The following is a 288,358-nucleotide window of genomic DNA, read 5'->3' as shown; positions in this document are numbered from 1 at the left end:
GAATGCCCGGAAAGCAGCTGGCCCTGACAACATACCAGGAAGAGTGCTCAAGGAATGTGCTGACCAGCTGGCTGGGGTTCTCACAGACATTTTCAATACATCACTTCACCAGGCTGTGGTACCATCCTGTTTCAAAACTGCCATCATCGTACCGGTACCCAAAAACAACACAACCTCCTCCCTCAACGACTACCGCCCAGTTGCACTTACACCAATCATGATGAAGTGCTTTGAGAGGCTGGTAAAGGACCATATGGTTTCTGGACTCCCCTCAATATTCGACCCGTACCAGTTTGCTTATCGCCGCAACCGCTCCACAGAGGATGCCATCTCCTCCACAGTCCATCGGAGCCTGGAGCATCTGGAAGGGGAAAACACACACGTGCGGATGCTGTTTCTGGATTTCAGCTCCGCATTCAATACCATCATTCCACAACACCTGATAAATAAACTGGCCCCCCTTGGATATAACACCCACCTCTGCAACTGGCTGCTTGATTTCCTCACCAACAGACCTCAGCGTGTGCGGGTGGGAAACAGCGTCTCCAGTGTCATCTCTCTGAGCACCGGCTCCCCTCAGGGCTGTGTCCTGAGTCCGCTGCTGTTCACACTTATGACACACGACTGCTACGCCAGGTCCACTACCAACCACATTGTGAAGTTCGCAGACGACACAACAGTAGTGGGCCTCATCACGAACAACGATGAGCAGGCCTACAGAGAGGAGGTGAAACACCTGGCAGTCTGGTGTGACACCAACAACCTGATCCTGAATGTCTCTAAAACAAAAGAGATCATTGTGGACTTCAGGAGGAACCGGCCCAGCCACACCCCTCTCACCATCAACAATGCAGCAGTGGAGATTGTCAGCAGCACCAGGTTCCTGGGGGTGCAGATAACTGACTCTTTAACCTGGTCCAATCACACTGGCACTCTGGTAAAGAGGGCCCAGCAGCGCATGCACTTTCTTCGCCGGATGAGGAGAGTACAACTACCCGCTCCCATCCTCACCACCTTCTACAGAGGAACTATAGAGAGCATCCTGACCAGCTGCATCTCAGTCTGGTCAGCGGCCTGTAGTGCCTCTGACTGGAAATCACTACAGAGGGTGGTGAGGACAGCGGAGAAAATCATTGGGACTCCACTCCCTCCTCTCCAGGACATTGCAAGGAAACGCTGCCTGACCAGGGCCCACAACATCACCAGTGACCCCTCCCACCCTCACCACGGTCTGTTCTCACTGCTGAAGTCTGGCAGAAGATTCCGCAGCATGCGGTGCAGAACAGCCAGACTCGCAAACAGCTTCTTTCCATATGCCATAAGACTACTTAACTCTACTTGATCACTTCCCCTCCTCAACCACACAAACACCACTCAGGACTACAGCCCATTCATTTACTGTGCAATATATTTATATTCTGTACATCCACAAAAGTACTATTTATTACAAATACTCACTGTGCAATAATAATTACATATGTATATATGCTGACTGACTTTTTTTTTATACAAACTACCTCACTTTCAAGTACTTTTTACTGCATATTTATTTGTGTATATAGTATATTTTTTACTTTTTCTTTTATAAAGAATATGTCGGAAATTCCTGCTATGCTTGAGCCACTGTACCGAAATTTCGTTTGTGATGAAAATCCAAATGACAAATAAAGAAAGTCTAAGTCTAAGTCTAAGTCTAAGTCTAAGTCTCATCAGGGCAGTGTCTGCTGTGAAGTGGATGTTGTACCAGTCTCATGTAGTGAAGAAAGAGCTGAGCCAAAAGGCAAAGACCTCGATTTACCAGTCAGTCTACATTCCAACCCTCATCCATGGTCAGGAACTGTGCATAGAATGAGATCGCAAATACAAATGGCCAAAAGCACAGCACATTGGTTGACACTGTCGCTACACAGCATGAGGGTTTCAGGTTTGAATCCTGGTTTGAACCTTTCTGCATGTTGTTTGTTCTCCTTTTGCCTGCTTGGGTTTTCTCCAGGTACTCCGGCTTCCTTGCACAATCCCAAAAACATTCACATTATTGGCTACTCCACATTGCCCCTAGGTGTGCATGTTTGCATGTGTGGTTGTCTGTCTTTGTGTGTCAGTCCTGCAATTGACCGGCGACCAGTCCAGAGTGTACCCTGCCTCTTGCTTGTAGTCAGCTGGGATAGGCTCCACACCCTCCCACCCCCGCAACCCCGATGGCCAAGAGGTATGGAAAATGGATGGATGGGGTTTCCTCCACATGGTGATTGGGCTTGGCCTTAGAGATAGGGTGAGGAGCTTGGACATCCGAGAGGGGCTCAGAGTAGAGCCGCTGCTCCTCTGCATAAAGAGGAGTCAGTTGAAGAGGTTTGGCCATGCCTCCTGCACATCTCTCTTGGGAGTTGTTTCGGGCATGTCCATCAAGGAGGAGGCCCCGGGGCAGACCCGGAAGACGATGGATGGACTATATCTCTCGCCTGGCCTGGGAACGCCTCGGTGTCCCAGATGAGCTGGTGAGAGGACAGTCTGGGTTTCCTTGCTGAGACTGTGGCCCCTGTGACCCAGACCCAGATAAATGGTAGAAAACGAGACGAGATGAGTTGAGACATGTATTCATTGCTAAAAATTCATGTTAATATAGGATTTAAAAAGTATTATTGATCATGAATTGTGTAAAGAAACTCTGGTCAGAGTCTGACAGGCATTTGTAGTATTCATCAGCACATCTTCCATTTTCATCAAGCCCAGGGCTCTGATTAGACCACACTTGCTCACAGCATAGTGAGTTGTCATTCTTTCTACTAAATCAGTCAGTACAAAACTGCCCCGTTAACTGGGTGTTTCACTCTGCTTTTATCATAGTACTGAGATCAGTGTTTGTACTTCAAATTGAGATTCTTAAAATTGTTTCTTGCTTTGAACAGTAACCTGGCTACTAGTAGCCAGGTATTACAAACCATGTTGCTAATGCTACCACTAGCATCCAGATACCAAACAAAGAGGTGCAAGGAAGCCAGAAACAAAAGGAGGAAACACATTTCTTTCTAACAGCTAGCATTAGCAATCTGGTTATCTTTGCAGCAGGTTACTAACAATCATACTACCCACTGAAAAACTGAAAAGTTAAAATTTTGATCATTTATTTTGGCTTTGGTTTAGCATGGGGTTGCAGTTATGGCTTTGACCAAAGTTGAACCCATCAAACCCATCATTTGCCCTGCTAGATTTTTTTTTTATCATAAAACATTTTAAAATCAATTTTAAAAATGATAATAAGGATTATGCTGTTTAAATTTTTGTGATGTAAAATGCTTTCTAAATATGCAGGATTGTACTAAGCCCATCACCCACCATTAAGTCTTAGTTTTAGCTCTTCAAAGGAAAAACTCTTTTAGTGTAGGGAGAAATTGAAAGTCTAACAGTCATGCCATGGCTCATTACATTTTCTAGGATGTGACTACAGAGTCATAGTTTGTTCATCATTCTGCGCAACACTGTATCTGCATAATTCTTACAAGACTTCTTCACAACTGAAAAATATTTCTGAGGGACTTTTATATTCCTGAAAGCTTTACGGGGAACAAAATTGCGGAGTCACAGAATTTCCATTGCAAAAAAAGCACACAGTGACAGAGATGATTTGGTCTACTGACTGAACTGAACACATCTTATACACTATTTTCATCCACTTTTTCCCTGAAAAGATGTAAAATTCCAAGAAGTAAGCAAAATTGGAACATAGTGCTGTTTGATTACATCAAGATATATTTTTGGCACAATGCATAGGTGTACAACCTATGCTGTTCACTCTATACTGGAATAGCATGTCTGTATAATACACCCAGGCGCACTTATTTAACATTCTGTTTTCTCGACTCTACAAAGAGAGATCAGACCTAAAGTCAAGGGCTTCTTTTAACTTAAACATATATTTTATTTCTAAAACATCAATATAAAAGAAATCAAACTGCCTCACTTTATTTTGCACACATGCAAAATAAAGTGAAGCATTTTTCTGTGAGTTTTTTTTCCACATAATTCTGAGATGCTGCAATTTGTTAATCATTTACATACTGAATGGAAGATTGACCATGATGTGAAAATAAATCTATGGCTGACATTTGCAATGAAAAATAGGAAATGTATCAATTATGGAGCTATAATTGCTTAGCGAGAGCAATCCCTCCTCCTCTTATTGATTCAGTTTGACAAATTCCTTCATATTGACAAATCCAGGCAGACAGAGCAGTGTTCAGCTCCCTCCAGGGTGTCATCCATCTCCCACACGAAGTCTCTGAGCAAACCTCACGCCTTAATGCTCATTTAAATGGGACACCAATCATCACCCAAGACAAATGGCCTATTCAGACCCAGTGTAGCGTCAGCAGCACCAGGCTCTCTGCAACAGCATGAAACCAGAGCAAGAATGTCACAGAACAACGCTCAATCATGCAGCTGTATGGGAACTGATGTGCAGAAAGGCCTTGATTTGCTTGATTCTGTTACTTGTATTTATTGTTGTAGAATGAAACCGAATACATATAGTAAAGACACTACATGTACATGTTTTAGATTGATGGATTTACCTAAATTAAAAGTTTTCATCATATGTGCTCATCATATGTTTTTTATCTACAACACCACAGCATATTGATTATGAGTGCAATGTCTCACAAATTAGGGATGCACTTCACAACAATTTTATTATTGCCAACAATTCACAACCCAGGAAATATACATATATATATATACAGTATATATTACTATATAAAGTAGTTAAACCACCCCTGCCAGTTTCAAGAGGTTAATGCACCAACAGTTATGATTTCATTTAATACATTATTTCAAAATATGTCATTCTGATAAGTACTTTACTTTTGATACTTTGATGCCAATATTTTTTTACTTTTACACCAAAAAATGACTTTTGCTTGACTTGAGATTTACTAAATAAATAAAAACATTTACTTTTAACAGAGTATTTCAGCACTGAGGTATTTCTTCTTTTACTTCAGTACATGATCTGAGTACTTTGTCCACCTCTGTACCAAAGTAATGTGTATAGTATCTCACATACATGCATATATTATGTATATCTGAAAAAAAAAAATTGCTCTGTTTTTCTTTGGAAGACTACACAGGCCTAATTTCTGTGACTAAACACTTTATTTTTTATTGCTAGCTTAAAACTATAGATCACAAAAACAAACTTTGAGTTAAATATACAGAATACAAGAAATGGAATTTAAATTGCAGTCACAGCATTGGTTGCAAAAATCATTCAGCACTGCCTCAAGACCAAAACAATGTTGAGGCCTTGGCCCAAATAACTAAGGTGCTAAATCATACTATACTACACAACTGAGCTGTTTTCTCAATTAACCAAGCTGTATACACAGCTACTCAAGAGGCCGTAAAAGACAACTACCCCTTGTAGAGCTGTAGAATGTACTAGCCCAGTCGGATCAGAGCTATCTGTTCTTCTAAACACACTTTGCTATTGCTCCATTTTGAACGCCAGTGCTATAAAAATGAATGAGTGACAGAAATAATCCATAGTTAGGTTCTAAAGCCAGCTGCAGCAGTTGTTCTAAGGGTCAATAATTCAGACTAGATAAGACTTACAATTGGTGTTAAGGCACCAAATGACATAAAAAAAGTCTTACCCCGAGGACACATCATCACAACGGCTGCCATTGCTTTAAACAGTAAATAGAGGTTTCTACATCTGATGCAGCACGCTCCAGATGATTTGGATATTGCACCGCTCTTTCATCAGACATTATGAAAGCATGGAGGAGTAATCATTCCACTCAGTTACTCAGTTTTGAGGATCTGTGTTGGAGGAGGGGGGGAGGGGCTGCTAAAGGTATTATGTTAGCAGATGTGGACTCTGTCCTGAGGCAAGCCCTTAAAATCTTCAAGTGACAGGTTCATTGACTTGACCGCCAGGTGGGACCTCAGCACCGCAACCTCCTGTCCATTTTCCTGGGCATGTTCTCATCGTAAAAAAAGCAGCTGTGTAAACACACAGGACTGAACATATCATTTTAAAACCACAGACAGCCTGGACCAGAGGAGGAGCCTGGAGGCTCAGTGCTGAGGGGAACAAAAAAAAACCAAAAAAAGCTGGACAGTTGTAAAACCGCAGAATTTACATGGTTTGGCATGCTGGCAATGTGGCTTTCACTTCCTGCTGGCAAAAACTGAGGAAACAGGGTGCATTTGACAGATCAAGCTTTCAAGGCTTTAAAGCTGTACCTCTCAACATTTTATATCAGCAATGGCTACTTGTGATGTTAAACTTGTCATATGTAGTGACATAACCATAGAGAATAACCCGACCTTGCAGATCTGCAGGGCGCCGTGGTGTCATTCAGCTATTTGTGTTGGTTTTACATACCACAACCCTGCTGTTTTGGTTTTGTCTCTCTGCTTGTTCATTATCATTTTCTGCAATCAGTCTCACATAAACCCACTTTATGCTGCCTGCCCAGCAAAAGGGATCAGTCAAAGTTAGCAACTAGCTAGTGAACACAGTGGAGCATTTCATTGCTAAAGAGCCAAATAGGAGCTGATGTAAAATATAACAGTAAATGGAGAGGGAATACTGGACTTCTGTCAGGCACTGGGAGGCCAGAAACATGACTCCAGATGAAAGTTAATGTTACTGCAAATGCTGGATGTGTAAATAGGCACTCTTTGCTAACACATTTGCCCCAAAACCTCTATTAGGTATATAACTGTTGTGCTTACAGCTTGTTCATGGTGTAGCTTGTTCATGCCAAATAAACCAATTAATGCTGCTTTGATGGAAAGGTTATATGAGCCCTTGAACTCACAGCCACAAGTCAACTTAGTTGGTTTGGTACTGAAATTGAATCCTCCTTTTCTATGCTGTCTAAAACTTGTCTTGGGGGTTTTCAATCAATACTTGTCAGGTTTGGTGACTCGAGTCACAGAATAAAGTCTCTTTTTTTGGTCCAGTCTTCCTCAGTCCCTCCACTTCTCTTTCAATAAAGCTTCAATAACACTGCGGGAAACAGGAAACTAATCCCATACAATTTGAATAAAGAAAAAAAAATCTGTACAATTTCTTTATGTTGAATGTTTGCAAGCATGTAAGGAGGTACCTGGCCAAATCTGAATTGATAGTCTAGTACCCCCATCAGAATACACTACTAGTAACTTCCTGGCCCAATTTTATCATTCTTGACTCAAACCCAAGTCTATTTTGGATTCAGACTCCTCAGTTTTGGACTCAACTTAAGTGGTGTTGACTATAGTACATTTTGTAGGGTTGTACCGTATTCAAACTCTGGACACCCCATCTGTATGTTTTATCTCATTTCTAAGCATTTTCCACCCTTCCTCACCATTAATTTCCTTTTCACCAGCACAACCATGCTGATGCTTATTAAATTACGCAGTGTCACACACAGGTCATATCCATCAATCTCCTGTTTATTTGACAGCAGCAGTTTCAGTGTTTTAAAGGTTTAAAGCTACCCTTTAATTTTCTTCAGTTTCAGTCATAACAAAGAGGAATGGATGACACTGCTGAATAACAGGCCCACATGAACCCTGAGTGTACAGCTGGAGATATAAAAAAACAATGGAAGAACTACAACCTCATTCTATGAATTGGAAATGCATGTGCGACAGTATTGTGCAGTCACTAAATAACACTATTTATACATCTTTTCTTGCAAAGTATTTTCCTTTTTCCAGAGAGATTCTGGTAATATGTAATATTACTACCTTACTGCCTATTAGTACCTCACCACCTGACCACCTAAATTTCCCGAAACTGCAATAACACCTGAAAATGTAATAAAATTTGCGCTTTACCTAAAGTCCAGTAGTGTAATATGTACTGGCAAAATACAACCCCAGGGCCAGAGCCTGCCCCTCAAACATCTCAATAGAACCTGCAACTTCCTCACACAAATGACTACAATGAGTATGTTTCACTATTTAACTTGACCCCGACAGAGGGTACTGTCCACATTGAGATCAGGTTGACTCGGTCACCTCAGTGACAACCTAGGTTAGCGTTTGTGAAGACATACATGAGTAAGGATGAATGCTTCAACAAAGAGAGAAGCTGCCTCTGAATGTCACAATTTTAATCAAGAGTGCAAACAAGAAACACAACATCAAGAGATATTTTTTCAACCAAGCATGCTAGATATGTTACAAACTTGTCATCACAGGAAGAAAACCCTGAAATTGTGCACCAACTTAACTACAAAGCAGTCAATCATGCAAGAATTGGCAACAAAAGTTCACTACATGCTGTTCTACAAGCTTTTCTCTGATGGTGAATTTTTGAAAGACTGTATGGTAGAAGCAGCTACTACACTGTGCCAACACAACGCCGGTCAGTTTGAAAACATCCCTGTCTGTCATAAAAAATTGTTCAATTTTTTGGCCCTTTCCTTATGTTATGTTAGTCAGTTTGGCCCTGTAGAGAAAAACATGTTGCTCACTCTTGAATATCTTCATCAATAATGTAATAAAATGTCTGAACTGATATGGTAATACAGTTTTTACAGATTATGTAGTACCTTGTAATATCTTGAATAGAGACACATCTGAGTGGCCTTTCCTTAACATACCAAAAATAGTTGTTAGTCATTAACCTCTATCAATAAGAAATGAACCCACATACCCATGCTGACTGGTCATTGTGCAAGGACCATCCATTAGACCAGTTAGCTTAGAAATCATCAAAAGATGACAAAAGCTGCAGAAGATGACTAACATTACACAAGTGAACACTGGAGGAAAAACATTCCAATCAGTATAGTCAACAGTGATTCTTATTAAATCAAGTGTCTCCTGCTCTTATAAATTTTTTTACATTCCAAATGGCTTTGAAATCAAATTTGAAATTAAGAAAAAAGAAACCTTAATAGTAAAGTCCATTTAAAAGTAGAAACTTCTTGACTTTACTCAGTGGCATCCAATGGATTATGATGCATTACGATCCAATCACTTGTCTGGTTTTAAAAGGGTCAAGAAAGTTTAATGATCACAGCTTTAAGAATTTATTTCTGTTTTAGAATTGAATATCAAGATCTCAAGATCGTCTTTTAAGACCAAAACTGTAATTAAACATATAGCTGCTGTTAAATAAAAGCTGAGAATTTTCTCGACCAGCTGCTTTTTTTTTTTTTTTTTTAATTTTCAAACTTGCTGTTAATTTGCAACATATACTGCACTATTACAATATTCTATGAAGTGACATCAAATTTTTGAGCAAGCGTTGTGAAATGTTTTGAGACCTGCACTGAATGCGGTGAATAGAGCGTATAGAGCAAAGCATCCTGGGTGAAGAGCCTGAGAGCACATACCAGCTATGACAAATGCAGCTTTGGTAGATACAAATTGAATTATTCAGACTCAGAGGCATTGGACTGGATGGGAAAAAGATCATTGGTTTGTGTTCTAGTGTCCATCCCTCATGTTGCGGGACAATGACAACAGCCAAGGCGAAACAGAGGTCACCATCTATCATCCACTGTAATGTGCAATTAATCAGCATTTTTGTTTTCCTTCTGCATGTTTGTGTGTGTGTGTGTGTGTGTGTGTGAGAGAGTTTGAGACACAGCTATAGAGTGATGGGGGTGGGAGAGGGAGGTTTATTTCAATCCTAACTTGATCAATGCACCACAATAAATTTGTCTGACTCAGTGTGAGTAGTGAAAATCGAAGAATCAGCGGGAAGGTCAGAAGAGCTTATTCACCTACAGTGCACACTACTGCATACAGTACAAAACACACACACACGCAGTGCAGCAACCAAGCAGAAGTATCTTTGCTGGAACTTCAGAATAAAAAATAAAGTAAAAAGTACTTTACAGACATACACACTCAGCTATATTGGCAATAGTCAGGCAGTTAGCTTGAAAGTAGCTTCGTCCAAATTTTCACACAGTTTTTATTTTTCATATTTATCTTCACACACTACCAACCACCAACCATCTACTTTCAACACAGAAATGTTTATGTAACTGTCTTGTGCATTGCTCATATCAATCTAATTGTCTTACTAGTTTGTCACAGGACAGTATTCTACTGTTGTTTTCCACACCATCATTATGTTGTACTTGTACTTAACAAATTTTCCATGGATGTAAATGATTATACCGGTTCCTTTTTTAATTCATGTGTATTCCTTTGTTATATTCTATTACAACACAACTTCCTACAACAACCTCAGTTCCTCACATGTATCAGTAACATTTAATCCAAACATTAATCATATCTGATCCATCCCAGGACACAGACTAAGTGCTGCTGGGAAAAATAAAAAGAAGGCTTGTGTCTGCCATCAAAAGCCCCTCTCTACACCTCATAGCAGATTGTTGTGCCTTTGGTGCACAAATTACACATTCCTCCAGGGCCAAATATGAAAGTAGCCATTTGTATTCTGTTGGCCGCCCCAGCCAGTGTCCTTCTCAGTGTTTTTTTTCTTTCTTTCTTTGAATGCCTTGACAGAGTCCATTTCACTAAAGAGGTGGAAATCAAACCACCATTTGAAAGGATCCTCATATCCCAGCATCATCTGCTGGATTGGTTGAGCATTGTGAAGTCCGAAAGCTTTAGTATGGATTTTGCCCCTGAGAAGCCAGTGCCGTCTCTGTGAGATCAAAGCAGCTGAGACCAGATGATCTGTGCAGTGTTTAAGACAGCTCTGAGGACCTGCAGACGTGACTGGACTCCCTAGACCAGGTCAGAGGCCTCAGAAGAGGTGATAGATTCCATCAGCCCCGAGGTGAGATGGATGAAAAGCGAAGAGCTGTAAGTGTGTTGCCTAATAAAGTGTTCACAGGAGAAGGAGTTTTGAATGAGGTTGGAAGAGTGAGGTAACGTTTACACTGAAGCATTTTACCAGAGAATAATGAACACAGGTGGAACATACATGACATGATGGCTGTCTGAATAAAGACTGCTTGTTTGGGTTGTTGCATACAAACCTCATAGCAGTACTGCCCAAAGTAGGACCTGAATTATTATTTGTCATAATCTGAAAACCTATGATCATTTTGAACTTGACATCCTTGTACTATCTAGCATTTTAATATCACAATAGATACTGGTTTTTGGTCAATAACCAACCGTCAAGTTTCAGTTTTGGCCCCCCCAAGAGAGAAATTGTGGGCTTCTCAGGCACACAGAGAAATGTGTAGCAACAGCTATAATAACAAAAGTATTGGAACTATAGATATTGATAATGATGAAGTACACAGAAGGTACTATGGTGATTATGATAACAATAGCAGTAACAATAATAAGGGTAGTAGCTGTACAGAGTAATAATGGAATAGAATGAGTTTTATTTTACAATAAACACACAGTGAATAAGAATGTATTCCAACGTTGGTTACATTATCATTTTATCTGACCTGTACCTGCTTGTCTTTACCTTTACTTTCTCTTTACTTCATGTCCACTGTGTAAGTGTGTTGTGCGTGGCTTTTGATTTCAGCATGAATGCATCGAAAAATCATATGCTATCAAGGTTCTCTCCCCTGTATTAGCTACAAGACACATGTTCGTTCAGGAGTAAAGGAATATTGTGTTAACTGGTTCATGTAGGCAGATTAACCTGAATAAGACCTGAGCCTTATTACAGATGACAGCTCAGTGTGTAAATAGAAGTTTTAAAAAAGTATTGCTTGGCTTAAGATTCAAAAAGCATTATTAGGTTATATCAACAGCATGAACATGCAAAGATTAGAATGATTGAGTGCTTATAAAACTGTAATTATTACAATCAACAACTATTAGTGGTATTTATTTCCAGATGTCATGTTTGCTTGTTTGTTTTTTTCATTTCTGCTCCATTCAGGCATGCTCCTGGGTCTTCACCTCTGATGAAAACCATGTTTTCATGGTACCTGCATGAGATTGGATGATGGTAGTGATAAGTTAAACAAAGTGAATGGTATTTGTCACTTCAGACATCACATGTACGCCATGAACTCCTGCATGATCCGGAAGAGTAACACTGCCTGCAGAGCAGCACTGAGAGTTTATTCTAAACTATGCCAGGAATGTCTCCCCCAGGGCCAGAAATGTGAATTTACAGCGAGTGAAATGATCAAGTCTAATTAGCATTCCAGTTCCCTGTTAGTGATCACACTTCTGCTTCTACTGAATATCTAACCAAATTTGATTTTTGCAATAAAAAAAAAAAACAACCTAATGATGCTCATGTGGAATCACTAGGCACTGTAATCACATTGTAAGTGCATGATAATTATTCAGCTCAGAATATAATATAATGAGCAGAATGTGCAAAGTGGAAGAGAATACAAACCTACAGCATGTCAAAACTGAAGAATTCTTCCTTATTGGTAAACACAGGCATCATCCCTATCACCCAGAATAGTTGAACATTTTGGGAAAAGAAAATTCTTTTTCAAATTAGCGAGATGAGGAGATCAACCTCAACCTTTGTGACTGGGAGAGAGCAGAAGCACTTCAAATGACCAGTCAGTCAGTCAGACAGAAATGCTGTGAATGTATGTACTGTTGTTGCAGGCAACCATTCCAAAAAATCACCATTGTCTTCCTGCAGAACTTATTTTCTTTTGGGTTTCTTTTACAATGAAAATTGATATTCATCTGTGTTTCATAGCCTTCAAAAGACGATTCTGAAATTGCAGTGAAATTGTCATAACATCTTCACTAACAATGATGATAATGATAGCTGTCAAATAATGGAGAAATAACAAATGAAATGGTGTTAGCTGTTTCCCACTGCCTCAGCTCTTAAGGCTAAGCTGGCTAAGCCACGTGTTGACTCCAAAACTAGTTGGTTTGGTTTAGGAAAAGATAAATCTGTTGGTTAGATAAGTCAAATCAATTATTTAAGATAAATTACAAAGTAATTTTATGGAATGTAAGTTAAAAACTACCAAACTTCCATCTACTGCGGAAAAGTCTGGTATTTGACCCACCCAACAACACCAACGCTTCCTTACTTGGACTGTTCCTGCTCTTTGTGATACTACAGTAGATGGGTGGTTCCAGAACTTAGGAGAGGGAGCTAACTACAGTGTCACGCTACTGCTTTACACTCTGCGTTTATTGTCCACATATGATATGTTCAGGATTCTTTTGGCATGTCTATACAGAAAGCAGTGGTGTTTTTCAATTGTCCATCTCAAGCGTGTCTGACAGAAAAGACATACTTTATCTTTAAACAACCCACATGATAGTCTCTCCCCTGCTCCTCTGTCACTGAAGCTGCTGCTCTGCTAATGAGCAGATTACACTTCACCTTTTATACAGTTGCGTGGACAAGGTGAAGTACATTTTCAAATCACACATTGTTTTTAACTATTGCTGGCAGCCACTTTAACCAAGGAGGATTCATTTAGTTAGTTCCCAGGCAATCAGATTGGTCTACATAAGCTGTCACTGAGGATGCTGAAACTACACAGACCTAAGTAAGTGACAGGGCCGTGGCCCTGCCTGCTGTGTCTCGACAGGAAGAGGGAGGGGAAGCGAGCAGGAAGATGAAGCTTGAGGAGGACTGGGTGGAGCACAGAGCCATGTCCTTGCTTTGAACAGGCATCCTTTTCTGCTAACTTCCCAAAAATAACCTCTGGAATGTCGTGCATGTGAGGCATAAATAACCCTGAGTGACAGTTAAATACCAGGACGATGCTTGGTGAAACAGTGCTCACTCTGCTTGTCTTCACTGAGGAGGATTTTCAGGAACATATTGAATGGCTCTGGCTCCACAAGCTGAAAATCTGAAGAGGATTTTCACACCAAGCCTACTCCAACCCTCCCCTGTTATCGCTGTTGTTTTTGAGGAACAGCGGGGGCAGGGGGGCGGCGAGGTGCCAGGGATAACCCCCCCCCCCCACAGACACAGCGAATGGGTACAAACGCTTGGCACAGTGAGGCAACAAATTTGCCAACAGGCACTCTGGCAACCATCAACCATCAAGGTTCAGTGAGAGGTGAGTCATCACTCACCAACAGTAAGCACTGCACACTGCATGCTGTACAGTACACACTGCCGCAAGCTGCAACCACAAATATCATCATCTGGAAATTACAACCCAAAATAATGTAATTTATGTTAAGTACTAGCTATTGATATCATTTGTGTGCTTGGGTGAACTGAAGCTGCTGCTGGAACCAAGTATTTTCAGCAAATAAATGCAAGATTTTCAATTTCTGTCATCAGTCACTACTCATGTGTAGAACACAGAATTCATTAGCAGCGTTTTGCTTTTAAATAGTCCATAAGCATTGTCAGGACTTTGTGTTTTCTTAAGAGTTCATATCAATGGTATCATAAGTCTGTATTTATATTACTTTCTATCTATTGTGAGAGGTTGCGACAATCATGGCCAATGGCATCCATTTCTTTCATCCACTTTAAACACAGGGCTCTCCTCGACACATCAGAATCAGAATCAGAATTCCTTTATTAATCCCTGGAGGGAAATTCTTGCAACACATTCTTGCGACACACAGTGTTTGGGAATCCTGTGGAGAGAGAGTGTACTGATTCGAGTGTCTGGAGCCAGGCAAGTCAGACAGCATTGGTGCCTCCACCCACCAGCTAAGTTGCAGTTTATATCCATGTCTTTAGAGAGCTTAAATCACATGGTGCAACAATCAGCTGGAGCTCAGTATTATCATAATCAATGAGCTTGTGGTGGACTGCAATTCTTCAAATATGGATGTTGCTGCAAAGAAGCTACAAATTCTGAAACATGGATGCTTCACACACATCTTCAAGCCGACAGCTCACACTCTGCCACTTCAGACGCTGTCCTTGAACACCAGGCCTGGAAGAGCTTTAGAACTCCTCAATAAAACACACAGACAACAACAACAGCAACTTTTAAAAAACCAATAGCAGAAAATTGTTTAATTATTTATTACACTTATTCAGACTCGCCAAAAATTAGTGTCTTTTAGCATCCTGCTCTCAGCAGGAAAAAGAACTTGAAAGTAAGCAGCCTGAGCGTGTTCATCTGTTGTAAACTACACATACTCAAGCAGAATTCATTAAGGCAGCCTACTTTCTGCATATTAAAATGCTCGTAAGTCTCGCTGCAGAGTGGAGTTTTTGAAGAAAATTTTCCAGTGTGGTTGCTTTTGTTACCTTTAGGAAAGCCCAGAATAGAAAGAAATAAACAAAGAAAGTAAAACAAAAAGAAGAGAAAGGAAATAAAAAGCGAGTGATGAAGCAAACAGAGGAGGGAGGGAGGGGTGGGGACAGTACCTGCAATTTTTCAGGTCAGACTGCGAGCTTTCTTTGACGCTTGCACCCTCTGATCCATGCAAAAACACACACACAGTACTAAGAGGTACTAAGGCCTGCACACAAACTTTAAAACTGACTCAGAGATCCAGCAGCATCAAATAAGTACACTTTGATGATAGATTTATAGCCTACTTTTCTTTGATATTAACTCCACAGAAACTGAAGAACACTTTGTTCACTGTTTTCTCACTGAGTGTTGTGAACTCCCCACACTTCTCCCTCAGTATAGTCAGTAGTGACTTTAATGCATGCATATTTCATATCATGCCCTAAGTGTGCTCTGCTCATGTAAGAGAGCACAGTGAAAGGACAGAAGTTAAAAAAAAAAAACAGAACCTGATCCAAATCAACTCGTGACCTCTATAAGCACACCCTCTCCATTACGGTTGCTATGTTACGTATTTGCTGTTTTTTGGATGTGCTGAAGCAAACAATAAGGCATGCTTTTAGGGGGCTAAAGCAACATCACACAACAATTAAACAATTAAAAGCCAGTCTAAAATTTACTCTCATTCAGCCTTTTTGCTTGGCCTTTTCCTCTTCTTCGCTTCATCCATCACGACCTCTCCAGTTTTCACCTCAATGATGTCCATACTGAGAATACAGAGTTAGCTCTTCCCTACCACTAGCGAAGGACACATGGTGGTTGTGTCTGATTGTAATGCCATAAAACGTTACATACTGACTCATGGGAGATCATATCTGCTGAACCCAAGCTACATGGTGTGCATTAGCAGGCACGCTTCACGCAGCTTGGGAATCACAGGGGCACCAGTCTCCTTATTACAAGTCAGCGTACCAGTCATGTTGAAGTTATTTTTTTAAAGGTACATTATGCAGGGTTTCACCAAGAAACAATGTGTAGACTCAATCATCATTTATGATCCATTAGTGGTGTGTGGCTGTATCTTGTATTTTATTTTGCTATGTCTGGGTCTCAACTTTTTTTGGGAAAGATAGCTGATCATTGCAGCTTAAAAAATCTTACATTAGAGCAACTGCCAAATCCTGCATTGTATATCTTTTACTTAAGGCTGCTTTAAATGCAGGTTTTATTAAACAGAACGTTTATGGTTGTTATGGTTGTATCAACAGACTTCAGCAACACTTCCGTTAAAATGTGCAGGTAACAGTGCTCAGTTTCAGTCTCTCACCTGGAACACATTCATAATGTTGCACTCAAAACTGAAATAGTTAACACATGAAAAAAGAGAGCTAGAGAGAAATTCAAACCCTTGCTCTTTTCTCACCTCCACAGCTGGTAAATCACAGTGTGAAATGGGTGTGAATTTGAGATTGTCGGTTTTGGAAAGTTATGGAAACAGTGGGACACAGACCCTCACTTTCACTTCGAACATATCCAAGGTTTGGGCGGGAGGGGGGGGGGGGTTCTGAGGTGAGTCGATTCAACAAGCACTCCTGAAGAAGAATACCAGCAGCTTTAGACTTCAAATAAAGTCAAGGCAAAGATGGGAGTGAGCTCAAACTGGTGCACAAGTTGAAACTCACACTTTATTTCAACAATGCAATCAAGTTTAGGATAACTAGGGGATCTAAATGAACTTAATCACTAATTGACTTATAACCCATCCCAACTTCACTTACTTGAAGTAGGGCTGATTTTGTTGGAAGGTCAAGTACAATGCCACCTGGTACACAAAGTCACCCAGATCCACACAAGTTTGTCACTTCCATCTGCCACAGCTGTGCACTCATTGCCAGTTCAAAATTATTCAAAGCTGTTTGAGGAGAGCAGTGAGGAGGCTGAGAGGACTAGTCATCATGTCTTGACAATAAAAAAGCTGACCTTTAATTTAGCTGGTGATTTTTGTTTTATTGGTGTACATTTTGTGCTTATTTTCATATTACATTTAACAAGGTATTATGGAAGGTAGCGGTGTATGTGCAAGTGGTATAACATTGAATTACATAGTTTACAAAGTGCCTCTCTGTAGAAGAGGAAATAACTGTGAACAAAGGGCACCGGGTTGCAGTTTGCACATTATGCAAGTGAACTTATGATGATATGCAGCATATAAAATAGAATTTAATATTGATAACTGGCATCAGATAAAAACTCCTTTTAGTCCAACAATGTTTAGCTTATTACGTGACCTGCCCTGAATGGGTAAGGCTGTAAGATGGTGTAAAACTGATAACATGTTTGTGTAAATTTTGTTAGACCTTTCAACTCGGACAGCAGCGAGCGAGCAGAGACTGACAAAGAGTACAAGTGGTTTGCCACAGCAGCAAGCCTGCGACAGACACATTACAGCGCATGAATATGCCAGAGTATTAGGTAACCGAGAGGATTATTCAGATGAGAATGAGAGTAATTTGCATTGCAAATTAAAACAGTATTAAAAGCAGAGTAACATGCCCTTCAAATAACTTCTGCTGCAGAAAAATCCCACTTCTCCTCCCTGTTAAAATAGTTATAAGGTGGGAAGTGCAGAACATGAAAGAGTCAGCGCTTCCACACTGAACATCACCATCACACTGAATTATCATCGGCTCGGCCTCCTCTCTTAGATACGGCAGACTGTGTCATAATCATTTCATGGATAGTTTTGTAAGGGAATTCAACATGTGATTAATTCATTAAAAATACTCTGTGTTCCTCCCGTAGGTTAAACAAGCTTAAAGAATCAATAAGCCTGAGCTTGTTCGGAACTGTGTGCTACTGAAACACAGGGAAGTGACAGGGAGATGCACAGTCACCGTGTGCCAGTATTGTGTTGGTGATGAAGATAGAAGACTGTGTGACCTCATGTCTTTGATCCCAGCGAGCCAGACTCTCTGTAGAACATTTTCCTCCACTTAGACCAGCTGACTGCTGAAATGTTGAAACATGTGTCTCTTTACGTGAGATGAGTTAGAGGCAGGTCAGAAGAAGCTCATATCTGTGCATTGAATTGATTATGTATGCTATCAAATCAATGCTAAAGTGGGTTTGTCACAGTAGAAAGTACTGGCACATTCAGTTTCTGTCTCACTGTTGTTACTATTACTCATTACAGTCAGTTTCTAATGAACGAAGGCACTTTAAGGTGTAGTTACACTATATAGACAAAAGTATTGGGAATTCAGAGAGCTCTTCAGAACGGCCCAGAACGACAGGTGTTTGTAAATGCAGACAGTATGGTTAGGTGCTTCATTTTATACACCCGTGGCAATGGATCTGACTGAGGGACTATAGAAAGCGTCCTGAGCAGCTCCATTACAGACATTTACACCACACGGTGCATCCGCAGAGCCAGCAGAATTGTGGATGATTGTGGACACAGGCTCTTTAACCTCCTGCCATCTGGCAGGAGGTACTGGAGCATCCACACTCTGCAACAGTTTCTTTCCCCAAGCCATCAGACTCCCCAACTCCCAGAGACACGACTGACACAAACACACACATACACTCACACACTCTACAATGACATGCACATGCACACCATCAAAAAACTTAATAACACACCACTCACTTTAACTGCCATACTGCCACTTTAATATCTACAATGTCACTTTATTATCTATACCAACATTTTATTTAACCATACTGTCACTTTAACATCATACACTTCACTCCATGCTGTCTGTTGTCCATATTGTATTGTATTGTACCATACTGTGTTTATTGTCTTGTCTATACTGTTACTGCACAGTTGTATTTCCTATTTGCACTGTCTCTCATGTTAAATGAATCAATTTTTGCTTTTTAATTTTTTCTTTTTTTTTAATTCAATATGAGTACTCCTTTATGTAGCACTATGCAGCATCCTGGAGGAGTGTTGTTTCATTGATCTGTGTACCACACATACACGGTTGTAATGACAAATAAAAACTCCTTGCAACCTTGTATCCTTGAAACACCAAATTTAGAAGGCTACTTGTTATTTGTGTGAGATATTATCGTTATTAGAGCAGCACTGTCAACATTTGTCCAAAAATTGAACTGGATTCACGACACCTGTTAAAGGATCAAGGCCATTCAAATGTACGATTTGTATGCCCCTAAATGCTACATATATTCTATGGTGGTTTCTGGTACCTTTGTTATTGCAATTTGAAGCATTATAACAGACTCCTACAGTATACTTTCTATAGAAATACACCTGGAATATTACCATGGAAAACAAGAAGACAAACATGTTTGAAAACAACAAAAGCTGGGAAAATAAAATCTCCTGCGCCTTCTTTTTATGGGTTATTGTTTCAACACCCCACCCATTCTCCCTCGATTGTCATCAGTGACAGCTCCTTATCTGGCTAATGAAGCATAGCAAACACGCTGATGCAATTTTTACATAAGGTTCATGGTAACAAATCAGTATGCCAGTTAAGTTCAGTTTTTCACTGAACAAGATATCTTTCATTCATTATTGATGTTGTGTGAGAGGAGCTTTCCCCTCAAGGCACACTAGGATTCCCATAGCCAGACTCAGCATCAAAGGCTTCTCTATAATCTTGTCTTCTCTTTTCCCACCCCTCCACTCCCTGACTCTCCACATTACATGGTCCATCTTGCTCATTTACTGCTTTCCCTCGCCATACGTGTTTAATTATGCCATCACTTGTAGTAGATAATATGATAGCAGGATGAACAGTGCAATGGCTGCTATTTGTGATATCCTTATTAAGAGCTAAATTTCATGTAGAAAGCACTGATTGCACATGGATGAATTGTTATGTGTTGCTAACATTGTTTCATCTCTGTATTACCTTTCTAATTCACAGTACACATTGGTGCACTTTGCACAAGGCAATATTCCTGCCAGAATGAGTTTGACTCCACAGAAAAGGAGCTAAACTGGCAGGCATACTTATGCATTTGGATGTTGCTGCAACCACAGCAGAGATGTCGGTTGTGTAGCAAATTATTTATAAATTGTGTGTGATATGGGGAAGCTTTGACTGTGGAGGTTCAACAGTATTTTAACGTATCAGGGATCAGAGCTAGCTGAATTGTGCTTTCAGTATTTGCCAGGAACTATATTTACAACTAAAACGCAAAGATTCAGTTTAGATCTGTAATCACCTTGTGTTGTCTAAGGCGCAGAAACACTACAGGTTTTTTTTAAAAAAATAATGTTCCTAACCTGTAGCTTCAACCTGAAAGTGTGATAAAATGTTCAACTTCAAAACTTGCAATTTACTAACTGTAATTAAGTGGAAAACACGTTATTTGCCAACATTAGTGAACTTGAAAACATGTTTTAAATGACTTGCTACTATTAATTCGTGATAGCTGAGGAAATGAGCTTCTGGTGATGTTTGTCATTTCAGCCCATCAGTGGATGACCAGCTTGCGAAGCTTGTTATCGTTATTTGTACATTGCTCTGTACTAATGTAAAATATCAAGGGGTTTGATATTGGTTTGAGATTTGTTAGCATCAGAGCTCAGCAAATCTGAATGGAAAATGGGACTGGCCATTGGAACACGGGTGGTCTTAATGAGTCCAGCTGCCATAATCTCATAGCCCCCCCAAATGTATCCAACAAATGCAAACTAGTTATGCCACAATTGCCACTTTTGAAATATTGCGACAACTAGTTGATGATTTACCTTGAAATGAGGTACACATATTCATCTCCCCCTTGACATCGGTTGTGATAACGCTAGATGACCCCCCACCCCAATAAAAACACACTGAGATGAAGATTACGGCAAATACTATGCATGTTAAACACTGGAATGTTAGCATTATGTGTATGGCTGTCGACTCTTACTTTCTTACTTTCAACAAATATCAGTGATAGGAGAAAACATGAAGCATATGTCCAAACAGCATGCATAGTCTCTTCATGTGACTTTGTACACACAACATTGGCACCACAGACACCTAAGACTTGGATTTAGCAAGATTCAGGTCCAAAAGTATCATACTTAATGTTTCCGGACTTTCCAGGAGTTCCATTACTTAAAGTGAGCCACTAAGGCTCTGGGCTCACTGAAACCTCATTATTTTCCTTGAAAACTTCACTGTCACTGACCTGTTTGTTACACCCACTATTGAGAGTTTTAAACTCATCTTTGATTGAAAAAAAAGTGATAAGCAGTACAGTGATATGACAAACCAAATGAGCCATACAGCTTCTGCAGATTCCACACTAAACAATGCTTGGCTCTCTGCTTAAAAAGAAAAAAAATGTCTGCTGTTGGATAGGCTGTCCATGACCAACATGGCAGGGCTAACACTGGCTGAAGCCAGGACTAGAGAGGAACATTGTCAGGGTTCTCATCCAGGTTTGCAGGAGCAGCATTGTCTCCATCCTCCCACTGTTAATAACATAATAACAGTTTATGATGTGTATTAATCATTAGAAGCAATTATAGTCAATCTCTTTCTGACATAATATTTGGCTTCCTGACATCATCTTGAGACGTGTACAGGGGAACCTTTTGAGTGCTCAGCAGTACTTATTAAGCAATGAGTGGAGGCTGTCTGTGGGGCAGGCAGGAGCTGTCACGGCCTCACAGACAGTTAGCCTCCGTGCACACCCTGGCAGCTAACACAGCTGCTTCAGCAAACAGAGGACTAAAATATAGACGTGACGAAGGGGGAGAAAATAATTGTGTGGGTAGCAGTAAATGATATGATACTCTGTACACTTTCTGATACACTGTACAGTTATTTAATTACCAAGTACTTCTTTCTGTTAAATCTTGATTTTAAAAACACAAAATTCCAAAGGAATCAAGGAATATATACTATTGGAAAGCTTTGCAGGCTGTCAGGGGTGGAACAAAGTTTTAGCTATGTAGTCTATAGTCAAGATCTAAGCTGAGACCAAGCCTTTGTTTTTCGAGTCCTGAACAAGTCACAATTCATCTAATGTAATTAACAAATCACAGGACAGTGATTTTACAAAAATAATGAATGTTTTTTAATAAGAATGCAGAATATATATATATGGGACCAATAAATGATAATATATAATAGGAATAAGAATGTATATTATTGCCCATTGGTGCTGATCACATGGGTGCGCCAATGTTCAAATATGAAACAAAATGTTAAGCACCCATGGGAGAGGCAGATCAGTAAATAAATAAATAGCATCTGTTTATTGTACTATTTACTATTTTTGATGTTTATCAAAAATAGTAAATAGTACAATAAATTGACTACAAATTGTATTATCCACTTGCCCTTGGTTGTACTGAGCTATTAGGTGACACATATAGCGTAGTGTTTTTAATCACACGAGCAATGTTACGGTGTGACCAACATGCATGCAAAGACTATCCCATAAGACTATGTGCTGATGCAGTGTGGCCAGTTGTGATTTGTAGCAGAGCAGCGTTGTATTCATTAGGTAGGCTTACTACAGCAATAATAAAATTAATTTTGTGACAATCATTACTGGTGGTATTCACTTAATGTGGACCCCCATGGGCAAAACATAAACTGGCACTTATGTTATTGGCTATAGCCTCAGCTGAAATTATAGCCAATAAATAGAGCTGATAATATTAAACCAAACTGCTTTTAACTGAATTAACTATTAAAGTTGGTTTGCAATCTTTGCACCTGCTAAATCACCCATCTTTGCCCACTGTGTCTTTCTTACCCTCAGGTGTTCAGAAACTACAGCTCATCAACTTATTTTTAAAATACAAAAATCTGAAATTATCAATTAGCTTATTGGTATCAGCCACAAGATGCAGGTAATTAGTGGTTATTGGCTGAGAAATAGCCCCTATCATGCATCCCTACGCCTTTATACTTCAAGAGAACGTGTCAGTTGAAAATGATCAGTTGTGCCTTGTTGTCTAAGTCCCATCATGCCGGACAAAAAATCCAACCCACTAACATCTGGCTTTTGTCTTCAGTGGAAAAGAACACAATAGACATTTGTCCAAGGAAGGTCATGTGCAACTCCCAGAGATGGGAAGGAAACAAGCTGGCTCACAAAAAATGATATGTCTAATTCACAATGATTTAAAAAAAGATGTTTTAATGATTTTAATATCTTCTGGACAGAGTCTGATGAGATTTATAAATTGCTGCTTTCTGCTGTTTCCAGCGTTTGTGACATTGAACATGACACACCACAATAAAACAGGCAACCAAATTACTGGCAAAGGGAAATGAGCTAATCCCCTATTTTATTTTATTTTTTTTAACAAAAAAAAACAAAACATGTACATATATGCAAAATATTGTTTTAAAATGGTAAGACACATAGAGCTCCAATTGCTACATCTGAGTTTAATGTTTTTCATGTTTCTGTCATTCGTTTGTTCAATCAATGATTCAGACTTTATTTATGAAGTTTTAAAAACCAAAGAATAAATACAAAACTATAAAACACTGCATGAAAGTCAAACTGAATAGATTTGGATTTTTTTTTTTTTTAAATTATGTTTAAAAATATGACTAATTTCAGCTCCTCTGCTTGAACACTCTCTGTTAAGGTGTTCAAGCAGCTTGAACATAACGGCCGAAAGCAGCATCACCGAATGCTTCTGTTCTGCTTTGATGAACAGGTAAAAGAGAAGAACCAGGGGATCCGAGGGATCTTACTGGTTCAGAAGAATTTTGGAGGTATAGTCTGGTTCAAGGCCATGTATTGCCTCATCAACTAATAAAAGAATTTTAAAATCAGTATGAAACCTAACAGGTAACCAGTGTAGAGAATTTAAAATAGATATTATGTGCTCTCTCCTTTTGATCTTATTCAGCACTTGTGCAGCAGAATTTTACATTAATTGTAGCTGATATATTTTATTCTTTGATAGACCAGAAAGGAGAGTGTTAAGATGATGATAATGGTGGTGATGATGAGGATGACAAAATGCTGTTTTCATAATGCCCCATAAATGAACCTTGAATCTATTTTTTTTTTTTAATTTTAAATTTTAAAATTTGCCCCCCCTTCACCCGGCCGACTATCAGCAGGATGGTTCTCCCTTGTGAGCCGGGTCCTGCTCAAGGTTTCTTCCTGTTAAAAGGGAGTTTTTCCTTGCCACTGTCTGCTTGCTCAGAGGTTCAGGCTCTGGGTCTCTGTAAAGCATCTAGAGACAATTTTGATCGTGCTGTATACATAAATAAATGAATTGAAAATTGAAATTGAAAATGAGAGTCAAAGATCACTCGTACATACATGGCTTCTTGGCTTTTGTTGAGTCTGAGTGTATTCAGTTTGAAGGCCAGTTTCTCCGTATGAGTCTCTGAATGATCTGTACTTCTGTTTTGTCCTAGTTGAGCTGTAGGAAATTGAGCACCTCAAGACCAGTACACAGTACGCTGTAAGTAACCTTACTGTGCTACTTGAGGGGGCCAACATGCTTAGGCTGTGTAAAAGAATCTGACTGCCCACAATATTAAAAATGAAAGCTGTTGTTGTCAAGATTTGAAGTGCAGTGTGCAGTTGTTCTGCTAGCAGACACCAGATCTGATGTTGATTATTTTCTCCCTGAAGTATTCAGCAATCTGTCTGTTTTGTTGTTGACCACAGCAGAGTCTTCAAAAGAAAACAGTATAATAAGTCATATCATCTCTTCCCAGTCTACTCGTGTGCACTGCCAGCCTTTCCTTCCAGGCCAGTGTGACTGCCTGCGACTCTGTGGATTCTCTCTGTTGTCAAGACGATGAAGAAATTTCACGTGGAGGGAGAGATTTTCATCAGTAGGCTTGGTGATGATATCATCATCAAGATATATGCCACTGGTATTTGTAGTGATTCAAAAGTCAGCAGATTCAAGATTCAAGTCCAAGACATGGGACGAGTCCACACCTCTGTTGACTGGAACTTCACGTTACCGTTGCATTATTTAACTGTATACACATATTATTACAGGATTAGCCTGCCTGAGGGCAAAGATTTGTTGTTGAGCTTTTCTATCACACAGAAACACATTGAGTTGTTTTAGGGTTTCATTTGTCAAATGTACCACTCAAAGTAAGCGTCCACAAGCTTGCCTCTAACCCCTCGCAAGTTCTCATGCACAAGCTCAGTGTTGTTGTGTCTAGCTGCTGTGTGTTCAGGGTCTGTGCTTAGGGTAAATCATTTTTAAATTATTGTTAATAAATATTCTGACCATTCAAATTAACGCCCAGCATTCAGTAAAATGTCATTTTATAGGCTGAGTTTCTATCTGCATCCCCAACTTGAATCTGCTGACTTTTGAATTGCTACCAGTGGCATATAACTTGATGCTGATAGATAGATAGATAGATAGATAGATAGATAGATAGATAGATAGATAGATAGATAGATACAACCTGTAATTGCATAGAAGTTGTCAGTAAGGGGACCTTGAGTCTAACTTTTGTACCGTTTGATATATTATATTATGTTATATATTAGGAGTAGCCGTCAAAATACAGCATCAGTATAACCCTAATTTGCACTTTGTTATATGGCATTTCACACAAATTAGAATTCAACACATATTCCTCAAACTCAGTTGAGTCATTTGAAGCCTATGCTCTCTGACAGTGCGGCGAACAAAATTCAAGCACTGTAATAGGGTTGAAGCTGCGGCCTGAGTTTCATCCACGCCAGACTGAAATGGGACGAGACAGGGAAGCAACAGCGATGTCTTTGAAACTCAGCTGAGCATCTCGAACTCCAGCGAGCTGCCCTTCAGAATGTCACACAGTGCTGTGATAGATCTCCTCTTTTCCCTGAGAGCATTTTGCCACCTACTGACTGTTAGTGGGAATCACATGACTAATCACATTTTCCATGCAACTTCCACACACTGTAACATGTGGGGCACGGTTGCGTAAGTTTGTGTTATCAATGGTTAAAATCGCATTTGGAAAAAAAAAAAAAAGAAAAAAAAAACCCCATGATGACAAATGTGAGGAGATGGTGTCTTCCTGTGCAGAAATCTGTGGATACTGAGCTTTGAAAAAAATGAGAAAATGAAAATATATGGCATGATTAAAAAGCCCTGATTTGGTCACAAGGCTCAACATGAAAGAGCTAAAGAAACACTCAAATCGCTGTTGGAATTAAGCACATTATTAATGTAGGCTTACTTCAGGCTATTGCATCTCTGAGGTTCATCCTTTGATATCTTCCAAAGTCATTAATATTGCATAGTGTAGCTGAAGTCTTAATCACCAGATCCACCAGTGTATAAAGCACTACTTTTCTATCTAGAGAGAGGATTTCTCATAGAAATAAGTTGCAGACAATATCAAACCAGCAATAATTGAAGCACAAACTGCCATTGACTTTGAAATCCCCATTGACAGCATGTCATTCTGTCATGGCTTCGCTTCCCCCTGATGGCATTTCACAGAGGACAATGCTGCGGTGCGCATACAAGTGGGTTAATTAAAAGATTCATAAGTCAATCAGAGAACATTAACATAGTCGAGAGTGGTTTCAATGCACAGGGTTCAGCGCGAGAAAACATCAAAGGGTTTAAACTGCAGGCATGAAAGGCATGGGAAATGAGCTTTCAAAAGGAGAGGCGCTGCCAAAGCCTGCAGGAGGAGAGGAGAGGGGAGGAGAGGAGAGGGGAGGAGAGGAGGAGAAGAGAGGAGAGGACAGGAGAGGACAGGAGAAGGACCTCTCAGGTACTCTGAGCCTCGCACCCCGCCGGCTGCAGGAGGAGGAGGGGGGAGCAGAAGAAAGCTCAAACAGTCATGTCTTGTCTTTTTAATCGTCCTGTCTGTTTTTGGATCAAGCTACATTAGTTGTTCTTACAGCTACTTCTGAGATGTCTTCCTGTTATTTCAGTGCTGCGTGAGCTGCTGGAATATGAATAAATTCTCCATATTCTCCAGCACCACTGCATCTAACCAATTCTCCTTTCCAAAACATCAATCACTTTTTTTTTTTTTTTTGTTAATGAAAAACTAACCTGAACACTTGCACTTGTAAAGCACTTCCTGACATATTGAGAAATAAATATTCAAACTGTGTGTGTGGAATGTGAACGTGTATGTGGAACGTGCAGGCTGGATGCAGTTTGTGCTGTGACAAATGTCCAAAATGCCTCCCTGCACTACACCGGTCAGTTTTGGGTTGCAACAGGTTAAGTGCCATCAAACACACCACCAGCATCTCCCTCATCTCCCTCATCTTCATCATCGTCATCATCACCCAAACTGTCTCCGCCGGCGCACCACATTCATTCTTGAGAGCGAAAGCCAGCATCACCAAATAAAAATCAAAAAGGCAAGTATGCTGGGTAATGAAGTTGGCTGAAGGTTTGTGGGTCCCGGCTCCAAAGCTCTGCCACTTCCAGAAGCTCCAAAACAAAGCGGTCAGGTGCGTGCATGAAAGCATCCACGCGTCATACCCTGACCCACTTCACCCACCGAGCCTGAGCCTGAGACCGCACATGACAGCACGGAGGAACTGCACCACGTTTCAATGTCACAAAAGTTTGAAGTGGTGTGTTTTTAATTTCATATATTTAAAAAGCATTTATTCGCCACAAAGAGTCATCCGCCGCAGAGTCTGCTCCATCCTGACATGACAGCGTGGAGAAACTTACCCGCATCCCGCAGCTGGTCCTGACATTTTGACTGCAAACTTGTATCCTTAGTTAACGCTCCTCTCCCCCAGCAGCTCAACCTTTGACTGGATGCAGCCGAGCAGAGAGAGGAGAGCCGCCGTTATTCCCTCTTGGGTAGGTGAGGTGAAGTCCTTTTCGCACAGGGTACCCGACCCGACGGCGCGCAGCCGCTGCTCACACACGGAGCGCTTTATTTCCAACGGGCGCGCGACCGCAACACGGCAATACGAGGTCTAACCCAGCGTGACGGGGGAGTGCTCTTTCCACTCACACTGTTAACCACATGACACGAGCTTTTGGGTGCAGCTCAACCCCACGGCACAGTTCATCTTCACCATACAGAACTGTGGGCTGAATGCTCTTTGAGATGTGGGGGTTATGAGGGGGGCTGCAGAGACTTGACAGAAAATGTTAACATGCTGTCCAGAAGCGTTAAGGGCTTGTTTGAATTTCGGCATAGCAGTGATCTATCAAGCAGTGCATTTTAAAAAGAAAATAAAATCCACTTTTAGTAAGGCTTACCACAAATCCCACACTCTCATCAGTACATTTAGATTAGAAAGAATGAAAAGAGCATCGCTTGTTCAAGTTGATGTTTTTACTTATTTAACTTGAATTTGAAATGTTTGATTAATGGATTAAATGAATGGTGGATACTAAAGATGTATCGAAGTTAGACATTCTTTTTTTTTTTTTTTTTTTTTTTTTTGCTTTATCACACAAGGCGGAAATATAGACATCCAATTTATTTCCATGCATGCGCGTCTCCAGCTTTACCACAATAATGATTACCCCTTATGAAAGCATGGGATCAGCTGAATGTTGAGGTCGACCTCGTCTTTGTTGGATCCAACCGCATGTCCCCTGCTCATGGCCAGTGTGCTCCTGATCTTCTCAGACAAAGTCAGTCTATAAGGCCATTAGACATGTATATCCAGCCCACTGAGCAAACATCCAGCCTGTCCTTGAGCTATAAGGCACTGAATGAACTCTGGCCTGCATGTTCAAATGGACCTCAATTCAGCTTAGCTTGATTTGAGCACAGGAGTTGCTGAAGGGAAAACTATCACATTATTGGCATTTTAGATCAAGCAAAATCAGAAATATACTTTAAAAGATCATTTTCAGTAATTTGCAACACATCTATGGCTTATAATTAGCTTTTCTTACCTCAAATAAAAATTTGTATATCACTCTTACCACTTTATCAGCAACAAAAATGCTCTTACCAGAGGCTGTTTTCTAAATGTGCAATACAGTTGCCAGGATAAATGTTGGCATTATACTTTTCTGCAAACCTAAGATATGTAGAAACTTGAAAGGAGAGTTCTACTCGTCCCCATGCTGATGAATTTCCTTCATCCACAAAACATTTGTGGATCCTCACAGAAAAACAGTGTTGCTGCGTTCTCTTAAGTGAAGCAGACGTGGACGCGTTTTAGCTTTTGTACCCACTTCAGACGGGATGTGTGCTATTGCTTTCAGGTCAGCAGATAAATTGAAAATTTCATGATTAGAAAAGGGTGTAAATAGTGTCTTCAATTAAATGTGGGATCTCAAGGCTTCTGGAGAAGCCATGAACTGGAGCTATTTTATTGATTTGTTTTGTTTCAACATTCAGCATTTCCCATCTGTTTCAATTGTTTAGCAAAATACCACACTTTTATTTTGCTCTGAAGCTCCAAAAATGTTTTGTTGTCTAAAAAACTGAATATGGCATTTCTTTGGTATGACCTTAAGAAGAAAATGACTTAATTTTTATTTTGCGGTGAACTATTCCTGTCTTTAAATTATTTTAAAACTTGTTTCTATAAATTTCCTTTTAATTTCACGTTCTAACGACGCTGTCCTTAAGGTCTCTTTGGCTTTAGGAACTGAAACTACATTGTAAGGGTTAAGAAATTGTCATGTTTTGACTGAACATGTCCAGTCTATCGACAAGCAGAGCTGGAAAAAGGGGTTGATGTCTTGTTAAAAGCACACTGTTTTGTCATTTGAAACAGAAAGCAAACAGTGCTTTTTGAACAGTGATCTCTGAGGTGTCACACCATCACCATCCCCTCCTGATAAGGAAGTCTGCTCATATACATGTGATGTGCTGAACTATGATAAGTAGAAATGTCAGTATGTATCTGTTATTGCAGAAATGTACAATAGCAACATTATATTCTAGCAGCTGCTGAAATGAATGAATGTAGAAAACACAAAGTCTCCCCATGTGCAACAAACCAGGCACCTAAATGGTATCATTTGCTGATTCAAGCTGTTTTTGTTGCCGCTTCCACACCCAAAGGAGTTTTATTTGGTAGTGGTGCAATGAGCTTCTCAGTGGAAAATGTGACTCCATCTCTAGAACATCATATTCATCACGTTTCCCTTTTTCTTACTGTGTGAGGGTAGAGTCACTAATTAGAGAACTGCATACACACTTTGATTATTTTTTCATCAGCTTTTATCCAGGAAGTGGAACAGTTGTTATAGTAGTGGGCCTGAGGAGGAGTCTCAGTTTAATTTTCATACCCAGTTTTGGTTCATGTACCCACAGTCTGAATGATCAACAGCTGTATATTCATCCTGTCATTTATCTCAGCACTGATTATGTGACAAATTCATTCGCATGTCTCGAGCACAACCAAAGACCACAAGGTGTGCATGAGGTTTTGTCTGCCCTGTGGCTGTCGACTTTTCATGTTAACTAAAATCATAATAACATACTCACTAGATTGTTATATTTTTTTGTGAAACATCATAACATAACACATCAGCTTCCAACTGGGAGGCTCTAAGGGAAGAAATGCCGGGAAGCACTGCTCAAGCCACGGCTGTTCAAGTGGTTTACAGCAGACAATTCATGTTTGTATTAAAGTCCTGCCCTTGTTTTAAAGTTACTGTCTACCACTGCCCTAAAATTGCTTAAGACCTGCAAATGATTTTAATAATTTTTAATGAACAAGCACATAAGTATTTGAAAATGAAATGAAGTAGAGCCTTCATCAATGCAATCTGAAACTTAAGAAAGTGAATTCATATCACATGCCGTTTGGTAAGAGTGGCTCAGTATATGCATAGAGAACAAGTTATATGGAGGAACAATGTGGACAAAGAAACTTAAATTTACACTCTATTGCAGATGTTCACATGTTATCCTGTCATTCTTACTGGGGTTATCCCTATTTGGATGGTGCTGTTGTCCTCTGGATGACATTTCATCTTCTTTTTATAGCATCGAATAACTATCTAAAACCAAACTGAAAAAACCAAATCAGAAAAATGATGACCCATGTCCCATCTGCTGACATGGAGGGGGAAGGGTTCATGACCCATGCTGCAGCCAGCCACTCATAGGGCAATTCAGATATTTTGTCTCACAATACTTTAACTTCTCTGTACCTCTCAGCCTCAAGCAAATATAATTCTTTTAATTTTTTAATTTTTTTTTTTTTTTTTTTACCAAACGTTCCTCAAAATTAATCGTTAACAGTCAACACATTAATAATAATGGAGATATAATCTCTGGCTGGGCTACTGTGACGGCCACATTGGCTGCTGTCCACTAGTGTTGATATTCCTTTATGTTTGGTCAAAAACATGCACATAACTAGCTACTCTGCATTGCCCCTGGGTGTGAGTGTGTGAGACGTGTGGTTGTCCAGCGACTGAATGGCAAGCAGTCCAGGGTGTCCCCCTCCTCTCACCCATTGTCAGCTGGGATAGGCTCCAGCCCCCCTACGACCCTGATGGATAAAGCAGGTGTAGAAAATGGCTGGATGGATGTGGAAAAAAGTGAAATATGTTGTCAGTGAATATCGTACTGATATTGACAGGGACGCCAATCCGTCTGGCTTGTATTTGTTTGATTATTTCATGTTTTCGTATTTAATTTTATTTCTTTTACTGGATTTTTAAACTGTTTTCTGACTATCTATTGCTGCTATTTTCCTAACAACCTGGTCTGGACTGTGTTGAATGAACTCCTCAGTGTTGTGAGTTGGATTTTGGCTACACAGTGTTTACAAGCTCTGGATCTACTGTTTTTTTGTTGCTGCTTCCGACCGATTAGAGCTTGGACGTGAATTACCTGTTACCTAACGCAACACCTCGGTTTAAGCCTGCCTGCCTGCTCGCCTGCCCGTCCTATGTGTCGATATACGAGCCCTCTCATGAGTACCGAGTCAGCTTGGGTAAGTTTCTTACTTGCTATTTTAGTGAGTTTCTTGCTCATTCGGCTACACTCGCAGGGACTTGGTTACCTTCGTTTCAAGCCCCTAAGGGTGTCAGTGGTTGCACTTGTTGGCTAATGTGCCAGACTGCTGGGAAGAGGGCTAGGTCTGTTAGACTTGGTATGTCAGTACTAACTTGTTGCCCCAATGTGATCTACCACGATGTTGCTGTTCTGGCTCCTTGTCCATGAGCTCTGGCTGGTATTGTGGTTTTCCCATGAGCCTTGTCAACATCTGCACCGGTGGATCTGCTCCTCGTTGATGGCTCTCAACTGCTTGTCGGCCTGTGTCCGTGGCCTGCAAGAAAACTGCTACAAATGTCCAGATGTCACATCAAAACCTTGGCTTTCTGTGCCCTTGACCCAAATATGTCCACCGGGGCTCTCATAGAAAGTTTGTCCGTTATCTTCACCCCAACAACACTGAAGTTTGGAGTCTGGAGTTTGTCTTGGAACATAAATCGGAACGCTGTACAGTGCACAGCTGATATCAACAATCTACACCCCATAACATTAGTGAAAGTCCCTCAGAATCATTCTACTTTAAAGAATACATCTTTTGCTGTGCTCAATGCATGTTCTCTTAACAACAAAGCACCTTTCATTAATGATGTAATTACCAATATGGGTATTGACTTTATGTGTCTTACTGAAACCTGGCAAGTACCAAATGAATTTATCACACTAAATGAAGTCATTCCATCTGGGTATGAGTTTATTGAAAAGTCACGCTCGACTGGGCGTGGGGGAGGACTTGCAGTGCTCCACCGTTCCTGTTCTAAGCTTGTGTGTGTGCCCCTACAGGATTTTTCAGCCTTTGAATGTCTTGCTTTGAAATCTACTGGTAGTCTATCACTACTCCTTTTCCTTATCTACAGGCCTCCAAAAGCATCTTCTGTTTTCTTAAATGAATTTTCTGAGCTGCTATCTGTTAAGTGTCACATGTATTCATCTGTCCTGGCTCTGGGTGATTTTAATATGCATGTGAATACAAATAACTGTACCTTTTTCTGAAAATTTTCTCATCCTAAACTGTTTTGATCTTACTCTGCATGTAAACTTTCCCACCCACTCAAAAGGTCACATTCTTGACCTTGTCGGCACTGCTGATATCTCTCCATTTGACCTTGGCTCCAAGGATATCTCTGTCTCAGACCATAAAGCTGTCTTGTTCAATATTGCTGTTCCTGAGCATCACCACCACCCCCATCAGGCTCCATCACGTTTAGGAACACCAAGAACATTGACACAGCAACTATTACTATGCACAAACAGGACATGTGCAGACATACAAAGACAATGTTCTGGCCTACAAGAAGGCTCTAAATGAGGCCAAATCTGTGCATTACACCAACATCATTGCCAGTGACCAGGGTAACCCTAGAGCCCTCTTCTCCACAGTCAACAAGATATTCCAGCCTACCAAACCCTTTCCTGCAATACATTCAAAATTCCTCTGCAACAGTTCTCACCCGCACTAGGCCCTGGCAACACATCACTCCTATCCTCCATCAGCTTCACTGGCTGCCTGTACGATACCGTATTCAGTTCAAAATAATTCTACTTGTTTTCAAATCCCAACAAAATCTTGCACCCTCCTGTCTTTCAAACCTTCTGACCCCATACCAACCTACCCGTATCCTATGTTCCACTGATACCCACCTCCTGCTCAACCCCACTGCACATCTCTTTTGGGTGGCGTTTAATGTAGCTGGCCCCAAACTCTGGAACTCCCTCCACTATGGAAAATCACTTCACTGGCCACGTTCAAATCCAAGCTAACCTTCAAATCCTCCCCGACACCCCGAACATTTGCTGTTTTATTATCCGATCAAAGTCTTTAGATATAAACATAATTTCTAGGAAACAGGGCTGCTAAACAGGAACAAATAGTGCATTTGTTGGGGACTACTGTCGACTGCGGATTAATCCACATTTGATTACCTAGTGCAGTGGATTGTAAACTGGGGTCCACAGACCAGTAGAGGTCCGTAAGTGGGATGTAGTGTAGTGTAACACCAGGCCAAAGGGGAATCTTACAAGAAATAGTCAAATAAATAATAATTAGAATTGCATTAAATTGGGTGCCAGGCCAGCATCTAAGCTGGTCGAAACAGTTTCTCAGGGGTGCCTATAAGCTTAGCCTGTCCTGAACTACAGACAGATAACATAGAGTTCAGAGGTTAGTTACAGTTTGGTTTTTTAATAGAAAATACATGTTATATGTTATATGTTACATGAAGTTTCTCTGCTTTTCCTCCATACTTGATCAGGAAGGTTTTGGATTGGACTGGGTTAAATGCTTTGTTTGGTCAGCACTCCCCCCTCTCAGCCTCTCTCCTCCAGACTAACTGTGCCTTCCCCACACACACAGTCACACATCAGCAGTTGGTTATTGCTTGCCTTCCTGTTCTGCTTTATCCACACCCCTCCAGTGTCACACACCCACTCTTCTTTCTACTCCTCCTCTTTCAAAAAAAAAGGGAGCAGCACGCAAGCTGTGTGCTACGGTAGGAAGAAGCAATGTAAGCAAAAGGAGTAATATTTTACCTTTTATTTTTAAAATTTTAAAGAAATAGGATTGGCTGTTTAGATTCTATATATATTATATCATAGTTGTAGTTTGATCACTGTGTTGTGACTGTGAAGAACTTCTAATCTTCAAACCAAAACGTAAAAAATCCTTAAGACAAAATCCTCTCAGAGTGGCGTTCTGTGTTCCAATACGGATTGATTGTTGGTCCTTGTGTTGTGTTTGGGAACCCCTGCTGCAGTGAGTACCCGTGGCAGCAGGAGCTGTATTTGGGATTAAGTCTGCCTTCCAGCTGCTGAATGTAGTGCTGTTTCCTGACCGTACCCTCTTGTTAAGTCCCTTTTAATTAACCCTGCTCTGTTTCGTTGCTAAATTTAGGCTCTCTTCACTGTTGTCTTTTACATCTGCTGTGTGAAAATCTTCACATCGTCCTTCATCGACAATAATTATGCCATTAAGATGGGATAGGATAGAGCTTCATTAATCCTGAAGGACATTCTTGTACCAGAGGTTGCTAAAAAGCACATATTACAGTACACCTTCTTAAAATTCACCACTGGCTCTTTTGTCTTTGTGACAGTGAGTCGCAGGTGGTTTTGTCCACACCACTCCACAAATCTGTTCACCACACTCCTGTACTCAGCATCCTGATCCTCACTAATACAACTCACAATGGCTGAGTCATCAGAAAACTTCTGCAGGTGGCAGGACTGGGATCAGCGTCTGAAGTCTGATGTATAGAGTGTGAACAGAGAGGGAGACAGGACCGTCCACTGAGGGGCCCCCATGCGGCCCCCGACCTGTGAGGTAGTTGATTATCCAGGTGGCCAGTGGAGCTTCCACCTACAGGTCCAGCAGCTTATTGCTGAACATGCATTGGGTCTGTTATAATGGCAGGTCATCTGCAAATAGGTGTACTGTAGGGGTTTGAAGCTGTAAACACGTAGTCTTGAGTTTGTCTCTACAGTTTTGTTTAGGATCGCACAATGCACCACTGGCCTCCATATCTGATGCACAAGCTGTGAGCAGGTTTATGAACTGTTCACAAGCTGTTTGTTGAGCTAGTCTCCAAAGTACCAGAGCTGGACAAATATCAATATTCTGTTAGTAAGGAAGAAGTTGATAAATGTTACCGAACAAACGTCATTAGCCAACTTGAGTCTCTGTTATATTCCTTTGAGAAGTCTGATGCCTCAGGTCTGGCGTATATGTACCTTTTTTTCCATCAAGGAAATTTTGATAAGCTCTCAAAATATGCAAAACCCCTTCTTCTACTATATGGTAATGAACATTTCCCAATCCTGTTCTTTAGAAAAGCGATCTGGAGATATTTCATCACAATAGTCTTTTGCCATTTAAGGAGGGATTTTATAAAGATGTGTCAAAGGCATTCACAGTAAGTTTTTCTGGTTTTGAACCTGTGCAGTTTTAACATATACTACGTGTAAGATGTTAGGGCTTTTTGAATTTTCAAATTATTATTTGAAGATCTTTTTAATAGATAAGAGGTAGGGGAAGATCTGCCGCCAGTGGATGATGTGTCTGGAGAGTGATGAGGGAGTGATGGAGATGAAGACATCGGATCGTTCAGGGTGCAGAGCTTCATTAGTGCCTTGCCAATTTGTATGCCTCCCACCCATCACCCTTTAAAAAGAAAACTGTAATTATAAGTTTTTGTACAGTTTTTTAAGAGTTTTCAAGCATTTTGAAGGTACCTAAACCAGTTAAAATCACCAACCACCAAACAAGCTTTAGGTGTTAGCAGCTAAAACTTGATTTTACTAGGCCAGCAACACACTGCAGAACATGCTTCATTGTGGTCAGACTCAGTTCTCTTTGTCATTTGCTGAAAGATAGTCTGTTCATCCCAAACACATTTTCTGTAGCCTGGTTGGCTAAAAGGATTCTGTCAAACACCATTCAAGGCCTGTCGTCCCACCGTCGTCATGACCACCTGTGATTGGAAAACGTGATAACTGTTGCAGCTGTGCAGAGCACCTCAGATATTGTAGTGTTTGCCATTGAGTTCTTAATGTCCATGGTCCCTCCCTTTGCAGCCCATTCAGTGGCAAAAGATGATGTCTTTATCAGCACTATGGGCTGAGTGTGCATTCCTCTTCCTGAAGATATTATCTGTGCCCTCCTCTGCAGACAGCCAGAGAAAGGAGAGTGATGGCAGCAGAGGGCTGGGAAACTCCTCTTTCTGACAACGTATCAACTCAGTGCTCCTTATCGCTCCCATTTGCTGCTGAGCCAGACTATTACCAGAGTGGCTTTATTCACACAGCCTTGACACTCAATTAGTCTCCCACACCCACTCTCTCTGTTAGCTCTCAGCGCTGGGGACCCACAGCAGCAGATGCCAGAGAGGGAAAATGCAGATGAGTTGACCTACATCAACAGATCGAAGCTAGCTGTGTTTTAAAGAAAATCCACTCGTGATCTTGTGTCTTTGATAACGATTTTTTCTGTAGTGGGAAAGAAACAAAAAAAAATGTGTCTTGATGAAGTGTTTGATGCTGTTGTTTCATCTTAAGGAAAACTATATGAATGAATACAGAGTCAGTGATCCCTGTGACTAGCAGCTGCAAGTAGTCCTTGTTCATTTTGTACAATGCAATAAAAGCAGAACTGGGCAAAATATACATTAAGTCAAGAGTATACCTGTAGATGCAGGAACGAAGTACTTGGCGTCACACAAATTGAGAAACAAGTTAGAGCATATCACATCCAGCTTCTGACTTTAATAATCTTTACTAACTGTTTCAGCTGACCCTTAAACTGATGCCTGCATTTCTGTTGTTTTCAGTAATAGGTCTGGTTTGTGCGACAACAGCTGCTTCCCCCAGCTGGAGCGTTGTACACAGGACGAAGTGTGGAGATGTAATCGTCCTGCTTAGTTAGCTGCAGCTACTGCCATGAAAAACAACAATCGAACATTTGTTATAAAAGGCAAAAATCAGGCAAAAAAATGAGATTGTCCCAGCTCCGCAGGTCAATGTAGGCCAGCTTACAAAATAACAATCCATTATACTTAAATTGGCATATTTCTTTGAGTTAAAAGAATAATTTTGATAGAGCCAGCAGAAGATTTTAGCATAAAGACAGGAACCAAGGGGAAACTGTAAGATAAGATACTCTACAGTGTGTTAATTAGTGAGCATTAGCAGTGCTACTAAGTGGATTTGCTTTAGCTTTAGACAAAGCCAAGCTAGCTCTTTATGCCTGCTTTCAACCTTCATGCTAATATATCATGAGGTTTTAGTGTTTAAATGAAAATCAGTCTTTCTTGGATGATATTTGCATTGATTGCCTCCCTGTTAATTTTGACAAATGTTGTGGACAACTCTACAGCACTTCCCTGCTGTTCTTTTCACATCCGCCATGGATACCACGTTTTGGGTTTGTTTATTTGTTGGCTGTTTTGTCAGCAGAATTATTGAAAACACCAAAACACTAACGACCGGTTTTCATGAAACTTGGCAGAGGGAGAGCAGAAATATGAGCACTTTCACATATTTCACAGTCAGCAAATGGATTTATTACTTTCACAACACAACTGCATGGAGTAAACCTGGAAGGAGACCAAGACCAATTCTTTAGTCCATATAGTGGATCTCCATAACAGCTAATGCAAAACAATCTAGATGGATAAACAGCGCTAAAGGTAAGGAGAAAAAATAGGTATTTTTGATTTTGGGGTGAACTGTGCCTTTAAAAGATTTTATGCTCACTACTGTCCACATCACTTTACTTTACTTTACCTCTAGCTTTTATTGTTTAAGTGCTGGCTGTATTTTTGTGTTTACTCAGTGATTTTGGTCAAATTTTAGAGTTACATGGCCATAGACAGATTCTCCTGACACTCACCTGGTAATCACTGCTGGAGTCAGCTTAGTGAAGGAACATTGGAACATCTGTAATTGCAGGACAGCCTTGAAAATTGTTTCTCACAATTGTCATTCCTGTCTGACAGCCTCATCCCAGTCCCTCTAAAAACCAAATTACATCTTTATCAAGTGTGGATCGGCTACAGAAAGCCTCAGCTGACTTCCTCAGATAAAGGAATCAAGCTCTCAGTCCTTAACAGGTTATCAGCAATCTCCGGCTTAATACAGCTTGTACTGTAGTTTTTTTTTCTCTAGGCTTACAGAGACTGGGCTGCTGTTAATCTAGAGTGTTTGACAGGAAATGATGTAATTTGTCCGTCTATTGACTCATGCTCAAAGAGAAGACAAGTTTGGTGTCTTTCCGAGGAGCTGAGAGGATAAATGTTCCTTACTTCAGTGCTGCGCTGTTCCAGTCATCAGCATAATTACACAAAGTATATTTGCTGGGGAGGATCTGCTGCAGAGCCGTTTATGATCAATGTCTATGCATGAAGACCACCACCCCACCCCCCTGTTACACTACTGTACACTGTCACAGTCAGTTCATTTGTTTCTCTCTGCTAAATTCCTCTGTCCTGTTTTTCTTCACACAGCACATATTTAGAAGATTGCCTTTTTTTTCCTTTTTTAAAGAATGTCAGCAAGCGAGGCCTAATGTCTGTCATATTTCAGTCTGATGGACGTCGATGGCACAGCATCCTTTCCTCAGAGAGTTAGATTTTTACTCTTACTGCTTTTGCTCAAGACTCCCCCATTCTGTTTCATCAGTGTGTTCATTCATGCTTCTTTAACAATTTGCAGGGTCTTTATACCTGTTTATTAACTATACCACCTGCGATGTATGCTTAATGTATGCTTATACTAAGTTCACCAGCGTATGTTCACACTTCATATTAGCCTTGTATGATAACAGATACAGAGGTGGAAATCACAAATGACTTAGCAATCACTGACTATGTTGTCTGTTCCCATTGTGTTCTAAGCAAGGTGGTATAAGTATATTTGGAAATACATTCTAAAACTTTGGAATACATATCTGTAAAAATAAATGTTATAGATTCAAGATTCATGCAGTCTTTTTCTAGAGCTTTCATTCATGACCTTTTTCAAAGAATGAAACTTGCTGACATACCATAAACTAACTTAAGGTTCTGTTATTAATGAAAGGGGAGAAGAAATGGCTGCAAATATTTTTTTTAAACACTTGGGTGCTTTCATTTTAAGTATTACATATTTGGTAAAATATCAGATTCCTCCAGAAAGCTGAAGAAAAGCGTATCACATATACAAAAACGTAATTTTCTTCATTGTATAAACAGTGAAGTAAAGATTGCAGATATTTATTTCCTGCTTAACATCCAACACCAAAGCTTAACTCCGTCCGAGGAGTTCCATGCATATCAGCACTGTGATCAACTGAGCTGTTGTCATCATTTCTAATACTTATTTCTACAACTTATGTGCAACACGAAAAAGATTATTTCATGCCGTATTAGCTGAATGTTGACAAAAGGCCAGTTACAGATGATCCTTATAATTTTCATTACTATGTCATTTCTCATGTTGCAAATTGCTTTCCTGCCTGTACAACATCCATTGCACGTCTGCCCGTCCTGGGTGAGGGATCCCTCCTCTGTTGCTCACCCTGAGGTTTCTTCCATTTATTCCTGTTAAAGGTTTTTCTGGGAGTTTTTCCTTAGTCGATGTGAGGGTCGAAGGGCAGAGGATGTTGCTGATGTTATGTTAAGCCCTTTGAGACAAACTGCTTGTAAAAATGGGCTATACAAATAAAGTTGACTTGACTTGACTTGACTAACACGTATCCAAATGTTCTGTGTTTCAGTATTTCAAAATCAGAGAGAAGGATGGACCCGCGAAGGAGCTCACACCTCTCATGACCAATCTGTCCATCAAAGAACAAACTTGTCCTTGCAGTTGGCTGACAGACACTGAAGATGTCTCAGGTTTGGTTTGGATTATCAAGTAACTGTTTATTACCAAGGAACCAGGATCTCATTATGTTCCGAACTAAAACGATGATGAAAATATAATATGTTGTTGTTCCTTCACTAATGTGTCTTCCTGCATTTTTATCTAAAAAAAAAAAAAGCTTTCAAAGGATGTTTTTTTCTGTTGCCACTGTTTGAGCACTTTATGTACTGGAGAGACAACTGTGATATTGATCTTGATTTGATGGGAAACAAGCTTGTTACCCAAAATGAGTGTCCTTAAGGATCATCTAATAATGTAATAATGTTCTCTAATAGCCAGTTTTGACAATCTTTCTTTTGAAATGTAATTACAGATTACTGGATAAAAATGCATTAAGTAACATCACTGTTTATTTCATCCTCATCAACAAATCTTTTAAACTGGCCAGCCAAGCTTAATAAAATGTAAATATGTCGCCATAGTCATATATTCAGCCGCCCTTAGACATATACCTTGAAAATAAACTGATTGAAACAGGGGGACATAGGGTCAAATGAAAACAGGTAGGAACAGAATAAAGATTTTCAGCAGCCTGCTTTATCCAACACTTCATACACTAACTTATTTTTCAGTCTCATGCATTGCCAACATCGGCTCAGTTGTCCATTTAATAAAAGCTTTCATCGGTGTAAGGAAAATCGATGGCATCCAAAATGTCACCTTGAGTATTCAATCATTCATTCAGGCACAGCTATTTTTTTAGTTAAAAATATTTTGAATTGACTTATTTTAGTGAACCAAAAAAATCAAAGTTAACTCTTAAGCAGACAAAGACATAAAAATTTTACCTCCTGTTTTTTGTTTTTTGTTTTTTTAACATATTGGAACTAAAACTGGGCATTGATCTTCAGAATCAGAATCGGATTTGATAGAATTCAAACATTACTCAAGAACTGGTGGGATTGAGCATCTGGTTTAATATTCTTGGCACCTGAGAGATAAGTGGTGATATTGTTAAAAATTACCCCAAGAACAAAGCCCAACAAGCTGAAGGAGAGTTTCATTTTTAGCACTTTGATTGTAAACAAGATTTTTAAGGTCAGACCATTCTTTTTCTATTCCTCCATTCTTCAAGGGGGGTGAAACTTCACAGCAAACACATCCTTGCCACACAGACCAGAAATAATATATTCAGATGTAACTTCTTTGTAATTAGCAACATTCTGATTAGTAACTGCAATTTAATTTAACCTAACCTTAATTAACTACTTTTTCTCATTACATTCATGTTGTAATTCAATTAGATGTAACTAGTTACTCTCCAACACTAATAACTCAATTCACCTATTTATAACAAAGATACAGAAGATGAACCCGAATATCCAATATCTAACATCATCCATCATCTTCCTTCAGTCTTCATTCTGAATGATGCCCATCACTGACACAATACAGACGGACTTGCGTGTTATTAACATATTTACCTCACACACACTCCAAACAGATCGATGCCCACTTTGTCCCAATGCTCCGGGGGGCTCTTACTTGCCATTGATTGACAGAGGGAAAAGAGCTGCCGGGCCTGTGATGGAGAAAGAAATAATTATCGAGCTGATGTGAGAGGATAAACTGTGGCTCATCTTGGCTTAGTGGACATCCATACAGTGGAGAAGAGATGCTGCTGATAAACTGACTGTCCTACTCACACTGAGCCATGCATCTGTCAGAAACTGTGGTCCTGAGGGGAAACTGCTCTTTTTTTTCTTATGCAACTTTTATTTTGAATTCTGTTTTCCAGAGGCCTTCTATAGCACAGCTGTTTATGTCAGCAACCACAAAATCAGATCAAACAAAAAAACATAGCCCATCTGGTTCAATTGGTGAAACTGCTGCCTACTACTACTGCTGCTACAACTACTAAGTTTGCCAGCTTATGTTCACATGTCATATTAGCGTTGTATGATAACAGATACAGAGGTGAAAATCATAAATGACTTTGCAATCACTGACTATGTTGTCTGTTCCCATTGTGTTCTAAGCAAAGTGAAGGCATGACCATTCAGATGTGCTTCAGAATGTAGTCAGTACACGTCAGTGTTCAAAGTACAAGAGAAAGGGTGTTACGCACTGTCTCATTAATTTTGTCCAGACGAAGGCGATAAAACAATGACACATTGTTGCATTTAGTTTTTGTTGTTTCCTGTTCACACTGACTTATAACAAGTGAACCAAGAGCAGTACAGACTGGCAGGTAACTCTATTATTATAATTGTCATCCTGCATCATCAGCACAGTATCAGGACTCACATGGGGAAATCAAACTCTGGTGACTTACAAATGTTTATGCAGCACCTCAATTCTTCCGATGTATATATTTATTTTTGTTGATGTCACAAAGAGCTCACAAAGAAATAAAAAGCATTATTAGCATTGTTGGAATGCAAATCGACATCATATCATAGATAAGGCAGGACAAAAAATGAATTGGGATAGCTTACTGCTATAGGATCGTGGGCACACACTTTTTCACAGGAAGGGATGTGATTAATGCAGCAAGACGGAGAGAAGTGAGTCAGTTTACAAAGCTAGAGAAAGAAATGATGATGAAAAAAGGGCTACCAATGAAGTCTTCACCTGAGGCACTGGAGACTGCCAAACAAAGACTCACAGCCCTGGCTGCCTGCCTGAAGAGATACACAAGAAGCAAAAGCTAGGAGAATAAACAAGATGTTCTCCACTGAACCATCCAACGTGTACTCCCAGTGGCACGGCAATGACATGAGAGAAAGAGGCCTCACATAAAGACAATGTGCAGTGGCTAATGGATCTAAGAGCAGACCACAGCAGCCTCCCAGAACAAGACCCAGTAACCATCGCAATGGCAATCCAACAAAGAGTGTCAGGTATGAAGAGCTGGACAGTGCCAGGCCCTGACATGATCCATGCCTATAGGCTAAAGAAGCCAACTGCACTCCATGAATGTCTAGCAGAACAAATGAATCAGCTTCTGATGAATGGGACTCACCTAGAGTGGCTAAACCAAGGAAGGACAGTCCTGATCATGAAGGATCCTCAGAAGGGAGCAGTTCCATTCAGCTACCGGCCAATAACCTGTCTCTACACAACATGGAAGCTCCTGTCAGGCATCATAGCAGCTGAGATCAGTAGGTACATGGCTCAATACATGAGTGGGGCCCAGAAGGGAATTGGCAGCAATACCAGAGGAGCCAAACACCAGCCACTGGTTGACAGTGCAGTCACTTGGAACTGCAAGACCAGGTAGACCAACCTGTGCACCTCCTTGACTACAGGAAAGCCTACAAGTCAGTGCCACTCATCCACTGAACATGGGCTGATAGTCTCAAGGTCAGAATAGAAGATACTTCCTAAGATGGTTGAGAATGACCAAGCTAAGAGTCCGTGGGATTTCCAGATCCAGATTGACAAAATGGTGATGGTGAACCAGCCAGAAAACAACAGAAGTAGACAGTGGTGATAGATGTAGCAATTCAAAGTGACAGCAACATCAAGAGGAATGAACATAAGAAGCTAAAAAAAAAATACCAAGAGCTGAAAGAAGAGCTAGAAATGATTTGGCAAGTAAAAGCAACAGTGGTGCCAGTGGTAACCAGAGCACTAGAGGCTGTGACCCCCAAACTGGAAGAGAAGCAGCGGCTCCAGTAGATTCCAGGTACAACATCGGTGGTCTCTGTCCAGAAGAGAGCAGTCCTAGGAACAGCCAAGATACTGCACAGAACCCTCAAATTCCCACACACACTACAAAAAGAGAGACAAAATTGATATTGATCTTCTCTTACGACTGTAGATTTAACGGGAAACAAGCTCATTGCCATAAATGAGTGTCCTTTATGGGGTCCCATAACAGGTAATGCTCCATATCACCCAGTGTTGGAAAGGTAACTTTGGAAATGCTGAAGGTTCCACATTACTAGTTACCCTGTGCAACTCTAATACTACAACTAGAGTTAGCAATGGGCCATAATTGGGCCACAAGGTCAATGACCACTGTGTTATTTCTTTGGTAAAGGTGACTTAATACACATGGATTTAAATGCAAATGTTCAGGATCACTGTTTTAATGAACTTGGTGTCATGCCAACATAGAATAATCCACAAGGATATGATTGATCATGTAGATTATATGAGAAGTGGAATATGGAACAATAATACTTTTTGCCAGTGCTCAGATGAGTAAAGTAGTTACCTAATATTGTTACACTGAACACATCCTTTATATTTGTAGCACTCACTTTTTAACAAGATCTGTGGATGTTTTTCTCTTTCTTTTTTCATGAACAAGGCCATCGTTAGTATGTGTCAGTGCTGCTGTTAATTGGGTCTAGTGTTTCTTTTTCTGTGGGGATTGTTTTTGGTGAGGTCATATGATGTGTGTAAATGTGTGATTATATGTAACAAAATGTTGTCATTTGTAACGATTGGCTACATTTTCTAAGTAGTATAAAAGCACATGAAAAGCAAAACAATGCATGCCCATTCCATTTCAGCAACAAAGATTTTATTTAGTCTTCAGTGCTGACACTGATGGGACATCTTAAAAAGTTACTGTTAATGTAACTTACCATAAGCAAATCAGTAAGTAATCAGTAAATCAGTAATCAGTTTGTTTGTTTGGTGACGGTGAACTGAAAACAAAGCCATTATTGGCCTTTGGTAGTCCAACACTGTGATTGTTTGTTTGTTTGTTTACTTGTTTTTTCTTTGTTTTATCTTTTTTGTTTTGTTTTGTTTTGTTTCTTTGTGTTTACTTGTGTTTTTTACTATCATTATTTTGTGAGTTGTGTTATTGTTTGTGGTTTTTTTTAGCTTTTTGGTTTATGGACTGTTTTGCTATTCAAGGGTTTGTGTATCTGTTTTGTGCTATATATAGATATATATATTTTCATTTAATTGATTGTTGATTTGTATGTGTATGTTTTTATTTTTGAAAGTGCTTCTGTTCATTTGTCTGTCTGTTTGTTTACTGTGAAAATGATCATATTCCGAGATACTAAACATATTTACAAAGTGATCAGACTCCTAAATATGTGATTCAAGCACCTGCAGTTAACTCCCAGCAGCTCTGGTTGTTTCTTGATCACCCAGTCTTGATCACATCAGATATGATGGAGGAACATCATGTGAAAGTTGTGGGTTTGATGGATGACTTTGTGCCACGGTTTCATCAAGCTCTGGCTGATGTAATTTGATCCCTTGGAGTCTCTTGGGAAAAAAAGCACAGGAGCAATCAGGACAGAAGACCCGATGCAGCCGTCCACAGCACAGACATGGGCTCCAGGATGCATCATCAGTGAAACAGAAGAATTTATCATTAAATCATGAAAACACAGACAGTTGAGGTTCATCAAAACACCCAGCATTCATCACTGAGGCTCAACTTCATACTCCACACATGCACTTGTATCTTTTTCATTCCCCAGCACCTTTTGGATTTTCCTTACGAGACCTTCCAGCGGATCGCTGATGCTGTAATTAAATGATATTGTTCAAAGTGTTTTTGCTGAGAACAACATCTCTCATTTCAGATGGATGGAGGTCCGTGTTCGCCCTGTGGTGTATGATTTCTTATCTCTGTCAGCAGGCATTGGTGTAAGCTCACCAGGCATCAGATGACTATCTATCTGAGTTTGCAGCACAGCTCAGGGGAACTACTGAAGGGGTCAAACTGAGGGCAGTTCAGGAGACAATGACACGGAGCAGATAATGACAGTACAATACAGTTGCTTGAAAATGGCTGTCTTATCATCAAGGATATCATATGTTGGGCAATACTGTGTCAGCGATATGAAAAACAAGTACTCCCCCTAGTGAGGGAACGTGTTTTCTCAGCAACACCATGTTTCACCTGAACATGACTGAGGTTGAGATAACGCCGAAAGCTGCACAAGTGCTCACATCCTTTACTGGAATAAAAACCGCAACTTCCAATGTTAATGCCCTTACACTGGCAGCCCATTCATTTTAGGATTGATTTTAAGATTTTTTCTTATCACTTTTAAAGCCCCTTATGGCCTGGCCCCAGAGCTGCCTTCCTTACCAAGCAGTGGGCTGCCTGTGATCCTCAGACAGGAACCCACTGACTGTTCCCACTTCATGTTTTATGAGTAAAAGGGATGGAGCTGTGGAACAATCCTGCCTGAGGAACACCTTGCTACTTGAATATTTCTGAATCATTCTGAAGGCTTATTTCCATCAAAAAGCTTTCTTTTAATTTCTTTAAAGTGTTATTTACTGAGTTAGTCAGGACTTTACTCTTGATGTCGAACTTAAATCTTGCACTGCTCTATTGTCTATTTGTTTTTACATTATATTCTTTTTAACATTTATGTTTTCTAATAATCCATTGTGTTTTATTTTATTATTTATTTCTTCTTATTTATGTTTTCACAAGACTGGTTTTGATATATACAAATACCCTATTGTTATTGTTGTTGTTGTTTATGTACTGTATTAAAGTAAAAGCCCTGCATTTAAAACTGAAGCAAAAGTAAGGAACAGCTCTAAATGTTGGCAATATTGTTGCTCATTGGGCTATTGTACATTTTGTGTGTACGCAGAAGAGCTTAAGCTAGGGCAACTCACCTCATTCCACCCAGGAACCATGTGACCCTCTTGCAGCCACATGATGGCTGGGCAGGTCTACAATCTAGCCAGCAAGTCTAATACCTGGGACCTCCCGGCACATAATCAGAACTGAAGAAGCCTTTTGGATGAGAGGTGAAACATCTTCTCTTTTAAACTGAAGTCCAGTTGTCCCAGCTTAAGGTTCTCTATGCAAGATGACCTGAATGACCGAGAAGCTACATTTTGTGTATAACTTGGATCACTTCAAGTTAGTCATCAAAACAATTGAAAATTACAACGTTGCATTTGATTGGAGCTCACTTTTTGAGGTATTAAGCATCAAATCATTCAACAATTCCTACATTCCAAATTTTCCAGTGTGAACTTTAACAGAAGTTGCAGTTTCTACCCATAACCACTTGATGGCAGTCGCTATCTGTGGTTTTCTTGTTATATAATTCGCACATTATCCAAACCCATCAGATAAAATCATGAAGCCATTATACATATAAAATATAGACAAAGTACATGATTAATTCTTGTATTGTGTGTGTTCTTGTTTACTGTGAGGGAAGATGGGTCAACAAAAAGCCCATATCAAAGCCATATGTATCAGTGTTGTGGGAGACCTGCCAGAATGCAGGGAAACATTTGCATTTGGCAGCTTGGGGAAGGCTTCATGGTGACACAGTGAGAGACTGAGGTTACTGTGTGTGTTTAAACTGTCTAACCAGCTGTTGGGATTATACACTTGGAGAGCAGAGCAGTGGGAGTCCAGAGAAATCTCACCCTGCCTCTGGCAGTACAGACCCTCCAGCTTTCTTCACTGAGCCTGTGGCCTGAAGTGAACCTGGCCACATTCACTGGGTGTTAGACAACTGCTGCTAAATGACACTGTATAATAATCTATTGTATCTTTTGTTTCTCTTGTGTGACGAAGGTGTGTGCATTTATGTTTCAATTTATCAAAGGTCTAGAATAAACAGTAGTTTGGAGACAAGCCAAGTTATCAAGTATGAACTGCACACTTGAGTAACATGATATACCAGTATATGTATATATAGCCTTGTTTACACCAAAAGTAGCTCATATATGCAGTTTCTTTTAAACTTGAATTTTACAGTATTTACTTTTAAATCTTTTACTTAAGGCTGTATGGCCAATCACCAATTGCTGGAAGCAGTATTATGTTTCTGAAGTTTGTTATCAACTCTAGTTTGTTATTAGGGGTATCACAAAAACACAATTAAAATGCTGAGGAAATAAATTGTATTCAATTTAAAACAAAGCAAAAAAACTATAAACTATAAAAAAAAAACTATAAAACTATAAAAAAAACTGCATTCAGAAAAGATAAATCAGACACAGAATTTAATATGACAGGATTATGTACAAGTTCAGTGTCTCAGTCTCAGTTGCCTCAGTCTGTGTCCTGAGGTCTTTGTGTCCTAAAGTCTCTGCTCCACCACTTGGTCACTGCTTGTATCTGCTTTCATCTCTGACACAAGTTTGGTTAAATGTGCACTGATGTGAAGTGTCTGGAAGTCCAAACTCAAAGTACCTTTCCGTCCAACCTGTATTCAGTAGGAGCACTTCAGTACTTGCTGTTAGCTCTCTCTACCGGCTGCTAACAGCTAATGGCTAACTAGCGCTCCTCCTGCTAATTTCAATACAGATTTGCTCTCTTCATTTAACCTGCATGATTATTGTTAGCGAGGTCCTGTTAGCAAATCATTTGTGAACAAGGGATCAGAAGGACCAGTATCACATTTCAGATGGTTTATATTTTTCAACAGCCCAGCCAGTAATGTTATGGCATGAGAAGATATGTGCCAATATGATCAGCACGCAGTTCAGTTTATTATTTGCTAAGCTATAATCTATTTGTCCCATTTACATTTTATTTATCCTGGTTTGCTGAAAGGATTCAATCAAGACACCCTTTGAACCTTGCAGTCCACTTTGGCATTTAATGAGGCATAGAGAAACTGATGACATTGAATTTGAAAGACAGACTGAACTAAAACTAAGGGTATACATATTGGTTTTAGACTGATATTTATTTTAAATTGTTTGATCCTGGTCTCTAAGGCCAATCAGATGAGCTGGTGAGATAAACATGCAAGACAAAGCGTTATATCACTGCACCGAAACAGAGGTGAAAATCAGAATGTACATCCAGATATCATGTCTTTCCATCGAAGCTGGAGCCAGTAAACGCCCATGACTACCGCAGAGTCATCTGACCTGAAAATGAATGCTGATTATACTCTTTCCTACCGAAGACAAAAGCCAGATGTTAGCGGGTCTTTTGTCCAATGTGAAAATGGATATATTTGGGTATATGTGTCTTTACATACACACTATATTGCCAAAAGTATTCACTCACCCATGCAAATAATTGAATTCAGGTGTTCCAATCACTTCCATGGCCACAGGTGTATAAAATCAAGCACCTAGGCACACAGACTGCTTCTACAAATATTTGTGAAAGAATGGGCTGCTCTCAGGAGCTCAGTGAATTCCAGCATGGTACTGTGATAGGATGCCACCTTTGCAACAAGTGCAACAAATTTCTACTACTGCTACTAACTATTCCACAGTCAACTGTCAGTGGTACTATAACAAAGTGGAAGCAATTTGGAACAACAGCAACTCAGCCATGAAGTGGTAAGCCACGTAAAAAGGCAGAGTGCGGTCAGCGGATGCTGAGACGCATAGTGAGAAGAGGTCGCCAACTTTCTGCAGAGTCAATCGCTTCGGACCTCCAAACTTCATGTGGCCTTCAGCTTAGCTCTAGAACAGTGCATAGAGAGCTTCATGGAATGGGTTTCCATACCAAGTGCAATGCAAAGCGTCGGATGCAGTGGTGTAAAGCACGCCACCACTGGACTCTAGAGCAGTGGAGACGTGTTCTCTGGAGTGACGAATCACGCTTCTCCATCTGGGAATCTGACGGATGAGTCTGGGTTTGGCAGTTGCCAGGAGAACGGTACTTGTCTGACTGCATTGTGCCAAGTGTGAAGTTTGGTGGAGGGGGGATTATGGTGTGAGGTTGGTTTTCAGGAGCTGGGCTTGGTCCCTTAGTTCCAGTGAAAGGAACTCTGAATGCTTCAGCATACCAAGAGATTTTGGACAATTCCATGCTACCAATTTTGTGGCAACAATTTGGGAAATCCCCCTTCCTGTTCCAACATGAGCAAGGTCCATAAAGACATGGCTGAGCGAGTTTGGTGTGGAAGAACTTGACTGGCCTGCACAGAGTCCTGACCTCAACCCGATAGAACACCTTAGGGATAAATTAGAGTGAAGACTGCAAGCCAGACCTTCTTGTCCAACATCAGTGTCTGACTTCACAAATGCACTTCTAAAAGAATGGCATAAACACACTCCTAAACCTTGTGCAAAGCCTTCCCAGAAGAGTTGAAGCTGTTATAGCTGCAAAAGGTGGGCCGACGTCATATTAAACCCTATGAATTAAAAATGGGATGTCAGTTAAGTTCATATGCGTGTCAAGGCAGATGAGCGAATACTTTTGGCAATATATTGTACATCTTCATTAGCTGAGGCACGGGACTTGTCTCCAGAAAAATAACGGTAAACGCTGATAAAGATAGACAAGAATCTCTGTCAGTAGTCTTTCATTCAATAAGGTGGAGAAACATTCCCAAGATTCTTTTTAGGTCAGTTTCTTTGTCTGTAATGGGACATCTGGAACTCCTCTTCCTGACTCTGTCCATTCACCATGAATATATTATCAAGGACAAGAACTCAGTGTTCAAAGTGGTAGCTATACCCTGAGAATGAGACACTTAGAGTGAGTCCAGTATCAGTAACCTACCCATGTAAAATACATTTACTTTTTGGCACAGTTGTATTGTATTACACTTGAATATTTCCATTGTATGCTACTACATACTTGTACCCCCACTACATTTCCAAGGATATATTGCTCTTTTTATTTCACTATATTTATTTATGACTGTATGTGTTTTTTCTGTATTGTATTTTATGTGTACTGTAATTAGGGTATCATTACAAAAAACAGCTTACTGTCAATAGCAGGTCTTGTATTCACCACCTGGATTAATATCTAACATTAAAAGCCATAAGATAAGCTTATAAATTACAATCCATTGTTAAAGATTAAACCAGTGATTTGACCTGTGTCCTGTTACAAAAGAGTGTCAGTGTGCAGCTTGATGTTAGCAGTTTCACAGACATTTCTCCTAAAAACTAACCCTAACCCTAACTTAAATAACTGTTTGAGGCCTGAAGAGGAAACATTCCTTAATATTTTCACAATAAGTAATCATATTTCAATGCTTTAATCCAAAAAAAAAAAATAAAACAGATTTGTTGTTGTTTTCTTCTCTCCTTTCCCATTAATCATCCTACAATCCCTGGATTTAACTGATGACCCTTCAGGGACATGAACCCCAGGTTTAAAATGTCGAATTTTTACTCTTAATGGGGGATTTTGCTTTGTGTGTTGGATTGGTACAAATGTTCTACCATTGCATGTGACGTGACATAGTGGAATAATGTTCAATCTTCATAGCTTTTTTTTGACATCTTTGATGCGTTCCATGATATTAACCTACATAAGCTCTTTTCTTCACAAGTGTTAACCATCACCATCTGCACAATCACACTGCTCCTCCCTCTGTTGACTGTTACCACAGAGCAAGATTAAATAGCTCCAGTATCACTTATATTGGTAAAATCATGTTTACGTTTGTCAGAATTTGTTGTTGATGTTGTCAGGTTGAGAAATGAAGTCAATCCTTGTATGTCATGTAGGCTGTGAAAGATTGTGATTGGTCACATTCCAACAGGTTGCCTGGTTTTGCCATAGTAATCAGTTATCAATTTTATGTTGAGACAATGTTGTGTGCTTAGGTTTAGGCACAAAAACCGCTTGGTTAGGATGAGAAAAAGATCTTGTTTTGTATGAAAATCCCACAAAGACAGCTTCAAAACTTCCTGACAGTTGACATGACATGCAGGGTAGAAATGTTGATATGATAAGTACAATTTAATGTATCTGTGGTTTTCAGAAACACACAATACCTACATTTTATTCTGGTGATTTGATTTCTCTTGATGAACATATCCTTCTAATCAAGGCAGTAGAGAGAAATGCCCATTAATTTGCATTATCTTTTTCAAATTTCTTTTCGGCTTATATGTAAACAAACGTGGGCTCAAAGGAGAATAGCAGTAGCTAACTGTAGCTGACGTAACAACAGTTCATTTGGTGAGCCTTTAAGTAGTTTTCATTTCTTGATGGTTTGCAATTTTTGCTGTTATCTTATTGATTTCCAAATTCAAAAGTCTAATTTCGCACACCTGAAGGACATAAAGTAGGACAAGCATCTCTTCTCATGGAAAAAACCTCTTCTTTAACTCTTCTTTCAATACAAAAAAAGATTGCTCTGGACCAGCAAGTTTACTAGAAAACAGATGTAATAATTACTTAGTGGCAGTGAATAATTACCTAAATGCGCATTCTGTACAGGTTTAAAATCAGTGACCAGAGCAGGTGATCTTAAAATTATTTAAAAAGAAATATATGTCCTCACAGTTATGATAAGTTGATGATGATGTCTGTCACTTATATACCAATATCTTCCTAAAGTTTGCAAACGTCAACTAACATTAGCAAGCATATGCCACAGTACTGCTAAAACCAGACCAAATAAGACTGTAGCAGCAATCCCCCACTGAAGCTACAAAATTGTGTAAGGGTGGGTTTTGTTTCTTAAAAATTCAACTTCTTATTTATGAGAAGAATATTATGATGTTATGATGATTAATGTCATTTACTTTCTCAAACTCATTGGCTTAATTCAGATAAAAACTGGACAAGTAAATGCGTCCTCCCACAGTCCAGACACATGCAGGTTAGATTAATATGTGACTCTAAGTTACCCATAGGTGGAAATGGAAATGGAAATGGTTGTTTGTCTTTCTGCCAGCCCCTCCTGACCCTCCAAAGGATAAGTGGCGATAGATAGTGGACGGAGCTGTGGTGATGAAGAGTAACAACTAACCTAGAAAGGTAGTTGAAGAGTTTTCCATGAGTTACAACAAGTTTCAGATGGCTCACCTTTCACCATCCCATATTATGCATTCGTTTGGACCAGCTAACACATTTAATGCAGGACCTTGTTTATGATGCAGTGTTTTCTTTAATATAGCTTTGCAATAATCAAGTTTAGTATCCAAATTACCAGAGGCTTAACTCTCTGATTAATGTCAGTGCATCTACATAGTGACCTGAGAGACAACAGGTTATGAGATCTCTCTCTCTCTCTCTCTCTTTCTGTGTGTGTGTGTGTGTGTGTGTGTAAACTGGTTTGGAAGCCTCTGTGTTGATGTTGATCGTAACTCCACTTGACAGCTCCCAGAACAAAATGGCCCAGTTGCCAGAGGGAGTGGGCACTCAACTGCACACAGATACTTTATTTATAGGTGGAGGAGATCAGAGAGAGGACGAGTTCACGAGGTCAGCTGTTTGTTTTTTACATTGCTGGATGGCACTTCAGACAAACCACAAAAATGAGAAGAATGCTCTTTGAAGAAGGCATTTGGGGAATATGATGGAGATTGATGCAATTTTTGTTCATCAGATTCTTTTACCAAGAATTAATTACTGTAATTCAGCAAAGGCATGTCCTTGAATGAATGGTCTAGGATGTTAAGTTTAACATGCACAAAGTTCCACATTGGTCAGATTTTGAGGCAGAAATAAGACTTTGGGTACAGTTCATGGTGGAGATCATCCATGACCGTTTCTGAGCTTTCAGCTACTATACATCTCAGTACTTGCTATTTGTGTTTAATGGGTGGGTTTAATTAGGACAGTGAATTTAACCCACATCTTGGCTCCAGACTGGAATTTGACCATTTTCATCAGATGCCAAATGCTAGTCTTAAAACTAGATAGGGATTACAATCTACCCCATGTATACAACCACTTGTTTCCACATGATCAAACGCCCATGTCTCTCAGCCAGTTCAAGAATGAACATGTATTGAATGTGGATGGCCAATGAAGCTAGAAGCTTGGGTTTGAAAGAGGAACAGAAAGATATGCAAATAACAGAATTAGGTCTTTGGTAAATTGCTTTTTGGAATACAACAATGGAACAACTTTCCAGCAGGAACATGACTTGTGAAAAGGCACCGTGACTGACTGTTAAGGTCCAAAATATTGTCAATGGAAAACTCACCAGGACCATTCTGTAATAACAATTTACTTGTCAAAGTCAGGAGACAGACTTTCAGACAAAACACACCCTGAGAAAGAAAGAAAGAAAGAAAGAAAGCCTATTCTTCTTAATATTTGTATCTGTGGACAGCCCTTAAGATAAGATCTATCAAAACTGTTCAGCTACAGTGTCACACAACTTTAAGTCCATTAAGATCAACTGAAAACAGACCCTGTAGACCATACAAACATTAAAGAAAGCCAAAGTCGAGTAATATTAGATCAGATCACAATACACTGGATCAGATTAAACTTTAATGCTCTGTGCAGAGAAAGTGGGTCACTGCATCAGACAATAAAGATAGAAAAGAATATAAATGGAAAGTAGTGAGGATAATGAAACAATTTCAAAGATGAAAGCACAGAGTATAACAGTCTAAGTAAACTACTAAGTAACTGAGTCAATAAAGATACAACGCTCCTGTCCTTTCAATACGGAGTTCCTGTTGGTTTAGAAGAACAGCTTTTAATATATGCATCTTGATTGTCTTCATTCCAGTTACAGAGTGAATAAGCAGATGTGTCTCACCATCAGCTGTTCACGTGATTATCACACATGATGTAAAAACATATGTATACAAATATGTGGAGGCTACGCTATCCGAGCAGCTTGCCGAGACAAGAAATGAGCGTTGATATTAATGAAAAGGCTGTTGACTATTACTGGCTGTAAACATTGTGATGTGTGTGTGTGATGCATAGGCTTATATAAATATAAATATTGTGGGCTTTGTGTGGTAGCTCCAGTACTACATACATTTGGTGATGATATGGAAGAATATGCTTCCAAAAGGTGAGCGAGATTTGAGGGTAAGGGTGAAGATTGCAAATGAGAGGTTTGAAATACACTACTTGGCCTGCTGCCACTACATCAAACCCCAGATAAGTGGAAGAAAATGGACAGCTGGATGGAGGGTGAGTGAGTTCCTGCTTCCTGAATTTCACTCTTGTCACAATGGTTCCTCTCAGACCACTTCACGAGACTCTTCTCTGACTCTTGTACTCTTCCTTGTTGCACCAATAAATACTGCAATCAGGGGCAGCTGGAAGAGTTTCTCATGATGAAACTGAACCAGGTTCAAAGCTGATTTTGTGAGTTTCAACTCTAATGTGTGGTTTAACATCTGGTGCTTTGTTGGTTAAGAGATTTAGAAATGTGGAAAAGGACAAAAACACAGACTGGAGAAAAGCAAAGGAAATTAACTATCTAGTTTGTGTAAGCTAATTATAGCTAAGTTAACGACCTTCCAAGAGGAAGGACATTTCTGTGACTGTACAGAATGTAGAGAATGTACTGTACCTGTGATCTGTCATGTGCAGGTGTCCTCAGCATGCACTGCTCTGAGCCTCTCCCTCAGCACACATGACTGGTTTAAACACACTTAAAGAGTCAACTAAATAGATGATTCAAGGATTCTCTAGTGAGTAATATGTTGCACTGACCAAGTAGGATATATGTGCACTTATGTTTAGACAATAACACATATAGGAGATTTGCACATCTATACATATTATTAAGTTTCAACACAAAACAGATATCAGTTTGCATTTTGGAGGGTAAAGCGTTATACCAGTATAATGTTATAGTAATATATTACTTTTAGCAGTAACAGAGTAATATCAGGCATAACTAACAGGATTTTGTTTTTTTGCCCATATGGATACCGTTTTGTCAATGTGGACTCCACTGCAAAGGTCGTTGTTGTCTAATCTTTGTTGAGACATTTCAAAAGTCAGATGATCAGATCAGATATGGAGATATTTCAATTTATAATTGACTTGTTGGTGTTTGCTGAGTCAGGGGGTCACAAAAATGATCAGATTTGAGCCACAAAAGACTATGGCTATCTACCAAATGTCATGGCTATCCATCCAGTGGCTGTTGAGATAATTCACTAAAAGCTTAAAATGTTGACCTGTTGGTGGTGTGAGATGAAATGTCGAAATGAAGAGGATTTTTTCTCTCGGACCTTGAATATCTTTACAGAAATTCAATGCCATCAATTATATACATATTTTCAGTTTGGACAAAAGTGATCTGATCTGATAGACAGACTGGTATTTTCTGTCTATCATGGTCTGGATTTCAGCTTTATTATTTACTAATAACTAACTGTTATTAAAGCTTGCTATTTTTTCTTTTAGCCAGTTTGGTGCTTTGCGTTTGGGTCCTTTTGACATTCTAAATTAAAAGAGATGTTCTGTGTGGATTCACATCACTTTTAACTTCAATGAAGCCATCAGATTTTATTGTCATTCTCAAGCAAAAGTATTTGGACACTATCTCATGTAACGAGTCAGAGCTATCCACATCTCCACAGTGATGTCAGTATGATTCCAAACAGCTCAGTTCGGGAAACTTAAGGTTAAGGAACACGATGTACCTTTCATGTTGAGTTCCTGCTATAATCTGTCTTTGTTACATGGACTGTCGAGTGTAAAATAACAACTTTACAATAATTGCTCTGTACCATAAAGCAAAAAGCTTGATTTTCTGGTTTTCTGATAAAGTTAAAGAATTTGAAAGTATTGGGGTAAAAACTGGCCTGTACTTTTACAGTTCCATACTTATCATTAGCATCAGCTGTCCCTAATTGTGAGGACTGGCTTAATATTGAATGCTACAGCCCCAACAGGGATTTAATTACATCACATTCGTATACATAGACGGCTCTGGGAAGGCTTCACTCACCACTCTTCTGGGAAGGCTTTCCACAAGATCTTGGAGTGTTTCTCTGGGAACTTTGCCCATTCATGCAGTAGACCATTTGTGAGGTTGGGCACTGATGTTGGACAGAAAGGCCTGTCTCACAATCTCCATTCCAGCTCATCCCAAAGGTGTTCAGCAGGGTTGAGGTCAGGACTCTGTGTGGGCCAGTCAAGTTCTTCCACACCAAACTCATCCAACCATGTCTTTATGGAGCCTTGCTTTGTGCACTGGGGCACAGTCATGCTGGAATAGAAAAGGGCCTTCAACAAACTGTTGCCATGAAGTTGGAAGCATTGCATTGTCCAAAATGTCTTGGTGTGCTGAAGCATTAAGATTTCCCTTCACTGGAAGTGAGGGGTCGAGCCCAACCCCTGTAAACAGGACCATAAAGAGGTGAGACTAGATAGTTTTGTCAATATAGTGTATCTCTAAGTACATACCTCAAAAACAGGCAAAAAATAAAAACCTCCATTGCCAAAATATATAGTGTAAAATGCTCTTCCACATAAGTACCATTATTTCTTGATTTGTGCCCCCACCTCCTGGTGAGCCTTAAGCACACACACCTGAATGCATAGACACTTACATACTTTACTTTGTGAGGGAGCCCACTTTGTCTAGAACAATCTGGCACATCTGTTTACAGCCCAACCACATGTTTGGTTTAAAGGCTGTCAGTACTAGCACACCCATCTGATTAAAGTGACATATTTTGTCATTGGAGGGAACTCACTCCAACGAAATTTGTTCTCTGCATTTAACCCACCCAAGTGACGTGCACACACACACAGCAAACCCGGGGCAGTGGGCGACCGCGTGCAGCGCCCGGGGAGCAGTGGGGGTTAGGTACCTTGCTCAAGGGTACCTCAGCCATGGACACCGGGACGGGGAATCGAACCAGCGATCCACCGGTTACTGGTCCGACACCCTAACCGCTGATCCACGACTGCCCCTAATCTGATGACCGTCGGCTACCAACTACTGAAACGGCACATTTTATACCAAGGACACAGTGCACCTGACTGCCGGACCAAGTTGGCTCTTTCTGCAAGACAAGTGACAGCAAGAAAATACAGGAAGCTTTAATGCCAGATGTGCAGAGAAGTGAAAATTACACTGTGGACATCCAATTGAGCTATTGACTGGATGTGGTGAATGTGTGATGACAAGTACAAACAACAACTAACAACAGGAAAAACATCAGTGAATGTAAAGAATCTCTTGCTAAATATCCTAACTAAGTTTACATTTACGAACAAATGATCTAATACTAAGATATCAGACATTATTATGCACGATAGTCATGTCACTTCATTGATAATTTAAATTTCCTGACATACCATCAGAATTAGTGAAGTTCTAATAATGTTCTGTGTTCTTCTACACATCCGTAAGGTAACACACGGAGTCCAGGTTCACACAGTGAAATTGCTTTAAGTAAAGCAGCTAACTTCCAAATAAATCCACAGCTCCACGAGAGTTGTTTAAAATATTGATATAAGCTGTGTTTTGTCTGGTGACTTTCCTCTGTCCTGTGAAGGTCATAACTACAGCTTTCAGTTTTGCTGCTTAATAAAGTGTTGCTGTTCAGACTTTTAAAAAATATCAGATCAGCACCTGTTGGTATGCTTTAGTTCTTTACTACTTCCATATACAGCAACTTCTATAGTGTTTAGGGTTTCTCGTGCCTTGCCTTCACCTTTTTGCTGTTTTGTTGTGTATGGGAGACAATTATCTTGTTTTGAATTAATAAAATTCATAGGAAACAGCCGTGACTTGGTCCAGCTTTCATTCATCAATAAAATGCATTACTCTTGTTATTTAGTTCATGTTTTTTTTTCCCTTTTCTAATCTTCCAAACGTAGGCTTTGACCTCAGCATCACTAACAAACTGTTAACAGACAACTGTTACGTATTTATTATGTGCTTTCCTTCAAAGAGCCAAAAAGATGAATATCCTGCAAGCATTAGTGAGGTCACTAATAGAAGAGCTTCTGCCGGCATCACAGAGCCTGCCGGATGTCTGCAGGCAAATCACATTTGTTTCTCAAATCACATCTCTGAGACACACTGTCCACATTGTTTATTGTTTGTAAATGATCAGATTTGTGTGTCCAGACATGGCCAACGTATCTGTAGCAGTTGCTTTGGTAATGATGCAGGCGTTAATAGCTACATACGTTCGTAGCACAGCTTTCCTACATGAAAGCACGAGAAATCGAGATCCATCATCTTGCCCTGCAGAGCAGAGCAGACAATTCATTTCAGTGACTGTTCTGCTGTCTGTGTTATCCCGTCTACAGCTCTGCTAGTAGCAGGATGAATTCTGCTCAGCTGTTCTGAGGCTGACCAGTCACCCGGTATTTGGCGTTGTCCTTGTGAGTAGTGTTGTGACACAAGATGATTTGAGTGCCTGGCACATCCAGACGGACAAGCATTTCTAGAAATCAGATTTGAATCACATTTCAAACCAAATGTTGTTTTAACACAATTACACAATTTGCATGCAATTTAATTTAAATTATTTCTATTTTTTAATTTATTTATTTATTCATTTATTTTTTTGGCTGTCCAGACTTTGTAAAATTGATCTACAAGCTGAATGTGGGCAGAAGAAAAAAAGCATTGGGTCTGCAGTCTGAACAAGGCCTTACAGACCTTACTGATCCTCTACAAGAAGAAAACACTGATCGAATCGTGTCAGATTTCTTTAATGCTAGATTGGGACATACACACAGTCGGTAACTAACTTTTCCTATTTTGTTTTCAGAGTTCACGGAAGGAGCTGGTGTTCATACAGTGCTGCCAAAGCAATCCTGGTGGTAAAACGTCTGAAACAATGTCAGGAGACCTCTGTGCACTGTGTGAAGTGAACACTGCAAGCAGCAATAAAGTTGAGGTTCATCGTCTGTCAGTTTCTGTTCTGAGATCCAGTTACATTTTGCTCTTTAGGCTCACAAATAAGCACGTTGCATTTGTGATGTTCAGGTGCATTTTATCGATTCAAAAATTTGAGTGCTTGGAGCAGTGATGTGAATTTCTTCTCATGTTTGGGCTGGATGACATCATATTGGCATTCAGCATAAAGAAAGTAGATATTTTGACCACTTAATTGAGATCACTGTTTCAGTGATAATTTGTCTTTATCAAACTCTCATTGCTTTTGTTCTTGCTAATAATTTATGCTCTCTAAGTTCGTAAATGGCTTTTCACATTACATTACACTGAGTTATGGTTAGGACAGCATTGCCTCTTTGTTTGAAGTAAATTCATTGTGAAACTGGATCAACCCTAAAAGTGGAATGTGTTGTTAGAGGATCCCAGCTGTGGGCCGCAAAGGTCTGCTAATTCAAATGAATGAGGAAACTGTTCCTGTGGGAATTTATTTGGGATGCTCACTGCCAGTCAGGTCATTTAGTATACTTTTACCAGTAAAGTAAAGAACATACTGTTGATTTGTTGAATTTAATTTTAATCTTCACAACATTGGATTATTTCACCTGGATTTTGGTGAGCATTTTACAAGGGTCAAGCCCTGTTTCTACCTGGCATTAATGTTAGCAGTCATCAATTAAGCACATTCTATTGTGAATATGCAGAATACATTAAATGGAATATTTATAACTATTTCAAAGACTTAAGGGACAGTCTGTAATTTATTTTGAAACAATATACACTATTTCATGAAAGTATTATTATGAGGCTGTTTTTCAGGGGTCGGGCTGGCCCCTTACTTCCAGGGGAAATGTTAATGCTTCAGCATACCAAGACATTTTGGACAATGCTATGTTTCCAACAGTTTGGGGAAGGCCCTTTTCTATTCCAGCATGACTGTGTCCCAGTGCACAAAGCAAAGCTCCATAGAGACATGGTTGGATGAGTTTGGTTTGGAAGAACTTGACTGGCCCACACAGAGTCCTGACCTCAATCCCATCCAGCATCTTTGGGATGAACTGGAAAAAAGATTGCAAGCCAGGCTTTTTTTGTCCAACATCAGTGCCTGACCTTGCAAATGCTCTACTGTGTGAATGGGCAAAAGTTCCTACAGGAACAGTTCAAAATCTGGTGGAAAGCCTTCCTAGAGAAGTGGAAGCTGTAATGCTGTCTATGTATTTGGTATTCAACATCATTTAAGTCCCCCTTGGTGTAATGGTCAGGTGAACTAACACTTTTGTCTGTATAGTATATGTTGATATTTTGTCATCAGCAGCCTCTTTTTTTCAACATCCATCCATCCATCCATCAATTCTATACCACTTATCTGTCAGACCCAAACATCTGAAAGACATAATTGACGCCTTGACATTGGTTTAAAAGGGCAATTCCTAATTTTAAAACCTTTAAGAATGAATACTGATTTGAATGAATGACTATTAATAACAGATTGCGAAGAAACAAGAGTGAAGATGCTATGTCAAAGACATCTTTGTATTGTTTTGAAGAAATATCTACATAAGTTAGGGGCAGTCGTGGATCAGCGGTTAGGGTGTCGGACCCGTAACCGGTGGATCGCTGGTTCGATTCCCCGTACTGGTGTCCATGGCTGAGCCTTGAGCAAGGTACCTAACCCCCACTGCTCCCCGGGCGCTGCACGTGGTCGCCCACTGCCCCGGGTTTGCTGTGTGTGTGTGCACGTCACTTGGGTGGGTTAAATGCAGAGCACAAATTTCGTTGGAGTGAGTTCCCTCCAATGACAAAATATGTCACTTTAATCTTTAATCTTAATCTTAATCTTAGCATGCTAACCAGCTATCCCTGGGCAGTCCTGTCTGTCTGTCTAATCCGATAGCCTGTAGCCCCTGTAGTTTCAGCTGAGAGATGTATACAAATGAAGTTTTCTAAGTTTCACAAGGTCTCTTGGTGTTCTTGGTGTCAGTAAAGGAAACATTCTTAAACCTATTTTCTAAAATAACACTCACCATAATCACCTCTGGATCAGTCAGAATAAAATTTTCTGGCTCTGCACACAGTTTTTGTCTGCTGGTGATGCCTGACTCTCTCTCACTTCCTGTCCCTCCCTATTTTCTTGTCCCCAGAGTCATAGTCCTTGTTAAAACCTGCTGTAAATCTTCTCCGTGTTGTATCCTTTGTGCTTAAACTGGCCTGGAAGTATGTGGATCCCAATTGAGCTGAGTCCCATTGCCCCAGGTGACTTTCCCATGGTTTCAGCTCTGGCAGAATCAGCTATAGGACCACTACCTTCACAGCTTACTGAACTGTAACTACAGCTAAAGATAACTACAGCAAACAGTACAGTGAGCAGCAGTTGGCAGTTCCTTTGCTGACCTCTATATTTTTGGAGCTACCTTTCAGTTCTGGCCCTTTAAAGTAAATGAATAGATAATGTTTGGAAATGACCAACACAAAACACTGGTGGACCAGGCGATACATAATTAAATATCACATTATCTTTGATTTCATATGATGTTTTTGTACAAGACATTTTCAGTAAAGATTCATGAATAATATGATGACTAAGCTAGTACAGTTTCCTGTAAAGCAGGCTAATCACATCATAATTCTTAAGATATCCAAATTCCCAGAACATTATCTATTCTGGTGTCACAATACTAATATAATATAAATGTACTGACCAACAAGCACTGTTTTTAAGAAATGACAGAGTATCCCTTTAGGGTCCATGACAATATGTAAGCCATTACCTGGAAACTAGATGGGAATGTTTTTTTTACAGATATTGTACTAGAATGAGTGACAACCCTTAAGCTAAAGCCAACAATGTCTAAAACACTGTTGGTTTCTACTTAGTCCTTTTTCTCACGTGTTGACTGTGTTTTTCTTAAGAACTACTCATGTAAGGTATATACTATAGTATTGTTTTTCATCTGCTCATTTTGTTTTTATTTTGTTTTTCCCTTTTATTTTTCTTTTTTAAATATATGATGCTTAATTTCTATGACACATTTTTACTTACCACTGCTGTCATGTATGATCTCTGTTCTGTCTGTTCTTAAAAAATAAGAAATTGTTGGATTAAAAAAAAACACTGTAGACCTCAAACATAGACACTGTTTCATTTTGGTCCACGTGAACATTGGGACCCATTTATTCGGCCTCATGGTATGGGATTGCAACGGTAAGCACTCTATATGTTATATACCCCCTGCATCAGTTGCAAGTTTTCCAAATGTAAGTGCCTATTTATATTGTCCCTGTCAAATAAAGGAATAAAAATGAACAAAATAAAATAGAATAGAATAAAATAAAATAAAATAAAATAAAAACCAGAGTTCTTTGTTTCCAGGAAGTTCTTGAACAATATACTTCTAACAGACAAGACAAGATAATTGCCAACCATTCGAATCCACAACGAATTTAGTCCTAAAAAGGAACTAACATATAACATATTAGCATATTGTCTATGATGACTGATCAGTAACACAGTGTTCTTGTCATGAGCAAACAGACTCGATGCAAACAGGTTCTGCATTTTTCATCAGCCCACATAAAACAACAGGTGTTCTGGTTTAGAGCAGGAGAGATGAACTTTAATGAACCCACAGCGGGGAAATTCACTTGTCATGGCAGCTCACAAGAACAGAATAGAGCGCAAAAAACAAAAGTGTGGAAAACAGTTTCGAAAATAAAAAGAGTTATGAATTAGCAGTTTTAAAGTAGTTAAAATATGAAAATGAAAGAGTTATGTCACAAACACTATACAATATACTGCTTTACAGGCTATATACATGTCAGCATAGTGGTGGAAGGTGATGATTGTGCTTTAGTGTTGCACAGCTCTGTAAGGATAGGGAGGAAATGAGAACTACACTGTTGAGTTGTACAGTCTAACAGCAGTGGGAATGAAGGACCTGCTGTAGCTCCTTCCTACACTGAGGGTGTAGCAGTCTGCTGCTGAAGGAGCTGCTCAGAGCCTCCACTGTCTGATGCAGAGGGTGAGAGGTGTTGTCCATGATGGATGTCAGCTTGGCTAACATCTTCCTCTCACCCACCTGCTCCACAGAGTCCAGTGGGCAGCCCAGGACAGAGCTGGCATATGCATTACATGTGCACCTTGTATTCACTAGGACAAATTCAATTCAATAATATTTATATGGAATTTAGTTGAAAAGAGGTTTTGTTGCTGCATATTTACCATATTGTTGTTTGTTGCACTACTCCTGCAGTCTATCACAGGCAATGTGACATTATGTGAGATATTTTCTAGTTTGGCTGTAATGCAGTTTGACAGCAGAAAATGTGTCAGCTACTTCAAAACATCAACAGTAAACTTAGACTTTGCAGTCGGTCTCTCAGAATCAAAGAGCAAGGGAGGAATACATGGTAGATAAGACAAGGCAGAGGGAATAGTTATCTCCCACTAACAGTAACCTCAATAGCTCATAATATAATATGAACAAGAAGACGTAGCATAGTGCGCATTATTCGGCACGTTATTGCTGTTCGTGGCCCATTCACTACAAGCTATTGAAACAGTCAGTTCAGTTGAAGCACAGACAAGGTACACTTTATCATAAAATAACAACACTGATGGTGTAAGAATAAAATTGCAGACTTCTGCCTTCTTTTGCATAATCTGCACAGTTTCCCATGCATCTGTTGGAGCTGAAATTTCTTCATGATAGCTAATCTACACAGTCGGTTTCTCTGCCGTGTCGGTAGCAGACATAATTTGCTGTTTAATGCACAAACATCTGCTGCCAGCCAGACTGCTGACTCTTTACACAGTTGGAAATCTTCCAAGTTAAACATACACTATGCAAAAAAACAAAGGTGATATAGGGTAAGTGAATATGCCTAAAACAAGTGATCAGTGACATCCAATGTACTGTATCTATGACGGGGGGGGGGATTAGGGACATTAAAAGATATTAAAAGCTGTCAAAAGCTGTCACTGATAATTTATTTCATTTCAGAGCCAATCCAACATTAAGGAAACTGGAGACGCAAATAAGAATCAGGCTGATCAGGTTTCTGGAGCAAACCGACGTTTCTATTCAGGCAGACACCCCAAACAGATGATACTACGTACTACACAGACATAGTTATTTATCAGGCCAACATTCAGAGCAATGTTCCCTCCCAGCCCGTATGTTCATGTGGGCTCCATATGGGTTAAATGCAGGTATCAACTGGGCGTGGGCAACCAGGGGCTCAACGAGAAACTCATGCGCTCTCCTACAAAGGTTACAGGAATTTTGTTGAAATTTGATATTGCGGCTCATATAACTTGCTTTAAAATGAGGCTGCTGGCACTTTTTCACTGGGCATGTTTGTAGGTCAGAAAAGCCACAATATTGTGTGCTTTTATCTCATTTGTCATTTTATCATTATTCAATGTAAATTAAATGTTATTATTGGTTTAAATGCATCAAATGCAAATGTAGTAAATACACTGATACCCCCCCCTCCTGGGCATGTTGGAATGCAATGTTCAGCCCTCGTCTTATCTGCAGAGTGAGTGTGGTAAATTAGAGTAATAACATCATATTTTCACAAAACATGTACTTTCAGAAAGAGAGAAAGTAAATATAGGAGTAACTTTAAAGGAGCGACACAGTAAGTCCTGCCATACATAAAATATTAACTTTTAATCTGGACGACTTTGAGGTTTGTGTGACAGCTCAGTTCTGTGATACATTTTTAAAATGTGCTTTGCCTATAAAATGACACAACTTCACAAAACCTTATCAAGTAACAATGTTATGTTTAGAGGTGAAAATATGCATAGAGATCTTACGGTCAGTACTGCAGCAGCCATGATGGAGTCTTAAAAGGTTCCCATCAAATGTGCATAACTCCTCTGCATAGTCTGTATAAGATGGTATTTTTATGGGCACTAATGTTCACTTACTGTTATTGGATACAGTTCATGCAGTAGTCATCACTTGTTGCACTGTCTCAGTGCATTTACTGTCATAGTACTTTGCATTGTTGCAGTCTCTTATAGAATAACAATAACTAATTTCACCTGCTATAAAATTAAAATTATAACAAATTTAATAATAATACATTTTAATTTGGTTAACTCAAATAAATGTAAATAAAGTAAATGTCCTGAAAGTGATAATTTATTGCAAGCTTAAAAAAGAGAATCTACCATTGTTCTTATTTTTGTGATCTTCCTTCTTTCAGAGGTGCCACACGAGCAGCCCTGCTGAGGCCTCCAGAGTGAGGGTGCGGTCACACATGCGTGAAATTACAGGAGCACGTGAGCAAATTTCAGTTTTATAATTTGAAGGCTTGCAGTTCCTCAAATAGTCTTAAAATGTCTTGATTTCAATTTTATTCAAACTCTGCCTTAAAGATACAGCATGCATACATTTCCATAAGACACAATACTGTATATAAACTCATTCATGGTAACGTCTGTCTGTGCAGAGACTCTGTCCTCTGCCTCTGTTTCATTGGTTTCTTAGTACTTTGTTGTGTCTGAACGTTTGTCAGGACTGACAAGGGAAGACGGATACCATTAACTGTACATAGAGATGGATGAATTATGTAATCGCTGAAAGAGGACAGTGCTCATATCCAGGATGTTTTGGCTTCACTTGTCCATCTTTCTAAATGTCAATGTTTAGAAAGCAACTGCTCTTCTAAACATCAGAAAATAATGTTTTATTTCTCTGACTGACTGAATTGTGCATTTACAAACAAGCAACTGAAATATTCTGTGTATTAGGCCTTTAACTGGGATTAAAATGTGTTAAACTGTGCCGAATAGCTAATTGATAGGTTGATCGTACATTAGATTAGATTAGATTAGATTCAACTGTATTGTCATTACACATGTACAAGTACAATGCAACGAAACGCAGATGAATTTTGTTGGCCTGTAAAACCCATAAATATTCTATGTGTTCTATTATTTTGATAAATTTGCTTATCGTTACATCACACTCACCCGTAACTTCGAGAGGCTTTCCTGTATGAGCTAATGTGAGAAATCCAAACACGTTAATGGGAAGTCATACACGGAGGGGGGAAAACAAAAAAGAAAAGAGAATTTGATTCGATTTGATTTGTTTTTGTGAACTCTGCAGGCACCTTGGGGCACCTGCAGCCCAGGCCCTAACGTGACCTCAAGCCTGTGCAGCCCTGGCCTAGCCAGATGGGGGAGCCTGGAATGTTGTTTTTATATGTTTAGTGTAGGAAAGCCATGACCTAAATAGTCTTACATTCTGACACTGTGTTACATATGGATGGAATTACAGTGTGCACACACACATTTTGTAATCTATTTGTGTTAACTCAGAGCAAGCGCTGGATGAATCAGCAAAACTTTACTGTCAAGAGAGACTTAAGAGGTCTGCACCTTTTGGAACTTGTGTATAGTTTAAATGTCATAACAAGTAGAAACATTTAAGAGCAGACAGCTCTGTTGGGCTAAAGTGTAAAGCAAATGTACCTACAGTGAGTGCAAAGACAGACCTTTAGCACTGGTAATGCACTTTGGGTAATGCATTGGACACTACCATATGGCTGACATTGTTATTGCAGTCGTGAACACAGTCATATTATGGACATTAGAGCGGCGGATGCTGAATGATAGAGCACTGCACAAGGCAAGGCTTTGACTTTCCATTTCACTGTCCTCTAACTGCTGTATTTAGATTGGTTCTTTCACGGTGAAAGAATAAGTAAAAATCAAACTATAGTTATCAAATTACATGTTCATCGTTTTTCATGTAATGAAGAAGAATGCTGTCTCAGAGAAAAGGCCGTCCCCAGGAGGTTCTGGGGACGTTGTGATAAGAGGTGTAAACAAGAGCTCAGAGAGCGCTTGAATGAAGCTGATAGAGGACAGTGCACAGACCAACTGGGTACCAGTCAGCCACTGTCCACTGCTGTCCTCCTTTGTTCTGACAAACCATTTAAAGTGTAGTTTCACGTTTCTATTTTTTTCTTATTGGGAAGACATCCTCTTTTTTTTTTTATTTTTCCAATTTATCATGGAAGGTGATGCTGTTACGTTTTGGAAAGACGTTGACTTGTACTGACCTGAAACTGGAAATGTCACATAAATATCACTTGATGCTGTTTGGAATGAAAAAAAGACTTATTTTGCGATCATTTGGAAGAGATAATAGAAGGTAATACCGTTTGGCATTAGTGTCAGCTCTCTTACTGCTGCCTCATTCTGCTTTTGTGTCCAAGCTCTCAGGTGACTTTGCAGCATATAATAGTAATTTGATGGACTCTGTGCTGCCAATAAAATCTCTACTTTACATTTCCTCATAGTCTGATAACATTATAAAAAAGTCCGAAAACAACTAAGTTGTGAGACTCAGGAGTGAAACCAAGCCTTGTGCTTAATAAATTGATGGCTGTCGAGTTTTGTTGCTTGGTGACCAAAAAGTAAAAGACATTTTCATGTTTTTACCTTTCCTTTTAGATGCATTCGGCACGAGCCTTGAGATGCTCTGAGCATGTGAGCCTTTCATCACAATGTTGCAGGCGATGCTGCATTCAGGACCACTGTGATTTATCGTGTGTAATGAGAGAGGCTCACATATTACAAATGTGCTCCTTGAATCATAATAATCATATATAAAATAATACAATGGAAATTAAAAACATGGATAAATATAAATAAAGTAATAAGAAAGTAAAATAAAACAGACTAACTAATTCTGTCCTTGTAATAACCACGTTATTAATATTATTAGCATTATTATTCTTACGTGTTCATTATTTCATCTTCCTTGGTCGCACACACAGACACACACAGTAGACTGAAGCTGTATTTCCTGTCCTGTGTACCAGGCCTACTGTACAGACAGCCAACCGCCGTCGAAAAAAAGAAAAAAACTTGGGAGTTTGTAATAAGGGCGAGGCTTATTTCGATTCGGTTCCTGCCCGTGAGTCGGCTCTCTGATTCCCCGTAGCGAATCCGACGGAGCGCTACAATTGTCACTTTCGTCTGTGTGCCGCTTTTTAAGGTTTGTTTTTGGCTCCATGTTGAAGTTTTTGCGTCCAGAGCACAGAGTGTCGAAGCCGCATACACTGTTAGCCCATACTACTCTCACTCCACAGATACAGTACACACGCAGACACACGCATAGCTCTCGCCTGATTTGCACTAGCGCGGGTCATTTCAGGTTAAACCCTGGCGCTGTGTCCTGTTCAGTGTAGCCGAGGGAGATCGACACTGGTTCCAGTTGAGGAGGAATGCACAAGCACTGGGACTCCAAATAATATCTGGATACGAGCTTCGTCTTGCATATGCGGTATGTGTCATTTTTGGGATATTTTTGTCAACAGTATAGCCAATGACAGCCTCTCCAGAAACTGGGTGTTTTTCAGTCCAGCACCCAGGTGGCCGTACATTTCGTCTCCTAAGCTAAATATTCATACTGATTTTCACGCTTTTGACGTGATCACTTAGGTGTTATTTCGGTTCTATGGAGGGAAGAGTGTTTTGCCAAACTACATTCAAAATTTCTCTAATTCAGTGCTGCCTTGCAAATCGTCAGACGGCAGACACCTGGATGAACATGACTTCGACCTTTCCAGAATCATAGGAGTCTTTATGACAGTTCGGAGTAGAATTCATTTTGGAAGTAATACTTTATTACTGTGACAGATTAGACTTTAAAATTGGTAAACGCTTCCATACTTACTCCCTAACTAGTGCACACGATGGTGTATTTTGTCGGAATGAGACAGAAGGAATATAAGAAACAGATCAAAAAAGTTTAATTTGTATTGAATTTCTGATTGTTTTATTCACGCCGAATTGAACATTGCTTCGTAAGAATTCATAAACGTACCTACAGTTTGTTTTTAGGGATCGTTCTTTTGAATAAAAAGCGAGAGCGCATTAAATTGAGAGATATTTGGCCCGAGGTTCTGTCGGAACAGCCCGTACCCGGACTAGCTTTATGAAGACTTAAGGGAGTTGGTTTATGGGCCCAAGTTACCGTTTCCCTCGTAGCCTCGGGCATCCTATTGCCTAACGGTAAAACTCGTCCGCACTTTATCTCATGTAGACTGAAATATTTGTCAAAAAATATTTTAGCTCACTATTCTGATGTAATCTTTGCTTTCGCTTTGGCAACATGAACTTCACTAAAGCGCTCGATCAAAACTGGCATGCAAAAAAAAAAAAGAAAAAAAAAGAAAGAAAGAAAAAAAAAGCCGTCCTCTCACAGTGCAGTAGTGACCTTATAGGGTGGACTTCAGAACATTATAGCTCTGACAGAAGTCAGACTTGTTTGCTGATGTTTCATTTGACAAAATATGTGTGGAAAGATTTGTTGAGTAGTTCGGCTACACCTATTTACAAATAATTAAGAACTGTCCCGTTTCTCTTGCTTTAGTTTGCAGCATGACAGGTGACAAGTTACCAACATGAACATAGAATGATGCATTCAGAGGCTGTCAGAAAATACAAATGTACTCGTGGATGAACGATCCAGCAAGAGAGTGGGAGCGGTTTTGTTTTTCTTGGTGTCTAGATGTTAGTTTTAGGGTGCGGATAGCGTGAATTTATTTGTAAAATGCAGCAACAGACAAAGCATTTCAGCCACTGGCCATCACAAGCTTCTGATTTCATTGGGAGGCAGTGAGAATATAACCTGTCAATCAAATATCATATCAGTTTGCGTTTTTATATGGATAAAATATTTCTTCCAAGACATATTTTGACATTTAAACATTTTTTTCGTGCACATTACCTGTCTCTATTGGTTATAAGAATACAACATCAGACATATTCTGGAAACTGTTTTATTTTCGTATTAGAAGCACTCAAGTGCATAGGAATTCATATTTATTACTTCATAAAAAAGGGGGTTTCCAAGGAGCTACTGAAGGCTGCATCAGTTCTCAGCTGAGGGTATTTAAGGTCATTCCATCTGCTGATTTGCTGCTGGCTTTTTTTTGTGGGGGGGGGGCTATTCAGCACACAGAACAGCCTCATGTGTGCAGCGGTGAGGTCTACATTATATGCATGCAGATGGTCTTTAACCTAATGTCATTTGTGTACACACAGGATTTGTTTGTGGCATGAGGCAAATGGCTGGAAGGCATATAACCCCTTTGATGTGTTTGTTGGAACTTGTTAGGCTGCTTTCAGATCTACAGTACATGATGTCTCGACCCTGTGGTGACAGTTGTGTCATTGATTCCTAAATCCTGATAGTGAACACATGCCTATGTGTTCAACACGCCCGCTGAAGGTGTATCAGGCAGGTTAAACTGAAGCGTTTGTGTTACGGTCAGGCCTCCATTACAGATTCACACTATTTCTGGTGAATCATTCCATTCAACTGATTCACTTCATTTACAAAACTTGATTTAGCCTGTAGTGTGAGTGATGGTGAACATTAAAGGCCCTGTACACTCCTAATAAAAACATAAAGGTGTTTTCACTTGTTTAGCCTAAGGCGGGACCCTCTCAGGACTGCAGGCATGTCCAGAGCAGGCCCGAGTCGTGTCCTCGCTCTTCTGCTTTTTTTCTGCTTGTTATTTAGCTTTTACTTTAATTTTAATAAATTGATTGATTGATTAATTTTGAAGAAGACAACTTTAGCACCTGTTTATCTCAATTTGGTGACCTCACCCACCTGTTGGCATAGCGCTATGCATCCTGAACAGCGATGCCTTCAGCATAAGTGAAAGAACCTTTGAGGATGTACAGGGCTGTCAGTGTTTATCTGTTGCAGCTGAATTGGTGAAGCTGCCTTTAAAGGACTACAAAGGTGGGGCTACAGGGGTGTAATGTGCAATGATACCAGGGATGGGTATCATTTAAAAAAAAATTAAAACAGCAGTACTCTTAAAGTGATTCCAGTAGAGTACTTCACTTGATGTCTCAGCACAATGAAAAGCCACATCCCTCAAATACACCACCCTTGGCTTCACCACATGGTAGACTATATAGGTTGTAGCTGCTGTAGTAGTGGGCCAATTCACTCGTCACACAAACCAGACGAATAATCATTTGCTTTCTAGTGGTGCAAAAAGAATCAAATGCGTTTGACTGGAGAAGTTTTGATACTCCTTGGTGCTGGGTTATTTCGCTCAGTACCTTAGCTCAACTTTACTGAGCCTCCTTGTGTCAGGTATGTCACAAAACGGTGATATGAAATATTAATATTGTGCTTATAATACAGGTATGTCAACATTGTGCAAATAATCCAACGCAGATGTAGACCTTGTGGCTCTTTTGCTTATCAGTTCATCTGGGGTCCTTTTCATTATTCATTAAGTGTAACTGGTCCTTTTGTACACTTTTACAGTACAAGTTTTGTACAATTATGGTTACAAACTGTCTCCACTCTCCTACACTTGTGTTTTTAGCAAAATTTATTTGGCAAAGAAAAAGGGACCCACAATAAACAAAGTAAAAGTTTAATTTGACTGACAGAATTGTTATTATTATAGACATGTATTATATTCCAGAGCTATTCATCTGTCACATATAATGTATCTGCAGTGCTTTACTCATTTCAGTATAGGCCTAACTTAAGTGAAGTGAACACAGTATGGCTGTACACTATAGAGCTGTAACAATGACTTAATGAATCAAAAACATTATGCAGCATTTTGATAATCTGTGATTTTTTCAAATAAAAATGACACACTGGTGATGGTTCCAGATTCTTAAATGTGGAAATCTGTTGCTTTACTTTTGTCTTACATTATAGTATATTGAGCATTTTGGAATTTTGGACTTTTTCTGAAACTGGTTCATGTCACCTTGTGCTTTGGAATATTATATTTGTTACTGTTTTCACAGAAACAACAAATAAATATGTTTGAAAATAAATTCTTAAAAAATATAACAGATTGAACTCTAATATTATGTTAGTGTTTGCATGTGCTGCAACAAATATGTCAGTTACCATAATTACCATATCTGAAAACGTGGAACAGATAACGAATAAATAACACCCTCGCAGCTTAAAGACTAAAGCTAAAGAAGCCAACTAGGCACCAGCTACAGTCATATGATCTGGGAAGGTCATTGAGTTACTTCTGATGCCCTCCACACATTGGCTTGGGTGCTGCACCTAAACTTTAGAACTGTAGTGAAAACGCTGACATTTATATTTATGTTCAACTGAAAATGATTATGATAAGAATATTCAGTGTCCATTTATTTGTAACCTTAAAATATCATATTCAGCATGTAATCAAATTTAATAGGCTGTTTTTTTTTTATTTATTCATTCCCTTAAGCCTTAAGAGCAAGCTCTCTTTTGCAATTGCGCCCTGATAAAAACAATAAATATATCACTGCCGTGCATAATAAAACAATAAAACCAAATTACAATACATAAGTTATAGAGGCAACATCAAATGAAACACCTTCACAGCACTCTGGAAAAAGAGATTTAAATTGCGATTGTCTAGCTTGAAAAGTTTTGCCAAGTTGCTCCAGCTGTGGCGTGAATAGGATTTTCCTAGTTACAGCAGTGACATAGCGATCCTCAAGAACCAAACAGTCTTCAGCCCAAATGCAATGTAATCTTGATTTACATTTAAGAAGACACGAGAGATAAGCAGGCAGTTTTTTAAGAAGTGCTTCACAGATAAACAGAATGTAGTGCTGTTCTCTTCTTACTGTTAAAGACCTCCTTCTCAGAAGCTTTTTTTGGCATGTCATATTAGCAATCACGCAGGCGTAAGACGTCATAGTTGCTGTAGTTTGACAGGAGATGTATGAACAGGACAGGGAACACTGAACCTTTTGAATGTTTTTAACAGTGTCAAAAAGAGCCTGTAGCTGTGTCTCAGCGCTCCCGAGCTGTGCTGTGGTTCTACTAGTTGCATTTAACCACTAAATTACAAGTTCACAAGACTTTCTCCCTGAGTCATGTGTTACTATGTGAAACCATTGCTGTTGGGATGTCTGTGTAATCAGTACCAGTATCCACAGGGATTTATTAAGATTTAAATTTTAATGGCTTCCTGGCACAATGATGCCTAATTACAAATGTGAGCTCCTCCTAGCTGCTTCTTCCTCGATGAGCTCTCTGAAGGACCATCTGAAGCATGGTCCGTATTATGTGCACTTACTCCAGCTGTCCACCAGGAATTCATTTTTATGTGTAAAGCTCTTAATGGATCATGTTGGTCTTTTTTGCGTTTGTTTTAACCAACCAGTTTGTAGGATTTGGTGGCATCTAGCAGTGAGGTTGCATATGTCAAACAACTGAATACCCTTCCACAGACACACACATAGACACACTAACACACACACACAACCCTCCCAGGAGTGGAGGAGAACCTACAGTGGGCTTCGGGTCATGTAAAACCCCAAAAGGTCATTTCTAGAGCCGGCGTTTGGTTTGTCCATTCAGGGCTTTTGTAGAAACATGGCAGTATAACATGTCGAGCTCTGTAGAGGAGGACCCACTACCTCTGTGGACCTTCACATAATCCATAGGTAGTTGTATTGCAGGTATGTTTCCACTGACAAAACTACATCTCATGTACAGTCGTGCATCACTAAAGTGGGCAAAGAAATCGGCATAAAAATAGATCAAGACTTGCTGTACGAGCAGATGATTTTGCACTTTTTGTATGTGTTTTTTTGTATTTCACATTTACATTGCAGCTTTTTATAATTAATCAGTAAAATGAGAAGTAATGACGTTGTTAACCAAATAGCCATGGCATGGTTTCAACAGACTTATCCCATGTTACCATACCAGCACTGCCAAAGCCAGAGCTGGAGCGCTGCTGTGCTTGGTGCTGTAGCTTATGATGCCTTTGGCTGTGTGAGTTGGCGCGCGTGTGTGTGCATGCAAGTACAGGCGGACATGCTTGCATTTGTACTTATTGTTCTTATTAAAGATCCTGTTGCATTATGAGGTGAATGTTCTCTGGCATGAATTTTATCAGATCTTGCCAAACCATAATGAGGTTCTGTAGTATTTTAATCATGCTTCAGTTTGGATCAGTTAATCCAGAGGCTATGATATGACAGGGTCACTGTCATGTCTTATTCCTGTGGTGAAATCTTGAATGCTGTCATCGTCTTTAAGGTTTGCTTAACGTGCTTAGTCAGGTGCAACATAATCATGGAGGTATTGACAGCGTGGCTTCATCTCAGTTCAACTTGAGTTTGTCAGTGTTTGAGTATTGTACTGAAAAGAATTCAATAGCATCTAATTGTTGTAATGTTTGAAATACTATCAATTATTGAATTGCGGCCTAACAAATTAAACTTCTCTGATTAAAACTGCTATGTCTTCAAGAGGGCTGCCCAAACTTTTTCCTTTGGTGGACCAAAACTGAGTTAATGGTGGGCCACAAAAGCAAACACCTGATTTATTGTATTGCATTGTCAATGCGCAAAATGGTACTAAGATAGCATAGCATAGCAAGAGGGTTCCAGGTTCGAATCCCGGTCTGGGCTCTTCTGTGTGGAGTTTGCATGTTCTCCCTGTGCCTGCGTGGGTACTACCACAATCACAACCTAATGCACATTAGGTTAATTGGCTACTCTACATTGCCCCTAGGTATGACTGTGTGCGTGTGTGGTTGTCTGTCTTTGTGTGTTGGCCCTGTGATTGACTGGTGACCAGTCCAGGGTGAACTCCGCCTCTCGCCCGTAGTCAGCTGGGATAGGCTCCAGCCGCCCCGCGACCCTGACGGATTAGAGGTATAGAAAATGGATGGATGAATGGTACTAAGGTTCCAAGTTACTTTAACTGACCGTCTTCCTGTGTAAAGTGTCACACACAGTGCTCAATATACCATAATCTAATCAGCTCACCACTGAGTCAAAGTGAATATTTTTGCAGAATTTCAAGAAATTCTAAGTATTCCTGAGATATTGCATATATGAGAATAGGATGGACGTGAGGACACAGTGACTTTTAAGCTCCCAAATCTAATCAGTTCCTCCTTGCTTCCACCAAAACTAATGGCAGTGAGGAAGCATAAAAAACAGATCTCAAATCAGGTAAAAGAAAAAAAAGACCAAGAATATCATGACCAAAAAGAATTAAAAAATTAAGGGGACGAAAAATATAAAAAGGGCTAATAAAAGATAACTATTTTTAAATTCTGTGATAACCTTTTATTGTCATTTGCCAGTTTTGGGGCTCCATATGCAGCTGTTGTTTTTCTGTTGCTTGCATCAAATCCAATACTCTGTGTGTATATATATATATATATATATATATATACCACAAATTTGCATCATTTCACTTTGATCCATCAGTGAACCATAACCACTTCCCCATCACATGTGGAAGCATTTAGCTGTGACTATTTCAGTACAATGAAATTTGTGATTGCATAATTGCAATCATGCATAATTCACTCTACAAAATCCCCTCCCCAAAAGAAATTACATTACTAACTACAGCAATTATGTTAATTAATCTTGCAGTTGCAATATTCAGTAATGGTCACATGTTAATTTCTGTCCTCCCAGCAGTGGGTCTTAGAAGAAGGGAGAAGTTGTTTGGAAAATGCTCTCTTGCCGTGACAAACGCATAAAAGCTTTGAATGGCTGTAATCAACTTCTCATGCATTTTGCACGTGTTAGGTTGACCGATTGTTCGTGAAATCAAATCACATTGGCTGTGAGGGCTCCAGTAACCGGGTACAGGTAACGTGATCCAAAGGCTCACACCGGGACACATCAGGTTGACTGTAAAGGCAGGTCACTTGGTCATTGAGGCAGGATTACAATTGGCAACTGGTCCACTGAACCTGGCAAACAGCTTCCAGATAAACAAGCAGGCAGACTGGGAGGCCAACAGGTAAACAGCAAGGCAGAGCTAGAACATTTAAGCAGCGTAAGGGGAACTCCATTTCCTGTTCATCAAAATTTTGAAAACAGTTGTTTAATGTCTTCTGTGGCTCTAGAGGAGCTTTGTCATGTCTGAGAAATGATGTCATCTCAGCTTGGGCTTAGAGCAAACAAATGCGGGGCTGAAGAATAGCTGAAAGGATATGAATTTGAACATGGACGACTCAAGGAGCGCCCAGTGAAAATATGCCATTGAGCTGCACTGGAGACTAGAGGTTAGGCTTTCTGTCGGGTCCCTCAGATTTCTTGAAGTACAATAAAATACAATACAGTACAGTACAATTCACTCTAGGATCCCCTGAAACTATCTGACAAATTTCTCTAAAGAACCTGCCGTGTACAGGATGCTGACCTGAAAATGACTATGAAGTTCTGGAAAATATTTTTGAGATGGAAAGGTTGGTGCTGTGTGTTTATGAGGTACGTGAAGCATGAGACACAAACGTCACACAAGAGGTGAAAAATGGTGGCAGATGACACATGAAGTCTGCGTGGAGAGGTGAGGACACCAAGACTTCCTCACCTCAATAAAGGAAGCAAACAGAAATTTCCGTTACATGCTTATGTAGTTTTCATTTGTTGGAGGTTTTACTGTCTTGTTACGTGGTCTTCTTCTGCAGTGGCTTAATGACGAATTAGCACCACCAACTGTTTAGCAAACTTTTTAAAGAGAAACATGCAGTATTCTGGACTTTCTTCTTCTGGTTATTTGTATATTTGGTCAAATTTGTGCTCAGTTTGGGTTAAGGCTAAAATGTTTTATTTGAAACTTGATCTGTGATAGTTTGAATCAAAACCAACTATTATAAGAAGTAATAACTAACCTATTGAAGGTCTGTATGGGCTAATCAGTATAAATCCCGGGTTGATGCATTGCTATAAATGCATGTCTGCCTAGCTGACATTAAATGAGTAGCTCAGTAACAAACTTTCAGCGAGACTAGACGTTGTGCTGTCTTTGTTGTACCTGATACTTTATACATCCCAGACACATACAGACCACACACGCACACACGGAGGCTCAAAATGCATTTGACTTGATTTGAAATGCACAACGTAGACTTTGTTTGAAATACAAACCCCTGCTGTTTTTGTCTACATGAAAGGTTGGACTTTGAGCTCAACTTTACACCCTGAGGTTATATGATTGGGTTTTATTCTCCATCTTATTTTACAGTAATTATTTCATTCAATCCCTGTATTTGTGAGTTTTTAGCGTTCTTTAACTTATTCTCAGGCTGCTATTATTATTACCTTTACAGAAACTGCCCATCCCTGTTTTTATGTTGATTCTGTGTCTTTTTTACAAGAAGCACTTGCTGCATTTGATTATTGTTATTATATCATAATATAATTCTTCTTCTTCCTGCTCTTCTTCTCCTTCTTCTTTTTATCATTTTTTTATTATTATTATTTATTGTACATTTTATCTTCAAGAGACCTCCTTTAAACTCTCATTCAGCTGATACCCTGTCACCGATCAGATTGTTTCAGAAAGTATGAGTATGATATTTTTTGCATGTTGCACTTTGATGCTCATCCAAACCTTCTTCCCCTACTGTAGTGTCCTCAAGCGGTTCCTAGGATTTTGATCAGTGCAACAATGAGTCCAAATCACTGTGATTATGTGTTTTTGTACGTAATGAGCACACTGTAATGCCTCTGTAATGGCTGTTGAACTAATCAAACTTGACCTGGTTGTAACTGACCTTTCTATGAAGTAGGAATTTATCCATTACAGTCCCTTTGACACTGCTGAGGTTGTGGCTGAAAGAATAAAACTGCAAAACACACACCGTAAGAAATTAGAAATAAACATGTGGCAGGACAAACTGAACCTTATGGTGGGTGAACCACAGCCATGATCTAAGCAAGACATTGCTTTAATGGAATGCACAAATACGAGGCGGTGATGTTATGAGCTTATTAATTTACGTCTTGACGCAGTCAGCAGTTTTTACGCCAGCTGTCCCTCCTGCATTGGGCAGCTGCAGCTGTGTTGCGTGTAGCCTGGATTACGATATGTGTTTCACTTAGTTTGTAAAACATGACGCTCTGCAGTAGACTCGTCCGCGTTTGTGATTGATCATACACTTCACACATCGCTTCTTTGATATGAAATTTGCAAGAATAAACTCACTCAGTGATGGGGTAAAAACTATCATCAAATATATGATATTATGATGTCAGAAATTTGCAAGAAATAACTCATTCTAAAATATATAAATTTGGCAAAAGTGAAAAATGGGAAGACTTGGATTCATGTTTTGTTTGAAATATGTGACATCAGCATATGTCCGTGAACCAGTCAGGATTTAGCAATACTTCATGGTATGGATGGTATGGTATGGTATGTCAGATTTATACCATTCTGACCTACATAATACCAACAGCAAAGCATTTCAGTGGCGTATCCTGCTGCTTCACTGTGATAAACTGACAGTGACGATGAGGTATGAACTCTTGACAGGTGGTGTGAGGTTTTTCTGGCCGCACATACTGTACTCTGCAGCTGTCAGAAACAACTGTTCAGATTGCATGCGTACAAGAATCCAGGGATACTGTAGGAGTGTTAAAATCATTAAAGTATTTATGCCTTATTAGCAATTGTGGTGTGGAATGTGACTCAAATAATTCAGTTTTAAAAGCACAGTTGGTCCTCTGTCAGTAGCTGGAGTGCATCACGTATGTTAGGCGTGTGTTATATTCAGAGGCAGCAGTTCTGTTTACTTTTAGAGGCGTGATGATCACCAGTGCTGTAGAAAGGCAGACAACAGGCCACAGGATCGCATCGCGTGTCTGCAAACCCTGTCTTGGTTAGTCAGAGTCAGTTTTGCCCACATGTGCTCAGACGTAATGTATTGTTGATTGAGTATGACCATTAAGTATGGAGGTTTTTATTGGACTTTATTGTAGTCACTCACGGAAGACAATCCATGACGCCATGATCACAGTTACTATCCACAAACGCACGAAAGTTATTTCTATAGAAATATGGAGCAGTTTGCAAGTAATTTAACACATAGTAATTTCACATAAAAATGGTATAGGTTTGACAAATGTAAATAGTGGAACCACCACAAATACATGTAGAGTGATACTTACCCAAAGTTGGATCTATTTGGCATATTTTGTGTGTGTGTGTGTGTGTGTCACTGATAAACCACTGATGTGTGCTGAAGAAGTGTCTGCTTACTAACCAAAAGTCTCCAAATTCGGTGATGTCTTTGTCAGTTAATATCATTCATATTGTCTTTCTGAGCTCATGGGCTTCGAAAAGCTTAGTGTTTACATATTTTATTTGGTTAACATTAGCCAGCAGTAGACTTTTTTTTTTTTTAAATTTTCCCTGATGTCAGAGTTAGAGTGGCTGTGTCAAAGTCAGCTGGGGTGCTCATGAAAGAATGACAATGCGAAGCAATTAACATTCCAGCTATAATGACTAGAGGTGTTGTCATTCATAAGAGTCAATGAATAGCACGCAATCTGCAAAGTGTTATTTTAATAGCAATTCCATTCCCATTGAAGTGGTATTGAAGAGATTTAAGTCAATCAGAGGGACTTTTATCTGTCAGGTGTGTGTGTGCTTTTCTTTTCATTAACCAAAGGATTGCAACCTGTACCCCTGCTAAAGTGAATCCTGCTGCTTTGTCCTTGAGCAATCAGTAGAAGCTCTCTCCAATGATCAGGGCCAAAGAGCTAAACTTCCTGTAGGTTTTTACAATCCCTCATTTGTTTTACCTAGTAGTCAAGTTAAAATAAATTGGACAATACTTCTGCGCCATCAATAAACACTTTCTAACATAAAAAGAGAAAGCAGGTTCAGAAAGTTTAGCCGGAATACAGTACACTAGGTGTTTTCAGGAGGTTCAAGCTTCGTGACTCTATGAGAGTTGTACTATTTTTTGATTGGATTCTTCCTTGCAGATCTAAAGTTTTGTCAGACTTTCAGGGGACTGTTGGTTAACTGTGATCATTGGCTCTCTCTACAGTGTGTTGGAGTTCAAGTTCAAACTCTGGCTGGGTCAGTCAAGGACACTCAATCTTGAAGCCACTCCAGCTTTACCTTGGCTCAGTGCCTTGTCCACTCGTGCTCTTCCTGTCTGAGGCAGTGTGTGCACTGCAGCAGGGTTTCTTCTACTCCCTCTCTCTCCCCCTCTCCTTCTCCATTCCCTGCCTGTGAGATCCATACCCAAAGCATGATGATACAGCATGCTTCACAGCAAGAAAGGTGTTATCCAGATGTTGTGTGGTTCTTTGTGTTTCCCAGGTGTAGAGGTTGGTATTCAGACCAAAAGGTATTAAGTAATCTAATAATCTTACTTATGGTGAGTCATTCAAAGGACCACACCACTAGTTTTACAATATAATTTTAATTCAAGGTCTGCTTGCTGGAGATGGAGACCATGTGATGTAGTTGGAATGTAAAGTTCAAGAATGAATGTAGTCTCTCCATAGGTCTAAAGAAAGAGCTCAAAAAGAAAAGGTTAACTTCAAGAGAAAGAATGGGAAGTGAGAGCAAGAAATGGAGCTAAAACGTTGATTTCCAAACTTCAGAGCTGCTTTGGTTAGAGAATGAACACTATTTTTGATGGGTTATACGTGTTGGTCTAAAAATGAAGCCTGGCATGGGAACATTGACTATCGCAATACGTCAAAGTTTGTTGAGTCAATGGAGCACTGGACTGAAAGGAGCGTGCCTTTTATATTTAAGAAAACAGGTTAGTTACTGGTAGCTAACCTGTTAATGGTTACTTAATTGTTAGTTGACTATTAATGGGTATTGGGCTATCGAACACACAAACCAGGTTTCCAAAGTGCTTAACGATCATCAACAAAACCAACAATTCATATACAAATAGAAAGCGATAAACACAATATAGACAATTGGTGAACCATATTTGTAGAAGTTTGAAGATTTAAAATAAAAGATAAAAGAGTAGCAAAGGAAATAGAAAAATGATTGACAACAAATGGAAGGAATTATGCAATTTAAAACCACTAAGCTAAAAGGAACGAGTAAAAAGGCAATAAAAAGACAAAATGAAATATTCATATTTATATATTCTGATGTGATTTGTCCTCTATTCAGAAACTGAAAGCGTCTACAGGCTACTCGTGACTAATATGTGTGAGTAACAACATGATGCAATAGGAAAAGAAATAACTGACTTAAGTCTAAGGGGGTTTTGGCGTAGTTCATTGATGTTATTCCTATTTTAATCCACTTAAACCTCACAGAGGAGGACTCCAGACACAAAAACTGACGACTGTATCTGAAAAGAATTGTTTGGGCATAGAAATATCCCACAATCTTGATTTCAGTTTATGTCAGCTTAGACTTGACAGTCAGGATTGTTAACACCAAGAGGCATTTTCAAACACAATTAAATTCACATTCTATTACGGTCGTCCTTCCTGCACTCCGGGTGCCGAGAGAAGCTGCATAGTTGGGACAACACCTAAAGAAGGCCTCTTGAGATATTGAGGTGACAGGAAAAAGAGATCACAAATCTTGTTTTTTTTTTTTTTTTACACTCTACACCATTTTGCCACACTGCTAATTTCTGGGTCAAGAATGCACTGTCAAGCTGCCGAATCTTTACAGTTTTACAATAGTTCCTTGTCTTTTTCTGGTCATGTTAGCATTAGCTTATTGTGAGATAATGAATTTGGGTATGAAGACTTCATAAACATTGTAAACTGTTATACTAGATGCACTACACACTTATGTGTAGTGCATCTAGTATGTTTTGCTGTATCACAACTGTACTTTGGCGAAGCAGCCAGTAGTAAAATAGTCAAGCATCGTACACATATTGGTAGAATCAGTCTGACTCATTCTTACACCTTCAGCGTCCTTTAATGTGAGTAAACCTACTTCACAAGAAAATCACAGGAAAAGAGACGCTTCTTATAGTTAACTGAAGATGTTGCTTGGAAATATTCTGTAGTGTCATGTAGTGACTTAACTGAGCAAAACCAGGCACTGGTTGGTTGGGAGAGCAGTCAGTTTCTTAAAAAGATTTCTGCAGAAATGATTTTGCTCTCTAGCTGAAGGGACACTGTGTGTGACAACTGGTGAAAAGATAGATTAAATCAACAGCAACCCAAAACATGAAATGTGTCATTCTTCCGTGAAGCTACAGCATGCACCCATTTTGGTTTTAGTCACACTTATTCACCCTGTTCTTGTGCTCTCTCAGCGTATCACTGAGCCAGACACATATACAGAAGGAAGTAAAACAGATCAGTCTGCATAAAGGAAGCTGTCAGACTGGGCCTCTCTGCTGCATACATCCTTGTTGTGTTTTTGTTTGACATGATGTACACTCTGTACGTATGAATGTGCAAACGAAGACAGGTTGACTAATCTTCTCTGCATTATTTGTTGTTTGACCTGTGGCATACTTGACTCCTCCTTGCTTTCTCTTCCTGTGTTACTTCTTTTTTCTTTTCTTGTTCCCTATACTCTATGTCAGTACATGAGCGTGTGTGTGTGTCTCTGGTTGTCTGCTCATGCTGAAATCAGCAGAATCCTGCAATTCTTAGTGATTGAATTCTGAGTGAGTATATATTTTTCAGATCTCATTTGTCAAATAGATGCTGTGGCAAACAAAATCTTTAATCTAAGAAATTATTAAAGAATCACAATAATGCCACATTCATTTTAGCGGGTCAGCAGAGGAAGTGTGCAAAGAAAGTTGTAATTTGATATTCCCTGAAACCTTGAAAATGGATTTAAAAGACAACACATGCTTCTCGGGACTGTTCACACTGTTGAAAGGCTTTCATGGGAGGGGAAAAAAAGCAGTTTTGTGTCTTTGCTTTGGGAGACATTAGGCTAATGAGATTTACAGACATTCAAGTAATCAGATCATTCACCCTGTTTCAGAGGAAATGACGGGGAAGTAAACAAAAGGCTTTAGTGCTTCTGCTGCTTCCCTTCTACTGGTCTTAATGTTGTATTGAGTCTAAACTTAAGACTTTTGTTACAATTAGTCTTAAGCATGTTGATTTAGACTTATGTCAGTTGAAATATGTAAATCCTGTGCTGAAATCTGCTTTGATGTTGAAAATGAAAATCTTGAGTCTAAATCACAATCTGCATGGTTTAAAATTCAAGCAAATTGGAATTTGAGCAAAGATTAAGGGGTTTGCTGGAAAAACTTGTTGAAAAGCTTTGAACTGAGTTTGTTTGCATGTGGTGCGTTGGCACTACTGTCAGTGGTTTTAAAAAAGGACTTGACAAATCATGACATTTACTGAATGCCCATTCATGTTTTTGTGTCGTGGGTGTACTGTAGATGCTAAAATATTGAACGTAGAGAGATCAGATGAACGTGGTAGTTATTTGCAGCTTTGATTTAGATAAAACAACAGTAGTGCATGCATGGTTAATCCATAACTGAAACTTATACTGTTAAATACTACTGAAATGTTATTTCATTATTTTTCGATTCATAATGATAGAGTTATATTGGAATTTATTTAATTTTTTGTTGATCTACTAATTGCTTCAATGAATAATACAGAATCAAAGTATCTTCTTTTTTCTTTTAATTTAAAAGATAATTTTGTTTTTATTTAATACTTTCCGAACCCTCGTGGAGTTGGTCCTGTATGCTAGCTAGCTAACTTATGGAAGCAGCTAACTTTCTGTTTACATAGCTGCAGCTGTCAGTATGGGCAGACTTCTTACCTCTTTAAATAGTATTTCTGGGTCAAGGTAACTGTCATCTTGGTGAACTAAGTGATACTTTACTACATTTACAACAAATTGAGATGTCTTGCGAGACAGTTGACATATTATGGTCTCATATTCTTAACGTGAACAAACAGTTGCCTCTTTATCAATCTGACAAGGCCACAAATCCATCCATCCATCAAAGATTCACTGTCATTTTAGCTCTGTTTTGGCTTCCACCAACTCATGAGAAAAATCTGGCTTGAGCTAGTAGAAAAACTGCTTGGTGCTACACTGGTATCCAGACATTTTGCCTGAAACAGCAGCTAGCTAACATTAGCTAATATCAAACAGCCTCAAATGTTGCAAATTTATCTTTTAAATAAACATCAAATGTGTAATTCATGGTCATCAACCAACACAGATATTTTTTCAAAAAAAGGTCCCAATATTTTCCCAGTTTATTGTACATTTATGTATTGCACAATTTATTTATTGATTTATTTGCTTTAGTGTTTAATTATTCATTCAATACTGAACACACAGGGGCCCCATGCTGTAAAGAAGTGATGTAGCAGTAATTTAAATGACTGAGATGAAAACAAAGAATTAAAGTATTAAGTGTCACAAGGGTCTCAGACTTATTTGGAAGTTCAAGAGTACACTCTGAATTTGCTTTTCCTCTGAGGTTGACTGTTTTAATTGCCATTTTGACAAAACAGCCTGGAACTAATGTGTGTTGTATTTTGGTCAAAAAGAAAAAGTTCTTTGACATTTCTCTAAGAGGGACTCCTGTGGATTGGAAAACACTGCTGCTGATCACAGAGGTTACTGTGCAGCATACAAATTTAAAGTTCAGTGAGGAGAGCAAACTGTGCAGCAGTTCCCAGAAAAGCACAGACACACACACACACACACGCACACAAATAGTGTGTCAGTCAGAATTAGTGTTTTTTCAATATAAAAGACAGGCAGGGTGCCGGTTCTTTTTAAATAAAAACTCTAGTCTTGTCTGACACCCAGTTGACCTTTTATTTTTTCAGTCTGTTATTTGTCCGTCTTCTCTTGTACACAACTTTTTCTGAGGTCGCCTCACAACCAGACCAGAACTTGGAGGACCAAAATCTAGGAAATAACTTCAGAAAGAATAAAATTACAAAGCGGCAGACTTTTACTGATAGTTTATCATAGCTGTGGCACTGAAAAACATAATGTCAGGCAAATTAATAGAATATCTGAGGGTGAGGCAACAATGTGACAAGAGTCTTGTATCAGTGGAAAGTATGCCCAGTGTGCCCTGATGACTGGGCAGTGATAAGCTTATTTCGCTGTGCATTAAGTAGCCTACACTATCTCTAATCTTCCTTTGATAGCCTAATCCTCCTCTAGTGTTGGTAGCAGGAACACTAAGAGTTTTCTCTGTCATATTTTATACACTGCTTGATCATCATATTCATTTACTCTAATTAGAGAACACAAATGTGATTAATGTATTTGATGCTAAATTTACAAGTGCAGCCTTTGATACAATACAATGGGCTCCATTATGGAGTCTTATGTAGCTGGTGGGTATCTCGAGGTTGGCACTAAACTGGTTCACATCATTTTAAGCAACTTTACAAATGTGGCTCGAGGGATGTCAGTTTGGGGTGTCTGTGTCTGTAATATGAAATGCAAAGCCAGCCAGGGCGACACATCTAGCCTGAGGAAACACTTGTCAGAGGATGCATCCTACTGTTTTTAAGACTTTTTCACAATAACCAGGTTGTAGTCTCAACAACTACTCAATGGATTGTGATGAAATTTGGTACAGACATTTGGGGAAGTGAATGTCTGTACCAAATTTCATGACTTTCATGAATTTCTCATAATTAAATGTAACCACTCTGAGAATTCTAAACTTATTTTAAAATTTGGTTTATGACCAAATGTCTGCAAAACCATCTATCGGTGCTAATTATCAAATACTAACATACTAGATTGAGATGTTGACCAAGAAAAACATACACATATTGACTTCACAACTGACAACATGACAGTGTTCTATTAAGTGTTCCAGTAAGGCATTTAATGAGCCAGCATGCACAACACCAGGACCTCTCCTAACTGGAATTTAACCATCATTAATGTTGAAAAATATGTGTGTAGTTGTCCTGCCATGTCAAAATGTCTGTGTGAAAAAAGTTTTGATGGCATTTGGACAGTTTCTCTTGAACATAACCAGCACCAAGATGTACGTTTCTTGCAAAATGTTGCTGAAGATAAGATGCATGCTCCCATTAACTTACACTTAAAGAGAATACATAAGAATGAACAAAACTGCAAGCAAATAAAATGATAGAAATAAAATAAAACTTCACTATTAAAACATCAGTGTTTTCGTTATCCACTGTTCTCCATAATGGTGGATCCATTTAATTAAAAACAAAGGTATTCTAATGATATAATTGAAACAAATAAATATCCAAATTACTTGCAGGTGACTTTTCTTTTTTATTAGATGACTGCTCTGATTGGAAGTAGTGCAGGTACATCAGTTTGCACTGGTTTTTACTGTTTGGATGCTACATATTAGTAAAAGTCACTCTTCTAAAATAGTTTTTGCCCTTGGCAGAGCTAATGTCATTTACCTTCCACCCTATATTTGAGATAACTTTAAAACAAATATGGTTCCATTCAAGTACAATCTCAATTAGATCTATTTGCATCATCCATCTCTTCTGCTTTGAATATGTACCTGATGAAACTAATTTGACCACTGAGAGACTCTCTTTCTGATAGCAGCGATAGTTCCAAACGGACTTGGTGCTTTGTCATTGTTTCTCTTTTACTGTCCATGTCCTTATTGAATGTTCTTGGATGCAGAGATAAGTATTGACAAAGTGTTTGTCTGTGCAGAAAAGCCCCATAGGCTTAGCAGTAGTATCGTATTCATTACTGAATCAAATGTAGCAAGTAGCAGGTGACAGACATTGTTCATTTCGCTTGTGGTTCAGACAGACTACTGTGTTTCACCTCTGTCTGATTCTGACAGAAGATAATCTTGTGCACCATCTTTTTGCTGACACACACTTCCTTCACCATCCTTCACTGAGCAGATTGTCCACAGCAGCATTTCAACATGGATATGCCATTGATTCAGTGGGTGGTTGTCCTGAAGCTGCACAAAGATACCATCAAAGGGAGGCCTTAAAGTCAAACCTAACGTGAACTGAAATGCACTTTAACAGTCAGACCACTTAAACTGGATTGGACTGGATCAGACAACTAAAGTCTCCAAAGATTTAATGTAACTTACAGGGGATGGAGTTATGCATCTCACAAACTGACTGAGTGAGTTTACTGTAATAAACTGATGTTGTACTCTTTCTTTCTCTTCTATGTGACTGCACTGTGATAATCAACCCCTGACAACTACAGGTAAGTTGTGATTTCCTTGTATTCTATAGTGAATGTGAACTGTATATCAGAAGCCCAAATCCAGACCTTACTTAAATTCTGTTTCTGTTTAGTCATTATGTGACGTAGTCTCCAAGATCAGTACTTTTTTGGTTAAGACCAAAATGTGCTTTTTGGGTTTTTTTTAATCATATTGAGTGTTCATCCTTTGACCAGATAGCTTCTGAATAGAATCAAAAGTGTGTCATTTTCAATATTTTATTTAGGTTTATACAAAACCTGTGAGGATGCAACTCTTGCAACTTGCAACTTAACATTTGAGGCTGCACAAGATTTAATATTAGCTAATGTTAGCTAGCAGCTGTTTTCAAGCAAAATGTCCGGATACCAGTGTAGCACCAAGCACCAGACAGGTTAGTTTTGCTACTAGCTCAAGCCAGATTTTTCTCATGAGTTGGTGGAAGCCAAAACAGAGCTAAAATGACAGTGAATCTTTGATGGATGGATGGATTTGTGGCCTTGTCAGATTGATAAAGAGGCAACTGTTTGTTCACGTTAAGAATATGAACTCTGAGACCATAATATGTCAGTATTGTGTTTGCAGGTTGTTTTGTTGCCTGAAGTGGCCAAAAAAAAAAAAAAAAAAAAAAAATTGTACATATGCTGCTTCAAATTTGCTAACATAAAGTCACTAAGCCAATAAATCAGCCGAGCTTACATATTGTCTTTAACAATCTACTCTAACCAAAAGAAAAGCATTACATTAGCTGTTTGTCATCAATGGGTGGTAGCAGCAGTGTTTATTTTCTCACTGACTTAGAACTGTAACAGATGTTTAGGACTTGGACTTTACTTTGGCTTCACCATCCTGTCTTTGATTTGGACTCTGGCCATAGCCTAAAACTACATGTCAGCTCCAGTATAAAACGATTCTGATGGCACTTTAATAGAGTGAGCATTAGATTCTGAATCTAAAACAATATAAAAAAATATGGTATTCTTTAAAAGAAAATCATAAAGTATGGAAACAAGGAGTGATTGATTGTAACATACACATACACAAAGGTAGGAAGATTCAGCACTGTAAAGTACTTTGTTAAATGTGTTGTGATGATAAAAATGCAGCTGTGGTCCATTTACATGGTCTAATTACTATACAAATTGTTTTAATCAGCATTAGTGAAAGTATTGTATTTCTGTACATTTTCACAAACCTTTCTCTGGTTTTCAGGATCAATTTCAGACTCTGTTTGTAAATTCAGAATCCCTGATTCAGTGCATGATTTGTACAAAACGGATAACACAGAGTCCTGTCACGGTTTACATATTACCTGTGCCTGTGCCTTTAGCAAAACCTCTAGCTGTGCAGCCTAATGCGATCCTGTTATAATCGGGAGTGGATTTATGTTAGGTATGAGGAGCTTATGAACCCCCTGGCAGTCAGTGTAGAGCTGCACTGTATTTTCATGCTTCAGGGAAAGTTGAAAAATGCTCTGAGGTACTGTGATGGGGTTGAATTATTCATGGAGATGGAGGGAGAGGAGCTGTAAAAGCCCTCGTCTTCACTTTTTTGCCCCTGGCTTTGCTGCTCCATGGTGCGCTCTGAGCGATGGGGTGAGTTGGGGTGAGAAGCCACGTGATTAACTTTGAAGAATATTTATACCACACCGACTGGGAAACTACAGCTACTCTAATGGACTAAACCAATTGCCTTTTCTTTGTAGATTACCAGTCACATTGCAGATTTTGGTAAATCGTTGTGTCTAAACATCAGTTTTGTATTTTGGTTCAACCAAACTTTAGTTAGAGTTTATAAATGTGAAAGAAGTGAAATGATAAGTTTTATGATAGTCCATAATTTTTTATTCAACAAATCCTACAAAAAGACCCAAACACCCACTGAATGGATGCTACTTAGAAGTATCATGTGTATACTCAAATCCTGATATACCTTATTTTTCCATTCTTGTCTAAAAACTATTAAAAAATACATCAATGGACTACAGACTGGATAAACTGGCCCTTTATTAACATGAACACACACTGCAGTTTATTTTGACTTTTGACCCACATACACCATCCTACTGCCCCAAATATTCACTTAAGCACCAAACACACCACTGAAAATAGTCCAAATGCACTATGTCCTCATGTTTGCTTTAAGAACTACACTATGTAGACAAAGTTGGGTCTTTCATGGGACTTGTGAAGAAAAATATAGAACAATAAACTAAAATATTGCCAGGCCTGCCATGATTAATAATTTTGTTTAATGCTATTTGGTCTCAGAAATAGTTGCAAGAAATGATATTATACCACCAATATAATAATAATATAAAGACAGATTATAAAGAGTGGGTTTGCTTTTTTAAAGGCCGGGATGGCTGATGTTATTCTAAGTAAGGTGGCTGCCCCTTACTCATGTTCAGAAAGATAAGAGGTATGGTGAAGAGGTAGAAATAAATTCAGTGTAACAAAAAACAAAACAGAAAATATTATGTTAATTTTGAGTACCACAAATGCATTTCTGGGTCCGTTGTGTGACTTGTCCTGTACTGAGTACTGACATGACATCCATTTGAGATATCTTGAACATCGCTTCATTATCAAGCACAGCTCAGTCAGTCCCTTTCGATGACATGTAAAGAGCTTGTGCACAGAACCACCATTTGGTACCAGTGTGTCAGAGTTGTGAGGGGTATGAGTCAGAGATATTCTTCACAAACAGTAGTCACAGTAGACAAGTGAAATGTGGAGATCATATTTCACACTCATCCCTGTCTTTATTAGTGTGTTAGTCCCTTGCCATCCTAAAAGATGTTAGGTATTCACCTACTGAAGTAGTTTATGCAGTTGAAGAAAAGTGACACACTAAGACAAAAAAACATAACAATTCTGACTAACTAATGGAATAATGAATAGCACAAATAATACTGTACTAAGAATGATGAATCTCCCGGTCTGCTCAGCTAGCTACGGAGCCTAAGGATATTAATGCTTGTCAGTTGGTTGTCAGAGGAGGATAGTAGCCAAAGGTTTTGTTAATGCCCTGACATGACCGAAATATGCTGTGGAATATTCATATCCCCCCAGATCCAAATGTTTTTGCTTTTCTTCTGACCTTTTAGGCCAAAATATTAGAACTGCACTCATTTTCAAAAGTGCTTCCAAGAGAATAAACCCTTTTGATTTCAGCAACCTCCTTGGTCTTTCCTCTAATTGCCAAAAAAGATCTATCTCTTATAGTTACTTAAATGTTAATTAAGTCCACTTGTGGGTATACAGGAGTGTCGGCTTCTTTTACCTTACTGGGTGCAGACACTGAGCTGCACCCAATGAGGTGCACAGAGCTAATTAGCAAGTGCTGATATGACCTGCCATTGTCCATGTTTTCTAGTGAAAGTGACGATCAGAGCTGGCTGCTTTGTTTTCTACACTTAAGTTCTAATTTTTATTCTCACATGCAGTGATAAAGCATCGGGCCTGACGGTCATTAAGGAGAGCAGTGTTTCAACAAAGCTTTATTTAACTGATACTTGTCCATTGAAATATACCCTTGTTGGCCCTGAGAGCAGCTGAACTCAGCTCTTTCCAGCTCATTACGTTTCTGCTTTTCACATGTAAACCATACGCAGCATCAGTCATTGGGATTTGCCTTAACCTGATGAGTGAAAGTCGTGTTTCCGTGTTTCTAGCTGGCAGATGTTGAACAAGTGGCTAACTTTGTCTGTGTCCTGCACAGATCAGGTAAAACCAAAGGAAAAAGATGTATAGAGATGCCGCATTGGTTGGTCATTCTCTGACAGGTGTTACATCAGGTGTTGCTTTAGGTGTGGTGAGGTTTAGGATCAGACTTGACTGGCCTTGAAAGAAATATCTGATTTTTGGCTGAAGTGGTGTTGAGCAGTGGTCTCTTTTAGCTGGGTCTCGTGTCACCGCCATCCCCTCCACCTACTGACCACCACACCCCTGGTTCGACTGCATTAAATGCACCATTTTCTCTCCCTTTGTTTCCTTTTCAACAACAACAACGGCCCAGTAAAAGCAAAGAAGAAAAAAAATAACACTTTAACCAAGCTTCCGGATTTGTGGTAAAGCCAAATCATACGTCTTTGTATTAAAAAAAAAAAAAAAAAAAAAGATTGGACAGTATTAGCTAGTTTGATTCAGCCATCGGCCTGTCAAGACTTCATTGTGCCATGAGCTTTGACCCAACAGACAACTGCAGATTTTTTCCACATGTTGAAGTTGTATGTTTGCACACTTTGTAAAGCCCTTTATTTACATGGTCACACACACACACAGAAAGGTGACATACAACCACTAATGATTTCAGAACATCATCTCACAAGCTCACAATATTTCAGACCCTTCTTTATAATCCATCTAATATTCTCACACAAACTGTGCAGCATATAATAAACATTTTATCTTATATATTCTTTTATCTTACATGTTGAGCAAGCCTTGAAGCCTTTTATCTGGGGTCCACTGTCTGTCCTCCTGTGTTGTGGCCAGTGTGCCTTCACGTTAAAGGGGTGCTGCGATGGGGGCGTTGAGCACTGTGGCCTGTTATGTAAGGCTTTGGCTGCGGCGCTCGGAGCTGCGTGGCCTCTGCGCTGTCCCACTGCCAATGAGCACAAGAGGTTTCATCACCCTGCTGTTTCAAAGGGCCCTCTGAACTCTGGATATTGTTCAGTGCTGCTCTGTAGTTTGCCTAATTCATTTTCTCCTTTCTCTCTCCCTTACAATAGCCATCTGTCATCCTCCCTGATAGCCTCCCTGTGTTTTAAACTCTCCGTCTTTCCCCTCATCCGCTCTCTCTCTTCTCTTTTGCTGACTCATTCCGCTCTCTGAAATTACAAGGCACTGAAATAGCTGACTCTCTCTCTCTCTCTCTCTCACTCTCTCTCTCTCTCACACACATGGTCTTATTGCACCATTTTGTTTTTATATCTGCTGCTCCTCTGTGATTCCCTCTCCTTCGAGACTGTGTCTAACACGAAGCTGTGAATAAGGATAAGGCGAGGATGACTTCCTCCCACTGCTGATTTTATTTTAGTTTGTGCTAAAACACATCATTTGGTTTTATACACAGGGGAAAGTAGAGCCAGTCGTTTTTTTCTTTTTTTTTGTCATATAAAATTATGGAAACATGGAAGGATGAGAGACATGTGAAGTGCATGCAGGTGTTCTAAAAACAACAGGAAGTCAGTTATTGTAGTTTGGCTGCTGATTTTGTGGCTTACCAACATGATCAGCAGTTGTGGCCCACGGCTCAATGAGGCACTGAAGTGCCACAGTTGCACACCTTCCCAGAGTCACATCTCAACACATAGACATGATTCATACTCATTTTAAATTACAGACCCTGTGGATTAGTTTGGATTTTCATTGTGAATAAATGTCAGTAAATATGATAAGAAATCATGGAAAAGGATATTTGAGAGTCATCATGTTTTTAAAAGTAATTCAGTGATAGTTGCTGTATATCCATGGGTACATTGCAAACAGGAACTGCTAATAGCTAGTTCTGCATAACCTGATATAGGGCTGATTACTAATGACTATTTTCAGTATCGATGAATCTGATTCTTTTCATTATTAATCGATTAGTCAGTTAATGAGTAATTGTTTCCCAGAGCCCAAAGACTCTTCATGTACTGTCATAAATGACAAAGAGAAGCAGAAAACCCTTACATTTAAGAAGCTGGAACCTGAAGCTGTTTATCAGTCATCACAACAGTTGACCACAATATTTTTTTTCGACAGACCGATCAGTCGACCAATCATGACAGCTCTAATATGTAGACTAACAGTGCTGGGTTTCTGAAGCAGCTGTTTCAAAGGAAGTGTTGGCAGCACGGCACTGGTCTGTGTATCTGTCTGCATCTAATCTTGCATGCTGCTGGAATCATTAGTCATATGTGTACATTTTGCTCAAGGACAGTCGGTTATTCAAAATTTCTTTTATAGTCTGCTCTGTTTTCTGCCGCCACTGTTGACTCCTCCCTCCTCTTAACCGGCCACAAGTGATCAACAACTGCTTCAGTCTGGAATCTTGTTTCAGGTTGGGACAGAACACGGGGGCAGACATGTTAGTGTGGGTAGATTCTTTTTACTTTAAACTAGCATTTTACACTGCGGGTGTTTTGGAACCTTGTTATGGTCTCCCATTCATTCCACTGCTCATACATACACAGCAGACACAGCACAGAACCTGGCCTGCACTCCCTGTCCCCCTACCCACATATCCACAGACACACCTGGCGGAGATCCACGCTCTGCTGAGTGCACTCTTCTAATTTTGTAATGTGTCAGTGGAGGAAACTGATTTCTGTCAAATACTCTCAGTCACAATTTGGCTCACTTTGTGTCAAGTTAAAGAAGTGGAATTGCTGGTTTTAGTCTGACCATCAATAATAATAATGACTTAATGAATATAAATAAAAGCAATAATAATCATAGTAATAAAATTGGTGATTAAAGTAAAACATAGGTGTAAAAGAGACTGTCCTCATCAGAATAATGACAGCATTGGTTTGATCAAATGCCTAAAAGCACTTAGTGGTTTGAAGATTTGATAATTTGTGTGTAGAAAAATAAACAAACTCAGTTAATGTTAAATTCTGGTGATTTGTCTGGAGATACAGATGGAGTGTGGAGATGTCCGAGGATGTGTCTTAACAATCTGCAGGTATCAGGGTCTCCTAGTCCGCGTGCACGCCTGCAACACCCTGGAGCCTGTGGTGCCCGGCAGCAACACCGAGCCTGTTTGATCACAGGGAAAGTCAGGTCTTATTTTAATGGATCAGGTCTGGCTGGGTGTGGAAAGTTAACTGACCGTTTGTCTGGTTCTGGTACTAAGCTTTATGGGTATGGGTTGCACATTTGTAAACTGGACCAGTGTTCACATGATGGATGGCAGAAACAAAATCAAAATCAAATTTGAACAGTTTTCTTTCTGCTTTCTTCTCTTTCTGCTCATCTTCCCTGACATTTGAAGTCACTGACCGTGTGAATTGACTGCTGCAAAGCACAATAACCCAGTTCTTTCCATACTGGATGATGTTGCTTGTTGTTTGATGATGTTGTTTGATTGTTTGATTAGAAATGACTCGCTCAAATCACATTTGAGACAAATCACAAATGACCTGTTATCTTGTTTACGGTTTGAGGACTTGTTGGGATGCACTCATCCTTTTGCTGTGGTTTTAGACATATTCAGTGCCGCATCACAGAAGCTGCGAATTCACTTTGTTCTCTTTTCGACACAAGGTAGGATAACTGACATTTTGTTTAGAAGCCTGCGCACGCAGTAACAAAAGCAAAGACTTCCCATGTTTTCAGTCATTTGGCTGGTGCATCTGATACAGTTGTAAGATAATGTTGTAAAGCAGCTGAAAAAATAATCAGTCTTATCAGTCCGATCCTAATGCTGTTAATAGTTGTAGCAAATCGAGGTTTAAAGAAGCAATCGACAACCTAATAAACGTAATAGAAAGAAGGCTGCCTCTTTACATCTAATTGGACAGCAGTGGAAAAGCTGGAGTGATGTACTGTGAGTGAGGCCTTTCCACTCAGCACTGAACGCTGAATATTTTTCTGTGTGCTCAGAGCATTTCTCAAAAATGTGAGACACGCAGGGAGCAGAGGCAGCGCAAAAACACTTTCAAACATACTGACGCTAATTAGAAAACAGCAGCCCTCACTGCCAAATGTGCATCCAGTGTGATCAAGCCTGAAGTCATTTTGTCTTTCAAAACTTGTTGAGTAATATGAAGTAGGTGGAGGAAAAGAGACATCAGACACTACGTGTGTGCGCCTCTGTGTGTGTGTGTGTGTGTGTGGGTGGGTGGAGGGTGAGAAGCATTCAAACCACTTTTAAATGATTTCACATGGTGAGTTCAAGCTTTGGATTCAGGACAGCATTTCAGTGGTCAAGGTTCCTCTCTAATTTTGCCAGCTTACAGTCAGTGCAGGGGCAGTGAAATTTGTTGTGTGTGTGTGTGTGTGTGTTTTTCAGTAATGGCTGATCCTACTTTTGGGCACTGAGTAGAATGTGAAAAGCTGAACAATCACTCAGGACTAAGGATGGGTATTAGTACTGTTGTCAATTCAGCATACTGAGGTGCTACAAAAACATTTAGAAGTACTACATGCCTGTATGCAACTGAATGCTTCCGGCCACATGATGGTATCAGGGTAAGATGTTATCATATTAATTACTCTGTTGGTATGAGTGTTGCTTTTGAGGGTGTAGGAATTTGTACTGGTGTAATTTTTAAACGATACCCAGCTCTACTTGGGAGCACCTCACAGTGTGTTCTCTGGGTACTTGTATTGTAAATGATAATGGGTGGCATGAGAGACTCTGAATGCATCCACCAGCTGCCGTAGTTCCCTGCAGCTCCTCGGGACTGAATGGTCAGTGAAATATTTGTGTTGCTTTGTCATCGTCATTGATGTGTTATGAGTCAACCTCTTGCTAGCAGGAGTGGAAAGTGGAAAATAAACCTACTTGAGAAACTAACACAAATTAACTGCTCTCCAAACAATGACCGCTTCTCTCGTCTTTTGCACAAAAGTTCTGATTGACAGGGAAATGATGACAGGGTGCACGTCACCAAGCGCCAGCGCACATGGACCCGCTGCTGGATTATTATAGAGAATTATTAGAGCGACTGTTTTGGACTTAATGGACCTTTTATTAGAATCACATGAGATGTAAAACCTTTCTCTAAACAGGAGAGTTTCTGTTTGAGTCTTTTTAAATACAAATTCATATTTGCATTAAAGCAGATGGAAACGCTGGGCAGCCAGGAGCAATACAAATGTGAGTTGCCGTTGCTGAAAGCCAATCAGCACAAAAAGATCAATCACGTTCAACTTTCTTGAGCCAGTAAACTCACTTAGTGTCCACACATTGGTCAACTTTCATCGGTCACCTAGCTGCATTTTATCTGAAATTAATGGAGCCAGTGTGCACGCTGATGATGTGAGTGTGAGCAGTTCTCCTGGCTGGAAGTCAGGGGAAAATGGAGAATTACTGGATGCAGAAATGCAACCCGCCACTAATGGATGCAGAATGAGATAATCAAGAGGCTAACAACGACAGGAATATTTGTCAGAAAGAGCAGCAGTGAAGAGCTTTGCACTTAGCTTTAGACATCCAAAACACATCCATTACTCCTAACTGTACCAGGGTTTCTTATGCACTGACTTACTATTTAATGTTCCTTCAGGGCGCCTGAATGTATCCCAACACAAAGGGCCTCACAGACTCACAGCTGTGAATGAGGCTTCAGCTGGACTCACTGTCCTAGTTTGGTTGCATATTCACACAAACACACACACACATACACACACACACACACTCTTGTTTCCTTCACTTTTGGGGACATTACATAGACTTAAATTCATTTCAGAGAGGTTTAAACACCACCTAACCATAACAATAAACATTACCTGCCTAATCCTAACCCTTACCTAACCATTACCTTACCATAGCTTAACCTTAAAGCAAGTCTCCACCATAACATTTAATGATTTACATTGTGGGGACGTGCATTTTGTTCCCGTAAGTAAGGCAATAAGGTCCTAAGTCCTCACAATGTCACTGCATAAACAGATTGTTGTCCCCACAACTACAGGAATGCCTGTACACATACACACACACACACACACACACACACACACACACACACACATACAGTCAGCACAGGGAGCTCAAAGAAAGACACAGCGCACTACATGGGACATGGAAGGCAAAGCAGTATGTGGAATTAAACTGCCAATTGTCCACGCCGACCAAATAAAAGAGACCCCTGTCTGTTCTGTTTGTCCCTTTTGTATTGTTCCTTGTCGTGATGTGGCCCAGATTCCCCAAACTGGGTGTCACGGCTAAAAGTAGCACTTTGTACAGAGAGGCTGGTTGTGTGGTTCTTCCAGCACTACATCTTGACTGAGAGATTGTGCTGGTTTTACGCATCTCCAGTTACTTCCAGTGGGATGTGGCTGGGAAGAAAAAAAAACATTCTCTCAAAGTATAGTATCACTTTTGTTCAACTGGTCCTAACTTCTTCCAGCACTCAAAGGAAATGTATGCAAAACTTCCTCCATGAAGATGGCAGCTCTTGGTATTCTTGGTATTGGTGTTGATGTTAAAGCATTTCCACTGGCCTGTAATTTCATCATCATAATTTCATTATCTTAAGTATGTGTTAGGAAAAACATATCACTTGTCTGGTAACTACTCTTTATTTTTGGAATAGGACATGCTAAACTGTGATCCTCCTGTGTTTACACTTCAGTCACTTGAACCTGAAGTCAAGTAGGGTCTTCTGGACATGGGACAACATCAGCATTATGGCTAGACTTATGTCCACTGCAGCTCAGTATCCACAGGAAGACCATTCATATTGGACAGTTCTGCACCTTATGGTTTATATCCAGAGGCAAAGTTCACTGCCAATGCAGGAATTAGTGTTTGCTTTATGTAATGAGTTGGAAAGCAAAGGTGTCATTATGCTTAAATGAAGTGCTTGTCAAACAGTATCCGACAGTGTGTTTTTAACCTTTTAAAACCAGTGATCCAGCAAGTACGCCCACTTCACTCAGTGATTTGCCAGAGAGTCGACGGGGTTTGAGCTTCTTTTTCAAGGTCTCTTTTTTCATTCACAGTAACTTCGCTTGTCACTTTTCATGCGTACAAACAAGCTTCAATACATTCATAGAAAGATTGTCCAAATAATATATACCATTATCGTGTATTTCTGAAGTTTTCCTTTTTTTTTTGGAGTTGGTTTGTTCCAGATTTAGCCTATTACAGCTGTTGCAGCTTTATGGCTATTTTTTCATTACAGATGTTATCTTCACAAAACCAGCCCCAAGTTTAGCCTCCCTTTTGCAGCCTTTCAGCCTTTACCCATGCCACTTTTCTATTTTGGTTACGAAATCTAGTTTAAATTCTAACCCGGCCGCTTGTCGTCACTATCAAATAAACTAAGAGATCTGACTCGTACGGTGTTCCATTTACCTTGACTGTCGCTGCTAGGAATGAGCTCACACCTGAGTTGTCTGTGTTCCAGTACACATCAGGAAACCAAGGTGAATTGCTTTAGGCAGGTTCGCAATTATTAGCAATACCTGTTGATCACAACACATTATGATCATACATTTCACATGCAAAGTCTGTGGGAACGTGTGCACAGATAGAAACTGGACTTTGTGAGGTGCAAACAGACAATTACAACTCTGTGTGATTGCTCAAACAGTTGCGGTTGCACTCATGTATGAGTGATTGGTAGCACTCATAAAGTTTCAGTTTAGCTCTCGTGCCATTGTTTGGTGAATGATTGCTCAGTCAGAATGCTGTGGTGTCAGTATTATCATGTAAGTTTTATGTGTTGTCCTCCTGCTACAGTAGAGGAAATAGGTCCCCCATATTTTGTATTTTTCTTGATCTTATTTAGCTGCATGAATTTCCAGTATGTGGACCAGATGGATTTTGCATTTTTGCTGCACTCATTTTAGAAAACAGAAAATCTGTGTCACATGTGAGAGGAAGAATCAGATTTTTTCTTCATCTCTTCTTAAATGTGTCGTCCTCAGTGTTTGTCCAGATCTGCACAGTTTGCCCGCATTAGTCTGTTTTCTTGCAGACATGCCTGGAATAGTGACAGATTTACATTCATAACTGCACCAGAGTCCTCAATCACCCCACACCTCTGCTAATGCCACGGCTTATGTCAAAAACAAAGGCAGTGCAAGGGCAAAAAAATAAAACAATTTGGATACAGTGGGGAAGAAAGCATGGTGCTTGCCAAACTATGTGTGCTGCTTGAAAGCTGGAGAACGAGTAGATGGAGATGCAGAGGGAATAAAGAAAGAAATGGATGAATGAGGCAGAGACACATATTGTGAAACTATTTTCCAGTGAAATGCCGCGATGCGGAGGCTATGGCGTCACGATCAAACCACGTATGCACATGTTGTGCAAGCCTGCAGGCAGAGAGGGAAAGAAGTGTTTGTTGTCACTGACTTCAAATTAAGCAATGGGCAGAAAGTAGAGGAAGCTTTTTAATAACATGTTGGAGCTCATTGATTTCAACATGTGTCTTTTTCTATTTTGGTTACATGGTTTCAGTTTGGGGTTGACTATGTTCTGGCACTGTGTTCACCCTCTCTTGCTCGTTCCATTTTAAACAGGGTTGACGCTCAGCATTGCAAACTGTTCCTTATGCCTTTTTTAGCCACAGAAGCAGCAAGTCTGAATGAAGTTGCTTTGCATCACTGATCAAAAGAAACACTGGAGGGTTGCTAAAAGGGATGCAAAATGGCCACAGGTGGCAGCTGTGACTGCAAGTGAAAGGGATTATTGATCAGGCCCTTTAATGGCTTTTCAGTTAAGTTTGTAGATATATGCTGAAAATGGACTTCTGTTTAATAATAAATGCTATCTAGGCTTTGTCATGTGGGATACAGTATGATGCAGTCATTGCAGTAGGATTTTGGTAACATTTTTCTAATAGGTCCATAATTTTCTGATAAATTACCAAAAATGTCTTACAGTTGAGAGTGCCCTAGAATTTAATATTTTCTGCTCTGGTGGCTTATACAGATTTTTAAAGAAAAAATCTTGGTGCTAATTGTAAGGAAATTGAGACAAAGTGCTTGCTAATCACAGTAATCACTGGAAATTTTATCCTTAATTATATGTATATTTATATAATTAGTTCAGAAGTTTAGACTAGTCTATAGACCTTTGTAGTTAATTACATTCATTATAGTGACATGGATTTAAGGTGGACTACCACTTTGGTCTTGACTAAAATGTTCAACAGTTATTGGATTATTGCCATGAAATTTTGTCCATATAGGATGCATGCTGTATGTTTTGGTTCATGACTAAGTGCTAATTAGCAAGAATTAGATGCTAACATGCTAAATTAAAATGATGATAAAGATGTTGTTGATGCCTACAAACTTTGTGAGTTGTGATTGTGTTGCTGTGCTAGCTGACTTGTTGTGGACTGACTGAAAGAGTTCTATATAAATAAAAAGTTCAAGTTCAATTTGTGTAAAATTGTGGGCTGTGCATCAGTTGAACACTGTCTCTATTTTCCTTAAAATTATGTTAATCAGTGCTTATAAACAAATTCACATTTCATATTATCTCTATATTTTATCTTTGTTTTTGCACACTTTTCGCACTCTTTTTCTGTTCTTGTGAGCTGCCACGACAAGTGAATTTCCCCACTGCGGGATCAATAAAGTTCATCTTATCTTATTTAATAGTTACATTTTGGTACAGCAACATTCAGTATGCATCTGTTCCATTACAATGCTGAAATGTTGTTTTGCAGTAAATCACAGTGTTTTATTATTAATATTATTATTATTACTGAAAGTTAGTTAAGAATTTATAGCTGTGTAAAATAAAGTGTTAACAATTTTCCAAATTTTTGTTTTGAGATTTTTGTACAGATTATATTAGTATACATTGTTATATTACCCTTTAATGCTGTTTGTAAAGGTTTTGATGCATACCAAGGATATAATTAGTGACATGCAGTGAATGGTCACTTGTTCAAATGACTACTGTCAGTTTATTGTTGAACACTATTACCCTTTTAACTTAGTGATTTGAGTACAAAAGTACAGAGAATGGTCAGAGAAGGTCTGGTCAAATTCATAATCTTGATTTTTTGATTCTGATTTAAGCCAGCATTTTGCCGGTTATGGACATCATTTATCATTTGAATTGATGTAACATAATTAGTAGCTCACTAACCTATCCTCATAACATTTACTACCTAAATCCTCTAGTAAAATATTATTTAGGTAACTCAGCATGATTTCAATTAGATGTGAATGCTTTGCCAGAAATAAGAAACCATAAAGCAGACAAACCTGGCATGAGTGGACAATTTAAAACCAATCAAGATTTATTACGTACAGTAGGCAGACTATACAAACTAATTATGGGGGGGGCGGTTAGAGCGTGATTCCAAAAACAATGATGTGTGGCCCGGGGAGTGCAGGGAGCTGTTTTCAGAGCTGGGTTCAGTTAATCAAATAGTCCGAGAAGATGATCCAGAAGAAAATCCAGCTTAAGGGAAAATCACACAAGACACTCAGGAAACAAGACAGCACACTGGGCAGGCAGAGAGAGTGAAGCGCAGTGAGCCTGAATCATAGGAGAAAAGGTTAGAGACCTCAAAACGCATAACCACAAAAAAATACAAGAACCTGAAGTGAGTACCACTGAGTAGTCAATCACAATCTGACGGAGATGGAGAGGAAGAGCCGGTCTTAAAAAGCAGCAGTCCGAAGGTGGAGTTGATCGAGGAGTTGGATCGAGGAGTTGCAGTTGTGCAGATGAGTGGACTGAGGAGAATTTAGGTCAGGCCTACCCACACACTCCACACCAGGAAGATGAAAAACAAAATTGAAAGACAAGGAAAGAAAACAAAGGGGACCCCCGAAAAATAACTAATAAACCCTCAGATGTAGCTAAAAGCAAATTTTCATCTGTGGTCCTTAAGTGGAGGCCACCACTGAAAAGGAAGAATTAGTTGTACAATTGAAAATAGCGTCCTGTTGATTACTATGTATTTTCAGCCCTCCCACCCTCCTGGTGCCGCCCCCAGCCCCTACCGCTTTCAGTACTTTCAAAAACCCACACCCCCTTTCTCTCACATCCCGTTGTGCTGTCATACATATGACATGACACAGCACATTAACCAGAAATAAAGCTGATGGTGGTTACAGCTTTTTTTTTTTTTTAATTATATCAAAGGGTGGTTCCACTGTCTAGCAGTTGAGAAAATCTACTGCACATGTATCCACATCAGCCAGTTACTGCACTGTAACCGTTCATTGCAAAGCCTGTTGCTCCCACGACTGGATTATGAGATTTTACACAGTAACCTTTTCTTTACCCTTTCATCACATTCGGGTCTGAAGCTTTTTATTTGACATGTATGCAGCTGTATGGTGCACATTTCAGCTTAACCCTGCTTACTGTGCCAATAGGACATGTATCTGACTGTCTTTCTAAATTTAGTAAAGCACAGACACAATTTTTTTTTTCTCATGTGTTCTTGATTTTGTTTTTTAATTGCCTCAGTGAATGACGGATAAAGGCTCCAAAGTGGAAAGAGTGAATGAATAGGCTGGTAACACTGACACAGATATTGGGCAGACTGTGTGTCTTAGTCTATTTCTAAACTTTTGCCTGAGGTTTAACGCTCAGGAGTTGCACAGATGTTGTAGCCAGATTTGGATAAAAGTGTGACCTCAGCTGTGTGCTTCACAGTTTTAAAGTTGCTTGCACATGTGAGAACACACACATTTGTTGTCAATAGCAGAGATGTGTACAGCTCACCAAAAACCTCTGCTGTGTTTCTATTGCCAGAGTCATGCAGCAACAGTGCCAAATCGCAGTGTGTGTCTTCTCTGCTTGTATTTAACTCTTGATAGAATCCCTGTCGAGGGACTGTAGAGCATGTGCATGGCACCACTGACTTGTGGTTATAAATGTGATAAGATAATGTAAGATCAGACCCATTTTTTTGTCCGAATATGGCATTGTTTGACTGCCAAGCTTACATGACTGTGATGACTTTGATCATTAATAAAAGAGAATGAGCTCTTATGATAAGGACTAACCAAAGCACTGAGTGAATGAAATGTTATCTGGAGTAATTGTAGCTGGATTTGCTGGAGTATAATAGCCAGACAGAGGTGCAAACGTTAGCCTAAACTTTACCCTTTGTCTGTGTATAAAAATGGATAACATGGCAGGTGGCTGGCTGCGGTACAGGTCATAAATCCCTTTCTCTCCATTAACAGATAGGACATGGGCCAAACTAAAAACTTATAGTAGATGTCAGTTTTTTTTTCACCAAAGCTCTGACTATGGCCCTTCTGTGTAAAGTTTGCATGTTCTCTTCATGTCTGCATGGGTTCCTTCTTGGTACTCAGGCTTCCTCCCACAGTCCAGAGACATGCAGCTTAGGTTACTTGGTGACTCTGAATTGCTCAAAGGTGTGAGGGTGAGCATGGTTTGTGTAGTTTGTTGATTACTATGTATTATGTGTGTGTGTGTGTGTGTGTGTGTATGCATCATGTAAAGTCAGCTCCACTAATATAGACATTGGTGTGTGTTTCCCTCCTTTTTTCTAAAATCCACATTCAAGTTAATGGGCACCATTTTGGAGTGTAGGATCCATGGGTTGTGATCTGTACTCTTTGGTAGGCAGGAGGTAGGTAGGTAGCCATTAAAAGAACAAGAAAAGGACCAAAAGCCAGTGTAAGAGTGCAGATTTTATTTTACTGTTTTATTTTTTCTTCTTCTTCTTTTTCTTTTGTGGTAGGAAATGAATTCAACATGCTTGTACGTGTTTGTGTACAAAGAAACCTCCACAGGGCACCTTTAATACTGCACCTGTTTTTTACTGGGATGAAATAACGCAAATCTCTTTTCTCTGGTATGCAGCTTTGGTTTGAGGCTGTTCATATTCATCTCAAGGAACAAATAACATCAACTAAGTAAGGACAGTCTCTAGTGTGAACAAAGAGAATTTTGAATTATTTTCTCTTAGTTTTGATCTTGTGTCTTTTTTCTCCTGGTAACCCGCACTGTGCACTTGTGCAGCTGTCTTCTAAACAAGATCTGTGTGTGCTTTTCACCATTTTCTTTTTCACCATTGATTCTGTGGGCAATCTGCACTAAGTCCAAAATCACTCTTCACCTCAAGGAGGGACTGTTTTCATACTGTATGTTGACAGAGGTGGTGTTTCTCTCTGTCACTGTTTTCTTTTTTAGCCTTTGCAGAGAGAAATGGCTAAGGAAAATATATTTGTATCATTGCCATGAAAATATCTGCTTTGAACCAGCACAGCTCAGTGACACTTGGAGGGCGTCTCTGGCCAATGTTGTCTTCAGCTGACAATATGGGCTTAACCTGCTTTTAGTTTTAAATTTACAGCTAATAAATTGCTCCTATTTCTGACAAAACCAAATCAAACAGTGTTTGTATCTGCATTCCTGGGTAATAAAAACATGCTCTTACGATTCTTCCCATTAACCTTCCAGAAAAGTGATCTTGCAGTGCAAACTTTAGAATTTGATAATCAGACGCAGCTTATGTTGTGTGCTTGGTTTTTATAGTGACACGCTGCTAGGGCTGCCTGCATACAGCCCTCAGAAATAAACGCAATCAAAATGACATGAAATTAAAGTATTTTCTTTCATTTAAATAATTATGCAGATTTCTTTTATTTCCTTTATTGCGCTACATATACATAAAGTACAACAGGTCTTGTGGTCTGAACAAGTTCAGAAATGAAACAAACAAATAAAAATCATTTTGAAAGGTCATTGCAGATTTCATGAAATGTTGATCAAACTGGACAACAGTGCAGTGCAAAATAAACTACACTCTTTGTGTTCACAGTAATGAAGGAACCTCAGTTCCTTCAGTGTAGTGTTTTAATAGTTTTTAGACAACAATGGAGCTCTACAGTGCAGAGGAAGAAGATGTTATACCAGGCTTTGGCTCTCAGTTTGAATTATAATTGTTTTTTTTACAGGAAATATCTGTTAAAAGTCTGACATAATTAAAACTCTCTGGTGATAATGTTAGGTGAAAATAATTGCTGTGTTAACACAAAACATGAAGCAATTTCTTCTTCAAGTCAATTCAAAGCATATTTGCAAGATTTGAAAATAGTCAGCGTGAGTGAAATAAGTGCTTTGAAGAGTGTCGTGTGGCGAGGACTGAGCGGCGTCGAGGAGAGAGCTACTGGTAGAGCTGGAGCTTCTGGAGGAGTAAACAACCACATTCTGCTGCAGAGCCGTTTACCAGTGAAAGAGAGTTTACTTTGGAAATAAAAGCAGATTTATCTTCACACTGATTTCTCAGCCTGTCAGATATACATCCAGTTACTAGTTTAATGTAAAATACACTCCCTCAGTGCCTGCTGTTGCTTGCTAGCTTAAAGCTTATAGGCATTGTGGCTGTTTAGGCCATATAAAAACAAATGATGAGTAATGCAAGTTGAAAATTGACTTTGTTTTCTGTAAATACAAGCTCAGTTTGAACTGTATCAAAGGAGAAAGGTAGCTGATTGTTGAGTGTCATTTGTTGGCTTAATTTTTGACTAACCTACACTGCTGTAATGGGCTACTGAATGCTTGAATTTCCCTCGAGATCAATAAAGTATCTATCTATCTATCTATCTATGTATTCCAAGTCATCAAACACCAGCACTTTGAGTTGGTGATGTGTAGCATCAGCGGGTCTGTGAGCTAAGTTAAACTCAAAACATATTTGACTAGAATTTGACTGGAAACACTTAGAAAATCGTACAGTCTGCCTGAATTACGTGGCTCACTCAAAAATGAGGGATGGGGCCAAATACTGGAGAGGAACCTTGTACTTTTGCAAAATCTTTTGGTCAGTATCCAACACTCGTTATTATAGCTAAGTGTAATAAAAACTGAATAGCAGACCAAACAAAGAGATATGCTTCTTTGCACCACTTGACATTCATCCCCCACAGTCCAACAAAAAACCAGATTTACTGCAGCTCATTCACCTGACTGGCGGTGACACTCCAGTGATCTTTGTTATGATTAAGATCAGATCAAACATGTATTTTTGCCTTGCTTGACTCAACTCCAAAGTCAGACAAGTAATGTTTCTAATCTGAATGCATCAGGCTTTATACTTTGTTCAAGATCTGTTTTGCTTTCCAGGAAAGATGGGACAGGACAGGTCATGGGTCATTCAAATGTCTAAATTCCAACCAGGCCATATTGATTGAATGTTATATGCAAGAAACAACAATTAGATGTCAGTTTACAACTAAATTTATTTTTATGTTAACTTGACATGTTTTCACTGCAATATGCCCTTATGAAAACCATGTAGAGATATCTTTACACATACAACAGGTAGTGTTTCTATTATTGAATTATAGAATTGGAAGCTTACGTCCATATGGACACCTAGAGGTAATATAAAGAAGACAACAGCCAAAACGTAAATATACTAACAGATGAACAACATCAGGGATGTAATTCGCCACATAATTTGCTTGACAGTGATACTGTCATGCCGTCCTGCACACTAAAATTGGATATAATTGTACAATTTGTTCTAAAGTACCTGACTTTATTCATTGGTGGAGGGAGTACATGTTGTAATAATAGTCCCTAACTTTGCTGTGTAGGACCTTTTTCATATCAACGAACGTCTGCTACCTTGAAATCTTGACCAAGCACCATCACACAGTGCTGATCAAGCCCATCACAACCTTTAATATAACCCTGTCTGTATTTTGAAGGACACTGGAGGTTTTAGGTCTATGTCTGTAAAACGAAAATGTCTCCTGTGGCTGCTATATATGATATTACATTATTATTACTCATGCATTAACTAAAAAGTACAGTTTGCTATTGTGGTCGGTCAAGGTGGAGCCCAGATTGGGCTATTTGTGTAAAAGACTGGAGAAAATGTTTATTTTCATTATGGATTTTATTCAAGAGAAGAGAAGCAAAATTCTGCACATCTTAGTTAACTTGAAATGAGTGGTGATGGAAACTTGGGACATAGTGTGTAGCTAGCTGGTGAACTATTGTAGCTGGCAAGTTAACCACTAACATGCTAGACAGCTTGAAACAATTTAATTTAAAGACTTTGGTCTAGATCTGCTCCAGTTGGAAAGTGTAATGAGATAACTTTTGTTGTGCATTGGCGCTATATAAATAAACTGAACTGAACAGAAATTGCTCGGCTTTCTAACTGTTGCCTGGCAAGTTAGTAATAACTGTAAGTTAACAAGCAAGGTAGCTTGGCTGTCAACTGGATGTTGTGTTTATTCAAGACATATATTTGCCCATTTTTCTCAAGCCTCTTGTCTGTCAGCACAAAGTGCGCCATTACACAAGTTGACCATTACACAAAACATTTGTGCAGATTTATTTTGCTCCCACAAACAGAATCCATCACAACAATGTGAATGTAATGATTTTATTTCTGCTGGTAAGAACAGGTATAACACATTTAAACTGATGGTGAGTGCATCTGAAATAATGGGATAATCCTTCATTGCAATAAGGTAGAACCTGCACACATACCTCAAAAAGAAGATTCTGACTAGGATTCTGGATTTTAAATGTTTCTGTTTGATACATCACATGGCTGTACAGGCAGCGAGAAAAGGCGCCAAAGTTGAAAGAATGCAAAAGTGCAAACATTTTTGGACTTTCCTCAGTGGAAAATGAGACATGCATGATGACTCAGTCAATACGTGGGTTGGTTTTCATATACACTTAGTCAATCACATCCATATCCAAAAACATCATGTTAGTTCCACATCATGTCATGCCACAGAATGCCAAATTTGAAACAGAATGTTGACAGGTAGCGCTTTCGTGTTCAGTGATTCTGAATCTAAGCTGCATCCTTGTTTTTCTTACATATTGAATGCCGCATTTGATATATGCATGAAGGCAGACAACATTGCAAGAGCTGCATAGTATCATTTTGTAATGTTTTTAATGATGTTGTGCTCATTTTTGGTCACAAAGCTGGTCAAAGTGTTGACCTTTTAATTCCTCCACGCTGGTAATCTGGTAAATTGCCCGGCCATCCATACCATTCTTGTGAACGGGTTATCTCAGGAACATTCATCCATCCATTTTCTATACCGCTTATCCGTCAGGGTCGCAGGTTATGTCAGGAACATCTTGAGGGAATTTCTCGAGGCAGAACTGACTAGACTTTGGTGGCCAAAGGTCAAGGCCACTGTGACCTCACAAAACACAGACCTGAAGAATTCATATGGCATATAATGAGTTAATTATGAAAAATTTCACACAAACATCTCGTAGGATACAATGATGAAGCGATGATAGTTTGGTGATGATATAGAACAGGGGTTCTTAACCTTTTGTAACCATTTTCAATTGTCAAAACATTTCCAAGGACCACTAGTTTTTAGGAAATTAGACCAAGTTGTGGTGTGATGGGTGAGATGCCAACATGGGTGCTTTCAGTTTATTCCTTGCATCTGATGTTGTGACAGTCTCAATGGTATCTGAAGGAAGTTTAGCTTGCTAACAGTAGCAAAACACGTTTGTCTTTACACGATGATGAGTGGTGGTGGGCTTAGCGATATTCTAGTGTAACTGGTCAGCAAAATTATGCATTTTAATTTGACTTTGTATTTCTGTGAAATATTTTGATTACCGCTACAAAAATGACAACTTTGTAAATTACAACAAATTGATTGAACCATTTAGCAATACCAATGCCTCCTTGGCCAACTACAAGACTCTCTGAAGCCCACCAGTGGGTGGCTCATTATACATGTCTCATTTTGCAATGTCCAACATGGACTGAAATGCACTCTATGCGCTTCTGCACATTTTTACTGTGTAGCCCTGTAATGTATCAAATAGAAACATTTAAAATCCAGACTGCAGTCTGAATATCTTTTTTGTTCTCTGTGCAAGTCCTCCCTCGCTGCACTGTAACTCCCTCACAACTGCACCAGAGGTGAAGACAAAGCACAATTTTTGAAGGTGCAGTTCAACCTTTGCGAACCACCAGTGCTCCCTCACTGCACAGGAAAGTATGGTGTGTCAAAACAGGAGGTCATTCTGAAAACTGTGATGGTTATTTACAGTTTTGGCAATAATTTTACTCTTCATCAACGTTTGCCTAATCTGGGACATTGTATACAACCAGCCTGTTTTTTGTTGACGAATGCCTGTTCTTCTTTTTAGCGATGTTGCCATATTTCCATATTTCAGCTCTCATCTTCCTATTATTGTCGAAGCTATAAAACATGGCAATAAACTGAAATTATCCGACACTAAGTTTTCAGCAGATAACAGCAGCGTACTGAAGCAGTAGATGGACAGCTTTGCCAGTTCCCTGTCCAGCTGTTGGGAGAAGCTGTGTGTGGTGTTCAGGGTCAGAGAAATCAATCTTGAGGGCCCCAGCTGTTGGGTGGAGATGAGCCCAGTGTGACATCATCATGTTCACAGGCTTGTAGGTATGCTGTGAATGCATGAATGTTGGAGGTGTTACTGTCTGGATGTATGTGGGGCATTTTGGTCATCTGCTGTGTTCCACATACAAACAATATTGTGTAATGTTAGGGTTTTAACTCAGTGTGTGTGTGTGTCTGTGTGTTTCTCCTAAAACCTGGCACGGTTCCCAGCTAGTGAGGGTTGCGCCAGTGTGGTATCCAGGTTTCTGCCCCAGAGACATAAAAACCGACCAATCAGAGGAGTTTTGAAGAAAATCCTAGGGTGCCCATTACTGACCTATTTGCAGTTAGGCAGGCTTTGACACTCTTTGCAAAGCCTTTAACTATTGGAGCAGCCTTATGAGCAAGATGCACTATGATAGATAAAGTCATAACCGCACGTTTCTTTAACTTACTGAGTTACATTTAGAAGCTTTCGTTTGGTTTTTCAGCAAAATAATCTTCTCCACATGAGTTTCTCATTTGAAATCGACTTGTTTTTTGGCTTTTTCTTTGTTCTCTTGTATGTCTTTCTGATTTTACTGCCTGGAATGCTGCAGCAAACTGCTTCCTGCATGTGTGCCAAGAAATATCTTGTTCATCCAGTGCCTTGCAATGGTACTAGTGGCCTGGCACCCATCATGCCTCTATCCTTTCCTTCCCTCCCAAGCCCTGCCTGCCTCCCTGCCTGCTTCCCTGCCTGTGTGTCTGGGAAAACCTAGTGTTTACTGTAGAGGACTGGGCAGTGCTGCAAAACCAGTGGGAGGAAAACCCAGACCCAGATTTTACAGGTTTATAGCTGTCTGAATTTGGATCATGAGGGTATAGCTCAATTCCATTGCTATATATTATCTTTATGGTGGGACCTGCAGATTTGAAAAGCTTCATAGACTAACGAGCAAAACACATGTTCTAAAATCGAATACTTTCTAACAAAGACAAGTTTTTATAGTGTGGTGTGCTCTATGAATAAACTCTGCTTTGAGGTACATGGTGGGGCGTTCACTGTGCAGAGTTCATATGTGCAGTTTTATTGCCCTTGTTAGTGACTTGTAAAAGAACAGTTACAGCTTGGATGAATGGATGTAATTAGCTCTTACAGTTCAAGTATTTATGGTCCCTGAAACTTAGGCCAGCACGGATTGAAGGAGGGAAGACTTGGCTGCTTTAAGGAGTGAGTTGGGTCTGAAGGTCAGGTCTTGAAATCAAAGAACTCCCTATGCCGAGCTTTCACGGAGCAGTTTGCTCCTTCAAAGTCAAAGAGCGCACACAAACGGCCATGTTATGGTGCTCAATTACAGGATATCATTCCGTTTTCATTTTCAGGACAGTGCCATGTTACTGCCTGAATACACTGTGCATAATGCACGTTGTGCTTTAAAGGAATGTGTTTATCTGAATAATAGATAATGCCTGTTGCACTTTGTGTTATGATTTTGTACACTCAATTGTACTGTGTTGATGGACAACCAGCTCCATTTTGCTGTTTTGATCCTGTTTCTGTTCTGAGATATGATTCAATGTTCTCAGTCAGATCCAGTCACGATATCCTCACAGCTCCATCATTATGTCCAAATATGTTCACTTCTGGCTCCCAAAAAAAAAAAACAAAATAAAAAAAAAACATAAAAACAAAACAACTAAGATAGCAATGGTGGCAACGCCCACGCTGCCAAACTCCAAGCTTTCAGTCAGTCTCCGGTGTAGACCAAACAACTGAACTGAGACTGCTTGAAAATTAGGGTCTCAGCCTGCTGCCAAGTGAACTCATTTGTGGTTTGTTTGCAGGTTGAGAGCGAGCAGAAGAACCACAGGATTATATGATAGAGGTTTTAGTAGATATAGATAGATATATGTTATTTTAGCTTGATTTTAAAGCTGAGCTACACATAAATCTATCAGCTGATTGTGAACTGTTCGGGAAATTATCCTATAATAATGGTGTAAACAATGTAAATATTTATAGAAATCATTTGGTAAACATGTGTCAGAAAAAAAGAGCAGACAGACCAGAGCAATTAAAATGTGTTGTGTTTGTATTCTCCTGTGTTTACTTTGGCAGTTTAATAAATAATTTAGAAAGGGCGTGTCACCACAATGAGCTCTTTGTGACACGAGACATCATAAATAAACAGAGAAAGAGCCGTAAAGTGCAGCATGTCATGTTGTCAGCTTCAGGAATTTGGTTTCCCCACGCGGGTACTGATGATGTAGTATGACGTCACCAAAATGTTCCAGTTGATGAGTTACCTGTTAGTCCGCGTGCCTTCATCTGTACAGATTAACAGGCAAAAATGCAACTATTCTTGTTCCGTGGTCCAAATGCAGTGAAGACAGCAGTACCTAAAGCCATCAGAGTCATCAGTCAGGGTCACCTAACAGCATGTGAAACCCGCACTCCCCCCACCTTTTCTCTGTCAGAATGGAGGGGGGGCAAACATACAGTGTGCACTGTTACTGTTATCCCCCTTTGTACTATTTATAATGTCCCCCTCCCTTTATGACAGCAGAGGGTTCTCCTGTTTGTATAGATCTGTCGAGGATTTGTGTGATGCATGCACGTTTTTAGAATTTGCAGCTTCTTTGAAGCAACATCCATATTGTAGTGTACTACTGTTGTGAATACTGTCTCCAGTAGAATACATTCATTAATTCATTCACTCATTAGTTTACATCAAAGAGCTCACTCAGGGTAGCATTTATACCTTTACACCTGTGTGCAATTCAGCCAACAGCCTGTCTACGGTTCACTAACCAGCTGCTGGTGTTCTTTCGTTTGTTTATTTGTATATTGTCGTCTTGCTCTATGGTTTTTGTGTTTGATTTTGCAGTCTTACTACCCCCTTGCTGCGGGGACACTGTAAATTTCTCCATTGGTAGACTAAGAAAGGATTGCCTTTTCTTCCCTGACTGGTTTTTATGATGTTGAGCATCAGGTGGTAGTCATTGCACCATGTGACAAGGCTCTCTATCAGTCCTCTGTTCTCCGCTGTTAAAATAGTCTCTGTGTGAAGACAGCATGATTCTCACTGGTAATTATTGACTGGAATCATACAGATCAGTATAGTTATGACTTCCATTTCACCAAGAACTACACTTAGTAGTCTCCAACACATACATGGAGACATACGGCTGTGAGGTAGTAGGTCTAGTCTACAAAGTAACATGTGCATGGCAGTTAAAAACAAAACTTCAGCAGTGCCTCCACGTAGTGAACAGTGTTGGTGTGTCCATTTGCTCTAAAATAAAAAATAAAAAAGGCAGATTGCATGAGCAGGGGAAGTAAGAGGTTTTCTGAAAATCACAAAAAGAGTCTTTATTACACCTGGAACAGTAGCATAGCTGCAGCATTTGTGGGCAGCTGAGGGACACAAATATTTGCTTTGGCAGCAATTGTCACCACATGATTACCTGCTGGACAGATGGATCTTCTTCACTGTTTAGTTGGCACAATTTTTAGAGCATTTTGTTCATAAATGTATTTAAACTTTATACGCAGTGAACACTTTTTGCTAAAATATGTGGTTGGCTTTTCATGGTCCAGCCACCTCAAGAGCTAATTTCTGACAGCATTGTTTGGTCAGTTTTCCATTTCATTTCTAAAATAACCACTGACACAGCTCAACAGGAGGTTTATCTTTGCTCTGTGTTATGGTGCATCTCTGAGGTGCTAAACATATCATACATTTTCCATCAACTAGCAAGCAAGTCAGGTATATCAGGAAATTTTGATATCCCCTAACGCTAACCAACTGCAATATAAGAGGGATGATAAATGATAAAACAAAGAAAAAAAGAAAAGAAAAATAAACGTGTGCCCCAGCCAGTCAGTTTCTCAAATCTTACACCAAACACAAGGAGGCCTTGAAGAACTCCTTCAAGGAAAAACATTATTTCCATTAAAGAGTAGTAAAAAGTCTGACCTTCAGACTTTTTTCCAAAGCACACAGTTTTGGCTTTAGAGACGCGCCCACTAACCACTCCAAAATGAAAAAATACTGATCATTTATGCAGAATTTGCCTCACTTTGCTTTTCAGTTTTCACATCTGGCAAACTGAAATGCTGTTTAAAGATGCAACTTCTAGTGTGATTGAAACCGGCTCGGTTAGATTAATTAGGGTCACCAATAATGTGATACTAAAACTGCTACTACAAATCAAATCATTGTTATGCATAAGTATTTATCCCAGCTCTTATGTATCAGGCTGTACCATTAGTTTCTAGTTTGCTTTTGCTCCAAGATGTCGGAGGATTAATTGCCTGTGGTATAAAAATATAAAAGCATCTTTGACATAATAAATAAGAGAAATATGACAAATCAAAATTCTGAGCTAAGAAAGGACTTCCTAGTTTTCATAAAAATATAGTTCGTTTGTTTACGAGATAAAAATTATTCTGTGGAGTGCACTCTCTTTGAACATGTAAACTAATGTGTTTTTCTCTATTTTTCTCCACACAGTGTTTGTAGAGATAGCTGTTTGCCAACCATCCAGATTCTCCCAGAGTCCCATTTCTCAATGCTACGTTCCCCCTGTCCTCTTGAATCCACATTTTAGCAACAAAATTACTCCTACTCATAAATTTACTATAATACAGTAAAACAGTCCCTGAAATTAACAGTTTTAGGCTGTGAAGTCTGGAGGTTGGAAAGGATTCTGATAAACCATACTTATTCATTGACCATGATTATTCACTTGGTTTTCTAAATGCTTAAAATTGTGAATTTGGCTGGTAAACTTTTAAGACAAAATTCCAGAGGGTTGTGGAGTTATGACCCTGACTGACCTCACCGAATAGCAAATCTCACCGAAAAACTGTTGTCGTCCACCCCCGAGTCTTGATTTAGATCAGAGTATTGTGGTCCTTGTAACTGCATTCACTGATATATTGTTTTTAATTCAACTATACATGCTACGAACTGCATAAGGGCAGGGATACAGAGATAGCGGTGGAGATCAGGAGGAACTTACCATCCCACAGCAGCCCAATCCCTGCCTCACTGAGGCAGGACATTGGCTTGGGCAGTAAAAATGGCTTCATTACAGCCCCTCTTTGAGCGGCATGCTGTATTTTTACTGTGCCAAATATTTTGGAGACCAGAAATCCTCTTTAGCCGGTAAGGCTGATGGAGCTTTTATGAAAACTGGATTAAGCAACAGCATGAAGACAGCAACTGTCATTGAGCAGCAATGACAACACATTTGCACAACAGCTGGTCAGAACTTACCTCTTAGTTACGAAAGCAGCAGCACGTGGCCCGAAATAGCTTCTTAAAGACTGTGGTCGGGGGTGGTAGAAAGACAGGGCAACCTCCACCAGATTACATACAAGGCCGAGGCTTCAGTGGTATGATCATTTCACCAACCCTAAAATTCAAAACGGAGAACTGGAGATCTGATCATTGCCAGTTGTTGAGAGTACTCCCTTATAATAAATGGGATTCAAACTTGCGGGACAAACTTGCACCACAGAGAGGAATTCATTGGCCTATATCAGGTGTGCAAGCTTATCTCAGAAAAGAGCAGCCACTTGCAGTGTATGTTCATTGTGGGTGGCACTGTGTAAATCTGATCACCAAAGCCACCTGTGTATCCTCCCCCGTTGTAAAAGATGCACTGCAGAAAATGGATCAGTTGGGTGTTTTATTCTATCAGTCCTGGCAGGTTATCTTCACTGCGATAACAAAGTCAGGTCACACGTCTTGGCACAGACCTCTAAAGGCTTCTCTGCCCCATCAGGTGGACGGTGCAGACACAGATATGAGCACAGATATGAGCACAGATATGAGTCTGAGCATGTGAGAAGAGACTGATCTGAAAAGCTCTTTGACCACCTGTACTCAAACGCATGTTTTAACATCTCTAAACCTGCAGCCCGTCACCATGTCTCCAAAGTGCTTTGCTGGTCTAGCCACGCCACATCATCAGTCTTACTGCGTGTGTGTGTGTAGTGTGCTACAGACCGCATTACTTTAGTCCTTGGACATTGCTGCGGTGCAGTTCACTGAGTGTTTCAGCCAAGACAGACTACTCATCTCTGGGAAGATTGATGCAGTCTCAGATGAATACCCAGAGTTGAATGCCACAGTTGTAGACGTGCAGCTGAAAGTGTCCCAGGACAACTACACATGTGCAACTTACTTCCATTGTCAGGGAAATGGTGCCAGAGGTGTGGCATTTTTCCAAGCAAGGTGAGGTTGTCTCAAGACTGATGAAGGTGGTTAATGCCTCTTCAGCAGAGGCACAGTGATTTTTGAAGCCATTTGCTATGTCCATAAATACAAAATAGAGGCAATGGACAGAAAACAAATTTGTCCAAGCTTAGTTTAAAAAAAACACTTTTGGGTCAGAGAGCAATGCATCCAGCACTGCATACACAGCTGTATACCTGTATGAATAATTAGGGCTCCAAGCACCAAAGCTGCAATGGCACCTTACTGTATTTGCAGTTATATTGTCGAGGGGCAAGTGTGACTGTGCACCCTATTGTAATTATATAGATTCATATGAATATTTTTTATCTTTTGTTACCTTTTCGTAAATCGGCTGCACGATGGTGCAGTGGTTAGCACTGTCACACAACAAAAAGGTTCCTGGTTTGAACCCGCCGACCTTTCTGTGTGGAGCTTGCATGCTCTCCTCATGTCTGCGTGGGTTCCCTCCAGGTACTCCGGCACTCCACAGTCCAATGACACACAAGTTAGGTCATCTGGTCACTCTAAATTGCCTGTAGGTGTGGATGTAGGCGTGAACAGTTGTCAGCCCTGTGATGAAATGGTGACCTGTCCTCAGTGTACTCCGCCTCTCACCCAGTGTCACCGTAAAGGATAACGGAAGGATCAATACACCTTTTGTGAATCTGTCCAGACTTTGTGAAACTTTGTAGTATGGTGGTACTTTTGTCAGAGCAGTCAGTAATTAAAAAACACACAAGTTTTATTTAAGTTTCATTTTTTGTATAAGTCTCTGATTTCATTCACGTGAGACGTTCAGTGTAAACGGACAGGGGGACTCCCTCAGCCTGGCCGCGGTCTGGATGCCGGGAGCCTCGCTGTCACATCTGGCAGGAAGCAGCAGTGGCTGATCACTGCTGACACAGACTATGAACATGTATTCCCTATAGCGCTCCCTTTCCCCTGCGAGTGTGCACTCAGTGTTTGTCGCGAAACCAATTCACACACTGACACACTTCAAATGCACACACACACAGAGGTCATGCAGGGGTCAGGATTTCATTTAGTGCCGTCCAATGAAAGCTTGTGTGTCAGTGAGGTGGCGGCCACAGCAGTGCTGGACAGTTAAATGCCAGCAGGGTGGCTGTGGGAGGGAGAGTTAGCACAATATGCAAGGTCAGTGTTAACAACACTGCCAGGGTAAAGCTGTGTGACCGACATTAGATGGACACAGAGAGACTGTAAAACTGATGCTAAATTTAAGATATAATGAGGTACCAACACCGTTTTAATCCACTTATTTCTTTTTGATTCTTCTTAGCTTTTACTGTATGTGTTCTTTGTGTTAAAAGTACCTTAACGTGATCAGTGTTTAAAGCACGTGCTGCATCTGACAGGCTTTTATACATACTGCTTTTCTTCATGTCCTTTTTAGAACTGAAATAGCTCGATTGATTTTTTAAACTGACATATTTTCATGTCTTTCATCGTCACCTTGTACCATTGCCATGGTATGATTTATGCTTTGTATTTTGCTCTCACTGTGTATGCATCTGTTCAACATATTTTTAATGCTTTATTTATAATTTGCAGTTCATTTCAGTATAACAGTATACCCTTTTTGCTGTTCCACCGCCTACATCGAAATAAATCCCCAAAGTGTCTGTAGAGCTGAGTGGAATCAACCCCAGCAGCTGGAACAAAAAAAAAAAAAAAAAAAAAAAAAGAATTAAACACATCGTTTTTTTCTTGTCTGATGATGGATGTATCTAAGGAGTGAGCCATCTTGCTTTTCTGTCTTCTCTGTTGAGACTTGCACATGCTCAGTAACAATCAGACACTTGAGAGAAAATGGTGGCAGGAAAAGAGATTTATGAGGTGAAGTGCAAGCAAACATTTCAGTTGTGGTGGAAGCAGGCTGGCATTAGAGGTTTGGTGGCTTTAGAGGATGTGGGAGATACTCCAACAATGTATTGTGCTGTTTGCCGCAAATTCATGAGCAAAGCAGATGAGATTACCATGACTGTCATGTCTGGTCTTTGTTGTTATTTGATAACTGCCAATAATTCGAAGAACCTGTGTGAGAGCAAGTAAAAACCGACTATGTAGATTTGTGATCCACCTGCTTGATCGGACGAGTGGCAAAAAAGTTGAATTCTCTGGATGAATTTTGTTCAGTAGCAATGTTATTTTCAGTTGGAGTGTGCTAAATGTTTGGCATACAAAGCCTTTGATTAGGCACCAGATACTTCTCTGTAGCCTGAACCAGATGAACTGAGTTACCTAAGCACATGAATAAAAATGTTCATAATGCTTTAGTAGATATGGAAGGAAAACAAAAGAAAAGACATTTTCAACATTTTGTATCTTTTTACAATTAGAATCAGGATTCCTTTATTTATCCCAGAGGGGAAATTCCTTAAATTCTTTCTTTTCTGCTTATTAACAACGTTTCTTTGCTGCTGCTTATGAAAACTATGTAAGCCAGATGGTTTCTTCCAGAGCATATTAGTATATAAATATTATTTTAAGAGACAGGGTTAGAGGAGAATACCAAGTTTTAGTACAAAATGCTATAAAAATGAATAAATATAATGTCTTAAAGTGTAATGTAGCACATAAACAGGTACATAGGACAGGAATTATTTCCCTTTTTATTGCGCTGTAGGCTGCATACCTCAGTACATGATCATGTAGTGTAATATTATCTTTAACATTAATATGTCCTGTTTATACTGTAATAGCTCTGCATCGTTATGTGGTAATTTAGTGACTGCTTTCTCTGCATGTTCTTTAGTACGCTGACTATGTAACATCTGTCCACGGACTACAGAAGGAAAATGACTGACACATTAACTTGTTCTTTGACGCAAAATGTCTGTGCCAATAAATACAGATAAAAATAAATTTAGATAACCTTCTAATCATTTCAGTCATTTATTTGGCAAAAACACCTAACATTTTATGGATCCAGCTTCTGAAATGTGAGCATTTGCTGGTTTGCATTTTTTTTTTTTTTTTAACAAAATTATAAATAAATTAATTGAAAAAAATAATTATTCTTGATAATGAAAATAGTTGTTCATCACAGCCTCAGTTCTTTTAAACTGACATTTTTACAGTTAATTTTTAATTTCTGAACAGGTCTTCAATTAACCATTTAAAAACTGGCAGAGGAATGAATGAGGCCACTCATGCCTTTCATAAACAATTACAAACGATCCTAATATGAAATGAACAAACAAACGCAATCCTCTGATATCCTTCAGGCTCAGTCGTACGTTGCTGCAGAGCAGCCTTTTCCAATCAATGCGCTGGTGCAGATCTAATGACAGTGAAAACCGAGAAGTGCTGCGTTTTCATATTTATCAGAATGAAATGCTAGTCGAATTCCTCCGTCCTTCGCTGATCCTGCCAGTATTTTTGTCTCCTCTCCCTCCCCTCGCCTCCCTCCCTCCCTCCCTCTGTCTCTCTGCATCTTTTCCCTCTTTTTTTTCATTGTGAACAGCTTACTGCAGTATCCTTAAAGTCCCTGCATGTGTCCTGAGTTGTCCTCTCTTACCCAGCATGCACCGCAGCGATCTGGAGCTCTGTCGGCTCAGGATGGGCACACACTTTTGATGTCGGGAGAGAGGGGAGGAAAGGGGGGAGGGCAGGCAGACACTATGATGCTGCTTTATATACTTCTTTCAGTGGTTTCCCTCAGCGCCCACTGCTGTCATCAGTTTGAAAAGGCTTTTTTTTCACCCTCCTCTTTTAGCTTTTTTTTTCACTCTGGCCCTGAATTAGTGTCCATGAGGCTGAAAAAAAGGGAGGAAAAAAACCACAGTTTTGCTGCAAACAGAGTGTGTGAGTCTGCGCATTGTCCTGATGTGACCCTCACTCACTCATACAGGCGAAAGCAGCAACTGTCAGGCTGAAAGGGAGGGGTGTGTGTGTGTGTGTGTGTGTGTGTGTGCGTGTGTAGGGCAAGGGATGCATGATATTTAGATATTTTTCGGCAGCATCCCACTGTCGTGTATTATTTTTCACCCACTGCTCCTGCTGCAGCCTGCACACACACACACATTTGCTCTGTGGTTTTAATCATCACTCCTCATATTTATCCTTATCCTGCATTTTGATTATAGTTAATCATTATAATTGGAATGATTGATTAATCTTTATTTTTTTATTTAAAATTACCAAATATTTTCTATTTCAAAACTCTGAAAGGGTAGGATTTACTGCCTTTGTCTTAACTAACTAATGATTACTCTCAATTTCATTGTCCATTATGAAAACATTGACAAGAGCATTTTTTTTTCTTTTTGATTAATTGGTTGATACATTTTTAAAAACTCACAAATGAAGATCACAAATTCATTACATACATTACAAGCAAGCCAACAGTGCAAACAAACAAATATATGCATGTAATTGCTGAGAATTACAAAGCAATAGTTTTCATTTTGTTTTCTATGGAAAATAATATTAACATTATGGCGTTATAAACCTGCTTTTCAGTGATGCACACATCACAATCCATGGGTCCACCTGTGTTATATATTTCAGCAACACATTTGGACAGCATAAAGACAATAATACACAATACATCTCAATTAAATTAAGTTTGTTCCCTCCAAAAAAGACACAGACAGAGCGAGCGATGGACCGGCTTAGCAGGACGGACAGACTAGAGACGGATGCACTGCGAGTTACCACATCGGTTTAACGTTAGTGTAATTTAATGACATCAAACTTGGAGATGAGAGAACACAAGATTACCTGATTTCTGCTTCATGACCTTTATTCTCTCATCGAAGTTGCTCACACTGACACAAATTCGCCAGCTTGTGGCTGCTTGACTCTGCTTCATCGTTAAAGAGGCTTGCGATCAGTGATTCAAAAATTTTACTCCTACCTTTATGTTCTTACTTTCCCTTTTTTCCAACGTACGGCACTGTTTTCTGATCCAAACTCCTTTGTGCTATTGAAGCTGGAATGAAATCCACTCCTTTGGGGTTTATGTTGACACAAACTAAACACTTTCTGCTGCGTCAGCTTCACCTTGGTCCTTGAGATTAGCCCTTAATTGACAACTAAAAATATATATAAATATAGATGGATTTATTTATTTATTTATTTTTTTGCACTTTATGAGTAAAAGGAATAGAGGATCCAGCCATAGTGAAGTAACTGGTTTAGGAGCTCTAAGTGATGGGCACTTTAAAGGGTAAAATTGAAAGACACACAAAACAGCTTTTTCCATGCTGTTCCTATCAGATGGAAACTGGTTTACATTTCTACATGGGTCAAATTTTCAAAATAAAAGAAACTGTAAATTTGATTTATTTTATTTGCTGTAAAATAGAGGACCGTGACTCCAAAACCAGTTATATGTTGAACCTTAAATTTTGGATATCATTACGCCCCAGTCACGTTTAAACTAGCTCCTGGGGCGTTTCTAGGAGCTGTGCTGGTTCTCTGTGTTCACATGGTTTTGTGCTCCACTTTCCTCCCATGCCAAAATACATGGATGCTGTCCTTGAATAAGGCACTGGCCTTAGATCTGAGGGAGGACAGAATTCCGTAATCGCCCTGTCAGAAGAAAGGATGTTTTGTGTCAAGGATACCTTTTTTCTCTAGTGAGAATCACCAAATGAAAAGATATTAAATTGGTGAAAGAAATAATTAAATCCAAAAATAAACCTTAAAAATCCCACCAGCAGTGAAAACGGTTTTTAGTTTGTGAGACAAACTAAAGTTATACAGTATTATGTTTAGCAATTGATGACAAGCATGCCCTCTATTTTTTATCATAATATTCTTTTCCATTTCGAAAATTGACTGCTCTCCATTTTCCATTTCTATAATGCACAGCAGGAAGGTGTGCTTTTACGTGATTGGGCACAAGCGAAAACACTGCAGTGATGTAGAGCATCTGAACATTTTCGACCTGCAGCACTTATAGGCTGTTTCTCCAAAAACCCACAAAGGCACATCAGGTGCCTAAAGCACAATAGCAACAACAACAACAGTGTGCAAAAATACTGTGGTAAACAACTGGGCTGTGGCACCTCTCGCTGCAGAAAAGGTGACGAGGGTGATCATCCCCTAAGCTACTAGCTAGCTCATGTGAACAGATTCAACACAGACTCCACAGTACAAAAATCTCTGGAATAAGAGGACTGTTTTGTTGTTTGCGTGAAAGTCTGTGCAGCATTTGTATAATTGGCCTGTACAGTTATTGCGTCTTTAAGTATCAGATGTATTTTCCACAGTTCAGCCTCACATTGTATATGCTCTACAAGTTCAGAGTTGCTGTAGCAGCATCCAGACCAAGTGCTAATTCCTTGGAGTTGATAGTGAAGTAAACAGAGGCTGAGTACACACTACTAATCACATTGGAAACATGGAGTAAGGAGTTAGGATCCCAGATAATAAGTTTCCCACAGGCCTCTCGGCACACCCCTCTGCAGCCCTTAATACACACACACACACACTACGCTCTTGACTGTAGACGCTCCTCCACGTCTTCTTTATACTGTCCAGGTCCAGACTCGGGCCCAAAGTTCACTTGAATTCACTTTTTGTTTCATATAAACCATTCATGCTTTTAGTTCACTGCACAGGAAAAGATGAAGAAGACTAAGAGCAAATGTGGATGCTGAAAATGTGCGTCACGTTGTCAAATATAACTCAAATCACCATGGAAACTGAGTAACAGAGCATATCAGTGGGTGGTTTTTTTCACAGCTGTCTCTGTCTCAGACACACACACTTTCTTTTCATCTCTCTCCTCATGTCTCACTTCACCAAAGTATATACACACACACACACACACATTTCTGACTGATTAATAGCATCACAGTCTGGAATCACTTGTTGGTACAAAATATTTTGTAAACACCTGAATCTGAAGGAAAGGAAAGGAAAGGAAAGGAAAGGAAAGGAAAGGAAAGGAAAGGAAAGGAAAGGAAAGGAAAGGAAAGGAAAGGAAGGGAAAGGAAAGGAAAGGATGGTGAAAACGTGACTAGCAAAGTGTGCATCAAGAATATGTTAGATGTTAGTGCAGCTCCACTGTCATTTGGAGATTTGATTTTGAGTAGAAAACTGGCTGTTTTTGAGTATCTGACTGCACACTAAGTTATTCATGACTAACTCTTAGTCTCTGGAGTAAATGCTCAGTGCATTAGAGTTTGTCTTTTGCAATTTTGGTGACTTAGGTAGGTTTATGCTTAGGTGGCCTAAGCTAGAAATGGATTCTTTTCCTCTTTTTAGGTTTGTTTTTTTTTTTTTTTTTGTTTGTTTTGTTTTTTCACATCCACAAATGGTGCATTCCGAAACCACGTGAGAACTCCTGCCTTGGCTTGTTAATGGGACCCTGTGGAGTGTTCTTGTAAACAAACAAAAGCCAAAAGTGAATTTCCTTCCTCATAAAACATTTGCAAACCTGGGGCCTCATTACTTAAAAAACCTCACTGTCCTATGTTAAGTTTGAAAGAAGGGAGAAATTGTATCTGCCTGTTACAGAAACACTTTCTATGCCCATGGTTTTGTTCTGTCTCAGACCTTGTCTTATCTAAAGAAATCCTAACTAGAGCTGAGACCTGAGTCCTCAATCAGCAGTCACCCTGCTGTGCTTAATGTACCCGAGCCTGCCTGGATCCTGGACAGTGGCTGTCTCACCTAACTTGTCACTGACTAGCTAGCTAGCTTGTTACAATGAAAAGACAGGCAATTTTAGCTTTGACAAGTCAAAGGCATTAGCTAATCTTGCTGGTGGTCACTGACATTTTAAATTCAAAGCTAACAGACTAACGTCAGTGGTAACTTTTCCGAAAGGCTGACATCACAGTTAGCTTCTCCCGTGCCAAAATTGGTTCACCATCAGTTTATGTAAAACTGTCAATATTTGGAATAGCATAAAAAAAATTATCAGAAGTTGAAAGAAAAAAAAGGTAGACAGATGCATACTGGAGATTTTTGGCCTGCAGCACATTTTGGTTTTGTTTGCAGACTGCACTAGCACATTTGGGTAGGAAGTTTTGAACACGGCGTTAAGATTCGTAACTTAGGAAATTCATAACTTATGAACGTCATTGTTTTGTTTTGTTTTTTTACTTTTTTACCTTTTAATTATTTACGTCCATGCTGGGTCCTTCTCCCCTGCACTGCAGCGGTACATAAGCCAATGCTTCCACAGTCCTTCCTTTACTAAACTGTTAAAATGTTAAAACTGAGTTTATGTGTGTCCTTGCTGTGCACTGACAGTGCCACTATTAATCCTCTCCAGGAGGGTGGGATTTGGATGGGTGGGTTTGGTTGGTACAGTTTCTCTATGGGCACAAATAAGAAGTAGTTTGACAGTTAACCAGTTTCCATGAAGAGTGCTGAGGTCACAGGAAATCCTGCTGTCACTTCATTGGTCATCACCACATCTGGACCCGTGAAACACACAGCTAAAAGCAATGTAGTTTTACATGTGTGAGTCAATGAATGATCATTTTCAGTTTCACCTCCGAATAAAGTGGTTCTGGTAATCTGAGACCCCTTTGGACTTTGTTATAGTGGTTCCCAAAGTGAATGCCTAAGGAACAGACCAAGAGGCGTTACAAGATTTATTTCCATTTGTTTATTGTCTATTAACATTTCACCACACACTAAAAGTGAAAAAACAAGTTAATTGACAACTACATTTTCATGTTTAACAACAGCTCACAGTTTTGGCCTGTCATGGTTGTTCAGTGAGCATTGCAGCACAGGGGGAGACACCATGAAGGGGTTTCCATGTTCCAGAAAAGGTTTTAGTAACTGCTGCTTTTAAAGTGATTTCACCATGTTCTCAGGTCCCAGGTAGATACGATGTTATCTAAACTGATGATGGCCGACGAGCGAAAACAAAGCAGATTAATGAGCAATACGAACCGTGTGTTTGTAACATTACAGAGGTGTTGATGCAGAGCAGGAGGCAGCAGAGGCTCAGAGGAGTAACCAGCTTCTGCAAATGAATGAATGCATGCAAATGAGGAGGGAATATGAACCAACCAAATATGTAAAGTAGTGCTGCATGCAAATAGGGCTTGATTATGTTGTCCTGTTGTGGATAGACAGTGTTATTAAAACAATAACTCCCTTTCAGATGGAAGTGCAAAGTTACATTTCCCCCTAGATCAGATGTGTGTGTGTGTGTGCACACTTGTGTGTGTGTGGACAAGTGTGTTACAGAGTGCTGCAGACAGAGCATGGAGGGAGGAAAAGCATTCCCATTAGAGTGCCCATTAAGTCTGATTACAAGTGATTACCGTCTGTCGGAGAGAGATGACCAGCCCTGTCCTGCCACTGAATTAATGACATAAACAAATGCTTTCTTTTTACTCTCTCATCATATCAATCTGTTGTTGTTGTTTGTTTTTCTTCTTCTTCCCTTGAGAGCTTATCATGAACCTAACATGACTTACAATCATTTTTGGACCAGAGGCCAATCTGACCATTCACATCTGCTTCCGTACACATTGTTTTGTCACCGTTGTTACCCAACATGCTGTTCTTCACTTCAGGGTCTGATCGTAACAAAAAGATAGACTGACTCATCTTAAGGCTGCCCCTGCAACGTGGGGGGGTGGGGTGGGGTACCTGTGGTCCTAAGCCCATGTGGAAACCACCAGAGGTTGTTTTAAAGCAGCTGTGGCAGTTGCTTTGTAGGTCATGTGAGCTGGATGTATTGTTCTGACTATATCCTACTACACAGAACATATTTACTCATACTTTAAATCTTCTCAGCTGACTTATGATTTCACTGAAAACATTGACCGATAGCTGGATCGTAGGTGTTTTTAAGTCTTTGACCTCACTGCTTTCAAACTTTAAAACCCCCAGAGCCTCTGGTCAATTTTTAATGTCATGGCAGCTTGTTTGCAATCATTTCTCGACATGCTGGTATTCATAGCTGGACTGTGATTTTCATCTTGTTTGCTCATTAGTTTGACCTGGCTGTGTGTGTGTGTGTGTGTGTGTGTGTGTGTGTGTGTGTGTGTGCGTGCGTGCGTGCGTGCATATGTGTGTGCATTCATAGGTGTTTCAGGGAGCTCAGCAGCTCCTCAGCGCTGACTGGAGTCAGACTTCACCACTTCCTCTGGTAAGACCTTCATGTTGCTCAATTCCTCACAGCCACAGTCCCTCAGCCTGCACAATGTCAGTACACTGTGTTTCTCTTCACTAGACCTCCCTGCTGTGGCCAAAGAACACACACACATGTACATACATACACACGGAAAATCAAATGTCTGTGTGTTACTAGCTGAGTCGTGATGTAAACGTAACGAAGCTCTAATCTTGGTACTGATCCAGGCTAAATCATTACGTGGCAGACTGGCGATCTGTTTATTCTGCTTGAGACTGTGTATGTTTTTGTGGGAAGTGCTGGGTGATGTGACTGAAAGAAGCGTACTTTGAATAATATTATTATTTATTATTCATGTAGCAGATGTATGATCAACTAGTGGTTATGACAAAACTCCTGAAACAAACCTTTGATCTTCAATTCATCACAATGTAATTCGATGACATGATTCTACTAGAAAGTCAATATATATGGTAATATCATTGAGTGGTGTCATTATCTGGGTCACTAACTGTGTGTTGTTTAAAAAAGTACGGTACCAGCACCTTTCAGCTGATAATGGTACCGGTTGTGTAGTTCATTTGACGCCCATGATGTGATTGGAGGCTCAGCTTCACCACACCATGCTGCTGTGGTAGTGGACCAATCTTACGTCACATTAAGTCAAAGTTTGTGATGGCTGTACAAATAGTTATAGAAATAGTCTTTTTTTTATAGCTGGGTACAGACAGAGTGAAATGCAGGTGTCTTTTGACTGGCGAAGTTCTGATACTATTTGATACTGGGGTATTTCATATACCTTAAAGTGTTGATACCAGCCCTAAAGATGTATCTCACTTAATTTGATGATATTTGTGATGAAAAAATACTTTAGACACAAAAAGTAATCAGTCTGTAAAACTAAGTAACCAGCATACGTTTATGTGTATTTTGCTGTATCACATTAGAAAAGGTTGACTCAATTTCGCAAACATTTTTACACTCCCTTGAGTTGGGTTTTGTGGATGATTTTCTGATGTAGCAAAAAAACTTGCATGCTTTATCAACTGTTTCCGCTCCTAGAGAAGAAAAGAAGTGTTGGTGACTTCAGAGATATTCCCGTAAAATTTCCATTTCCAGATTAATTCCAACATTCCCTCATAGATGGCTAAGACAGTTGGTTTTCCTTTTTTACTCCTTTGACATGATGGTTGGCAAATAACTGGCTTTGTTTGTAGTTTCTACTTCTTCTACTCTTTTGCAGCCATGTGTGTAGCCTTTACTACCACCTTCTGGCGAAATTATGCTTTGTGTAGCCTACTTTATGATAGAAACAGACCTAATTCACATTTTCTCGTCACATTTTGATTATTCCTTCCGACTCATGTAGGCAACTAGAGCAGACCAGTTTTAGCAGACTAGTTTTATGTTCCCAGATGTTAGTGGACAATGACCGTTCTGTTCTCCAAACTTTTAATCAAACAAAACAATTTTACTGTCACATGGGTGCGTTAGAGCTCAGTGTCAGCTATGAAAAGCACTAAATACAAAAACTTCCCCTATAGCCTTGATCTGCTGCTCACTGGGGGAAGTGAAACTCACTGCATTCAGTACTAGCTGTCACTTTTGTACAACATCAAAGCCTCACTCTGAATGATTTATCAGTTAATCATTTTCATCAGTTATTACAACAAAACAACTAAAAGTAAAAGTGTAAAATCGTTTTTACCGCTATAGGCAGCTGATACATTTACCCCACTGCAAAGGCGTGTGTAACCCTGCACAACAACTCTGCACACCCAGCACTGTTTACAGTGTATTACAAGGTTGGAAATATATGTGACAGCTTATTAAAAATGAAGACTAATAGGCTGGATGTGCAGCTCAGATGAGATGTCATAATGAAAACAAAAAGGCTTCCATTTGCAGACGTGAAACAGGAAAACGTGTTAGAGCTCAAAAGTAATGATGATAAGTTAAATGCCAAACATCATTCATGGGTCTGCAGCTGTCAGCCACTTGTCATGACTGTGTTCTCATTGCTGCTTGTTAAAACAGCAGATGAATGGTTGGTTGTAATAGTCTGCAGTGAGGGGTCGTGCTCATGACTGTGCACAGTGTGGCAGGAACACTGTAGCATGTCTAAACCACACTGGATAACCTCAGTGTATCCATTTTTCTAGAGAACCTAATGTAATATGATAAGTGCACTGGAAACTCCAAATACAAAGTCATTTGGTTGATTCTTCTATGAGCCTGAATTCTTTAATGAAAACACCATCTGTCTCTGTCCTTTTTGTAATACCCGTTGCCATGATGATGAACCTGTATCACGTTGCGCAGTGTGATGCAGCTTCGTATAATAAGTATCAGAGAGCTCTGAGCATAATGGTTGGCAGATCAAGACTGACCCTTATCTGAATGCCATCTCAAATAAGATGTGTATTGGTCAAGGCTATGACTATTGTTTACTGCCGCTTGTCAGTGTTGATTCATGATGCTCACAATGAGATTATCCCTGAAGACTATTAGGAGGGCTGACATTTAGACGTAGATAAGGCCCTGATGCCCTTTGTGGAGTTTGATATAAACCTGGAGCCATCATTTTTATTACAGGTGAATGCAGTAATTGCTGCTGGGTTTTTGTTTTATTTATTTATTTATTTATGTATTTGAGTATATTATACCACTGTTTGTTCAGCTGTGCCTTGTCTTGTGTCCATGTGCTGCAAAGCAAAAGTCTTCAAAATGTATCCAGTGTCAAGTCAAGTACAGATGTATTGTTGTACTTAAAGTATCACAGTAAAAGTGGTAAATAGTAAAAGTACTCATTTTGTGGCAAAATGGCCCCTGTGAATGATATAGATTGTTAAATAAGACATTATTAGATTCTTCAGTCCTGTCTCTTAGAAATTACATTTATATACAACTATTTTGCAACAGTAAATGTGTTTATCAGGGAAATGTATTTTCAACCTAGATTATGTTAAGAAATAACGTATATTTGGCTGAAACAAACAATAGCGCTTGTGGTCAGAGCGGATGGTGGTTGTACACAGTGCAGACACCAGAAGCCAAGATTCAAATCCAGACTGCGGTCTGTGGTTATAGAGCTTTAAGCATAACTTTTATTGATTGATTGATTGATTGATTGATTTTGGTTTCAATGTTCCTGAAATCACATGAAATATTTTTAATGATATGTGACGTATACATTAACTCTAAACATTTCCTCATTAAGTTAAGAGAAAAACCAACTCTTGCAAGTAGTTCTATATAAACATAATTTCTGGGAGACAGAGTTGGATTGTTCATTTTTGGTGTTCTTAGTTGCTCGAGGTGGAGCTGATTTTAACTACTGTATATACAGTTAGGGTATATACTGTTAAATTAACTATGATGATTCCTATACAGTTTAGTTCAGTGGTTCCCAACCTAGAGACACAAATGCTTTCATTTTAAACTTTGATTTTTTTTTTTCTGAAAAACTGGATAATTTGACCACTGCGGTCATTAATCATGTAATGAAACCATGTGAGAAACTGAAATGCCTCTTTGATGAAACTGTGAACAACTCATAGAGCAAGTGATGGTGTTCTGTATTTTATAAATTTCATATCCAGGTTAGATTAAATCTGAACCTGCAAAGTCATCACAAATTACGGGCCAAATAAAAGTGCCCCTTTTCATAAATCTGCAGTAAATGAAAGGAACCTGATCCATATTACCTGTAATCATAAGCAGCCATTGCAGTCCACTCCAGTTAAGATCAATGAAAAGTCAGTGCATAACAAGACTTGTGCCATAGCACAGGCACTTAGTTAGTCAGGCGGTTAGTCAAAACTCAGAAGCAGTCCCCTGCTGTCACCAATGTAATGCTGGACACTCTTAACATTAACTCGAAACTTGAAGCAAATTAAACCTGCTAAACCTGGAAGAGCACAGTTACAGGCCATATTTCCATTCATATACATCTGCTGCGTTCCTTCACAGTATGTTCAAGTGTTGGTGCACTTTATTAGTCTTTTAAAGCCTAGAATGAACTCATGAAGGATAGGTGTGATTTTAAGACATGCTATGGGTGGTCCTGTTAACACAGCGGTGCCTGCATACTTTTCACCATATGGTGTAGGTGATAAGTTTTAATTTATGAGAGATGGAAGCTTTTTGGTTTTATGGCATCTGTAAAAGCTTCAAATAAAGTTATGAAATTGCTTTAGAATTGAACTTATGATGTAAAGGAAACCCTGTATTGCATCATTTCATAACACCCCCACCCCACCCTAAACTAAAATTCATATTTGATAAGAAGAGCTTTTACAAGAAACAAGTTCGCTCAGAAGAATTATCTGAATATGGTGAGGGTGGAACCTTTGATCCAGTCATTCATATGGCTTCTCTCTCTCAATTTGACAGTTGCTGGTTTACAGAATGTTCTCTGGTGATAGCTAAACAATACATTACAGTCAGAAAAATGCTCTGTGGTTTGGGTTATAAGTGGAGGATGTTGACGCGAATGTGTTTTTCATTAACTTTATGTCAGACTCAAAGAATGTTGACTTCTTTTATGCCTCAAGCTTGTGCCCTCTTTTGATGGCTTGTTGTATTGTTGAGCTTCTCCTCTCAAAGATCTGTTGCCCTCATTTCTGTTGGCAAAAGGTTTTACAGGGTAGCACTGACATTTGAAGAAAGCATGTAAAACTAACTAATAACAGGCATAATAGAAAAGGTCTTCATGTGGCAAAGCAGTACTGAAGCTGGACACACACACACGCACACACATATGTATGTATGTATTTATATGTGTGTATATATACACATATATATATGCATATATATATATATATATACACACATATATATACATATGGGATGGATGCCAAGAAGTGATAAAATAATCAATTCATTTGTTATTTGCATGCTAGCAACAACAAGAAGTACAGCATGTACCCTGTTAGGGGCGTGTTTCCTGCTTTAGGGCAGGCTTCTCAGCATACACTTGTGGGTTATTTCCCAACTCTTTTTGTTTTAACTGCCTGCATTGTTGCCTCCAGTGTGTTTACATACTACATATTAAACTATTAAACTAGTTTTATTTAAAGATGTGGTGTTAAATTGTGCTAGATAAGAATCCACTTGTCATATTATAGTGGATGATATGAGGGTTCAGGGTTCAAGTCCTGTTGTCATCCACAGCAAAGCATAAGGTTGTAATCAGTTCTATCATCCATTCCAACTACATATTACAGTCAGACTAAAAATACTTCCTGAAATCTCTAATTCTAATGTAATTGTTGACACATCACACTTAGAGAAAGTGGGTATTGCAACACTGCATCCCAGAATAACTGTGTATGTGAAGGTGGAATTTCCCATTAAAAGGTTTACTCATTACTCAACAGCATCATAAAAAATATTTTCCCTCAATACTCTCAGAGTATTTCCTCTGAGAAACATAGCTGCCAAATTTGTCATGAGCCATGTTGTGGGAATAGTTCTGTAATTACATGTTTTTCTGTAGAGTCCGTCATCAATGTGCATAATAGCATTATCACTGAAATTAAAGGGGTACTCTAGTAATTTATTATTGTACTTCAGTGTAAGGGTACTTAGAAAAGACAAACTGAAAAATACTTAGCTTAAAATTAAAGTAGCTGTAGCCACGATATCCTGACTTTCAAGTTGGGTTTGGGTGGTAAGACACTAAAATGCTCCTTAGAGTTGTAGCATGGGTAATAACTGTGGGCTGGTCACGCATTACACCCGAGACTGTACAGAATAGTGGACGGAGCCACTGTTACGTCACCCATTGATTTGTGGACCGTTGTTTTATAGCCTCAAGTTTGGTTACGGCAGTCGCCATCTTTCGTTTTGTTTTGTTTTTTGAGCCAGATGTAATGCTGTTTGTAACCAAAAGTAACATTGCTACACCTCTGTCCTGACTGGATGTTCATTTTGTGTTATAGGAAATTAGTGTCTGAGACCGCAACCTCATTAGGAAACTGTTTAAGAAGTAGGATAACATCAGTGTCTTGTATTTATTTCTGTGACTATCTGTGATATTCAACAGATAGTACACAGTAATAATCAAACTTGCATTATGCTTTCAAATTGTGTCAGACGTAAGCCAGGTAATACACTCGGTTAGGGCATGCTGTTGAGTTTACATTTTTTGGGTTTTTTTTTTACTGTTTTGGAATGCACAGTACACAGTGTTCTTGTAACTCTTGTCTAGCAGGATGTGGTAGCTGTTGTGGTGGTGTCCCGGTGTAGAGAAGGAAGTGCTCACTCACAGCCTATACAGTGCTATTCTGTCTTCAACCACAAGCATATGATACACACACAAGACAGTGCAAACACATAAGCAAACACGACTTCCAAGCACAGAGTGTTCTCAGTTCTAAGATGTGAAAGGAACAATGGGCATGAATATGGTTTGGGGTTTAACATTTTCACTTTAGATCAAAAGGTTTGATTTGACTTGAATTAGAATCTGAGTGTGACAGCCAGCTGTGACTGGAGAGCAGCCAGTGCAGTTGGAAACTTGGCGACTTTGGTGACCCCTTGAGTCTTGTGTGTGAAAGTGTTTTAGATCTTCAGTGTCCAGGACAGTTCATGACTCACTCACTATTTTGGCTTCTGTCTTCTCAAATTTTGTCCATGCTGGCTCCTGTACATTCAGTCTGATCATCAGCCAAGTCAAATCAAAGCAGAACAAATCAACTGTCAACAATGCTTTGAATTCACCATGAAACAGCTGAACCAATGCTTTAGTCTATTGTTTCAGTAATTAAGTCCTAGTTTGCTTCTGGTTAATCTGTTTCCAATGTACAGTAGAACTGCCTATTTCAAAATGTATAAATCAAGTTGGATTACTTAAAACTGGTTCAGTGATCTGCCTTGTTTTGTTTAAGATGCTGGCATTCAACACTTTCTTTGAGAGAATTTGGTTTCAGATGCAATTTCGGTGTTGCTAGAGGGATGTTAAATAATGGATAATATTATTAATAATGGATAAATTTCTATAGACAGGCAGTCATTCGAATAGTGTCACTTTAATGCATTTGAAAGTACAAGAACAGTGCAATCTAATCTAAAATCTAAAACTAACAGTGTGTCAACTTCTGTCCAGTTTTGTTTTTCAGCGGATTACATTCATAATCTTACTTGGAAGCTTTTATTGCACTTACCGTTATCTTGGCATGTCACTCCCTCTGCTCCGCTCTGTGTATCTGTACTGTAATACGCGGCAAGCTGGCAAGGCTAGACAGTTAGTTTTAACACTTAGCGAAGTTAATTACCGAAGCATGCCTTTACCAGCATTTCAGTGGTCATCAACAGAGCCACATAATGAAATACAGAGACAATCGAAACGAGACACCATCGAAAAGAGAATTGTTAACCAGAGGATGAGCAAATAGAAAGTAAAATGGAAAGAACTGATACTGTTGTTTTTATTTTCATCAGTAAAAAAGATTATTTGACCTGAGGCGGTCCAGTTGCTGTACAATTAAATAGGAATCACTGGTGAATCTTGTGCAAAGGTGTATTATGTAAAGAGTTATTAGGCTTAATTCAAGGTTATTTTTGTATTACGTGACGTGAAGACGTCTTACTGACGTGAGAGGTGGTCATCAAGGAATGTGGCGCTAATCAAGATACTGATTTCAGATCATCAGGCACTGATGCAAGTTGTACTTCTATGCATACAGCAGTTACATATTGTATGTCAGAACATTTCTGAGCAGACACTTGCATGCATACTGTGAAAGCATACTGTTCAACACAGCTGACAGTGCTAGCAGCAGTGCTAATGTGAGCCAGCTGTGGTGTGTAATGAAAAGCAAGTCTGTCGGGTTGTGATGTTGAAGTAAGGCCAGCTTTCACCATCCCAGAGTAAACACCTGCATTTTAAACTGCTCAGCATCAGAGCTCAGCACTTTCTTATCATGAAAAAAGTGGATCCATTTGGTCTGTTCCAGGAAAGTCGAGAGTAGAAATCAATATGTGCACATAATATACAGTACAAGCAAGAGACAATGTGAGACACACAGTCACTTCATGCCTGGAGCAGTGCTCCTGTGTTTTCAAAGAAAGGTTTCTGTAAATTTGACAGATTCTGTTTGTGTCTACCTGAGAAGAGGAAAAGAAAGACTTTTTAGCACAATAACCTTGCTTTAGTTTTTTTACTCTGTCTTCACTATCACTGCACAAAATGTTTGATATTGTTGCCACCATGCCATGCATTCTAGTGATGTGTCGTTTGTGAATGATTCGTTCAATATGAACTAATCTTTTATATGACTCTGGAGTAATGAGTCCTCTCAGTGAGCGATTTGTTTATTTTCATGCAGTACCTTCTCTCTCAGGCAAGCAGCAAGCACTACAGTTTGTCCACGGACCGTTCATACGGATCGTTATGGTTCGTTCTTTCGTTCATTTCTCACATGACAGGCAGCTCGGGCTCGGTTCATGTTCATCGTTCACAGCTCAGGCTGTGTGGCGAGCAGTACGTTCGTTCTCAGATCGGTCTGACGTTCATTTTGTCACATGACAGCTACCTAGTCAAAGTCGCGCTGTTAAACAACGTCACTTTATTGTGGTGTGTATTTGCTTTCCTAGTTTGCTCTCCTAATACTCACCACTATTATTGCATTCCACTAACTACTGATACCCTATATATAGGTAAAAGTAATGAGAGGGGCTGTTTTTCAGGGGTTCCAGTGAAGGGAAATCTTAATGCTTCAGCATGCCAAGACATTTTGGTCAATGTGATGCTACCAACATTGTGTCAACAGTTTGGGGAAGGCTCTTTTCTATTCCAGCATGACTGTGTCCCAGTGCACAAAGCAAAGTCCATAAAGACATGGTTGGATGAGTTTGGTGTGGTAGAACTTGACAGGCCCAGTGAGCCAGGACTTTTCATCCAACATCACTACCTGAGATCACAAATGCTCTGCTGCATGAATTGGCAAAAATTGCCACAGAAACTCTCCAAAATCTTGTGGAAAGTCTTCCCAGAAAAGTGTAAGCTGTTGTAGTTACAGTAGTCTGTGTATTTAGAATGACAACGTCATTAAAGTCCCAGTTGTGTAACAGTCATGTGTCTCAATACTTTTGTCCATATAGTGTACATATGGCTTACCTGTCAACCCTGGAATTTGATGCCATGCCCTGGACCATCCTACTACCCCTACTACTATCCACATACCCTTACATTTAGACAAGTCCAAATCCAGACATAAAAATGTGTTTTTAAAAAAATATACATAAAATGTATAAATCCAGGGAAGCCTCTTCCCATTTGGTGAAATACAAACTTTGTGGTCTTTAGCCTTTGGCAGGTACCCCATTCGTTTCGCATTCATTCATCTGCCGCCATTCTTCATTATTACCAGTGCAAATTACCAACTGTTTTTCCAAGTTCAGATCAGCTGTATAGAAGTTTCCCTGCACAGACAGCACAGAGTAAGGAATCAAGAAGTGAAGTTTTGTAGCTGTCCAGCCAATACCACAGAGTCCAACCCTGTTTCTCTCTTTTTTATGTAGAAAAAAAATCAAATGGAGCAAGCAGGAAAATAAAAAAGTAGAAAAGGCCAAAGCTCAGTGAAAGGGAAAGGATGGACTCGAGCAACCCTGCTCCCTGCCACCGCAGCTAATTTACGCCTGCGGTGGAGGCCCATTATTGTCACTTTTGTTTATTTGGGACACTAATGTGCAGAAATGGCAATTAGAGAGCCACAAAAAGCACTCAGCTGGATGATTTTCCCCCGTCCAAAATAAATTGGCATCTGCGGACCTCCGATCTGATGGATTCGAGTTGTCCTGAAATGCTCCCTGTGAGCACTTAAGAGTAGGTGTAACTGATAAAATTTGGTTTACCTGAAACTCTTTTTCCTGCCATGTGTTTTTTTATTTTTTGCTATATATGTATTGTCACAGTCTACATGTATTTGTTTTAAAATGCAAATAAAGTGTGACAAGGTATTTCAGGCATCCAGGGTTCAGAAAGTAAGAGTCATGGTAATTTGCTTCCCAGTCTCTGTTGTAGCTCATTTGAATAACATCATCAGTAACTCAACCAGTAGTATTTAACTGCGTAATCTTTCAGCTGGCATTAGCTATAAAAGGTTTGCAGGGTTTTGCTCAATCATCCAATGTAAGATCCTTCTGCTGAAAGGGTTGCACAGGAAAAACAATCATGACTTCTCAGAAATAAAGTTGATTAAAACTCATGGCCATTACATGAACTTGTAGTATCTTAAAATGATCTGTGTTGAGAGACACTGAGGATACCAATAGAGGAAATCCTTCAAAGTGGAACTTAGCATTTTAAAAATTCTTTGGGAACCAGCAGGCATGGTTCCCATGTACGTTAACACTATGAGAAAGGAGTGGGATAATGTTATTGTTTATAAGAGAATTAGATCAGAGTTTTGTTAGTCTCTTGCTTTAACAAATGTTGACATTTACGAACTTGAAAATGGACCCAAAATGTAACCCCTTTTGAGAAGCCAACAATCTGGAGATATTCAGTTTCCCTGAACATCCGGTGTAACTTTGAGCCGACTGTTTTCCTCCAGTCGGCTTTGCTCAGTCAGTAGGCTCAGCCACTGCCTATGATATAGATAGGTGGTTATTGATAAAACTGTCGCCATGAGGAGTTTCACTTTGCTCAGTATATGTTGTTTCTCCTTATCTCAGAGTCCTATTGTGACCTGCAACCGTTTATCTCTTCCATCTATATTACAGTTGGTTTTTTTTTTAGTTTTCCATCTATCTTCATATTTGTTCCTACCAGAAAATCACTGGGCATGTATCTGTCTGTGTCCTGACTGGAGCTTTAGAAACCTGTTGTATGAATGATGCAGCTTTTGGGCCTTCCCCAGCTGTTGTCTGGATATTAAATGCTCTCGAGGGAAAAAAGCCGCAAACTGAAGCCGAGTTTCCTGTAATGCTTTTCAAGCCAACTGTTCTTCCAGTGCAAAGGAATTGTCAAAGCTGTAATACTTGTATTGCATTTTATTTCTTTCTGAGCTTGTTGACAGGAAGTTTTTGAAACAGTATGTAAGCTGAATTACAGAATGGATGTTTTGTGGTTGCTTGTTGGGAAGGTTCATTTATCAGAGTTTTTCTCAGAATTACACTGATGCTTGTACCATAGAAAGAGCAGGTAAAGGCTCAGTCAGCTGAGGATATGTTATATGTAGGTGTACTTAAACCTCTTATTACAACCCTTCAGTGTAGATACAGGTTACTTAATGTCTTCAAGATGATCAGTTCGTGTTGGGTTGGCACTGAGGTACAGAGGACTTTTATTGCCTCTGTGCAACTGTGATTTGTTAGAAGATGTTAAATTGAATGATGTTTTTTGTGCTCGTCCTCACTAGATTCAACATGATCAAACATGCAGACAGTCTGGATTATGGCAGCTGTCATATTCAAGGAAAAGCCTTGGAGGTAGCCTAAGCAGACACTCAAATTATATTATTTAAACCTAAGCCTTGTGTAAATGCACTAGAATGTTTTAGAATAGGAATGAAATTTATAAGGAACAGTGCACCATTGTTGGATATATGGTTTTGTTCTTCTCAAAACACACTCACATACAAAGCAGTCTTGTGGACGTGATACGAGATCACAGAACCATAGGTGTGAGCAGAAGAGAGAGAATACAGATGTGACTGACCTCAAATGTGACCCTTTGTCACAGCTTCGGTAGGAGGGAAGCGGGGATGGAAAAGACAATGCCATGAGCTTTGGTCAGAAACGTTTTCATGGGACCGTCGAGTCTTACACTGAGTTACCTTTCAGGCATCACGGTTTCATATTATTTGTAGGTGACTGCTTAGAGTGGCTGTGTTAAGGTTAGTGAAGCCAGATAATGAAAGGATATCCTGGGTATGTTGAACGTGTGTGCATTTTCTGATGAACAGCAGCAGATCATGTGTCTCCTTCAACCTTTAAACATGACTCTGCCTCAGCTCAGCTGTCACAAACTGTTATGAATGCAACACTTTCTGAGTTTAATGCCTTCTCCTCTCACTAGGTATCACATTGAATATGGTTATGTAATAGAGAAAAAAATAATCAAACCATGTCAATAAAAAGAATGCAATCAACTGTTAAGAGGTTGAGTACAATGATTTTCCCTGTGTGACCACTAGATGTCACCCTACACAGTGGCGACATGTGACATGGGCCAACCAACTGAACAGTCTGTAACAGTTGCAAGTTTGAATGTCCCCCTGATGTGCACCTCAGCCAGTTTTATCTAACTGAAGAGGCTGATTGTATCCAAGTAGTGACACCTTTTCTCTTCACACACAACTTCAGGTGTTTGTTAAGATATCGCAGAGGGGGAGGCACACTGTGAGCACAAAATACTTTGCTTTAAAATCTTAGAGATTAGGTTATGTTTCAACTGGGTATGAGGGACGCACTTAATGACCCATGGTTTCTTGGCTCTGTGCTCAGCTTCGTAGATACCCAGATGTCTGAGGAGGCTCTGAGGATGACGTCTTGGCCTTGAACCCCACCAGTATGTCAGGTAAGATGTCTGGCCTGATTACCTCAACACACACCCACAGCCTGAAACCCCCAGGTTCTGCAAGATTTAGAGCACAGCTATGCATTAAGTGGCTGAATTTTAAAGTTGATAACTAATATTTAAGCCAATATTTGCAAAAAATAAATTTGACTTTTCATACCGAGTACTCTCCATATGTATGATATTCTCAGCAATTGACCTTTTGTGTTTATTTGTATCTTTCATACCTTAGTCTGGGGACTTAAATACATTAAATCTGACAATTAAAATCAGTTGAAAATCTAGCTTGTACACTTGATCAGTGGCAGAACCGCTAACTGCACCGGTTACTGCTATGAGTCTTTTATTCACATAGTCTCAACTTTGACCTTGACATCATTTCATCAGCTTCTGTTTCCTACGACACTCGAGCTCATGAGGCAAATAAAATTAGAAAGATAAAATTCTCATCCAGTGGGGTTTATAAATGTTTTATAATTAGTTTCTTAATTAGCACTGTTAACACTTGTTAACACAAATCATTATTAAGCTGATGATGTGTTAGATAAAAAGGACAACAGTTGCAGTAGATTAAGCCTCAGATCTCATTGGTTACTTTGTCTTCTCCTTCCATTAGTTAACAAGCTACTGGCACTTAATCTCCATCAGTATATCTTAATAGCCAAAAAACTTTCATTTAGCATAGCAAATCATGGCATCAAATTAACATTTAAAATTAAACCGACTCATACAGACTGTTTACTTTGTTGCTTCACAATAAAGCTTCAAATTATAGTAAGTCATTAATAAATGCTGCTATATTTTTTACTGTACACTAAGAATGTCGTTAGTGATCCTTGTAAAGTGGTACCCGTCATTCTAATTTGACTGTTGATGATGAGGCATCACCAGGAGAGGACCCCCTTCACTGTAACGTTCACTGAACACTGTCTTTTTGTGATGTGGCGTAACACAAAATTCACAAAAATAAATCAGTTTCTTCTTTTTAAAAAGACAGCTTTCCTATTCCAAAATTTTTAAAAGCCAATGCAAAAAAAAAGTATAGTTGGAAGCAACTTGTAACTGAACCGAGCAGAAACGAAATACTTAATTCCTCCATTGCCTGATGATTTTAAAGTTACAGTTTCTCACTGTGAACTTGGAAAACGCCCCTGTGCACCAGCTGACCTCCTTTATCACACCGTGACGTGTGGATGAAGCCGGTCCTGCTGACCTCGCTGACTTGGCACATGTTATCAGTCTCAGCATACAGGCTTACATGTATGACATGAGGAAATGAACCTGGTCCCCTCAGTTACTGCAACATCAGACAACATACTGTGAGGTTTACGCTGCTGTTGTTTAGGACTCACATGAACGTGCTGTTTTGTTAGCATCTGACTGTTGGTGCATTTGATTTGATGTGAAAAGCAGAGGGGCGTCAGTGTGCCTCTCTCACCTGTTTTGTTTTAAAGTGCCTCTCCCATCTATTTTAGAGCCATCAGAAAAATGCTCCCCCCGCTGGAAAGATGAGACCATTCAGAATGGTAATATTTATCCTCCCTCTCAGCACTGCTTTTCCTCCTCTTTGTCAGTCTGGGTGAGCTGTGAAGCACTCATGATAAATGCAGAGCTTTTCACTAAAAATGGAGGAGCTGCTTCAAATTTTAACCTTCTTCATTTTGCTTGAAATGATGTGAAAGGCTGTGAATGACTTGACTGACTCTGTTTAGACATTTTGGGGAAACATGTTTTCTCTTCTTTTTCATATTTTTCTGCTTTCTCTTTCTAACAAAATTCATAACCCCTCAACCAAACCGCTGACCAAGTGCCTGGGAAATCTCTGACTCAAATCTAATTTAAATGCTTTCTTGCAGCTATAGTAACTGCAGACTTGTCTTTTATTTTCGTTGTGTTGCATTTCATTTTTAAATGAATAAAACTAAGGTTAAGCTAAGAATTGGTTGTTTTGCTTGGTATAATATTGTAAAGGCCTAATTAAAAACAAATCTCTAAAGATTTAATCAATTTAACACCATTATTGTCCAAAATAAATCTCATCTCACATACTTAATACAATTATGGGCTTCACGGCATTATTAACAATACAACATACACCAAACTGAGTAACACTTTTACTTTCTTAAATGTAGTTTTGCACTAAGAGTTGGTTTCTTTTTAAATTCATTCATTTCATTTGAATACCAAACTAGAGAAAGGGTTTTTTGTCTTCAGTCAACATGCAACAATGTAGAATTCGCCCACAGGCAAGGAAACCATTCAGCTCACATGAAGTCCGGTAATAAAAGTATAATGAGCTAAAGTGTACTTGGAGTTCAATTCTGTGAAGCAAAATTATCTGGAAGTACAAACTGAAACAATTTAAATCACAGTCTCAGAACTGTCTCTATTTTTCCTGTAATTATTACCAGGTTACTTAGTTCTTTCCGGCATGGAAAATTGTTAGGGAATTATTACAAATTAAAGGATTCATAAAATAAAATAAAAAAATATAGAAATTTCAGTTAATGTTATTAGTTATTAAGTACAAATAACCCCTTTCATTTGCTAGTAATGAAATAACTGACCATCAGATTTTAAAGGAGCAGTTTCCTAAACCTAAAAAATGTTAAAACAAATACATATTTTTCATCTTACATCTACTTCTATTTATCCATCCACAAACAAAACTAAATACAGATATAAAATGATTATACCCCATATAAGTCTGGTTCTAATAGAGCTTGTTATGTGGAAGATGTACCCAGCTGGGCTAAGGGACTGAAGCACCGGCTGAGATAAACTGGGTAAAAAAGCATCGCCGAATAGTGTGACATCACTGTAACTGCAGGCTATTGCTAACTCATTTACTTTGCTACATGCTTGACTCAATTAAACAACTAACTAACCACTAATGGGTCTGTAAGCAGCAGTGGAGATTTTCCACTTCCTCAACTGCTTTCGCTAAAACGTCCTGCAGAGATCTTCATGCAACTGCAAGACCATAAGGCCATTGTCAAACTCTATTCCTGACACACACACACACACACACACACGCACACAGGCTCCATCATGTCTGGGAGCTGTTTTAGTCACATACAAGGGCACTTTAGTCAGTTTTGTTGCAACTTCATGTGACGTTCAAGCAGAGGCTGCTCTGAATAGACTTACACTCATTTCTGGACATCTCTGATATAGTGGTAATAGTATTGCCAGTGAATGTCTTCTACATGACTACAGGGAGATTCGGAGAATTAAGTTTCTAAAGGTGTTGATCATCTTCTTAAATTTGTTCGGCTGATTTGCTTATAGCCATATTCGTGCTCATAACATAGTCCTCTTCATTTTACCTGAAACCAACTTAACAGCATCATAAGCATTATTCACAATACATCTGTGATATAAAATTAACATGTTCAGCAGCTCAGTGCGCAGCATTTGAGGTGGAGGTGGACAGAGATTGCATTCGTAGTCCGTAGGGATGAGCTTAACGAACACAAAGCACACCACCCTGGCCTCTGCGTACAACAGCTGATCATTGTGTTAGTTCATAATTGTTTGCTCTTGTTAGAATACTTGAGGCTTCTGTCTGTTATTATCACCACCTCCCTTGTGGCTCGCATAAATCTGGTCTGTGCCATAAGACCATGTTTCCAAAAGTGGAGGATTTTCTTGTGAGAATTGTGTGACCTATGTAATACATGGAGCAAAGGCTTTAGAAGAGCTTCCCCGCAATGTTTAGCACAGCAAAGGATTTTAGTAAACTGCCCTCGTATGAATCACTATAAACTCGTAATGCAGCTTTGCAAAAGTTTTTAGTTCAGGTTCACAGAAGTCTTCATGAGCTTTCATGAGGTTCTTCAAGGACTAATGCTGTGTGTTCAGAGAAGTCACTTTTTATGTAGTTTTGAAATTAAAAAGTATATAAAAGCCTTTTTTTGTTCTTGCTCCCATTTCACCTCATGACATATCTTTGCATATTCACTTTTGTTGTTGCTCAATGTTTTACCCCGCAGGTCTGTGAAAACGTTTCAAGGCAAGAAAATTTTATGTAGCACATTTCATACCCAAAAGCATCGCGGGGCGCTTTAATGATTACACAGACAAAAGCACACAGTAGAAGGAAAACGAGCAAATGCACATTGAAGACAAATAATGAAATTACACAGCAAAGAGTGAATGCATGCAAATACAACTACTGCAGTATTAGAATGATATCAGTATATGCTTGTTTGTAGCTAAAGTATCATCATCAGCTCTCACTCATCACTTATGAGCCACTAGAAGTACAAGGTGGCATCTGCAGAGATCCTATGTGTGCCTGTGTTCATCCCCAACACAGCAAAACAATAATAATATTTATTATTTTGCTGTGTTGGGGATGTTTCTGGGCATCAGTGTTTGGGTAGTGGGCTTGTAGCCCCCAGCCAGTAATAGTGCACAGAGTGAGAGGTCGTGCTATAGGCTAAAAACATCAAGAACCAGGTTCCATCTCTGTCTCTGTCTCTCTCCTCTGCTGTGTCACGGATGTATTAAGAGCTGCAGGTGTCTGATGTGCACATGAAATCTGTGAAAATCGTCCTGCAGGGCTGTGTGGAGGTGTGTTATTTGTGCTTTAGAATGTAACAGCTGGGAAACAATCAAAACATAATGTTTTATTTCTCTGATTGACTGCTGCTCTTTTGTCCCTAACGTTGCTCCCCCTGGTCATTCACTGTTCGGCTTGCTCTCTGGAGCCACGGGGGAGGGGCCAGTCCATAGAATTTCATGAAAATTGGGCCTAGTAGGGTTTTTGTTTTTTTGTTTGTTTTAATCCTGCTGACAAACAGACAAACCAGACAGAAAACATGACATCCTTGGTGGAAGGAGCAGCAAAACCAATTAAAAGCACACAGAACAAAAACACAAGAGAGGCTAAAAATGCATGTAATACAATTAGAGCAATACTAAACAAGTAGTTTGGAAAGTCTATCAAGTCTTCTGACAATTTGTTGCACATTTGAACGGCATAAAAGCTGAAGGCTTCATCAGGTTTAGTTTTGACTCTGAGAAAAACCAGTAATCCAGAACCAGCTGCCCTGATTTTGCTATTATTAAGACCAGATAACACTGAGGTTTCTACTCTTAAGATAGATTTCTAAAAGAGTTTTTTTTGGTTTTTCTTTTTCGTTCCACCAGCTTTTAAATATTATAAATATAACATTAATATTATTATATTAATAATAATTATATAATTTCTGTATCAGTATCTGATGTTCCTTTCAATAAATGAATAATTGGTTAAAACCTTAGGTTACAATAATTGGTTTCAACTTGTGCGCTACTTCAGGTAGAATAATCTTTCATCAATTTGAAAAAAAAAAAGCCTAATTGGTGTATTAAGAAAAAAAATAATACAATTTTATACCCACAATGTCTTAAATTTTTCCCCTGATGTTTATTTTTATATATACATATATTTTTCAAAGTCAGCATTACATCAGAAATTCCACTGTTGTGACAGTTACCAGCTAGAGATGGTCCACAGTCACTGAATTAGTGACGTTGATGTAACCATGTTAGGTGCATTGTATCCTAATGGGAACGGAGTGTAGTGTGGAAATGCACTTTTCATGCCTGTTTGCTTGCTGTTCAGTGTCCGTGGAGCAGCTGGCATGTGCATGACATCATCTCCACCGTCTGTCCGTCAGCTGTTCAGCTAAAGATCGCGCTTGTTCACGCTTGTACACACATTCAGATTGAGCCGTGTAATGTAGACTGTGATAGTTGGGGTTTTTTTTGTGTGTGTGCGTGTGTGTGTGTGTGTTTCCTTCTTCTATTGTGCTCTCAATTTAGAATCACACATACTTTCTTATTATTGCGTTTTAAACAGAAACACAGTGCAGTTGTCAGCTTTGTTTTGGTCTTAGAATCGAATTCCGTGTCTCTCAGGAGAAATCTCATTCAATATTGTTTGCTTCTAGAAATCTCTGCCATGTTGATTCATTCATTACTTCTCTGCATGAGCAGTGGCTTGTCTGCAGACTTTTTTTATGAGCTTTTTGAGGTGGACAAGAGCAGCTGTGATGAATGAAGAATAGTTGACAGACTGAAGAATATAGTTATTTAAAAAGACACAAGCTGCATTTCTCCTTAAACGATGATGATGCCTGCTGAATATCAGCTCTAAAATCTGACTTTTTTTTCCCTTTTCTGCACGTAAAACAGCAAGCAGCATGTTTCACACAGTTTTCATTCGGCTTGTGTGTTTGGAGAGCAGATCACAGGTGTGAGCTCCAGTGGTGTTACTGTTACGGGCTCCACAAACCGTATTGTGAAGAGAAAATAATTACACTTTGCACGTAATCTGTCATCTTAAGCTTTATGAGAAATATCTACCAGAAACATCAAGACTACAAACTTAGAAAAAATGACTACAAATAAAAATTTCATTTCATGAAATTCAGGTCAAACTGTAAAATCAGGCAGTGCTGATCAAACATGATTTTTTTTTTTAGCGTCCTGTTTAGCTTTAACAAAGGCTGGTAACAAACTGGCTGCCTTTTTGCATCTTGCTTTGATAAAGAGGCCCACTACGGTCAATCTCCAGGAATTAGTGTGGTCAAGGTCCACAGGTTCAGGCTGGACGTCTAAAACACGTGAAAATATGGTTTATGTTTTCTTAATTTTTTTGTGAAAACTGTCACTGTGTCAGTGAGACAAGTTTCTAGGTAAGGAGCTTTTACAGTATCTTTAAGATGCACTTGAACCTGCTCTACTTGATCTTGACCAGCTAAATCCCTGTGATGGGCAGGTTTTAAAGTACTTGGGAATGCATCGCCTCCTTGCTCGTACTTGCACATGACAAGCACAATTTGAATCCCCCAGCATTTGTAATTCCCACTTAGATTACAGAATCGGGCTAACGTTGCTGTGAACGCAGTGATTCATAATAATGTGTGAGATTTGATTCTTTTGCAAGCAGCCAGTCTACACTTTGACTAGCATGAAGGGCAAATCATTCTTTTGGAGTTCGTAGGAAAGCAGTGACAGAATTTAAAATGAAGTTAAAAAGCAGTATCTGGTTCCTTCCCTTCATTCCAAAGTGCGGGATAATCCTCTCAAACTTTAACCTTTACGAATGGGAGCCTTCTGTTGTTCCTCTGAGCTTACCCTGAACTTTAAGGGGAAAGGTTTACCAACTTATGTGCCCTCCTCAGGTAACAAAGTAGCTGAGGACATCTGGTTCAGGGCATCATGTCAGTTGAGGGCCCGGGGTAAAAGAGATTCCTCACATCCAAAATTGTTCTTGACCGGCTTTGAACCCCCAAGACCTAAAGTAATCAATCAGGGAGGGAATATATCTGCACAAAAGCCTGCTGCAGGGCCACTGTGCTGAGGTGCCATCGACAGAGACACTACAAGGAAAGATAGTCATAAAGTAAAGCCATGAGGGAATAAGCCCATTGTTATTGACAACAGAAAGGCCTTGTTGTTACCTCAGCTCCTGAAGACAACATGTTAGTGTTCCATGGAGTATTTATACTTACTCAGTATAACATTTGGACCTACTGTTTCACTGCATTTTTATTAGAGTGAGTTTAAAGAGAAAAAGATGCAGCTGATAAAGAAAGAGGTGAGTAGAGAAATACACTATTTTGAAGTGATGCCAGTGTTAGTGCTTGCTTCAGTGTTGTTTTCAGTGTTGTTTGTGAAAATACTGGATATGGTATGCTTATATTAAACTTGGATGTTTTCTTCAGTACTATCATATTAGGATAATGCAAATCGATCTGAAATCACGCTCCACATACTAAAATCAGATTTCTCTTTGCAGATTTATTTAATGTCAGCTGTAAACAAGATTTTATTTGCATTACAAGGAAACGATTAAAGCCTTATATAGCATAACATATGAGAGAATTAAAGTTGGCAAGCTGTGTAAAATGTAAATTTAAACAGAATGTTATCATTTGTTATCATTTCCAAACAGACTGCGTTCACTACAGCAGTTTTCTGGAGTGAACACGTGTGGTAATGTACTGCAGTTATGTGTTTCACAAAGTGGCAAACCTCAGCCTTGCATGTGAACACCTTTCCAGGATGTCCCTTTCATATCCAACCATGATACTATCACCTGTTACCAATCAACCTGTTTATACACAGCTTTCCCAGGCTTTTGTTGCAGCTGTCCCAACTTGACTGAAATGTGTTGCTGGCATCAAATTCAGAATAAGCATATATTGACAAGAATCATTGAAGCTAACGTGGTCAAACATTAAATGCGTCTTTTTCTTACTTTTGTCAGTTGCGTGTATGTTAAAAAGGTTTAGCAAATTATCACATTACATTACACTGATGTTTTACACTACATTACATTACGTAATTTTCCAGGATGGAATCAAAGAGCAAAACAACTTAAATGGCACACATTGAGTCAGTTTTGCCAGTTTGGCATTGGTCATATTTTTTCTGGATAAATTATGATACATGTTTTTTTGTTGTTGTTTTTTTAGCTGCAAATGATTCTGTAACTGTATTTTAACAGAACTAAAAGATTTAGATTAAAAAGGTAAAACCTTACATGGAACAACCATCTGTGTTGATTTGGTCCGCTCAGACAACAGATTGTTTCAGTATTGACAGGCGTTAAACTCTGTCTGATAAACACTTAACAGTTTGTCGAGTCTTTTAAGAAACTCCAAACAAGATTAGTCCACGGTGAGGACATCACCTCCTCAAAAAGTTAAACTGGTATCAAGCCCTCTTTGCAAGCAGATTTGCCTCATAGGGCCTGCCTCTTACCAGCTGCTGCATGTTGATCACATCTACTTGTCACACACTCACACTTATTACATTAATGGAGCCAGTAATCCCGTGGTAAGCCTGTTCATTCAGACAAATCATATTATTTAAACACTGATCATTCATTTTGGCCTGGTTGTTATTTTCTAGTTTGTACAATTATGTTCAAAGATGCAATGAATATTTACTGTGCTGACATTTAAAATTCATTTTCTATCTTTAATTTTAGGTACAATGCGAGTTCCACATTTTTGAACAACTTGTATTTTGGCATTTTGGGGCTCCAAAGAAACAGATAAGAAGTCAGAATTCAATGAATTTCACACATTTTACTGGAAATGAGCTCAGAATCACAGTGGGATTTTATTGAGAATTCTTCAGCAATTCATGTCCTTTAAATTTCTTTTTCTTATTTTAACTATTTTTCTATTGTTGGAACAGTTCAGCACAGCCAGCATTCCACTGCAGGTGGTGTATGATCATACAAAGGATAAAAACCTCACTATAATGAGCCATGTAGAGCAAAACATGTTAATGGAGTGGCTCAAATGGTTCACCTTTAAATGAGATCTGTGTTCACTGAAGTAATCAAGAGCTTGCCAAGGAACAGGGGCAAATAAATATATATTATCAATTAATTAAATATATTGGACTTGAGGATCTAGAACATTGCAAGACCGTTAGTGATTAAAAATGTCAGCTCATCACAAAGCAGTTTTTATTAGGAATTGAAGATTCTATCGTGAAATCTAAAACTAAGTTTAACATAAATCTAACTAGATTTACTTTTTTCTTTAAAAATAAATGAATTACGACTTGTGGAACAATCCACTTTACACACACTGTATAGAATTTATCTGTGAATATAATGTTAATTGTAAACAGTTGTATACTTTATTGTAAATAGCCTAAAGTCCATTCCAAGTCCAAGTCCAGGCATTTCAAATTTTAAACATGGCTGTAAATACATTTAAAACGTTCTCAAATTAAGTTACTATGGCTGCTAAGGTATTTCCTTTTTTTTTGCATTTGAGTGATAACCTTATGATTTTTAAATATCACAGGTGTTGTGAAGTTTATTCATTTCTATATTCACTTTTTTTCAGATGTGTGACTTTAGACTAGTTTGTATGTTGACTATACCGTGAAGCTTTGTCAGCAACCAATTTTAACTGAACCGTCAGGCCTGTCTCAGCTTTTTTTAGCGTGACATGCATGATCCACAGGGCACAAATGCATCGCTGTCATGCAGATCGTGTGCTTTACAACTAATGAGATTAGACATCCAACACTCCTCAGTTGGACTTGTCACTTCAACATGATATAGCTGACATGTTTAAGTGGCTTTAACTGTAATATCTGGACCCATAATCACTGTAGGATCGCAGGATTATCAGCATCCGTGCTGAAAATGATCTTAACTAAATAGCCAGTAAAAGATACACATTTGTCATAAGATACATCATTTATGTGTTTATTATATCTATACGTAATAATCCCCAGTATTTTAGCAGGAGATAATATTATGAAGTGAAGCTGAAACATATAATGCAGATATTGTCACACAAAGTGCAAGTGTAAAAACCATTTCGCCTAAGTTCACACATACTGAAATGTGTGTTCAGGGTGTGTATTTTTTGGGCCATGTAGTCTCAGGGTGTGTGTTTGATTAAATTGTAGGACAGCAAGTGTTCTTAGTCATATGCAGTTTAACTTAATGCTGATTTTACATTCAGAGAAGCCTGTGACAATATGCTACATTAAAATACAGAGTTGCTTTGTTCTCAGTTTTATAATGACGGCTAACACACAGACTTTTTAATTAAGAGTTTCTCTTTGTAACCAGCTGTGAAAAGGGAGTAAGTGTGCTGTGGACTAGGGCACAAAACTCTGTAGGGCTTTCTTTGGCATGTTTTAAAGTTTAAAAACAATGTAATGGGGAACAGGGATTAAATGTTACAAAAAAAAAAAAGGAGAGTTAACCTTTGAGAGAAATGCCAAGCTGAACACGGTATACGTGGTGATTTCACTGGGAATGTTCCTAACAGCCTTTTTCCCTGACATTTAAAAACAGGAAGTTTAAACTCAGAATAGTCAACTGTAGTATAAAACTAAGAAAATGCTTAGATAATTAGTGTATAATGTTAAATTCTGTCGTAAAAAAACGTGCATATTCCAAGAGCAATTTGAAACCACTGAGATTACATTCTTAAACATCTTTAAGCTGGACAGACACATCAGTTAAGCGGTGATGTTAACATTAGTAACAGAGGCTTGTTTTTTAGAAAGCAACATTTGACTTTGATATGACATTTGAGTGTCAAGATGTCAGTATGTAATTTAAATGTGTTGTAGCTACTTAAAGCCACCGAGGACCTGCTCAGACAGGCTAACAGCTGACGCACTCACAGTAGCACCACTTAGCAGTGTCTAGTAGAACAACACAGTCTGACTTCTGCTTTTCTTAGGTGGAATATTTACTGCTCAAGTGATAATATGCAAAAATCTGGAGCAACTGTCCATAAATCTCCATAGAGCCGAACATTTCACAGCATAGCACTGACATGCAATCTGCTCAAAAACCTATTTGTGCTCCTTCATCACTATCACCACTGAAACCCACAGACAAAACAACTGTAAAAGTAATATCCTGCTATTTTCTCACACCATCTCGCAGTTCATGCAGTCCTTGCTATTGTCTCGATTACTGGCCAGCAGTCTGGTCAGGAACAGCTGCACAAGCTTTGGTTGAAGATTTAAAACAAAGGCTTCTGGTTTTATTCAGAAATATGACCATGAGACAAGACAGGTTACAAATCCTCAACCTAGAACTAATGAAATGAAAAAAACAGTTAAGTGTAGAGCCATCTGGCAGTGGGAGAATTTCCCATACTTTATTACACATGCAACAAGTAAAGATTTTTTTTTTCATTTAATTTAAATTTTAGATTCTCTTTTTGGTATTGGAAAATATGTAGTTCACAGCAAACAATAAGCATATGTATGCATATGGGTATGTGTATGCATACATACAGAGAGAAATATATAAAGTCTTATACTGTTTATTGAAATTGTATTTGTTGTTATTGTTGTAATGTTGAATCTGTGGGGGGGTGGTGGTTATATAATGTTTTAGGCCAAAAAGGTTTAAACAAACAACAGCACAACAGTTAGGTAATTTTTACACTCAATGCAGGTCTTCAAGTCAGGGGTGGTCCAGAGTCCATAGAACCCTGATTATCCGTATTTCTTCATAATCCTGTACGCCAGTATTGATCGTGCCTTTTTTCAAAGACGTGATGAGCGTGCAGACTGTGAGCAATTCACAGAGTTCAGATAAGTGCAAGCAGCAGGGATTTTAAAGCCAAAACTGCACGCATCTTTCCTCAGACAGCCATGTGTGCACGCGTTCACATGTCTACATGTTTCTGGCCCACCTCTGTGATCTGATAACCGACAAGATGTTCTGCATTCTGGTGTTTGCTAATCTTAAGAAGATCAAAGACATCTGCGTGATCAAATCTCACCCAAAATGTCTCGAAAATAAGACTTACTTGTTCTTATCAGGGCCATATGAAATTTAAGATTGCTCTCTTTGCTCTACTGGAAATAGAAAATTTAATATTATCATTCATGGAAAAGTGTTTCATGGTAACTTAACAGGCCTCATTAACATTAACATTTCTAGACTCATGAGAACTCTGAGGCCTTAAATATGTTCACATACTTGACTGTTTATGCATTTATTTTCTTCTTTGACTATTCTCTTTAATGTAACTTGACAATGCGGACACTGATCGACCAGTTTAATCACTTGGCAATTCAAAGGGAACTACAATGGATTACCTTTGAACCAGTAGCCTGCTTGATAAATACATTAGGTAAACTGTCTCTAAGAGGGCCAAAGGGAAACAGAGATAATATCATCTACACTGTTTATTTTAGGGGTGCACCTTATTGGATTTTTACCAATATCTGAAATGCAAATATTTTCCAACTTCTTTCTGTTGTTGATTGCCGATGCTAGTATCAACACATGCACATATATTTGTGATGGCCTAGTGACAAATGCAGTCAAAAAATCCTTTTCAAAATGTAAACATTCACTGGGCAAGATAAGAAAATTACTCAGTCAAAGGTATGTGACTTGTACACATAATTAAAGCATCATCTCAGCAGCATCCCATAGTGGCTGAAATGTTCATTCTGTCCCGATGCTGATGTTTCATTTTAAAGCCTTGATCGGTCGATCCGTATGACGTGTAGTTGTTACAGTTAAGCTAGTGAGTAACAAAGTATAAAGTAACAAAAATATCTTACTATTGCACATTACGATTTTTTAATATACTGAAGAACTTGTAATAACCAGTGGAAGAGTATATATTTAAAGTATCAGGGAAAATACTTAAAAAAAAGTAATTGAAAAGTGAAAGTAACCACATAAATGAATCAAATCTATCACACTTAACAGATGAATTAATTTAGTTCAATACCCAGTTTCTCTGGTATTATCCATAACCCTAATTTAACACAAAGTCAAATCAGAAGCTTCTAATTGTTTCTGTCTGTCAGCTTCTGTTTATATTTGTTTTTACAATCAGTTATTGTTTGTAGGCACAGCAAGGACTTGTTGTTAGATGTCAGTTCCAAGAAAATGAGAAACCTTGCTACGTTATTGAAGAAGGCATTAGGAATCCTCGCCATAAGGCTTATCCCATCTTTATTGAACAGAAAGCCTAATCAATACGGCTGAGTATAGCCGTGTCTGGGATAATAGGTGTATTATCTGAAACAGATCGTGCAATGTGTCTTACTTTGTGGGGCTACTGACATTGATTTTACAAATGATAGCCGCTCTCATTGTAGGGGGAAAAAGTCTTATTATCAAAGTGTTTCTTAGAGAAAATTGTTTTGTTTTTGAAAGATTGCAGTACACAGTACAAAATGTCAATAATGAGAAAATAAAAATTACAATTATAATATCTTGTATTTTAAGAATAGACACAGCTTCAATTTTTTGTTAGCATTGTTCTTATCTTGTGCTTTAAATAAAATAAAAATGTAATTGAACTAATCTTAATCAGTTATAGTGTTAGCATGATTATATGTAAATATGAATATATGTATATTACAGACAATACAGCCAACAAGAAACATAGTTTATACTTGTGGATTTGAAAATAAATCTAAATCAAGTTAGCACACTGTTATTTATTTATTTATTTTAAGTAACTCCCACCTTAAAATATTGTTAGGTGCTCAGTCGTTCAGTCGTCAAGACTGTAACAGGACGTGTTGCAGTCTTAATGGTGAAAAGTCTCAGGCACATGTGTAAAACATAAAACAGTCAGTGTCATAGCATTCACTGAATAGTTGACAGGAATAATTACATGGCACTGACCTTAGTGCAGATTCTATTTAAAGTCCCCACAGGATAAGAAAAGGGGTTAATAAACAAAGGTTAAAGGTTAAACGGTTAGAAAAGGTATCAAGGATTGGAAAATTAGTCATTCTTACATGATATGAGAACCTTCAGAAAAAGGCGTTTAAAGTTCAAGTGTAATGTTTACTGGAAGTTTCCTTCGCTTTCTTTAGAATTGTTCTGCGCTCGGTGGATGTTATTGGATAGTGTTTACTGTAGGGCCAACACGCAAAGTCTTAATCTGTGACTTCGCCGCTGTCTGTGGCACTTCGAGGATTTGAGTGTAAGATTAGAGCCCTACGTCGTCATAAATCTCTGCTTCCCCATTCGGTTGGGCGGTGACGGGTGGGGCAGTTGCTAGGTGTAGTCTGTGCTCTGTGGATTGGACTCTACAAGGTTTGCGCGTCTACGTAGGGTCAGCGTCTTTGAAGTTTTTTTCAGACCAGGAAACTTCTAATTGTCGCATTCACATGGCTTGATGCCTTCTTAGACCTATTTTGTGTTTTTTAGAACCTGCTTTTCTTTTTAGAGAACAGACAGTTAACCCGTAACTTTTATATGGTGCTCTGCTGTGGCTGTCCATGATGAACTACTGCATACCAGACGTGTATGAGATGCCTCACCCTGGGGTGGGAGGCTACACGGTGCAGGGCAGTGGGGACTGCATATACCCAGGCGAGGGGCCTGGATATGGATACTGTGAACCCCAGCCACTGCACCATCCTCCCTGCATGGAGCAGGCTTGGCCATCCAGTCAGCACTGCTCTTGCTCGTACGCTGGTGGCCCTCCTGTTTTTAAGAGCGAATTTTGCAGCATGGAGATCCCTCTTAGTCATTTCCACCATCAGCCTGAATATTTCCCTGAGATCAAACCTGACTTCTCCCACCTGCAGTGGATACAGGAAGGGCATAAGAAAGGTATGACGTCCGGACTGTGATTCTTTACATCTTCTTGGTGAAAGGGTTTTGTGTTGTTTTTTTGTTGTCAACGCAAAACATAATGCATACATATATTCAGGTTTTGAATTGACTGATATTGTTTCTGTTCTTTTGTATTTGTCTCTTTGAATTGAGTGTGAAGAACATGTTTCTGACGTCTTTTTTATATATATTTTTGGTAATTAGTGATGACTTGTCCTTAATCAATGATGTCTGGGATTTTCGAATTAAGCATAAATCCAAGACTTAAGGCGTCATGCGGTGACGTGCACTTGGTGCATCTGATACTCAGGGTTTGACTGGGGCGGGTGGGGTTCTTTATTGATTGATGTTGAGGTACCAGAAGGTTGATGCAAGATGAATCAATGCTTTCTTAACAAACTCCAAAAGGGTATTGATCAGTTCGTTAACCTCAGGTCACGAAGAATTCAGAGCACCGAACTTATTAAGCTGACAAGAAGTTTGAAGTGTGTATCTATGGAAGTCTGTCTGGAAGTGCTGAGGAAATATTAGGTGTCAGACTAGCATTTAGTTTAGTTTAGTCTATTTTTAAATCTCCATGTATGACATTTCAAAGTCACATTTTGTCAAAAGTCCACAACTACATGTTACAAACCAACACAAAGGAATAGTGTATAGATAATGCTGGCCTTTTCCTTGATCCACCTGTTGGTGCAGTTGCCGATTCACTTTTCCGACGTGACAAGAAAAGGAAGCCAAAAAAAAAAAAAAAAAAAATTCAAAGATTTCAAATAAAACCTAAAGTTACACAAATACCAAAGATTATCATAAATTCTACTTGATGGTTAATTGTTCATTTTAGGTCAGCATCACATAAAGAACATGTGAGAGCCTCAGTGAATGAAACCACAGTGGTCACCAAAAATAGCTCTAGACAAGCATAAAAATTAATTCATCTTTTTTTTCCAGTAAATTTAATAGTGACTATTTGTTCTTCTCTTCAGGTTACATTCCAAGTTACCTGGATAAGGATGAGCTATGTGTAGTGTGCGGGGACAAAGCCACAGGCTATCACTATCGCTGCATTACCTGCGAAGGTTGCAAGGTAACACAAGAGTGTATTTTTTAGTTGATTAACCTTGTTCAGTGAATTTTTTTGTCAAGGCATTCCTGAGCACGTGCCTGTCCGCTCTCTAGGGTTTCTTTAGGCGAACAATCCAGAAGAATCTCAACCCAACCTACGCTTGTAAGTACGAGGGGAAATGTGTCATCGACAAGGTGACCAGAAACCAGTGTCAGGAATGTCGCTTCAAGAAGTGCATTGCGGTGGGAATGGCTACCGACTGTAAGTTTTGCCCAGCATACACAGATGAAAACCTGAAAACCTTTACCTTTTGGCATTTACATCATATATTAAGCCAAAGATTAGCAAAAGGTTTGTGGAATACCGGCAATGTGCCATGAGCATTTGCTGCCCAAACTTTTATTAAACTTGAGAAAGTCAAAAATGCAACATGGTGGTGTGTCACTGACCAAAAGAAGCTGTGAAAATGAGTGACGATTGTGTCTACCCTGATATTCAAGCCTTCACTAATATGTCCATGCAACTTAATATTGTGTTCCATCAGTTTATGTGTGCTTTTGGGACTGTATTTGAAACAGCCTTGCCCTGTGTTTTCAGCTGTATCACCAATTCATCATTTCATGTTCTTCCCTCGTACATCTTCTCCCTGTTCACTTCATTGTCTTGCTTTTTTTCTTCTTCTGCTCTTGCCCCTCCCCCTCTCCAGTGGTGTTGGACAACAGCAAGAGGCTGGCCAAGCGGAAGCTAATTGAGGAGAACCGGGAGCGCCGTCGGAAAGAGGAGCTGCAGAAGACGGTATGGGACCGACTAGAGCCCACCCAGGAGGAGTGGGACCTCATCCGTATGGTGACTGAGGCCCATATGGCCACAAACGCCCAGGGCAACCACTGGAAGCAGAAGCGGAAATTCCTGGTGAGACATCCTCCTCCCTCCCCTCCTCCTCACCACAGCCTTCATTGTATTGATTACCCTTCCTTATCCAATGTCCCCCACCACCTCCCAGTCCCATCCCTCACAACAGACCCCTTCCACATCATGCCCCTTGTCTCCTCCACCTCCACCACAGCCACTCTTCCACTGTTCCCTGTGTTAATATGTCCATGTGTTTTTTTGTATCTCCTTGTAGAGTGGGGAGAATTAGCTGGACGATGGAGAAAAGTGTGTTCCTCAACGCAGCAGCACTAATTTATTATGGAACATCTTGTTCTTTGTCTTTTATGATCCTTAATGACTAATACTAATAACTTGCTTTTTTCGTCGTGCTTCATTTTTCTCTCTTTGTGTTTGTAGCTTTTGATTTCACGCCTCACCCTTTTTTGACTAATTTTGTTTTCTTTTCTGTAAAGTCTAATCGCTCTGTCCAGACTGAAATTCTGTCTCAACTGTTGACTTTATCTTGGGTTTCTATGGCGGGATCAGAAAAAAACACTCATACACTCACACAGAATTGAAATGGAGTGTCTTTTTAACCCGCATTTTTGATACACAGTTGTTATTCAGTTATTATTCAAAGCTCTCGTTGTGGAATTTGTGACCTATTCTGAAATGTTGACAGTACTGTGTGGAAGTGACACTTCTTAAATTTTCCAGGAAAGCCATGAATGCATCGCTTAACATGAATATAGCTGAACGTGTTTCAGTATTTTTGCACTTTCATCACGTTACCTGATATTTAGCCCAACTGTAAAGTAGCGTTCACGTTTAGGAGAACTAACTGAAGTTTTGATTAACTGAATTTGCGTAAGCGTTCTATCACAGTCCCGACGTTTTCTTCAAATATTCGTCGTTGAAGGTCGTTCGAGTGTTTCTGAGGACCTGCTCGAAGTTGTGGTCCTGAGCCTGAATCTGTCCATAGAAACCCATCTTTGATACCTGTCCTCACTTGTTTTCTATCTGCACTCTTTCATCTGTCCTCAGTTTTAACTTGTTTTCTTTTTAGTTGGATTGACACAGGTTCTTCATTGAAACTTCACGATTCCTGTTGATTATCCAACAGGTCGAGGAAGCTATGCTTCTTAATGAAATAACATGTAATTTATTCTATACTTCTGACCAGAGTGCAGCGGGGGTGAAGGAAACTAAGGTAAGACAACAGACAAAAATATGAGAATATATCACTTTATAGTCGTTTACATGCATGACACATTTAACTAAGTGCAACAGATACATGAGTGTCCAGAGTGATGTGTTCCCATTGTACATGTTTACATCACATTGCCCAGTCAAAATCTTGCCAACTAAATCAAAACTAAGCCACTAAGCCAACAGCTTTTATGTATCCCACCTTAAAGTTCTTCCATTTCCGTATTTAAGCATTTAATCTTCACAGTCCTCATTTTACCTTAACCTGTTCCTTACATAATGCTAAGTTCAGTGACTTTCTTAATAAGAATAAGAACTGATTCAACATGGTGTTTTATTTTTGTGTTTTTGTATTCAAACTGTTCAAATCCTGACCTTATCTATTTTCTGTTTTAGCCTGAGGATATTGGTCAAGCGTCCATGGTCAATGCACCTGAAGGAAACAAAGTGGATATAGAAGCCTTTAGTCAGTTTACAAAAATTATCACCCCTGCCATAACCCGAGTGGTGGACTTTGCCAAAAAACTGCCTATGTTTTGTGAGGTAAGTAGAGTCGCAAATTTGACCAAGTTTTACAAAATGTACAGAGTTCTTAATGCTCCCTCCTGTTAGAGTAGTGGAGGTCATGTTTGACTTTAACACATTTAAGGGATTCAGTGTTCACAAATGTTTCTAAATGTTTTTATTTTCGCTATCTCAAGTATGATATCACTAAAAGCCTCAAGATTAGAATTTATTATATATATTCAGCTTCATCTTCAATTAAAGTTAGCTGGATGTTTAGAAAATTACACAGAATATACAAACCTATAAAAAGAAAGATCTGGTTTTGCAATGTCTTCTACTCATGAGCTTCATTTTAAATATAGGTATAAATATAATTTTTGTAGAGATAGTTGTTCCAAAGTATAAGAACAAAAAAGTTGGTAAGTTTTAGAAAAGAGATGAAATTCAGTACAGAGCAAGCTAGGAACATGTCATTTCTGCTGGAAATGTTATTTCACACGTACTAACCATACTATAAGGTCAGATTAGTGTTATAATATAATGTGTGTTATAATAATATATAATAGGATATCTATTAGTTTCTTGATAAAAAAAAAAAAAGAAACTCATGTTAACGTATGTAAATGGTTCAGTTAGATTTTGTTCAGTTAGAAGTCTGAGTACTTAGCCAGCGAACCGTCAGCTGCTTCTTTATGCTAAATTTCAGAGTAGAAATATATATTTGTAGTTATTTTAATGTTTGAAGCTTTGAACTCTATTGAAGTCTGAATTTTCATCTGTTATACGAACTAAGGCTGTGCATGCTATAGCTACATTGACCATATTCTTCCACTAATGAAGCTTATCTGTTCCTCTTTCTAATCAGCTGCCTTGTGAAGACCAGATCATCCTGTTGAAAGGTTGTTGCATGGAGATCATGTCACTGCGAGCTGCCGTTCGCTATGATCCGGAGAGTGAGACCCTCACGCTAAACGGCGAGATGGCAGTCACACGAGGTCAGCTTAAGAATGGAGGTTTGGGCGTAGTCTCAGATGCCATCTTCGACCTTGGCGTGTCGCTCTCGTCCTTTAACTTGGATGACTCTGAGGTGGCTCTTCTACAGGCTGTTATCCTGCTTTCATCCGGTAAGCACCTGCTGTCCGGACTTTCTTTACAGGATTTTGGCTTTATTTTAACACAGTGGCTTGTTTGTTACATGACTGCTGACCATTTTCCGAGGCATGCCATTTATTTCCAAACTCATTTTTCTTCTAGGCTGTGTATTTTACTTCATGCTATCTGGTTAAATCAATATTTTAACAATTAGCTAAGATACAAGATTATATGTTTACATTTTTATAGAGTAAAGTAATAATTTGTCACTTATCACAAAGGTCTTGCGTCTCAAGGCAATGTTATTTCATTAGCAATACATTGTTCTCTCCTGCACAGATTGTGTCGACAGCATTTTTCTGACATGAAATCCATAAAAACTAGAGTTCAATCAATTAATCACCATAATCATTGTGAGTAGCTTTGTTCAGCCAGCTTGGTTTTGGTTTTGTGTGTGATGCTCTGCATCTCATTGAAGATCAATACAGTTCTGCTGTGTGTTGTACACACATGACACAGGGATAACCTGTCCATCTGTCTTTTCTTCTGACACACTCTCAGTAGACACTGCGCTTTAATCAATACCATTTTCAACAGTGGAGGGTTGAAACCAATATTTCTGGATTGTACAGAGTCTTTAGATTTGAGCATTTTTGTGAGTAAGTTTAAAACTATTACAACAAATTACAACTATTTTCAATTCATACCAGAAAAAGCCTCTGAAATGAAACATTCTTTTCAAAAATTAATCATGCCTGCCCAACAACAACTGACATCATTCATTTCAGACATGATATCTATGCATAGGTACATCATTATAGCTAGCTCAAATAGTGAACTGATATATAAAACTAATACGAGAGCACGTTGTTGATTTACTTTGCTGCTGTGAGAGAATCCAATGATTCTAGCAATATTACATTCATATGAATTAAAGTTAAAATTCTGAAACTTACCAGGCCTTTTCAGGTGAATTCTAGTTTATTATTCACACCAGTAATAGCTGATGCTTGGAATCAGATGTCACAACAGCAAAGGCAGACAATCAGCCAGATTCCAAACTGTGTAGTCAGATTATCCAAACCATTGTAGGTGGAGGTCTAACTGAACGTGAGTGCGCATAAATGAACTTTTTTGATATGGTTTGTGATTTTGTTTTTGTTTTTTTTTTTACTTTTAAATTATGAAAAAAGTGGAAAATAGAATGTAATGTGAGAGTACACAGGCTATATCACATGATTTTTTTTTCTTCTGAGGTGTGGTTATGCTAAATACTGAGCCATGAAAAGAAAACACAATTTGTAATAAATTCTAGTTCTCCTTTAATTCAGTAGGAACTAATAATGATCAAGCTTCTCTTGTTTCCTCTCATATAATATAGACATTCCAACTTTAAATCCCTGTGTTACACTAGCTAACAACATTGCCGATGTCTTTTTAACATCAGATCGGTCGGGTCTGACTAGCGTGGAGCGAATCGAACGCTGCCAAGAGGAGTTCCTGCTGGCCTTTGAACATTACATCAACTACCGCAAACACAAAGTGGCGCATTTCTGGCCCAAGCTGCTAATGAAGGTGACAGACCTGCGGATGATCGGTGCCTGCCACGCCAGCCGATTCCTTCACATGAAAGTGGAGTGTCCCACTGAGCTATTCCCTCCTCTCTTCCTGGAGGTCTTCGAGGACTGACCAGCGGATTTTAATGTATGTATGTGCGCGTGCATGTATGTATGTGTGTATGTGTGTGTGTGTGTATGTGTGTGCACATACGTCAGCGCCTGGGAACCCTGGTGGTCTCAGGGGTGGAACCAGCAGAAGGCCCGTCACAATGAACTTTCTATTAGCACTACTGAGTGTCACTTCATTCCATAGTTTAGGAGTAGCTCTCTGGTCTAGTTTTGGATGGAACCATTCCTTACAGTGCGGGTACATGTGAATAGCATTTTTGTTTTTGTTTTTTTTTTTTTGTTGTTGTTTTTTTTTGTTTTTGTTTTTGTTCTTATTGTTGTGGACATAACCTCTCACCTCAGATTTTACTGTAGATTTTTTTTGTGTCGATGATTGTACAGTTGGCATAATGGTGATTTTATTAACACTTGTTCATTCATTAGAAACCATGCAAATGTATTTTCCTTCCTTTACGTTAAAAAGTTAAAATGGCTGCTTACCTGATACACAAAACAAGACATTGCTCGACTTTATTGGACCCATTTGTGGGTTAAGATCAACTGTCATGTAGTCAGTCATCCATCTAATGGGTGTCTGAACTGTTCAGATCCTCATCATCATACTGTTACCTGACCCAGTAACTGCAACACTCATTCTAATGGATCACATCTCACAGGTCTTTGTAAGTCTCTGCATAGTCTCACATCATTTAAGTTGAAATGCTACATTCCAGAGATGTTGGAACAGTCAGAACTTTGCGAGAGAACAGCAAATCATGGCACAACTCAGGGTAAGAAGCTTGAGCAAGAGTTTGCAGCATTGTCTTTACTGAGAAGCCGTTATTGACATTATTGATATGGCAGCATGCACTATTAACACTACACAACAATACTGTTAAACTTGTCTGTAATCCTCAAAACACAGAAACATTTTTCAGTACGGTGTGAGCATAATTTGCTCAGTACCTACCTTTGTGGTAAGTAGCTAAACACAATTTTGAAAAGTGAACGTATGCTGACAGTTGCTAATGTGCTATGCTAATTGCCTAGCAAAGATTACTAAATATCATGGACATGATCTGTTGCGCTATGACAGTATATTAAGGCCATTGCAGAATAAAAAAAAATTCAATTCATAAAATGAAAGGGGATGATTTAAAGAAGGCGGAAAAAAGCATCCAAGTGAATGCAAAGATTTTTATCTGAAACCTAAGTCCAAAATATGCAAGAAAAATCTGTACGTTTCTTTGAACAAAAAACTTCTGATATATGGTATGTTCTTATCTATAGAGAGTGTCAAATAAAGCACCATTAAAAAATCAATTCTTAATTTAAACACAACTTAACTTCCATAGAACATCTTGGAATGATCAGGTCCACATTACATTTTACACTGAATTTGGACTGTTGGGGATGTATCACGCTGCTCTTGGAAGAAAATAAGAAACATATGAAATATCAGGCAAACATTGATAATTTTGGAAAGGGCTGCAACATGGATAGGAACTACGCAATATTTTTAAGTGGGTGCTACTGGAACGAGACAAAGGGCATAAATCATGTTCTAGAATGTGTTAATATTTGCCTGTCAAACAGATAGAAACTGTTTGTCTGTGATGCACATATGTGACATATGGGCATTATTTTTCACTAAAATCCAAAACAGATTATATACAACAAATGCAGAACTGCATTGATAAATCCATTTGACTATTTTGGCAGTTAATCATTTAAGTAAAAATGCTAAAACATTCTTTAGTTCCAGATTCTGCATTATTAGCCTTATGTGATAGTGAAATGAATATCTCTGGAAAACAAGTTTATAAAACAACCAGCAATTAACCAATAAATCTTTTTTATTATTATTATTATTGTGCTAAACTGTGCTTCTTCCATGGCCCTGATATGCTGTCATAGCTGCATGAGAAAAAAAACCTGGGCGAATTAAGTCTTATTTGTGTCCATGGTTATTGCTGTCTTTTAGCAAGCTGGACCGTTGTGACACACAAACATTATAATACCAGCCTGCCTGCCGATGAATCAGACTTCCAACACTGAAAGAAATGCAGCAGTAGCATAAAAATGACCTTGTTCATCATTGCCGGGGACTGGTCAGGGCTAACAAAAGCACATAATGACACTGATGTCAGGAAAAGACAATCATATAGTACTTGTTTTTGTGTAACAATGCCACATGCTGTGCCAAAACCAAGTGAATGACGCCCTCCTTGTTGAATCTCTGCAGGGCTTTCATAGGGATACCAAGATTTTACTGGTCCTGCTTGTTAGTGCATGCCACTCACACAGTTAGAGTTATCTCTCTGACTCGTGTGTTAGTCCAGGTTAGCAGCTTCTACATGTTTTCATCTCATGTTGCCGCACTAGTCCCACATATGATGTTTTTGTTTTTGTTTTTGTTTTTTCAACAACTGTCTGGAAACAGGAGACAGTATGGTGGAACAGTGACGTCATGGTGCTATGGTGGGTTGGCGAAATGGCTGATTGAGCTGTAGTGTTATTTACATGCAGAAATGAACAATACCTGTTTGTATAACAGCCCACCACCCTTATGATGGCATGCATATACACTAACACACAAACATGCACAAATGCAGTACATACAGTATACCTGTACACATATTGTACCCATGCACATATGCATATATGCATGTGCCGGATAAGATATGCGTCAGACGCCACCACTGTGACCGACTGGTGGGATTTTGAGGCCAAGTTGAATTTGGCTGGCTCAAAAACAGTATGATTCATCGTCAGCGAGGTACACAGAAAAAGCTGGTGAGATTGTGAAAAACGTAGCGCTCTTTCCTTTCTTTTATTTTAGCCGGTATGTTCTTTTTATGTTGTTGCTCTAAAAGCCTCTTTATTATGGTATTGTTGTTCGCAATGTGACAGACATTTGCTTTGTATATCTCGCTTATTCGAGCTTCACACTACTCCTCAAAGCAGCTTGTGGTTTGTTTGTTTGTTTGTTTGTTTTTTTCTCTTTTTTCTGTGAAGTGATGCCTTTTATCAAAGCAATAGACTTGCTGCAGTGTTTGAATGACCCGGACCTCACACACACACCTCACAACTGTACAGATTCAAAATAAATGCACAGACAATCAGAGGGAGAGAATGAATGGGGTAATAGGCACCCAGGCTCAGGCGACCCAGTCCACATGCTGGGCAGTGCTGAGCCAGTGTCATTTGGGCAAGTAACAATGGCCATGTTTGCATGCACCCCGGTCGTTAGTCGTGTCGAGGTTATCACCATGTTAAGTCATTTGCAAGAGCCTTCGATAGCCTGTGACTGATCCTGCCTGTCGCCGTTAATAAACCAGTTAACAGAGTAATCCTGGTAGAAGACATACTTTAAAAATCAATCAAAAATTACTTATGCTTGATAGATAAATTGATCTAAAATAGGATTAGGGTGTGAATGTCAGTTGCCACAGGCAGTGAAAAGATGAACAGAGTGAAAAAATGTATTTGTTCAGTTATCACAACCAGGGGCTGGTTGCACAAATATGCATTATGTTAGACTTACCTTTCCAATCAAATGGTCCCAGAAACTAAGCTCAGGAACTAAACGAGGACCTTCAAGTCCCATTGGTGCGTGTGTGTTTGTTTTCCTTTGCCTCTGAAGAACCGACATTCGCAATTTAGATCTGAAAAGCATGAAAAAGTACGATGAGAGCGTCATCTGGTTGTCTTTTGTAATTTACTGCCGCATTTACCGCATACTACTGTTTGATGTTCTACCTTACTGGACTGGACCACATTAAACACTTGCTCTCTTTTACCTCTTTTTAAAAATTTTCTAAACTTTTTTTAGACTAGTCTCAGGAATTCGGCTCCATAAGGTTTTTTAAACATTGAACGAAATTCCCCTGCTAAGCCATAATATCCTAGCAGTCCAAATGTAAGCTGCACGTGTGCTGTAGCAGTCTGGAGGCTTGTGTTTGACCAGTTAGTGACTGTCAGTATTTTAAGTGCACCCCGAGAACTGCTAGGTCATTTAGAGGTCCAATGTGTGGATTTAGGGGCAGAAATGAAATATAATATTCATAATAATGTTAGTGTATAATCACCTGAAAGTAAGAAATGCTGTGTTTATTTTTTACCTTAGAACAATGTTTCCCAACCTCAGCCACACCAAAGACTATGCATAGCTTTGTCTGCCCTGATGTTGTCAGATTTCGGCATGAACTAAAATCACACTCGCTCCATAATTTACCAAAAAAAAAGAAAAACTGTATAGAAAACTCTTCAAAAGAGATACTTTTGGTCTTTTCACAAAAACTGTAGTCTCCTTGTATGTGAGCTCTCAACCTCTGTGACCTGCACTCTCATTCAGTTTGGACAGGTGGCTAACTGTCTCGTCCTCGTTTTTCTTGCAGTCACATTATAAGTATTTTTGTTGCTATATAAGCTATTGATTGGTACTTTTAACTCTAAAGTCATCTAAAGTTATCCACTTTATGTCAGGCTATTTCAGAGCTTTTCATGCTTGACTTCATTAACTCTTTGTTATCCTCCGCTGTTTTGCCCCAAACAAACCCTCCAGCAGGTGGATGTAGTGTGTGTGTAGCACAGTTTTTTTACGGCTTTCCTGCGGTCTTTCTTTTTTTTTCTTTCTTTTTTTTTTTAGCTTGCACGAATCAACGTTTGCAGAAAATCATTTTGCGGAAAACCATTTTCTTCCATGAACTTGGAGTGAGGAAGTAAGGCTGCTGGGCCAATGTAAGTTAAAGGATTAGTGGGACCAAGAACTCTCCCTTTTTGTTTATCAGCAGTGAATTATAAAAGTAAAATTGCAACAAAATCTCAGTCTGTGTTTAAAGAGCATAAACATTAGATGGTTTTGTGAAACTGAAGAACTCTGAAGTCACTCTAGTGTGACCTATAGTTAAACATAAGTCATACCCAAGGTAAGCCTGGGCAGCCAGCCCCAGGTTACAAATTAGGAACTTTAAAGGCTAATGTTTTCAAGTGATTTATAAGCCCTACTTCAAAAAATACAAATACATAAATTGACTTTTAAAGATAAACTTACAAAGCCCACATTCCATTACAAATGGAGTAATAAACCAGACAATGCAGCAGTGTTCTTTGGTTGTGACATTTTCATTTAAAATGGGCACTAAGCACAAGTATTTTTCATTTCTAAGTTTTATTTCCTATTTAAAAGGAAATGGACTCTTAGCAAAGTAAGCAACCAAAATCTTATCCCACCCTTAACCAAAATTTATACAGCAACCTCAACATTGTATTAACCTGTTTTTGTTGGTCATTTGATAGAGGAACTTTTAAACAGCTGAAAATCACACTCAACTGACAAGTTATGGCCTTAGAAAGACGATGTATTCTCAAACTATTGCCTCTTTACACATGCAGACATGGAGTTAGCATAAATTTGGAGGTGTGTACCTGACCTGATGAATGTAAGTCTAATATTCACTCTTCCTCAACGAGAAAAATATCTGGCTCTTTAACTGCTGCTAAATGCACTTCATGTTCACCAGCTAGCCACTACCTTTGTTTGGAGTTTGAGGAGGAGGAGGTAGTGTACAGTTGATTCATTTGAGCATTATGCTGAAAGCAATTACCCGATAAAAGAGTTGTTGAGACAGCTGAGGAAGAGTTTAAACAGAACAGTACAAACAGTACATAAAACCAAAAAAAAAAGAGCTGAAAAAGGCTAAAGTGCTTCATCACCGCAAGTGATCCGGTCATACTACAGGTAGGCATTGGACTTGCATAAAATGAATAATCTGCGCAGCTTTAACCCAAATAAAGCTGAACAAATATTTTTGACCAAATAACATCAAAATACAGAGTAGGCTATAGAATTACACACCTCTTGAGGTCTGTGATAAAAATGGTTATGTCTTTTGTAAGATGTGTAGAAAGCGGTATTAGTGGTTAAATTTTTTACACTTTACACACCAGAAGCATAATTACTTGAATTATCATATGCACAAAGTTTTTGGTGCATGTAAACATAGTCAGTGCTGACTGGTTGTTCAGAAAATGTTTACTTTTCCTGAAGAGGTGCCAGTACACTGTTATCTCTCCCACGAGTTGTTACTCTTAAGGTTACTCAGTTACAAACCAATAACAAGAGTTGCACCATAGAAAAGCTATTTTACAGTACAAAGGAAAAAAAGGATGTATATTTTCAGACTGCAGATTTTTTTACAGATGTTGTTAGCATAATATGAACATGATATTGTTTTGCATAGCGTTAAAAAAAAAAAAAACAGTATCTTGCTCTCAAATCCATTTCCACATCTCTGAAAAAGAACAATGAGCAAGACATTACAAATCATAAAAAAAAAAAAAATTAAAAAAAAACACTTAAATCAGTGCATTAGCTCTACAAATTAAAAAAAAAATCAATTGTTACTGTAGCTGGACTTCACTGTCAGTACAAAGCAACACAGCTACACATGAACGCATTTAAGGACAACTTCTTGGTCAAAGTGTTACAGCATCAGAGAAAATGTCATCCACCGTCAACACAGATTTCTCTCCTTGTGTGTATGAGTGTCTTCTTATTCAACTCAGCTGTTCAACACATACTGGAAAACCGTCACAGAGAGAAAGGGAGATAAAGTGTGTGCAAGTGTAGGAGTGAATCTGTGGCAGCAAAACAGAAGATGAGATGCTGTCTTGTACTCTGCATTGTACTGGAAAATGGTCCAGCTGTGGACAGTGCTTTGAGTGTGGAGAACTTCAAGAGGAAATGATTTTGATGCTCGTGGCTGATGATGATTGCATCGAATGTGAATTGGGTCTTGAGAATAAAGATGGTTTTGAGACAATATGGTTTTCTGCATTCATTTTGTTGCAATTTAATATGCAGTGAATTTTTTACCTTTGTCTTTTAATTGCTTGTGATTGATATTAATTTAAATATAATTTGAATCTTGCTATAGTAGACAATTAAGGCTTTTTTAACATTTTTTATTTTTAATTTTTAATTACATTTAAAATTTTGTTGTTTATGTTTTAAATGTACTTATCTAGGGCTTGATTTTCTTCTGAATTTCCAAAGTTATTGATTCATTTAACTTTCTTTGTGGCTCAGGATGTGAATGCTCTTTATGGCGTTTTTAAATACTTACTGTCAAAATGTACTTTAAAAAGTTAAATTATTTTTTGAGAATCCTTTGCAACACAGCAGACATTGATACAGAGGCTCTATTAATTCAAATGAGGTAAACCAAAAGACCTCAATAGGCAAACTGCTTATTGTTTTGTCTGACAACATCTGGTTGAACTTGGGGGCTGCATCAGACAATGTAACTGTGAAACAAACTGACAATGACACTCACTTTGTACAGTGATTGGTCAGGTAAGTGGAAAAACTTGGCAGTCATATGGAGACTTTAAAGGTGCCCCGCTGCATTTTCTTGTAAACAACCAAGAAATGAAATGTTACCGACTGAATGTATTGTGTGTATCCTGAAGCCCAACAAAAGTGTTTAATCCATTTCCTTCCTCCTTCAGTTTATTTATATAGCGCCAATTCACAACAAAAGTTATCTCATGACACTCCCATTAGAGCAGGTCTAGACCAAACTCTTTAATTAAATTTTGCAATACAGAGAACCCAACATTCCCCCTTGAGCAAGCACTTGGCGACAGTGGCGAGGAAAAACTGCCATTTAGAAGGCAGAAACCTCGGAGCAGACCCCGGCTCAAGATGGGCGGCCATCTGCCTTGATAGGTTGGGTTGAGAGAGAGAGAGAGAGAAAGAGGGAAATGGGTGTGATGGGTGAGAGAAGGAGCACACAAGCAGAGATGCATAGCAACAGCTATAATACTAGAAGTATTGGAACTGTAGATAATGATAATGACAATGAAGTATACAGAAGGTATTATGGTGATTATGATAGCAATATTAGTAACAATAATAATGGTAGCAGCTGTACAGACTAGTAACAGAATTAAAATAGATTAAGACTAAACAGTAGTAATCGCAGTGAGTTTCAAGCACAATCCACCTCCAACCACGATCCATGGGAACCTGCGAGACGAGAAAGCACAAGGACTCCAGGGAAGAAGCTGAGTTAGTGATATGCATTAATGGGACATAAATGTGTGCAGAAGGAGAGGGAGAGGAAGAGAGAGCTCAGTGCATCATGGGAGGACCCCCGGCAGTCTAAGTCTATAGCAGCATAACTAGGGGCCGGCCTAGGCCAGCCCTAACTATAAGCTTTATCAAACAGGAAAGTTTTTAGTCTCCTCTTAAATGTACAGAGGGTGTCTGCCTCCCAGACTGAAACCGGAAGATGGTTCCATAGCAGAGGAGCTTGATAAATAAAGGCTCTGGTTCCCAATCCAGTTTTGAAGACAAGTAGCCCTGCTTTTGGGGAACGTAAATATCTGGTGGGATAATGGTGAACAATCAACTCTTTAAGATGTGATGGTGCCTGACCGTTCAGGGCTTTATATGTGCATGGTCTGGCACCATCATATATCACTGATCTCAATGAACCATATCAGCCCTCTAGGCTGCTGCGTTACTTAGATTCAGACTTATTGGTAATACCACCAATCTGCAAATGTAGATATGGAGCCAGGGCCTTCAGTTATCAAGCTCTTCTTTGGTGGAACCAATTACCAGTCTCAGTTCAGGCAACAAACACTCTCTCTGTGTTTAAGAGTAGACTTCAAACTCTCTTTTTTGACAAAGTCTATAGTTAGGACTCAAAGAGTTGAAGCAAGGCATCTGAACTCGTGAAGATTTGACTTGAAGACGTTTCACTGCTCATCCAAGCAGGTACCGCTGCTGGATCCTGAGCCTTCTATGGTCCCCACACTGAGTCTGGTTCTGCTCGAGGTTTCTGCCTGTTAAAAGGAAGTTTTTCCTCACCACTGTCGCCAAATGCTTACACAGTGTGGGGTTTTGCCCTGGGACCTGTTTCTCTCTGATTCTCTTCTCTTTTTTTTAATGTGTTGTTTACACACCTGTAAAGTGTCTTGAGATAACTCTGTTATGAATTGGCACTTTAAATAAAATGGAAAAAGAAAGAAAAGAAAAAAATGATAGAGAAGAATTTTAAACTCTATCCTGAATTTTACAAGTAGTCAATGTAGAGAAGCCAGTACAGGAGAAACATGATCTCTAATGCTGGTTCTTGTGAGTAATCGTGCAGCAGCATTCTGGGTTAGCTGGAGAATCTTTAGAGACTTACTGGGGCAATCTGATAAAAGGGAGTTACAATAATCCAACCTGGAAGTAAGTAATGCATGGACTAATTTTTCTGCTACTTTCTGACTCAGAATGTGCCTAATTTTTGCAATATTGTGGAGGTGAAAGAAAGCAGTCTTTGAAATATTTATTATGTGTGAGTTAAAGGACATGTCCTGGTCTAAATTACTTACAGTGGAGCTTGAGGCCATGGCTAAGCTATCTAGCATTGCTATATCACTGGATAATTGTAAGGTGTTCAGGGCCCAGAGCAATAACTTCACTTTTGACTGAATTTAGAAGTAGAAAATTGCAAGTCATCAATGTTTTTATGTCTTTAAGACACACCAATTTTCCAACTAATGGAAAGTCTAAATTTCTGTAACATGTTCAAGTAGGTCTAATAATATCTTCCCACATCCTGGTTTTCTACCAAACTTAAGTGCAAATTAGATTATTGACATCATCCTGACAGTACTGAGTTTGACAAAGAACTGAAAACACATCTAATCTGGTTTCCAGCGGAATATGAACAGGCTGCAGATGGTGTTTGAGTCCCAGGCTGCAGAGAGAGAGACAGAGAGGAAGCTGCTTGTTGCCATCTGCTGATGAATTGTGACATTACCACACCCACACTGTAGAGCTCCGAGGTCTCACAAGTTCAGATGGATTAAATTCTCTGCTCATCGCCTTCTTTGTAAATTTCATGTTATTACACCCCATCACAGCTTTGTAACTTTGTCTTTAAAAAAAGTCACGAGTCAATTGAGATTGCACAAAAACATGTACAGAGGTTCAGTCTATTTAGTTTTCACTATTAATGTAGCAAAGACAGTTAGTTTCAGTATTCAACAGTTCTAAATTACATAGCTGTCAATCGCCATGATGTAGCAGGAAGTCTAGACAATCTCAAGGGTTGTAGTAAATCATATTGATTTCCAGGCAATGTCACACCTCAGCCATGGATTGCACAATCCTTTCACTGTGTGATAAGACCAATGGCCACCATGAGTTCTGCTCATTTTAAAACAATCATTGTTTATGGCCAGTACTCCAAGCATACAAGATTTTAATGACTCATTACAAGAAAACTGTTGGTAATATTCATGTTTAATATCTAATTTTGTGTAGTGTGTAGTGTGACAAGGGCAGAAATCTTTTATAATGGAAATTGGAAGGGCTAATACTGACACATTCAGTGTGACTGAAGTTAAAATCACAGTTAAAGACTGTTTCCCAGTTCCACACTACATTCCAAACACATACTGCATACAGAATACATCAATACCAAGCACATACTACCACTAATTACATACCACAATTAAGTACATACTGTATACTGCTTTTGCATCATTGCATTACTTCCAGTTAGAATAAAATGGTTTGGTTGATTAAGACTGGTTTAAGGCCACTGTCTGACTGCCAAAACATTTGCAAGGACCACCTCCCCAAATAAATGAGAAAAATAAAATGAAGCAGTAAAAGGATTTCACCACACTGAACACATTGTGCTTTCAGCTCAGCATCACTGGCTGACATCGTGAATACCAATCTATGGTATTCAGGAATATATTTCCTCACCACAAGCTTTGTAGTTTTTACTGCCACTGGGTTGTTTGCCACATCACTTTTTGGTTCAAAAACTGAACCTTGTGCCACTACATTTGAGGGAGTATATCTTGCTAACATGGGCTAACATGAGTTTACCTCTACCTGATGATGTTTTGTGATTTGAGTAGTGATGTTCAAATGTTACTGGTCATTTTATTTATTTATTTTAATAAGAGATTTTGGTTTCTTTTCTCCCAGTGAGTTCTTAACACTTCCACTGGCTTCTGGTCATTGTCTTGCGGGAAAATAAATCCTCTTCCAAGTCATAGTTCTCTTTCAGACTGAATCAGATTGTCCTTATATTTTGCTGCATTTGTGTTACCCTCTACCGTTGCAAGCCTTTCAGGGCCTGGTGCTGAGAAGCATCACCACAGCAGGATGCCACCATGCTTCACAGTGGGGATGGTGTGTTTGCGGTGATGTGCAGTGTTTGGTATCCACCAAACATAATGTCTAGTCTGATGGCCAAAAAGCCCAATTTTGGTCTCATTAGACCAAAGAACCCTCTTCCAGTAGACCCAATAATCTCCTGCATGCCTATGGGTGAACTCTAGTAGAGATTTAATATGAGCTTTCTTCAACAGTGGCTTTCTCCATAAGGCTTTGACTGGTGAGAGTCTGGGCAACAGTAAGCAGAGTTTCTCCCATCTCAGCTGATGAAGCTTTTAGCTCCTCCTTGGTAGTCATAGGTGTCTCACTAGTCTCCTTCTTGCACAGACTCTCAGTTTATGAGGACATCCTGCTTTTGGCAGATCTGCACATGAGCTATAGTCCTATCATGGATTTAATTGAAATCCAGAGGATGTTCAGTGACTTTTTTTTGTATCCACCCCCTCTGCTGAATTAGGTCAGTTCTTTAAACGGGGGTGATTATTTATGCAATCACTTGCTTTGCATTATATATTTTTAATTCATTGACTTTACTTTGTAGAAATCTGTTTTCACTTCGATAATTAAAGAGGGTTTTTTTTGTTTGTTTGTTTAATTTTTGCAAATTTCCATCTAAGAAGCCAAATTATATTGAGTATGATTCCTCTTAGAAAAGCAATGAAAGGGGAATACTTTTTATAGGCACTGTATTGTACATAGATACATTTGATAGTACATATGGAGTTGGGACACGATGCCAAAAATACATCTCTCTTGCCAGTGGACCTTATTTCCCCCAAAATAAACTGAAATCTGTTAAATCGTTCATGAAATGTACTGCTAATTAAGGAACAGGCAAATGAAGAGCACCGACACCTGCTTGACAGAGGTTCACTCCTCCTGGACGCAAAACTGTAATTCTGCATCTTTTGAGCTTAATAATAATAATAATAATAATGACTGAAAGCAAACCCCAAATGGATAATGTTCACGATGAGAAGCAAAGCTTTTGAGCAGCTGTGAATGTATTGCTTGGTTACTAGCTTCTTGTCTTGTGTGTGTCAGCTGTCTATGGAGCCAAACTCAACTGACAAAATTTATTCAAGGACCACACACAGACAGCTCGGAAATAAAACTTGTGTAAGACCACCCAGATTTCTGTTTTTAAGTGATAGTAAGTAAGTAGTAATCATACTGAAATAAAAAAGAGGTATAGAATTTCTGTAGGTTAGAACAGTGCTTGGTCACACAACAAACGTGTGGACGCACAGCTGCATCTGTCAGGGCTGCAGAGACAGAAACTATAATCAATTTAAATATCATGTGAATATCTGCTTCACTGAATGACAACTACACAAATTCAAAAACTACTTCACGACGTGAACTGCATTCATAAAATTTATTTTTTATAGATATATTCATCTTTACAGTAATGTATGTATGATAGTATGTATGCATTTATATAGAAATCTATGTATACCTTTCACAGAGGAGAACAGAACCACATGTGAGCGCTGTTAACACAACGACAGAAGCTCTGGATATTAAAAGGTCAGACATTCTGAATTCAGCAACAGGGAACAAAAAGATGGCATCACAAATATGATCTGAACACCAGCATCTCAGCCATCACCATGACTCAGCTAATTTCTTTCAATTACAATCACTTCAGTGATATTACAATCATATTTTATATGAAATAGTCCTACCTATTCAGTTGAACTACACTCAGCTAAAGCCTGTACACTTTGTAAAACAGAAGTGAAGCTTATTCAAGTGGGAACTGCTGGTGACTCTGCCGTCCACTGTCCGACAGCAAGGGTCTGACTCGACTGCTGAAGACGAGCTGGGGCACGCAGGGACAGCAGACACGGGGATCTGAGAAACATGTTTTTTGTCGTTTTGTTTGTTTGTTTTAAGGAAAGAGCATAACAGAAGGGAGAATGCTCAGATCAGTCCAGGATTTGATTTCACTGGGTCAGTGCAACTCCATTTCCAATGACCCATGTGTACAAATCAGCAACTGATACATCGGATTTGTCACTATGCCCAATAATTTAGAAAGCTGACAAAAAAAACACAGCACAGCACATAAACAACTGCATGATAAGCCTAAAATAAGACATTGCTTTCTTTTGCATCCTTATTTAGTTCAAATTAAACAACATTCTCTGATTCTCTGATGACCAAACGGGAAACCGAGGACTTTTAGCAGCTTTACGTCCACATTCCTCTCATCGTTGTCTGCTTCCACCCCCTTCTCATGAGAGCACAGCACCTAATCAATAAACGGATGAAAAATGTACACAAGTTTCTCGTCTCCTCACTACACAGCTCAAATCAAGAAGCAGTCACATATTGCACTATGAATGCAAAAATACCAGTCTACACTATACAGAAAAGTGCTTCTAACATTTGTACAGTTGCAAACATACAGTATGCTACACACAAACACAAGAAACATATACATTAATCAGTGTGCCTGAATGTATGCATCATCATCATCATCATCATCATCACACAGGCAGTTACGCCCTACAGTACAGTACAATAAAAGAACATTTTATGGTCGTCTTCCCCCATTTAAAAGTCAGGTCTGAGTTTAAGTTCAGTTTATAGACGACAAGAACAGGACCCAAAGCCTCATGGGAGAAATGTAGAGGTGCAGGTGTGGTTTGGGTGAGCGGTGAGGCGGAGCTGATGACCCGTGTGGCCTCCAGGCCCTGTCACAGGCCGTTAAAGAGTTTCTGTCGGGGCGTCAAGTAGTAGAGGAAACTTCAAGAATGGACCTTGAAGGCCAGCAGCTGCTCAGAGTGCATGTTGTTGAGCGAGCGCAGATCAGGCAGTTTGAGCAGCAGCTTGGTAAAGATGGCTGACTCATTGGGGTGGTTCTTGGTGATGAGGCTTCGCAGGGCACGGATCAACGTCTCCTGCAGGGCCTCCACCGAGTTCACGTTCTCAATACCGGAACGATCTGGAAGAATCAGTGACATTGTTATGACGAGAGATGATGGGAGTTCAAAGTAACAAGACAAATGCTTCAATTGGGGTTACAATGATTTCACACTCATGTGTAAATGTAAGTGGACCTCAAGTTGTGACTATTTTATCAAACTATTTACAAGATCAAGATTAAACTTGATGCCCAAGTATTAGTTTTTGATTAAATAAACTAGTTTTGATCTATCCACTGTCCACCTCCGTTTTCCAAATGTAATTTCTTGAAATGCTTTTTTTAGAATTTTACAATTTAGCTTAACTATTCTTGCATTAATGTCAACCACTGACAGCTGTGTCTCGCAGGATAATGGTCACAACACAAAACTTATACCCAATCAAAATACTGAAAATGACCCATCTGTAGTTCAAATATACTCTGTGGTATGTACACTGATAGTATATGCATTGTATTGTACTTGATGTGCTGTCGAGTGCTTTAACCAAATCAAAAAAGAACGAGTGTGAGAAACCAGACAGTGAACACAAACCCACCTGCAGATACCAGAACCACGGCTGTGAAGAGGCTCATCTCCTCTTCACTGAGGCCCAGGTTGATGAGCTTCTCACTGAAGTCAAACATGGAGTTGAGGAGGTCACCAGCCCCCATGGCTCTCAGAGCATCCACGCTGTACTTCTTACCACCCAGGAAGGTGACGGTGCGGTCCTTCACATCGAAAAGTGAAGCGAAGCGAACCACCAACACCTGCAGAGCACAATCAAGAACGTATATTATGTAAAGGATGGAGCCACCATGACGTCACCCACTGAGGAGCTGTATGTGAAGCTCAACATGAGCAGCTCTGGCTGTGGCCATCTTGGTTTTGTCTGACTGCTTAACCCCCAGCTAAACCAAAAACGGCAGGGCAAATGGAGCATGGACGGATCTGAAACAAGCCAGTTACTGAGACTCACCCACCTAGCTCAAAACTGCCAAGCTAGCTAAGGCTACCAAACTAGACTATTACTGTGTTCATACCATAGACTGTACTTCAATAAATAAGCTAAAACAGAAAGCAACAACAGATGTGACACCTGCAACAGCATCAAAATGCCATGTATCTATGCAAACAGAGAGAAGTTCAGTGGCACGTGGCTATTTACCTCAAAGGTGCCAGCCTTCAGCAGGCTGACCTGGTCAGGTTGCGACAGGTCTCTGAAACCTGGAATCTTCTTGGCAAACTCCACCACCTCCCTGACAGCGGGGGTGAAGCTCTGAGAGAACTCCTCCCACACCTCATGGCCTGACTTCTGAGGGTCCACATGAGCAGAAGTGTTCATCGGACAAACCTGAATGCAGCACAGAGGAAAACATTACAGAACGACATTAAAGAACAGATTGCTCATAACCTACCTAAATAAGGGGGGCATGAGGTTGATACAGTAGAAGAGTTGGCTGAAGAGCCAGATATTTTTCTCAGCTGTTAGTGGAGACCAAAATGAACAGAAACATAAAATTCCGAGTAAATTCTAATGCTGCTCCGTGCTGGATGTGTTTTTTGAATAAGCATAAAGCAACTTATGGGTAAAGCCATATTAGATGTATTAAATACATAAGGTGAGAATATGTCAGGGTGCTGCTCCCAAGTGTCAATAAAAAGAGTCAATAAAAGCCGATATCATGCTATCAGTCAGTTCCGCAATAACTATTTTTTTTAATTTCCCCCATCTATTCTTCTATTTTATCTATTGTTATTTATCTGACCGTACAGTAATATGTTATGTTCTTACTCACTGACAGCTGACTGGCCTGCACTGCTTAGTGAAGCATGCTGAACTGGCTTCGTATCTGAGAGGTGCTGCACATTTCTTTCCTCCTGCCATCTTACCAGATACATCCTGTTGCCTCCCCTCCACAGGGGACCACCGCTGGCTGGGCACTCAGTGGGTGGGGCCCTGAAAGCTCCGTGTGTGTAGGCTGGACTGTGGCTCGCAGCGGCACTCCTGGACAGTCTGAAGGGGCAGTGGTTGGTGGTGGTGGTGGCCTCCTGAGTCTGGGAGCCCAGGCTGGCAGAGGGGTCCTGCGCTGCCATGGTGACCAGATTGTTGTGGTGGTTCCAGACGTCCTGCCGCTCCTCTGTCCTGTGGGTAGTGGTGTTTTTGGCAGAGCCACTGTTCAGGGGGCCTGTGGCGGGCGGGGCCTCGGCTGTCAAGCTGCTCTGCTCTTGGTTGTACATGAAGGTCTCCTGGTGGGCCCTGGTCACAGAGCCGATAACCTCCTCCTCCCCGCTGTCCGATGCTGAACTGGGGCTGGTGTCCATGGCCACGGCCGGTTCAGGGTCAGAGCTGGAATCCGACTGGCTGGATGGTGAGCTGGAGGGAACGGGACCGCCATCCTCAGAGGTAGATTCTGTGGCACTGGCTTTCAGCGGTTCACTGATAGGTAGCGTCTGGCTGCTGTGCAGTTGGTTGTTGTTCATCATGTTGTTCATGGCACTCTGCATTTCCAGCAGCATGCGCTGTTTCTCCCGCTTAGGGATTCGGCCAAAGCGGACAGCTGAAATGAGGATGAGGAGAAGATCATTTGAAGAGTCACCTTTATTTTTTTACAGTGTTGAGTTACAGGTTAGACATTCAGTCATAATAACACATTTTTATTTTCCAATAATGAAATTGTAAAATACTTTATGGACTGTTACTTAATCTTGTCTACTGCCACAACAATTAAAAATATCTAAGTGGCATACTTACAGTGTAGTTATCAAACTGAAAGTCTTCTATATTTTGTCCTAATACACAGTTAAATAATAAATCACTTATGCTTCCAAAGATCTACTGCTACCTGTTAGGAGAAAAATACATTTTCTCTGATTGAACTTGGCCTCACTATTTCTTTTACTGAGAAATGGCATGATATGAACAGTATTGCTGGTGATTCATGTGCTCTGGACTGAATCAGTGAGCCTCACAGCAAATACTCACAGTCCCTGGACATGCCCACCATCAGGCATTTCTTGAAGCGGCACTGCTGGCAGCGGTTCCTGTTAATCCTCATGATGGGGCAGCTCTCGTTCTTAAGGCACTTCTTATACTGGATGTTCTGTTGGATGCTCCTCCTGAAGAAGCCCTGTGTGTGCACAAAGACAGACAACATGCTGTGATGACAGAGGTCCCAGGTGGGAACTGTGTGTGGTCACAGACACACATTAGACCAGTACAAGATTTATTTGCATTCAAATAATGAGCATTTCATTTTAGCATATTCACCTCAAATAACACTGAAATTATTTGTAATTGTTGCAGTTTAGAGTTTCACTGATGCACTCGATGCATCAGTCAAAAGCGTGTGTGTGTGTGTGTGTTTCTCCTCCAAGGCGTACTGTGGTGCATTTGCTCCCCACAGTTAACTAGGTCATGCAAAAATGTGAAGTATGAGGGGCAGCTGATATAAATATGGGGAGAGTGAACTAGTTTCCCCTCAGTCTCTGGCTGTAGCTGTACAGATGGCTACGTTGGCGGTGACCCACTTCAACCACAGCCCAAAGTCAGTGCTGCAACCCATCACTGAGACTCTGTGTGTGTGTGTGTGTGTGTGTGTGTGTGTGTGTGTGTGTGTGTGTGTGTGTGTGTGTGTGCGTGTGTGTGCGGGGGCAGGAGGTTGTTTCAGAGAGCCTCCCTCACCTTGCAGCCCTCGCAGGCATGGACGCCATAGTGGAAACCAGAGGCCACGTCACCACAAACTTTGCACAGCAGCACCAGGCCGTTGATTTCTGATTGATACAAAAACATTCTCTTACGGTCTTGTCTGACAACACGCTTCAATGCCTTACCTATAAACCGTAAGTATTTTACATTACTGCCAACCAAATGTCCCACAGTGTAATGCAAGCTTTGAGCACGCTGAAGTTATGCCAGAATTTTTATCTGTGCATTCGGGGGTTTTAACAATTTACTTCATCTTGTGAGAAAATCTACTTGCAGAGCCTTAGAGCAGTTCAGTCATTACTGTGACTGAATGAGCAGGAAGCTCGTGTTTGGCTTTGATTAATGTCCAGGATTAATGCAGTACTTGTTCATTTTAACTTAATAAAAAGAATTTTGTGGTCGTTAAGTAACAAATTTATATTCTTTAATACTCTTTGCTTTCTGCTGACGCCAAGCTTGAGAAAATTTAATGCTAAATGTCCTCAACACATGAAGATGTGCATGCAATCAGTCAATCTGTATGAACCTAAATTAAGTATTCTCACAAATCTCAGTTTGCTGACTTGTCACAAAAACACGTAATGGAATGACTATCTTACTTGTGATGCCACATTTCGCTGCGGAGGAGGAGCGTCCGCTTTTCTGGGTCCCAGGAAGGTTTTGGCAACTGGCGGGGAGCGCCGGGTCAGCCGGCTGACCCTGCTGGTGGCAGCTGGGTGAGGAACCGTGGGGCGGGGAGGATGACTGGTAGCTGCCATTGGAGGAGTCACTGTGGCACGACTCCGGGCTGGAGCCAGAGCTGGACGAGCTGATGTAGGCTATTACGCCTCCTGGTGTGCAATGGCAGAGAGAAAATAAGCCATGATGACAGGGGCCGCAGCAACAAAAGGTCTGGATAGAAAAAGTCCATCTGAGGTGTACTGTAATTTCTATTTGTGGGGGGGGGACTGATGTTACTATACTGTCTGTCGACAAAATAACATAAAAAAACCTCAACTAACAATGACTGGATCCAACTACTAAGTATTATGTATCAAAGCTCTATGCCATAGTGCTCCATTGTTGTCCAAAAGCTATTAGAAACACAGAAATTTTAGCAAAAATTCACACACACCATACTGCTGACACTGCATTTATGTTTATTCCGCATTTAGTTTTTAAAATTATCCGACCTTTGGTGTTTCCTCATTGCATAATACAATAGTATTTCCTCAGCTCCTGTTTTATTTAGTCCTTTATTTGTTTATAACCACAGCTGCAATGGGTGGGTGTGGTTAGGTCGGGGGATTTCTATTGTAATTTTTTGGTTTTGTTTTTTTAATTGTGTGAAGCACTTTAAACTACTGCAGAAAGTAATTCCCAACAAATGCACTGTTTCCTCCTGCTTAATAAAAAGTGACCACGTGAATTTGCTTAAAAATACCAAGTACCTCAGACAACATGGGGAAGCCCCAAAATTTTAAGAGACAGACACATAATTAGTTTTTGCATTTTCATGGAATTATCTGACAACAAAAATGTAAAATGAGGTCAGCCTTCAAAATCAGTAAGCAGAAATTAAATCAAATCTGCCTTTTTAATTCACCAGGGTTTTTTTTTTTTAACTGTGCTGTTTTAGCAGCAAATGTCCCAATAAGGTCTATTATAATGTCAATGCTAATGTCGATCGAATATAGTGGTCGACGCTGTGCTGTCCCCGGAAATCCCTTCATTTTCTGCTGAGGGATATTCAAGTTTCTGTAGGTGGCGTATTTTCCTTTGTCTGTTCTGTTGCTCACGTTGACTTCTTGCTGTGTGCTTTCACTAACTCCACGCGGTTTTGCTGCAGAGCCAGCGAATTAACGAGGGCAGATCACTATACGACAACAGCTCCACAACCAGTAGGAGTCGAGCAGGCAGGCCGCCACTGCCGCTCAGCCGGTTTCTCCCCCTCAACATAGGCTGACCTGGTTTCTTCCCCTGCTATTCTCAATGATTAGGTAACAGCCATTACATAATGTCAGCTTCACAAGGGTGTGTAGTAGGTAGTCTGGCCCCTCCCTGCAGCCATTCACATACACAGGCACCGAGTGCCAAATTACATTCTAAATGGGTTGATTTTATTTCTCCTGACAAGCACTGATATACCTCATACACTGCACCTCAATGAAGGAGACACCACATAGCTTACATTATACTTTTGAGATTTTTGGACAAGCATTAACACTATTAATACGCAACAGTTCTGGCATAAAAGCAGACCTGGGAGAACAGTTTCACTGTGTCCATATTTTCCACAGAAACTCAGTGAGAGAACATCGAAAAATCTTCAGTTCTGACCCAATTAAAAGCCAGCATCAATGAATTCAATTGCATATTTTCTCAGAAACAACATCACACACATTTCCAGAATAAAATGTCACTGCAAACATTAAAAGTCTCTCTAAAAAACACCTTTTAACCTTATATTTCCTTGGGCTACAAAAAAAATAGATAACTATAACTTCTAAACATATTTTCAGATGAAAATCTTTGTCAAAATATTATAAAACACTTTAAGGTACAATGACATTAACAAGGTGGTCAGCTCCAAATGTAACATTCATTAACCCTGCTTAGTATACAGTTCCACAGTACTAAAAACTGACAAAGAAGGAAAACTGAACACAGAGAAAAACTGTTGCTTTCACTCCTAGTGGGAAATGTTAATGGAAACCTGCTGGTCTAATTAAACCAGACAGTCGCAGAAATTAGGCCACTTGGTTCCTATCATTTGATTTTGAAAGCAGTGGCCATTAACAGACACGTAATGAAAGGCTTTCATTCTAGTTTTCAAAGGGAATGTAGCACACTACATTCTCTGTTATCATTTTAGCGCATTAAACAAACAATGTCAACATTAAAATTAGAGGTCAGCTTAAAACTATTAACTCAAGAAAAGAGCTATTATTTCTAGAAGTATTTTTTCAGCAAAGGCCCTGAATAGCACCGCATAACACACAAAGACAATTGTGTGTCCCATGCTCAATGAAAGCACCATAACTATGGGCGTTTTTTTTTTTTCAGCACGCCCCCATAGGCAGCAAGCAAGTTCTTTCCCGGGAAAATTGGGTCACCGCGAGCTGCTGTGAGATGTCTCACGTGTATCCGCGGCTGGACCCCACACCAGCATGATTGGAGGAATTATGCAATGGCGACGTCACTGCGCCTCTCGTCCAATGAGAGGCGACGCACAGGGAGCGTAAACACAGGTGCACATGGCTAGGCTGATGGGTCCATGTGAGACGACTGCAGTGCTACTGAAGCTATCTACTTGGGTAATAACAACAACCCACTGGTACTCCTAACCCAGTTATCCTTAACACCCACGTCCACCTTACAACCTATAAAACTTAAAAGCGCTTTGTCAGAATGTAAGGAGTACTCAACACAGAAGACAAGAGTGTGCCCCCATTATTGCTAGTCGTGCTACTTTCACCAAACCCAATTTCACTGACTCTAATGGCAGGATGTGAGCACAGTGTTAATGCCAATTGCAATGATCTGCAGCTACTGGCATTTAAATTCGAATTAAAGAGCACTTACCAGCTTTGGTCGACTCCATATCATAGGAGTTTGGGGGGTTTTCCTCCTCCTCTGCTACCTCAGTGCTGAAGCCGTTTTTCTGTCTTAGTGTTCAGCAACTGAAAAGTCGCTGATTGGTCCCGGTTGAGAAACTGGCTGTTAAGCTACAACATTTACATTAACGATACACCAACACGGCAAAGACCGTAAAACCTACGGTCGGTCGACGGTGACAGGCAGACTAGCGAAGATTAGTACACAGGAAGAAACAAAATGTCATCAAACCGAAGCATTAAGTTTTCACATACGTGTTTAAACGACGCCGAGATGGCAGTTTTTCGTCCTCGAAGGTGGTGCTAAATTCTTTCTTGCCAAAAGAGACAAAAAAAACCGAAGCTCGTCTGTTTTCAGGAAGCTACACCTAGAAATACACCGCACTCCATTCAGAGATGACAGAGGAAAACGCAGCGACGAGGGCGCAACTCCGATGGTTTGAACGACTGGTTTTGCAGTTACTGTTTCGAGTAGCGAGCAGCGTGAAACCATGTGACCCAGTTCGTCGGCTCCTCCTTCCCTGCAGCCCTGCATTGGTGTCAATGTAACCCACTGACATACTTTCACCAATCAAAGTGAACAAAAACATTTGGCAAGTTTATCCTGAATCTGTAAATGACAAGTGCATTTAAACATACCTTAAAATAATTATGATATTTAGACCAGATTGGTCTGAATAGAAATTTGTCCACGTGCTTTCTTTATGAAATGAAGGAAAAGGTTAACTCAGAAATGTCTTATGAAATGTTTGACAGGTATCCCTACACACAAGTAAATGTTTACTTTCAGATGCTTTATACATTTTATTCCCAAGATACCCAAGATAGATACTGACTGTTCAACCTTCCCAACCTTCTCCACCATGACACTGTGCTGCTTTTGTCTTTTTAAATGGAACGTTTCTTGTATTGTTGTATTAAAAGGGCTTGAGCTGCCGTGCACGCGCGCACACACACACACACACACACACACACACACACACACACACAAACTCTCACTGTCACAGCTGGTACATTTTGTAGCTAGCTTGCAGTTAACACCTGTAGAGTTCATATTTTACTGTTCATTTTAGCTCTGCTTTGGTCTGCACCAGCTCATCAGAAAAGTACTTTCTCTACAGCTGCCGCTGTTGTCAGCACTTTTTTTTTTTTTAACTGAAAGCAGATCTTAATGTTATCTTATGGGATGATGTATAAATAGCACACCACTTTTACCAACATTTTGTGTGTTATTTCACTTTTTTTGCATGTCATTTAACACCATGTATACTAAGTGTGTAGGAAAGGACAAAGCCAGGTGACTTGTCAGATGACCTTTATTGTCTTGGTTAGGTTTAGGAAAAAAGACTAATCTTCTGGGTGAAGGTTTTACCCATCCACCACTGCAACCTGCTCCATGTGCTGACTTTCTCACCACTTGTAATACATCACTGGACATTCACACTTAAATGACCCAAGAAAAGCTTAATGCGGAAGCCGTTAAACGTCACGCAAAAAGCAAAAAAGGTGTTGTGATAACATGCCAAATGACTTGAGACATGAGCGTGTTATTCATATGCCATTTGGTGTGACCAGACTGGATGTCTGCTACTGTTGGAAATGAGGTTGATTAGAGCAGAATTTTGGGCTGGAAAGCCAAAGCAAAGAGCTCAAAGAGGATAAAAAGTTGAGGGGAACTGCAGAACTATAATGAATGTAGTAATGACTCTCTGTGGATTCATAACTACACCACTCACATTACACATAGTCATTTGATCTATTTGTAACGTAAAATTATGGGCTGGAGCAGCTTTAAAATATTTGCTTGGAATCATGTAGAGCGCCGTAAACTCACATTTAAACCTTCCATAAAAAGCCAACTCAGCAAATCAGCCCCTTAAAACCTTAACGAACAACAATTAGTTCATTTGAAGCTCACTGTGTGAGCACTGCACAGTAATGGATTTTCCAATAGTTTGTATTATTTGGGTCATGTGAGATATCTTTCCAAACACTCCAGTATTTGGCAGAGGATAATGTTTGAATAAGATACACATCAGACTAGTGGTTCCAGTTCCAAAACACAAGGTCACGAGGCTTTGGAGCTGCTCTCCCAAAACAGTGAATTCTTCCTGGGTTAACATGACATGGAACGGCTTCCCTCCTCCAAGAGGCAGGAGATGACCAAAGCTGCTCCACATACAGACATAGCACCAGCTGTTTCCCAAGGCACTCTCAGTCCCAGCTAATGTTTCCTCACTGATGACAATGAAACCTTTTAGGAGTAAGCAATCCCACGCTGTACCAACCCATTCTCCACTTTCCTTTTGGAGGGAATTTTTACAGAGCAGGTCAGGGGTTACTGCTGTGTGACCTGTAAGACTAATGTAAGGAGGGGCAACAGAGAGGGAGTAATGTGAGAAATCACTGTTCTCAGTCCGCCCTTCTGTTATCTCATTTTACCCTTTCGCTCCAGGTTATTATTTTAGCTGAGCTCTATATCATGTTGTCAAAATCACCCAATGAATTTATTTAGCAGTAGTTAACAAAGGAACATACACAAACACCAACAACAAAACCAAAAAAGACACCACAAGTAAGTATCTGTGTTCTCCAAAATCCTAGCTGAGCCAGTGCTTTTGAGATATTGCTGCTTCAAGCCCAAAACAAGGAGGAGAAAATCAAAGAGCAGGGCCGCTAACGTCTGATCTACTCCAGTGGAGCTGCTCAGAGGCCTGCAGATCAGACTGATGATGTGCTGGCATCTTCCAAGTGTGTAACTGTTGGAAGGCGAAGAGGCTGTTGCTGACAAAGACAGCATTGCTCTTACTGATTAAATAAAGGTTGAAAAAAAAGGAGGAAAAGCATCCTTTATTTGGCTTTAGGCTACAATAAAGTGATCATGCCAAACAAGCTGATAGCAGGAGATTGTCGTAATGACAATGAACACATGGAGTTAAATGCTCAATAATACAAGCCCAACATGAAGAACATGAATCTGTATGGTCAAAGGTCCCTCTGCTTTATTATTTCTCAGGATAACAGCTATTGTTTATGTGTCAACATCTTTAAAATCTGAATATATGGTGGAGAAGATCATTCTCACCATCAGGACCAGTTGTTCTACTTCACTCCCCTTCTTTCACGTCTTCAGCACCAGCAAAGAAATGACTGAATTATAAGAAAAATTTACTTACTCACTTACAACCTAATTTTCTATTACATCTGAAAGGGTTGTTGTGTTAGATGTTTCATCCTCAGATTAGTTTGCATCAAGGCTGCAGTATTTCCCCCATCTGAACACAAAAGAAAAGCATGACTGTAATGTGAAATGTGTACAGTGGCCTGCTGTCCTGCTGGTTCAGATAACCCCTGGTTCTGTTCATATAATTATAACTTGCTAGAATATATGTACACTCAAATACTGATAAAAGCAAAGTGGTGGCAGTTATTTTGAGTGTACCTTACAATGGAGGCTGAAACCTTTAAGTGCCACACTGATCAAGTGTAGGTGGAAGAGAAATGGCTGCATTACTCATTCTCTTTCAGAATAACCTGCCCTAACCCCTGCCTTGGTACATAATAAATCAATACAGATTGATTTTTATTTACTTCCTGTCCCTATGTAGGTGTACCTTTAAAAGAGTAAATATTAGACCAAACCCACAGTCTTTCCCAGGGACCCCAAGGGTGTCCTTTATAAAAAGCTGTGTTGTGCATGTTAGTGTTTTTTATACACGACTACATTTCAGACTACTTTTTATCACCTTAAAACAACAGAAGGCTTAAAAAGAGCAGGAGGGTCCAGACTGGGTTTGGCTCTACTACAGCTGGAGGGGAGTCAGCCATTACACAAGGAATCAGTTCCAATCAACGTGTGGAGCCAAATGCACTAAGAAATGAATGACACCAGTTAAAGTGGACGCCATGAGCATTTCGTGATCAGTGTTGGCTGTCGGTGAGTGTAATGCAGCAATTTTGTTTCGGTTTTTCACCAACATTTTGAAAATGCCAAACCTGTGAGGTGAGGCTTTGTTTGCGCTCAGTGGGCCAGACTTGGACATTCCAGTTATTGGTGTTCTGTCAAATGATTCAATATCCAAGAATTAAAAAACATTTCTTTCAAATATACAATCATAACTGATGTTTATTCCACTTGTAACTGTTTGGAAAAGTCTCTTCATTGAATAGATAATACTCACTTTGGTTTAAAATTTAAATTCTGATGAAAGGCCTGGACAACCTGAAACAAGGACACACAATATTTAAAAAAAAACATGCAAACACTTGCTGGTTACAGTGGTGGCTTGCATTTATCTTTCTGACTTGTAATGGCACAGTGTCACTATGCACTATGTATTGGAAAAATAAGACTTAGCTGTAAGCCTACATTTATTTTGAGAAGTCATTCACTATGTATCAATATGGATGATTAAGATGTGATTTGCAGGTACAAATGGAAAGTGAGGGAAGGTAATAATTTGAGGTGAATCCACCTGTGTGCAGTTTTCCAACACGGAAGCAGTAGAACACTTAATGTGAGCATCTTTCTAGACAGTTGCTTTCCCACACTGCTCTGCTAGCAACCACATGGACTCTGCTGACTCACTGTAAATGTGAGGTCATCACATAATGCATTGAAAGCCACACAAGATATTTTGAAATCTCATTTCAGGGCACAGATGCATATGCAGAAATTCAATTTAAAACGCGTTTGATAGGTGGCCTTCATCTGATTTGAGGGAGAGGAGAATCAAATGACATTTTATGTGTTTGTTTTTCCCCCCAGGCCTGACAATCTAAAATCAGTTGGACACAAAAAAAAAAAAATTGGGCTGGCAGTCTCAACAAGGCTGATGAGCTGTCAAACCCATAAGAGGTCCAGTTCTGTTTAAAATCCTGACATTCTAACACCTGAATGAACCAGACACCAGACAGGACTGTCACCATAAAAAGGGATGTTTATTTCTTTAATGTACAGACAAGTGACGTGCTCTAACGATAGCGGTGCAGCTGCAGGGTGTTGCGCCTCTTCCAGGCTGCACGGCGGGAGCCTCCGATGGTCAGGTGGAACTTGTGGCCCTTGCCCAAGCCGCGGCTCTTCTTTCCTGCAGATGTCAGGCCACGCATCTCTCTGTGCTTGTGCACAGCCTTTGTGATCCATTGGGTGTCTGGGTTGCGTCTGACGGCCTTGTGGAAGGGGTCGATCAGAATCACCTCGAAGAACTTGTAGGTGGAGTCCTCACCCACCCAGTAGGAGTTGAGCACTCTCAGGGCTCCGCAGTGACGTCCAGCACGCTCCTAAGAAGTAATATGGAATGAGTGAATAACTCTGGCTGATAAAATCAATCCTGTGGTTACCCAGCAAAACGACATAATCTAATGCAAGGTAATACGACACAATTTAAAGCTGCAAAGGCAACGTTGTGTTTCCTCAACACCAAGAAATCCTTTACAAAAGCAGAACCAGAGAACTGGAGTGAACACGCTCATACTTTGCAGCCTACTTCAAATTCATGTGAACTCAGCGTTTTCGTAAAGGCTAGTGCTTTTGAATATACAGTAAATGACAGTATACCAACAGCAAATGCTGCTGCAGATCAGAATCCGAATTCCTTTATGAGTCTGATCTTGGTGTACTGGCAGCCACAATGGTTGAAGCAGCTGAAAATTTACAATAAAAAAAAAACTGAACACACAGGACATGAACAGTAGGGGGCTAATAGACTTGTAGTAGTTGCCTCGTCAGTTGAATGATTACAAATTTGTCACATCTACAACCTTGTTAAAAACATTCAGCAAAATACTAAATATTGACACCTTTGCCTGTCCTACGGCCACACACCAGTGTCTCCAAAACATTTGTCAACACATTACCCAATGAGCAAGTTTAGCTAGCAACCATGGATGAGTTAAAACTCAAAGTCAGCTACCCATGGATAAATCAGATTAGAAAAAAGCATTTCTCAACTCTTGGTTTTATCTACAGATCCAAAGAAGTATGCTGCACTTCTTGTATACAAAGCCAAGCATGCAGTTTGGTCCTCTAGCCACCGACTGATACTGTAAACATGAGTAAACAAGCACGTTGGTGAGCTTGACACAATTCATGATCAAGGAAATGGGAAAACAATGAGTGTTTGAAACACACTGGGTAAACAGTGGAGAAGTGCACCAGGCTGTTGGGAGGTGTAATAGTTTCCAGAACATTTTCACTGCCACCAACATAATCTGTTTTCATAAAAATAACTCGAAACAAACTCATTCTGCTGTCCAAAATAATTCCAGACATGTTATTAATTATAACAGACTAACACCTGCAATTTTTTTTAAGGCAGGCCACCTTTCACATTCCTAATTTTGTGTTCATTGTGTCAGTATTTATAATCAGAAAGAGTAACAAGGACACGTTATTTCAGGTGCAGTATACACTGTGCATCGAACATTCATCGGAACCTTCATCAAAGCTACCAAAACAGAACTCATCTTCTGACCTGAAAGCAAAAGTACAGATGAACATACCTCAGCAATGGACTGCAAACTGCGGGCAAACTTGATCTGGTTGACACCATGGTGCACTGGCTTGCCATAGGTGGCACCCTTGGGCACGGGGCGTTTGCGGCCTCCACGTCGCACACGAATACGGTAAATGACGTAACCTGTTTGAATCAAACATTGCGATTAACAAGGCATCAATGATCCTGCACACAAGCACGGGTGTACCACTGGGATCAGCACTTACCCTGCTTGGCCTTGTAGCCCAGCCTACGGGCCTTGTCGGGTCTCGTGGGTCTAGGAGTGCGGTGGAGGTTGGACAGTTGGCGGTACTGCCAGCAACGCACACGGAGCAGGAAGCGCATCACATCGGACTGCTTCTTGCGCCACAACTCCTGCATATACCTATATGCTCCCATGTTGACTTATCTGAAGAAAAGGAACAGTTTTGTAAGTTAAACATATTTAAGGCTGATTCATGGGGTTTTGCATATTAACATCTTACAAACAGACTACACACTGCAGTCAACATCTGCAACAGTTAGATGAGCAACATCATTTACAGAAATCAGTTTGGACACGATTTCAGCAATGTGCCAACTGAGACCCTGGCAAGTCCCCTCAGACCAGAACAAAAGAGCCAATGCTGAAGTCTGGATGCTGGCTGGTTCAGAATGGAAAGTGAACGTGCTGCCTTTTTAATCAAAGTGGGTTTGAAGCCGCTAACTGAGGTCATAACAGCACAAAATAGAAAATCCATTTCACTCAGTTTTCAAGTTTTCTGTGTCCCTAAACTTGCGTCAACTTACACGTAATGCATAGTACGTCGACCCAGCCGTTTTAACTTATCAAAGACTACGGTGAAAACATGCAAGGTTTTAATGGTACACAAGTCCATGCTTCCTTTTCAGCGACTACAAGTCCAGCTAGTATGCTAGCATTAGCCGCGTAGCTCATCTGTCCTCACTTCAAATTAATCTAAAATAACCCCATAAAGCACAAATGACACCTGCCGGTGTCACACAGATTAAAACGCAAACATTCTGGTATTTCTTCCACAAATGACAAGGCAACGTGGTTGTAACACATCCGCTAGCTGCTGGAACCAGCAATCACAGTGGCTATCGTATCGACTACATCCCAGTCCCGTTCAAACAGACCCATAATCTGTGTTTTTGTACAACATTAGTTCAAAAATAATCAAGTTGTATATGTCGTTATTCTGTCCTTAAACGATGCTCTAAGTCAAAATCGCAGATGAAAGCAGACACATTGTGATTTTAATGGATTGAATTTTGTACAAAAGCATAGAAATACTCGCTTACATGATGGCGTACCAGCCGGAAAGAGAGAGGATACGTACCCAGCATGCCTTATGAAAACGGCAGTGACGCATTTCCTTTGTTATGCTCATGGGAAATGTAGTCTTCATTTTTTAAAATCCACTTTTGTTGATACGGTTGTGATGATTTCTAGAATTAAACACTTGCTGTCTTCACAATTCAAATTTATTTTCGATTTAAAAAGCAATTTCATGATAATATAATTATAGTCTAGAGACAAAATAGGTTGCATTAGTGTGAATCAAAGTGAATTATGGTCATTACTACAGACGTAACTGTCCAAATTTATAAACATACCGACTGTGTAGTTGTAGAGTTGTTCATCTGATTACACTCATACTGAATAATAATAATAATATCTATAATAATAATAACTGATGATTGATCTGTTAACTGTTAAACTGTGTAAAAACGATCACAACTTTATTAGTTATACTGAATCAACAATAACAGTACGCATCAACATAAATAACAGTGCGCACGTACATATTATGTCACATCTGTTATGTTACATTATTATGCAATATATTTTATGGCAAAAGATTGTTACAACATAAATCGTCTCCAGTTATTGTGCCTATGATAAACTCCGTCACTCGCGCAAGCGCAGTGGCAGAATGCGCCTTAGAGCGAGCAGAGCAGGATGGATGCTCTGGTTGTGACGCTGCATTTAAAAACTTGATGACAGCAAGATATCCACCTGATTCAAGTAAGGAGCTTTATTCGAATGTACCAAGACTTGATAAACAGAGGTTCGCAAGTCGATAATGGGTATTTTTTTTTACTTGTCGCAAAAGTAGTTGCTACAGCTTACCTGTTAGCTAGATAAGCTAAACAACAAAACGCTGTCATAGCGAGCCAACGATAAGAAGACTCACAGTTGTTATAGAGGACCACTCGTCCGTGTTAACGCTGTTATAGCATGTCTGACACGCGCGAGACGAGCTAAATAGCGTGACGTGTTGTGTTCATCCGCTGTAGGCTCGAAATGGGAAAAGGCTGTAAAGTTGTAGTGTGTGGCCAGGCAGCAGTTGGAAAAACTGCCATACTGGAACAGCTGCTGTACGGAAATCACTCTGTTGGTGAGTAATCTGAAGCATTTCTAACTGTGTATCATCCTTCTGTTTTCTGAATTTGTCGCCTTGTCTGTGTTTCCCAGGTTCGGAGTCCAACGAGACCCAAGAGGATGTGTATGTGGCCTCGGTGGAAACTGACCGCGGCGTGAAGGAACAGCTGAGACTTTATGACACCAAAGGTCTCCACGATGGACAAGACCTCCCCAAACACTACTACTCAGTGGCAGACGGCTTCGTACTCGTCTACAGCGTCGACAGCTTGGAGTCTTTCAAGAAGGTGGACATTCTGAAGAAAGAAATCGACAAGTCCAGAGATAAAAAAGAGGTGGGGACCGTTCACACTACGCTGTAAACACCATTCATATCACATATCCACACCACACAGAACAGCATTTAAAACATTTGATATATCCCATTTCACTCCCAACACTTACTGTATTTTCAGTTCAGTTTTAGCTGGTTTCTGTGTGTGACGTGCACACTGTTATTCACATGATTATATGATTAAGTGTGAACGAACAGAATTTGGATGTGAACGGGAATTGAAACAAAAGACAGATATGAAGAGGCCAGGCTTTCCAGTTAGAGAAAATGTATGTTGCTCTAAGTTATATGGGTCAGAAGTGTTTACTTGTAGGCCTTCACAATCAAGGATGTGTTAGCACAGGTAGAAAACCTATTGGCACGTATTGTTTTATAGCTTATACTCTATATGGACAGTTTTCTGTATAGTATGTAGAAAAGGCCATTCGATGGAGCCTGGTTAAATTACTTTTTAGCGGTAAATTTACACACATAGCGTTGGTGTGGATGAAAGTTGAAGTAGCTCATAATATGAGATACCTGCAGTTTATACAGGCAAAGTCCACTCATAAGGATATGTAGTGACTCGACTTATTTTCCACCCAAAGCTACTGCTGTTAATGATCACTCTGAATCTCTAAACGTACAAGTCTGAGGAATGTTCACACAAGGTCATTCAGCAGGCGTTAACATGTAGTAACGGTGAGCTTTCTCACCTTAAAACATTTGTCTCTTGTTCACCTGTTTCTGCTCAGAACTATCCACCACATGACCGACTGCTAAGTCTGGGAGGTTCTCTTCCTGGGATGTTAAACTTTGGGCTGTTTAAGGTCCAAAACCTATTTGTTGATCTTCCCTGTGATGTTGTGGTTTTATTTCATAGATAGTTATTTGTACTATGTTGACTTCAACAATCCAGTGATGATATACGGGGTGAAGGGGAATATTAAATCAAAATTATTATTGTATGGTTTTCTCTCTACAGTTAAGTGTAAAACTTTAAATCTTGAAAAAAAAAAAATATATATCCTTTGGTCTGTTATGCTCTCAGGTGACAGTCATAGTGCTGGGGAATAAGACAGACCTGCGGGAGCGTCGTCAGGTGGACCAGGAAGTGGCGCAGCAGTGGGCGCGAGGCGAGAAGGTGAAGCTGTGGGAGGTGAGCGTCAGCGAACGCAACTCCCTCATCGAACCCTTCACCCAGCTGACCAGCCGCCTCACACAGCCTCAGAGCAAGTCTGCCTTCCCTCTGCCTGGGCGCAAAAGCAAAGGCACCCCATCCAACGACATCTGAAGCTCTGAAGCCCCTCCCCCCCATTCCTCTCTGCCCCTATAGTAAGCTGCATTCACCTCATATGGGAATAACCTGCAGGACTGCCTGGATGGGCCTTTGGACTTTGGGTCCTTCTTTGTAAATATACTATTACATATAGCAATCACATAGTTTAGGGAACTCGTTTTGGGAAATCTGCTCATTTGGTGTCTTCCTGAGAGAGACAGAAATGACAAGATTGATTTCAGTGTGTTTGTACGGAACATCGTTAGCCTGGCGGAACATCGTCCGCCTAGCTTCGCACAAAGTGTAAAACGATGGCCACCAACACCTCTGTAGCTCTTTCATGAACAATGTATTTCTTGTTTGTTTCATTTGTACGCCAACAGATTTAGATTTCTGGGGTAGTGCTGGAACTACTTCCTGACAACCAACAGGTTATCTACCTGTCCAGTACTGCTGTGCATTGTCTCTGGCTGTAGTGCAGGTTGCCAGTTGCACTCCCTGTGCACAAGTTTTGATGTTGTTCTCTGTAGTGGCATAATGAGACCAACCCTGAAAAACTCACTCTAATGACCAGACACATCAAAGATGTGGTGGCTTTTAGAGGGTGGAACTTTTTCTTGGTGAACAACCCAGTGTATTGATCGTTTGCAGCTTTCCAAGGTCTGAACGTCCCAGTGAGATTGCCAGGTTTATTAAGCATCATGCCTTTGCAAAGACCTAAACAAATGTGGCTTAAAGCTGGAAAGAAGCACTGGGCAGATGGATAAGTTATTGTTATTTGTATTTTTGAACTTATAACAGAGGCGGCTTCACCAGTTTTCTGCCTCCAGTAATTATGCTAAGCTAGGCTAACTACGTCTCCAACCCCAGCTCTGACTCTGCATTAAACACACAGAGCTTCTCGATAAGCATATTCCCCAGTGGGTTAACTAATCCAATAATGATTTAAGTTGTAGTTCTTCTTCAACAGCAAACCATATCTATAGCCTCTCTTTTCTTAAGTGTGTGTGAAACACCTTTACTTCAATCTTTCTTTCTTCAGTCCATCTTAGGGCATGGGCAAGCACTTTAGTACCAAAGATTTGAGACAACACAAACACAGATCTTGTGGGATTTATTACTTGTGGGTATTATTCCAAGTTAAAAGTTCAGATATTTTCCAAGTCCATCTTATGTTCATATGGTACTTAATCACATGTCCGCATTTACATTATAGTTATTAGTTGTAGTCATTTCTTCTCTTAGGGCTGTGTATTAGCAAGAATCTGCCGTTACAGTATGTACCACAACGCCGCGCTTATGATTGAATTTATTGCAAGCAAGGTGATATATTGTGAGTTAGTGATAATGCGTTCGCCTCTTCCTGTCTCAGTTGACCTTGTTACTTTGAAGCAAAAGAGTGAAAAGGCTGAAGATTACAAGACTGCTTTCTGACTGTCTGGGCAGCCACAAATCTTTGCATGGAAAACAGTCACTGAAAGTCAGTTCAGTGTTTTTGAGAATCAATACAGCATTATAGAGGAACATCTCGAAATACTTAAATGTACTGATATTTTTTAATGATTACAGCATGATCATATACAGGCATGTGATGGTTGCACCAAGAAAGACTTGAGAAATCTGAAAATCTCCTTTGTGTAGGACCTGTGGTACCTACACTGTTATTTCCCATCTGATGTGAATGCAGCATGAATGGACTCAGCTAGCCTTCATCATGTCCATCAAGTCCATCTCATATTAAATATGGCCTGGCAGCAATAATATACACGGTACCTACTGCCTTTACATGTGATGTACGATTCCATGATGTCTGTCTGTCGTTAGCTGCACTCCTGTGTTGTCCAGCCTGTGTAATCCAATAGGGCTACAAGTTAAAGCTGTGTGTAAGCCTCTCTAACAGTAGAAATACCAGTGTTGAGACGAAATATTTATTTTGTAACTAATTTATTTTTGTCACTTTTAACGAGCCACATTCCTTGACTTTTGAAAACAGTGAAACAATGTGAAGGATGATCCGCACGGTTTTCTGTGTCCTTAATATTTCAGAGTAAGAGCATGTACGTGCTGCTAGTAGAACAGAGTCGGGATGATGAAGACTCTAATCATGCTAAATACTTAATAATTCTCTGCTCTGTAACTGTCTTAAGATGCACTGAATAAAATGTAGCCTCTTTATATTTAATCCTCTGTTAAAAAAAAAAAAAAAATTGTTTTTTTGGTGGTGTTTCTTAAAGATGATCGCGTGATGATAAAACAAAGTCGGACGCTTCAGTTGGTCATGTTTAATTCTTAAGGGAGAAACAGAACAGCTTTTTATCAGTACAGAACACAAATCACAACCAGTATTCATCCATATCTAAACATGTCTACATGTGGAAAACACCTTTTCAAAGAGTTTGGAAGGGGAAGCAAACACCAACTGGAACTTAATACATGTGAGAATTTACACTGACATAACTGACTGGGAATCATGCTGTGACACATTTCATCTAGCAGTTTAATATTTATGTCCATCTTCAAGCACAAGCTAAAAATTCAATGAGGAAACACTAAATGCATTATTGCCAGATTGGATTATAGTTGGGCCGCAGATAACTTAAAACAAACAAACAAAAAAAAACAATAAACAACAAAAAAGTCAGGAGTTAAGACTTCGATTCCAAGATAAAAATCCACCCGCCCCTCTACCTGCCCCGCCTCCCTCATCCCCTGGGAGCCCCCCCCCCCCAAATCCCCAAGTCGTCCAAGCAGCAGCTCCCGTGTGGTGATTATGTGGCGTAGCGTTTGGTCCACTGTTTGGCTATCCTGTCGTGTTCCGGTCTGTTTGTTGTGTACTGTGTGGCGATGCTTCCAACCAGAGGGTCAGCTGTCAAACAAAACACGGCATCAGTATTTCCTGGATTACTGCAGTTTAAAGACTTGGAACAGATTTTTGCGTTTCCATTTTTCAACCAAGTTGAGAAATTAATAGTAACATTAATAGTGAATGCATTGTAATTCATGTGTAACTTAATTAACACTGATTCTTTTAACAGTAAGGATTACGAACAATGTGGATTTACTCATGTACTGTACTGAAGTACAATTCTAAGGTACTTGTACTTTACTTGAGGATTTTCATTTTCTGCTATGTTATACTTCCTCTTACACTCCAATACATTTATTCAATAATGTCACCTACATTGCAGGATACATGCTGCATGAGATATTTATTTTTTAGCCAACAGAAAAAAACCCCACTAACACTAAAGAACACTAAAGAAAAAGCTCTGCTAGACACCTTTGAACCTTTGAACCTGACCTTACTAGTCAAAGTTGCAATACTTTCAAATAAAAAAAAAAAAACACAAAAAAAAAACATTTTTTATAAAAAAAAAGAACAAATGTATTTAACATTGGCACAAACAAGTCAGTCATTAGCGGTTTCTGTAAATCTATCAAGGCTTGTGTGTGTGTGTGTGTGTGTCGCAGCTCTCACCAGGGTTGCAGTCAGTGAGCAGGGAGCAGATGGACAGTAGGACCTTGGAGATGGTGAGGGCAGGACTCCAGTTGTCCTTCAGGATGTCCAGACAGATCACCCCCTGACTGTTGATGTTACAGTGGTAGATCCTCGTACGGAAAGTCACCTGGACACACACACACGAGTCAAGCCTGTATTCTGTATTCCACAAAGTTTTTAACTAGCCATTTTCTTTTCTTTTGTATGCTAAGCTCCATAGGAAAAAAACAAACACCAATTTTACAACGTCTCTTATCTTATCGTCACTCATGAACTTCGTAACGATGACAAAAGGACTCCTCAATACATTACATGTGTGCTGAAATCAAGAGTAGAGGCTAATGATTTGGAAAACATATCAGATCAAATTAATGAGGTGTGTATGTAGGGAGACATGTGATTCCAGAGAAAATTTGTACATTTTTTGAATGCAGTTTGGTGGCTCTATGAAGTATGATAAGTGAGTGAGCTCATATATTCCAGAGGCTCAGGGTAGTAAAACTGGAAGCACGGGCTTCATTCTAAAAGCACAAGGGTGCCCTCTAGTGGAAATTGCAAAAAATGACACCTTTGAAACAGCTATGTGTGGCATGATTTAATGAAAAGCTTTGTTGGATACTAACAACCATGCAGAATTCACCTTGGGTGGTTTGAAGGGGTAGTCTGGTGTGAAGGCGATGTCCAGGAAAAACACTCCTCCTTCGTACACGGAGCCCGGAGGGCCCAGGATGGTCGACCTCCACTCATAGATGTTGTCTCCTTTAGGCCCGGCGCTGTCAGGACACAGCAGTTGTTAAAAGCTTTGGACCAAGTCTTAGTCTCGCAGATTGAAGTATGTGCATGAGTCAGATAGATCAGTCAGAACACATACATAACACAAAATGAAGACACATCACTGCTCCTGGGTTTGATCTGAACATGCCCCAGTGTCAGGACAAAGACCGTAATCTGTGGACACTGTGGATTTATTGATCATGATAAAATCAATAGACTACACTGTTCTTTAAAACACAGACTCTGTGGACATTAAGGCAGTTGTCCATCAGCTCCCCTGCACTGAAACATTTACACTACATTACTGTAGTAATCACTGCTAATAAATAAAACAAATCTGAATGAAACTTTAGACACAGAGGACACTGATCGGTGAGTAATCGTTTGTGCTGTTGATTGGTAGTCACTGATGGAACATCCTGTAGTTATCATATCATGGTGGAGATGATGACAATGTTATTGTAGTAAGGAGGACTTTTAAGATTCTAAAACTGGACTAAATGTGGTGTAGAAGTGTTTTTGAATATCGGCCACATATACATGCTCTTAATGTGTTTTTACAGCATTTCAGCAGCTGTGTTTAAATTTACACACGTCTAAGAAGAAATGCTGTCGAGCATCATTTTTGAATGTAAAACAGACATCTGATCATTTACAGTCAGTGTGAATATTCATCTTATCCGTTTAATCCAGATTTGAGCATTCATTTGCTGCATGTTGTCCCTGTCAGGTTACAGCTGAACAAATCAAATGTAACACAGGCCTACAGCAGGACTTTATCATTCAGTAAAGAAATTACAGCTGGTAAATGGTGAGTGGGCTAGGTCAGTTAACTTATATAGATTTTTCTACATTACATACAGTGTATTAATATTAACAAAACTAAGTGTTTTCCATAATGACAGTGGTGCTGAATTCCCAACTGAACCTGATTAATAGGATTTTATAGGACAGAAGCATGAGACTCTCGACTGGTCTTTTGTTATTAACATTACAAAGATGCACACGCAGTGGGAGGGAAAAGAAGTCCATGTAAATCACAAGAGCCTGGATTCATTCACACACACACACACACACACACACACACACACACACACACACACACACACACACACACACACACACACACACACACACTGTGCTTTATTCACCTTAACTAACAAGACTCAGCTTAAGTTTAAATAGTCAGATCACTGAGGATAATCCTGGCTGTGTGTTTAGCTGCATTACCACTTTAATTCTGGTGCCAGCAGCTACAGCTCCATTAGGGATCCTGGTCAGGTTATTAATTCTTCACGACAGTATGGCAGAGCTCCAAAGAGCAAAAAAAAAAATCACATTATTTCTTATTATTTATCGGTCACACTCAGTGATCCCTCAACTTTTTGGCCTTCAAATCTCAGGTAAGGCAAGTCTCCACTGGAGTCAGTGTTGGTCTGGTAACATTCCTGCTGGGCAGTAATACCATCTAAATAAAGGATCCTGATAAAATGATAAGCTTTGGTCATATTTATTCAATACTGACAGATCTAACCGCCAAAACAAACTTGACAACAAAAGAGACTTTTACCTCTCTCTTCTCACACACGCTGACATTGAACACCTGTGTAACCTCTAGAGCAGAGATAAGGAAACAGGCTTCAGGCTATATAAGTCACACACTATGATCATTTCATCAAACAGCCAACAAACAGGCACAACACAAACTTGCAGAAATGTGACGTCTCAGGCCACTCTGTGCTCAGTAACCCGCTGCCCCTCTTAGTATGTGTCTGCTTTGTTCGACCATACAGAGCTCGTTAAGCTGTTAAATGCTCAAAGTGAAATTCATCAACTATTGTCCACAGATGAGGAAACAGTTGAGCAAGGTGACGAGATTACATAGAAAATACATTAAATATTAAGATAGTGTGCAACGTATTCCATCAGGTGGTGCCAACCAAGAGGAGAAACATGACGAATTTTTTCTATCGCCTGCAAAGGAACCATCCCAGTGACCACACCATTATTTTGATAAGTTTTAAATTACTGTAAATTTGCCTCCACTCACTAGTCAAGTTGGAGTTTACATCCAGACTCATGCAACATATGCAGTGACTGACAGAGAGCTCTGTCACGTGGACATTCTGTCTTCCATCTAGGTTAATGCACCTCCCTTCCAGACCAGACAACACTGCAGCCTGACAAAGTTTTAATCGTCGTCCTTAGTCTGCGTGCTGGATGCCCTCTTTCAGTCTCCCTCTCAAAATATGAAGATACCCACATCTCACACAGTTTCTTCGGCCTCCACACATGACTGAAATCTTCCAGTGCAGCCTGGACTGACTGTTAAGGTTTCAGATCCTACCACTGGTACACAGGCTGCTCCTTCACCTGATCCCTCAGGTATCGTGATTCTGATGTTATCTACTATGTACTGAGGCTTATTCCACAGCCCTTCTACAGACAGCCTGTCCACTCCCTATCAATCCCATTGTACCGAAACTCATCGAGGGAGCACTCACGAGGTAGTACTCAATGAACGGGAGTGAGTGAAGCTAAGTAGCTAAAATTAATATTAGCAGCTACTTCTGGACAAAAACGGCCACATTTTGTTTTAGTTTTTGCAAATATATTATCAATTATATATCAGGATTAAACAAACAAAAAAAAAACGCAGACCAATTGTTTTTCTTACAGGGCAGATGGTTTTGCCCATAAAGCGATAGCATTCTGCTAATGTATGCTGATTGATCGGTCAAAGATTCAAGACTAGCAACGTTACGTTACGGTAGGCTAACTTCAGTTGTCATTACATGAACAAAACCACAATAATATGGTTATGTGTATTACTGTCCTGCATGTTCCTAACAATAGCTCCATCAGACGTTAGCAGCGTGTTTACAACAAAACACAAACTTGCATGATGCCGCAAATACTTAAATAATAATACAGATAGGTATTTCATTGCAAAAAAGCACCAAAATCTAATCTGATGGAACTGTATTTATTGTCTCTACTGTTCATATCAAAAACAAAGAAAATTTGCAGAATTAGTTTTTTCTTTTTTGACACCAAAGAAGTTAAATTTTGGGGCTGCAGCTCCATAAGCCCCCATTCATTTTGGACTATCCCCTATATAACTGCAAGTGTAAGAGAGTGGGAGTTCTTCCTATATTAGAGTTTCTTTGCTTATTCTCATTGCAAGGGGTCCTCCCATGATGCACTGAGCTTCGGTCTCTTCCTCTCCCTCTCCTTCTGTACACATGTATGTATGTCCCATGAACGCATGTCACTGACTTGACTTCTCCGGAGTCTTTGTGCTTTCTCATCTCGCAGGTTCCCATGTATCGTGTTTGGACCTCCTGCTGCTCGACACCAACTGCTTTTATTAGTGTTAAGTCGTATTTCTAGTATTATTATTATTTTCACTATGACTATTACCATAACCTGTAATTCCAGTACTCTGGTGATACACATCTCTGTCTGTCTCCTCCAACCAAACCGGTCAAGGCAGATGGCCGTCCGCCTAGAGCTGGGGTCTGCTCTGAGGTTTCTGCCTTTCTTTTTCCTCTCCATTGTCACCAAGTGCTTATTCATGGGGGATTGTTGGGTCTTTCGCTACTAAAAACTAAATTAAAGTGGAAAGTCATGAGATAACTTCTGTTATGATTTGGCACAATATAAATAAATTAAATTGAATATTCTGCTGTTGCTCCACTTAAGACACTCAACATCTGCTAAATGACTGAAATGACTTTATAACTACCATTATTCTTATGCTTTGCAGTCAGAAATCTATTCCATGTGATCTTATAGGTAATTCATCAAAAACAATAGAGCGCAATCACCCGTGTGAGTCATTATGCCAACAGAGTGGGAAGTGATAAAAAGATCAACAGGACTTTATTTGCCTGCGGAGATAAAGCTGATGACTGCAGCCGCTTCATATGAGCCTTGATTCAACAGCAGCAGCACACTAAGTCAACAGCAGCCTCTGTTAGTGTGCATAATGCTGGAGATGTTTTAACATTAATGCTAACTGACTGCTTCATGGAGCACTTGAAACTACACTTTACAGTTTGCCATTTGATTTTTACACAAGTAAGGCTCTTAAAGCAGATCTGTGAGATAAAAATGAAAGACTTAAAGTGGAAGACTGAACATGCAAAATACAGTATACAGCTATATATTTAGACAATGAAATAATCTCAACATTTTAAATAAGTAAATACAAAACAATCCATTATTCAGACACAGTGAGAATATGCAGTTACCCAGGGCTTGTGTGAGTATTTCACTTGCATTTGCCCCCCAAAATAGATAATTGCAAACCAGATTAAAAAGTTAGGAGTATAGTGTGCTCCTAAGTAAAAATTACACCATACCGCTAATCTCTGCCAATCATTCAAAAATTTCTTATCCCACACTCCACAGCAGTGTTAAGTGATGAGGAGGTGAAACTGCACTGAGATGTATCAGAGGCTATAAGTTTGCATATCACTAGCTCCTGAATGGGGCAGTGTGTGATGTGTGTGAGGTGGTGTGAGTCAAAGAAAAATGTAAGAGAAGTGAAGCGAATGCGAGCAGAGCAGAGGAAGAAGTTAGCAGGGTCCTTGATGGGGTTTCAAGGAAGTTCCCAGCTAAAGGGAGAATCATTACAATCCATCCATAAGTAACACAAAGACAGACTGTTTGGGTCATGGGCTTCATTTTACTTTCCATGTTAAAAAATCTTGGGCTCTGTGGCCTAATCTCTATCAGTTAAAAGGGTGCTTCATGTCCTTGTATATTTATATTTATTTTGTTAGGCAATTGGGCTTATACTGGGACCGGGGAAACTAATTTCGTTCCACTCATGTTCTACGTGTGTGAAATGACAATAAAGCTCCTTGAATCCTTGAATCCTTGATGTAAAGAACTAGAAAACCACTGGTACAGGTTACAACGTGTCAATTAATAAATGCTTCAGGTTCTCAAGGCCAAGAAAATTCTCATCTGTTGTTTCCCAGCTGCTGGAAAAGTAAACAGGGAGGAAGAATCGACTTTGGCCCTGGAGGAAAACAAACATCTCACCCACCCCCCCTCATTTAAGAGCACATGTACTCCTTGAGAAAAAAAGTTAGCGTCAAGTCCTGATAATGAGTAGCTCCTGTATGCTGTCTGCTCTGAGTAAAGACAACAGAGGGAAAGGTCAGACAATAATCTCTCTTTCTGAAGCCCCGCTCTTTATCACGACTGAGAGCAGAGACGTATCCTCACAGGGAGGCAAGCATACAGGAAGGTACCACAGTCAGGATTCTGAACCTGTCTGCGATGCTTTTACGATCATTAGACTGCATTAACAGTACAAATCACCGCTAGGAGAGACACCGAAATTCATGTCCTTGTCCTCAGTGGGACCACCAAATATAAAACCTTTACAGTTACTGGCATATGAAATTGAGCAAACAAGTGGCCATCAAAAGAGTCCAGCTTCATAAGAGTGATTGCAGTAGCTCATACCTTACTTAGAGTTGTATTTAAATCCTCATTTCTCCCTGTAACATTTCCAACTGATTACAAAAAAAACAGAAAATGAAAATCTATAGAATTCTGAAGAATTTGGCAGAGCAATGCTTTTCTAGGTTTTCTACTCCCAGTAGTGAAAGTCTTCCAGCCATCAGGAAAAACAACATACCAGAATTTGGTGGTTCCAGTTCCCCAAAAATGAGGATTTGCCGCTTTCCCTTGTTTCAGATTGCAGTAAATTCAGTATTTTTGGTTTGGTACTGTTGGTAAGACAAAAGCAGCAATCAAAAGATGTCATCTTTGCCTCTGGGAAGTTCTGATGAACATATTTCACTATTTACTTGTGTTATGTAGATGAAACAAGAAAGAGGTGGGTGGCTTAATCAGTCAATAACAATAATAAATATCAATAACATCATGTAAGTTTAGGTTTCAAACTAGATAAAGAGTAGCAAATACTGTACTGTAACCTATTTCTTTGAGTCAAGCAAAAATTGATAGAATTCCCCCCCCCCCCCAAATGTTTTAAATTAGTTTTTTTTACGCCTCTAATTATAGCTTGAGATGAAAATAGAGTAAAGAAATAACATTTTGGGCAGTGATCAGAGCAGCCTTACATATGTAAATATACAAATTACCACCACCTCTTTGGCACACAGTGAACCTGAAGCTCCTGGGCCTTGGGGCACTTGCCAACTTAGCATAATGGATGATTCAGCTCTGGTAATCAGGAATCTGAGCTTAATTCGATGCAAAGAGTAGGCCTGAGTGATAAAAGATAGTACCAGTGATAGACTCAATAGCAAATAGCAAAAGCTTGATAGCTGTATTGAAAGCACTTGGCTCATAGTATGCTATGAGTGACGAAACCGGCAAACAGCCAATCATTTAAGAAGTGCATTGTTCAGTTGCACCATTCACGTGTGACACAAGAATAAAAAAAAACAACAAACAACAAACAACAAACAAACAAACAAAAAACAAGTGTAGAGGTGTGGTAATGAAGAGACTAGGTCATCGTGGACGGACCGACTTAGATGATTTGGACACTGCTTGCATTCAGCTATGTTAGCGTCATAACCTTCTCCAAACAATCAGTAGTTACAATATGAATATTTTCAAAGTCAATTCAAAAAAGCACAAAGAAGAGAAAGCCCAACAGATTTGCATGCCTTATACTTCTTTTTTCTATTTGAAAGCAGCTACAGAATGCCCTGGATTAAGTCTTTCAGTATAATGGGATCACACATGCATTTCATAAAATATAACAGCTTTAGTACTCAGTATACTGTCATATGCTACACCGTTAGCTCCAGTGCTACATGCTGACAAAATAAAAAAAAAATGGAGTAAAATAAAACTTGTCAGTCAAAAAAGGTGGACTATTAGAACTCTGAGAAACTCTTCAGCTCCAGTACCAGCACTGTACCAACAGACAGTCTTGTTTATCGTCACAGGGGGGAGGACGCAGTGGCCAAAAGGGGGACTGTGCATATAGCTCATCCCATAGTGGATAGATATATGGCCACTCAACTGAAACTTATCCAAATTGTCCATCAAATACAACTGTTATTCTTAATCTGGTGATTCTCTACAGCGAAACAATATCTACCTGTAACCCCCCCACCCACCCAATGATTTTTCCCCACTCAGCTTTATGAAATGTCCCGACTCCCAGCATGGGAGCTGCTAATACTTACATATATATGTATACATATATACATAAAAAACTTCCCTAAAACAAGACAAAAATATTTTTAATTGTTGGAAGTGCCACATTATCCAGATGTGAAAATAAGTGAAGGGTGACCCCCCCCGGTATAAAAAAATACCACAGGTCCCTTAGAGGAATGCACTTCATTTACACTGTGTTACCTGCATTCCTGCAAGGGAGTCCTGACATTCCAATATAATGATCACACCACAAGATCTCAGTCAGGACCCGCTGCTGTGCCAAGAATAGACACTGTATCATTTCCACTGAATCAACCAGACTGAGGTTTGTTTCGCCTGACAACAGAGGCGTCTCACATTCTCAGACGAGCCACGGGGAGAGCCCGGCCCCTTCTCCCCGCCTGCCTCCGACGCACACAAAGGCTATCCAGTACTTTGTATGAGGCAATAATATGCCATGCTATCACTGTTGTCATTCACTCCGATATCGGGGGAGGGGGAAGGGGGGGGCTTCTTCTGCGGCCTCTGTGTGTGCACATGCACTGCAAGAAGAACGCTGACATTTCAGCTGTTTCATTTTTTCTAAGCCTTTAACCTTTCAAACAGGCACGCTGCGGTTTACCCGAAACGGACTCCTGCGGCACAGCAGAGGAAAACAGTGGATGAATATGTTCAGTTAGCCTGGAGAATTCATCGGCAGCAGCCTTAGCAAGCTCCAACATGTTGACCATAAAAAGGTTCAATATGCAACATTTCACCCAAAAATACAGCATTTGTGTACATGAAAGTTGAGTGCTTGAATTCATACAGAATGGAAATTAATTTAATGAATGAGAGCTGGACAGAAGTATGCTGCTTAAAGCCCAGTGAGCATTAGCTGTCAAACATTAGCCATTTAAGCTATGTGTCCCTTTAGATCAGTCAACATTTGGGACGACATTCATGTTATTAGATTTCCTGCTAGCTTGTTAGTCTATCTTGCTAACATAGCCACCGACTCCCATTAGTTGTTACTTTTAGTGCATGTAGCGACAAACGGTCCAAACTACACCTGCTAATTGAAAACAACACTGTGGCTGAGGAAGACAACAACATTTTTTTTCCAAAGGATCCAAACAAAAGGGTCACAAATTGGGCAACTGAGTTGAAACGTGAAACAAAGAGCGATGAATTCTTGGATTGTCAACTGTTGTGTAAAAATATTCTGCCTGCCAATTAAGTTGGACCACAGTTGTGTCCCCCGGCAGCCACACAAACATGATCCACCAAGCAGTTCCCCCTCCTCCTTCTCCTCTTCTATCCTCTCCCCTCGTCAGATTAGCATACAGTTCATTATTTTATGTCACTAACTGTGTGTCCAGTTCTCCTCGTAGTCTTGTGTCTCTCCCTCCCTTTCTCTCTCTCTCTCTCTCTCTCTCTGTATCTTTCTGCAGGTATCTCTCCATCCAGATCTTCATGTTGAACTGTAGCCGGCTCTATGACCAACCCAATGTCTACTGTTGACATCTGCCTGTCATTCTACTGTGCACCGACTATCGGCGGGGTGGTTCTCCCTACGGGCCGAAATTCAACTGAATAGAATCGATAGGATAGTGGTTTTCAACAGCATACGAAAAATACATGAATGATACAGAATTTCATTATAATTTCATTATTATAATTTCAGTCTTGTGAAATGTTAAAATCATATTGAGGTGGTAAAAATGGGCTATACAAATAAATGGGCTATACACAGTTTGAGGGCTTTTCCTTCTCTTTCGCACAATGACAAGTTTGTGGCACAGTTAATATCTCTTCATGTTGTATTCCTTGAACAGCTGCATCTGGATATACTTTGCTGAGTGGCCAGTTGCATTGTCCGGACCTGCTCCATTCACACATGGGCTCAGTCGGACATGACACAGACTCTGTACTCGGGAGCTGGCAGGGTGAAGTGTGTTTAGTGTCCAGGCCCACTGAGTCAGACATTTGCATTCTCACATACAGCTCCTGCAGGTAATGTCTAGATTAGTCCAGGCCTCGTGAAAGATATTAATACAGATTAATATTTTCTCCCTCTGTACTGAGCAGGCTCTTGTTATCACTTACTCCGTGTCTCCATAAATCCATTTTTGGCACTGTTTGATGTTGTAGATCTTCATATACACACACTTCCATCAGCACACACTGGGCTTCATTTTCAATCACTACTATCTGGTTGCAATGATATTGTGATGACAAGGAGAAACACTGTAATAAGCTGCCTGACTGAGACAATATAATGACTCCACTCCACTTGAGTGCCGAAGAGACTCCATCCAACAGCACCACACACCCACCCCCACCCTCCCACCCTGCCAATTTAGTACAATGGCAATCAGCCCGTAAATGTTCTCTCAGTGCTTTATGAGAACGGAGCAGGATGATAGGTTTGTATTCCTCCACTCATATTCCAGTGTCACATTCCAGTCACATTGTATTCATTTTTAAGGCTGACTGATACCAACATCGTGACATCAGTAAGAAACGTATTCTGATATTAACACAAACAGTGCAGTCCAAATGCCATAAAAAATGAAAACACAAATAAGCTGTCGTGAATGACATCAGGCAGATCTTCATATGTGCCAAACAAAAACTTCAATTGATGTTTAAAGCCTCTCGGCAACATCTAGTGGCTGCAGAGACCCTTAAAGCCCAAGTAGAGAATAAATTGGCTGGGGATGGTTGCTCTTCTTAGAGCTTTACCAGTAACGTCTGTCCTGAGGGTGGCACTACAAGAAAAGTCATGGGGTCTTCAGTCTCTAAGTGATCATTTGTGCTCATGATCACGGCACATTTCATAGCAATTTTCCAATCAGAATTTGACATTTCTCTTGTACAACTGGTCATTTCGGTATGGTGGAGGCACTGCAGGTAATATCAGGATGTTACACACACAAATGAGATTGTATGCTTCTGCACATTCTGGTTAAAATTTTTGTCTGTCTAGACTCATATAGTACAATCACCTCAGTATCATCAAAATCAAAAAGCTTGTACTCGATTACAAAGCTTCAAATATGGACGCTGCTGCAAAGAAACTACAAATTCTAAAACATGGGTGCTTCACACACATCTTCAAACCCAGAAGCACAAAAGAGTTTTAAGGTGGATATCCAAGAACAGTGCCACCAATTCAGCATCTGACTAAATGCGAAATATGGTCACAATCTGCCCTTCTGTTCCTGAGATATGCTGTTGAATGTTAAATAATGGACAAAAAACTTTATGATTTCACAGCTGACCTTTGACCTTTTGGATATTAAATGTTAGCACTTCATACTTTTTTCTAATTTGTGTCAAATTTTGTCACAGTTGGCGCATGAAAAACTTGCTTCCTGACGTCACTATGAACACTGACCATCAAAATCTTATCATTTCATGTTTGACGTCCAAGTGAACATTTGTACTAAATATGAAGAGATTCCTTCAAGGCGTTTCTGAGATCATAAGAATAGGATGGACTGGCAATCCGAAAAACACAAAGCCCCCCCGTCTCCCCCGGCTAAGGTTTTTATTTCCCTACTAAATATTTTCATGATTAATCTTTTTGTTGATAAAATGTCAAAATCTGTGAAAAACACTCATTACAGTTTCCCAGAGCCCAAAGTGATGTCTTCAGATGGCTTCTTTAGTCAAATTAGTCTTTAGTCAACAGTCCAAAACCAAACAAACAAAGACAACGAAAAGCAGAAAATCCTGACATTTAGGCAGCAGCAGATGTTTGACTTTGCAATGCAAATGACTTTTTGTTAAAAACAAAAAAAAATCATTAAACTGATCATGAAAATCGTTGGCTGGCACATCATTTTCTTTCGATCAACTAATCAATGAAACAACTACTACAAGACTGTGCAGTTGCTGATGTGACACCTGTGCTTCCGTACTGTAGCCAACTGATTTTTGATGATTTTTCATTTTTCAATACCTTAAATTTGAGAAGCATTAACAGGTTATCATCTGTGCACATATTTTAGTTGGTGCCAAAAAGGTTGTGAGACTCTGCCTAACCTGTAGCTGACGGAAGATAAAAAGAAACGTCTACTTCCTCTTGCTGTCCAACTAAAGTCTGGCACACACGAGGGAAACTTCTTCAAACTTCCATCTTTGCAACAGCAGCAGCTCAGAGCTCAGCGCTGCTTTCCGAAGTAACGACGGTGTACAGGCCAGCCACTTCCTCTCCAGGGATGAGGCTTTTTATAGACATGAAGAAGCTGTTGAGAAAACCTCAGCAGTCTCAAACATGCAGGCTGGTGGGTAACACAATGCAGAGGTGTGTGTGTGTGTGTGTGTCTGCTGCTAATATCAGCGTCTGAACAAAGGGATCACATGCAGCTCAAAGAGATCAAGATCAACTGATCTCCAAGTGCTTCAGGCTAAAAATATTAATAACAGTGTTTAAGACACCTTATCTGTGAGACCATTCTTGGTACTAATTACCCCTCTGTAAACAGTGTCTAACTTTCATCAGCTGTCACGAGCCCCAACCCTGGAATGTCAGGAACTGTCTGACACCTGAAGGCAGCATCTTGGAGTAAACGACAGCAGGCAGAGAGAATGAAGTGTGAGCGTCAGGTAGCCGGCAACGAATAGAAGAGCAGTTCGAGAGGAAAAAAAAGGAATAACACACTGCGAATAAAAGACAACACGGGTGGGGTGAGGCAGGCCTGTGAAGTCTGCAGTTCACACTTGAGTGGCAATGAGGCAGCAGAAAAATAAGAGAGGGCCTACTCGGCACTCCCTGTGAGCAGCATAATTACATTTTGATAAATGACAGATGAAAGCCTTGTAGTGCTCATAAAACAAAGTTTGATGCGAGAGAGGCGCTGATCATAATGGAAAGAAGTCGGGATTTTCTTCATCAGTCAGTGTCCATTTTTAAGAGCGAGTGGGGCCCGAAACATCCTCAAGAGAAATGAGACGACAGCCAACTGACTCATCGATGTGTAATCCATTAAACGGCATCTGCAAGGCATAGCCGGCCGGCTCCATTCATACCCTAATGAGCAGATTCTGTGCTAAATGAAGCAGAAAGAACCAAAATCCACCAAAAATCCGCATTCTACACACAGGTTTTTTTTTTTTTTTAACCAAGTGGAAGAGAGCAAAATGAAGAGATGCAAGCTGGTGCTGAGAAGACAGAAATCACTCAGGGTGCGGTCACACCACACGTTTGGAGATCTCGACTCTGAAGCACTTCCTCCTGCAGTTCATCAAAGCAGGTGAGAACGGCGTTTCTTCAGCTTAGGTGTCAGTGTGTAAGAGAACTCCAGCACAGCTCGTTCAGAGCGAGGATGACGCCGACATTTACTTAACAAAACACAACATCCTCACAAGAACTGCGGATGCTGGACTTCAGCCACGGGCCCCATTGGTTCCTATGAAAAGCTCAGTCCTTATCTGGAAAAGATATGCCCATTTAGCACAGCCAAGGAAAAGCACATTTGTTGAGAAATTGTTTATCCACCGTTGATTAATCCAAAATGTATTCACGCCTCAACTTTTGATCCCTGAACAATAAGAAAAGACAGTGACAGACAGGCCTAGTAGTCACCCTTCTTGATCATTTTATTGTTAAAGGGTGTGGTTTTGCACTGAATCTCAGGTATGTAAAAAATGAACAGCTTTAAAAAGGAAATGTGAGGGCAGTCACAATATCAGATTTTCCCTGCACCATCATCGTTAGCCAAAAGAATTCACAACGATACTATCTTTAGAACATTTGGGGGGAGAAAAAAAAAGACAGAAAATAATGCTATCAGTCAAATTCATCATTAACTTTGTTACCAACATCTAATGGAGTAAACCAAAAACACAAGTGGAGGGAGAAGGGTGGAGAGTCGTAACTGTAACTGAAGGCTGACTGGTTTGGCCTAAAATTTCTATCACTGTATAATCTGAAGTACAGATAGTAAGAGTACGCACCACGGTTTGTTTGTTTGTCTTAACATTTCTAAGTAAATGCTGCTGTGGGAGTAAAGCACTGGTATGACAACAGCATGGGAGCACTTACTGTACACTTAGCTGTATTACTAGGTCATATTTCACACTGTACACAGCAGTGTCTCAAGTTGACTGCTAGATGAAAAAATCCACCAGCCAAGATGATTTCTTACCAGCCAAAATGTATGCACTGGGTATGACTTTATTCGAAAATACTGCAGTAAAACAACCTGAATATCATCTGAGGTGTATGTGGGAACTATTGAGCAAGAATTATTGGGGATCTACTGACAACAATATATATATATATATTTAGATCTAATATACAAGTAAGCAGGAATACAAACATCCAGTCATCAAACTGTTTCCTCATATGCAATAAGAAACTGTTTCCTCACATACAAAACACAAATCTCACGGCTGCAATCCTGCATTCATCAACCCTTCGTCTCACTAAGCCATAGGAGCCTCCTGCAGCCTTCATCCGGGATGTTTGTGGCCATGGTTACAAAGAAAATGTTCTTAAAGTTGAGATTTATGACTCACACACACGCACACACACACGTTGGTCTTTATATAGTTGTGAGGGGCCTCACTGATACAATGCATTCACCAGATCCTAACGATCACAACTAAGAGCCTGATCTGAAGCTAATTGGAACATGAACGCCAAGTCTCAGCCTTCAAACAATCCTTTGAAGTTGTAAAGACAGGCCAAAATGTCCTCACAACACTTGTGTAAAGCACACAAAGATGGCAACACACACACACACACACACACACACACACACACACACAGACTGAGGAATGCTGCTCCTGTGTGACCAGGGTTCATAGTCTAAATGCTTGTTTTGGGTCTCGGCTTTGTAACTCGTGGTTTTCGAGCTCGCTGCCATGCATTGCAGCTCGCCTTTATGGTGTCCACATCACGACTGGCAGCTTCCGACACACACCTCGCCAGCTTCACAGCCCGCGGTCAACACACCTGACAGTGCTTCACAATACCTGAGCCGTTAGAGGTGGTCTTCCTCAACATTCTCTCTTCAGCTCCCGGCTCTGCACTGGATCCTTACAACCTTGTCAATACAACATTGCAACAATGCAATCAATGGAATTCGTTGAACCCCGATATACATAACAAACAGAGAGAATCAGCTGTGCGGCTCAGATGTATTGTGCAGTGATAGCAGACTGACAGAGTCGCTCCAACACGTGGAGCACACGGTGATAAGTCACTTTCAGAGCGTGTGCCGAAACCTGCCGGGCTTGTTTGAAAGACAGGTCAAACAGACTGAATTTGTCAAACAAGAAAGCTGTTCATAGGTATGAGGTTTGTTTTCTAGGCATGCTAACCAAGGCCTGAAAATGTCAACAAGGCGAGGACCTCGGCATAGCGCCGCTGCTTGCGCCATCATCTCTCAACTAGTGCTGAACAATCAACAATTTGATTTTAATATCTAATTTCCAGGCTAATACCGCATGTATTTCAGGTCTGTACGTGCCGTCAGCACCAGACACAGTCACAGATGTTAACAGCGTCAGGGCTGCCAGGCTGGCAACAGGGGACCAGCTTTTGGTTGCAGGAACTCAAAATATGGTTGTCATTTTTGGCTCCGTTTGAGTAATTGAGAAACAATGAGGTTATATATTAGCTAATAATGAAAGTATGACAAAAAATAGGTTATTACAGTAACTGACCACAGTCGTTTGCAGTTTGTTCTTTCCTGAACACGCTGAACGACTGGCAGCTTCAGCCTCATAGTGTCAGTGAGCTGCCTGCTCGTGTCGCTTCAAGCTCCAGCGCTCGTCCGGCCCTGTGGCTCTGTATGATGTTTAAGCTAGTGAACCTGACGTGTTGCTGCTTACTGACTGTGTTGGGCACGCTTTGCAGTAGAATTTGCTTTCTTGCTCAAAGATATCATGACACTTCACTTCCCCAAGACTTCACAGATTTCCTTTTTGTTTTTTGTTCAGGTTCATCTGGCCAGGGGAACGAAACGGTCTGCACATTTGTTACATCAGTCGAACATTTGACCCCACGGTCAAAAAAACTTAGTTAGCTTCTCCGTTGTCTCTAAAATTGACGCCTGTGCACAAGCAAGCAAAAGCCCTGCTTCTACATGAACAGAATAACGTAAAACGATTCAGGTGCTTGTCGTTGAGGTTCCTTCCAGAATTCAATACACAAAGTGATCTTTTCAGTATACGTGGTTAATTTGCTGTAGAAACATTTATCAGTTTAGCTCATGTCAATGTTGGATTATTAGATATTACATCCTTGTTATACTTGTTAAGCTAACATTAGCCTCACAGACTGACAGGACATGCTGGGGTCCACATTCGGAGTCCTTAAAGGAGTCTAAACGTTCAACATTAAGCCGTCTTGTCATTTGTACTCTTCAGCAATTACCAAGTCGTCTACCTGACCCGAGGCGATCAGCTCGGGTGTTTATACAGAGCCAGACCGCTCTTCTACAACAAAACTCCCTTTGGCCTAGTGTGAACAGTGCAGACACCAGCGCGCTGAGGGCAGCTTAGCAAGACAACAGGCAAGAGTTTCCTTGTTGTTTAGACCGGTTCACAAAATGAATGCTAATTAGCTCCAGCTGGGTAAATCCAACAGCTACAGTTGTCATTATAACCAGCAAAAGCATCTATTCACCTCCTACAGCTTGTTAAGACACTGCAGGTGTTGGCGCAGGTGTTATTTGCACCACCACAACTCAGGTAGTGGTGGTGCAAATACCACGACCTGACTTTTACACCACCTTCCTTTAAGAATTGTGAACATGTGCTCAACCAAATGTTTTTTTTGTTTTTTTAATTAAAAAAAAAAAAAAGAAGCAACCAAATATGTCAATGTTTATTAAAAGCAAAGCAGCTGTGTGAGAACCTTCCCCTTCACAAATGGCCAAATGTTCATTTAAATCAAATCTGGTATGATCTCTTCATGAAAGTAAACCAGACTATGAATCTGACCAGACTTTCAATGTCAGCTTTCCTTTTTCAGTCAGCATCAACACAGCATTCAGGCAGGTCGAACTCTCAGGCCTAATAATAATATTCCATTGAAGTGTGAAAAGAGCCCTATCAAACAAAGAGATGACCTTAAAGTACGTTTCTCTAAACAAGCAACATGCTGGAAAGTCTAAAGACCTGAAAGCACGCTGATCTGCAGCCATTTGAGGCAGACTATTCACTCTCTCATTACCTTGATGGTCTTAGTCTCTGACTAGACAATGACTAGACATGCAAGGCAGTGAAGCAGAAAGTTCTGTTCCCATTCCGGGGCTTTTTAACTTTCACATTCAACGAGCCCACGTGAAGGACTACATGCACTAATTTCTTAAAACAGACTACACGTCCTCATTAAAATAAACAACCACACCGTCACAGAGAGACACACACACGCACACATCGATGACCCAGATGTTTCCACTGACATATTAATAAGCCTCCATTAAACGATGCCACGCACTCGTTCACTTACCTGCAATTCGGTGGTGGGTCCAGTGTAATGTCAGCCAATTCTTTCTGAATTCTGCAAGAGCAAATAAGAGCCGTGCAATCAAAAGTTAAGCTCGGATCAAATACTGTAAGTCCAAACTCAAAGCCTTGACAGAAAGCAGAGGAGGCCTGATGGAAATAAGAAAATAACTTGATTCTGTGTCAAACTAAAACCTTCAAGTGTCACTGAACAGCTCCTTATGAGAAAAAAAATGACAAAAAATAAGCTTTCAGTCACTGCAATGTTGTACAATGTTAGAAACTAGTCTTGGACCGGTGATCTCGAGTCCTTTCAATCTTCACCTGGACCTCAGCTCAAGTTGTAAGTAAGATAAACTCCTCACTTGTTTTCAGCTGTTGGAGAAAGTGATAAATACTCCCTAAAGGGACTGAACTTCAGTCCTGGGATTAAGTGGCAGCACATTAAGGATAAAAAGCAGCTGTAAAACTTTAAACCAAATACCAAGGAGTGGAAACTACAATGTGGAGTCCGTCATTATAGAGTATGGGGCTCTCATCCCAAACGCCAGCTATAAGTAAGCTCACCTTTTAGCACTAGTAGAGAGGAGTTTGGAGGTCTTGCTCATGCTGGCTTTGCTTTCTCGTTTCTTTGAAGGGGTCAAGTCCTGCTGCTGCTGCTGCTGATGATGATGATGATGAGTGGAGGATGAAGAGGAGGAAGAGCTGGTGCTGGCACGGGAATCTTCATCCGACATACCGAGCCTGGGGAACGAACAGGAACACAAGATTTAAAAATGGACACCAAGCCAAACCACACAGACCCAAAAAGAAAAAACAAACCATCTTTACCAACCCAATTTCAAAAATCTAACTTTTAAGTGCAGGAGCCTTGCTAAAGGACAAATGATTACAGCCTGTTTGAGATCTTAAAAAAAAGTTGGCATTCATACAATACACCAATTCCTCAAATAAATCGCAGGCACTCCCACTGTCTTTTTCTCGTCAAGATTGCTTCATTGACTTCTGTAAACCAAAATAACTTGGCTCTTATTTAAACTGCACAGCTGTGTGGTGGTACACCTCTAGAACGAATTTAACAGAGGACCCATACAATTCGTTTCCAATCTCGCGCGATGTTTCATTAAGTGGAAACTCGTCCCGATAAGCGAGTAAACTTTAAATTGAAACATTTTCTAAGGGAATCTTGCAGTCTTCTCCATACGTAAATAACGATGCTATAGATTCCAACTATGAATCCCACGGTCACTGACTCCACAAACGCTTCCGTCGTTTCAAGTACCAGGCCTGGACTGAAATGTTGACCCGAGTTCGGTGGATCCATCAGTTTAAATCGTCACTGTGCGCTTGTTATTGAGGAACTTATCGTGTCTGTCGGAGAAGCATTTTCCTCTTTCATAACGCTGAATTCTGACCTCGGCTAATGTTTGCAGTCGGGCGTTATTTTTAGCCCTTGTGGGGCTGCGACAAAGGAAATCATTTGGTGAAATAGTTCGGCTAAAGGCCTAGTTCTGCTTCATACCACTTAGCGATAACGTTACGCGACACACAAGACCTCTGCTCTCGAATGAGTCGAATAGGTCAGAATGGAAAAGCAGAAATACATCGACGGGGCGATGTCGCAGTCGGCAGGGAGCCCCAGCACTACACCTCAACACTACACCTCAACAATCTCCAGGCGAATGAAACTTTCACGTAAAGAAGTCAGCGCGGTTCTACGGCGCTGTCAAGCTCTATCTAAGGCATTTAAACCAAATTACGACATTCAAAACAAATACATCACGCCGTTCACTTGAAGGTTTTCCTCGCATTTTTAAAGCTATATCCGTCGACATGCAGCTGATCTCAGTGCAGCCAGTCACAGGATGGCTCGACTCCTAAATTCTCCTTTATCGATAAACGGACACATTTGTAGTCCCAACACCTCCTGAAAGACACACGTTACATAAACTGTCACAATATAATGCGTTGTAATATAAATATTTAGCACCTGATACCTTTCTTTGTGTGTGTGCACAGCCTATGTGTGTGTGTGCCTCCGCCGCCTGGACGCACCAGTGTCAAAAAACCTACAATAGAGACGAAATAAACTTCCGGTCATCATCTTAAAAAAATTAAAGCACAGACAAACCGACACGGTAATTGGGTTATTAAAAGTTAACGAGATAACAATATACTGATAAGATGAAATCAAATAGGCTTTAATGACGCAGGCAATAATAAGACTGAATAATGTAGTGTCAGAACAAAAGCAGAAAATTATGTAACTTTGAAAAACTGAGCACCTAATACAAAAATGCAAAACGCGTGAAAAACAATAATAAAAGGTATTAAATGCCATACCCAAAGTATTTAGAACAACCTAGTTTTAAAAAGAAAATCTGTAGGATTCGTCGTGAGTATCAATTTAAATTAGATCGGTATCCTATAATTGTCATTCACTTACCACATAGCCAGAGATTTACATTTCATATCTCTATTATGATTGTTATTAGGCTATTATTTTTGTTATTATTACGATAATAAGTGACTTGACACGGGCTGCTGTTAAAATATTGCTTGAAACCTGCCCAAAGTGTCGTCAATTGAGGGGTAAATGACGGCATAAGACGGGGGCCAACAAGTCGAGTCGTGAGTTGAGGCGCTTTTATTTTGTGGGGTTGAAACGTCTACTTTCCGGGATTATTGTGAACTTGACGATTCCGCTGGACGCGTGCCTCTTCTCGCCGGAAGTGTTAGTCCAGCAGCAGACGTCCTGACATTGTCATCGAGAGTCATCATTATTATGTTTAACACAGTGTCAGTGACAAAGAGGGATGTTAATAAGAGATAGAAGTACCGTAATGGAATACAGAAAATAAAACTAAAGAGCTCAAGTAAACTGAATGGAAACATAAAGCAGGAGCAGCTGTTCAAACCCAGCATAAGAAAACAAAGCCATTAACTTACTCAAAGTGAATACTTCATTTCCATGACTCTTGACTACCTTTTTCTTAATACTCTATTACACCTCCATAGTTTGTACTGTAGTTTTATGTTAATTGTTCAAAATTGATGGTTAGCTTCTCCATTCTTTTTTGTTTGCCTTGTAATAGAAGCAACGTTTAACCTGTCATTGTGAAGTAGGGCATACACAAGAACAATAACTACAAAATTTATCAGTGAGCAACAAGTTACCGATATAAATTATTTATATTGGGAAAGTAAAGGTATTTAGCAGAGAGACGTGACAGCCTTATGTCCCAGCCAAGCTCGAAAATCAGGCTACTGTTAGCCATTAGCTTGAGTTACTACTAGCACTTTGACAGCGAGACCAAGAGTTGAGTGAGAGTTTTAAAAGGCCGTTTGGCCTATGCTACGCGATAAAGCGGCTCAACATGTGAAATGTGTTACAGGTTAAATAAATATTAAATAAGTGGTTGCCATGAAAGGAGCACAGGGTTATAAAGTGGCACTTTTGTTGAACTTTCATAGCATGTAGCTAATTCTCCTGGGGTAGAGTCTCGCTTCTTCAGAGAGAAGTTTCTGGATAAGTAGCAGGGGAATTAGAAATAACTTTATTTCATTTTCATCTCTTCATGTGACAGAAAATATGGAAATGAATTTGTAATCTCTCAATTAACTTTAACCTCACATATCACCTCCCCACAGCTCGAAACATGTTTCAAATTATGATTTTGCCCTCATGGGAGCCTGAGGCCAGGGTTGTAGCTGCCCCTGAGGGCAATGGGATCACTTGGAGGGAGTTAACATTTTACTCTTCAAACCTTTTCATACATGGCATTTTCTGTGCTTATTTAACTATTTTATTTATTTATTTATTTTTTGCTTAATGTATTTAAATTTGATAACATTTAGGCCTGGGCTCTTCTACAAGATAGTGCCTGAAGATTATGTAATAATGCAGGTTTTACCACACGGCTGTTTATGCAGAGGCTTAGTGTTAACTACCAAATCAGCAGGTTATGCAGTCATGACAGACATGACACTGTTTTCTAATTTGTTCTGCAGGAAATCCAGCCTTGACTTTGAGACTTTGAAACCTTAGTGTTGGAAATTAGAACTTATTGATAATACAATTCAAACCTGTTCAGTAAATAACGTGTGAACACTTCATATAATTAAAAAGAAAAAAAAAGGGAGAGTTTTTGTTGGGTCTGGTGGGACCTGGACTCATCGCATCAGTATTCCTAAGATTGTGGGTACGGTCCTATCTGAGGTCAGCCGTGTGTGTGTGTGTGTGTGTGTGTGTGTGTGTGTGGAAGGGGGGTCACTGAAACATTTTTGGGGTCTGTGACGTGACAATATGCCAAAAAATCTAAAAATGAACAATAACAACAAAAAAAAGATTCTTCAGCCACATGTTGTTTGGGACAAACTGTCTATGTTGTTTGACATAATAACCTGTTTGGCGTTTTGGCTGCAAGAATGAGATCACGTCTGTCCTATCTACAAACAAAGACTGTCTCCACTTGACACATTATACCTTGCATAATATACACTATTATGCAGACCGGGTGCATTTTTATTCATGGACCATCTTTGACCTTTTAGCTCCTATTGATCACTTACCTCACATTGCAAATGTTACTGTACTTTCCATGCATCAGTGACTTCTCCTTTCCTGTCAGACTCTTCCTCCCGCGGCATGTGAAGGAGGAAGGGAGGAGGCAGGGCTCTCCCTCCCGATGTGCCAACCATAATTAACTCTGCCACTGTTGCTCCACTTTGCTGGTTTTGCAACGCAGTCAGAGGCTAAATCCACAGCAAAGCATTGTCTCCTGCTCGGAGCAAGGCAGGCTCGGCTGCTGCGAGGAGGGCCATTAACAACTGTTAGTTTGTTCAGTCAATGATAAGGCTGCAATCACTGACACACCCCACTATTTCCCTACTTGTTAGCCTGCTACTTCTTGCAGCATGTTCGTTCTCCTTCTCCTTGGTCTATCAAAAGGCATTCTGGGAAATGAAGGAATCGTTAATTTAAGTAGAAACTGATGATAAAGAGAAAAGTCCTGACATCCGTATCCTTTGCACGCAACCCATTACTGAATAACTTGTCTGTGTAAGAAATTGATTTTTAGGAATCTGAGCTCACAAAATATTTAATATCTTGCTCATACAAGGTAATAGAGCACAAGTGTGCAAGATAACAAAGCATATTATCTGACATCTTGCATGAGAGAGATTAGTTTTTCTTTGTTTTACCTTTTGTGAACAAGATAAGAGGAAAAAAATCTTCTGGGACTCTACGGAAAGCTAAGTTCATCAGAGAACTATCCAAAAGTTCACTGAACATCCCAGACTACTGACATCTGACGGTGTGACAGTAGCCAAGGGAGGATATCAGTGAAACGAAAGAAAGAAGCCCCACATTGTCCATCAGCAGCATGGAACTATGGGACTATTCCACAGGTGGCAGTGGGATGGTGAGCGTTCACATTCGGGCTTTCATGTCTTCAGTTAACAGTCCAGGTGCTGCTTTAAGCTCCACGGTGCTTTCATGAAAAGCTGCAACACATTAAAGCTGGACTGTTTTGTCCACGTGAGGTGCTCTGGACATTATGTCTGTGCTGCTTTGTGGTGCTGGGGATTAAGTGGTGTTTGAAATGTAGCACTGCTGCTTCAGTTCACGGCTGCAGACTGAGGAAACGTCCTTTTAAAAACTGAAGCTATGAGCTACCAGTCAGGATAGTTGCTCTCTTAGGGAACTCTAAATTTATTAGAAAGACATTTAGAGTGCAGGAGATTGATGTAAAGTTACAGGAGAATATAGTAATGGGGTTAAATACAGTGTTCTGGAGATTATCTAATGAATTACAGACAGCTTTATCTCAGCTCTCCTTACTGTTTCAGCTGAGGTCAAGTGATAGTATTAACAGCAGAGGCTGAAGAGATGTCGCAGCTCTTTTTATTCTAGTTTTGTGGCCTTGAAGGCCTTGATTTGAAATACTTCATCATTTGGTATGTTTTCTGAAAGATGTTATTTTGCCTTCATTCAATCAAGAGACACAAAACAGTTTTTCTTGTACAGACTCCTCCAACCCATGGCTGAAATGTACGATAAATACAATATATGCCAGTTTATTGGGTAAAATGCCAATCCTCCCACTAATTCACCAATTCAAGGAGACAAATGTAATGTGACTCCCGCACCAGGCAAGTGTCCAAGTGGGCACAGTGAGTGACCTCAGTGAATCTGTGCATGTGCATTGGCACAAGGGAAAGAGGAGGAGCGCGCACACAAACACTGATCCACACAACCAGTGTGTCTGCTGGCCTGAACCCAGGCTAAGAAATCGTTTCCAAGTGAGGAGCAGGAAACATCGAGGTGCCTCACAATTTGGTTTAAGCAACATGAGTAGATGGAGCCACTTTGTTCTGCGTCAACGGGCTGGTGCAAGCGCTGTGTTGATGTGGAAAATGTCTTCTTTAAACACTTTAAGGCCTAACAGCCATTAAAGAACATCAGAACAGGATGCTTATCGTGACTTAGAACACTCGTCCATTACAGGTAAACTCAGGCTGTTTCAAGGTGTTCAGAGAGCTGAGAGCACAGCTTGACAAAACACAACGTCTTCATTCATTAACATGAGACCACCGTGTTGGGACAGTGGGGGTGTGTGTGTGTGTGTGTGTGGGGGGGGTCCTTCTGCTTTTAATACTCTGTCATTTGAACAATATGCTACTACTGTTTTTGTTTTTATTTTTAATGCTTTTATTCCTATTTATTTGACCTTACTCATTTTATTGTCTTTTTCTATGCTTGTGTTCTTTAGCTTCACTCTCACTTTATCTGCCTGGTCTGTTTTTATTTTCCCTTGTAAAGCACTTTGTGTATATATATATATATATATATGTGTGTGTGTGTGTGTGTGTGTGTGTTTATTGCTACTACCTGGCTGGTGACAGAGGATGAAGTGATTGCCGTCGTAAAATCCTCCTGTATTGTGAGATGGTGGGTGTGTATTGTGGATCTGTTGCTGGACTTCTTACACTGTATTTCTGTGTTGTCTCACTGGTAGCTGAAAGGACACACCCCAGTCAAGTGCTGTTTTTAGTCTGAACACAGAAAAGTGCTCTACTAGGCTGATGTACTGACTGAAAAATCATTGTCGTTATCACTGACTTACTAAACGTGTACAAGATATTTGTACTGCATGTGTAAATAGCACTAACTCAAGCTAATAGAAAATCAAATTAAGTTGTCACTGTCTAACCTCTGTACGATCAAAGAGGTGAGCCTGCATGTCCACACACTGTAAACACACACACGCACACAGTCGTACTGACGCCTGAGACTGAGACAGGGTCTGTCACATTACAGCCAGTGTTTAATTGAGTATTCAATGAGTATGTATTCTCACAAGGCATTAAATGTACAGCAACCTACCACTAACGTCATACATGGTGATGGGCTCACTCCATGCCAGAACTCTACATGTCCACTGCATGAACACATATCCTGATGCCATGCACTAATATAGACAAATGAGCTGTAAAAACAAACTAAATGCACTCACTCAGTATGATCATTTTTACATGAAACCATCACATGAACCGGGAATAATACACGCACACTTTTAGGCAAAGAAGATGACGAGGGTGACGACAATGTTATAAACAATGCAATAACAATAAGAACAACATTGACGAGAACAATAACAGTATTAAAGCTTTTCATGACCATATCAACATTCAGTGTATTGGAAAATACAATCCCAATAGACTCTTTGTATAAAAAAGAAGCTTTTCAAGTCAGCATGGAACAAATAACAGTTCATTTCTCTGGGGTGGGGGCAGGGTGGATGACAGGAGCGGGTGTGCTTCCATAGATTCCAAAGGAGGGGAAGTGTGTGTGTGTGTGTGTGTGTGTGTGTGTGTGTGTGTGCTGGGTAGGGTGAGGGGTCCTGGAGGAGTCATGCTGGTCTATGTGGCGTAGCGTTTGGTCCACTGTTTGGCTATCCTGTCGTGCTCGGCTCTGTTGGTCAGGTACTGTGTGGCGATGCTTCCAACCAGAGGGTCGGCTGTAACACAAGAGGAATGAACTCAGTGACACTCGAGAAAACAAACGAACAACGACTAAAAAACAACAAAAAAAACAACTTCTAATTTTCACTGCTAATTAATGAAATCAACTCCTCGCACACCCAAAGGTATTCATCATAGAGTGCTATAGACTGCTTTAATATGGAGGACCACAAATGTCAGAAATAATGAAGCACTTCATTAAGAACTAACTGTGTAATAAAATGTTTTTACCTTAATAATTTTGTATACAAGTTAATTTATTAATCTATAAATTAATGTCAATCCATCAATAAAAACAACTATGCTGCAACTAATAATTGTTATTATTTTTTAGTTTTTTACTCCCGTTTGCTCTGCCAGTACTTTTCCCGACTGATTGTTTAGTCTATAAATTGTTAAAACTGAGAAGCATTTTTTTTTTCTTGAAAAACAATATATAGTATATATATGATAGTTACAGACTTTTTTTTTTTTTTTAACAGTGTAGTAATCCATTAATCGCTTTAGCTCCGGCTGACAGTTGACTCCATTAGTAGCTAAGTTTTAACACTTTAAATTAGGGACAGACAAATTATCATCATGGGCAATCACTGTGTCCAATATTTATGTTTTTGTTTTGTTATTTTGTTATATGTTGTTATTTTTAATGTATAAAAATAAATGAATTTCAGAATGTGCTACTGGCTCTGAGGCACGTTGTCTGTAGTCACACTTCTAAATGTTGCGCAGTAAAAGTATAAAGGACCAGAAAATTGAAATACTCAAGTACCTCAAAATTGTACTTGACTAAATTGTGCTTAATTACATTTTGGTTTTTCTAAATTTTGAGACTAAAGTTTTCATTTGTACTGCAAATGTATATTGTTTCAAATATTGGTTATTGGTTTCCTGGGTTACTAATAATCAGTATCAACAAGTTTTTACCAAAATGCCAAAAACACGTAAATGAAATTAAGTCTAACTGCAGCCAAGTCTTAGAGACACTGAACCTTGTCTTGGCTGCACTCTAATGTAAACATTTCACACCTTCACTATGAGATTTTCTGAGGGGAAAATGTGGTATCAGCAGCAACCTTCAAAAATCCACATCTGTCTGTGAGAGTGATATTTTATTTAGGACATACAGCATGCAAATCAAACATGGTGCAGAAACCTACGGCCAACCACTTGAGCTCATCAGCATGCATGGGAATTTTATTACAACCACACAAAAGCCATAAGTCAAACAAATAGAGCTCTATCATTCCTGTGGTCTGACATGAAGCTTGTATCTTACGATGTGCGGCGGCGGCGGCGGCGACACTTTAATCGACAGAAGAGTAAAATGTGTGCGCTGCTGTAAATCAGTGGCGATCACAGCGGACTGGAGAAGCAGCTGTTCTGTCCCGTCTGCTGATACACCGCACACGTTCTGTCGGTCAACAGCCACCGTTACCAATTCCCACCAGCTCCTCCACTGACTGTGCTGATGCTCAACTGGTTGTGCTGCTGGTCAATTCCTCAGTGAGGTGACAGAGAGAGAGAAACAAATTCCCGAGCCTCACACACACACACATGCACGCACACGCACACACACACATGCACACACACACACACACACACCGTGCTTGGCTTCAGACTGTCCCCTGCGAGGCTCGGTCTGCTGACGGAGCAGTGTGATGAGCTTGGCTGAGCAAGCAGCACAAACACCCCTCCTCTAATCCCTGCTAGGGTTTCAATGATGGGTTTTTTTTTTTTGCACAGGCTTATGCCCATATTTCTGGATGAATGGATTCTTACATATCATGGCATTGTAGCTTTAGGCTGGAAGCATGTTACTTCTTATGTGACAGCCTGAACTGAAGATAGGAGCTCAATTGTGTTTGTTAGTGAAAGCTTGTGAATGATATGGTGTCCTGAATCTGCATAACAGTGGCTGCATTATGTCCCACTTGATAATCTTGCCCAAGACTGTTTCCTTTTTAGATTAGCTCCCCAAGGTTGGTATGATGCATGAAGCAGCAGCTAGGTTATGTCCACACATGTGAAGCTAAGAGGACCATAAATTATCCCAAGCATTGTTACAACACGTTCTGAAAACCAAAGACTGCACTGTGAGTGTAAATCTTTCACTCTGAATGTTCTAATCTCCTACCATAGTCACATTCATTCACATATTCATTGTGCTGTTACGACGTACCACTAAACTACAACCAGCAGACAACTTGAACATGCAACAAGTTGTATAAATGACTCTGAAACTATGGAGTTTAGGACTTAGGCTAAAAGCTTCATCTCATCTTAAAGCTTTTGAAATCTCAGAATGAAGGTAATCAGACGATATCTCAAACTTTCTTTTTCTTTTTTGTTTTGCACATCTACTTGTATCACTTTTCATGTGGACAGGCAAGGACAACAGCACGAATGCCTGTGAGGGGAGAATGAATGGGAACATTGTTATCTCCATTTGTACAATTCATCTCGTGAAGTTCACAAACATGCAAAAGAAAGAATGCTTGAAGAAAAATTGTGAAGGTCATGGGATGCAGACTGGAGGAGGCTATGATCAGAGGCTTTTAGTGCTGTCTGTGAAGAGTTAGGAACACTCCCCTTTAGGCATGGCCGGACAAGTCGTTATAGAAACTACTTCCTCTGCAGCGTATTCAGGCCTTCAGCCTTCAAAATGGTAATTTCAGTCCTGTTTGTTTTCAGCTGTTGTTGTCGCTTAGTTGTTGTACAAGCCCGATTCCAAAAAAAAAAAAAAAAAGATTTCATGCTAATTGTGATAAAGTGCTAATCCCTTTTGATCTACACTCAATAAAAAATTGGTATAATGGGATACGGGATAGACTGGGATGAGTATGAAAGGGGCATCCTCAAAAGGCTCAGTTGTTCACCTCTTTTTGAAACACACGACTGGATAAAGGATATTAAAACCTGAGCACAGGAACACTTTGCAAATCATTGCATTCTGTTTTTTTTTTATTGTTTTGCTGTTTTACACAGCCCTCCCAACATTTGGCTTATTGTACAGAAGTCACACAGAAGCTGCACCAGCACCAGCTGATAACATAAAACTGTTTTTATCTCACACGTTCTTATGTCAATCCACACAGTGAAGGCTTCCTTTAAGGCACAATGAGGCACGTGTTATTACAGGCCGTTATCACGACTCACACCCCTAAAGCTGCTGAGGGCAAAAAGCGGATACATTTATTAGAAAAGACTGGCTGAATATCAGCATATATCAGCCAGATATATGATCAAGCCCAGACAGCCACAACAGAGGAGGGATCCCTTTAGCTTTGCTGGACATTCCACAGAGGCTGAGACAGGAAAAGACAAGGGGTGGTGGGGAAGACATTCAACAGAGGCCCTGGGCTGGATCTGATACGCTCCGACATGGCATGTGGCTTAGCACCAATGAGCCACCAAGATGCCCCAGGTAGAAATCTGGTTGTGGGGCGTGATACGGGATTCAACGCGGCGTAACGGCGGCTCCAACAGCCATGGGAAGGTTGATTAACTGTCACTCCATCCGCTTCCCCAGCCTTAATGAGCCACATGCCAATGATCTCTGCCTGCACAGGAAAGACAGTCCTCAGACGGAAGGCAGCGGAGAGGGAAGGAGAGATATTGTTTAGAGTGTTTCAGATCCAGAGCCCACGTTCAGCAATTGAGGCTGGGTTTAAAGAAACCTAAGCAAATGTTGAGAAGTGTAGCAAAAGGACTGATTTTGATGAGGCAATAGGCAGAAAGAGGGATAGAAAGTGCGTGGGCAACAGGGGGGAGGGATGGCGGTGATTTTTTCTTTCTTTCTTTCTTTTTTTTTTTTGGTGGGGACTCGGTGTCGATCAAGTCTCTTCTGTATCATAGTTTAAAGAGATCGGTTCATTTCATCTCGCCAACATCTGAAAAAAAGTTGAAGAGGAGGAAGAAGAGGAGACGAGTGAAAGCTATTCTCATTTTCGCCCACGGAAGGAGAATCTCCGCTGCTAGGTTTATCAAAGAGCAATCCCAACGGAGAGCACAGAAGCTATCATCAGAGGTCTTCACAATCACCACCATCAGCCCCACCACCCCCCGCTCTTTCTCGTCTGTTGCGATCTCATTCCTCACTATTCACATCTGAGATCACCTGTCATTCTTGTGTCCTTTAAGTCCCCTTTTCCTGCCTCTCTTTCTCTGGCACTTTTCTCCCAATTCTTTCACTCAGAACCTCATTACTGTGATACCGGACAGATTTTTACAAGAGCTGCTTTTACCACCCCTGCTTGCTCAATTCAATACTTCATACCAACAGACATGAGCTGCACTGATAGCTGAAAGCCAGTCGAACCGGCAAACGACAGGTTTAACTGGTTCATAAAAGACAGACCGAATTCCCCGGTTCCTACCGTTGCTGCCGGTAAACTGGGCCATAATGGAAGTAATTAGCTTTAAAAATGTTGATGTCTTCTCTTTGAATGGTGTTTGTGTTTAGCCAGCCAGTCCTGGTTAAATATTGACTAAACTGCAGTGAAGGGAACAGGAATACCCAGGCTCACTGTTACTGGAAGGAGGATGAATGCAAATGATATGACAGTGCTTTTTTTTTTTTTTTTTTGCTTCTCTTGCCCACAGTTGCCGTACATTCACACCAGAGACAGTAATGGTTATTGAAGAGCGTTATCTGTTGCTTTAAAAAGGCCTCAGTGTGCTTCAGTTTGCAATACCACAAATACACATGAAGTGTGAGCTCTTATCCCCATTTGCACAGTTCATTGCACACACACTCACACACATACACACTAAATGTCATAAAACTGTTGGAGACACTTTTGCTTTCAGACTATCTGATGGCACATTTCACCATCTCGACTGAGACTGAGGCCTTAACTTGGCTCCTCTAAAACACTCAATCTGTGCGACACCTCACGAATTTCAGACTCACATCAACTTCATTACCGAAATGCGTTGGCAACTTTGCATCCAGTTCTCATGCTTGTATAAGCTTGTATCTCTACAAACAAGCCCACAACAACTATCTTCGCAAAAACAACAAGAAACACAACAAGTGCTCATGCTTGTAAAGCAGGATGCTCCATGTGAAACCGGAGGTGCTACTGAAGTCAAACACGTTAGCTAAGGTAAAAAAAAATAAAAAAGTAAAGCCACTGGACTTACATCAGGACCGCTCACACTCAGCCAAGGAAGCAAAAAGCCCTTGTTTTTTTCAGCAATCTAAAACGCCACCCTGTTTTGACTTGCACTTAGCCTTCTTTGGGGTGTGACTGAGAACAGAAGTCAACCCTGTCTTACAATATGAGACAGTTATAGTAATACTGTAATAAACAGTAATACTCCCACTAGCCCAGCCCACACTGGATTTTGGAGCTAACACTAATGGCTCATTTCATCTTGCCAACATCTGAAATTATTAAAGGGGAAAATTAAAGGGACGTGGACCTGACTAAGAACACACTGCAAAAAAAGTACACAAGAACAGGTCAAATAAATTATTCCCAAAGACGCTTTCTGTCATTTTGGGTTGTTCTTATCACGATGATGTGAGCTGAAGTGTTCATTTGTCTGACACGATTGGTTTTAATTAGTTATTGATGCTATAAAAAGGATGTGAAATGCCATGACTGACACCTGAGCGCATACTCGCAACTGATCAGGCGGGTGAACGGACAAGAGGAATTTTGACCCAGCTGATTTAGGGTCACATTAAAGGCTACAGTGGTTAACACATTCTGGTGTTACTCAATTAACTGTTACTAAAGAATAAAACACTTTAAATTGAAAAGAAGGTTGTTTAAGTGCGAGATAAGTCAATAAAAAAAATTTCCTTGACAGTGCTGAAGAGGAAAAATAACATCAATAAAGTCTTAAATGTTGCACTTTGCTTCATACTGACTGCTTACAGTACAAATATCCAGCACACAGTTCACTAGCTGCATGCAGGGTCATGAGTCATATCCTAACATCCAGTCATTTTAAACTATTCTTGGCCCAACTGTCAAAAATAGACAGCAACATTCTACATTCATTACATCTAATAAATGATACCTCCATTAAGAAAAGCTATTAAGACCAAAGACCAAATATCTTTGGCACATTTATGGCTCTTTATGCAATAGTCCTTTTTCAGAGCATTTACAGAATGGTGACCCTTTTCTGAAATCCCACAAGTGGTTACTTTAACAGACAGACGAAACGAGTGGCTTTTTTTTGTTTGTTTGTTTTTTTTTACAGATCCTGTCCCTCAAACCAGCAATGCTTCTGTAACAGCAACCTGCCTGTCTGTCATCTGTTGCTGCTGCTGTGCTACAAAGAGCACGATTCAAGCCTCAAAGTGACACACTTCTGTGGACATTATCCACACAGAATGGACACGTCAGTCAACCTGTCACAGCTAAAACTGGAGGGAGATATGACGACAAGAAGTGTGTGTGTGGGTGTGTGTGTGTGTGTGTGTGTGTGTGTGTCGCAGCTCTCACCAGGGTTGCAGTCAGTGAGCAGGGAGCAGATGGACAGTAGGACCTTGGAGATGGTGAGGGCAGGACTCCAGTTGTCCTTCAGGATGTCCAGACAGATCACCCCCTGACTGTTGATGTTACAGTGGTAGATCCTCGTACGGAAAGTCACCTGGACACGGACAGTGAGAGAGTCAGATCAATATTGATTTCTAGAAGACAACCACCATATCTTGAATTTCCCTCAGGATCAATAAAGTATCTATCTATCTATCTACCATAGTTTTGATTTGCATGATGCAAATATTTTGTGCTGAATATAGTTAGTGTATTAATAAAGGAATATTCTAACATTATTAACATTTCACGAGGTCATGTGATCAGTGATCATTGTTCACCACTAAATCAATTAATTGTTTAACCAACAAACAGTCAGAAAAAAAAAACATCAGTGGTTTTCCCAGAGCCCAGGGCGACCAACAGCTGACAAAGAATCAAATAAAAATCATCACACGTGGGAAGCTGAAAGCAGCATATATTTTACCGTTTTCCTTAAGAAATAACTAAATCACGCATTTTATTATCAAAAATAGATTTTTCTCTCGGCTGATTTATCAGTTATGGTTTCAGAAAAGGACGCAAACACTCTTAAGCTGTCCTTTTAGGCTGCCCGTACAAAAAAAAGATTTTATCAGTCAGCTGGAAAAAATAAAATCATACACATTCTGATTGATTTCCAAAGTTCAAACAGGACTGTAATGGATGTCTGCCAATATACTCATGCATTAATAAACATCTGCCTTATCTCAACTTCATCTGAGTACCTGAAGGCTGTTCTCAGTAAACGCACAATTCAATTCAGTGGCAGAAAGCTGCAGACTGAGAAACAGCTGCTGCTGTAGCTTTGTCCATGCAGCGTGACGGTGATACCGTCAGTCCCTATGAATCTGCTTTTGTCAACAGTAAAGTTGCCAGTCCTGTAGAACTCAGCAGAGCCTGGTCTCAGCACAAGGAGGACAACCTCATTAAAGATTGACCTTTGACCTCTCTGCTTCTTTAAAATGAATGCTGCTGACCAGGACGGGCAGCCCAGGCATGCTTGTGCTCCGTCTCCCTTTTCTGCTTGCTTTGTGAATTCAGCTTGCCCTCGTTTATTTCCTCCCTTTCTTCTCTCTTTTATCCTCTCATTAAGTCTTCATTCCTCCTTTCACATCTCCTACTTATGAGGGAAAAAAACAAAACAAAACACGCTCGTTTGCGAGCCAAGTCCTCCCTTTCCTCACATTCCACACTGGTGTTACTGCGGTAGAGCTACAAGCAGGACGCTTTTCATAACATGAAAGGATTTCGGGAGATGTGACGAGAAAAGGCAGAGACAAGGTAACGGATGGTGACTGTTCGAGGGCATGTCTCATATTTGACTTGCTCCTCTTGTGTTCTTGCACCTCCGCTGAGATGGGTTAGCGGTAGCATGCTAATGCTGGCAGCCATGAAAAAGATCCTTGGCCAGCCTGTGTGGTCTCATTAACAGCCTGTAATCCCATCATGGCTGATGCTAATAGATTATGATGCTGCCGCCGCGTAACAAATGCTGTGGGTCTAATCCTACATCCCCTCCACATTATGGATTCATCTCTTAGCATCGACATTCTCATTTTGTATACAAACTGCTCTCATTCTAATCAACACATTCATGTAATTCTAGAGTAGCTGCAGCTTTCACAGAAAACACTTCAACACCTGAATATGAACATGTAAAGCAAATGTCTTGTCAATCCATTGTGTTGTGTTAGAAGTGGACAGTTTGGACATTGTGAGGTGCTAGAGGAGAGCATCCAAAATGTAAAAGTCTCTTTCTCTGAAGAGCTGTTACAGCAATACCCTTTTTACATTCGAAAAAATTCCGCTAACCCCAATTAACATCTGGCTTTTGTCTTCAGCGGGAGAGAGCGCAATCGACATCGGTTCCTGGGCCAAATCAAGATCGGCTGTGATGGAAACATAATACCTGGCGGATTCTTGTACTTTTCAGGTACGATGCCATGATGCAGACATCACTCAATTGGAGTTGAGTTTGACCGAAAAACTGAGCTAAGAGATATGAAAACGTAACCACAGTAACATTGTCACTTGCCTGCATCCTGTTTTCTACTGTTCATTGTTTTCCAGTATATTTATGACATCAAATGTGACAAACCAGAATAAAAAGACAGAAGGGAAACTCATCTACTGGCAAGGAGTTCTATTTTTTGTTGAGCTTAACCATGTTTAAAAATCTGCACAAAAGCACTAGTTTTGGTGTAAAAAATGTTTGCATTTAAAGACTTGACATCATCACTGACATCATTTTGTGACCATGAACATGTGTTCACGGTCATGCAACACGCATGGAAAATTTCCTGGCAATCTGGCTGATAGTTGTCATAAAATTAAAATTAAAATTTTCCATTGATCCAGAATCCTGCAACAAGCTAAAAATAACATGTTCCACATACACAGCATGCAAGTTGTCATGGCTATATGTTAGCCCAATTTACACATACATTCCTTTGGTTGATACCAGTCCTAGGGTCATTTGAGTAAATATTAACCTGTTTTTGGGTTTTACAGGCTGCGGCAGTTCCCTTTAAATGCAAAAGGGTCACATTTGGCTTAGATGCAATATAGCATGTTCCTCTATCATTACCTCATTTCTGTTCATTTACAATGTCCACATTTAATAGTCACTTTGGGCGAATGGAATGAAAAGCAATTGAATGACAAATGACAAATCTTAAATGAGGCAGAATAGAAAGGTTTGGTGAATGGCTGATGATCTGTAAGTCTGAGCTTGATTTTATGGAGCGTCATGCCACGTTAAACAGCCTATTTCTCAAGTTTGAAGATGAGACTGGTATCATGCTGAGGAAGATAAAGTGCGCAGGGGAAGCCAGTTCAAAGTCATGGGGAAATTGGAGCTGATAGACGGGGATAATGTCAGTCAGAGGATTCTAATCTCTCAGCCTGCCATTGGGTAGCTCTGCTGAACATGTCCTGAAATGGACTAACGATGAACCAAAATACAAATGCTGAAGCAATGTCCTTGCCACCCTCAACCTCTATCTAAGAGTATCAGTTTCAGCCTTAACTGGCATTATCATCCTTACACTGGTGAGTGAGCCAGTGTAGTGAACAGCTGCAGCTGTCAGATTGGTGGCTTTGAGCCGGTGAGCTGCTGGACAGCGCAGCTCACAGCCAGTCTGGAAAAACAAGGCAGCAGGAGGCCAAGAGTTTAGACGGGCTCTGTTTCCCCCTCAGTGTGGACTGCCAGGAAGGGTGAAGTTTTCGCTGGTCAGAAGGGATTGAAGAGGACATTGTTTCTCTTTGGGAGTCTTGTTTAGCACCAGACTGCAGATCAAATACCCAAGGTCGTAACAAAATTCACAATCACTTTAATGTGTCATAAAAATATGAAATGCACTCAGCATGAAATGGCCTGTAACACCACTTGTCCAACAGACGAGATTAATCTCCATACAGAACAAATAAAGTTACGGGTGTTTCCTCTAGTCGTAGTTGACACTGGAGGGTTGTCAGCTGATTAAGCTCAACCTGTTTGGCTAAGCTGGCCCATGTGTTCGCTCTCTCTTTTTCCACCCTGCATTATTGTTTTGTTTTGATATATCATTCTTGTTTTTATGCCAAATCTTTTGCGTGGATTCCCTCCTTGTTAAATTCCCTGAGCCACTTTGTGTCAAATTGGGGGCTTGTCCAGGATCCAAACTGGTTTGGTGAAGACTGACTGCTGTTCAGACTCGTTTCTCAGGTTATATTTGAGGAGTTGGGTATTGATGGATGTTTAAAGGGAGCCACTTAATTTATTCAGTTGGAAATCCCATTTGTTCGGAATGTGAGGTAAGTACTGGTGACTACGGCCACATCACAGTTGGTAAGTACAACGCATTCCCTTTGTAGGCTGAAGTGGTTTATCTCAACAGCAGGCCGACCAGTTTGCTTTCACTTTAGAGCGCAGGAGAACGTGGGTGAAGGCGATGCCTCCAGAATCAGTGGGATCAGTGCATACGTATCTACCATAAGTATCTGTCTGAAGACTAGAGTTGAGTATTGTTGTTGGGACTTGGAAGCTTGTGCTTTTTGGTGGCTTTGTAATTTCACCACTGCACATGTTCCAGTACATGCATATCATATTTGTTCTTTGAGTTTGTAATCTTAAACACACTATAATTGTAAAATAATTCAGTTCTGTTCGTCTAGTCTGGTGTGTTAACTTCATTTACGTCTGGCTTGCCTCAAAATAGGCAGATGGTAGAACTTCATTTGGTAGGTGTTTGCTTTGTCTAAGTGCGGTCCTTGTTGTCAGACTTGTCAGACTGAGCTTGGTGTTCATTCTGAGATCAATATTTAACATGTACTTTGGGTCAGGGCCTTGAACTGTATTTCCACCTCATGATTATACTCATGGGGTGGATTTTCACTGCAAGCAGATGTTCATTTTGAAATTAGTACTGTTTAACGTGAATATTAATACAAAAAATGCCTATAAGTGGGCACTAGTTTTGCCATGTCTTGATTATTAATTTCATATTCAAAGCCCTCTGGAGCCTGTGTGCCAGTGCTCCTGTAAAAACCCTCTTGGAACGCATGTTACTGTGTACTCTTTGCCCTGCCTTCCTCCCTGTTTGGTTTGGTTCTATTTCATTTGTCTTTATCTTCATTTCCATTTAGCTATCCTGCATGTTCTCCCGTTCTTATTGGCAATAATGATAAATCAAATAAAGACCCAGAAGGTCAGAGGCTGATACCCAGCCCAATCAGTGCTCTATTAAGAACATTTTTTTTGTGCGTGTGTGTGTGTGTTTGTGCCACTTTAAATTTACTGTGGCTTCAAGTCTCAGTTTTCTGTATTTTAATTTTGAATCACTACATAGAAGTGAAGCAAAGAACACACAGACAAAATATCTCTGCAACTCCTGAACAGATTACCATGAAATTTGCTGTTCCCTGCACAGTGATTCCAGAGGATTTTTTTGTTTTTAAGACCTTTACTTGAACACTGTCAGATCATAATTTCCCTTCACCTATAAGTTTGGTCAAAAGTATCTTAAAAAATTATGGCTGAAATTTCATATCATTTCCTGCAGTCTCCTCAATAACTCCTTCACTTTCCAGCTATAATCCAAACCGTACTGAATGGTCCGTGCCAAAACAAGATAAATAAGGCAGATTTCCTGAATGATTTTCCTGTTTCATTTTCTCTGTTTATTTTTCCAACGCATGTCTCTAAAAGGCTGATAGGGGTTAACCAGTGAGTATTTCTAGACTTGAAACCAAAACCCAGGGCAAAATCAGAAGCACTAGTCAAAAAGAAGTAGCACTGTCACTCGGTCTACTGTGTAAATACTGACACACACTTGCATCAGCAGAGCACACACACACATATCTCCGCACAACCCACAGCCTCACTGGAGGGAAGCCAAACGCAGCACGCATATCAGAAAGAGGACACAATAACAAGAAACGGTTAAAAGATAAGGCTGGTGATATTGCCAAAAAAACAGACAAGGTGGGGAATTTTTAACTCATCCATTAAAGGCGAGAGTAAAGAACGGTAAATGGATTTGGCCTGCATTTTACTTGTTAACAAATCCCAAAACACACATCAAATGAGCCATACTGTTGACATATTCCTGCTTTACCTTGAACACACACTGTAGTTTATTTTGACTCAACCCCCCCAACACACACACACCATCCTGATGCCCCAAATACTCACTGGAAGAGCACTAAATGTGGATTAATCCACAGCTGAAAATAGTCCCCCCAGCACATGCACTATCTCCTCCTGTTAGAGGGATGTGTTAAAAACTACAGTGACCGGCTGTTTTAGGAGATTACTGAGGCTTTTTGAAGGGACACTATAAATATGTGTGGATCTTTTTCAAAGACTTATGTCATCTGTAGTTTCATTTTTTTTGCGCCTTATTTGGATTTTTTTACTGCTTCTATTTTTCAGCTCGGGCTTTTGACCAAAACATATGTATTTTAATCACCTTTAAGTCACCTGATTTAGACAGGGACTTGAGTAGATAGTGTGAACGAATTTATTTTTTTCACAAATGTATTGCATTTCATCTCTGATTTCTTTTTCGAAACTACTGTTAATTTCATTCTATTCTTTCAGTTTTTGTAATGAACAAATCGGCACACTTTTTCTTTTTCTCTTTTTTTTTTACCACAGTTGATGAACCAGTGGGATTTGATTTGAGTCTCCTTTGTGACATCTTTTCTCATAATAAGAAAAAAAAAAAAGTATAGGCCCATCATTTGTCTTCAGAGCGGCTTCGGTTCTCTGTGCTGCTGTCACCCATTGTTTTGTCAACGTGCTGTAGGTGAACAAGCCTTAAACAAGTAATTGTTGTCGGACAGCAGCGTGAAAAACCGACAGCCTGCTGGGACAATAGCGACATTGTTCAAAGCTCTGGGTGAAGGGCTGTGCTGCACAGCTGCAGGGCACCACTCACCTTGGGTGGTTTGAAGGGGTAGTCTGGTGTGAAGGCGATGTCCAGGAAAAACACTCCTCCCTCGTACACAGAGCCCGGAGGGCCCAGGATGGTCGACCTCCACTCATAGATGTTGTCTCCTTTAGGCCCGGCGCTGCATTTATGAAAACAAAAAGCAGAAGGAAGAAAAGGTTATAGAAATTCAATCTACTAGCAGGTGTTTAGAGAGTTACACTGTTTAATAGCGTGTCTTCCTTCAGAAGCATGAAAACATAATATGAGTGATTATCAGCTGTTAAATCAGCTGCACAAAGCTGCCATTTTAAGTTCTTATCTAATAGAAGATTATCCTGCGCTGCTACAGCGTACACAACAAAGGCTGCATCTGTGTGCTGACAGAAATGATGAGTATGATCAGTGTCATGTGTATGACTGATCCGTCTGGGCTGATGTGCAGCAAGCATGAAACACACACACAAACACACACACACAAAGGAAGGTGTTGAACAGCAGCAACGGCTCTGCTTCCTCACTGTTCATCAACGCTTCACTGTTGGGCAGCTGGCTGCTGCTGAGCTCCATTGTTGCCTTGATTCTTGTCACACACACACACACACACACACACACACACAGCTGTGAGAAGAGAGGCACTAATCCAATTCCATTTTCTACTGGAATTAGGCCAGATGCCCCTGTCGGTTTCTTGTATTACTTTTACTTTCATCATTTACACACAGAGAGAAAGGCAGAGACAGAGAGAGAGAGAGAGAGAGAGAGAGAGAGAGAGAGAGAGGGCATGTGTGAGGCACATAAATGTAAGATGAGAATGTAAGTGGAGTTGTTCATGTGAAACAGCAGCCTGCTGTAAAGCATTGGGCCTCTGCAGACCTACTCCTTGTCAGCGTGTGTTTGGACACAGAGAGGAATTATGGGAGAGGGCAGGTGAAAGGATCCCGACATGCTCTCCTGGATGGATAAAAATAGTCCGGAGAGCGATAGTGTGCCGGGGCCAGCGGGGGACAAGAGGGCCAATAAATCGTTCTGCTCGGCCGGCGTGAGGTGACTCAGTGGACAAATCTATGTTTATGTGTCAAATTATTATTATAAGAGCTCTTTTCACACTGGTACTAAACCTGAATACCGCAAGGGTGCAAACCAAACTTGAAAGTGCCTACAGACCATTCTCAAAACTGCCTTTTGTTTCAAATGTTTTGGCACAAGTGTATCCTAAGGAGCTCTATGAAGTCTTCCATGAAAGCAATGCATTTGAAAAAATTTCTCTGTAAGTCTGCTGTAAGGCTACTGTAATTCACTTTTATTGGGCTTTAATTCATCAACTTTGTGTTTATTCAAAAAACTCAACTCAAAACACCCAACAGCCAAAACAAACAAGGGAGAAAAAAAGGCAGATTTTATTAATATGATTATGGCTTTTATAACTTCCTCTATTATGATTAATGAACCATATAGGACTACACACTAAGCCAAGTTTGAAACACGAGCCTGGCTCATTTGAATGAATATTAACACAGAAGTGCAACTGTTAGTAAACTCTGTCCACAAACTACCACCACTGACCTTGAAAACCCTGTTATTAGTCAAATCCTATTGACATTTTAAACCACCCTTTAGGCCTCTTAAGGTTGGCCAACCACTGATTTTTCTCTCCTCTGAGTTCCCACAGTCTACAGCATCTGGAAATATTTAGATGTCTGCCAGTACCGCCTCTTTTTTGTTTTTTTCTGTTCCTGCAGCCTGGTACAATCTGCTCTGACAGGAGGACACATTCAGAATCCAGCAGAGAAGGATCTGTATTTTTACAACCTCCTTGATCCATCTCTGTGTTCGTTCTCTTTTTAAAACTTCACTGTATTTAGCTTAAATAACTCATTTAAAATGGGACCTGCTTCAAACATACCAAAACAAAAAAATACTAAGCTAGAAGAGAAGAGGGCTGTTCATAATGAATGAGTGACCGTGATAGACCCAGCTATTTCCCATGGTGTTCATTTCCACACTGTAAGCCATCAATAATAAGCCTGACAGCACTTACACACTCACACTGTGACTATTTTCCTTTTCCTAAATGCCCAGAAGTATGCTGTGCTCCACTCCATCACACTAAGAAGGAAATATTAACGCAACGAGAGATTCATCTCTGATTTGCCGAACTGAAAGTTGAATGTTAATTAATAAATTCCCTGATAATTGACAACTGAACCGACAAACTCAAGCTTTTGTAGAGTCTGTAAAGTGTCCCTCTTAAGTGCATTACATTAGTCACAATAATTACAAAACGGGAGGCTTTCTGTCAAATGTTGTGCATTCAGGTTTGAAAAAATATATGACGACTGATCATCACCGTCATCTGATTTGAAAATCTTTATTACATTACACATGAATGTTATCTGTCTAAAGGCCCATTCACACAAGCCATCACAGCATGTAAGCTGTGTTGCACCACCCACTTCTATTTATGCTCCACTGCCAGAGTGACAACACATCTGCAAGAGAGATATGGTTTGCAGACAACAGTGAGGGAGGAGTAGATAGCACATATCTTTTGAATAAATACTCAGAGTGTAATATCCAACTGTCACACTTAGCAAGCTAGCTAGCTAGCTTGGAGACCCCCTGTGACTGGCCAGCGCTTGTGCGTTCCCGAACTTTGCCACTTTCCAGTGAGACTAGGCCTTTAGACCACGTCTCAAAGTGGTTTTACACGCTAATCAGCTTTTAATCCCTTTGTCGTAATGCAGCTTAGTTGCATTTACTCCTGGCTTTCGGTAACCCCAATCTGGAAAAAAATTCAAATGCTTAAGATCCAAGAAACACTCAGTAGACCCACTCAAGAATCTGCATATTTGACAGAATTAAGAAATATAACTTAGTAGTGAGGGAAGGTTATGTGTTATCCTCACACATTAACACAGTTTACCATAATTCAACACAACATGCACATAAATACAAAGCACCTTCTACAGATGAACATATTCAAGTTATCTCACAGCAGAAAGTGTCAAATGGTTTAAACTGGTGTCAAACACAGACCCGACCTTCTGCATTAAATGAAAAGCAGGGGAAACCAAAAAAGGAACCTACAATGGAACAGAGTGGATGAAATATTGTGGGGTTTGAGGACTACAAACTGTCCTGGAATCCCTGAAACAGAATTAACATTATTCAACAACTTGTTGGTCTCATGGATGATTTAGAAAACAGAATCAGTATTGGATGCTATTAATCATGTTTTTCCCCAGGTATTAAAACCTTGCTTAAAATTAGGATGATGTCAGTGATCAGAAACAGCAGGCAAATTCAGACTAGATACTTCTGTATATTCAGACTGCAGTGATGTTCCAGCATGTTATACCATCTCAGACTATCTTGCGCACCTTCCTCCCTTGCACCTCTTTTGTAGCTCTTCCTGAAAACTATTTTTACTCAGACACGCTCACACACACACACAGGAACATAACACAGGAACTTTCACCGGTGGCTACAGAGGTTTGAGTCTGCTGTGTTGCCTTGCCCAGGGCCACAGGGAAGAATGCAGCGAACAGAAAAACTGCACTCTGGCTTCGGCACAGAAACGCTGAATGTGACTACTGTTTAAACTGAGTAGGTGTTTGTCAGCTGTGGCTGAGAAAGTAGCCACAATCTCCTGTGGCAGCTTGTTAGGACATCACAGAGAAACAGCAGAATACTAACTCATCTACGGCTGTGAGTATGTCACATTGCCTTTTGAAACCTTTATTTAGCAAGGAAATGTCTAGTGAGCTGTGGGCTCTTTCACAGCAACTCCCTGCTGCACATTGAGACACATTCAGACAGACACAATCACAGCCTTGTCCTGCTGCAGCAGCAGCAGCTGGGGGCTCAATGTCCCACTCAAGGACACCTCCACAGTGGCTGTTTAGGGAGCAGAGAGCCTCACTCACTTTTCTCCACACGCACTTTCTCAGCCAGTTTGGGGTATTTGATTAAATGTTTCAGGATTTGAAATGTCAACCTTCTCTAACCTCATGGACTGCTTACTTCAAATTATTGACTTGTGATGGTAGCACAAAAGCTCAAATGTGTATTTCAGGAATAATGTGTACGCTCTCCTGATTATGACGACACCATTTGTATTATTTGATAAAAGGCATATTTTTAGAACTCAGTGACACACGCAAACAATTTTGATGGGTAACACTTTGAGGAAACAAAAACTTTAATTCTCTGGTGACACTAGATGAAAAGTAAGGGAATCACCAAAATCAGCAGGATTTATTTCTCTAGAGATCACAAATGTCCGTCCCAAACTGGACATATTTGAGTGTGGACAAAAGATTTAACTTTAGTGAACGCAGAATGTTTGTCTATCAAAATGGAGATGTCAGGCCATCGTCGTCATAAGAATTCATCCTCTGAGGAACATCACAGTGGTTCTTGGCCAAAAACGGTAATCGACAGACACTGGAATGTCTAAAAAATATAACAGTAGGTGTTCTGCGTGTTTTCTCGTCTCACACGATCTGGTGGTCAACAGCAGCTGGTAGTCGCACACAGCAACAGTTCATATACTGACAAGACAATTCACTGATTTTTCATTCTTTTCCCTCTACACTTTAGAAGCCTGTTTTTATTATTATTTTTTTTTCATCTGTACGGAAATGCACCTAAAAGTCACTCTCTTGAAATATTTAAGGTCTGAAACTGACAGTTGAATACAATCCCTTCTTTACAAACAGCAGAGGAAACAGAAGATGAGGGAGAAGAAAAAAAAAGAAAGCAGCCTTGGCATCTCTGTCCTGCTTTGACACAGACCTCTGGGACACACTCCAGCTCTGTGAATCCACAATCATAAACACTCTTTAAAAATCTCTGTGCCATGTCGAGACTAGAGGAGCCACATTCCACTGACACACACACACACACACACACACACACACACACACACAGATGCAAAGAGTGATGCTTACAGCTGGGTGTGGGGCGTGTGTGTATGTGTGTGTGTGTGTGGGGGGGGGGGGCACAAACAAGACAGCGTGCAGTTCAAACAGAGCACTCAAATACACAGGAGCTAAAGGACAAACTGATGAGTAAGTGTACTCTGCTTCATCATCGCTCTCCTTGGGCTGACCAACAAACAACAGGCACATGTAGCAGGACTGACAGTGTATACATATGGAACAGGATGATTAAGGGCATCAGTCGCATAACAAATGACACCCTGCGCCCTAATCTTCATCTCCAGTCCGTCAGTGAACACTTTGTCTAATAATGGTTTGGTACTGAGAACATGAAAGTGATCTGTTGGTTTAATAGCAGTAGCATCTGATAACACAAACATTAAAAAGTCTGATCTGCTGTTAGCCTACCTGTATCATGATGGATACAGTCCAGTCTGAATGAATGGGAACACGAACACACACACACACACACACACACACACACACACGCACACACACGCACACACACTTCTAATAAGGTTTGTGATGCCCTGACTTTTCATACAGTGCCATCAACAGGTCAACGTTGCTGGTGTGCTGACATGCCAAACTAAAATGACGAACATGGTAAACATTACACCTGATAAATGTCAGCATTTTGGCACGGCCACTGTGACCATGTTAGAGCGCTGGGCTCAAAGCTTTGCTCTTTGTCTGAAAGAGCTCAGAGGAAACAACTAAGTGAAGGTAAGACCGTTTTGTTACATGTTTGCATTGACATGAGTTGCAGAAAAACATTTAAGTCTTGGTTTAAAAGAATCAGTTGCCATCATGGATCATATAAGACTTTGAGGTTTATGGAAATGGAAACTTTTAATATACTAAGTGTTGAAAAAACCCCAGCGATTAGCTCGCACCAACAATCAGTGGCACACATCAGTCGGACCTCTGATGTGTATGTATAACATGTGCACACAACTTTTTATCTCATGCTCACAAGATCCATATCTTGCTGGCACAAGATAATAAACTGTGCACCATAAATATTACCTTTATGGGCTCTGTGAAAGCCAGAAAAGGAAAAGGATTTCCAGTCATACAAGCAACTGAATAGAACTTACCAGTGATTAATAATACAGAGAACTTGTAATTCTTTGGAATTATTGGTATGAAAACAGGTAAAATAGCAGCTATAAGATATATCAAACCCACAAGTCAAATCCTCAGTAAAACAGCTGTGGTTTCAACAGTTCCACTTGATTTCAGCTTAGAGCAGCAGTCTCTTAAATAAGCAATGGCTCTGTGACCTCTGAGCTCAAAGTGGCGTCATTTATCATTTTCCCCTGTGGGTGTATCAACGATTGCGTTAGCTAATCAATTCAGCTAATGAGGCCGAGTGACACAGAGGAGCCCTGACTGTCCATCTCTGTCAACTCACATGCACTAACAGTTTCAAAGCTGGGGGTTGTGAAGGTTTTGGGGATCACTGCACAAAGAAAGCCTTTCCCCTTTTTTAATATTTATTATTCTAGTTGGAAGTGGATTGTAAGAAGAAACTGATTCAGCTTTTGGTTTACTATGTCTTTTTCATTTTCTATCTATAATGAAATAAAGTCTCCAGATCTTTGCAATGTCAGTGCAAGTTTCCACCCCCCCATATATGTATATATATATATATGTATATATATATATATATATATATATATATATATGTATATATATATATATATGTATATATATATATATGAAACATGAATACTATTTTTAGGAATTTAGTGACAAGACAAGACATATGAGCTTTGGGTCCCAGTTGAGCCACCCAATAGCCATGCTTTCCTTGATCCAGTCTATCCTGCGTTACTACCCTACTACTTAGGTTTGCAGTGTGTCAGTTAGTCTGGGATTAATCCCTTATCATCAAGTTTTCCCCTTTTGTTTTTGCTTATGCTTTAATTTTGTTTTATAAATTTTCATATGCTCAGTTTCCAGCCTGTTAAAAAACAGGGCATTCAGCTATGAATGTATGTATACAGGAAGTGCATATATGTCAAAAGGCCTGTAAAATCAGTTCAACACCCTGTATGCATAAGAATAAAGGAGCAAAGGCACTAAAAAAGAAAAAAAGAAAGATTTAGTTCATACTTCCACACGATGATACTACATAGGAACTCTGTGGTGCTGGAAAACAAGTACATTCAGGGTTTGCTTTTGACTTTCTTAACAGGACTTAATTTAAAGAAGGAAAATCTCTACAGTTCTTCAAGGTGTTCCATTTCCAATGTGTATAAATGGGTGTGAAAACACCCCCCCCCCCACCAAACCCACCCAGATCTCTCAGCATGTTTGTTTACAAAGTCTTTAAGGCCTTTGACACCTCAACATGTAGCCTACCAACAGATTGCTACATTGTAAATGGAATGTTTCAATGCTGAAGGGCACTGCGTAAATGTCAGTGACTCACCGGGGTGTGTGCAGAGAGGCCACAGCACACAAATCTATTCCAGCTAAATAAAGAAATATGGCTATAAGTGGATGTAGACATTGTTCATATGTGCTAGGAGTCGCTCGTTTGAACCACAGTATATTCTCTCGGTGGGTGTATTTGACCGTGTGTTAATGAATGCATTTGAGGCGACACAGGTTTTGATCCTATCCCACGCAAGGAAGTATTTTTCAATAAAACAAATCCAAAAATGTTTTAACCGTAAAACAGATGGTGATTCTCTTAAAAAATACAAAGAATACATACTGCTCAGACAATCAACATTGCCTAGCAGGCACACAGCTTTACCTTGTAACAGTGAACAGAATAGAGCGTGATGACAGAGCACCCTTTGATAAGCGGGGCCGAAAAGATTCATCAAGATGGATGGCTATCACGTTCGATGAGATTCAAGAGGACAAGGCAGCAGGACGTTGTCAGCCTCAGTCACTGTCCGCTGCAGTAAAAGACAGGACCGAAGACGAGAGGTCTGCGGAGGATGAAAACCCACTGGCAGCATTACCATCTACTTAGATTAAAGCCTGGATGGCTAATCCACCTTCCCATTCCAGATTACAAACTAACTGGATGATACTGCACTGCACTGGAAAGGAAAGTGACATATCTTGTCATTGGAGGGAACTCACTCCAATGAAATTTGTTCTCTGCATTTAACCCACCCAAGTGACGTGCACACACACACAGCAAACCCGGGGCAGTGGGCGACCGCGTGCAGCGCCCGGGGAGCAGTGGGGGTTAGGTACCTTGCTCAAGGGTACCTCAGCCATGGACACCGGGACGGGGAATCGAACCAGCGATCCACCGGTTACGGGTCCGACACCCTAACCGCTGATCCACGACTGCCCCTCACTGACTCAGATATATTCCCACTGCACATTTCAAGGGCCTTCAATGGCTTCAAAAAAATCACATCTGATATGAAACAATATGTCCCAAAGGTCCAAGCAGTCCTAAAGCTTTCTATCATGTCACAGAATCTTCCTCGGCAGATGAAGTTTGCCCACTTGTCTGGATACTGTCGCTGTTCAAATAACTGTTTTTCTGAGAACATAAAACAACCTCTTTTTTATGATGGCTGAAAAACTGAAAGTGCAAAAACATTCTTGAGTTGGATTCTATGCTGTGATATGACTGAAAACTCTATAAACTCTGTTTCCTAAAATGAATTTCAAATCTCAGTACTTGTGGATGTCTGCCGATTCAGCATGGCATACTCTGAATGTAACATGTCAGTCAGCAAGTCAGGTTAAGAACCCTTGGGACAGAGCCTTGCAGCAAGGACAGAGCCAACCTCCACTGAGAAACTAAATGTAATAGACTCTCACAGAGGCAGGCGACAGAAGGGGTGACTGGAGGAAGGTCGACCCTGGTCTTCCTCTAACACCCTAACCTCTGAATCAGCACTAAACCAATTGTACTTCCCCACTGTCATGAACATGTTGCCTAGCAACATTACATCACTGCAGTAAATGTGTGCATGTGTGCCTGCTTGCATTTTGTGTTGCAAGTGGAATTTACACGGGAACAAGAGCAGCAGCACAGACACAATGGCGCTGCTCCACTCACCTGAAAAAAGAAAAGTGGCTGAAATGAGGTGAAATACAAAGGCCAATAAACGAATAAATTGCCTTGCACGCTCATCGGTGCTTATGGCTCATAATCTCCAAATAGGTCCTTCAGGGACAAATCAACAAACATTAAGCTATTAAATTAGCCAACAAAATCATGTGAAAGGAATCAAGACACAGATTACTTTTTAAATATTGGTGACAGCTCACGGGCAGACATCAAATCAAATGTACCGCCTGCATGCTTGTTCTAATGATGCCTTAAATAAAGAGTGAGATTTGCATCAATATACAGCAGTTGGAAATGAATTAGTCCATTCAGGCTTTGTGCATGATCTGCTTTGACTGCGAGCACTGACAGCGCAGTCATGGGAAAAGCTCATCATCTCCAACTCAGTTAGCTCACGTCTAATCTTTATGGAACACACTGACATCCTGGTGGGTCTCTCACAGAGGAAGTAGTTTGGTTACTGCTTGTTTGGTCCTGTGAGACACTAGACGAGATGCTCACCGAAATTATAATATAATGAATATAGATAAGATATCAAGTTCAGAAATAATTTTAGTCAATTGCTTTAAATCACTTTAACATAAATGATAGTTTTAACACTTTAACACTTCATTGGTTATTGGGCATACAGTAAGTGACATTCTACCCTCCTGAGGTGTCCTGATTATGGCTGTGTATCGAACACTCACACGTTTTATTTTTTTCTCCCTCTGAGCATCCCAAGTGAAGTGCCCTCGAGTTCATGACATTCAAGAGAAGGCAGCTCGACAGCCAAGACTCAGCAACTTATACTAGAACAAGATGGATAAAAGGTAGTGCCGGTGAGAGGACTGCTGACTGTGAGGAAAGGCAGGGATTCTCTGGCTCTGTGTCTTCATCTTGTTCTAGTCACTTTGTTAATTGGGTGTTTGCTCTAGCTACACTATACAGACAAAAGTATTCAGACTGGCTGTTTGTAAGGTGTTTGGCTAAGCTCCTTACTTCCAGTGGAGGGAAATCTTAATGCTTCAGCATACCAAGACATTTTGGACAATGCTTTGCTTCCAACTTTGTGACAACAGTTTGGGGAAGACCCTTTTCTATTCTAGCATGACTGTTTCCCAGTGCACAAAGCAAAGCTCCATAAAGACATGGTTGGATGAGTTTGGTGAGGAAGAACTTGACTGGCCCACACAGAGTCCTGACCTCAACCCCATCCAACACCTTTGGGATGAACTGGAACAGAGACTGCAAGCCAGGCCTTTTAGTCCAACATCAGTGCCTGACATTGCTAATGCTCTACTGTATGAATGGGCAAAAATTACCACAGAAATTTCTTCTCTTTCCAGAAGAGCAGAAGCTGTAAACTGCACATTCAGTTTTTCTCTCAAAGTATGTGGACCTTAAGTCACTATTTATTTATGAAACAAGAGATACTTTTTTCCCATCATCTTACTTTGAAGAGCATAAACATGTATTTCTACAAAATCCTTTTTTAAACAAAAAACATCAAAACATTTCAGACGTTCATGTCTTAACACAAGTACCTGTACAAAAACTTTAAAAAAAGAAAAGTAGGCAGAAATTGTTTTTTGATAAATAAAAGTAAACAATATTACAAGTCTGACTAAGGAGTCAAAACCAACTCTCAGTACTTGGTGCTATGGACACATTTTACTTAGTATTAAAAAACTAAGGAATCTTGCTATGGAAAACATAAACTTGGACTATGTATAAAACCTCAGAAATCCTTTACACATTTTTTCACATTCATACACATTTCGCTTTGCTTCATGAATGACTTCCTGATGCTTTCTCAGTAACAAGTTGGTATATGTCTCCCGTGCAGCCCATTATGCTGCACCCACAGTGATAATTTAAGCAAATGATAAGGTTGGATTTGAGTCATTTCTTCCTCATCTTCGCACACATTCAGACACTAAAGGGAGGCAAATGTGTTTATGATAACCTTTACCGTTGCTGTAGCCATTAAAGGTTCCCATTACAGTGCGAAAATGGTAATTCATTAACCCTCCTCCACTGGCTGTGCGGAACTACAGCCAATAAAAAAGCACAGAGGGCGAGAGAGAGAAATGAGAAAAGAGAGCAGAAGGGGAAAACAGCAAAAAAGGGAAAGCTTTTCTTAGTGAAGAATCAAAGCTCAAGGCAAAAACCATGTTGTCTTAAAATCTTGTCTTCCCAAAGAGCCAATGTTAAGATTTAATTGGATTACAATCTATTTTAATCTTGACTAATAACCCTGAGTTCAGAGTGAATCTTATTTTATAAACTGGCTGTCAGTTTACTGAATGCTGAATCTTTTTCTCTCAGTGCTAAGTCATCTCTCCGACAGCGTACACCTTCAATCTTATCGAGAGATGAAAAGGCTCTGAGGTTTGAATAGCTTTTTCAATAGGTTCATTTGCATCCTTGTCATCTGACTTAAAAAGCAGCACATATATACAGAGAGAGAAAAGACATGCATATGTATGTATATATATGTTTAAAGACCATGTTTTAAAAAACAAAGTTTTTTTTAAAAAAATAACATAAATAGCAATTTATAAATTCTAAATATAAATTAGAATTTTCTTAATGCAGGGTGAGCCACCTTTGGCCCACGGGCACCACTTTAGACAGCCCTGTGTGAAGGACTCCCAGTCTACGGAAGTTTGGTAGAAACAAACAATTTCTTGGGAGGACATGTTTTGGAAACACCTATACCCACACCCATGTGCTTATTACAGTTTTTCAAAAACTTTTTGGGACACATTTTGGGATGCATGTAGTTCACAACTACATTTTTAAAAAAAAATGACACCCACTACAAGTCAGTCTTGCAGGATGTTCCAGAATTAGACAAATTCTCATGTTTCTCAGACCAGCAATGCTTCGTTTTGTAGAAACATTCAGACATTTGAACTTCGATATACCGTAGAACAGCCTGCAAACTTTTATCGGATCTGGTTCTGATGAAATCATCAGAAGTGACAAGTTCAGAAAGTTAGTCCTGAGAGAATTCAGGTCACTCCTCATGGCCTCAGTTGTGGTCTCAGAAAATCAGATCATGCCAGTGTGATGTCCCTTTCACAGAAAAAAACACTCTTTTATCTTAAAAGCCTCTTTCATCTTTTGTAAAATGTCTTAAGTCATAGTTCTTTCATCCTTTTCATGAAAAACTGAGGGTATGAAATTCCACACTGGCGAGAGGATGGAGATTTGCTGGTGTTGTGTGTGTGCCGTCAGCAGCGTCTCATCTTGTTTAAAGGTAACAAAATCCAGCAGCGGCATCACGGCAGCAAGTTCCACAGAGAGGTGAAGCTACTGTTTGGAATTAATTCAGTGTTCCCTCCAGAGACACCTCCACCTTTCAAGCTCCATGCTACAAGCAATAGATGCTTTCACTGACGGGGTCGAGATGGTGCTCGAGGTGAGAGCCATTACGCTTTAAATAATTCTGGGGAAGTCGAGGAGTGACAGGAGACCTACTGAACACAACTGCAGCTTGTTCTTTATCTTTAAACAAAACGTTATCTGACACTCAAGGGCAGGTTTGTTGCTGTAGGACAACCTAATACATTAAGTATGTGCCACGGCCACGACACAGTCCAAGCCATGGCTGTAAGCTTGATCACGCAGATGGGACCAATAAAAAGACTCTTTTCTTACCATATAATCATGAAAAAAAACATGTTGTGTTTAATGTCATGCCATTAACCATAGTTTTGCGTCATAAAATACAACCGTAACCAGAATGTGCTGAGTTGAAGCAGTAGTCCAGTGATTTAGTGTTGCACTTTCATAAAGACAATTTGCATGAGACAAATTTTGGTCAAAATCATTGGCTATATAAGGATGGACAACATTGGGAGCTCGTCAGAAATGCCCCCCCCGCCAACCCAAATATGTCATTTTATGTCATTCTTATCACACTCATGTATGTTCTATTGTTCAGTTTTCTGATAAGTGTGGTTTCCATTAGTCTGACGCTATAAGAAGGGGGTGATTATGTACAGGTATGGGCAGGATGTCTACACTGTGATTTCAATAACCTGATCACAGCTACACACTTGTGACTCTAAATCAGCGCAAAATGGCACCGCAAGTATTCTGGATATTTTTTGACTTCACTTTCGTAGAGTGGGAGGAAGTAGAGACAAGCAGCTAATCTTTATATACAGTAACAGGTCAAAATGAAAGCAGCAGTGGCTGAAATATTCTGACTTTTAATCAAACTTCCCATAAGCCTGCCTGGTAAAAGTTCACATCTTTCAAATGCCGTGCCACAAGCTGGTAACGCAGACTTTGTGTAAAAATCTGAAAAAAAACAAAAAACGATAGTATCACCAGGAACTAATCAGGGTTATTGTCTCAGACTTCAGAAAGCATCCTTCAGAGCAACACAAGACAGTATATAACTGTTTTCACCGGATAAGTGATACTCCTTCTGAAAAAAAAAAAAAAAAAAAAAAGATTTTCAAGCGAAAAAAAAGGTGGAATACCCCTTAAAAAATTCCGACACAACAGGGAAGCAAACAAACAGCGTAAGCAGCTGAAACCAAGAACAGGGTGGGCTTAGTAATCTCGTTAGCTAAGGCTCAACACGATGCTGATGCAATGTCAACCTCCTGAATCTGGAATTTCCCCTCAAATGTACCCGGAAGTAATGCTAAAGATAAAACATCCACACTGTAGAACTGTTGCATTGCTTCTCTCTGTCCAATGTGAAGTGATATAAACAGAGGGCTCAAAAACAATGAGCTTGACAGTTCACTCTTGGCTTTAGAAATGGCAACAATTATGGATTAACTGATATGGTTTTCTCAGCGATGATACCAATGATTAATAGCCTAGGAGACTAATAATTGATATTCCAAACAGATGCGCATTTGCAATAAAAAAATTAAATCTTCAAGTATCCAGTGGGGAAATGTAAATAAATACAATTTACCCAAATATTATACTAAAGTATTACGAATTTTGAGGTTTATACTTGAGTATATACATTTTCTGCTACATTATACTTTCACTGCAATGCACCTCCGGATAGGTAAATACTGTACATTGTTTTTATTTGATAACTTCGGGGGGGGGGCACCACTGATACCAAATATCATAAAAATCCTGAATATTGGATTAGAAAATTGAATAATAAGAAGTTTCATCATAGTTCCATGAGAACTGTGCAAACCTCATCAGCTGATGAAGATAATGTGATACAGTTCAAAGAGCAAGAGTGTCAACTTCAAAAAGATATTTTTACAGTACATAGAACTGTTTTTACATTTGACACCAGCTCTGTTGTAGATGAACCTGACATGTGTGACATGTGTTTCAGTCAAAGGCGTGGGGCTTTGGCTGCATAATGGACCACCCACGCAGTCCACTTGATATGAACTTGGCAGTGATTGTCCCAGTGTTTCTGAAAACGCAGCGGAAACATCAGACAGGTGGTGACACGGTCTACCTGTGGCAACATATCAACGTGACTGACAGCTAATGCGTGAAGAAAAGACAGCCAGCAAGTCAAAATGCTGAACACTCCAAACATCCAAACACTTCCACATCAAACCTGAGTTCAAATGAACATTTACATTTCCCAGGTTGATTCCATTCACTTAGGGATGATGTGAAAGCTGTCAGGCAGACACTGGTGCGCTTCAAATCACACCAACAAGAGTATTGGATGATTATAAATATCTAATCTTAGCATGAATTCAGAAATACAATTAAATGTAACTTACTAGATACTTGTACTGAACATTGACACATTTTCTGTACGAAACGGATGATTATGATTTAAGTTGTTCACTTAAATCTGTGTGAGAGAAGCTGACAAATGAGGAAATCAGGAGTATGAAAAGTTATAAAGCAGGGAAGTAAGAAGAGGCTTCTTAAAAGAGCAGAGGAGCTGAAAATGATCAAACTGAAAGTGACCCACGACACTTCAGAAAGCACCACTACCCCACTTCCACCTTTGTCGGATTCTGTGCTTCATACTATCTGCTGATTTCTTTAATAATCAGGCACTTTGTACTTGCTTTACAAACTGCAATATACTTCTGATGCCTTGTGAGCACCACTTGAAGGAAAGTAGAGCTATTATTATCTATAGCTGATGAAGTCAAATAACTTTTCAATAATATATCAGCCTCTTCCTCTCTGTAGAGCCTCTTGACAAGACCTGGCTCTGCCATTACATAGTCCTCAAGAGACAGACACACACACGCACGCACACACACACACACACACACACACACACCAAGGTCACAAAGACCTGCAGACTCAGCTTGCTATTGTGAGCAAATGTCTTGTTAGCTGTTCTCTCAATATCGTATGCAGAGCTGATGGCAGGCCACTCTCAGAGAAATGAGCACACTCTCTTTGGGGACACAATTAAATGACTGAGGAAAATTGCCAAGTTAGTGTGAAAGAGAAATATGTAGAGCAGTCTGGGTGAGGAAGCACGGTGCTGTCAAAACTGTGGCACTATCACATTATAAAAGGCACGCGTGCTGAGCTTATTGTGAAAAGGGAAGGTTTATCAAAGGAAACGCAGGGCGACCTCCTAGACGAACCAAATAAAACAATCTCTCAATGCCCTCCCAGCAGTCATCATGGCAACATTGATTAGGCTGCACTCTGAACATTGATTTTACGCCACTCTTCTATTGAGATGGGCTCACATAGACCGCAATCACTCACAGGCAGAAACATTCAGTCTATCTATAATTCACTGTGCCCTTCGTCCTCCTCATCTCTCACCACCTTGCGCAGACACATCTGCTCCGGGGGGGGGGAGCATAAAAAGAACTGATTTTTTACACTGAGCAGTTTCTTACGTAGGTGCAAAAATCAGAGTATAAAGCCATTTTCATACGTGCAATTTGTCACACTGTTAGCTTTCTCTATCTGTAATCACTTTTGGGCTTCAAACACAGACCGCACTTTGGTAAATGCTCCTGAAACGCTCTGTTCAGACAAGACAGGAACACCACACAAAGAGACACAATGCTAACACAATATTTTCCCGGTCCGCTCACAAGCCGCATCTGTGATGGATTTTATGTGGAAATACTTCTCTATTACGCCCTTGCTTCTCACTAGCGGATGCCAAATTAAATTCCTCACTTTTAGTTTAGTTGATTAAATTTATTTGTACCGTGGGCCATAGACAAAATACATTTATCTTAAAGAAGAAAAAAGATGCTTTATAGTAGATCTATATACTATAGATCTATATATATATAAGCTCATTTCCATCTGTAGTTCCCGAGCAGGGAATTTATGAGATAAAAAACAGAACTGTGCTTTAAATACATACTGTATATTTAAACATCCATTATATTATAATATACAGCGTAACTGTGCCTAAGCAGAGTTAATAATTTAGGTTATGACTCATTTAAGATTTGTGATTATGAAACTGACTGTAAGGCTTTTTGCTGGACATTCATAATGTAAAACGTGAAGGATTTAGGGAGAACGACAGCAGATTTCTAAGCCTGATAATGATAACATGAAACACACATACTAGTCTCTAATGTGTACTGCTTTAGTATTTATAATTGTATTTGGCGGTTTTCCGATGTTTCAATTTCTCCTTCTGATGGTAACAATTAAAACATAATGAAAAACTGGTCCATTCAGACAAGTTTGTGGTTTATTCAAGTGATTTTATTTTCTTTTGTGGAAAAGAAATGATAATAAAATGACAACTGTATTATAATGATTTTAGTATACACACACACTACAATGATTTACAATATTAATAATTTAAATTCCCAGTGAAGTGTACACTGAGACGGTGTGTGTGTGTTCCATGTGTGTAGCATGAAGAGTGCTACAAACTCTCATTTCATTTTGTAGCCCTGTCTTGCACAAGGATGAATTATTTAACAATGTATAATATACATAAGGGATATTGTCTGATATATATCTATATCTTCATTTCTCTTTGTCTCTAATATCAGTATTGGCCCAGAATATCCAGTATTGGTTGTGCTCAGTCATCAGTGTGACTTTGATGGAAAATTGAGCCAACAAGCTTGGAAATTCAACTTTCCCACACATTTACACACAAACAGTACACTAATATTTCTGTAAAGCTAACTTGCGCACACACAGACAATGAAAAAATAAATTCCAGTTGCAAACAAGTGTGCAAAATAAATTGATATTAAACATATGTCATGTTGCAGCTCTAAATCTGACGGCATTATCGAGCCTGCCCGTCACAAGGTGTCATTAAAAAGCAGTCTGTATAAATAAATGTCAAATATAAAAGATGAGTACATTAGCACTCAACACCCTTGTCAATGCTTTCTTATTGATGTCATGCATTACAGTGTTGTCAGTCTGCAATGCTTTGGTAACTGAGCTTGAACCTGACCTTACACTGAATAAAAGAAAGCTGTGGTGAGCATGCTTAAATATCAACAAAGGCTTTCAACATGTGCAAACATATTACTTAGTAGATGTGTTAATTAGGCTACTTAGAAGGAAATTATGCCCACAATAAGATGGAAAAATGGCAATAATTAACCAAAAGAAACTATATTTATGGTATAATGAGCACACTATCAAAGTATGGTGTGCTGCCCCCCTCAGTGCAGGCTACTGAGGATTCATCACCTGAAAGAAATCAAAGCCCTGGCAGGAAGCTCAGTGTGTGTGGCGCTCAGCCGGGGGCTCGGCCTGGCTGTGTGTGCAAAGCTCGCTGCCAAAACAGTAATGGAATCTCACCGTAGCTTTGCTCTGCATTGGAACTATTTGTCCGGGTGCCAAGATTTCACTGTTTACCCACACACGAGCCCTTGGGCAGGAGCTAACCCCCTCACCTCCTGCAGGAAGAGGGTTACATGTCTGCACAGCCCAGTGGAGACTCGGGAAAGGAAATCAGGATTCACCCAGCTATGATTCACGCAGATCCATTAGCTCACCTTAACACAGCATTAATGCTGCCTTGAAAATAAAAGCAAAGACAACCCACATTAAGAGGCAAGCCTTGAAGGTGATAGCTGTTGAACGCAGACCACAAAAGGGCACATTAAGAATTCAACAGCTAGTGGAGGCAGATCAGCTGGAAAACCAACTGAGGCATGCATGGATACAATTAACCAGAGATTTACTGTGTGGAAAATGATCAGCAGCTGTGGTCACCTATGAAACGCACTCTGATTAACGTTAGCTCAGGGGACTGCCAGTGCAGCGACTGGCATCAAGATGGGAAGGCCACCGGTGTGAATGGCTCCCATAGGCTTGTGCTGCATCTAGTGTGCAGGTGACCTAGAGTGGACGCACCGCAGTGCAACTACCTTGAAACTCAAACTATCCTCGCGCTGAGCGCTAAATTAATCTTATCAAGGGCAGACGTGTGCGCAGCGAGGACAGCTGAGGCGACAGAGTGAATGAAAATACTCTTTGGTGGTTGATGATAAGAGCTATAGATTCCTCTCAGATTGAAAGCAGAGAGGGATCAGAGCTGCCTGAGAGGCAAGAGAAGAACACAATCCCTGAGTGATACAAAAAACATCATTCCCACGCTTGCCATGGCGTTGTCTGCTCACTGAAACACATTATGGGCTGATTTTAAGGCGGCTGTGAAGTGCATGCTACACTGGAGCCTGTGGGTGTAGCCTGGCTCCCACTGCACTATTGATTCAGCAGCACTGCAGTTTAGAGAGGCAATGGCTGGCTATGCGAAATGGAAAATAAACAGAGAGAACCAAGTGGGAGCTTCATGGGAACCAGTTTAAGAATACAGTCCAAAAAAACTACCCACTGGTTAAGATTTTAGAAAAAACATTTAGTCTAAATTCAAAAGCCACAATCTCACTCGTTCATTCTCGCTTTCAAGTTGTCAGTCCTTATAATCTTCACCCTTTCACTTCACACTTGCAGTTTAATTTTGGCAAACCTCTCAGACTCACTCACTCTTTTCAAAACCAGAAAATAATTTCCAAGTGTCCACATCAATCTGTCAGAAAACTGACGGAAGTCTGAAGTATTTCTTGTAGATTGCTTTGGATGGATTTTACATGTCAAAGATAATTCACCGGTCAGTACTACTCAGCTGATGAAAACAGTCCTCTGTGGCTCTGCAGGACTTTTGTCAAGTCTGACAAAATTAATCAGATGAGTCACACTAGTGTTTCCATCACTTTTGAGGACATTACATACGCTTACAATCATTTCCTGGAGGCTTAACCACCACCTAACCATAACAACAAACATTACTTTCCTAATTCTAATTCGTACTGTAACCAAACCCTAACCTCAACCTAACCTTAAAGCAAGTCTTCACCCCAATGTCTAATGATTTATGTTGTGGGGTATTGCATTTTGTCCCCATAAGTAAGGTGGGAGTAAGGTGGATCCTCTCCATGTGACTGTGTAAACAGATTTTTGTCCCCACAGCTATTATCATAAGCCTAAACTAAATTTAAATATCAGAGATGTTTTAGAAGTTTCTAGTGGATTAATACAGCAGACTGATTAGAATTTTTATACTTACTTACCAACCAGTCACTACATTAATCCATAAACTCATTTTTAGGCCTTTTCCACGAGCTATAATTTAATCATTGTCAGGTTCTCCCTGTTTCATATGTTCTCCCTTCACTTTAAGAGATTTCAGCACTGCTCAGGACATGATACTAAATCCTAGTTCCACTTGGCAGCAGGGCAGATGAACCAAACACTGCACTGCATTTTGCATAAAGGAATAACATGTGGCACTTTCCTAAAGAAGTATGTCCAAACCCATACAAAATAATTTGTCTCAGTCATCACCTGTAACTTGCTAGAAGTGCGAGGTAGTGCCTGTATCTGCAGAGACCTCACTGCTGCCTCTATATCCTTACTTCCTTAGTGCTTTGCTGTGCCGGAACGCAGAGCAGCAACAAACTTTGAACTGTGTGTCGACAAACGGTAACCAAAATATTCTGTATATTATTCCTTTAAAGTCTCTTAACTTAATGACACAGACACAGAAAAGTCCAGGGAGCTCCAAGTTACAGTCCATTGAGTTGCTATAGAAGGCTGCCAAGGAAACTGGAAAATGACTACCAGTTGCCACATGCTAATGCGAATATGGTGTTTTGTGAAGAGTAGCATCTGAGCTTAAAGTTAAAGGAGTACTGGGTTTAACACAGTGAGCTTATAGTAGTACTGCTGCTTCATGGGAAAAAAAACCCACAAATAAACTGTGCTCTAAATCAAACTGCCTCATTCAACTGTACAGAACTACCTGACAGAAACACATCAGGTTTGAAAGTGAGCTGAAAAATAATGCAGACAGGCACAGAGGGAAAAATGTCTGGTGCCTGAGACTGGACACTTTTTAATTTAGTCATTAATTTAATTTAACACTATGATGAGAGCTGGAAGTGGCACATAGACAATCACACAAAGGAGTTCCGAAAAAATGAAGATATCAACCATTAAATTAAAGAAGTAATCTGAGTTGTAACCAAAGAATTGCAGCTCAGGAAAAATTACAGTCCGTGTAGCAAGTATTAAACAGAAACGATACACATTCCTATGGCAGATACTGAAATAAGGATGCGGACAGCAACATACCAATGAAACCTAAAAAGAGAGAAATAGAGTCAACTACAACGACACATCTGCCAGGTTTTTCCTGAGGCCACACATTTCTGTTCCAAGATCAGCCTCGGGGATGGATGATGACTGGTGTCAGTGGAGCACAGCTCACCTTATCTTACCCTCGCTCACAACTGGTTGGCTGAGTTAAGCTGTAACAACACAGGCGGATAAAGAGACGCCCAGGACTGTGTCAGCTGCCTGCTTTATCTCTGTGATGACAGGGGACACGCACACGCACGCACACACATGACTCAGCCGCTCTTCTACTGATCAGAGGAGCTCATGTTCTGTTGCTCACATTAACTCGCTTTTCTTAGTTATGTTGGCAGCACAATGGCTCAGGTGGGGATGGGATGAGCGTTCAGGCTGCAGGCTGTGAGAAATCTCAATTTGTCACCTGTGTTTACTCACTCGTAGTTGTGTGAACCTGGTTCTGTAGCAGCATACCGCTTTACACATTCTAGACTCTCAGGGAGCTAACACGCCAAGCTGACGTCGTGTGTCCCACACCGCTGGCGCTAGTCAGCCCTCGTCTGTGGCTTTTCTGCCAGTTTAACCCGTCAAATCAACATCGAATCGCGAAAAGTGCAGAGGGCAAATGGAAGGGAGGAAAGCAAGTAAATGACCAAAGTCACGTGGGCACACCAAAGGTTCTTCTCACTATTCACCGATCGTTCCAATACACCACAATATCTACAGTATCTGGAATAAACCAACTGAAAGTGACTGAGTGGTGAGCAACAGCGCAGTTTGTTTTCTTAGAGGAGTGTTTCCACACTGGGACAGCTGTTAAACCAAAGCTAGATTGATGAGAGAGCCTTTTCACACTTTAAACATCCAAGAAAAAGAAGTTATCGATTAATCAGAGGTGGCCGACATGTCTGCAAGATATCCTTTCATAAAAGGAGAATTATGACTGGATACATCAATCTAGTCTTAATGGGTAATGCTCAGGAAGTGAAAGTGTGTTTCTGTATCTGACATGAATGAAGTTTGTTCTTTGAGTGCAGAAGAGGAAGTGGTACATTTATGTGTGAGTGTGTCTGTTTGAATAGCATGTGTGTCTGTGTGAATAGACAAAACGTGTAGCTGCCTGTATGCGTTTCTGTAAGAGACAGCGCGGCGCTGTACCAGGATACTGCAGTCTCTCCTCTACAGAACAGGACAGCATATCTAATGAAAGGCTAATCATTCATCCAACACAGAGACACGATGTGCATAGCTGATATACGCACACTGACGATGACCTCATTCACACACACACACACATGCACACACCACTGCAGAGACGGGCTTAGTCAGCTGTAGCAAACTGCAGGCAAGTGAAGGGAGGAAATGAATGAGGATGGAGGAGCCAAAACAGGCGAGGAGAAAGTGGCGTCAAATCAGTTTCAGCACTGTGTCAATATGTGGGCCTGTGTGAATACAGACAATAAATGCATTTTTATATGAAATGTCACATCAAAGGATTTGTTCAAGCAGACTAAGTTGCTCTAACACACTGACGGTTGCATGTAGGAGAAGGCGACACCTTTTACTGCACGCAAAAAGTATAGGGCCTCAAGTCCTCTTTTGTGTTTGATCACACAATCCAAAAAAACACTGCAGTAATACACTGTACCCCAGCTGCTTTGGTCACATATGGGCCATTTATTCAAAGTGCACCTTCCTCCGCACCAGTGTGCTTTTCTGAGGATGATGAAAAACATGACCCACCCTACTCTGCCTCTGATAGTACTTGTTGATGGTTAGATTTAGGCATGAGGACTGATGGTTGGTTAGAGTTAGGGTAAGAATATCAGGGTAAGCCAATCAGGTTCAGAGTAGAGTGGGTCATTCCTTCATTGCATCGAAAAGAAATATCACTTCCCCCTCTGTTTCTCATGGTTACACTTTACTGTAAAGCAGCCTTTAAAACCAGGAAAAGACAACAGTTCTGCCATAACATAAACTCTGATGATATCTAGTGTCAAGTCACAGTATTGATATTACAGTATATCAATATAAACCCTAATCTATAGGAACCAAAATTTTCACACTGAGGCCGCTCTGGTGGATTAGTGATTAAGACATATACCATATGACAGCAACGCCCCACGTTCGAGTCCAGACAGGGACATTTGTTCCATGTCACACTCCTCTCTCTCCACGCCTTTCGTCTGTATCTAAAACGTCTATCTAATAGAGGTGAAATATTTTGATATTAAAGCTTTTATTTGAAATTGAAAAGATCAGCAGAAGTTCTAAAATTCTTACAGCGATTTTCAGATAAAGCGTCCTTCTGCACTTGAAGTAAAGAGTACCTCCACTGAGAGAAGCACTGACATTTTAATGAAATATAATATTAGACTATTTTAAGCTTAAGGGATAGGAACAGCGGTGCTACATCACATGGTAACGACCATGTATGAAATGAGAGGGACCACCACAGTCGACTTTACTGCTCTGCTAACAATGCGCGACATATCATGATTTCAGCCCAGCAGGTGAGTCATCAAACACATTTGAGTTCACTTCGCAGCGATTATTCAAAGCGTGAACATCGGGGAAAACAGAAACCCTTGGGTACATTATTTTTAAAACAAATCGCCCAGTTAGCCACAATCAGGTGCTGATGCACCGAGGGACAAAACACCACCTCTGCACTGCAGGTCAGACACAGAGGTAGTTTGATAATCACAATCGGCGGGTCGCACGTCTTAACACACGTCGACGTCGGCGTCGTGTGTTAAGACCAAGCCGAACCGGGTCAGGTCAGGCATGGGTCAAGTTATATGATTCTATTCTGCTGCACAGATAACAAGGTCATACCACGTTGCAGCAGCGTGTACCTTTGACCTCAGGAAAACTAAAAACAGGGGAATTAATGTCACATTCACTGGCAAAGTGAATAAAATATCTATGATGATATAAAATAAAGGAGAAAGAGAAGCAGATATAATCACCATTTTTATGGTGTAAAGCAAGTAAGAGCTGCACACAGTGTGGAAAATCAAAACGGGCTTCACAGCCGGTGGGAGAGCAGCGCTGGTTGATGAGATGGCGAGTAATTAGTATTTCTATAGCGCTGTCTCCCTGCAGGGGGCCTGCGCAAATCTTTAAGGTTCCTCCTCTGTTCCCTCTCTCTGAAGCAGATGGGTACGTCTCTCGCTGTCACTCTCAACTCAACTTTCCGTTCTACTCATTTTTCTGCCTCCTACAATCTGTGAGCATGAAAGACAAAACAGTTTCTTTTTGTTTTTGGTCCAAATCCACGGGGATCGTTCACGTGAAGCAGGCATCACAGCACAAATCTGGGTTGATTTGACGGATCATGATACGTTCAGCTTGTTCAAATCTCTTACAGGAGAACAAAGTGGCACCGAGCAGCTCCATACAAAGGTAAATGCTCCGTTAGACTGATCTGATATTAGGGGGTATCATTATCAATATATCAGTGGATATTCTTTACTCTTTACAGTTTAACAAAGAACTATATTGTCCAAAATGACATCGTTGGCAAGTCTGATGGGCTGTACACATAATCCCTGGTCACTGAATCAAATAGAGTCTAATGTGTATGCCTGTGTTCAGATCTGCTGTCTGTATCTGTCCAAACAGTCATGCCACCCAGCAGTCAATAGTCACACAGTATTTAGTTTCTGCTGCCAGGGGGCATTCAATCACATCAATGAAAAAAAAAATTAATAAATAAATAAAAATGACGGGATTTGATGACGTATTGAAGTAGCGTGGGATCATGTGAGTTGTCGTTGTCATTGTTAAACAACCACACCATTACTGATGAGAATCTACTTGATGTGACTCAGGCAGAAACGTTCACAGACGAGGTAATGACTTCAAGTTTCATTCATTTTTTATTTAGTCATTCATTCACCAACTTCCTCCCTCTCCTATAAGTGACAGTGAGAGACGAGCAAATGAAACGCAAAGTTAGCTTGAATAAAACAGCAGATCTATCTGGGTTTGGACATTGTGGGAAACATTTGGGATAATGTAAGTACGCAACTCAACAAGTCATTTTTTAGACATTTGAATGTGCTTGGAGGGAGGCCTGAGAGGAGGGGGTGGGATTTTTCAGTTGGACACTTTCAACAACTGGTTACATTTGCTGGCTCTTTCAACTTTACAAACCCAATTTTAAATGACACGACCGCACGGTCTCCTGTTAGCGATTTACTGAGACTGTAACAGAGCATTACTAACTTCCACTGTGACTAACACCCAGTTCAAATTTTCAAACCGCATCTAACACCTGCATCTAAACCCTGTCATTGAAGTTGTGGAAGCCCATCAGTTAAGAATAAGCAATGACATGGCTACGAGTTGCTCAACAGTGCAGTATTCTGGCTTTCACAGCAGCCACTGAGTGACACGCACCGAGACAACTGTGAGGTTTCAAAGTGAACAGCACAAAAAGTGTGACTGCTCGCCAATGTTATACATGTGAGAGAGGACGACGAGCAGGCTGTGTCCTCGACAAGGACAGCGCAGACATCTCCAGATTCATAACCTTGAGCTGAAATGTGGAAGACACCTCTGGTAAGACAGTAGATGTAGTAAAAATATTTCGCTTACTTCAAGTCTGACACATGTATTATAAACAAAGACGAGTGGCAACAACATAACAAAGCAATACAGCCACATTGTTTTGTCATTTCAGGCTGCGCTGTTGTCATAAGACAGCCTATTGTTATCATAATCCACCCCCGTAAGCAGTGAACTTCAATGGAAGCTACACTTGTGGTATTTTTTAGCAGCAAACCACAGCCTCAGCACTGTTCGCTATGAAACAAAAGCACAGCATGCAGCAAAGTCGCTACGCAGATTGCTTTCGTATAGGGAACAGTAGTAATCATTTTATTCAGATTTTAGTCATCGCGGTGGTGATCACACTGAGGCCCGTCCCTCCTCTCAGCACCTCTTTGTGTATGAGCTAATGCAGCTTTTAGTGTGAGCAGCGAGTTGATGGCTGAACAGCTGGTGTGCCCACAAGCCGGCTGTTTCACTGCAGGATGTTTCTTAATAACAAACTGGACGTCCTCCCATTTATCTGACAAAACCACAGCTACAGTAGCTGGCTGGGAGGGCGCAGGGGTGAACTGCAGACCTAAAGCCCCAGCTGAACCGCTTCACAACAGCCGCTCTTTGGTGTGTCAGTCCAACATTCCACAGGAGAGGGAAGAAACTGCAGCCCTGTCAAATACCTAATAAAGCATTACTGATTAGTCTTCTAACCAGTTTCATATACTGTACTTGGCATGATTGCTTTCTAATACTTAATGCTGCAATATTTTCATACAAGTGAACAGGAAATGTCAAGTTGCATTTGTGCTACAAACACAAGGAGAAGAAGAGTCAGGAATCCTTATATCTATTACTTTTAGTTTCAATTAATTGATCTCCGATGCTCTCTTGCTAAGTAGTTTTCACACACTCTTTAATTGCAATTAAGATGCTTTAAAATACATATAAAGATGTGTTTGTTTTTATTGGAATCATGAACTGAATTTGGATCAAGGAATATGCAAAAAATTGGATTGGCAGTATGTTGTTTGTTAAGGAATGAATGACTAGACCCCTGAGCCAAATGTTTAATATTTATATTTATATTTATTAGCTGAGACTGAAAGTCTGTTCTATTAATTGTTTTGGTTGTGTGGTTTTTAATATTCCAATTCCAATGTCTGAATATTATTAAGTAGTAAAAGGTTATTACGCTTTGATCAGGTTTATTTACATTACCATGTCATATGAGTGGCACAAAACGCTCTTAAATGACTTTAATATCATTTATAGCGCAATTTTTCTGGGACAATACGTCATCCAACAAAAAGAGTTATTACGAAATGCTAATCTACAATACTGTGCATATTACATTGGAAATTCCAGACAAACACCGCCTGACAGACAGACAGACATGCAGGCAGGGAGGTAGAACTTTGGTCCTGAGGTTAAAATCTGATCTGCAAACACCACGGAGGATTCACATTCACTCAAACAGCTCCCTGTGGCTGCGGCCTGTGTGCGAGTGCACATATGAACGCCTGAGCACAGAAATATTATGAGGCACATGAGTGTGCATGTGAATGCGTGAGCGTAGCATGTGCTGTAATGCGCTTAGGTTAGAAAAACGCAACATAAAGTCCCTTTGCTGTTCCATTGTGACAGATCGTGTTTGGTTCGAGCAGGAAACAAACCGAGATGCAGAGCTGGCAGGAGCATGTAATGAAGCTAAACGCTGCCTTTTGCCTCAGCTGTGCATGTGACACGCAGAGGACAGCGAAAGCAGCATCGACTCTGATCAGAGCTGCTCAGCGCCTTTGTAAGGCCTCTGTTTGCATTTGTACACAACGCCAGGAATTACAATGCTGGTTGTGTTACACAAGCCGAATGTGATGGTGTCTGTCGTCATGAAATAAATACATCGGATGCAATTTCATGAATCTTTTTAGGAGCTTTATGATATACAAGGCTTTTGATGTGTGAATGTCTCCACTTATGGTTCATAACTGGTGCGCAGTTACAGTCTCATATTAGCGTACATAGAAGATTGATTTCTATCAGCTCCACAGAGAGAGGTCCACTGATTTGAAATGTGAAAATGAAAGAGAACAGCTACTGGACCGGTATGTGGTTATGAAAGACACCTGAAAATGGGAGACGGGAGGCGAATTGGTGTGCGTCTTCAAACCTTTATTGTCAGTATATTTTTTACATACACCGAAGTTCTTCTCCGCATTTAACCCATCATTATTCGAACACACACATGCACACAAAGGAGCAGTGGGCTGCCATTTCAAACTGCAAGTTGGGGGGGGGTTAAGTGCCTTGCTCAAGGGCACATCAGCTGGCTAATGGAGGGGAGAGAATTGATTAATCACTCCACCACACCCAAGTTTTTTTTTCTTTTCCTGCCAGTCGGTCACAAGCCGCTTCTCCGACCTCTAGGCCATGGCTGCCCCTTATACAAAGGGATTGGTGTACTATGAAGACTTTTTTTAAAAGAAAATACATTCGGGTTCGCCTGTTGCTCCCATTATTTTCCTCTTCCAAAACAGTACTGAAGAACACAGGGAGTATTCTTGTCCGGAGTTGAGTTGTCATTAAAATAAAATGATGACTAGTGTGTTAACTGATCAGAGAAACTGATAACTTAGGAAGCTTGCTGACAAATGATTTAGCATTTTTTTTTTTTTTAATGGAGCCTGGCACCACAGTGCTCTCTCCACATAACACAACACACCTGGGCTACATTATGTCACTCCGGCAAACTTCATATATTCATTCATGAACAACAACATGTTTCAGAGCAGCTAAGTTATTCAATATTTGTTTTTTGTTTTTTTTTTTTGGCCTGGTGGGGTTTACCACTGGCCTGTACAATTATCTGAGAAACACTGCATTTGATAAATGGATTGTGTTCTCAGAATCACGCGTCTCAGCACCTTGTTTACAAAATAGAATCTGATCAAAACCTTCTGAGGACAAAAATGTTTCTTGTACATTTTGCATTTCAAAGTGATTACAGATTGCTGATTTCAGACAGTAACAATGACACTTCATCCATAAAGTCCCTGCTTTAAAAATAATCTTGAAAGCTGTTTGGTGGAAGACGCCTCGAACTCTGAGGATTGTATGTGTTTCCACTGGTTCTGACATGTACACTCTTCAGGCTTTTGAATTTATCATCTCTGTAGCAAAAGCTCCATCTCTATTAGTTTACAGCTTCTGGAGAGGAGCTGACAGGCAGCTTAAGTCAGCAGTCAATAACATCTTCTAATTTTGCCTCTGTCAATCACTGAGAGACTATACTGAGGGCAAAGTGAGGGGAATGTAATTCATATTGTCCATTTACCCACATCTTTAAACTTTGTCCTGTAGCAGCATTAGACACTTGAGCAGACTACAAATATGTGATGATACTGAAGTACTACTCCTCATAACTTTGATGTACTACAGTCCTCAGAACTGCAAACCCCTGCGGAGATACTGACGAATCTCACATAACAGAGTTACGAGTGATGTAAGTGAGTGGCTGCCAGGAACAGTATTTACCTCACTAACACAAGCGAAACAGCTTGACTGTCTTTTACCAAAACAAAAGTTGTCTGTTAACCAAGAAAAGAGCAGAATGAAGAAACCTGGACAGGTCAAACTTCTTTCCACTGTCCACCTGGCCAGACCAGAGGCAAGATCAACGTACCCAGGTACCCATCGCACCAAGCGGTCACATAAAGCTGGTCATCTACACCATAAGTCAACCCAGGAACTCCCATTGTATCCATGAGCACATTCACATGAATGAGGAGGTGTTTGCAGCATATGACCAATTGCAAACATGGACATGTCTCCTGGCAGAAGAGCGGCATATTTTCCAAACAAAGAGCAAACTCAAATATTTGACAAATATGAAGAAGTAAAAACATATAATCCAGGCTAAAAGCAACACAGCTGCACTATCAAATACATGAAGGACAGATGGCGAAAGAAAATCGCCAACTAAATATTGAATGTGAATCTGCGAATTAATAGGCTTATAAAATCACTGCAAAAATAATTAAAAACAAAAAACATGCCCATCCCAGAAGCAGTCTGAGGAGGAGCCATGTGCTTCAAATGTCATGCAGCAGAGAGGAAAAGCCCTTTGAACTGGGAGCGCTGAATCCTCTCCTGTTCAGCCTCTGAATGTCATCCATCGTTGTCCATCATTACAATTACGTTAGTCTGTTGCCTTAAATAAATGTGTTGCTTAGATGTATTCTTATGACAATTTAAATCTTATTCTTTCAGTTGCAGGTGTCAAATGGACCTGGGATAGACCAAAAATATAAAAACATAATTCAAAAACACAATGGAATGACTTTCAGCAGCAGCCGCTGAAGCACTGTCCCACACAGAGTAACAGGGAAAGCAACCTGTCACACATGCTGTCATCTGTGGTTGCTGAGCACAGATTAAATAAACCACTTATGGTTATTTTCTGTTGAATTTTCACTTGTTTCGCTTGTTGGTTATTTTCACTCGTCTCACTTAGACAAGTGATCTTCTACGCACTGGATCTCCTATGAATGATGTCCATTTCCAGAGAACTGATTGGTCAGTAGACAGCACAGTGGACACCCTCATGTGACAAAGAGAATCAGGGCTTCACAGCAAACAAGGAGAGCCAGGCTGCGTTCGAGTCAGTCGTCGGTCATCTCAAACCTGATAGTTGCGGTTGGATTTACACGTCATTTCTCATTCAACCCATTCTGCGGCAACACCTTCTTCTGCCTGATTGCTTTCATTTCACTGATAGATGTTCACCAATAATCACTGGGAACTTATTCCTCTGGAACACACAAAGTCTTGCTTGGATTAAGGAGGAGAGAGAGAGGGAGCAAGAGAGCGAGACAGTGGCCAATCCCCCCTTGGAATCCACACATTGTTTCCACTCAGCCGATGGGGGATTCTTATCAAAACGCTGCCAGGACTATCATGAAAGGATATGGTAATTATGGAAAACACACACAGGCACACACACATAGAGCCAGGAAGGCCGACCAAGCACCAAGCTAATATAATGTGTCTGGTGTGGGGGCTATTTACATACCCTTCTAGAGCGCTTGTCACATTCAATTAATTACTCTCTGGCAGGGTGACAAAGATGATTAAAAAGAATGATGAAAAATATTTCCACACATGGCTCCAAAAGAAAAAAAATCTTTCAAGTCGTTTTAAAATCCAGCCAAATGATCTCTAAAACAAGGCTTGCTGTCTTAGTAAGAGTTAAAAGTGTTTTTTTTCTGTGTTTTTTTTTTCATTCCCAGGAGGGATTACACTACTGTTCCTTCTATTGAGGAAGGGAATGCAGAAAATGAGCCAGAGAGGATGTTTGTAGGAGCGGCTGTGATCATGAGCTGCACTTTATTCTGGTGGGTGGGTGGGTGGATCGAGGGGGGGGGCGCTGAAGCCTGTGGGGTAATGAGCCGCATCACAGCGTCCGTTCATAACCCCTCACATCTGATGTCTTTGAGGGAACACAGCCTATTTAACACTGTCAGATCAATTAGTAGGTGAAGAAAGGGGCTGGGGAGATGTGGAGCCTTTTGTTCAAAGAGACAGTGCACAAGGAGGTACAGTACAGTTTAAGGGAATTTATCTCAGCAGACGGTTTTAATGTTCACAATGTGCGATTGTGCTTCGCTTATCGCACAAAAGAGCAGGCTGAATCGAGATTGTTGTGGTAAAACGTGTGGGCAGAATCAAACACCGGGGATGTGACAGCCTTGTGGGGGAATCGGGAGCTGTTATAGTGAGGCAAATACCCCAAGGGGCATATGAATACTGAAATCTACATTTCAAGTAGTGCCGCGCCTCTGCTATCTCCTATCTCTGCCTGACGCTGAAATAGGCTCGAGAAGCCTGAGCCTAATTTTTCACTTACGGCTGAGGACTCCTGACTGCAGCCGAGCGCAATCCATTCGTCACGAGGGCTCCTTTCAACATGGACGTTCTTCAAGGAAGCTTCCCTTTACACAAAAATGTCATTTTCTATACAAACGTCTGCCCATGAAATTTCTCTTTCCCCCTGTGCCGTTTGGCCCTTTGTCGGGAAACATAATGGCTTGCTTCAGGCAGATTAGCCTTGTCTTTGAGATCCACAAACAGACTGCGACGTGCCAAGGAGATCTCTCTGACTGTGGCAGTTAGTTCCTCTGTACAAACAGGTCATTTTCTGTCATTCTTCACCGGCTGAAAGACACTGGCTGCATTTACCCTGCAAGCAGCACGGTTGAGGAATTGTTGTATCGTGACAGGTGAGGGGCTAAACCATTTACGTGGATGTCTGCACTTCAAAGGGGAAAATGGCTTTTTTAGCACCTTTCAAAATGTTACATCATTTCGATGAGTTAACACAGTGAGACAATGTAACAGTTGTGAAAAAATTACGATTGAAGAGAACATACTTCAGAGAATATAATGCATGCAAACCACGGGTGGAGCTGGAGCTCGAGAAGTTTATTCTCAAAAGTAAAGCTCTGAAATGCTGCAACCATTTCACACTACCCAGGTGGGATTAAATTAGATCAGACTGGTAAAAAAAACCAAGGAAGAACTGAAATCTGATTGGCTACGGACAGCTGTTGACCATCAAACAGATATTATCCAGTACACCTGACCCCATTAAAAACTCAAAATCATGTCCCAGGTCGGTTTTTGACTGGGTATGATATTCTAACAATACTGATTCCAGCACCTCAGCACAGGGTATGTGGCAACACAATGAAGCAGTAACAGGGTTGTTTCTTTTCCCCGAATTTAAAATGTTAGCTATTACCTCAGCACCACAGGTTGCGGCTTCTCAGTGTTTTGTTGTGATGTACTAGAGCTGACAATTGTGCACACAGTGCTTCTATACTACTTCAACTGAGGTCCAAAAGAGAAAACTGTCACCGGTAACAAGTTGCTGTCTGAGGTTATGTTACACATTGGCCTCATTTTGAACCGCTCCATTTGCCCTTTTATAATTACTGCAACATGCCGTTCGGGCAAATCAACACTGTATCCATTTCAAATTAAAAGCAGTCTAACATTTCAGTGGACAGAAACTCTTCATATTCTTAACATGAATTTGCCTTCTTTTCTCAAGCTGCACCTGGCTGAAGTCTTTATTTTTTATTCTGATGCTGAACTTTAGGAAGAAAGAAGGAAGGAAAAATTGAATAGCTGTCCTGAGCAATAAAAAAAAGTTACGTTAAGAAGCCAAATTTGGTACACCAGTCGGCTCTGGTGTTTGGCTTGAAAGTCAAACCAGAATAAATTTTTTTCCAGGTACTGGCCAGACATGATGATCAAATCAGTATTCATCCAGGATGTTTTAACCTGGAGTCAAATTATATGCAGAGGTGACAGGTTTTCAGTGTTTCTGCAGTGCTCTTCAGTGGACACAGGATGTCCAACGGGGAGGCTGCGAGCCGAGTTGCTGCTAATTTTAACTCAACTTAGTTCTCTGACAACTTAAGACCCAGATGTCTGATGACTAACATTCTTCATCCAGTTAAAGACACAGTTAAAAACTCCCAAGAAAAAACATGACGGTGACGTGACTTGTAAGAAAGCAGTCGGCTGGAAATATTTAACGCTGGACCAACAGCTGTCCCCTTTAACTTACTCACTGTAAGAGTGATCCAGATGTGTTTCACAAAGCGAGGATTGAAGATATTTTAAACTAGAGAAAAGGAGCGCTCAGCACTGATCTCTCAGGATTGTTATTAGAAAACACTTGATCTATGCTTCTCCACTTTCAGTTTGGGTTAAAATATCTGCAGTGACCAAACCCAGCTGTGGACAACATTTCTCAGTCTACAAGCATCAGAGAGTTCCTTTGCTTTCTCAGCCCTACAGGAAATGCCTGGACGTCAGAGGCATGCTGCCTGCACTTTTCACAGATGGAAGCTTCACGGTCACACCTCCAACTACCCCTCACCTGCTAACACTTCTCCTAAAAAGTTACCAGTTTGAGAATGCTGACTCAAGGAAAATCCCGCCCACAATGAAAGCTCTTAGTCAGACCTTGATTGGCAGGAGTGTACAGAACTTCTGTCTTTCACCACGCTCTGACTCGGGAGGAAAATAAACCACGCAAACCAGTCCAGCCACAGCAGAGTACCTTTCCCACCCTTGGGCAAGCACAACACTGTTGCCACAGTGATCCTAATGGTAAACACTGCCAATTATTTCAATTGCAAAGATCCATTTTATTCTTTACCTCAAGACTGATTCATCAGACTGCTCAGTCTGCTCATAAGGTCCATTCATTCAGCCTGAGCAAACGGTAATGCACATACGCCACAGTAATCTACCTATGCTATTCATGTGACTCACTGAGACAGTACAATCCATTCACACAGCTCACACAGGCTTGTACACATTCACACGCACACACACACACGTCAAAATGCCTCAGGTGTCTGAGTAAATAGACCTTTTAAAAACACACAATCAACAGGCTCCTACCTGCAATTTGGCGGCGGGTCCAAGGTTATCTCTGCGAGCTCTTTCTGGATTCTGAAACAAGAGGAAGATGTGGGTTGTAATCACACACACATATACACACACAAAAAAAATAAAAACACAGACAGTTATATAAATCCTGCCTGTAAAATCAATCTGTAAGTGTACACACTGAATACCTCATTGATTTTCTAATGAGCTCCTGAGTGCTGTGACTGAATACAGGAATAAGTCCTGTCATGCAAGATCAACACAGTCATGCACAACTGAGTATTTGTTGTTTTTTTTTTAAGTGTTTAAATTGATATTGATGTCAAAAGGGCATGTGTGATAAAACAATCACAGCTGATCTATAGGGGTTAATCATTTTTTCATCTGACCATGGCCTGATCATCACGTCTCACCCTTTCAAGAAAGCTGTTGGGAGCATTTTCACACCGGGATACATAAAAAGGGTTTAATGAATAGACTGTAGAGAGGTCAGATCTCTCTCTGGTCAAGTATTCATTACATAACTACGGCAGAGATTTGCCTGCAAGGACCCAGTAGCTAGAGGTTACTTCACAATCTCTCAGTCAGCTATAAATGCTGCTGTCAGGCCATGCAGAAAGCGCCACTTGTGTGTTTTTATGTTTTTTCCACAGCAGTGGAACAGTTGCAGTTAGGTTGAAAACTACAACAAAACGCACTGATTTGTGACAACTTTGCATGTTCTAATCAAGGAATTCCCTTTTTTGGGAATGCACTAAATTCAAATTCCATGATATTCCAGAAATACTTAATACAGGCTAATCCAGAAGATGATTTATGTGTTGCACTCTCAAGTGCTCTCAAGTGCAAAACATAAATCCGCCAATGTTAGTGCGGTGGTAGAGTTCAACCAAACATATTTAACCTGACAGCGGAAGCAGATGTGTTTGGCGTAATTACAGGCAGCAGTCAAACTCTCTGACAGACGAAGTTAGTCTGTGAGGATGCGGAAATTATTGTAGAAATTAATTATAACACAGGCTTTGGACAAAAAAATACCACTGACATACTTTTTCTGTGAAAGTGATGCTTGCTAGCTTAGATTTCAATGATCAAACTCCATGATAAGAACCTTTTCAAGAAAGGACACTTTATTTCTTTGGACCCATTAAGGAAGGATTTTAACATTTCCAAGGTCTACCTGGATAGACAAATGTCTGAACATGGATCCAGCGGATGATGTCTGTATTAGAAGACAGCATCTCTGTCATTTAATCACTCAATGAAGCAGTGGGAGGAAGAGTTGGGAATTACTACATCAGGTATAAATTGACAGGTTGCAATTAATTTGGTACACTTATCATCAATTTGTATTAGGTGTGGGTTGTTGCAATTTAAGGTTCTACACTTATGCTTATCTGGCCAAACTCAACCCTGGTTTAGATCCAACCTGCATCAGGTTTGGCCAAGACCTAGCCAGCATGCTGTCTGTTCACTCAGCTGTTTGTTAGCTGGGACATAAAAATAATTTGCTATTGCAAGAGAGATGGTGAAAAAAGACAAGCAGTCGATGATGACATGATATATTATTTCAGCATCGACGTGGCAACGAGTGGATGTGCAACGGTCACGCTGCAAAGCAACGTGAGGCTCACTTGCAGTAAACTACAGCTTGATGCTTGAGTAGAGTGTTCTTTGTCTCATGTGTTAAATGCTACTTTACTGTACACTGGAGACACCTACAGCATGTATCAGCAGAATAGAAGAGTAATGATTATGGGATTATGGATAATGAAAGGTTTATTTAGCATTTATCTTTGAAGAAAAGGTCACATTATTTCTCGTCAAGTCTAATTATTAAGGCCAACATAAAAACACTTTGAGTTCAAAAATTTTTCCAAATCACAGAATAATTTGCACAAAATTTCTCAAATTTTCTAACCACTTCATGCAAGCATGTGGTCGGTCCTTCTGTCCATACACACTTTGGAAAAATTTAACAGTCAAAATTACTCTAATGTCATTAATATCTGGGCTGCAGATAAAACTATCAATACCTCTAATTATACGCTGTCTCGTGTACAAAATAAGAACAAACAAAAAAGAACAAAACCTTGCTCTCTCATTTCAGGTTTGTCAGTATTCTGGGAAATGTAAAACAAATCAGTAGCTGTGAGGCCAAATAAAGGAATGTAGCTACAAAGATGTTGTTACAACACTACATCATCAGAGGTAGTTGATACATAACAGGATATGAGTATCTGAGGGTGGATTTGCCTTTAAACTCTCTTCAGTGGGGAAATGACTGAGCACGACACATTTGGGGAAAGAGGTGGGGGAAAAAAAAAGAGGAAATATATTTGCAAAAGAGTCTGTAATACAATCTCCACAGTTATGGAGTCATTCTCAGCTTGAGTGTGTGCTGTGTAATTTTATCTGCAGTATTTCCTGAGGTGGCACATTTTGAAGGCTGGAGCTGGGGACCTGTTAGGGAGAGCAGTGCAATGAACAAGGCCAGGACAATCCAAAGGGAAAAGCACTACTTTTACCACGAGTTCCTTTAACTAATACACTTGCTTTCTTAAATGTTCCACACCTCAATGCATTTGGTAATCCCAAGAGACAGAAACTAAACCAATACATTCTGCATGCCTCGACAAATAAGTCAACATCATCTGAGCATAGTTTTTATTATGGAAAACAACCAGCTCTATTTTGTGCGTGGAGCAGCCCATGATTTATTAGAGGAAGTAGCACTTAGAAGCAACTAAATAACTCTAAAGCTTGTCACATTGCCTATAAACTGGTAACCTTAGTGCTCTTTATTTTTTATGTTGTAGCCATTTTTGGTGATAAGAAGTCATTGCTGTATTTAATTCTAAGAATCTGCTGTGTCAGAATACAGAGCATCACTTCCTTTGGGCATTTCTTTCCCACGATGTGCCCGCTGCAGAATATTCACAAGAGCAACTATCTATAAATATCTAGGAGTGATGACACAGAATGACAGTAGTTACCAGACTACAGGCTATATGCTGGCCAATGTGTGGTTTAGATTTAGGTTTGTGCCAATGAATCAATACTGTAAAAGTTTCCTAAAATGGTAGGGAAAGGAAGGCTCTTGTTTTTCCGCCCACATACTTCAAAGCTTGTCAGTTGGTCAAATGGCATCTGAAAACCTCCTCCCCCACACCTTTTTAACATCTCATTGGAGGCCAGTCCGTCATTCACGCCCTCTTCATGTGTGACTGGTCATGTGTGGAGGTGAGAAAGGAGCCAGGCTTTGAATTTCTCTCTCACTCTTAATACTCTTTCTTCATTTTTTATAGAACTATATTATACCATATCTTATGTCAAGCACCAGCCTCCAGTTATGAAAAACGAAGCCAACACAAAAGTGCCAAACGACACTTGAAGGATCTCTTATGGCTGGCTCCAAAAGCGAGTTATTTCCCATAAGACCCCATGTTAAAATGCCCAACTTTACAGCAGAAATAGAAATGTCTGCAGCCTGCTACAAAAACTTGTAACTTAAAGATAAATAATATAGCTTACTGTGGGTTAAGTGTATCAAGTCAGGCACTGCTAAGATGGCAACAACCAGAGCCACGCTGAGCTTCATAATGGCGCTTCAGAAACCAATGGGCGACCTCTCAGAGACTACATCCACATTTTATGCAGCACGCTCTATTTCTGTCACTTTTCATGTAACAACAGATTGCAGCTCTATGAATGTCTTCCAGGTGAGACGTCTGAAAATGACTGCTGTTATCCCCACATTTAAACAATATCGAATAATCTCTTCATAATGCTGTGCCACTCTGTGGCATTTAAAGTGGGCGCTTTCATTACAGTTGGTCATGCTGTTCTGTGGAATTCAAGTGACTGCACCCACTCTTCAAGGTGTGGTTATAGTTAAATTATGCACTTTCGCTTTTAATACTTCTGGCAGGGTTGTTCTTCATTTCCACTGCAGCTGCCATTAAGTGACAGCGCAGAGGACAACAACGTCTCTCTCAGCAGCTCTGGTATCAGCATCAACACACCATCTGAAACTGGCTGTGCTGCTTGGCAAGATAATTCCCCAATCAGATAACAGCTGCTGTTGTTCCATGCCATCACCCCCGATATCCAACGCCAACCTGCCCTGATGAACTGGTTATAGACTGAATCAGGGCAGTATTACATTAGGGAACTGGGCAAAAACACCAGGGCTCCATTTAAAATGAAACCGTCTGGCGCTGGGTTCCAATCTCCAACCTGTCGAAATTCTGCGTTTAATCCCAACAGCGCAGGTCATCAGCAGCAGCCCTAAGATCTGATCAGGTGAGTCAATATGTTGGTGGCAAAAACCCAACGGTGACATGTGTAAACACAAGTGACTTCCAAACAGCTATGAGCACACAATGTCAAAAGTTTCAATAAGTATCAAAGCTATTATGATCAGATCGCCAATCAGAATTTCCAGCCAAGGTTAACCTTATTATAAATGGTTTGGGATGTAAAATCATTAGCACAGTAAATAATGACTATTTTTATTATTGGTTAATTTCACAATTATTTTTTTAATGATTTTGGATTAGCTGTAATAGGGAAACAGCCCCACTTCAGCCCAAGGTGACAGTCTTCGATGTCTTGTTTCTTTCCATCCATCCTTCCATCCATCCATTTTCTATACCACTTATCCGTCAGGGTCGTGGGGGAGCTGGAGCCTATCCCAGCTGACTACGGGCGAGAGGCGGGGTTCACCCTGGACTGGTCGCCAGTCAATCACAGGGCCAACACACAAAGACAAACAACCACACACTCACACCTAGGAGCAATGTAGAGTAGCCAATTAACCTAATGTGCATGTTTTTGGTGTTGTGGGAGGAAGCCGGAGTACCCGGAGAAAACCCGCGCAGGCACAGGGAGAACATGCAAACTCCACATAGAAGGGCCCAGACCGGGATTCGAACCTGGAACCTATGAGGCGACAGTGTTAACCACTGCACCACCGTGCCGCCCCTTGTTCCCCCCGCCAATAGTCTGTAACACAAAAGCGCTGGACTAAAACGAAACAGAGGAATGCAGCACATCCTCACAGAGAACGTTTGCTGATTCGGCCTGAGAAATTTCTCACGCAATTTATCGCAACTGAATTGTTCTTTTTGTGTGTGTGCGTTCATCAGCTAACAATTAACCAAGCAAGAGATTCATCACTGGGCCTCATGCACTGAAAATGACAGCCTGCACCACTCTGATCAGATCAGGGGCCTCATTTATAAACACTGCCAACGCGTAAAGGAAGGTGTACAATATTTTCCAAAAAAACTTTGGGACTGATTAAAAAAAACAAAACTAACTCCATAGGAGAATGAGCGGTTCTCTGCACGCACACGAATGGGAGAAATGTAAAAATGTGACTGACGGCAGAAGGATGAAATGTGAGAAACTGTTCGAAATTAATTCCGCCTTGTAAAATACACTCCAATATTATCCCTCACAAGGCTGAAGAGTTCATTTAAGCATCATCCCTGGAGAGCACGTGCACATATAAAACAGGATTTAGGATACTTAACACAGACGGAGATACCCCCTGAAATATGCTCCATGTGTAAACAATGCTGACATGTTATGAAATTTGCTCTCATAGATGATACAGTAAAACAAAAAGTGATTCTGCTTTCGACCGCCTCAGTGGGAGAGATACGAGTTTACACTTTCATATCAGATATAGTTACCACATGTCTGTCATGCAGAACTGTCAATGAGATTATGGCCCAGTCGGTTACAAACGAGGCTAATTTATTCAGTGGATCTTTCAGTGTACATCCTATTTTTTTAACTCCTTCGTAACCTCATTAATTGAATCGATGTGTGTTGTGTTTGTGAGGATGAACGGGGTGCACTGGAGATGCCGGGATGGGTGCACTCAGCTGCGGCAGCACAGCTGGAACACAAAGCAACTATAGACAATAGAAAATGTCAAATTTGTGTGTGTGGTTCTAGATAAATGTTTAAACACAACTTGAACGCATTTGGTTTTCTCTCTTTTTTTCTGAACGAGGGCAAATTTGGGTCATTTGCTGCCCGTGGCACAAGCGCTCTGAGTGAGCTATGCGCCTTTTGGCTTTGACTTTTATGTCAGACCACTTCTTTTTTTTATTCCTGAGTCAGAAGCATTCACTGCGTCCGCTCTAATGCCTTCATGTCACTTATAATGGCCACACAGTGTCCACTGAGCAGCTTCTGTCTTCTAGTCTCAACCTCCCCAACTAGAACTTCATTTTCAAACTTTATTTAAAAGTATTTCTCTCTGCCTTTGCCATGCTCATCTTCACGCAGTCAGTATGAACTAATATTAGTTAGGGGCACATCGATGACTACCTACAGGCAGTTACATGAAGCTTGCAAAAGTGAGGAACATTTCAAGCTGAATGTGATTTATAAGGGGAGACACAGGACGTGCATGTACATCGTTTTATGAATCAGAATATTTCTGTGTGTTTCAATCCTGTGCAGTTTTAGGAACGAGGCCTCAGAACACAGCACAGCATTGACTATCAAAGTGACAGATGACCACTCAAACAGCTCAACAGAGCCGGCGGGGCAGTGCGGGAACACAGCCAGCAGAGGACACAAAGTAAGAGAGAGTCAGCGCAGCAGATCTACCTCTTGGCGCTGGTGGAGAGCTTGGCGGCGGTCTTGCTGGAGATTTTGGCCTCTTTCTTCTTGGGCTGGGTCTGGTCCCGCTGCTCGGGGCCCGGCTGCTCAGGTGGAGCTGCCTCCCTCTGCTCGGCGTCCGAGCTTCCCCCACTGGTGTTGGGGCTGTCGTCCGGCCTCGGCTGCACCTCACTGGACATGCTGACACTGCACACACATACACAGTGTTACACATACAGACTGAATACATACAAAGACACCATCACCAACAAAGCTCTCTGCGTCTTTACAGCCAGGTCCTTCATCTGTGGCTCTAATCAACCACTGATATCAGACTGCATATGTGCTTTACATTTGTAATCATAACCACGTACTGTTCTGTTAAACAAAGAAGAATGACGGGATGTTAACTTTACAGGATCTAATGTTAATTATTTTTTCAATTAAGAGACAAATAACTTTTAAGTGTGTCAAGGCACTGAAAACAAGAGGCATCCGCAGATAGAAACAGAAATAGAATCGCATGTAAACAGAACTGCTTTAATTACAATTAAAATATGTTCTCTTTAAAATCAAACATCCCAATATATGAATGGAAAGTTTTGTTCTTGTAACTCCATTTATAACCCTTCTTTTACTCAAACATTGCATAACCATATCATGTAATCTGCTACTTCAGTAGACTTTAATATCCAGGGATTCAAATTATTGAAATTACCACTGACCCTGTAACAAAATGACCACATTTTCACACACCGTTGCCCAGTGATACACTAGGTTTGTCCCAGTCTTGCTGCTTAATAAAAGACTTAAACAAGGAATCAAAGGACATCTTGGGTATTGAGGGTTGAGGCACCAGCCATGAAGTACATGCTGCTTGTCATTTATGGATACTGGCTATTTATGCAATATAAAAGTAAAGTTGCACACAGGTGTACACAACACTGCTGGGAAATAGCAGGGTCCAGTTTTTTATGAATAAACTATGTGGTATGGGATCAGTGCCTAGACTCATGGGTACAGATTCCAGTTCTAATCAGAACACAGTGAAAAGCAGTAAAGTCTCACATTTGAGAGGGTGGAGGTAGCAAATGTTGCTATAAAAGCAGAAAAATAGATACATTGTTTTGTTTTCTTTAAGAAAGGAAATGAACTCTGAAGCCAGGAGAGTAACTGCACTGTTCTGTGAGAAGCAAGGGAAAGACAAGACAAGAAATTCATTCATCTATGGTGCCCTTATACACAATTAGTAACAGAGCCACATGGCGGTCAAATGTTCATCTTCAGTTGTCAATGTAAATAAAAAGGAATAAAAAAACACTATTATGCTTACAGAAAGATACAGTTTAGTTAAGTGGGCATTAATGAAGCAGGCAACCTCAGAAGAATAACCTCATATATCAGAGCTGTGGCCCAAAGGTTGGAGAAGGGGCTTGTCATTGGAGGGTCGCTGATTCGAAACTTGGGTGGGGGTGGAGTGAGTGAAGCCCCCCACATTAGCAACAGCTGACGTGCCCTTGAGCATCTAACCCCCACAACTTCTCCCCGGGCGCCTGACATGGGAGCCCACTGCATGTTGCGTGTGTGCACTCTTAATCAGGAGATTTGTAAATGTATATGTAAAAATATATTGACAAATAAAGTTTGAAGTTTAGATTTAATATTTCTATGGAAATATTACCAGATGAAAAAAAAATAACAACACGACTCCTTACATTTACTTATCTTCTGTAATATGTTTATGTAATCCTGATTACATGTAATCCACTACTACCCAAACCTGTAGATGAACAGATGAAAAAAATGCACATCATGACCCTGAAGAGGTCATTCCTCCTATGAAAGGCTTATTGTATATGTAATGTCTCTACGGAGATACAGGAGGTGAAAAGTTAAACACAGACGTCAGATCTTTCACCACTCATCCTCAGAATCAGCCAACTTGAACATCTGCTTGTCACAAGCCTCGGGTCTCAATAACAAGACACCTACAAGGTCATGTTCACTAAATCCAATTCCTCCAACTGTGTGTGTGTGTGTGTGTGTGTGTGTGTGTGTGTGTGTGTGTGTGTGTGTGAACCTCAAGGTGAATGCCTCTATTTACATTCCCCGGTCCCGTATGAAAAATGTATGGTACAGATGAATGAGTTTGAGGGCATTTTTGCTGCACGCTGCTGAGCTGAAACGAATATGAAATTGGACAGAAGTAAGGACAGGCTGCTCAGTAAACATGACAGCGGCTTTGGCAAACTGACTTGGCTTCTGACATTTGACTAACAGCCACTGCACACCGACTATCTGGCGTAATTAACTGCATTTTGAGGTGAGCTGATACGGGAGATAACTGGGGGACTGTGTGGGTTAGGATGATACAGAGACACCGCTTCAAAGGTTCTAACACGCACACGCTCTGGTGAACTGAATCCTCTCAGGGTAAGCTGTTATTATCATGTGAGAAATGATGCGTTCCCTGTTGTCAGGTGAGGACAAACGTACTAAGAGTAAAAGTTGCAGACAGAGCCGTAAAACCTCCAGCTCTTGTCACAAGATATTGGGCAGATGTTTTTTTGGGGGGGGGTTTGCCTTTCTTCAGGTGTAAAACTGTCAAAGCACCTCAACATTAAACTACCAGCTTGGTGAAGCTTGCCAAATTGTGTGTTATTGAGCAGGCCTACAGAAAATCACAGCCCAGGGAGAACCAACAGTCCCTACATGCCCTTCCCTGGTGTGTGTGTGTGTGTGTGTGTGTGTGTGTGTGTGTGTGAAATGTCCTGTCAAATTCACCGTTGACAAACATTTGGCAGCTACAAGTTACATGTCGCCTTACTTTTCGGCAAACACGTCGTAAAATACTCTTTGAATTACCTAAAATCTCTTCTGAGTAAACACACCAGATCTTAAACCAGACATTTTAACGTGTACATTTTTGTTAGCCATTAAGCTTTCGTGTTACAGCAGTTGTGGGGCTACCTGGCGAGCTATCCACAGAAGTTTAAATTTTATTAGACTTTAGTGAAGTGGGTGTACACCGAATGAAACGGTGGCTGTTGACCATTTTAAAAGCTCTTTAACGGCTTCCCAGTGAAGCATAGCTTGAAGAGGAGTAGGTGAAAAACTGCTGATATTTTGAGTTGGGGGGGGAGACGTTTTCGCTATTCAACACTGCACAGGGGAAAAAAAGGGTACGTAACCCCCGAACACCCGCCGGCCCGGTCCCCTGGTTTGTTGGCTAATTGCGAGGAGTTAACAGTAAGACAGCCTCGATATGAGACATGTTGATGTAGACAGAATGAGATGAAGCACAACGGCACACTAAGCCGATATCTAACCCATCCAGTATCGGAGCTCGCGCTGACCACTGCCAAATCTGCTCCAGCACAAAAGACAGAATGGATGCCCCCCTCTCTTCCCCAACCACCACCGCCCCCTCCTTCTAGACGATAACGTAATAAACCTTATGGAGAGTTGAATTTTTAAAGAAGCTTACGGGCAAGCTTACCTTTATAAGTAGGCTGGACGCACGGCGGCTGGAGAAATGTGTTATAATGTCCACCGTATATTCCGTTTTCCGTCACACTGTTAGTCCGCTGCTTTCCGTCCGTTGCTTTGACTGAGTGAATGTGCCAAACCGCGACTGTCAAAAGACCGCTGTAATTACACGCGTCGTTTCCGGTGTCAGCTGTAAAAATAAAAGCCTAAATGAGCGGGGTATCACTGAAGTTTACTTTTCAAGAAAAACGTGAGGTGACACGTTGTAAAAGTCAATCTGCATTTAAGAGAGCTGTAAGAGAATAATTTACACAAATCTATCCAGTTACATTTTATTATAATGGTTATGGGCTCGTTATTATTTTTTCGTAATTTCTTATCTGTGCTGTTCTCTGTTCACCAAATAACTTTTGGCCAAAAAATAAAATCTAGTTAAAAATTTAGCCAACAATCAAACGACAGTATAACAATGACATTTTGAATAGAAAACGATGCACTGCTTTCTGTCGTCACTTGGTAGTTTTTGTTCAGTCTGTGCTCCTTAACAGACTGTAACCAACTTAAAATGTAATTTAAACTCTAAAAGTGGCAGACACTGACTGGCCTTTGTGATGCTAGGAGAAATCGACTCGCATATCAAGGAAAATACAAACGGTTCAATGTTAAGTCACTCATAGTTATAATACACATCAGTAGCCTAATGACATTTTACATCGAAAGTCTAGTAAGTCTTTTATGTTAAGGCAGATAATTCTCAGTTCGGATGTTTTCTTTTATTTGCCGTAACTTGACAAATCAGACCGCCTCCGTGCGCGCTCCCACGCGAGTCCGCGCAAACTGTGTGCTCTCTGAAGCGTTATGGGAGGCTTTGGTGATAGTGTATACTGCAGAGGAAGTGAAAAAGACAGGAAAATAATGAGGACTGAGAAATATTGTTTGAAAAGTATGGAATATAAAAGAACCAGTTTTCTAGATCTTAATGAATTTCTCTTCTTAATGAATGCACGGAGTCCCATTAGGCAATGAAGTTGTTCAAGATGAGACCTGCTACTGTAAGGAGGTTAGATATTGACCGCTACCTCATTATTCAAGTTCTCTAATCCGACATTGTGGATTGTATAACTGAAAATGACATTTTAAGAGCCCTTAGGAAGACACGGAATATTTTACGTGATCATATATAACTAAATAAGAGTACAGTTTCCTCTCAGTCTTGTAATTATTTCACTCTATGTCTCACTTGTCTCGTGAAAAATAATTGAAGTAATTAACTGACAGTTTAGAAATACTATGTTCCATGATTTGTATCAACAGTCAACGCAGCGGAACCTTTCAATTGCTCTATGTTTCTTCACGTCGACACAATGTAGACGGACTTTAGCCACTCAGCATGCGCCATTGAAAACAAACTAGCAGATACGGCGGGGCCGCTTGATTTTTAAGCTAACTAGTTAGAAGCCTTGCATTGTCTTTTTTTTAAAACATACGGCACATTTATAAACCATGGAGACGATTTTAGAGCAGCAACGTCGCTATCACGAAGAGAAAGAGAGGTTAATGGACGCCAAAACAAAAGAAATGTTGCACAAGAAGTCCACGGTAAGCGGTTCGCTTTATGTTAGCATTGGCGTTATTGCTAATCACAAACGTACTGCAAATATAGGAAACTCTTGTAATGTTAAGTTAAATCCTCAGATCTGTTTTATTTCTTTTGTTGACAGCTTCGGGAACAGATCAACTCTGACCATCGAACAAGAGCGATGTTGGATGTAAGCAAGACTTTTAATTTGTTCTTAACGAATAATGTTAGCGCCGGCAGGCTAATGTTTGTATTAGCCATTTATCAAGGCACACAGTAACCTTTCTTTTCGTTACAGTTCACGTTAGCTCTTTGATATTACGTGTAAATCAAAGTTTCTCTGTTTCTTGCAGTAACTTCTTACAAAGTATTGATAAAATACGTCGCAACCTACACCCCGGAGTGTCACAAAGAAGTTTTACTGTAAAAATTAGCATGTTATGTACCTTGCATTATAAAGTTGTGAATACTTTTGTTCTCGCTTTACTTAGCGTTGTAACATTCGCTAAACAAGAGCTCTAGATCTGATTGGTTGTAAATGTAGCACTGGAGAAAGTTCAGCGTATTTGATAAAGTTGATGTTGTTGAAAGATTCCTTTTATCCTTTGGTTGTATCCACATGGTGGAATGCACTTTGGAAGCAACTTTGGCTAAAAATGTGTGTAAAGTAAATGTAACGCTCTAATTAAATTCGTTCAATTTCAACATAGGTGATTTGTTAACCCCTCGATTCCATTTAAACATGATCTCTATGCAAAAGTGCCCGTTGGCAACGAGTTATATATAAGATCTTTAACTGTAAAAATGGAACTCACTCCATGGTGTCCCCAGACAATTCAGAATTGCTTTGGAAGCAAACTAAGGTAAACAGGTTAGATGTGGGAGGTTGAAGGACAGTAGTCAGAAAGGAGTTTTCTCCATGTGAAAGAGGAGTTCAGGTCTGAGTTCAGAGCTGTTAAGTTGCTTTTAATGCTCATTGTGAACAAATACGGTCTCTTCATCTTTTGGCAGAGGTATATGGAAGTGAGCGCAAATCTCAGAGACTCCTATGAAGACAAAGATGGGTAAGTCTCGTCTGTAACGTGCACCGGTTTTAAACTCGGGTCAGGATGTGTGAGAATGGCTCTTCTATAAATTGCAGATGTTGTTATGGGATCGTGTTAATTTGAGTTGTCAAACATACCCGTTGTTCATTCTTTAAGAATGATTTCTGCTTCCTGATTTCTTTTTATCTACTTGGAAATAGGCATTTCATTTAGGAAATTCTTGTGGAGATTGCATTAACCTGCTAACTCGAAAAAAGAAAATCTTTTTCGTTGTGACAGCATGAGAAAGGATGAACTTGCTGCCATCTCTGGACCGAATGAGTTTGCAGAGTTCTACAACAGACTGAAACAAATAAAGGAGTTTCACAGAAAGCACCCAAATGAGGTAGTTAACCCCTCACTTGTAAATGGTTACATTAGGCAGTGTAAAGCTTTTCAAATGGAGTAACAGCAATGATCCTATAATGTGTTTTTTGTAGATTTCCATTCCGATGTCTGCGGAGTTTGAGGAGCTCATGAAGGCCAGAGACAACCCCAGCGAGGAGGCTCAAAGTAGGTCCAAATGAAGTTCAAGCATTTCTTACTTCTCTTTCATAATAAGCTTTGTCTCATAACAGGAGATAATCTCACACTGGTACCTCCAGATAACTGGCCTTAACAAAGGTGCAAAAGATCTTCCAGTCCAGCAGTGACCGTTTTATGAATGCAGCCCTCTACACTAGAGCAATTACAGCCATCAGCTTTGAAGACTTTCAGAGCAGTTCATTAGCTGCAGTGTTTTCTGTGTCGCTGGTTGTATAGCCTGCATGGAAGTCTATAAATTAGTAGTTCTGTTAATATTAATAGTCTTGTTAATTACTACATGATTGTTATTATCGTTTAAATCTCGTTAACCTTGCAATAGCCAATTCATTTACAAATTGGGAACCGTAAATGCAAGTTGTAAAACCAAAATGGACGTATCACTCTTTCCGATGAACTTGTTTGCAAGAAATTGCTAATTCACTCACCCAGCAGTTACAGAGCAACATTCTCATTCGCTCAGAGTCTGTTTGAGTCCACCAGATGAATTTCAGTGTTCACCCCTTTGAAATGGCTGTCTCTTTAAGTGCTAACATCCCCAATAACTCATTTCCACCAACAAGGTTTTGTTCCACATCATGCACCTGGTTTTGAACCATTGGGAGCACATTGGAACAGAAGTAAATTTGTTCAGAACCCAAAAGTTGGTTCCCCATTGGAACCAAAAATGTGTGTTTTACTTGACCTGAAGTGTGAGCCGTGTTGACATCGTTGGGCGTGTCATATTCCGCAGTTTGGAAAATGAAAAAATAAATCCAAATAAAATCAAATATCTGCAATGGTTGAACAAAAGCACACAAATAAGCCATGTGGTCTGCTGTCGCATGATACAACACCTAATAAAATATCTAAATATCAATAGTAGTAGGCTACATGTAATACCTCTGTGTTGGTGCAAAGGAGGCTTCGAATATGTATGAGCCTCACTAATGCCAGTTTGCTCTGTAGCAGATCAGCTGACGTCCATGGGGACCTACCCTGGTTAAAAGTAAACTAGTTAAGACTGGTCTTAGCTGGCTGACTTGTGAGTCTGGTCCTGTGAGACGGGGCCCAGATCTGTAATGGATGATTGAGCGAACTCTGTGTGTCTTCCACAGACCTGGTTGAGTTTACTGATGAGGAAGGATACGGCCGATACCTCGACCTCCACGACTGCTACCTGAAGTACATCAACCTGAAGGGAGCTGAGGTTATGATCCTTTTAAAGTCTCCATCATTCTTGCTGCAAACTGAAGTAGGATGAGGTTTTTGTTTGTTTATTTCTCAACCACAATCCTTACTCTTTCCCCCACAGAAACTCGAGTATATCACGTATCTGTCTTCATTCGACCAGCTGTTTGACATCCCCAAGGACAGGAAGAATGCTGAATACAAAAAGTAGGTTCCTCATACTTATTCCCAACAGAAATGAGTCTTAACGTCTGTATAGATCTTTATGTAGAATATATATTCGACCAGTAATTAATGCCTGTAAATGTGTGCTATACGCAGGTATTTGGAGATGCTGCTGGAGTACCTGCAGGACTACACAGACCGGGTCAAACCTCTGCTGGATCAGAACGAGCTCTATGGAAAAGTGTTGTCAGACTTTGAGAAAAAATGGGAGATGGGAACATTTCCAGGCTGGCCTGTAAGTTCTCCATTCAGCCTCTTTTGTATGTACTAATGCTTTTGTTTTGGATGTGCATGTCATCTGACATTTGTTGTTTGCTTGAATTACAGAAAGAGACTAGTAGTGCTTTGACACATGCTGGAGCTCATCTGGACCTGTCTGCTTTCTCCTCCTGGGAGGTAAAAATCAAGTGCTCATACCTGAAGATTTATCCTTCAGTATTAATACCAAGGTTCATTCATACTTCTACTGATGAATTTTCTCTTATTCCTTTTCTCAGGAGTTGGCTTCGTTGGGTCTGGACAGACTCAAGTCAGCCCTTATGGCACTGGGACTGAAATGTGGAGGGTGAGCATATCTGCATGCAGAGAAAATAACATTAAGACACATATTTGAAATGTGTGAAGAAGCTACTTCCAAACCCTGGGATGCTCTTTGAAAGTTCACTTTACAAGAAGCAGACAAGAGCAGGACTCAATTCCTCCTCTGCGCAAATACACACACACACACACACACTCTCTCACACTCTCACAGTCATATCAAAGACGCCCTCTGAGTCAACTAAGTCCTCCAAAAAACTGATGAATGCAACGCTAGCAGCTAAATTTAGAGCAGAGCAATATTAAAACAACTTTATAATGTGAAAGGAGCGATTCGATGTTCAGTCTGATTTAGTCTTCTTGCACTGTGTCGAGGGCTGAGCTGTATGCGCGCTTATTTAAGCTCTATTTTTGGTGCCAAATCTTTTTTGTCGTTGCTCTGTCATTCGTTATTCCTGACTGCTGTGCATGTGCAAGAACCAGACTTCAGCCAGCAGCTGTGTCCTGCCTTTACACGCCTTCTGCGTTCATAATGTTTGCCTTCAGACCACAGACAAGGATGGGCACTCAATTATTACCAGTATTTATCGTGAAATGTTAATCCTGGAGCATGAGACATAGGTAGGACACCTGATTGACTGTGTGTCTGTGTGTTGGACAGGACTCTGGAGGAGAGAGCTCAGAGACTCTTTGGCACAAAAGGCAAATCCCTGGAATCACTGGACCCATCACTGTTTGCCAAGAATCCCAAAGCCAAAGGCCCTAAAAAGTAAGTGGGTGTTAAAAATTCAGTTCAGTGCTGACAGTGTCTTATGATAGTGTTCTATACATAATTCATAACAACTTCCATCCATCACTTCTGCAGAGACACAGAGCGTAACAAGGAAATTGCCTTCCTGGAGGCTCAGGTCTATGAATATGTGGAGATCCTTGGGGTGAGTCAGTTTTTCATCAGGTTAACTCTGCTGTTGGATTCCTAAATGAGGGCTTAGAGTTGGCATTTTGAGAAAAAGTGAGAGCCCGTGCGGATGTGACCATTTTAATGACAGCAGTTGGCGTCGGTTTACAGGAGCAGAGGCAGCTGACCCACGAGAACGTCCAGAGGAAACAAGCCCGGACCGGAGAGGAGCGCGAGGAAGAGGAGGAGGAGCAGCTCAGTGAGAGCGAGAGCGAAGACGAAGACAACGAGATCATCTACAACCCCAAGAACCTGCCACTGGGCTGGGACGGCAAGGTGAGGAGACACTCCTGTTCAGCATTATCACTAGTCCTGTCACAGCGTCGGCATGGATGGCATTGAAACAAAATGTGACACAAGGTCTTCAAAAGATTAAAGTTCATCAAAAAAAATTCAGTCACTGTTTACACGTTCATTCCCTGTGCCAATGGAAAGTGGTCTGAACAGTCAGAGATCTGCTGACATCAGGAACGGTGAAGGTTTATCTGTTGTTGATTAAATTAAGTTGGCACGTTGTAGAAAATAAATGGTGTAATTAATAGGAAATAAAAAATAAAATGACAGAGCAGTCTCTCTCTCTCACACACACACACGCAGGGAAGAACTGCTCAGTTTTGTGGCAGATGGTTGGCAGTGCTCCGACGGAGGAGACACAACCAAGCAGCGCTCATTTTGCAGGAAACTCCCAAGAGTTAAAAAAAACCCCAAACATTAATGAGTAACAAAGTGTCTTTAGTGATGTTACAGTTTTATTATTGAACAGCTTGAACGGCGCAAATAATGAAAATGGTGCCATGGGACAGTAAAACATTTCTGAGTGATTTAATTTAGAGAGTAATAAATCCAAATTACCGAAGTGACAGACTGCTCAATCAATTGGCCGATTATTCAGGATGATGATCTGGCGTTTTGAACTAATTGGAATCAGCCATCGGCCTGTGCTCATGAGGTTAAAATGTGTGGCCGCTGTGGAATGACGTTAACACACACCTCTTGTGAGTTTTGAGCCTTTTTACTGAAACTCTGCTGCATCCTGCTGGAAACATTTGCCCAAATCTCCTCGGTCATTATCATCTTTTCGATCTGTTAATACATTTCTCCCATCCTAAATGACAGCAAATCTCTGATGTATAGAACAGTGCTGTTGAATGATGTCGCTTCGAGCAGGTACTCTGCTCTTTCTTAAATACTGTCACACTCTAAAATCTGCAGATTCCCCAGTGTATCTAAAACAACATGCTACTGGCTACAATAAACATGTAGATTAGACTGCAGTGAATATGTAATAATGAAATTCCAATTTTCTTTAATATTGGTGCTGTATATTAGCCATCAGCTGCCCTGCTCTCTAAATATCACCATCAGCCATTGAAAAACCCATATAACTCCACCACTATTCAAACAGTTTGGAGTAAAATTTAATAGACCCAGATTAGCAGCATGTGTTAGCTTTGGACAACCATGACATCACAGTACGTCGGGCCTCCGTGTGACAAGCTTGCTTTTTGTATTAAAGGGCTGTGAACACAGTCACGTGTTGGCGTGTTAGTTTTGTAAGAATAATTAAACAACAACTAACTGATGTTACAGTGATGCTGTTGCTCAGTGGACCACCCTATTCAGCCTCTGATTGATTGCTATTCCTTGCTGGGTTAGCGTTAGGAGGAAAAAAAGTGAGCCAATCAGAGGCGATGTAGGGGTGGATCTTCACAGAATATGGGTTGGAAATAAAAATAACACTTCAGAGACAACATCTTTGTAACAGAAGGTTAAATTGTACTCAGGGGGCACAACCTTTATCATGCAGAAAGGTTCCAGGAAAATGGTTGCTTGCATTATGGGATGTGTAGGATCCAGTGTTGTTTAGAGCTTTACTCAGACTAGGGACTAGGATATCTCTTGGTTTGATTCTGTCATTTTCATACTAAATCAGTGGATCTTTGATGCAGTATGTATCAGGTCTATTTAAAACACTCTTTGATGTTTCTGTATTGGTGTCTTCTCACCTGGATTTGCCTTAAGGTTGATAAATTGGAACTGTCAAGTTCTGGCCTTCGAATGTTCGTTTCTGTTCTGGATTTTCTGCATGTTTTTATTTCCTCATCTAAACTGGATTGTGTGTTTTACTGATCGCTGTTTTATTCCCTGCAGCCGATCCCATACTGGCTCTACAAACTCCACGGGCTGAACATCAACTACAACTGTGAGATATGTGGGAACTACAACTACCGGGGACCCAAAGCCTTCCAGAGGCACTTTGCAGTATGTTGTTGTTTTGTTTAAGGACTTAAGGAGTTTTTATAGTGTATTGCTCATGACATTAAGTGTGTATTTCTTACAGCTGAAGTGTATTTTGTGGGTTTTTTTTTTTTTAATCCTGTAGGAATGGAGGCATGCTCACGGTATGCGCTGCCTTGGGATCCCCAACACCGCCCACTTTGCCAACGTCACCCAGATCGAAGACGCTGTTTCTTGTAAGAGTCTTTATCTTATACTTGTTGTGAACATCTGGATTTTGAAGAATTTTGGAAGTCATTTTCAGTGACTCTTTGCGTTTTTATTACAGTGTGGGCAAAGCTGAAGTCCCAGAAGGCGTCAGAGCGGTGGCAGCCAGACACGGAGGTGAGTCCCCATTGATGGGATGGGAACAGAACAACAAAATGTAATGAGGCTCCGTAGTTACAATGTATGTGCTCATTGTGTAACTTGTGTGGTTTTCAGGAAGAGTACGAGGACTCGAGTGGAAACGTGGTCAACAAAAAGACCTACGAGGATCTGAAGAGACAAGGCTTGCTGTAGAATGAGGAGAACATGACTCTGAAGAAATGAAAAAGAAAAGTAACGAGCATCCTTTAAGATTAGTTATATTTTTTATGGCCCACGTCTCTTTTTATTTGTATGTAGTAACGTTCTTTTACAAGCTGCGACCCACCCTCCATTCCTCCCTTTGATGACTTTGTAATGTGGCAACTGTTGATCATTAAAATAAACTGAGTACTTTTGTCACCATGCTGTTTGTTCAGTGGGAGTGTTCTGCTCTGCTACACGAGCATTTCTGTCAGTGTTAGGACCTTACAGTGGCTCTGTGCGTGCACACGCTTTGATTTATTGTTGCTGTGGACTCGGAAGCATATTTCAGCACTCTTCATGTAGGCCAGTTTATACTGTGATTTTTATAGTGCCTTTAAACACAAGTAATAAATTAAAACATGCAGAGCTGTGTTTATTTTGAGCTAACCTGCTGTTGCTATAGAGCTTGTTTTGTCATTATGACTGAAAGAGAATATTTTAAAAGAAGAGTTCGCCCAAAAGTGAAAATTCATTTATCTTCTAACCCCCATGCTGATTGAAATTGCTTCATCCACAAAACGTTTCTGCATTTTAAAAACGCTAAAAAAGAAAAAGAACTTCACCAGGCATTGCGTTGGCAGGTGGGTATGTAGATAATGACTGAATTTTCATTTTTTGGTGAACTGGTAAATAATATATAAGTCCCAGTCTTTGTAATGGAATACACTGAGAGTATATTACACCACCATATTGTTTCTGGGAGGTTATGAGAAGGAGCTGAATAATTTATCAAGATAAATTAAAAGAATCTTAAGTGTTCTGCAGGGCATGTTGTTAGCAGACATCACAGCTCTGGTGCCAAGAATGTCAAGTCAGTGTGCGAAAATGGCAAAAGGCATTAAATACGTGTGAGCATTCCGCGCTGTTTCCAGGATACGTGCAGAACTGTCTGCTCATTAAAAGAAATGTGGAATCTCTTCACAATAAGTGCAAAGCTGATACCGAATGTAAGAGCGTGATAACCTTTTCCACAACAGGCTGTGCTCGGAATATTTATCAGGTCACATTTAAAACAGTTAATTAACAGGTTATGTTGGATTTGAAACAAGATGTCTTAAACAACTTTTTAAGTGTAATTTGAGATACACAAATAGGGAAGGCCAGGGACAGTTGTTACACTAAAAGTCCAAATTAAATAAACTTCCATGTCTACATAATCTTTGTTAATGCGATCTTAATGGGATTTAGGTGTGCAACCAAAAGTTATTTACTTGGTTAAACAAATCAGTTGTTTGGTCAGTGAATAGTTGCTGGAAGCGTTACATGTTCGGCATGTCTTTCCGATGCTATGAGAGTGCAGCTGCAGAGCAGATTAGCTTACAGGAAGGCTTGTGAAACTCGTAACCACTGTTACTGTGAAAGACTCAAATCATCCAGCTTCCTGTGGTGTTTTCCTTCTCAGATCTTCATCAGGTCAAATGGATTTCAAGTTGAATGCATTTCATCATGAGTGGACAGTGTACAGGGTTTTTTTTTGTTGTTGTTGTTGTTCCTTCAGAGTTTATAACCCAACACATTCAGTATAAGACCCTGTGAAATGTTTCCAGATGCTTCATCCCACACCTAATCTTCCAAATGCGCTGTGTGACTGGAATCTGTCTTCCTATTCTGCTAAATGTTTTACTTTTTATTAGTTAGTCTTACTGTATGCCCCCCCACCACTCTCTCTCTCTCTCTCTCTCTCTCTCTCTCTCTCTCTCTCTCTCTCAACCCAACCGGTCAAGGCAGATGGCCGCCCATCTTGAGCCGGGGTCTGCTCCGAGGTTTCTGCGTTCTAAAAGGCAGTTTTTCC

At 40.1% G+C, this 288,358-nt stretch overlaps 7 protein-coding genes across 19 annotated transcripts; 3 read left to right on the top strand and 4 right to left on the bottom strand.

The window, feature by feature from the left end:
- Nucleotides 1–68,734: 68,734 nt before the first annotated feature.
- Nucleotides 68,735–177,903, top strand: thrb (thyroid hormone receptor beta). Of its 11 annotated transcripts, none has more exons than XM_046417075.1 (12): nucleotides 68,735–68,858; nucleotides 69,018–69,146; nucleotides 126,066–126,128; nucleotides 138,570–138,642; nucleotides 140,118–140,168; nucleotides 154,732–154,832; nucleotides 154,925–155,072; nucleotides 155,518–155,969; nucleotides 156,808–156,894; nucleotides 157,290–157,436; nucleotides 158,266–158,524; nucleotides 159,940–165,821. In XM_046417075.1, the coding sequence occupies exons 4-12, from the start codon at nucleotides 138,636–138,638 to the stop codon at nucleotides 160,179–160,181; spliced, it is 1,494 nt and encodes a 497-aa protein (XP_046273031.1). In that variant the 5' UTR covers nucleotides 68,735–68,858; nucleotides 69,018–69,146; nucleotides 126,066–126,128; nucleotides 138,570–138,635; the 3' UTR covers nucleotides 160,182–165,821. The 11 variants fall into 11 exon arrangements, 10 of the variants coding, with proteins under 10 accessions (XP_046273031.1, XP_046273030.1, XP_046273029.1 ...); XR_006845833.1 differs by adding an exon at nucleotides 177,878–177,903 and having other exon boundaries at nucleotides 68,758–69,146; nucleotides 159,940–160,231; XM_046417074.1 differs by adding an exon at nucleotides 120,645–120,723 and having other exon boundaries at nucleotides 68,758–69,146.
- nr1d2b (nuclear receptor subfamily 1, group D, member 2b) lies at nucleotides 172,727–182,104 on the bottom strand. The gene is made up of 8 exons (XM_046417072.1): nucleotides 181,548–182,104; nucleotides 178,583–178,813; nucleotides 177,960–178,048; nucleotides 177,261–177,405; nucleotides 176,168–176,835; nucleotides 175,443–175,628; nucleotides 174,834–175,044; nucleotides 172,727–174,315 (listed from the first exon to the last, which is right to left on the bottom strand). The coding sequence occupies exons 1-8, from the start codon at nucleotides 181,564–181,566 to the stop codon at nucleotides 174,119–174,121; spliced, it is 1,746 nt and encodes a 581-aa protein (XP_046273028.1). The 5' UTR covers nucleotides 181,567–182,104; the 3' UTR covers nucleotides 172,727–174,118.
- Nucleotides 182,105–186,499: 4,395 nt separating this feature from the next.
- On the bottom strand, nucleotides 186,500–188,518 carry rpl15 (ribosomal protein L15). The gene is made up of 3 exons (XM_046418287.1): nucleotides 188,301–188,518; nucleotides 188,081–188,217; nucleotides 186,500–186,859 (listed from the first exon to the last, which is right to left on the bottom strand). The coding sequence occupies exons 1-3, from the start codon at nucleotides 188,470–188,472 to the stop codon at nucleotides 186,554–186,556; spliced, it is 615 nt and encodes a 204-aa protein (XP_046274243.1). The 5' UTR covers nucleotides 188,473–188,518; the 3' UTR covers nucleotides 186,500–186,553.
- A 1,455-nt stretch (nucleotides 188,519–189,973) lies between these two features.
- On the top strand, nucleotides 189,974–194,322 carry nkiras1 (NFKB inhibitor interacting Ras-like 1). Of its 2 annotated transcripts, XM_046418289.1 has the most exons (4): nucleotides 189,974–190,105; nucleotides 190,378–190,478; nucleotides 190,556–190,797; nucleotides 191,827–194,322. In XM_046418289.1, the coding sequence occupies exons 2-4, from the start codon at nucleotides 190,385–190,387 to the stop codon at nucleotides 192,067–192,069; spliced, it is 579 nt and encodes a 192-aa protein (XP_046274245.1). In that variant the 5' UTR covers nucleotides 189,974–190,105; nucleotides 190,378–190,384; the 3' UTR covers nucleotides 192,070–194,322. The 2 variants fall into 2 exon arrangements, with proteins under 2 accessions (XP_046274245.1, XP_046274244.1); XM_046418288.1 differs by lacking the exon at nucleotides 190,378–190,478 and having other exon boundaries at nucleotides 189,979–190,105.
- On the bottom strand, nucleotides 194,322–215,065 carry ube2e1 (ubiquitin-conjugating enzyme E2E 1). Of its 2 annotated transcripts, none has more exons than XM_046418290.1 (6): nucleotides 214,939–215,065; nucleotides 213,509–213,685; nucleotides 212,946–212,996; nucleotides 196,194–196,326; nucleotides 195,533–195,680; nucleotides 194,322–194,920 (listed from the first exon to the last, which is right to left on the bottom strand). In XM_046418290.1, the coding sequence occupies exons 2-6, from the start codon at nucleotides 213,676–213,678 to the stop codon at nucleotides 194,823–194,825; spliced, it is 600 nt and encodes a 199-aa protein (XP_046274246.1). In that variant the 5' UTR covers nucleotides 213,679–213,685; nucleotides 214,939–215,065; the 3' UTR covers nucleotides 194,322–194,822. The 2 variants fall into 2 exon arrangements, with proteins under 2 accessions (XP_046274246.1, XP_046274247.1); XM_046418291.1 differs by having other exon boundaries at nucleotides 214,932–215,000.
- Nucleotides 215,066–220,254: 5,189 nt separating this feature from the next.
- On the bottom strand, nucleotides 220,255–277,780 carry LOC124074937 (ubiquitin-conjugating enzyme E2 E2-like). The gene is made up of 6 exons (XM_046418286.1): nucleotides 277,630–277,780; nucleotides 274,140–274,337; nucleotides 267,519–267,569; nucleotides 233,931–234,063; nucleotides 227,434–227,581; nucleotides 220,255–220,965 (listed from the first exon to the last, which is right to left on the bottom strand). The coding sequence occupies exons 2-6, from the start codon at nucleotides 274,328–274,330 to the stop codon at nucleotides 220,868–220,870; spliced, it is 621 nt and encodes a 206-aa protein (XP_046274242.1). The 5' UTR covers nucleotides 274,331–274,337; nucleotides 277,630–277,780; the 3' UTR covers nucleotides 220,255–220,867.
- Nucleotides 277,781–278,973: 1,193 nt separating this feature from the next.
- Nucleotides 278,974–286,722, top strand: sf3a3 (splicing factor 3a, subunit 3). Its single transcript, XM_046418236.1, has 17 exons — nucleotides 278,974–279,218; nucleotides 279,341–279,388; nucleotides 280,210–280,262; nucleotides 280,524–280,629; nucleotides 280,724–280,796; nucleotides 281,924–282,015; nucleotides 282,121–282,203; nucleotides 282,318–282,456; nucleotides 282,549–282,617; nucleotides 282,719–282,786; nucleotides 283,420–283,527; nucleotides 283,624–283,693; nucleotides 283,828–283,992; nucleotides 285,868–285,978; nucleotides 286,100–286,190; nucleotides 286,283–286,338; nucleotides 286,438–286,722. The coding sequence occupies exons 1-17, from the start codon at nucleotides 279,123–279,125 to the stop codon at nucleotides 286,513–286,515; spliced, it is 1,506 nt and encodes a 501-aa protein (XP_046274192.1). The 5' UTR covers nucleotides 278,974–279,122; the 3' UTR covers nucleotides 286,516–286,722.
- The last annotated feature ends 1,636 nt before the right edge of the window (nucleotides 286,723–288,358 follow it).

Source organism: Scatophagus argus, chromosome 17 (assembly GCF_020382885.2).
Source record: "Scatophagus argus isolate fScaArg1 chromosome 17, fScaArg1.pri, whole genome shotgun sequence".
Taxonomy (NCBI): domain Eukaryota; kingdom Metazoa; phylum Chordata; class Actinopteri; family Scatophagidae; genus Scatophagus; species Scatophagus argus.
The sequence above is the reverse complement of the archived record's forward strand: the minus strand, read 5'-3'. Positions and strand labels throughout refer to the sequence as shown.

Coding starts and splice junctions, on each gene's coding strand:
- rpl15 (XM_046418287.1), bottom strand. CDS start 188,472: ATGGGAGCATATAGGTATATGCAGGAGTTGTGGCGCAAGAAGCAGTCC. Junction 188,218..188,300: donor GGGCTACAAGGCCAAGCAGG/GTAAGTGCTGAT, acceptor TGATTCAAACAG/GTTACGTCATTTACCGTATT. Junction 186,860..188,080: donor GTTTGCAGTCCATTGCTGAG/GTATGTTCATCT, acceptor ATTACTTCTTAG/GAGCGTGCTGGACGTCACTG.
- nkiras1 (XM_046418289.1), top strand. CDS start 190,385: ATGGGAAAAGGCTGTAAAGTTGTAGTGTGTGGCCAGGCAGCAGTTGGA. Junction 190,479..190,555: donor GTACGGAAATCACTCTGTTG/GTGAGTAATCTG, acceptor TGTGTTTCCCAG/GTTCGGAGTCCAACGAGACC. Junction 190,798..191,826: donor AGTCCAGAGATAAAAAAGAG/GTGGGGACCGTT, acceptor TTATGCTCTCAG/GTGACAGTCATAGTGCTGGG.
- sf3a3 (XM_046418236.1), top strand. CDS start 279,123: ATGGAGACGATTTTAGAGCAGCAACGTCGCTATCACGAAGAGAAAGAG. Junction 280,263..280,523: donor TCCTATGAAGACAAAGATGG/GTAAGTCTCGTC, acceptor TCGTTGTGACAG/CATGAGAAAGGATGAACTTG. Junction 283,528..283,623: donor AAAGCCAAAGGCCCTAAAAA/GTAAGTGGGTGT, acceptor TCACTTCTGCAG/AGACACAGAGCGTAACAAGG.
- thrb (XM_046417083.1), top strand. CDS start 153,409: ATGATGAACTACTGCATACCAGACGTGTATGAGATGCCTCACCCTGGG. Junction 153,746..154,731: donor ACAGGAAGGGCATAAGAAAG/GTATGACGTCCG, acceptor TCTTCTCTTCAG/GTTACATTCCAAGTTACCTG. Junction 156,895..157,289: donor CGGGGGTGAAGGAAACTAAG/GTAAGACAACAG, acceptor TTTCTGTTTTAG/CCTGAGGATATTGGTCAAGC.
- LOC124074937 (XM_046418286.1), bottom strand. CDS start 274,330: ATGTCCAGTGAGGTGCAGCCGAGGCCGGACGACAGCCCCAACACCAGT. Junction 267,570..274,139: donor CTCTCCACCAGCGCCAAGAG/GTAGATCTGCTG, acceptor CTCTTGTTTCAG/AATCCAGAAAGAGCTCGCAG. Junction 220,966..227,433: donor GCTCACTGACTGCAACCCTG/GTGAGAGCTGCG, acceptor CTTGTGTTACAG/CCGACCCTCTGGTTGGAAGC.
- ube2e1 (XM_046418290.1), bottom strand. CDS start 213,678: ATGTCGGATGAAGATTCCCGTGCCAGCACCAGCTCTTCCTCCTCTTCA. Junction 212,997..213,508: donor CTCTCTACTAGTGCTAAAAG/GTGAGCTTACTT, acceptor TTGCTCTTGCAG/AATTCAGAAAGAATTGGCTG. Junction 195,681..196,193: donor ACCCCTTCAAACCACCCAAG/GTGAATTCTGCA, acceptor GTGTGTGTCCAG/GTGACTTTCCGTACGAGGAT.
- nr1d2b (XM_046417072.1), bottom strand. Junction 175,629..176,167: donor GAGGCAACAGGATGTATCTG/GTAAGATGGCAG, acceptor TGCTGCATTCAG/GTTTGTCCGATGAACACTTC. Junction 174,316..174,833: donor CGTGGTTCTGGTATCTGCAG/GTGGGTTTGTGT, acceptor TGATTCTTCCAG/ATCGTTCCGGTATTGAGAAC.